The sequence below is a fragment of the Channa argus genome, chromosome 12 (genome assembly GCF_033026475.1).
Source record: "Channa argus isolate prfri chromosome 12, Channa argus male v1.0, whole genome shotgun sequence".
NCBI classification, from domain to species: domain Eukaryota; kingdom Metazoa; phylum Chordata; class Actinopteri; order Anabantiformes; family Channidae; genus Channa; species Channa argus.
In genome coordinates, this window is record NC_090208.1 from 16,116,208 (window position 1) to 16,394,421 (window position 278,214).

The window sequence follows — 278,214 nt, forward strand, 5'->3', positions numbered from 1 at the left end:
ATAATTATGCAGTGGTTTCTGCTGATGCACATTGAGGCTTCATGCATGTCTTGTGCAGTTTAAGCATCAGGGAAAGGATGGAGATGGTGGGTGGCCCAGGGCTCCTGACCAGTGCAGAAGATCGTTTACACCTTCTGTATCCAGACTAGACTTGAAAACAATCCCTGGGTGGTCTACATGTACATCCAAATTTCGTAAATGAACTAAAAGATGAGTTATCTTGAAGCCTATGGAGGATCAAATCAGTGATAATAACATATGAGATTCTATGGTACAAGTCCTGTAGCACACCTTTCTACACCAAGGAGCCTTAATACTGAAGCCCTTTATCATAGAGAGAATTTGAAAACCAGCGGCCGAGTGCAATGGTTCCACAGGTGCATTTTTGCGGCGATCACGTGTAGCCCGCCCCTCCTCGCTGCCTCCAATAAAGATCAGCAAAAGTCGACGCTCTTCTTCCTTCAGCCAAACCCAACGCGAGGCGGGCGCAGAGGAGCGGCGGCCGGTCAGGGCGTAAAACGAAACCAATGAAGCTTGTGTGTGTGTGTATGTGGGTGCAGGCGGGTCGAGGCGGCGCACAGATGATTAATTAGTAAAATAAAGCCGTAGGTAACCGGACGCCGCGACTGATGCGAGCTCAGGATTCAAAAGAGGACACACGCGCATGTGGAGGTTGTTATTTTGTTAAAGACTAGGTAAGTCCAGATCCCGCTTTACGACAAACACTCGTCTGTCCTGTCACGTTGCAGCTGTGTTTTAGCGTTTGGAGTTTGAATCGTGAGGTTGTGGATGTGTGTGTGTGTGTGTGTGTGTGTGTGAGTTTGAGTGCGTTTGTCCGGCCGAAGGGGACTTTAGACCGTGACAGACGAGCTCACAAACTCAGCTTAGTTTAGCATCCATAATTTAGAAGCCGCAGTCAAGGCTGTGGGCAGATCCGCAAAGCGCAGTTGTCTCCAGAGCATCAGAAGGCTCCTGAAGGCGACATGCCCGTTTCGTGGAGACCCCCTAATGTAACCGAGCAACCATTAGCTCTGCAAAGAATGATTGGATCGGCTTTAAGGAGCGCTAGTGTGGGCAAAGTGCACTCAGCCAGTCGCCATGAGAGGCGGTAAATTACTGCATTACTGCAGGATAAGAAACCTAATTTCGGATAAACTCTCTGAACTAGTCTTTCTCCTGAATGACATTTTTTGTGACTAATCTTATGTAGTTTCATTGTGAAACAGAGGAAAACGTTAGACACATCCAGGCAGCTGCAATCAAGCCCGATCATGCCTTGAAGCTTTTTGCGCCAGTGCAAGAGTTATGTTTTCCGTGCATCTATAATAATTAGCCAATTAATCCTATTAATTTGTCAGCAACAACCCCATGTGCAGCCGGCGCAAGAAAAGCAGGAGTTTAGTGGCAGATGCTCGCATCACATGCTCACTTTATAATCTAGTGAATTAACGCCCCCTGTTTCCGCCCCCCTCTTCACTGTTCTTCTTCATTTGTAATAGGCTGCAGCGCTCGTGAGACAGCTCTGTGCGCACTGGAAACCCAGGATTCAATTGGAGGAACCAGGAGGAGAGTCCCGACCTTTTCCACTGCAGGAGGAGCAGAGCCGGAGGAAACCGAGAGCGACACCGCTACCAACACAGCAGCAGCAGGAAGAAAACTGCACGGCCTCCTCTGCTGCACGGAATGAGGGACTTCACCCAAACTGCGCACTGACTCTGCAGGATGCACCGCTGCAGCTGCGTAGTTTGTTAAACTCGGACACACATCAGCCTGCTTCAGACCTGTGCAGGAATTTGACACAGGAATTAGGGCTAACTGGTTGCTGACCACAGCTGCGACACTTGGTTTCTCAAATTCCTCCCCTCCGGAGAACCCCGCGCTGTGGCCTTGCAGCGGACATGGGAAATGTAAACATTAGTCGGGCTGGATTTTAAACTACGCACACGCCCCACGTCCTCCTCCCGCCTCCCCCTCCTTCTCCTGGGTCGTCCGACATGGAGATGGAGACGGAGAGGGTCAAGCCGTTGCAAGAGGGAGAGGCAGAGCCGCCCATGCACAGTATCCACGGGACCAACCGGATCCGACCGTCCTCCTACAGGGCCCTGCGCAGCGCAGTTTCCAGCCTGGCCCGTCTAGACGACTTCAGCTGCGAGAAGATCGGCGCTGGGTTCTTCTCCGAGGTATTCAAGGTGAGAGCAAGTGCAACTAGTTTGCTATCTTGTTAAGGACAGTCTCGAGTTTTAATGAGCACATCCTCGATGTTTCCATGGTTACACATTGCCTTGAGACGTCACACTTTGTGTCTTCACTCATCTAGTCTAATCTTTAAATATTCAAATGAACTTCATGAAAGCTCTGAATGGGTTGTTTGCTTACTGTTAACACACTTGATCCATCACTATCTCAGAAACAAGTGGTATCTATGGCAACCAGTACATCCTAAACCAAACACTAAGAAGCTGCAGGATGCATGATTTATTGCAGAAGGAAGTTTAAGATGAGGTTTTGTTTGTGTGTTTTGACGCATCATGGTGAAAGCTTACACATCACTCTCTAATAGTCTTCTCCACTGGTGTTTGCTATGACCCACATGTTGTGTAAGGTGGACACATTGTTTTGGCATGTAGGCAGATACAGTCAGGACAGGTAGATCTGACACACATACAGGGAACCCTATGGCGCCAGCAGGCTTCCTCTGTCACAATGCTGCTCACTTGCATAGAGGCTAATTCCAGGGAATGCCTTGTAAATAAAACCCCAGTGCGACTTTGTGAGAGGAAGCACAACACAAAGAGTAGCTGGCCAGGAAACAAACTGCATCACACTCTGAGTTGTGATCATTAGCCTCATGCACTAATAAGGATTTGACTTCCAAAAGCATCAAAACAAATTGAGTCACTTAAGAATCATCCCCTAAACTGGAAACAAAAGCCAGTTCACCTTATAAGAGACTCAAGGTGAACGTGGATCGTGACGCTGGAAGCCTAAAAGACGTCAACACCGTCTGGAACATAATGAATTTCTCTGAACATCAAATATCATGTTGCACTGTGGGGGTGGTAACGTAAGGCAGGTCTGATGAGTGATTAGCTGTCTTGCAGGATACTGTGGTTTTCATAGACAGTGATGATTATTAGTTATAGACCTATACCTTTCTGAGAAAACTGTGAAATAAAAAACTAAATGCTCAGTGGCTCCACAAAGGGTTTTTATATTTATAGTTTAGTTGTGTCAAGTTTTTGATCTCTTTTGAAATTTAGCTAAAGTTGCAGGTACGCAAAAGTGACTACAATGAACCCAACCACTTACTGTCAGTGAGTTTTAATGCAGACAAACAGGTTTGATTGTAGATCTGCCAAAATTTGTATCAACCTCTTTAGATGATTCTTATTAAAATGTGTCATATGTAGTGCTGAAAGCGTTATTGGTTTTGAATTTTTGATTGGTCAAAGCATAATGGATCTGTAATTCTGGGTTTTGTTTTTTTGATTAGAGGATTACATTAACATGGGCATTTTTATAAAATAGTCATTCTAGTTGTGTGAATGTTTAGACCGTTCCACATTTAATATAAATGTAAAATTGCTCGGGGATGGTGCTTTGAGAAATGACTTCATTCGAGTGTCTTGTGTCAGTTGACATTACTGTGCTCATGTGCAAGCAGCCACATGTACACTATTCATCCCTCTGTGATGCTGAGTGTATTTAGATGTAAACTCCTCTTTGGGATATTTGCTATAGATTATTCACCTCAGGATTAAGTATCTGTACTGTGTAATGTTATTCCCAAGAGGTGTAAGTGTCCTGCAGGCTCCACATTTCTGTGTAGTCAAAGGTCTCTTGTCTTTGTGTCCTTAAAGGTTGACAAAAAATGCTTGTAATTTTTTCAGAAATGTTTATTTTTTAAAATAACCCTAAGACACACACACTGTTGTTTTATCATCAAAGTCCAGTCTGACTTTTCAGTCTTTGCCGATAGTAATAAGTTTTGTGAATAATCAGAATGGTGCATTCAGAGTGAAGGGATGACTTACACTTCACCTGCTGCTAGTGGTAGTACTGCCTGGGATAATTCTGTAGGTGGAAAGTGCTCCTTAGTGCCAAGACTTGCAAGAGTCTGCTTCCTCTTTCCACATATTTGTTTGATCTTTGGCTCCGTAGCTGTAAGTGTGACATGTGTAAAAGGTCACCTGTCATTGCTGCCAGAGAACAACCTTGTAACTCCACATAGTCAGGCGTGTTTTTTTCCCCCTCAGGTTACCTGTTTTCAGGATTTTATAGTAGTGAAAGGTGAGACATGAGGAGGGAAAAAACATTTGGGTTATTTTTGGATACACAGTGTATCCGTAACACTTGTTACTTGGAATAAAATGTGATATGTGGTGTATAGATAATGTGATAACTCATGTCTTGCTACTAGCAAGTAATGATTTTTTTCAATTCAGTTTCAGTTACTTGACAGTGCTGGTCTGTAAAACAACAATCACTGTGAAAAATGCCCCTAACGTTCCAGAACCAAAGTAATGCTCTTTGTTTGAACACCAAAATATTCATTTTATTTCCATATACGAGAAAGAAAAGTAGGACATAACAAATTTGTTATATTTTATATACACACATACATTTATCTTTTTTGTTTGTTTGTTTGTTTTCATCATCCAGGCCACTAACCCTCTGAAGCCACTCCCTCAGCATTGGCCTTTGAATGACCAATGAGCATGCAAATGTTACTGTTTACTGCTGCTATGTCAAGTTGGCACTTAGCTTTGGATCTGTTTGCCCTTTTGATAACTCCATATAAATGCAAAATTGTGACCACGGCTATCAGTCACATTTAACAAGTTTGCTGACATGGCTGACTGAACAACTGTTCCTGTATCCATAGCTCAGAGGAAAAGACAGACTGTCCTGCAAAAAAATCCTGTCTCAGATATTTGGTTTTTAATTGCAGTGGTCTATAAGACGTTTTGTGCAGACACTTGAATTCAAGCTTTGAAATGGATGTTCTGCACTTGGCTACAAAGGCTTTGGCCTCCCGCCATGTGTTGCGCTTCAGTGTTCAGTGCAGATCAATGGACGCTCGCGGCAGGCAGACGGGCAGCCGTTCACCTCTCCACTGTGCAATTGTGCAACCTGAGACAAAAAGAGGGAGAATGGAAGAGAGCACACGTGTCAAGACAAATCCTTCAGGTGCCGTTTTTCATCTTCCTTTTAGTATTCTTCAAAAGGTTGTTCACTGTGTGTGTGTGTGTGCACAACCAGTTTTGGCCCTTATGCAACACTCTTGCTTTTGTTTTGTTTTGCATTACTCTTAAACACATAACCTTTTAGTCAAAAATTGCACAACCACTCAATGGTTAATTTAATGGCATAAAGTTATTTAATTATTCTGTCTGTTTGTCAGGGCTGTACAGTTTTTGAGTAAACTACTTGGATCAATTTCTAATGGAATTACTTAGTTCGTGTGTCATTTTCCAGCTGCTTCAGCTCTGATAATGGATGGTATATCTGCTGATATGAGTTACACCAGCTGAAGGAGAAACTCTGAACACTTTTCACATTTGGTTCTCATTTGGTCCTTATCCACGATTTACATGAGGAATGGAAATCTTACATTGTTTTAAAAAGCAAAGAATCCCAGTCTGGCACAGCAACAATACCAATTAAGAAAATGGCATCAGAAAACGAAAGTAACAATGTATTATGCATTTGATTGCAGTATGGTGTCGCTGTAGTTGTATTTCCTAAAAGCAGGGTTTTAAATTTGATTGGACATTGACATCTTTTGAACAATTTTCTGAATGTGCTCTACTCTCACCCATATATGAGAATGAGTTGCAAGGAAGTAGTTCAAGGTTTTGGGAAACACTTTGTGTTTATAAGAATGGGAATTTGTGTCTGTCTGCTAAAGCTGAAGCTACCTTCAGCCTGTTTGCTTAGCTCAATGTTAAGATAACAGGCTGAAGGCTATTAATTCAGCAAATTCTGTCATGTTTGCTTCATTTGTCCAAAACCAATTTGTGGAAATGTTTTGAATAAAGGTTTAAATACCTGATTTAATCTACGCTGGGCAGCACCAAGCTAGTTGCCAGTTTCCAGACTTTATGCTAAGCTATATTAACATGCTGCAACTTTGTTTTTTATATTATATTTAACATTTAATGTTGACCTACCCAGAATTGGAGCAAACTATAGTTAGCTTACTCTAACATCAATGTTCCATTTAAATGGTAAGCTAACATTTGTATTTACAACAAATACATATAAGAAATTAATGTAGTTTGAGAGTCCTCCATGGAGTTTTTTCATTCATTGTTTTTACTGAAATATGAAAGTCTTTATAATATTAGAAATTAAAACTAGTCCCCTGAAGGAGCACATTGACAAGTGTCAGCCTTCATAAACCCAGCCAGCTTCCTTGTTGCTCAACATCGTCATGCATCATGGATTAATAGGTTTATTGTCTCACAGCTCTACCCAAGTCCTCTTTTATTAACATTGGTTAAAGTAATAATTTCAAGACTGACTTTTATGTCTTTTAATATAATGGTGGTGTAAGCTAAAAGTGGAATTTAAATACGTTTCCGTGATTCACAGAAAATTTCTCCAAAACAAAGTTGGTCATCGCGGTAATTATCCTAAAAGCTGTAATTAGCCTGATTTAGAGTTTAGTGGTGAGTCTGTTGACATGAGATGATAAGATGACGGCGAGTAATTAAAAGGGATTTAAAACGGTCTCCAACGGACAAGTACTTGGAAGCTTAGAGTGTGGATGTTTTTGAGCGTTTCAGCTTCTTGTGACAGAGGAGTAATGTGGAAATGGGTTGCCACACACTGCTGTGGTAAAAGTATGTGTCGAGTTTGATTAAAAACTGGCTTGGTAAATATATCTGTGTTGTTGTTTATCAGCTTTCAGTTGAATATGACGACATATTTTTAAAGAAATTGATCCCTTATATAAATATAAGAAATAATTAAACTGATTTAACAACTGTTTGTACATATGTGAAGTGATGAAGAAAAACAGGACATTTAATAATTACTTAAATTGCTGATAAACAAATGACTAATAATTTAAATTCTCATTGTATATCTATAAATATTTTGCTATATTAGCTAAAACGGATTTCAGCCCTTTGGCAGCTGCTGACTTTTGAAATAATTTTTGGTTTAGTTGATCTAAAGAGAATTCACAGGCAACAACTTTAAAAATGGATAATAGAAAAAAATCTAAGACTACTTTAATTATACTTAAATTTTTAGTATTGGATTGTTTTAGTGTTTTTAATGTGTATATTTAGGTGTTGGGCTGTTTTTGAGAGACATTGAGTTAGGCTTTATTTGGCCAGCAAATGGAAAGAAAAGGGTTTGTGTACACACTTAATTTAGAAAATCTTCTTTTTCAGGCAAACCTGATAAAGGTTGAAATGTTGCATTAAATGAAATGTTCAGTATTTTATTAAATTTCTTTTAATTCAGTTTGCAGATTCAGTATTCTGATCATTTTTATATGGGTTTGATGTGCACACCTTTCTCCCTTTATGCTTTGATAGTAGACAGAATAGAGCTGTTGGTATTGAAATGCAGTATTCAAATGGAAGTTAGGGACATGACCACGATTAATGTCAGCACCTTAACCTCTAGGTCACCAAAGGTCTATTGTAACGGATAAACATTTGATCAATTGGAGAAATGGTAAACATTAGGTGCAGCTTCAGTGCTGTTCCTTTGATTTGAAGGTCCTTTGTCTTCGGTTTTGGCTTTAGATCAGCAGTGATTCATCTTGGAACTGTGCATGAGAGAAAGAGATACTGATTGTGGGACTCTCCCATCCGTGTGTTGAAATATGACCAGTTCTGTGTAAATCCAGGGTGCTGGAAGAATTTCATCCTTGGAAAAATAAAACGACAACAAAGGAAAGGACGGGGGGGATTTCTAGGTGTAACACACACTCTGAAACTGATCACAAGCACACAGGTGACACCTGATGATGGATCGGTGTGTGTGTGTCCATGTTGCTTTTGGATGTTGGAATGGAATTGCCAGTGCAGACTTGAACATCAGCGGCTTAGTGTGGCACTTTTTCCTCATTATTCCTCTCCTCCCTTGCTCCAGTCAGGGCCTGTTCGCTGCAAAAGTATTTAAGTTTGTTTATGTTCTGCACGGCCGCACAAACACTTAAGTGCTGAGCATTGTGTTGTTCCTTCCTTCACATGAACCACTGTGTTTATTATTTAAAATTTGTACTGGACTGAGGATTAAAATAGAGAAGTGTTGGGCAAGAGTTGCACAATTATATTTTCATATCCCCCCTCCTCACTATCATGGTTACCAATGTAGTTATAAATTTATCTCAACTTACAGTCTGTCTGTTTATATCCATGCACAATGAGGGTTTCCTCCTATTCGCATGTTAGCAGTGCATTTTTTAGCCAAACCTTGAGGAAGGCCCCTCCCCTGTATGAATGTAAACAAATGGCTTTGTGTGTGTGTGTAGGGCCACCATCACATAAATGGTGAGATGTCTTTGTGGCATAGCCAAGCTGTTTGCATTGTTATCTGTTTTGTCATGCTTTAAGAGCCAGTTCAACAAAACCTCAAAACAGCACTTACCTGCTGTGCTTTCAAAGCCACAGTGTATTTAATTTGCTTAGGTTTTTAAGGTTTCTGCCTTGCGTTCACCCCGATACGGTGGAAGCAAATTTAGTATGTGGTGCTCACTGCAATGAGAAGTGACCGTTACAAACTTTATTTAACTTCAGGATGCACCAGAGGACACTTAACAAACACCATCTAGAAAAACACGGTGCTGCTGATATTTTAAAGCTGTTGGTCTTTATGATGATTTGTGGAACAGGTTTTAAAGGTTACTTACAGCAGAATAGAAGATGAGTCTTTTTCTACAAAGGATTGCATTAATCACTTAAAAAAAATTATTATATTATTTTCATCCACTCTAACGGATCTAGTCTACTGTGTATTGTAGATTATTGTTAATGTAATATTACATCCTTTTCTATATTTATTTGCTATGCTCACTGATTTGTATTTACTTTTTTATTCTTTGTATTTTATTTTCTCAGTGATGGTCCTATTTTCTTTTTACCTAATGGTGGAAAAGCTTTGCATTACATTTATGTAATTCCATTATATCAGGTAATGTATGTATGAACTGAGTGACACCTCTGATTAAGGCTTGTGTATGTTTGACTGAGTGGTGGTGTGTCAGATTATCCTCCAGCTAAACCGTTCGCCCACTGGATCAAGTTGTGTTTGTCTCGACTGCAATGTGGGGGACCTCCCTGCTCGCTCACTAATGGACCCGGATTGGCTGGGTGCCTCATCTCAGTTGCTGCACACACACGCATTCTCATTCTGACGCTCATGCTTTTTCTGCTTCTTCATGCTATAACTGAGAGCTGAGAAATAATTTGACTGATTCTTTCATTATCACACACACATGCAATAAGTAAAGTTTGTTCCCTAAGGGACTTTACTCACTGTCACACTTCAACTCTCAGGGCACATGTCAGATTAGTCAAAGCTTTTCTGTTTGTGTAAAGTAGAGGCTTTATATGCGGATTCTAAGGCAAATTATTCTTTTATCTAGTTAAAGCTGCATTTTCAATGAGGCTTGTTAGTTTTTTGAAGGGCCGATCCTGTCTGACTACAGCTCACTGAGGCTGTCAGGTATGTTTGTAAATGCCACAATATTCTCAATGTTTTTCTTCCTTCTAGTCTTATGGCTACAACGAACAAAAAGCAACCTCATTTCATTTTGTGACATACTCCAATGTGGATTACTCAAAGATTCATTAAATTTGTGTCAAGTGTACATTTAGTTGCTGAAGAGATAACAGTGGATTCTGGTGGTGGAAAGCTGTGAAGTAACCATGAAGTCCATGCAGGGGCAGAGGCCTTTGGAGTCGACTTAGTGTCCAGAGGCAAAGTCAACCACAACACTGCAACGGCATTTGTTCTGCAGAAACTGTTTTCTGCCTACACTGATCACGCATCAGTTGAACATCTGCTAGATTTTATATTTATAATGCTGAGCTTGTGTCCGCAGTAATGTTTTAGGAGATTTTAACATCTGGAGTATATATTATTTTATTTTAAGCCTTATTCAAACACACACACCCATGATTGATTTAAAAATTGACTGTAGGTATCCTTTAAATTTGACCATTTTACCATTTATTTTTGAAGTACCACAATAAATGCCATCTGCCATTTCCATCCTTGAAAATTAAAAAAGGACCAGACTAGTAGTTTAAAGACATTCCCTTGCACATACTCTTTATACATTCTGTCTAAAGAATGCCTGAACTACCTTAAATCGTTTCTTTCAAAGATATGTGACATCTCACTTATTTGCGCTTCTTCCATCTACAGCCTGACAGACTAGAGGAAGAAAAAAAAAACTCTTTAGTATCTTAGCAGATTTAAACATCTCAGATGGCAAACACACCTAAGAAAATCTTGCCTAAATTGCACTTAAACCCTGCGTTGAGTCAGGCCAGCTCTCACCCTGTAATAATGATGCATGAGAAGTTGTTTGTTTTTTGAAGCTTAAAACAGTCAGGAGCAAACTGCTGATGCAGCAGTGGACTGAAATTGTAATTTCACCTGTTTGCACAGTAACCTGACTGAGTCAGTGTGTTTCAGGGAGACCTGCATGTAACGAGCTCCTCAATAAAGTAAGTACACAGATGTGAGAAAGGGAAAGGTGGAGTCCAAAGCCATGGACACCACTGCACTCCTGTTTGTTAGATACATCTGTGCTAATGGGAGCAGGGGGACCGTCTGCGTAAAGATCCTATTCAGTTCTATTTACTAGCCTGCAAGAGTCTGCCTCATCCTCTAAGTGTTGTCAATGTATAAAGAGATGCTGGGATTAGTCCTAAACCATCTCTACTTTCCTGGAAGTTTAAAATTCTTTCTCGTGCGAAAATGTAATGTGTGATTTTACATGTGTCCATCCATGCTTGTGTACAGAACTTTGCTACAGACTGATGCTTTCAAGTGGCTCTGTGGAAAAAGGCTTTAGTGACAGATTGACTCTCATTCAGTGGCTGTTGAGATGAAAAGGGCAGAGTGTGTGTCTTTATTTCGTTGTTAGTACAAAATTTGTTTTGATATTATTGTCAGTTCATTTTGGCTAGTCCACACAACTTCAACAGGCTATATCAGGATTAAGCCTTGTTTCAGGTTTAGAATTGGGCTGTATAAGGGTTCGGTGTCGGGGTGTGTGTATATACGCACCCATTAATAGCTTTACTCGCTGAACTCTAGTAGGAGTTTTATGGATGTAGAGAGAGGATATGTAGTTAGTTGGTGCGGAGGATGCTTTGCTGTGGCAACCCCTGAAATGGAACAGCAGAAGGAAAAAGAAGAAGATGCACTCTACTTTTTTAATAGGCTTTGTGGGATTTTTTTTCCATCACGACCCTGATTCAGAGCCCAGCAAAGATCCAGGCCAGTGTCACACTGACTTCAGTTCAACACTTGACCCACTACACTACAGCAATGCACCACAGACTCCCACTCCTCGCTCACCATGTCTGGCATTACAGTTACTACACAACCTGAAACCTGCACTGCCAGTTCAACTTTATTATTAGATTGAAGAAAGTGGTTTGCACTGAGGCAGTAAAGGCCTAATTCCTGCAGTGTCCTCTAACAACCAAAATTAAAAATACAGGTTGAAACCTGGGGCTAAAGATTATTTAATTAAATACGATTGCTGATGTGAACTTTTGTCAGGTAGTAATCTCACAGTCCTCACTACTTTTTTTGTTTTGGTTTGTTTTTATTAGGGCAAAGTTCAAAGTATTAATTTCTAAACACAGGCACAAGTGCTTAACTAAAATAAACCTAAAATAAAACAGGCAAAAAGTAGATTTAATTTAGTAACTATCTGGGAAAATGTGACTCATACATGTAAGCAGAGAGGTTCTGGAGGTGCAATGTTTGGAATGAAATCCTTTATTTTTTTCTCCAGCACTTTTTGCTTTATATTTAAATACCAGGGCTGTCCCAAATACAAATATTTATTTCTCAAAAACTCCCTGAGTAGTTGAAGCTGTTGTGTGGGCATGGGAGAGTTATATGGGCTGATAAAATTAACTGAGAAGGAGCTTGATCTTGAGGAAGGGGAAGCTGGCAACAGGATGGACCTGCTAAAAGACGATTGGTGTTTGTGTTACTAGTTTGGTGTGGTACTGCAGTTGTGATGGATAATTCCCTTCTCCCTGTCATAAATGGTCTAAATATTTGCCTTTGTGTACAGGGTTCACATTAAGAAAGAAATGGCACGCAGCTTGTACCTGGTGGGAAGCTGACTACCTGCTTCAGGCATCTTTATCAGTGTTTCTGAAAGTCCAACTTCATTTTTATATTAAAATTCAAAATGAATACCAGAAAAACAAAACTGAAAATCAAACCCCTACATGAATTTGTGAATATTTAAATATTTGGGTATATCCCTATTAAATGGCTGCAAAACTGAAAAAACATTAACCTCAGCTGTACTTTGTGTTAGCCAAGGCTGGTAAATGTTTGCATGCTAACAGCTAAACTAAAACGGTGCCTTTTGAATTTTGACATTTAATAAAGGAACACAAACTGAACATTATCAGCATATTATTTTAGCAACAAAATTGGTGTAAGCTTTAGCTCAAAGCGCACTGTCCTTCACAGAGCCATTGATATGAAGGTACATAGTCTCATGTTGCCTGTCCACCCTGGACAGGTCACCAGTCTCTCAGGGCCAACACAGAGAGATGTACACAAAGACATTCACACTCACATTCACACTTACAAGCAATTTAAAGCCACTGATTATATGCATGTCTTTGGACTGTGTAAGGAAACCAGAGTACCAGGAGTAAACCCACGAAAGCAAGTGAACAGCTTATCTTCTAGCTGTGATGCAGCAGCGCTAACCGCTCCACCACCGTGCTACTTGTCTTTAATTATAAATGCAAATTATAGCTGTTAGTTCTAGCAAAACAATACAAAATCCTGTGACTCTAATAGTGGGGGACTGGCATTAGGGCACCACAGAATTTTTCACAAGTGAGGCGCTTTATTTTTTACTTTTTTTTTTCCTTGAGGGTGGCCACCCACCATTCCTCTTTGGCACACACACCCACCAGACTTCCCCCCTGACTTCTTACTTAGGGCCTGTCTGCTTCTTTCTTTGGAAAGTTTGATCACTTGCCAAGCAAATATGCACTAACATGTAGCCTGAGGTGAAGCATGTCGCGTCACCATGGTTATCATACCAGCCGGAGCCATTACTATAGCAGCAGGTCGGAGCAGTGAAACAGCCAAAACAAACGAAGAAGTCAGCTGACCTGCTTGTGCTTCATGGCCATTTTCCGACTAAGTGCTGAAAATAACAATGTGGTAGTTTCAGTTTATTACTTGAGATGGTGTTAACTGATGTGATGTATGTCTGTGTTATAAATGATCATAAATACTTTCCTGCAGGGCCATTCTGTTCTGCTGTCGTCTTTTCCTTCTGTTCTGCTATATATCAGTGAAATGTGTATGAGGTTATTTAAAATACATTTTCTGTCTTGTGTGTGTGTGATTCAGGTGCAGCATCGTGTGTCAGGCCAAGTCATGGCTCTGAAGATGAACATCCTGGCCAGTAACAGAGCCAACATGCTCAGGGAGGTCCAGCTCATGAACAGACTATCACACCCCAATATCCTCAGGTAACAGAGTTATAATGACTCTCTCTGTTATCGTAGGCTGACATGTTGTTGGTTTTTGTATTTTGCTTGGATTTTTTTCTGTGATGGCTCTATCTTGACTTGTTGACATGACTTCCTTAACAAGATGAGAGCTGATGTGTTTGCCTACTCTGCCTCCAGGTTTATAGGGGTGTGTGTCCATGAGGGGCAGCTCCATGCTCTCACAGAGGTAATTAACCTTTTAACAGTCAGAATCACTTTATTCCCTTTTTCACAAACTGTGTAGTGGTATTTTAACATCCAGCTGGACAAGCATGCTAATAAACTACATAAATGCTTAACACTAACTGGAAGAAAATTAATAATATATTTAATAAGCCACTATTTCACAACACGTTTAACCAGCGATAACCTTAAAAAGCGCAACTTCGCCACTTTCAGTTTGGCTTTTATGTTGTTAGATTCGGGGGAATGTGCATATGAGTGATGTTAAATTTCCCTCTACATTCCCATAATAAAATGCATCTCTCTACATGTTTCTAGCTGACCCCTCCCTAACACTCCCCTAAATTACATCTGGTGGAGTTTTTCAGTGTAGATGACAACTTATGTTTGCTCCTACCACCAAGGTTTTAGCCTCCACCAATCTGTCTCTCTAAATGCTAGGTGAAAATAGGTGAAATTGCCCTTTAATTAAATTTTCTGACAATACTGTCATCAAAACATGCATGCATAAAAAACTGCTGCATAAAAACATTTCATGCAGCAGATTTTATCCTTTTTGTTCATAGATTTATCTTTATTGAGCTTTTTTTGTTGTTGTTTTTTATTAATTGCTGTGGAAAAGGTGGTGAGGTGATTTTTTTTTTTTTCCCCCCTAATTCTGTTGTTTTCTCCACGAACTCTACTTTTAATATATTACAAGCATGTAGTGCATCACTGTCTGACCACTGAGGCTCCAGCCAAGTGTGTGGTTCATGACGTTTCACCTGTGAGTCACATTTTTTGACATGGTGTTGCTGTGGTAACACAGTAGCTGAAACAATAGTTAAAAACAAAATACAAAAGATTAAAAAGGTGACACACAGGTGAAATGTCACTAGATAAAGGAGGGATTTGGTGCTTCAACTAATGTACTGGTTGAATTCATCTGACATGTAATGCTGTATCAGCCTTGATTGTCTAGGTTACATACAAGAGATAAAAGTAAGTGACATAATATTTGGATTTCAATTTTAGGTCTAAATTTAAATAAGGGTGTCTTGTCATCTCTGCTTTTGCCAACCAAAAGTTCCAATTAACAAACATAAAGGATATTCACTGTACAGTCATATAAACATAGAAAATCATTAGAAAAGATTTTGATACTTGACATATGACTTTAATGATTAATAGACTTTGATAGTTAGATGCAATTTGTTTAATTGGACACAATCAGTGTTTAGTCCCAAATGGCCCCAACCAATAATGTCTAAATTGTATTATTAATCAATTAGTCCCAGATTCCCCAACAAATATTGGACGCAGCATCCATTTTCAAGTTGTTCATAAGTGGGATCTACACACTGAGCATTATAATCATAAATGTATTGGCGTTTACCCTGATGATCTAGTACATCAATGGTGGAAACTTGGAGCAGCTGTTGGGCAGTGACGAGCACCTGTCGTGGAGTGCAAGGATCAGCCTGGCTCTGGACATCGCACGGGGGCTGCAGTACCTGCACAGCAAGGGCATCTTCCACAGGGACCTCACCTCCAAGGTGACTAAATGCACATCAGTGCCTGTGCGCACACAGTGCACACATCCATGAACACTTGCACAGACTGAAGGTGCACAGGGACTTCCCTTAGGAAAAAATACAATATGCATGCCTTAATGCAGACTAAAGTCCCTTAGCAATAAGAGCTGATGAGGAACATGTCTGTCTTCAGGGCTACAAGGAAGTGAAAACACAGAATTTTGATTTTTCAATCCTTTATCCACAAAGCCTTCTCTCATGTTCAGTGTTTAAACTGGGTCTCTGCCATCCATACAACAAAATACAGTAGGTCCTATGGGAAATGTTGTGCTATGTATAAAGATCTACATGAAAATGAATATGTAAATGTACAGTAGCAAACAGAAAACAGGAAAATGTTTTTACACTAAAGCTTCCAGATAAATTAACCTGGGTTTTCACTCGCTCGACCTGTTTCCTACCATGTCTTGTTTAAATTAATGATGCTTATTATAAGCAAGCAACCTAATTTACATAGCACTTAAGTAACAAAGACTTGGATGGGAATTATGTGCCCAAATCATAATTGTAAAGCTCCAAAAGAAATGGAGATGTCAGTGTTTGTATTAATTAGCAATCAGAAATTGTTTTTGAGTAAATTGATAATCAGTTATTGATTAAAATACCCAATGTGAGCACAAGATGACGTAAAACAGTTAAGGTTGTAAAACCAGACTTAAAATATGGCCTCAGAATTAATTATTAATGCAGCTGTTACTTCAGAGCTGGATTCAGGTTCTATTGTGATCTTGTTATGCTTGGTGTTACAATCCCCATCTAATACAAATACCACAAAATCTCTCACAGGTCTGGGGTCCCACTTCATTGGTACAGGATACCCTGTTCAGTCCACCATTGTATTGAGTATTGTTTTGGCACAACCCTTCAACACCAGTCTGTCCACATTACCATGAGCAGTAACACAAATAAAAATTCAAAAGGAAAAAAATGTACAGTAGATGCATGCTGGCATTGAAATCAGGCCTTAAGTCTACAAAGGAAATGTTAACATGCTAAAAAAATGCACCACCAGATCAGAAGTGTGTGTGTGTACACCCATGCAGTTTCTACGCAGTTGACATTGTGAAATAATGGCTTTGTTGTGTAAAATCTAATGAATCGATGTTTATGTTGATAAGCAAAATTGTTCATTTGGAAACATAACAAGTTATCAACGGCGGTCACCCAAGACTTCAGTTTACCTATTGTATCAAAGAAAAGGCTCAAAATGTTGTTGCTGAAATACTACTAATAACTCAGGGTGTGTGTGACCTTTGACCCTTGACCCTCTGTGCAGAACTGCCTGGTGCGCTGGGAGGGCAACGTGTGCTCGGCTGTAGTGGGAGACTTTGGCTTGGCAGAGAAAATCCCAGATTACAGGTCAGTCCGTAACATCCATCGACACATCCATCAACACCCTGATTAGATAGTTCACACTCAATAAACACCGTTCCTGCAGCTCTTATTGTGTTTTATTTATCCTTCATGCTCTATCTCTACATTCAAATGTCTCCTACAGCTTCTCTTTTTGCTCACATGACACACACTCACACACACTCACACACATTCACACACACTCACATACACATGAAACCCATTACTCACACTGAAGCACTGTCAGGGTTTTTCCAAAGTATGCAGGCACATATTGTGGTTAACCCCCCCTCCAGAACCACTCGCCCTCTGTGGAACTATTACTAATATTGTCAAGTGTCGTTTCAAGGGGGACGAGAAGACGGGGCTCACAGACAGTAGCTTGACTCAGAGATGGTGTCAGTATTTAATGTGACCAGTCATGACGCACCGATAACTCTCTACCTCCTATGTGTTTGCAGCTGTGTGTTTTAATATGCTATGACATTTATGTAGTATATTTTATTCGCTGCTATAAATTCACTGCTCGCCTGTGCAGACTATAAATGTCCAGCAACATTACAATGATCCTCTGGGGTGTGTTTTTATTTTCTTCAGCTGGTTCTCCACTGACATCATGTCTCTTTGCTGAACTCAGAGCTGAATTACCACAAGGGGGAGAATACTCCATTGCAAAGAAGAAAGTCTTGTGCATAGAAAAACAGGAATAAAAAACAACTTTGCTGAAAAACCAAGTCATTTTAAGTCCTCTCTGGGAAGGTTTAGTTTTAACTTTGCCAGACTTAGACTATTCAAGCTCCTCCTTCTAGTCTTTATGCTAAGCTAAATACACCTGTCTAAATTCATGCACAGCCCACAGTAATCAATTGCATCAATAATCTGTTGACTGTAAGAGTGCACATAACCATGTTTGTCACACTTCAGAACTACTCCCTTAAAACTTGCAGAATTGAGATGTTCGTTGACACAAGTAGAGTAACTGTAATGAAGTACAGTTTGTAGCAATGTTTTCCCTAACTTCTGCCTAGTGTATCCAGCCTCAACTTGACCCCACCTCTGTCTTCTGTATGAATATTATTCTTCCATAAACGGATGAGCAGTTAGGAAGTTAACTGATAACGGTATGAAGCATAAGCTGATTTGCTGGGTCCTTAAACACATTAACCAATGTTTTTCAGGCTCCTGCATGTGTGCGCACACGCACACAGTGGGAAACACTTGTTGATTTAGCTTCTTGTCCTTTACTCCTTTCTCTGTCTGAGATGACACAGCTGTCACTTTAACTGTGTGTGTGTGTGTGTTTCCGTGTGTCCGCTGCCTGTTTATGGCCAGCAACTTTATTTGTGTTAACTCAAATGGTGGTCTCAGATCTGATGGGGGAGGGGGTTGTGTAAGTAAGTAAGCTTTATTAATATAGCACTTTTCACAGATAAAATCACAAAATGCAGTGACATAGAATAAAATAGTTAAAAGTTAACTAAAATCCTGTCTAAATAAGGGTGTCTTCAGTTGCTTTTTAAAACAATCAATAGATTCAGCTATACACAGTGACAGGGGCAAGGCTTTTGAGTCTGGAGGCTATAGCCTGAAAAGACTGGTTCCCCCGAGTTTTCAAACTGGTTTTGAGAACAGTCAGGACGGTTTGACTTGAGGAAGGAGAGCACACTTTGAATAGTACTGGTCAAGAAGTCTGCGATGTACTGAGGAGCCTGTCCATGTAGTGCTCTAAATTTTAGCACAAAATGTTTAAATCAATTCTGGACTTGACTGGGTGCCAGTAAAGTGAAAATAAAACCGAAGTAATATGGGCTGTTCGAGAGGTTCCCAGTAAAAGCGTTGCTGCCGCGTTTTGAACAATCTGGAAGTCAATTTAAAGTTGACTTATCACAACAAGTTAAAAACAGAATTGCAATAATGTTTTCCTCCGTTTAGAAATTTAGTGAGAATCCAGAGATGTAGACTGGTCAAACACACCAAGGTTTCTGAGGTTCAACTGGACAGAAGAGCCCAGTAAATCAAGGTGCTGTTTGATCAAGTCGATGTTTTTGTTGGGTGCAATGATCAGAGTGTCAGTCGTTAGTTTATGTGGAGGTAGCTATTGTTTAGCCATGTCTTGATGGATACAAGCACTCTAACAACATTGATTCTTAAAAAATGAAACTGAACTAATGAAGCAATTAAGGGCTTCTCCTTCTGTTAAACTTTATTTTGCTTTATCTGCATTCAACCCCTGCTTAGAAGAGCTACAAGATACAAGTCCAAGCTAAAAACAAAGCTTAGACAGGTGGATGCCACACGTGTTAAATATCTGTGGTCTGTTGGTGTGTATTTTTGCTAACCCGCAGGTATCAAGCATTAATCCTCTGTTTGCTCCAACTTCTGCTTCAATAGCAGTTGAATTTCTGTCATTTTTGGGGCAGTGTTTGCTTTTATATTTTATTCAAACACTGTTATATCCTGTAGCAGAGAGCGAGTAGAGAATGGAAGATGTTGACAACTGTGCTTATGTTTGTGTTTGAGTGCCACCACTGTGCTTGTGCCATGGAAGGACAGAGGAAGAGGGAGAGGAGATGAAGGGGTTAGGAAAAGCACTCCAAATAAGGTCAAACTATTCCAGCCCTCCTCTTTTTGCTTTATGTTCCTTACAGGATTGCTGACTCGTTATATAACACATTTTCTTGTCGTCAGTCTTTAATCACTTATCTGTTATTTCGCTCCTCCTCTTCATTTATGTTTTCAAAAGCCATCTTCCTCTGCTTCCTTCCACATTATTTTCTAGTTTCTGTCAGTCAATTTCTTTAACTGGTGTTTACATAGGGAGCCATAGATGTGACTGCCCCTCATTTGTCCCTGCCATCATTTTACTTGCTGTAGTTTTATTTATTTTTTCTGCAGTATTGTTGCCCAGAGTAGCAGATGGAAATAGCACAGAGAGGAAGTATCCACCAGTGTGGTGCGTGTGTGTGCGCAGGCATGTGTGCAAGCATGTTGTTCTTGCACATTCTTCTCTTCCTTCCCTTTTATTTGGTTAAAATTGCACAATGATATATCTGCATTAACTGAAAAATACACAGGTTTCTTAGAAAAACATTAAATGTGCAGGCAAACACACACTTGCACCAAGGCAGGCTTCACCTCATAAAACCCCTCTTGATTGGGTTCTGCGTTAATGAAATGGAGCGTGATGGCTGCTTGCTTGCCTGTTCTCATTTGACCGCATTTCTTCTGTCACTGTATCATCAGTCTCTTATAAATTACAGAGATTCAGTTTAGAATATGAATGAAAATATATCTTATTGCATCCAGACTTCAAGTCTGGTGATGCAATAAAATGCATGCAATGTAAAGTTTTGACACTGTTTAATAAATTGTCCTAAAAATGCCAGAAAATGGTGAATAATTCGCATCAAAGGTTTAGGAACCTATGCTTATTATCTTCATATTACTTGTTTTTGTTGAACAATAGTGAGAACCCCATCAATCTTGTTTGTCACATCAGATGAAGAGAAAGGTAAAGCATAAAAATCGCATTGGAATATTTTTCAGGTGTAACTAGATAGTGACTTGTGTCACTTGGATTTTTCAAATGGAATTGTTAAAGTTCAATAGATTCGAGTTTTAATAATAATTAATGGCTAAAACAAGATGTTTGGTGTGACGGAGCTTTTACTTAACAGATCACAATTTAGACTAGATTTTTCTCTTTAATGACTTAGGACTAATTTTTGTAAAAGCATCAAATGTGTGCACAAAGTCCACAAATGTCAATAACCATAAGATATTGAATTTAATTAAATACTGTAACACCGTAATTAACGAGGACATTCAAACCATTGTGCCCAGTTTTCCAGTAGTTTAGTTGAATCCACCTTTCCTCCAACCCTTCCTCTTTCATCTTCCCCCTCTTCTGCAGTGAGGAAGAAGACCAGGAGCCCCTCGCTGTTGTTGGCTCCCCCTACTGGATGGCCCCAGAGGTGCTGCGAGGAGAGGTGTATAATGAGAAGGTACGGACAGATGCATTCTTCATTACCTTTAGCTACAGATTCTCGCTGAAGGTCAATGTCCACAGTGGGCGTGACGAAAGCCAGTCAAATAAACCAAGAATCCAGGCACTGAAGAAAAGCAATAAATATTTAATAAATCAGTTATGTCATAGGCAAACGGAATTCGGTTATGTAACAATTGTACTTCTTGGCCTGGGATACTAGTACTTTCTGTTCAGCTTAATGGAAATCTTGATTGCCTGCTAGAGTTACATTTAAGTAGTGATTTTGATGTTTTTTCAATGTTATTCAGTCTATATGAGCTTCAAGAATCTACAAATTAGTATAGACCAGATCCAGAATATACTGCATAAATTTGTATTATTGTCCATAAATAAACCAGTCCATAACTAAAATGGTCCATAACCATCAGGTTTTCAGACTTGCATGGCTTTATTTAGAATTCTTAAACTACTAATGAAGCCAATAATAGGAATTGAGACTAAATAAAATCAAATCATTTACCTTTACTAAAATATCTTATTTATACTTATTAATATCATACATGGTAGTTATCTCATTTTAACACATCTTTACCTTTCATTGTGTATTTTCCTCTATCTGCAGGTGGATGTGTTTGCGTACGGGATCATTCTGTGTGAGATTATTGCAAGGATACAGGCCGATCCTGACATCCTGCCACGCACTGAGGTACTGTCAACAGTCCATCACAGGGCCTTAACAATGCCACCACTCCTTTATCATCACATACTCATCACACGTGTTTTTTAGGGTCCTTGTTAAGCAACTGTTGGACCTGTGTTTGGAAAATGTTTATGAAGGGATTACTGATTACTGCAGGTCTTCTTCTAGGACACTTGTAGTAATAATTTTATTGCCCGAGGTCTGCTACGATTTCATAAACACCCCCATATTCTTGCACATGACTGTTGTGCAAGCTGAATCATCAAAATGAGTCTTAAAATTAAGCAACAGTTGCACCATGTCAGATGATTTTGAAAAACATATTTTTTTTTAAAAAAAATGTAGGAATCTGTTTTTGTAATCTTACTGCTGATTGTCATCTTGGGCAAACAGGAAGATTACTTCCTTATCTTGAAAGAGCGCTGCATGTCCCCAAAATGTTAAAGCCACAGGGCTCATAATAAGTGTGCAATGCCTGTGAACGAAACAAAGTTTAATTGCTGTTTGAATCTCACACCACAAACATTTCTAGCAGGTTTTAAGTATGCGGTGTTCACACTTGAAAAACAACAACTTTGACTGAGCATATTTGCACAGCTCAGTGATGCCCCTCAATGAAGTGCATGAAATAAGGAGCTGCTCAAAGCTGCAAAACATTAAAAACCAATTTGTGAGAGGCAGTGAAAATACATACTGTATATAATTAGTATGTGGTGTTGATGTACACAGCTATGGTAAAACCCTTATTCAAACCTTCTGAATTGAGCATTTCTCCCTCTTGTGGCCGTTTAATAACCCAGCTGTCAAGCTGGTTCTAGTTCACTTCAACAGTAAACAGACTGGGTGCGGGGTTCTTTCCGAATGTAATTTTTAAAGGGCTCTGAACAAATTAAAAACAAAACAAACTTAAACTATCTTAAAAAGCACAAAAAATGTAGTAAAAATTTTACTTTTTTCCCTGCAGGATTTTGGTCTGGATGTGGAGGCCTTTCAGCATATGGTTGCGGACTGTCCCCCTGAGTTCTTGGAGCTGGCCATCGCCTGCTGCAATGTAAGACACACATCTAATTTATGATTAATTTCCTCCTCTTGTTTTATTCTTCAGTTCTCTTCTTTGTTGCAGGCTCATTTGTGCCTTTAGTCTATTTTTGGTTATTACATGGTTGTAAATCGGAAGAGCTTCTTTGGTTGTGTTTCATGTCAGCACAGCTGCATTTACAAACAAACCCCATATCTGATATGAAATGGACATTGTATGTTTTGGGTTGGTTTTTTGCTTTTTGGATGAAGGTTTAAAACAGCAGTTCTGCATCATTCTCTTGTTCATGCTGGTGAATCTTCAATTCTGCTTTCTCCTTCCTACCAGATGGATGCAAAGCTTCGTCCATCCTTTTTCGAAATTGTAGCAGAGCTAGAGAGGACACGGGGTGAGAGGAAAGTGAAGGAAAAGGCAGCAGTCAAAGGTGAGTCATTAACACTGTAAGCATCAGAGTCTAAACACTGTATATTTCTTTATGTAATATGGGTATCATTCAATATGTTTTTTTTTTCTCTAAAGCTGTTTCTCCTGCTGTTGGTCCTCTAAGAAGGCGATCCCTCTGCCTCCTATCAGATCCCCGCCTCTCCCGCAGCAAATCTAGCATGCTTAACTCCCCGGACACACCCCCTACTTCTGCTACTATGGCCCCTCATGCTAGAGTTAACCCCTTCTCTCAGAGGGAGGACCTCAATGGTGGCAAAATCAAGCTATTCGACACCCCCAGCAAGTCTGTCATCTCCCTGACCTTCACCCTGCCCCCTCCACCACACTGTGATGACCCCTCTGCGTCCGAGGCTGACTGCTGTGAGCTGCCGAGGGGGCACAGACGCTGCCACTCACTGCCTTGCACGCCTCCTCCGAACATCATGTCAGCGCCAAGCACAGTCCTCACTGAGGAGTCCCCCTCTGCAATGGACGTTGTGAGTGGGGAAAGCAGTGGAGGGAGTGAAGAGGACAGACTGTTGGAAGAGAAGATGAGGGAGGAGTGTGGGACTCAGCTGGAAGGTGATTCAGGTCTTCCTCTGTCCTTTGTACCTATGTCGCTGGACCTTCTCGAGCAGGAGAAGGAGGGGGAGGAGCCGATGGACTGCACCAGCTCTCCGGACACACAACACAGCGCTTCATCTCCCCCATCCAAACTCTCCCCTCCTCCTTCCACCCCTCCTTTCTCAAATGGCTGGGTGTCTGCCAACTCCAATGGGCCTCCATGTCTGCCTCCTCTTTCTCCTTTGGACAACAATAACGTGGTTGTGAATCGCCCGCTGGGATGGAGCACCCCCAACACAAACGCCATAACCAACTACAACGGCTACCCTACTAAGGACCCCGCAGGCTCATCCCCATTTGGCTCCGGCAGTGGCCACTCTCTGGATCAGGAAGAGGTTATCTCCTGTCCTGGCTGCTGCCTCGCTGGCCTCCGTTTCCCCTCTTTGTGTCTCAGAGCTCCACCACGCAGAAACCCCTACAAGAACCTGAACGGGGACCACACAGCCTCACACAGGCTGCTTTGTCCAGGACCCAAAGGCCTGCCACCCTCACCTACCACCACGACCAGCCTGGAGCCAGGACTCTCCTTGCCGGGCGCGCAGACATAAACACCAATGTCTCAACACCAAATACATGCAGGATGACCTGAGTGGAAAACCTGCACCAGAAGATCTTCCCTGGAAATTAAGCGGGTCTTCTCAGAATTTGCACAGAATTTAATTCAGCAATACCCTGCTTATTTTCCAGACCCACTTTTTGGTGCAAAGGAGATCCTAAGTGTCCAGACTGGTCTCCTAAAACACTCTTGACTTTCTAAGGCAAAGAGATGCAGAGCTGGTGTCTATTGTGGTAAATTTCTTTTTTGTGTGTATGTCGCCCTCTGCTGGGCTGAGGGTGTCACAGCATCAGATGTGAGCTGTGCCTCTGTAGATGTTGACTTATCGGCAGCATCTAGAACTGATCGGCATGTTGAATACTTCAGTTTGTAGCCCAGTTGGTGAGATCCTGAACATTTGCAGATGTACAGATTCTTATGACTGATAAATTGATTCTGAAGCTGAAAAGAGGAATGTTAAGGTTAGTATTACTGTTGCAATGATTTTTGATGTTTGGTGCTGTTTCTGAATGAACACGCTGTTTTGCTTTAATGTCTTTAATTATCAAGAGGTGTATGGTGCACTGCTCAGGTGTGTGTGTCTGCGAAATGTGAAAATGGGTTGGATGTGTATGTGAGGAGTATCAAAAAGTGTGTGTGTGTGTGCCGTACACTATTCTTATGATTATTTTTGTTGCTGTATGGACTTTATTTGTCCCTTTTTGTTGCCTCGTTAAGCACTTCAACTGTATTAATGTTAAAAAAAACTATCATTATTACTTTGGGGAATGAATAGTCAACAACCTGCTTAAGAGATGTACAGATTCTTATTATTTAATAATGGCATTGAATAAAAAGAGAATGCACTGACGTTGTCTTTGTGTGTATACGCTTCTTCTTGCCTATGTCTCAAATATTTTAATTATTTCAAGACCCAGTGGGACCCAGTGAAAGAGTTGTAATAACTTTAGCGATCATATGTGGGGTTTTTTTTTTTGGTTTGTTTTTTCTTCCTAACATTCGCATTTTGTCTTTTACTTTAATTTTTGCAGGGAATTTAGTTTATAACCATGAGCTCATAATGACTGTTTAGTGCCAATTAGCAAATGTTAGTGTGATAATTTAGAATTTTTACTCTATAGCAGTATTTCGCTCATTGGGGGCGGCTGTAGCTCAGTTGGTAAAGGCAGTTGTCCAGACCACAGGGTCAGTGGTTCGATCCCTGGGCTGGCTATATGTCAAAGTGTCTCTGGGCAAGACACTGGACCCCTAACAGCCCATTCCCATCCCCAGCTGTGCAGTGCCGGTCCAAGCCCGGTAGAAATTGGGAGGGTTGCGTCAGGACGGGCATCCGGTGTAAAAACTGAGCCAAATCAACATTGTATGAGCCAACCAAGGAGGTTAGTTTAGCTACTTGTTTTATGTAATGTTTGCTTGTGTGTGTAATGTAATTGTTTATGTAATGTGCGTTTACACCCTTCAGTAGCTGAGCTAAAAACTGCATCTCTCCTTAACAAACCCTTAGCATTGCATTGTTTCCTTGACCCCTGGTCAAGAAACTTAAAGGTAATCTACAAAGGCAATCATCAAAGGCAAACTATCAAAGCCATATGATGTCACTAAAGATATCATCAGTACATAGACACATCACAAACGCACATTACATAAACAATTACATTACACACAAGCAAACATTACATAAAACAAGTAACTAAACTAACCCCCTTGGTTGGCTCATACAAACATGCAGCATCCTGAACTCACGGGATAAGCTGAAACAACAAAAAAGCAGTATTTAGCTCATCAGCAAGCACTGGCATGTTAGTGCACTAAAACCAAAGTAGTAAACACAATTGTTTAGTGTTAATATGCCTTGTGCCATTATTGGGCTGTTTTTGTCCCGAATTTCTGTATCATGTTCTTTCCTTCAACTTAATTTTATTTTCAGGTTTTCCAATCATTAGCATGGAACGATCCTTTATATACATTTGTTCCAATCTGTCTACAGTATTGGCAAGATAAAATTGACAAATGTAGAAAAATGTGTGTGTGGTTTGGTTGAATGGTCAAAGTTAACAACAAGCTATATAAAAAAAATTTTAGAATAGAAATTGAAATAATCCTTTATTTTTCTATGTTTAAATGCAGTCAGTGTCCACTGTATTAGGTACAAATGTACAATCTAATGCATTACAATACAGTAGCTCTAAGGTGAATTCTTTAATTTTACCCTCATTTTAAATGGTCCTCAGTAATGAACACAGTAGATTGTTGGGTTATAGTTTTAAGTTAAAAACTGAAACGTTATTAATAATTATGGAAACAACCTCACATCTAATGTCCAAAAGTCTTTTTTTTTTCTTACCTTCCTCTTTAAGTACATTACAGCCTTTCCTCTCTCTTACAAAATCACTGGCCTTCAATTAAATCCTTATCTCTCTCCTCCCCTTCCACCCTCCTGTTGACTTCAGTCTACCATTCCCCCCTGCAGCTTGTTCCATGCTCTCATCAGTGTCTTCTCAGGTGCATTTGTCTTGCTTTACTTCAGCACTGTATAGACTGTAGTTATGATCATCGGTCTTCCTTACCTGATCCAGAGGTAACAAAGTTGTCATGGAGACAACAGTTGCTCCTATGGGTTGGCGGACTGCTCGAGTCCGGCTGTTTGTCGTGGTCACCCTGCTCATTAATGGTGAGTAATAAACCTAAAACAGTCAAAGCTCATTGTGTTTAACCTCGATTTCCTGTGTCTGTGTCCTCTGTGGACACCCATGCTTTTTATCAAAGCTGTGACATTCAGACTTAACAGGTCAATGAGCATCTGTGTATTTTTGCGTGCGTGTATGTGTGTGCGTGCTATTTTGGTGTACTGGCTTCATGTGATCTTCCCAGGGTCGACTGGGTTAGTCTGTTACACAGCAGTGGAATCACTGGACTTAGGCTGCCTCCTGCGGTGGGATTGTCCCCATGCCAGTCCTAATACAACTTACACGGTGCAGACAAAGACACAAGGGTGAGAGTTGGTTATTTTATAGTTGCCAATTGTGTTGGTGTGTGCACACCCTCTGCCACCTATGTAACAGTTTCAATATTTAATAGGTTCAATAAATTACATTATGTTAGACATTTTAAGTTGGTAAATATATACAGTTCCTAAGATCAAGCAAATTAAAAGCATCCTCGTTTAATGCATAAAGAAATATTACATAAGGTCAGAGCATTACGATTGAAATTAAACAACAAAATATATTTTTTAAAAACCTCAAGCCATCAAATGACAGAGATGCTGTGATAGAAACCAAAGAGATGTTTATGGTTTTAAGGTTTAAGTTTATGGATATGTTTTTTCCTGAAAAAGCCAAGCCCTCCAGGTCCATAGGTCTCTGTGAGCTTGATTGGGGCTCCTTTCAAAATATGTGGAAATGCAAACCACAAACACTGTTCAGACTGAGACATTTTGACAATAATAGAAAAACGTGTCGGTGAACAGAACCTTTATTAGTTTTAATATTCCTCATCCTATGATTATAGGTTGTAAGACAGTTGTCATTTATCTACATAATTTCAGTTAGACTGGGAAATAAAACCTACATGAAGGAACTGATGTCTAATTTTAAAAGAGGAATTCTTCTCCCACATTTAATATTAAAACGGATTTATCTTGAATTATTGTTTGAATCTGCAAAGACAATACAAAGATGACTGTCAATGCTCAAATTATGGAGTTAAATAAAAACTAAATTATAAATAATTATAAATTGTTTGTTTTGTAACAAATTGACTTGGGCCATATGACTTTAATGTGATTTGATCAGTTTAACTCCACTATTTAACATGAAATAAATTTTTACAATTTGTTTTTAAAAAATAAAAAACTCATGTTTTGCTCATGCACTTATAAGTCCCGTATTACAGCACATTTTCTGTTACAGGGACCCCTGGCAGGACGTTGCATGGTGCGTTTGGATTCCGTCCCGAACTTGTGACATGTCTCCAGTCTTTTCAAACTTTGAGCTATACAACATGATTCGTCTCGGCGTCCACCTCAGCCCCATCTCCACCGTCTGGATCAAGCCACACAAGTTTGATTACAGTGACTTCAGTCAGTAAAAAGATGTTTGATGCTGATCCCATCAGGCTCATGGCTCTATGTTTCATTTTTTCAAAGTGTTGCTTTAGTTTGTGATTATGAGCGTCTTGGTCACTGTGGAATTAAAGGTGAGCTTTAAGATAATTACCAGTTCCTCCCTCTGTCCACTCCAGCTTTCAGCCCTCCCTCTGTCTCAGTCTCCCTGAAAGATGACCTGCTGCTGGTGAAGGTGCAGTTCCCCTGTGCTGCCAACAGGAGATGCTCCATGAAGAGGTGCTGTCCCATCTCTGAAATGATTGATCCCTGGACAACAGTGACTGTATACAACATGCTCAATCGCTCTGAATATCAGGTCTAACACACCCTGGTTGTAATTTTAAAATGTCAGAGTTCATAGATGTTAAACCTTCTCTTTCCTGTAAAAGTATTTGCAGTTGTTATACTTAATGCATCCAAAGTAAAAGTATTCCAAATGCAGAATCAGCCCTTTGATGTGTGTAAACATGTTAGTGGATTATTTTTGTTCATGCATTAACATGTAAGCAGGAAATGTTGATAATCACATATTTTGTATGAAAAGATACTGTAGGTACTGTAAGGGGTAGTAGCATTTTATTTCCTATAAAATGTTAAGTATAAAGACTCATGTAGTGGAAATATGTCGGATCTGCAAATACTGTGACTTAAATGGACTTTGTTAATTTATATAGTCTTTGTGGCAGATACAGCCAAATATTCCAAATAAATCAGCTCACGTTACAGCTGGTTGTTTTTACCATTTGGATTTCTTTGCTTATTTTTTTCCTGCAGAGCCGTACAGTTTGGACCCAGGAGGTGATGTCCAACATAGAGTTCTCCAGTTTGTCTCCGGGCCAGAGCTACTGTGCTGTGGCTAACTTCTCTTTTCCCACCTTCTCCATGGCTGCTTCCCCTAAATCTGACCCTCAGTGTGTCAAGACAGTTTTCAAATCAGGTGAGAGGGAACTAAACATTTGACAGTAAGTCAAATTTTGACTTCTAAGGCTTTAAATATTGAAATCATGATGTGACTCTCCTGTCGTCTACCTGCATTTTGTTTAAATTTGAAAGCTTAATTAATGGGCAAGGAACCATATGAGGCAACTTCCACAGGCTTTTAAAACACCACTTCCTCGTCTCTCAAACTGCTTCATAAAGTGCCATGAAGCGGGACAGGACTGGAAATGACTTTAACTGGTGATCGGAGTCTTCTTGTTTGAAAGCAAGTTTCTAACAACATGTTACTAAGGTTTTTGTTTACAAATTAGATTTTTGGAAAGTGCATCCAGCATTTGTTTACAATGTTTACATAAGGTTTGAAATTATACAACCTATATATAAATTATATATGTAGTTTTGGATACATGCAGTGACTTATTGCACTTGTTTTTGCACTTTATTGTGTGCGTGATATTCTGACACTAGTGTCATAAGTTCCGTAAGACTAATGTCTGAATTTGGAAATAAATCTTCCTTCATCTTTGTGTATATTTTACAATATTTAATCTACATATCTGAGATTTGTTTTGGTGGGCGAGGAATCGTATATGGTAACCCCTTTGACTTTGATTTCCCGACAAAATCTGAAACTTAATTAAAAAGAAGAAAAAATTTCCCCTTATATCCAGCAATAACACTTCAGGATTGAAAATTAAAATTTCCAAGTATTTCATGAGTGCCCTATGAGGGATTAACCCATGACTTGTCAATAATGGTGAAATATAATGCTTTGTTTTCATCATTGCTCAGCCACAGAGTTTAGGTCATGTATTGATAAATTAGCATTTTAGCTGGAGGATCAGTGGCCTCAATCCCAAATAGTAATAATGGGAAATGACAAAGATGGCTTTGTTTGCCTCTCAAAAGGAACTACCGTTAATCCAAATCTTACAACAGAGTCCAAAGGGCCATTTAAATCCCCTGCAAGTGGCTTGGCTCATTTAAGCACCACTGGTGCTTCATCTTGTTTGAACAAATTGTGAAATTGTGTAGTAGTGCTTGTACAGTAGCTCAACCTAAATGTGTTTTCACAGAGCTGCCGTCTGTGCTGTGTCTGGGAGTCGGCCTGATGTCTCTGCTTTTCGTTCCACTTCTCATTGTGTTTCTGAAAAAACTAAGAAGAACTGCACCTACCACAGAAAATCAACCCAAGACTCCAGTACAATTTATTTTATTGTCCTTTATTGTTCTCTGCCCAATTCCCCTCCACAGATGATCCTAACTGATGTATTCTCCAATATTTCTTTAATCAAGGCACTTGTTCATGATCCAGTCTCTTTGGTGCCTCTCTCCTTGGTCCCAGTCGATCCTTGTGACATTCGCGTGGAAATCAATGATCATATCTCTGAGTCCTCCTCCAGTCTGCCTTCCGACCAGGCCTCCATCTGTGGAAGTACATACCCCTGCGATCTTCTCCAACATGACTCCAGCTCTGGTGGAGTGTACTGGGACAGTGGAGGGATTGAACTGAAACCAGGCCTGGAGTCTGGTGTCAGCATCCCACCTGTTGCTCACTCGTCTAAGGAGACATGTGGGACAAATGGAGATTGATGTGAAAAGACTGAGTCATGTTAACCTTAGTGTTGCTGTGTGAAGGTGGGTTTACCTCTGAAATATCCAAACAGCAGCTAAATCTGAACAGTTTTTTAACCAAAATGTAAACATAATCACACAATAAAAAAATTGAAAAATACAATAGCTGAAGATTTGTTTTACCGCTGATTTTGAGGCTGATAGAAGTGGTTACAGATTATATTAGTATTAGCACAAACAATTTCAAAATAGCTGCACAGAAATGCCACAGACATTATTGGGATGAGTACAAAACCCACAGTTTGTCAACTTCAGAGGACTGACGAGTTTAATTTTTTTGCATTAAAAATGCTCCGCTCAGCACATTCATGGGTGGATTATTGAACAGGTCTACTGGGCCCAAGCCCAGAGGCATGAGAGGTCAGGGGGCCCCTGTGCTCGAGCTTCTGCTTGGGGAGAGTTAATATTTTTTGTTTAATTGAGAGACCTCATTTAATAACACAAAATGACCACAAAGAAAAACAACTTGAAGGCCAAAGCACAGTATATAGAGATGGAAACCAACCACAAAAGACACTAAAATGATGACAAACCATTAGAAAATGTTTCCCCAAAAAGAGTCAGTCCAAAAATAGATGGAAAATGACAGACACACAAAACAATGCCCAAGGGGAAATAAACAACCCCAAAGAGACACATTACCTCTCTGTGCCCAGGCACCATATCGTCATAATTTGTCAAATTATGACAATATTTACACCCATGTCTGTGTTCCAGTTAAATTAGTGGTTTTCATGTAGTGGAGATTGCCATATTTATTGACTTCCAGTCATAAGGTTTAGGTAATAAAAACAAAAATATTAAAAAATGAGATGGTGAATGTAACAAAGTGGCGAAATAAGTTTCCTTTGTGTTGAATGGAGCCAGTAGCAATTTATGTCCCTCCTGGTAAAGGTTTTCCAGGGACAAACCTCAACCACATCCTATCTGGCACATGAATGAATCTGGATGGAGGATGGAGGTAGGGAGAGCACATTAGCAGCCTTGGAGACCAGGTAAACAGTGGCTGTATGGATTTTTTTGTCACATATCAACAAATTTGTCACCCTCAAATATCCTTCAGTTGGGTATTTTCATTTCAAAAAATGGTCCCAGAAACACAAACAGGCTCATATTTAACATCAAAGACAATGTACCTCTTAGCCTATATTTTAATTTGATTTGTTAAGTCTTGTCTTCATACTAGTCTTCTCATACAGTATGGTTTAAAAACCAGGGTCTGAAATAAGAACTGGGTCATTAAGTCAATGCTTCTAGCAGAATTGTTTTTGTTTTGGAGTGTTGGTTGTTCAGATCAGTTTCACGATATTATGTAGGGATTTAACCATAATGAAAAAATTCAGTCCAAAAGTAAATTGAGCCATGGTGTCCTATATTGAGGTTCAAACGTCAGTGATGCTAAACGCTGACCGCGCTAAAATTTCTTCTGAGTAAGACCTTCCAGCTCTGTAAGTTCTATTCTGTACTTGACCTGACCTTTTGAGTCTTGTTGAACATCTGCATAATTATTCAGATAACAAGGTGTGGCAAAGGTCACAAATCTAATCTGGTATCATGAGCTGGTGGACTAGATGATTATTGATGTGGGTCTATTTTAAACGTGTGAGCAGATTTCTTCGGTCTGATATGAGTCAGAGTGCTGCATGAAGGGTCAGAACTGACTGATGAGTGAGGTTTACCAGTGAAGTGGAAACAGTTTATCTGAGGGGTCCAAAAGGAGCTGTTTTTCTGTGTATTTACACATCCACTGAATCCGTGAAAAATCCAAATCTGGTTGTGGTCTTTCAAAATAAGCCTCTCGTGCTCAGGTCCAGTGCTTCTCAACAGTCAGTCCAAACCATGAACTTCATAAACAAGAACTAGGAAAACTTCATGCTGCTTTTTTCCCCCTTGAAGTGATAACAAAGGTTTGTTCTTTCTGTCATTTATTGCTATGAAATGTTTCTGACTCACAGTTGCCCCATCTGAGCTTCGCTGTCTCTTAACCGTGACTGACACCTCATACTTGCTGCTGCATGAAAACAAGGAACATCTTGACATCTCGCTTTTCTGCCTTCTGTTTTGCTGGTGTTGCATTCTTTCCGCAACATTGGGGAGCCTTTGGGGGTTTGGCCATCCAGCATTGTTTGTTTCCCCTTCTACTTTTTCCAGAGTCCACAGTGACCAGGAGAGGTTATCCAAAGCTCCACATACAAGCCAACAGTGCAGATTTTATTAATAAACACAGTGCTTACATTGTGGAGAGATGATTCACGTAAGTAGCAAAAAGCTGGCATGGTGAAGGTGCAGCTGATTACACAACGATCAAGGTGCTGTTCCATCCAGCATCCAGAAGCAGTACATATTCGCTATGTTTTCTATTTGGCATTTATTTCTCTATAAATCTCAACTGAGATGGTTTCAATTTTGTTTTTCTGTGCATGTTATAACTTTGATTTCTATCAAGATCTTTTGTATAATCACTTTTGTTTTTATATTGATAGCACAGGACTTATTTATACCAACACTTTGTGTAACTATTAACCTAAAAGCTGATGAATGATGTACATAACCACATCAAATCATCATTTGACATATTTACAGTTCTTTGTTCCCTTTATTAACAATGCAGTCCTCCCACTACTTTATTCTAAATGTTGCTTAAGAAAGGAAGCAAAACTAAAATATCTTTGACAAGTTTGCCTTGTCTTTGTGCAACCGATGCTCTTAGCTTGCATTGCACTTATTTTTTCAGCGTTAGGTTTGAGGAAATCAGTTGCTGTATTCTGCAAAACGAATAACAAATAAGACCTAAAAATAATATGAAAGCTATTTTCTCACCTAGCATCTAATGATGCATGCATGCTGTTTAAAGCAGTTTATTTCAGCAGTGTACCTTTATGAAGGTTGTAATTTTATTATGTCAGTACTTTCAGAGGATTTATTTTATTTACTGCAGGTGCATTGTGTTGGACAGCATTAGTTTTAGCACAGTGTACCAAATGGTAAACTAAGTGCATTTTTCTAGCATTGCCAAATCTTTTACCCATTTAAAATTTTTGGACCATAATTGTACTCAATTAGTGCTGCTGTGTGGTGTGTTTCTGCAACTAATTTCTTCTCCCTCCCTCAAAATATGACTAGACGAGTTTCTCTTGTGCAATGACAGTGTGTGCATTAAAGCAATAGAGCTGTTATATGTATTTTACAACCCCCTCTAATAATTTCAGCCGTTTGGAGTCTTCTGTGCTTTAAGTTATTTACAATGCCACGTTAATTGTTGCCAAATGTTTTAACTGCATTAGTATCACTTTTTAATATTCAGTAGCCTTTGGAATACAAATGAGTTAAGCTTTTCACTTTTACTTTAATCAGTAGCTTTGTATGACTCCAGATAAACTGCCCACTTTTTAAACAAGCTCTATAGCTCGAGCCTAAATCAAATGAACCAGCTTCTCCATGTCTTTCTGAATGTGGCAGGAAATCCTGAGTCACTGGTTCGCTGACTCATCAACCCTCTCGGGGTTCTGCTTGTTTCTACCCCCAGCATAGACTGTATGGCTATCCACAGATGGTCAGCAATGGTCAATTAAGAATCAAGTTTTGGACCATAAACACTGCATAGCAGCACTTTTTTGGGCTAAAATATTGAAAAATACACACTGCTTCAGAAACACATTTGAGTAAGAAAAGAAAAACAGATGACCGTTGCGTTTGGTTCAATTAGTTTTTTATTTTTGGCCGTACAATTAATTCAGTTAATAATTAATATACAGTATATATACATAAGCAAACAAAGATGTCTACATCCTTGTTCATTCATCTTGCAGTTAAATTTGGCAGTGCATTCTTGGCCTTTCAACAGTGTCACTGGGTTTCTTCTTCCACACACACACACACACACACACACACACACACACACACACACACACACACACACGGTGTCAGTTGGGTCAGAGCTTTACGTCCAAAAGTTCAATCCAGTTCATCCTTGTCTCTGAAGCCTCTCTGGTCTGCTCATCTACGCCAGTACTAAAGATGGACACATGCAGTGTTTAGTTACTTATTTAACAAAATTAAAAAAACGTATCATGTTGAGATTTGTATAATTTAGTTTTAGCCTGTTGAGTCCCATAGATTTTTAACGTTTTTGCCGATTCAAAAATTGTCTGCTGGAGACTTAAAACTGGTGGTAAGAATTAATTTAGAATTATTTTCAATTAGCTTTATTTTAATTATATAATTGCTGTGTTTTAGTCGTGTTTATTAAAGTCAGGTGAATTTAGAGAGCTGATACTGAAATATGCCTGATGGGTAAAATTATATACTAACAGTGTGGTCCTCTACGCTGTGGTTCTAATGATTTATCACAATTTTTTCCCCAACTAGGCCTGGATCAAATAATTATCATCATATTTAGTAAGTGTCCCAATATCAGTATATACATTGTATGACAACAGCATAGAACCAAATTCCTCATGTGTGTTAAAGAAAAGCACCTTATTTTAAAAGGATGATAGTTTTATCCCTTTAATCCTGCTATTTTAAAAACCTAATGTAACAGCTAGGAGGATATTTACTGTATCTGTATTTTAATTGTGCATTATTTACAGTTACAGTAAGTGTACTTATTTGTCAGCAAATTAAACTTCTCACGTGAAGACTTTTATTGCCACATTTTTTTTTTTTATAAACACCTGATCTCTCCTTATACCACATTTGACTTATGGATGTAGATGTTAAAGCTGCTGACAAAGGATAACTTTGGTCATTTTCTAAGTTTAATCGTATTTTTAACAATCCCCATACAGATGCTAAAACCAACAACCTGATCTAGCAGATAAATAAACTAATCCAGTTGCATACTGACAGACACGAAATGTGAGAACAAGCAAGTGCAGCTTGATAGCATGATAAACATAGGGAATTTAAATAGTTGTTGGAAGTGTTCTTTTTTTAAGACTAATCAAATTAATCACAAAGTTTGCAGAACCATATGATTCATTCAATTTGCAAAAATGATCCCTCAGCCCTGTTTTTTACTTTAGGTAGTGTGTCTGAATACACTTACCTGAGCAAACTTGTGTATCTGTTCGACCACAGCAGCAAACAAAGCACCCACACTTTCATCAATTAGACTCTGCATATAATGGACTGCCTCCTCGTCAGACAGGTCCAATCGAAACTTGTCTTGCACCTGGAGGCAAAACATTCATCCACACAAGTGGTGGTCATTATTGTATTGCAGACAGTTTTTAACTTTAGCTCATCTAAGAGAAAATGAGAAGGAGCTATTAATCATGCAAACTAAGATTCTTGGTAACAACTAACTTGCCTTCTTAACAGTCTTGTCAGGCTCCAAAGCAATGTCAGGAATATTGGCGTCCACCATGAGAGAGAACAGATTTAAGATCAGGTTGGAGTATCTGAAGAAATGGATGAAAAAGATTATTTACTTCATAAAAAAAAAAAAATCTACAATGTCTTTTTTCCCCCATTCCCTACAAAGATAATTAACATTTTTGTGCATTGAAAAGGTTTCTTCTAAAGCACATCAATGATGGTTTGATGTGTTTAGGTTCACTCCATAATCTGCTTCATCAAGTAACCTACTGGTGTTAGTGTCACTGGTTAGAGTAAAAATATTGCTAAAAAAACTGCAACAGACTTAAAAGCATTTGAAAAAGAATTTTGGTGAACATTTACACTTTGAGATTGATATCACTCTCAGAGTTAAGTACATTTTGTCCAGACTCTTACCTCCTGAGGTGCAGGAAAGCTGTGTAGCACTGTTTTCTAAACTCCTGATACTGCTCGCTCTGCATGCCTCCCATCCCCTCCACCATCTCTTTGCTCAGTTTCATGGGCGGAGGCAACGGTTTGGGGTCTCTGCCCAGGATGTAGCCAAAGTCGATGTGAAAAAGCTTCCCTGGAAAACAGAATATGGAGAGAATATTCTTAAAAATGGCTCAGTACACCAGGAATGTTACCTGGGCTTTGGTAACGTTTGCCTCACCAGTCTTTGTCAGTAGCAGATTGTCCAGGTGTCTATCTCCTACACCCAGTATATATGTGATGACACAGTAGCCAGCTGAGAGAAACAACACCAATTAGATTGCTGTGATAAGTTAATTTCTTCTACAGGTAGAGCCTGTAGAAACACAAGGTGACTCACCACAGCTCTTAACGTAAGTGTCCATCACCTCTGAGCTGATGCCGTAGGGTCCTTTTTCGCTTGGAGCATGCTTCCTGAAGAAGCTCTGTTGAAACAAATTATGTGATTCAAAGGATTCTGCAGTGACAGTTCAAATTGCCTTCACTTTTGCCCTTTCACTCACCTGGATGTTACCCTCAGTAGCTAGGACTTCAGCAACAGGAACAGATTGGACAAACTGCATAAAACCTGGAAAAAGAATCTAAGTTGAGCTAGGAGGTAGAGTGGGAAACTTGATAGAGTAGTGAAACATTTTAATTTTATTTTTTGTCAGTAACAATAGTCTCGCTGCTTGGGATTGCAGCACACAGGGCTTGTTCTACTGTAATGAGTGGAGCAGAGTTCTTACCGTGCTTGGTGCTGGTGGCTAAAACTTTGTAAGGTGTCAATTTCAGGTCCAAATTCTCTTTCCTCAGCAGCTTAACACCCAGTGACAAATCATAGAAGTTCTTATTTAAAATATAATTTGAAAACATTATTTAGAGCAAAATGCTCTAATTTTAATGTAAAAATCATCTCAAATTAAATCACTGCCCGAACATCACTGTGTAATGAAAGTCACAGTATTCCTACTTTGTCCATGAGCGAGATGATCTGCAGGATAAGCTGGTCTTGTCTAAGGTCGTCTCCATGCTTAAAGATAACTGGGTACATGGCTCCATCCTCAGCTTTGAAGATCAGCTTGGCTGGCATTAGAGCACTCTAATACATACATACCCAAAAAAGGGAATATACTTGTGAACCATTTATCACTCAGATACTGGTTGTAATTAAGACAAACCTGTTTTTGTACCTTGAACAGTGTTGCTGTCTCAGGGATGATGCCTCTGATCCTAATCTGAGGCTCCAGAGGAAGAGGAATCGGTTCAATGTCGGAAAGATTCACCTTCTCGTTGTCGGCCAGTAGAGCCTGCAGCCGCTCTGTCTGCAGACACACACGAGCACAGGAGAATGTTGAAAGATGATATTAGCACAACTTAAGGATCAGTGTGTTCATGAACTGCTAGAGTTGAAACTAACCTCCAGGCTTAATTGTCTCCACAAAATAACTAAAAAAGTTCCTGTTTAAAAACTGAAACAAATCCTGTACAAAGTAAACAGACTGTTTGTAGGTGTTGTATTACCTTCTTCTTGCGATTTCCGCTCTCCCTTTGCACAGCTTTCATGAGCTGCACCAGTCTGTCTACAAATGTCTGCTGGGCAGCCAATAGCGATCGCATCACCCTCACACTTTTATCACCCTGATCAAACGGTAAGGATAAAAATTGGAAAAGGAGGTGAGAAAATGAGAGTCTGCTGTAGAACACATCCAGCCCGTCACACTGGACTGTAACATATGAGGGTGCTGACCTTAAGTAGAGCCTGGCTAAACCTCCTCATGACATTTAGGTACATTTCATGAGTCTTGGGATCTCTCTGCTGAGTGTCCTGATCCTCACACTCTACGATCACATACCTGAGGAAGATAAGACGCATATACATCTGTTACTGATATACATGCACACACACGTAATAAACTAAGGTCTCTTTTTTTTGTTTTGTTTTTATTAAAGACAACTGTACTCACCAGTACAAATAGTTTGCAAGAGTCGAGTTCTTGCAAGCACGTGAGATAAGAAATGTACACAAGTCCTGCTACAAAGAGAAAGGGACCATGAGTTTTTTAGAGCCAACTGCTTTTAGCGTTGCTTTTTCAGTATAACCAAAGTATACAGGTACATTTGAGACTTCAACCACCCTACTATGTGATAAATACTGCACCTCCATGAGACAAGTTCTTCTCAACATTGCATTTTGTTCAATTATACTTTTTTACCTCTAGATTCTCACTGTCAGCTCCTTCCTTGCCTTTCTGTGGAGTCGTGCAGGTTCCAGATGTGCCAGAAATTATCTGAGAACTACAGAAAGAAGTAATATAGACAATAATTTGTAATTGAATAAGTAAACTTCTGCGTGAACTGGTGAGATGGTGTGTTCAGTATAGGCAGTTTTAGTCACTTATTTTTAGGTTAACACGGATGCAAAGTTTCAGTTCTCTGCATCCAGCTAAGCTGAGCTGCAGATCTTCCAGCAAAATCCTAACAGTCAGTGACTTCATTATGGTTTCTCAAAGAAAAATAATCAAACTCTGCAAAGTGCCAAATACTCTTCCAACAACAGAGCAATTCTAAGATAAATTTAAACCAATGTTGTTGAAAATAAACAAAACAAAAAAAAAGGAGATACAAAACTTAATTAAACATTTTTAGCAAATCATCAAAAGAAAATCTGCATATGTGCCTTACTGTTGTTAAACCTGCTAGTGTTGGCTTTCTAACAATCCACAGCCAGACACACACAAACACACAAATCTTGTAATTTATAATCCAAGCACTGACCTGTCCAGTGTGGAGTCATCTGAAAGTCCCTGGATTTCTCTCTTGCTGCCTGGCTCCAAGCCTCCCTGAATGTCACTGAAGTTCTCATATTTGAGCGCTTGGACCAGTTGCAGAAGATACATCAGCAGGTCCTAACAGGGGAGATGGGGAAAAAGTACAGTGATGGGGGTAAAACAAGTGCTCATTCCCAAAGAACTTTGGCCTTAACAAACAGTAGCTCTTTAGTCACAAGAATGTTCAAAAAGAAAAGACATTTTATATGTATACTGTATATATTCTGTCTGTAAGTTAATTTAATCAATTTTTTAAATGTGAAATTTAAAAATATTATTATAAATTTTATAATTCTTTTAGCTCACATTCTCAGAGCAGGTATGAGGACAAGGCACTCGCTTTACTGTGGATGTAATGTAGACACTTTGTTTTAAAATATAGGTTTTATAAATCCTGTCAAAGTCATCATCATCTACTCAAACAAGTACACACTTTCCTGGTGCCCCTCATCCCCACCATGCATACCTCATCATCTGCCTGCTCCAGGCGTGCTACAGCATAGCGCCTGACTGTCGGGTTAGTGAATTGAGAGGACAGCAGCTCTAGGGAGTCCTCCACATCCATGGGTCTCCACTTCCCCAGCAGTTCCAGAGCCTGCTTGGCCTCCTGGGGAAGATCCCAGTTCACACACTTGAGGAACTTTGTCAATGCCTGCATGAAGAGGAGGAGTAGACATTCGGTTTGTGTAAAATGGTATACAGTAACATGGTATGGTATAACTTTACACCTACACACCCACCTTCTCCTGTGTGGTGAGGTAGTATCTGAACTTCCACACCAGGTCCTGTTCTTCAGAACTCAGCTGCTTAGTTGGAGGATAGCTCACAATGATCTGTTGGTGCACATAGTTCAAATCAGTAGCTCAAAACGTACTCCAAAGTGTGTTTAATGATAATAATTCCTAATCACTCCTGATCACTTTCAGAGCTCTGGTTGATCAGAAACCTGCCTGCAGTGAAGGCCTACTGTGGTCCTACACCCACAGTAGATCTCTGGTTAATTATAATCAGGGTTGCTCCAGACTTTATACCTACCTACTTAAAACACCTAAAAATTTCTTGTGGCTCTTAAGATTTTGGTTGTGTAGACACAAATACACCACAAATTTCATGTCTATTAACTTATTAAGATTGTTAAAGATCAAACATTCATTATAATTAATGCTGTTGCATATTTTCAAAGGTAGTTGCACATTTGAATAGTGTGAAATATATCCTTCAAAAAACTTCTATTTATTTACATTCAACTGGTCACGTGTGGCAGCGTTGGGCTTCAGATCATGATCAGACGGCCCACTGCGGAGACTACGTGCCAGTTTGTGATGCTTGCTCTCCACTAGGTTCTCCTATGAAGAAAAGCAAAGCATACAGTCAATACAGAATGTTGTGAATCAAACACGAACCAAAAAACAATAAATGTGTGGTTACTCTTACCATCCCCATCTGTGGGTCAGGAACTTTGACAATGTCGCAGCTGGAAGGAACAGACGATGCTTCATCTCCATCCTAAATAGGAATAGAACACAATGTACCAACTAAACATAACTGATTCCAGTGTTAATATATAAATAGAAACACACACACACACACCCCGAGAGAGAGAGAGCTGCCTTCTGAACATTGTTAAATTTTATCTGTGTTTTTACACAAAAATACCTTTTCATAGTACACAATGCTGTATTCCTTGTCATTTGTTTTGACTCGGGGGAACTCCACCATGAGGTACATGAAGTTAGAGCTGCGTTTCTCGCTCTGCAAAAGCACACACAAGAAAAGAAACCTTCCTATTAAAGTCAAAAGACAACAGTTATTGCAGATAAGTTGGTTATAAAGAATTCTCATGCATACAGTAAAACATCAGCATTGCACTTACTAAGAAACTTGCTGCATTGCTCCAAGATCAAAAGGGGAGTGTAGGTCGTAACAATACTCAAGTATTGAGTCTAGTCAAGACTAGACTCTTGTGTTCCAACATTATATCAAAGTGGTGTGTCTTGAAGCAGAATCCAGCTAAACCAACTCACCTCATTGATCATTTCAATCTCTCTGAAGGTCAGACGGTCCAGCCAGTCCACCTTCACCATGTGGCCCTGTCGATGGGCCTTTGTCAGCTGGGAGGTAAGAGAAAGGAAGGAAGATGGGAGGAAAAAAGAGAGTAGGGGGAAAAATACAGAAAGGTTGAGGTTCTGTTGCAGCTGAACTGGTCACAGCATGGCGGCTGATGTGCAAACAGCTCAACCAATCATGCACAAAGTCAGTGCCAGCAGCCAATCCAGCATCTCTGGTCACACACTCAGCAGCCAGTCCGCTCTTTAATCAGTGTGGGTGTTGGGAATGTAAGCACACACTTGGCCATGAACAGGAAGCAACCAACTCAGCTGGTTAGAATTAGCACTCACTCTTTAAAAACAACAAAAAAAAAGGTAGCAGCCTACACAGAACTTTAAATAGGATTATGTCGACTGTGCTCAGACTTAATACAAAAATTAGTGAGTCATTTTAGAAATTAAATTACTTGAACAAGTTAATGTTCAAATGAAATGCTCTGTGCTCTAAATATTTTCAAGAGCTGCAAAAAGCTGACTGACATTATATTCTTGTTTTAAATAAACATGAATTTCATGCACACTTACACAAAATACACTAATGTACAACAGCCGAAAACTTATAAACCAATTTGTGTGACGATTCCAAAAAACAGCCATACTTCTTGACAGACAAGTGTTCACATGAAAAGCTGAGTCAAAATGTATTTGTAAATATACTGAAAAGTGTTATGCCACTTACAATTTTACCACACAGAACAATGTAAAGTGTTCAGGGTTTTAATACAGGTATTTAGAGGCTGATTTAACTTTACTGATACACTCTAAATTGTCCTAATGTGGTAATACTTACTCAAGTGGAGTGTGATATTAAGTGATGTTTGTTTGCAAATACATTTGGACCAAGACTTTGTTCACACACACCTACGGTACACAACACACGCATTCTGCATTGCCAACACTGACTCTTCCACTTGTACTCACATCACTGAGTACCTCCAGGTCAGGGCCCTGGAACAGATGATGGTTTAGACAGGGCTTTGCATTGGAGCGTTTCTCTCGTTATCCACTGCGCACAATGTGTCTTCTTTAACCCTTTCTCTCAGCCTTTCAGCCCTACACTCATCTACCCTGTCCTACACAATTTAAACTAATTTCTCTCTCCAATCCTCAGCCATGGTCTGTCCACACACATACTGTACCTTGGCCAATCTGCCCATCTGGTCCTCTGCCAGACTGCTGCTGGTGCGTCCCGGTGTGGTGGTGGGCTCCCCTCCATCCCCCTCCACACCAGGCCAAACTTTCAGGTCATGCATCCCTTGTCGGAACATTCTAGATGAGCAAAACAAAGGGTTTTTTTTTTTTTTTGGGGTGTTGATCTTAGTCATATAAATATTGAAGTCACACACACACACACACACACACACACACACACACACACACACTCACCCATATTTGCCAAAAAGAGTAACAGTGGTGCCACCCACAGGAACAGCTCTGCCGGGCCCATAGATGTCCCAAACTGTGAGAGCAACCTGGGCACTTTGGGGTAGATCTGGGTACTTGACTGGCAGCCGCAACCACTCGTTCCAGCTGCCCAGGACAGCAGGAGAATGTACCAAGGCAGCAAAATACAGAAGACAAACACAAAGATCTGAAAAACTGAGTTTTTAGCTTCCTGAAGCCAAAAGAACAAGAATGTTGTTGCAAGATGTGTTGTGCTTTTTAGCTCAAAAGAGAGAAATATGACGCGTCAAGAAGATGAATTATTGGTGGTAAGAAAATAACCCCATGTATTCAGTTAATAAAATGTGTTAATGTAGTTTTGAGATGAATTTCGTTTCTAATTGATGGCAAAAAAAGTGCAGTGAAAAGAAACATAAAAAGAGAAAGGTCTGACATACTGTGGAAAGACCATCACAGTTGAAAGCACTCCATAAAATGTGTGGTTAAAAATGAAATTCCTTAATGGATTATTACTTTCAAACTTGACTTTGCTTACAAAAAACATATTTGATAAAAACAAAAAAAAACTAGAGCAACCAAATGAATGAATAAAAATAATAAAATCCATATTACTTCAACACAAAATCTAACTTCAACTGTAATATGTCAATAACAGAGAACATTGTAGGTTGGGACTCACTTCCAGCGTGTGCTGAAGGCTTTGTATGAGGTACGAACAGGCAGAGCAAGAGGTTTTCCTTCTGCAAACACTTGACAGGTAACGTATAGGTCTGAGCAGTTCTCCTGGTAGAGGCCAGAGAACCTAAGCATGGGGTCTTCAAGCAGTGCTTTGTAGCTCTTCTGCTCCCTCTTTCCTTCTAAACTGCCACTGGAAGAGGAGAGAAGAGCTGTGCATTTACAATCTGTAACTTTCCTCTTAGAAGGTGTGTGTTTTTTTATAGTTTTTAGTTACATCGTTCTGCTTCAGGTTTGTGATTCCCCCCCCAAACAGCTATGCTTATTTAAAATGAGTTTTGCAAAGGCTGCTATGACATAAGTGGTGTTATAGCAGACCAAAAATGAATTATGTTTATTAGGGTTTTATCTTTCTGGTTCAACATAGCTTCACCCATAATGGCAAATGAGTATACTGATGATACTGACACATTTAGCTACAATAATTGCATCTACCAAGAATCTACATATAAATATTTAAATATATCTAGTGCATACATTTCTGCTGTCTATAGGTTATGGTATGTTACTTGTATTACTTAAAAATATGAAGGAAGAATACAATATTTAGGTAAGGACTATTACTATGAAAAACACAAAAAATCGCCATCACTGGTGATGGCCTGAAAAAGCCAGATTAGAAAAGCCAGCCACAGTTCACTACTGGTTAGTGCATTCATCAATTTTATTGTAGTAATTAGACGCATTAGCTGCACACATTATTTCAATAAAAGGCACATTTTGTTTTAAAACTCCCCATGCCACATGGGTCACGGTAGAGAAAATAAATATCACCGTATTTTTAGCTCAGCCAGCAAACAGTAAATGACTTGACTGGATAAATGTATTTAATAAATATTAAATTCTAAACATTTTTGGTAATTTTCTGTCCACTAACAGAATGATGGTTTAAGTTCAGGTAGGACGTAAGTGGTACGTCAGGTATAAGCTGTTAATAAGTTTATATTAAGATCAGAAAAAACAAGTCAAGGAGACAACTGCAGCAAACACAAACATCCTCGCAAGTCACAAGATAGATTAGTTGCAGCACTTGAAAAAATACGAAGTATTGAGCGCAAAACTTACATCTTAAGTTGAACATTGATGTCCAAGTCACAGCTGTAAACATAGTTGAACTTATCAGTGTCCATCTTCCGACGGGAAAACACTAAATTTTAACCAAAACCTGACGACTTCAACATGAAATCGTAGGAAGGTTCACTTTGCGAGCGGTTGGGTTTTCCGACAAGGCCTCGGATTCAGCACAAAAAACACTACTTAAAATAAAGAGTGAAGCGTGCCCACACAGTTAAAGACGTTATCAGTCTGTACAATAATTTAAAAATAAAACTTTAAGTGCCTGTATTTACAATAAAGACATTGTTTTAGCGGCTGCCTTACCGGACATGATTATATGTTTTTGTTAGCTACACAACACAGCAAGCAACCGAAATCTTACAGTTAGGCTAAAGCAATCGAATAACGAAACAGAGGCTGAGAAAAATAACTACTCGTTCATTGTTTCGTAGATTGATGTACTGAGTCTGGGGGGGTCACAACAGGAAGTACCAGCATCATTATTAAAGGGACAATGCACTAATATTATTCAGGTTTTTGGAACGTTTTTTAATACAACAATTTTAACAACAAATAATTTAACGTATTGTATGAAACATGTTCTTTTGTAGGAACAGCAGCAAATTTCCCTATTGATAAGAATGCAAAACGCATGACATAATATGATAACTAGAGAAAAAAAACAAGCAAACCTATAAATATATAAATGTACCAAGTATGACATAAACAATACAGAGGACAATATAACAACCAATACAACAAGCTGAACGAAATTACACACCAATGACAATAAAAATTGCATTTTTAAAAATGTAATCAACCTATGAAAATTTTTTCATAGATTTAAAGATTAACTTGTATGTTTTTTTAAATAAGCCTTTTAAGAAAAGGAAGAATATTTAAGAATATTTATCTGTATTTTTTAAGGATTTTATTTTTCAGGCTGTCACAAGAAATTTGTAAGGAATGTTTTTGTAGGGTTCAAAGGGCAACGTTAGACATTTTCTTGCTTTGCTTTCCTAACTTTCCTACGTTTCTATGACTCTAGCTTCGGAAGTGTATGGATATGAATGGTGTTAAATTCAGCTGATATCTGAAGGACGTTTTCAGTTTAGATTATGTAACCGGAGATGTTTTGGAAGAGCAAGAGGATAAAGACTTCAACCTCCAAAGTATCATCTGGATATTTTCATGTGAAAAAGGAACAGGGACTACTCCCCAACTAGAACCAAATGCCTTTTAAGACATAACTTCAACACTTGTAAAAAATTTAAAAAAGCAAACTCCAGTAGGCATTTTTAATACTAATAAATGTAAATGAAAGATAATTTGATATCAGAGAGACACCCCACCCTTTAGACCACTAAAAGCAAAGAAAAGACATGGTGGATCAGTTAATCCACAATATGTTAAGTTTATTTTGAATCATATTTTAGCATGTTAAAGTATCTGCTGAAATTAAAAGTTGTATATAAGTCAAAGATATAGATTATCTATTAAAAGTTGTCCAAAAGCAAAGATAAAAGTGCAAAGTATGATGATTTAGTGATGACACTCTCATAAACTTTGAAGCACAAAATTTTCCGTGTTTAAATGTGCACTTGCCACCAATTAAGTGCATAATGCATGAAGAGCAATAGGCGTGTGACAGGAAAATCCTCATCTTCTCTTCTCTTTTTCATCAATGCTGGCAATAACATTATTGTCTGGGACATACAGGCTCTGAAGAAGTCAGCACCACCCTTTATGAATTTATGGAAGAACATATCCCATTAAAACTTTTGCACTAGCTCTATCATGTATCTAATGACGGAAAAACAATAGGCAAATGTGAGTCATACACAATGAGTAATTAAAAAAGCACCTGCCAGATAATGAAGACCCAGAGAACTATCAAAACTCTCCATCTACTGTGGAAGTACCAGTGAAAAGACATGTTATGAGACCCCAAGGTGTCTTGTGAGAGGCTGGAGCAGATTTTTCCTATGATCTACTACTTCAGGCTACAGATAGCAAACAAGTGTGAGATGATGAGCTAATGCATAGGGAGTGATAGGGCATCGTAATGTCAGTCCAGATCACTGTTTCCCACATTGTCTAAATCTTGAAACTGACACATTGGTAACAAAAGTGAAAAAGTATCTAATAAGCATAAGAAACTGCAGTTTGTACCTTCTTGACATTGGAAATTGTTATTTGATGAAACTTTTACAAAGCTTCAGAAAAATCAAAATGACCATGGTATGGTCAATCTATTTGTCCAACTACTTCTTAGAGGAATTGTTAAACTACTGTTCTTGCTTTTAAGCTTTTAATAGGAAAAAAGTTGTTTATTCAGTGGTACAAAAAATAAACCATGTCTATTCGCAGTTGATCGGGACATGTGACTTAGCTTTGCATGACACACTGAAATTGCCAAATTAATTTCATTTTAACATTTATTTAACCATTCAGTGAATCTTTAGCTCAATATGAACAGCTTGTCTGTCTTAACAGACAAGTAGTGTAACAGCCTCTTGATAATAAAAAGATAAAAGCCCCCTGCAGTAAGTCTACATTTTGACTTTTGACAAAATTTGGTTTATTTATGTAATTGCTGTTATAGCTCAGAACGTATGCATGGGTTTCATGTGAATTAGTCACATTTTCAGGTTGAATGGAGGTGAATCATGTTTGATAATTCCATGCTCTGTCTCTCCCCCTACTTCTTTTCTTGGACATCACCCTTTTCTATTGCTCCCTGCACTCCATCTCACCTCTCTCCTTCCCTTCCTGCTCTTAGTCACTGCATGGATGTGTCATTGTTTTTATCACTTTCGAGGTTCATGCCCATTGAAGCGCAGTGAGACACACAAACCACCACCTCATTCCCAATGGATGGCACCACTGGCGCCTTCCACAGCCAGGCCTGTGGCCACATGACAGTGATAACCACACCTCCACGCCGTGGCCGTAAAGCCACAGGATGTATAAATGTAGATGCAAAGGGAGAAGAGGTACCAGAGGCTGATTATAGCAGATGAAGATGGAGTTCAGTGGGGCTAACTGGGTGCTTGCAGCTGCAGGGTTTCTTCTTTGGACCAGTGGTGCCTCTGCCGCACCCATGGAGTGTCACTTCAATTTCAGAGGTGAGACTTCATTCTTTAAAATCTTATTGAGTACAACTATTTTTTTATTTTACTTTAGATGAGTCCATGTTCTTAGCTATGAGAGAAAAAAAGCACTTTATAATATGTGATTGTTATATTGTCCTAGCACTGTGTGTGTTTGAGGAGAGGCATTACTCCCTGGGTGAAACCTGGATGGACAATGCTTGTATGCAGTGCACCTGTTTGCACCCTGTCGGTGTTGGTTGCTGTGAGACGTGAGTATAACAAAATATCTTATTAGGTGCCCAGATGTACTGTATATTCACTGTACTGTGGTCAGCTTTAGAGAGATTGAATGGAAATTGGCTTTAATTGTGGGAAACCTAAGAGTTACTTAGTGGGTAATAGGAACTAAACAATTTCAATATTATGTTATAAGTTATGCACTCAAAGTTTTTTATAATACATTTTATAAAAATGATTATATATTTATATGCAAAATCCTAATTTGCTATGTAACTACATAAGTAGCTATAAATACTGTATAAATTTGTTGAGTTTAAGTAACAACTATAATCCTCAAATAATACTGTACAGAAAACTTAGATAACTCTATGTAACTAATATGTAAGTAATTGTAGCCTGCAAATTGTGGGGAAAGTTGCGGATTTTACAATAGAGGCATCACTGCATGAATTTGATGACAAAGTACATCCGTGATTATTTTAAACCACGAGGGACTGAAAAACTATAGAAAGGCATCTTGTTTTCGTCTTTATAAAACTCTATCCCTCTCCAGGGTTCATCGTCCGGTGGATTTCCCTGCATGGTGTCAAGTCCAGGTGGAGCCGGTGACCTGCAAAGTGTCCCTGGTGCAGACTACAGACCCCCGCCTGCCCTGCTCACCAGGTGAGGACATTAAGGACCCCAGCCATGGATCGCTTCATCTGCAGCAACAGCTTGAGGACTAGAAGGCCACTCAGACCTGTCTAGGGCTTTTGCCTGGGAAACTAATACTCATATCTCATCAACTTTTATATAGTTACTGTACAAACATAAAACACTAACAAAGTTTACGTTTTGGGCTGTTTTGTCAGAAGATGTTTCTGGGGACTTTTTTATACCAAGTGACAGTTCTTCTATATCTATCTATCTATCTACATGCAATTATACACATGCTGCATTGATATATATTGAATACTATTAATACTATTTAATCTGTCCTGTTGTCTGCTGTAACCTCTAATCTCTAAATAAAAAACAAATTTACAAGAGAAATGGCATTGAATTCTGTGACAACTATGTAATAAATGTAATAATGACATTTTAAAATAACACTTTATTATTTCTCCTGTAGTATTTACATATTAGTACATTATTTTCTCAACAGTTAACCAGAAAATATGTGGAATAAGAAATGGTTATTACGTAAAATGAGAAAGAAAACATGTGCAAGTTAATAAGAGGCAAGAATGAAATAAATACATAAACGTCCTACAACATCAGAGATAATTACACTTCAAATGGTCAATGTGACTATCTTCCTAAAAGAAAGATGTTTTGAAATTTAGGGCCCACTGAATAATGCACGTGACAGTGGCAAAACACAGTTTGCATACTGAACATATGTAAATACCTCACATATGAGATCTCTTGCATATACAATGAAAACAAAAACAGTTTCTTGATTGCTCCAAAAATGTGTATCTCTTTGATTTCTTAACAGGGGGAAAATGTCTCTCTCACACACACGCAAACATCTATCGATACCTTCAGGAACACAGTATTAAGTCTTGATTATCTCACCATAGTCTCTCACAAACAATAATCAAATATGAATGCTGTTGGTTCCTGTAAACTGGGACACATAGGAAGCTAAGGCTGGGTTAGTAGGCAGGACTTTTATGGGCAAATCCCAGCTGAACGTATCCACGTCAACATGCTCTGCCCCAGCCCAAACTGTGACCTCTGACTGATTCTGCAGGACAGTAGGTGGTTCCATTGGCTCCCGTGCGGTGACAAATTCAAAGTGCAGACGCCACCTCAGGGTTACTGTACAATAAGGGGTAATGATAATAATTTTTGGTATTAAACTAATGTTGGATAAATTCAACTATATCCAAAAATCATGGCATTAGATATGAGCTTTATACTTTCTAGATAGAAATGAGATATATCTCTGCAAATCACTTAAAGAGCTAATGAAAAATGCACACTCACAGAATCAATCACGTTTTTCTATAGCTAAACTAGAGTTAACTATACCTCAGAGTTTTCGTGGAAGGAGTTATATGCAGATTTACTGTTTCTCACTAAAATAGGGTGCATGCTGAATGCATTTCCAAGCCAATATTTTGGTGTCTGGAGCCAAAATATTTGATATACATATCTGTTCAACTATAACTATTTCTGTAAATAAATAATTTGTTAACATCTAGTCCAAAAGTAGCATAAGAATCATATGTTATCCTACTTGTGACTTACCTATGTCTGTGCTGAAACCTGGTGTAACATTAAGCGGGATGGGGAGGGAGAAGTGGCTGGAGGCAGTGTGGAGGCAGGACTCCAGGTGTCGCCCATGTCCGGTCACACTGACTGTCTGGCCGGGCCGACGCTGGTACTGCTGCTGGATCTCTTCCTCACTCTGCAGACTTACAGAATACTATTTAAAAAAATAAAATAAACAAAAAGGAAACCCTAATTTAGGAAAACTGGATGTTGTATAAAACTGAAAAATGCAGCAGTATACAAATAAGAATTGCAAAGACACCTGTAGACAGGGAATGTCTCCCTCTGAGAAGTTGAATGTGCCAATGATGTCCTCCCCGAGTCGATAAACAGTTTTGAAAATGCAGAACTTTGCCACTTTTCCACGCATATTGGTAATATTAAACATGTCTAAGGAAAAGTCATATACAAAGATCAAAATTAAAACCGTAATGAATAGAAGATTAAAAGAATAACAGCAATTTGTACATTTGCTAAAATGTACCTTCTAATTGTATTTGGCTTATGTTTCTCCTTGTCACTGGAAAATGTACACCATTTTTTTTTGCCTTCTATCATTTATTTTTCAAATGTAATTGCTGTATACGTTTCCAATGATTGTACACGACACAGCAACATAATCTTTTTTCTTTCTATAAACTAAAGAAGGTACTATTACAAACAATAACACAAAAACATTCAGACATAAAAATAGCAACATTAAATGAAGTTGACAAAAGCAGCTTAAAGCTTTGGGTTTAAAACTATATGAACTTCAGCAAAGACCAGAAGAGACCAAGAATTTTACTCACGTGGACAGCGTCTTGAGGTTGTGATCATCAGCATGTCCAAAGCTCTCTCCAAAGGACGAGCATCCCTGCGGCTCGCTTCCTCTTCTTCCAGGAATGGGTTAGAGGGGGAAACCTCCTCATCCTGTGGAAATGGAGGCTCTGGCATACCTTCAGGTCAGACAGGAAAATATGAGACATTACATGCACAATATATGACACAAGTAACACAACAAAGACTCATCTTTATCTACCCTAACTATTTCACGTAAAATAATAATAAATCAGCATTTGGGGTGGCATAATTTTACCCGTTCATATATTTAGCCAACAATTATGTTAAAGCAGAAGTAAACATTTCACTACACTTCTGGAACTGAAATGTAAGCAATATAGATCCTGCAAACTTAAACACTGAAATACAGGCATTGAAATTAAAAACAATCAAGTGAGTCATCTCACCTTGTAGAACTAGCACTCTGAAGGGAACTCTGAGTAGTTTGATAGGGGAGTTGACTCTTTGGCAGCCGATGGTAAGTTTATAGACATATTTCACCGCCTGACCACGGAAACTAGGAGGACCATCAATGGGTACAACTTCACTGTATGAATCTGTGAAGAAAATTAAAGAATGTTGAGCTGTTTATATTACACAGAGAAACATACCTAATGTTTTATTTGTCACAAACACTTAAAATCTCTAGAATATAAAGGGTTTGCCATTTAAACAGCTACAAACAAACTACAAGGCACTAGAGTTTTTGTTTCTTCTTTTAAAAGTAGTCTTAATTTGTTATATTTTTATGACATTTATAACACAAACAAATCACTTCAAAATGGTGGATTATTTTATTGATCTAAACATTTTTGCCACATTAGTATACACATACAAGTTTTACTCTCTCCAGGGTCCAGACATAGGTCACAGAATAAGATCTTGGGTGGTGTGTCCAGCACACACTGCCCACGCTCTCCTGTACAAAAAAGAATTGGTGTTGAAAAGATCTGAAGCATTTTACACACAAAACAACAAATCTTTTAAAGTAACATTAGTTTATATAAAATATAATTTATAGAAATGTACTTCCACTACCTCTGCTTGGTATAAGCACTGTGTCACTCTCAGCCTGGACATCCTGCTTGTTGCCCTGGGCTGGCAGTGCCACTCTGCTCTCACTAGCATGGAACTGGCAGTGGATCTGGGCACTGGCCCATGCCAGCATCTCACTAGGACAAAAAAAAAAAAGAAAACTTTAGAGAAACATTGAGTTAACCATTTAGTCTATACACTTTAAGCAAATATTTAACATATAGCCCATACAAGTTCACAAAGTCCAGTGTCATATCATCAATTGTTTTGTCAAGACAACTTTTCAAAGCCCAAAGATGTTCAGTTTAGATCCAAAGAATGCAAAACAAAATGAACAGAAGCTTTGCTCTTCAAGTACAGCTTTGAATATGGCCACTTCATAGTCACATTTGTCTCTTGTGAGGTAACGCTGCTTCTTAATACAGCACACACACGATGAAATGAAGAAAACCCTACCTGCTGGCAGAGGTGGAAAGGTGGGACATCGGGTTGGTGAACGTTATAAGGCACTCCATGAGCTCACCGGCCAGAAACACGGGGCCGCGGGCCATGGAGGCCACTACCTCGATCATCTGATGTTGCAAAATAATAACGCTACGTATAAGAATCTCATCAGTAATGTGACGAACAACATGGTCAACTACTGTTTCGTCATTCTATTATTATAATAACAACACTGTTTGTAAAGCATTAAACACACTGCGTGGAAACGTGGCACAGTAAAAGCGTTAACGTTAAGCTAAGCAGACTCCAGACATAAGTTAGTGTTTTAGTAGCATAACATATTTTGCCCTGCTTGGTAATGGAAATGTTAATTTAACTACGTACCTTGGACTCAGACGATGCCGCCGCAAAACAAATGTTTTATTTCAAGGCGAACCCACGCTTACTTCTCGTATAAAACAACCCAGTATTTCATAGACTTTACGAGATTACTAACCATAACTTATCAAGTTAGCTAACATTTCTGCTTGCGACTGTAATGTCAACAGCAAAAAAAAACCAAAACTATAGTGTTACTGACGCTATGAGGAGCTTTCTCCAAAAGAAAATTTAAACAAAAGATATATATACGCGTATATTCTTCGAACCTTTAATCGGAGTACAGTCTTGGTGATGTCTTCGTTTTAATTAAGCATTAAAACACTTAAATAACAATATGTAGTTTAGGTAAGAATTTATGGTCGGCCATTTTGAAAACGTCCGTGTAACAAGAATGTGGTTATGGTAACCTATAGGGATGCATAAACTCAATATATTAGAGTAACGTTTGCTTTTATGTATAAAAGTCGTTCATTATACAAAATACGTTTAATACTGCTCTTTAAAAAATATATCTGTCAAAAGACATTATTTTCAGCCACTCAGAGGGAATATTACATCGTCTGGATAAACATAACCCCCCCTTCAATGCACAATGGTACTGACTTGACAGCGACTGCGTAATCTTAGTGTTCTGTTTGTCCCAGCGTCAGACTTATCAGGGAATTTATATGTTCTATGTTTATTTGTTTTCAGCTGTTTTTACAGTACCATGCACACGATTAATACATTTGACAACATAGCGGGTACACTTATTTTTTTTTTTAGACAAGTGGTAATCATAAGCATCACGAGAGAATTTGTTGCCTTAAAGACGCACTTAAGGGCAAAGTTGACACAAAGTGTAAGTGACAAACGTAAACTACATCAGGCCGCTGTGCTAACAGAAGCTACAGAGTCGGATTAACGTTAGAGCTACAGTGAAGATGGTGCGACCGCTCCGGTATTTTAAAAACAATTATCTTATTTGTTGTGTAAAGGTTGAGTTAGCTGGATAGGTTATCCCTTGTTGTTCGTTTAGATGGGCGACTCGTGGTAAGGTTACATGATTAATGATTTAGCAGTTTTGCAGCAATCCGCCGGTTGCTGAAATTCTTGTTTTTCTTAGAAGTTCAGCAGGTAAATGTGATTATTATTTTCTGACCATTTCTTTTTATCATCTCTGGTGTCATTGTAGGCTTCCCGGCTAAATCTCCGAGATCCTCAATACCTCCTGTTGGTTTTCTGCGATAATTCATCCATCTAAACAGCTATCCATTCAGTCAGCCAGCCACCGCTGCAGACAGTACGCATCCGGACTTTATGTAACGGGGGCAAGAGGTTCTGCCATCTTTAAAAAGGGAATACATAGCAAGCAAATCGGTGCAAAGTCTCCAGAGAGTTGCAGAGACTGAACATGTGGATAGCAAAAACCTTATAATGGAATTAGTACAGCCTGCCTGAATGAGAAACCTTTACCCGTCTGTCCCCGTCCCACAGGTATTCAGAGCTTGTCAGGTGAGAACCGGTTTACTCCACAGGTATGACACTTTGAGTTCATTGAACCAATACGAGATTTCTAAGCCGCCTTCATCTTCTACAAACATGTTTTTTTCTTTCCCAATGGTCAATGAGCTACAGACTAACTGTTGACCGAAGGTGGTGACAGCGCTTTGTTTGCTTTCACAAGTATTTTCCTGCGCCTATTCACTACTTTAAGCTCTCTGTTTCTAGGAACCGTGATAAAATGACTACAGAGTGGGGTGAGAAATCCACAGCGGACCTCATGAGCAGGTATGTCTCCAAGGAAACGGGATATGAAGTACCCAAGGAAGGTTGGCGCATCTGTTTGGCACACGAGTTCAAGGAGAAAAGAAAGCCCTTTCAAGCAAAAGATGTCTCACTGTCTAACGTCTGGGAGCACGTTGGCCTTGGAATCAGGTGAGGTTTCTCAAACTACAAAAACACCAAAAAAATGCAGTATCACTGTATTATGGAATACATCGTTATTAATCATTAATCATTTATTAATCATGTTTAATTTGTAATTTAAAAATGCATTTTGCATTCATCACTAACCTGGAAAGAGGCATTAACAAAATTAAAAAGTATTAAACTACTAATTACTCTAAATCTGCATTTAAAATTGATACCCATAGCTTGCTGTTTTGTTTGTTGTTCATTTTGTTTTCCATGTACAGATATATGGATCAAAATGTGTTCAGTGTTAGCATTGCTGTACTGACAAACCGACAGTATTGCTGTAATACTGTTGTCTATACAGTTCATTTAAGTAAAGGGGTGTGGTCTATTTATGCCTTCACTTTCCAAAAAAAAGAGGTCAACTTCAAGTTTAAAGGGTTGTTTATATATTCCACCATATCATGCAATGAGACTGAAGTCTAATACATACACACAACAAACACTCCATGCCTGCACTGCTGCTTAACAATGTATAATAGACATATAATTTGCTGTTGTACAATAATCTAAATAGTTAAAACAGTTTTTTTGTTGTCATTTTGTTCTTGTTACTCTTTTAACCTGATGGAACAAGTCACTCAGGATTTTCAAGTCCATGTACAGTACCCTAGTCAATGGCAATAAAACTCTTCCTATAAACATCAAAAGCCCTCCAGCAAGAAGGTTCAAGGTTGTCAGTCACAGTACCTCAAACATGACAGAGAACCTGCTTGTATACAGCTTACACGAATCTTACACTGCTCCCAACATGTGTTGATCTGGCTGTGTTTGTTTTCTCAACAACCTCCTGACATCTGAGATGCTAAAGTAGCACGTTATGCAGCTTTAGTGGATTGCTAGGCTCACAGGCAGCAACACTTTCTCTCAGTTCTCATCCTGAGAATGTGGCTTCATTGCCCAGTTCCACTGGCTGTGTGTCAGAGTGTGTCTTAGGTGGCAGTCTTTATCCATCCGTCTATCGTCAGACCTGTTCTGTTGTGTTTTGGACTGTAAAAACAGACCTTTTGTACATATATCACTGTCCAAATCACCAGTTCTATGTTTCTATGTTGCCACACAATAACACTGATTTCCTCCTAGCTGTTAAAAACAATTAAAGAGAGATCTGTGATTTATATTTTACAAAACATAGTACTCCGGTGAGTCCATTGCCACCAAGCACAAAGGAAACTGTTACCTTTAAACCATTTAATTGATTCACCTTCAGATAACTGTTGCAATGCTGCTATAAGACAAACAAGCTGCACTCTCAGCTGAGGCTTATAAATAAAGTAATTTCACATTTCATTCAAGGTGTGTCTTGTGCTCAGATTTATTGCCATGGCAACTTTTGTTAACCATTGCTAATGTAATAGTGGTTATGCATCAGGAGGAGTTGATTAAATAGGGTTAGTATTAAACCCAGAGAGAGCTAGACCTTTTATGATCTATCTTGTTTTGTGTTCAGTACACTGAGACACATGCTATGTTATAACGTTTCAGTTTTTAAATCTGCCAGAAAGGTGATACTTCTACTATATGTTTATTACTGAGGTCATAGTGGGCATCTCTTTGGTTAACCAGTACTTAAAATCTGCTCAATCTGTTTTTGTTTGGACAGTGATTTTCATTGTGCTGGTAGCTGCTTGAAGCACTGGTGAAAGCGTCTTTATTCTGGCAGTAAACAAGGTATTCACAGGTTCACCAGGGTGAGACCAGGGTACTGTACAATGATTTAGTTGTTAGGCAGATACGTTGCTGCTGAGCTGTTGAACATTAGATCCCGACAATAGTCTAACCTGCCATTACTTCATGTAACCTGCTTTCACTAATCCTATTCATCATTCATAGTGAGTGAAGCTGTATTGACAAGCCTTTATTGGTTTTCTGGAGTGTTCTTTTCTGTTAAAATAAAGTTTGTAGGAATTGTAGTGGCATGGCATCTTCTAATTGCTTTTGGTTGAAACATTAATTATTATACTGGTATGTAAACAAAGTTACAATACTACTCCAAGATCCACTCCCGTAATCTTAGTAATAATACTGTTTCAACATTGGCTATTTTGGCCTTGAATTGAAAGAAACCCATCGGTTTGTTGTCGATACAGTATGGTCATACTATGAAGCAAGTGTGCTGTGTAATTCAGTTTAGCTTGGGCCATCTTGAAAGACTGTAACAACAACTTAAAAGTCCAAGGACTCCACTTTGGAAATAAAACCACAAGGTTAGATTGTATTAAGACTCTAAAAGCACGTTAGCATTATAGTATAGATTAAAAGTTATGGAGGTCATTGTCAGCACTCAGCCAGTTGTGTTGATTTGACATACAACTGCTCTACCAAAAGCAGCAGTTTTATGTTTTCTTGAGCTACCATGTCTAAGAATTAAGTTAGGAACATAAACTGATTAATGACTCTGACATTCAACTTTTGAGTCTCTTGCCTCAGGCTCCAGGATCCATTTGAGATCATTTGTAACATACCCTAATTTATATTTTACACTCCAACCTTGGTGTGATAGGAAATGCTGAACTTAGACACACACACACATCCTCACTCTTAACACGGGGCTCCCCTTTTTAACTTAATTCCTCTTATCTTACAAGTTCTTCCTTGTGGTACCTTCACAATTTCCTCTTTTCTCTCATCCTTTGTGTTTAGTAAAGTGTAAAGTAGGTTTAGCTGCATATAACTACCACTATAACTACATTTACAGTAAAATAAACTATGAGTAAAAGTATGACTACTAATTGTACAGTTGGTGCATGTAGCCTTCATGTGTCATGTTTAAAATGTTTCTCTCTGACTCAATTTCTGAATGTTGATTTCCTCAAATGTTCTCAACCATCTTTACATTTTTTTGAGATGTGACTTTAAACTGTATGTGTTCATCCAGGTATCTAAAATGGTGGTACAAGAAGACCCAGGTGGAAAAGAAAGCTCCATTTATCGATATGTTTCGTGCCCAACCCTTGCGTCAAATATATGGTGAGTTAATCTTGTTTACAACAGCATATGCTGAATTTATCACATTTTGTGTTATATTGATAAATTATAGTGGGACCAGTGGCAAATCAAAGTGGGATATCTGCCAAAGCGCTTTGTAACTTTATTAGTATCAATACAAAAGATTTTGTCACATCAAATCAAATCACAATTTTTTCCTCATCTACCTTTGCATTTCCTATTAAACTGCAAAATGTGTAATTTTGTCCATGTGGATGTTATACTATAATTTGCAGGTGCTCCACTTGGTGGTATTGGAGGAGGTACCATCACAAGAGGTTGGAGAGGGGAGTTCTGCAGATGGCAACTTAACCCTGGAATGTACCACTACAAAACTGTTATAGCTAACCAGGTATATACGATTTTAGATTGACCTAGTGTCATATTTTAATCTGTTAATAAATCTGCTGGATGTTCTGCATTTATGAATCTTTTTTATTTGTCAGCTCAGTTCTCCAATCTGTTTGGTTCTTCTTTGGTTCTTTACTGACAAGAGTAAAGCACAAACTGACATGATCGAGGGAAGGGTGTGACGTTGATTGTCTCTAGAAATCTTCCTCTGTTGCTTTTACTGTCATTGTCATTATTGTACTGTACTTTCCAAATGATTTTAATAACCAAAGAAAGAGGGAAATTCACATTTTAAAAAAACAGATGACAAATCCAGTACTATGTTAACATGTTCTTTTGCTTACTTTTCTTTATCTTAGTTCACAGTTTGTTTACGTCGTGGAGGTCAAACTGTTTACCAGCAGGTGCTATCTGTTGAGCATCCTCCTACATTACAAGGCTGGAACTGGGGCTACTGCGGTGAGTATGCCTTCTACCATGCCTTGTACCCCCGTGCCTGGACTGTCTACCACCTTCCAGGACAGAACGTCACCCTAACCTGCAGACAGATTTCCCCGGTCATCCCCCATGATTATAAGGTAACTCAAGCAGTTTTTCTAAAAGTTATGGTTTATCAAGTTGTGTTGTCTCCTCTTCTTGACAAAATAAACAAATTTGGACTTATCAGAATCATTAATGCTTGTGTGGGGACTTTGTGGGATGGCGTCAGGAGACCCATGTTGCCATGGCTCCATTGTTTACACATAGGAGCACTACAGTGTACAGTGCCATGAAAAACTGAGATGATTTGCCTCCATTGTCAATGGGAATGTAAGATCTCTGTACAATACAGCGGACAAGCTATTACCACTAATGAGGACCCAGAGCATGCACTAGAGTGCAGCATGTCGGGCTTTACTGAAACATGGCTGAATAAATTAATTCTCAATTGATTCGCAATTTTGGATGGCTTCCAGCTGGTGAAGGCAGACAGGCAAGCAAGTGTGCTAAGAGAAAAGGGGGGGGGACTTGCAGTTTTTGTGAATGATACGCTGTAAACCAGAGCACATCACTATAAAAAAGAAACTCAGAATGAAGGATATTGAACCGTTAGCATAAGACGTTACTACCTACTGAGAGATTTTATACATTTTATTAGGATGGCAGTTCATGTCCATCATTCTGCTAATGTATCCATGTGTGACATTATCCACACCAAAACCAGGCTGTGAACACAGACTCTTAGGCTCTACTCCTTATCCCTGGAGACATTAAACAAGCATCTCTCTATCCTACTCTGCAAACCTTCAGGCAGTATGTTAAATGTAACAACTGAGACAACATAGCTCAAGTAACCTGACAAGATCGTAATTAGGCAGTTAAAAGGAGCTTTTCAGTCAGATCCAGTAGAGACTTCACAGCAGCTTGCTGCTGCATGCCCTTTGTCCATTCAGCCATAGGACTCCATGACCTACATCATAGTTTGCTCTCACAAACTCAAAGTATAGAAACAGTTATTGTTACTGTAATGTGTCGGTCACCACTGCCTGTCGGAACTTTTTCACAGACTTTACTGTATGTCAAACATACTTTTCTATCAAATTTACATCATGCATATTATTCTTTATGGCCCATAGATGGACTGATGACCTGTCTAGGATGTACTTTATGTTCTATTGTGAATAAAATATTGGTTGATGAGATTTGCAAATCATTGCGTTTTACTTACTTTCAAATACACAGTAGAAACACTTTGTTGTCAATAAAAATAAATTTTAAAGCATACTAATGTATGTTGATTTATTAAAGTTATTTCACCATATATAAATATATATCTTCTCTCAGGACTCTAGCCTCCCAGTGGCAGTATTCGTATGGGACATAGAGAACAAGAATGACTATGATCTAGATGTCTCCATTATGTTTACTATGGTCAACGGGTCAGGACACAAGGATGACAAGAGTGGGGGACACTGGAATGAACCATTCCACTTGGAGAAGGAGGGGGAGGCAGTATCTGGACTCTTGCTACATCACTGCACGACAGTGAACCCTTACACTCTGTGCATTGCATCCCGGGAACAGGTTTGATTTCAAAACTTGATTTCAGAATCTCGAAAGAAACTATATTTGGCTCGAAGTTGCTCAATTGCTCCCCTCAAATAAATTCAAGGTTTAAAGCAACAGTCTCTCTTATCTCAATGTGTGTCAACCTTTTTAAAAGCCTGGCAGGGAGGTCAGTCATCAGACAGCATTCAGTCCAAAGGGCACCTGCAGTGGTTTGTGGAGTGACCTGATCACTGATGGACGGCTGGATTCTCCTGCAGGTCAGAGCTCAGAAATTGGCAGTACAGAATGATAAATAAATCAAAAATTGTTATTTGCTTAGTGTGAAAAAAAAAAGTAGATGTTCAGTAAAAAGCCCACAACAACCACACATGCAATAAGTTATGAATTTGATAACCACAGATGCCACACATGACCGATCTTTAGCATCTCTCATCCTTCTCTTACCTCTGCAGGCTCCAGCCCAAAGACTTCTAAAGGAGAGAATGTGGCAGCAGCGTTGGCATTAAGCTGCACAGTGCTGGCTCAGAGCTGTAACACCCTGGAGTTCTGCCTAGCCTGGGACATGCCAAAAATCACTTTTGGCTCTAGGGAGAGGGAACACATCAGGTAAATTAAATACAAAGTAAAGGCACACATAAAGTGTGTTGCATTGCAGAAATATCATCAAGCTAGATTATTACTGTAAACACTAATAATTTAAAAAATAATTTGGTGTGTAGTACAAATGCTTTATTTTATGTACCCTATTTACTACTTATCTCAACTTCAAAAGATGATCTAGTAATGGAACTTAAAAGCGTACATTTACAGAGTGTTGAATTGATCAACAACTTACTTTTGTCATTTTTACATTTTAACATTCTTGTGCTAGCATCAGTATCATCTTGTTGTTTTCTTTTACTAGGAGATACACTCGTTTCTTTGGCTCCAAAGGGGACGCATCCCCCTCTCTTTGTCACTATGCCCTGACACACTACAGGCAGTGGGAGAAGAGCATAGAAGAGTGGCAAAGACCGATTCTGCAGGACAGGTAGGTAACAATATGACCTACCACAACTCCAAAAAGTCCTGGAAGTTATATGTGATTCAATCTATGTGATTCAAATACAATGGTTTATTAGCTGGTTTATTGACCTAAATACAACTTGTTTGACTCTTCACCTCTGCAGGTAATAACAATTTGATTTTAAATTAGTCTTTAACTTGTCTGTTGCAGTTCACTCCCCTCCTGGTATAAGTCAGCCATTTTTAATGAGCTGTACTTTGTTGTGGATGGAGGGACAGTGTGGATGGAGCTACCAGAGGATGCAGATATCAGTGGTGGTGTGCGCAGTGAGGAAGGGGGGCTTCCAGCTCAACCTGCTATCATCAAGGAGTATGGCCGTTTTGCCTACCTAGAAGGTAATTACTAGCTAAAAGGGTCAAAGATCAGTTGCTTTCGGCTTGTCCCTTTACGCGTCATCAAAGCGAAATTGTTCCACATGTTGATTTGGCATGAGTTTTTTTTTTTTTTACGCTGGATGCCCTTCCTGCCGCAACCTTCCTTTTTTATCCGGTGTCAGGACCGGCAGGGCTGGGGCCACACCCAGTGGGGTGGGATCCAAACCCACAGCCTTCTGCATCCTAACCCAATGCTCTACCACTGATCCACCAGGCCCCCTACTAAGACAGTGTCAGTATGCAAAACAAAATCCTTTGGTATATAGCTGAAACAATTAATTGATGTATTAAGTAATTGAATGAAAATAAATCAGCAGTTGTTCTGTGTAGCAATTAATTGACTGTGAATGGTTAGCACTGCTGCCTTACAGCTCGAAGTGCACACAGAGATTCGTCCTGATTGTCTGAATCTTTTGAGAATATTATATACTGTAGATGGTGGGCTTTTTAAAGTCTTCACAATTTTACATTAAGGAACATTTTTCTGAAATTATTCCACAATTATTTGATGCAGTTTGTCACAGATTGGTGAATCTCTGCGTCTCTGAAATGCTCCTTTTATACCCAGTCATGTTACTGACCTGTTGCCAATTAAATTAAATAGTTGTCAACTGCTCCTCCATTTGTTTTTGATTTGCGGCAAAGACTGTTGACAGAAAGATGTAAATTAACATTCTTTAATTTAAGAAGCGTAAATTTTAAAGACTTGCAGTTCCTCTGTAAAAAAGAAAATCTACATTAAATATGTTTAAAGGATGCTTTCACGGATTTTTGCTTCTTCTGGCTCAAGTTTGTGTAGTACATGTACATAAATGCCATTTAACTTCCCGTTGACTTCCATATATCAAAATATCTATCTACGTTTAGCTGAAAAATGGCTCTAGATGACATCCTTAGGAGGAACCTTCAGTTCAGACAATGTCGTCTTGTTGCTGCCAATATGAATGGTCAATCTGCTTTTTGAGAGCTCCCCAGACGACATCATCTAAACTCCTAATGATGAAAAACTCCTCCGGGTGATGTCATCTGGAGGAGTTTTTTTAGGCCAGAAGCAGAGAAATATTTTAATATCCCTATATTAAAAGTTCCCTATATTGAAATATTTATATATATAATATTTATATAATATTTAATATAATATCCCTATATTAAAATATTTCTCTGTCAGTGGAATGTTTAAAAGCATTAATGTAAACTAAACTGTCTAAACTAAAGCCATAGAGAGCAAGTTGGAAATTGATTAAGTCACCCTTTAAGATCAGTGTTACTATTACTATTATTATGTTATTGTTTCTAGGTCAGGAGTATCGAATGTACAACACATATGATGTGCACTTCTATGCTTCCTTTGCACTTATCATGCTGTGGCCCAAACTTGCCTTAAGTGTGCAATATGATATTGGTGAGTATCATATGAAATATATATATATTTTTTAATTAAGTGTATGTATTTAATAAGAAACAATACTAGTTTTAAATGGCATTTTCATCTCTTCTCTTCTTTCAGCTGGCAGTGTGGTTCAGCAGGACCCAACAGAAAGACTACATTTGATGAACGGGCTGTACTCTCCTGTCAAGGCCAAAAATGTGGTGCCACATGACATAGGCGATCCAGGTAGAAGTATAACAAGCTCATAACTACACTTCTGAGGGGTGTGGAGGGGAATAACTTAATAATAATTTATTTGCACCAAAAACCCATAGTGAAACACCATACAGATAGTTTTACACGTTTCTGTAATGGATGACTACTACAAAGCCTTCCATGTTTTAAGTTTAATCTGCTACATTTTAGGCATTCACAGGTTTTTCATCAATGCAGTGGCTAGTTAAAACCAACTTGCGGAGAGTTAAAACTTGCCTTTCATTGGTAATTGTTTATGGCCACGAAATGTCTCAGTATTATATGACTCTGTCCACAGATGATGAGCCATGGCAAAGGGTGAATGCCTACCTCATTCATGACACTGCAGACTGGAAAGACCTGAACCTGAAGTTTGTCCTGCAGGTCTACAGGGACTTCCATCTCACGCAGGACAGCCAGTACCTGCGAGACATGTGGCCCATCTGCCAGGTAAATTTGACCTAATGTTGTCTTAAATATAATGTGAAAGTTGGATCAATTACAATCTGTGTATCTTTGTATTTGCACATCCTTAGTAGCTGCAACACAAAACTGCAGTGTACCCCATTAGTTGTTCTGAGTGTGTTCACTCCAGTTGTTTTTTTCCGAATCATCTTTTAGGCAGTGATGGAGTCAGAAATAAAGTTTGACCTGGACGGTGATGGCCTAATAGAGAACTCTGGATATGCGGACCAGACCTATGATGGCTGGACAGTGACTGGACCAAGGTCAGAGTCTGCACAATTTCACTGAGAATGTGACTATTGTAGCTCTCTTCGCGACAACACTAACACAAGTCGGTTCTTTGAGACAGGCGTTTATTGCTTGTACTTTTTCTGATCCTTTAGTCACGGGGTGACAGCTGTATTTATAAACCACAGTACAAAGTGCATTAGGAGATTGCACAATACCTAACATGTACACAAAATAAAAGAAAAATAAATGCTCTTAGTGTGAACATTTTACAAATAAAACACTTTGTTGGCCACTTGTCATGAAAAGGGGTCCTTAAATCCTTGTCTCTCTTTGACTGTCTGGCTTTGACTTCATACAGCGATAATTTCAACTTGCAGTATAGCATAGCCTTATGGGAGACATCTGCTCATCTGCAGTCCATGGGAGAGATCTTTTGTATTGCTCCCAATAAATCTCTACATTCTCACAAGACACATTTTTCCAGGTCTTAATTCCTCTTAACAATTTAAAATCAACTGTAATAGATAGGTTTACTCCCCATTACATCACATACATACATACATTTACATGAAGCATAAGCACTTACATAAAGTCTGTATTTGCTTTTACAACTTAAAGTCTCAATTGTATGGCAGAAGGAAAAACGGGGACAAAAGCATGACTATTTACAAAAAAGAAGAACAACTTTAATTATCTACAGTTTCAGTGAATCTCTCTAAATGTGAGCCAAAAGCTTATATTAATTTCTGATGCTACGGCTGAGATGAAAGATTTTGTTTTTAGTTTCCGTTTAAAACTTCAGCTTAAGGATCTGTCTTCTTAACTTGAACACAGGGCATAAAAAGGGCTCCCACACATGAAAGCTCCAAAACTGGAAATTTGACTTAAACCAAGAGGATTCACTCAATGGCTACACTGAATTTACTTGATTTTTAGAATAAAGACGATTGCTTCACACATATTGTATTATTGTTATTTAAGGAAACCAGTGGATTCAAACTAAAAAAACTAAACTATATTATCACATCACATTATAAAGTAAAAGTCAGTCCCTCAAATGCTGTATGATTATTTTAAACTTTCTGTTGTAATTTGGGGTTTGTTTATATTTTGCAGTGCTTACTGTGGTGGGCTGTGGTTGGCATCCCTGTGTGTGATGTGTAAGATGGCTCATCTGGTGGACAGTGAGGAGATGTACCAGCATTACAAAAACATCTTGGACAGAGGCAGTGCAGCTTTTGACCAGCTACTGTGGAATGGTTAATTTCAAACACTAATTTTTGTGGTGCTGTTTTCACTATTTATTTGGAAAGAATTTGCTCTGTTGCATTTAATACTGGTTTAACAACAGTACTAAATCCTACACGTTATGACCATTGAGAGGTGCGACAAGGCTTTATTGTTCCCATGTTTGGAGTGTAGTGGTGATTCCGGGAAAAAAAGAAAAGAACAAAGAAAAGAAAAACCTTTAATTGTCTTAAGTCATGCAGCATTTGTTTTTAGTTGTGTCAAATTAATTTGTAATAGTAATCTGCATGAGACTTGAAGTCACTCTAATTTTTTATTTCTCCATCATGTTTAGGCAAATATTACAACTATGACAGCAGTGGGAGAGTGCATTCTAACAGTGTTATGTCTGATCAGTGTGCTGGCCACTGGTTCCTGAGAGCATCTGGGCTGGGATATGGAGACTATCAGGTAAGTTTTTTGGCCATTTAAAAATTTGTAGAAATCATTAGAAGTAATTATATAACTTTATTTTAAATTTAGGTTAGCAACGGACATTGATGCCCATAGTATCTTTAATGATGTTTTTGCAGTTTTTAGATTAAAACACATTATCAAACTTTCTCTCTCCCTTCAGGCTTTTCCAAAAGAAAAAATCTGCAGTGCCCTGAAGTCTGTCTTTGACTTGAATGTAATGCACTTTGCTGGAGGTCGGATGGGAGCTGTTAATGGCATGCGTCCTGAAGGAGTGCCTGACCGCTCCAGCGTCCAGTCGGATGAGGTTTGGATTGGAGTAGTGTATGGACTGGCAGCCACTATGATACATGAAGTGAGTACTTTGTGTGTGTGTGTGTGTGTGTGTGTGTGTGTGTGTGTAGGTGTAAGAGAATGGCTGTATCTATTTTACATTTAGCAATGGTGTCTGCGCTGTGCTTTTGAGCTGAAGATACAGTATAATATGCCATAGGGACTGATGGAACAGCAGTGTCTGTTTCTCTAAATGTTAAGCCATCCCTATCTATACCCAATCTATACCCAATAATGGGAAGGAACATTTCCCTAAAAGAACACTTGTTGATAGAATGTAACAGGAGCATATTAGTGTGACTAGGGGTGTCCACTGTGAGATGTTAAGTGAATTACTGCATCTGATATCTGCTTTCCCCCATCCCCCACAGGGTATGCGGGAGGAGGGTATGCGCACAGCAGAAGGTTGCTACCGTACTGTGTGGGAGAGCCTGGGCATGGCCTTTCAGACTCCTGAAGCCTACTGTGAAAACAGCATCTATCGCTCTTTGGCCTACATGAGGCCTCTGAGTATCTGGGCCATGCAGTTAGCCCTAAACACTTTACAGAAAGATCAGACCACATCACCCTAAAATGGAGGTGCTGGCAGGGAGGAGGGACAGGATTTAAAAGAAAATCGGTGCTAGTGCCTGAGACATCAAACTTATGTGAGTATAGATGCACAGTGACTTCCTCTAAAAATTGCTCAAACCACACCGGCCGTTACTATCCTCAACAGCCTGCAGTGCTCCTTTTGATCATTTACCTTAGGGTTATCAACTGTAATTTTAATTTTGTACAGTGGGTTTTTTTCCAGCTTTTTGTTGTTTGAGGCTTTGGTTCAGAAATACTTATCTTTTACCAGATCAGTGGTGACTGTAGAGTGTGGCATTTAGGCAAATTAAATAAGTCCAGAGTCAAGCAATGCAGTGGCAGCCAGGCACTGTCAAAATCATAGCTGTGTATTGCTAATATAAAAACTGACCTTATGTTCAAGCAACATATAGCCTGTTTGTATGCATGTACACACACACACACATGCACATTTCAGCACTACATTCCATTAAATCTTTGCATACGTGCAACAGATTTATATGCTAGGTATTTGAGGTCTGCTGTCTATACCAGCTAATGAAATCATAATGTCATAATCTGATCAGTCAATTTAGAATTAGATTATTGTAAACAGTCGATAGACACATAAAAGTGTCAGTTCCCTTTTTTATCCACTCAAATTTGAATGCTGTACTAAGTGAGGTCATATGTGATGAGTAGTGTTGGAAATTAGGTCTAAAATAAACTTCATTTTTGCAGTTTGGTGCCTTGTTGCATGTTGGACCATATTTATGGTTTAGAACTGTTGTGGCAACATTTACTTTGTTTTGTAAAATCTGATACCCATGACAATCATGCTGAATAAATGGCTGAATAAAATACCGCAGGAAGCTTGTGTTTTTATTCACACCTAATGTATCTGTAAAATGCCAGTTAATAAATATACATGTGCTGACAAATCCCAAACCTATTCAGCCAAACCTACTCAAAGGAATTGAAAAATGTGAAGAAATTATATTATGCATGAATTAGGGCTTAGATAATTTAATTCACCCTATTGAAATCAGGATGTGTGATTTTTTTCTATTTAAAAAATACATGTTTATTTTATAATGGCTGGAAGTTTGTTCGTTTACTATTTAGTGGGCATGGGAACCCAAAGCGGAGGTCCTTTTATGGACTGTTGTATGTCATACTGTTGGGCATTTAGAAAAAACAGTTTACACCTGAGCCATCAACCTGGGATGGTGTGAAGAAGAGGAACTGGTGTGATTTAGCCTACTTGTATGGCAGGATTACGAGAAGTGTATTCACATGTACTGTAGGTAAGTTACACAGTAAGAAAACAACATGGTGGCCAGCCTCTAGAAAATTGAGGGGGCAAAAAGCGAATGAGGCAATTTTCTGCCATGTTCTTTGTCTATGGCTTTTAGATAACATAGGCGCCACCTGGGGGTGGGACTTCACATGAATAATCTTACCTTCTTTCTGTCTCTGAAATGCCTGCATCACAGCTGCTGAGTCTGACAGACAAAAGCAAGCCTTACATGATGTTCCTTAAAACCACAAAGGCAGATGATAAGTCTGCTTGGAACAAGAAGAAAGAGAAAAATGATCACAATTACCATCTAGAGAAATGGGGCTTTTAAACTGAAACATCAGGTAAATCTGAAACTGTGATCATACAGTTACAGTGTATCCAGAAAGTATTCACAGTATTCACGCTTAATACTTTGTTGAAGCACCTTTAGGACCAATTACAGCCTCAAGTCTTTTTGAGTATGATGCTACAAGTTTGGCACAGCTATTTTTTGGCAATTACTATTCTTCTGTGCAGTACTTCTCAAGCTCCATCAGGTTGGATACTGAGCGTCCGTGCACAACAATTTTCAGATCTCTCCATAGATGATCAAATAGGTTCTAGTCAGGCGGAGCCACTCAAGGACAATCACAGAGTTATCTTGGCTGTGTGCTTAGGGTCCTTGTCCTGTTGAAAGATGAACCGCGCCACAGTATGAGGTCCCGAGTGCTCTGGAACAGACTTGATGACCTTATGTGAGACAAGTGTATGCTTTTCCAAATCAGGTTTAATCAAGTGAATTTCGTACAGGTTGACTCCAATCAAGTTGTAGAAACAGAGTGTAAACAAGATGCACCATAGCTCAATTTTGAGTGCCATGGCAAAGGCCTTAAATACTTATGTACATTAGATTTTTTTTTCATTTTGTATTTTTAATACATTTGCAAACAATTTTCTCTCACATTGTCATTATGTCACATTGTTTGCAGAATTTTGAATACTTTCTGGATGCACTGTAAATCATGAATTGAGGATTTATTAGAGTGAATTAGCTTCAGCTTTTCAGCTGATGGGATATTTAAAAATACAGTCAGTCTGATATTCTTGTTCCTGTTCTTCAATCAAAGCTTTAAAAATAGCAAAGAATTCGAATCTGGGTCTAAATTTGTTTAGTTTACTTGCTAGTAATTGTTTATTGTAAATTACCTCAATATTTCAGACAATGAAATATCAGACAATATTCAGCAAATGTTTACTGAAGTTGGGCATATTTGTCATTATATTTTTATATTGTATATTTGTCAAGAAACCAAATAGATGTTCTAAATCAGGATATATGGTATTTAAAGTAAGTACAGCGTAGCCCCATTCAAATACACATATCAGGCTATATCTGTGCACTCTATCAGGTCATTAATGCAATGTAAAATGCGACGTCCCTGGGTGGGCTCGAACCACCAACCTTTCGGTTAACAGCCGAACGCGCTAACCGATTGCGCCACAGAGACTTATAGTCTGCATTCACAGAGGTATAGGAGAAAATTTATGTTCATTACTGACACCTAATGCGTCCTCGTCCATAACATTAAGCTATTTACCCGTCCATACATAACTGTTAGTCGAGTGCAAAAATGAATGACTATGTAAATGAATAAATAAATGTATCTAATTTGTAAATATCCGTATTGCATTATGTCTATAGATTGGAGTGAGGACCACCCACTTAATTAGAATTCTGACACAGAAATACAGAAAGAAATAAATGTATAAATAAATAAATGTACTCGTAATGCATGCCGATATTTTTCATGAGGTTATACGAGTTTAAAGATAAAACTTAACGTCCCTGGGTGGGCTCGAACCACCAACCTTTCGGTTAACAGCCGAACGCGCTAACCGATTGCGCCACAGAGACTCCGTGATGTTAACCGGGAGCGTGTCCAGTCATACAGACAACAAAAAGCCACCACGGTGTAGCCATAGTTTATCTAGCTAGTATGTCATTCAATGCACCCGTGCGGTCTCTGTGGCGCAATCGGTTAGCGCGTTCGGCTGTTAACCGAAAGGTTGGTGGTTCGAGCCCACCCAGGGACGTATAGTTTTGTCTTAACCCGTATAATACCCCTGTTGTTTTTCATTTTGTATTATTCATTTATTTATTTCTGTCTCTGGGCAAGGCAGAAAATAAGTTTTTTTTTATTAAATTTATTAAATAAGTATTTAATAAGTTTTAATAAGTTTCGAGTGTATCACCAACAAACAATCCTCCATCAATGCCACCTTTCGGAAGTTCGTTGTCTTTGACCGTGGATACGACGAACTGGTGTATGTGGTCTCTGTGGCGCAATCGGTTAGCGCGTTCGGCTGTTAACCGAAAGGTTGGTGGTTCGAGCCCACCCAGGGACGACAATCTTTTCTTTTGTGCTGTTTCCAAGTCATAATAAATTACAATCCCCAATAAATATTCATTATGAATTTTTTTTACTACTTGTAAAAATAAAAATGCAGTGCGCCCAACGTGGGGCTCGAACCCACGACCCTGAGATTAAGAGTCTCATGCTCTACCGACTGAGCTAGCCGGGCAAGTGCGAGACGGAAACAAAGAAGCATTTAAAACAAAAGTAAAGTTTTTAATAAGCAAAAATGTGTCTTCAGAGAGCATTTAGAATTCCAACGTTTGATTATATGGTTGGTTAATTTTTAACATATAAAAGCGTAACAGCTACTTCCTGAAGAGCCCAAACTAGGACTACATTCTAGAACAGAACAGCTCACGCAGTGGCAGTGCCTGCTGCATTCTAATATCATTCTTTGCATCCGACCACCACTGGATGGCATTATAGCTCTACAACAAAGCGCTAGTGTTGGGAAGCTGGACAGATATTCTGCTGCAGTTTTTTTTGGACCCAGCTCTGAGTCTCGCTGCTCCGCGCGGTGCAGGTGTTTGAGCGGCCCAAACAGAGTGCTTTTAATTCAAGTAACTATCCAGCATACGTACAAGAAGAGCCCGAGAAAACCACGTGATCAAATGCGGAAATTGCCAAACAGAGAAAGTGTTGCGGAGAAGTGAGGGGAGTGGATGTGGTGGTGTCCGTTTGTGTGTTGAGCCGGTGCTCGGCTACTAGCGGGACTCCCTGTGGCAAACAACACTCCCCACAGACAGAGGACGACGGTCGTCTCTTCACTTAGATGTACAACTTTCGTCTGTCGCGAAAAAAGGTGGGTTTGACCGAGGAAGAAAACAAAACAGCAGAAATGTTCGTGTGTGTTACCGCGGTAACTTTACCAGCACCTAGCGCCGAGACGGAGGCATTTGTGAGCACAGCTAGCTAACATGTCTATTTATGTTGCTGTAAGACTATTACTGCTGTGTAAACTATAAACTGTAAACTGTTTGTGTTCTTTGTGTTGCCAAAATCACTCTTAGCTCATATTTAATGACATCCAGTAACTTATTACTAAGTACCTAACTAGGTAGGCTAACGTTACAGATTTGATGTAATTAGGTTGTTCAACTAACATTTCCATTGTACATACAACTGAAATTTCAGAGGGAAACGTTATGCCACACACAATTTTCTAATTTTTACTTTCTAGTTCAATTGCATTGTAAGATAATGCAAAAAACAGTCAATAAATGAATTAGTTCGTGTATTATGTGTTGTATAATGAATACTCTATTATGTTTAGAATTTTCCTTTTTACTTTGCTTGGTTTATTGGTCGATCAGACAGCAATTGCTGTTTGCTTAGAATTCAACTTTATTTCAAATAAAGAATAGATTTATTATTATTAATGAAATAAGTGAGTGGTTCGCTCCCCGGCCCTGGCTATATGTCGAAGTGTCCCTGGGCAAGACACTGAACCCCTAACAGCCCATTCCCCTCCCCAGCTGTGCAGTGCCGGTCCAAGCGCGGTACAAATTGGGGAGGGTTGCTTCAGGAAAAGCATCCGGCGTAAAAACTGTGCCAAATCAACATGCGGACAATGATCCGCTGTGGCGACCCTGAACTCACGGGATAAGCCGAAGGACAAAAAAATAAATCATTAATGAAATAAGTAGTTTCATCAGACAATGTAGAATTACATGCCTTTTGGAGAGTTTAAAGCAAATACAACTGAAAGACACAATTACAGGCGTTAGACTATAGTATGCAACTGGGGCTGTTGACAATGGTGGTAGAACAACCAGCTGCCAGTTTGTATTATCTATCCTTATTCAATCATTTATCAGTATTTCACAATACAGTGCAACAGCATCACAAACTGCAGTCTCTAAACAGCTGTAAAATTTAACCAACACCTTTCTAAATCAGTTTTAACAAAACCTAAACTTAATAATCTTTTTGAAGTCAGGATTTACTTTAATTGATATAGTAGTTGGGTGTAGTAAAAGACAGGCACTGTGCATGTTATGTACACACTAGTAGTACACCAAAGTAGTGTATAAAACAGAGCGGACAGTACATTTTCTAAATTGAGTATATTTTATATTAGCCTTTATACATACAGGAATAAAGAGATGCATATATGCTAACAGTGCAGCAAGGCAGTGAAAGCACACGGACAGTCATTGTTATGTAATACTAATAATATGCAGTAGTTTTAATATTTGAATATGTATGGTAAGGCATACAGAAAAAGTTATGTTTAGGGTAATGGTAAGACGGTGTCCAGAGCTTATTGAGTGGTGGCATATGCTGTAGAACCAGAGCTGCAGTATACTTTCTATTGGGTTAACAGTACAGTGAGGTAGCATTACCATTCAATACACTGGATTGTTTTCTTTGTAAGAGTTTGGTCTATAAAATGTCAGAAAACTAAGAACAAAGCCTATTTTAAGTACTTAAAAACTGACTTGATCTCTGTCATAGAAGATGAAGAAAACAGTCAAGAAGCAGGAGCCAGTGAAATATTTAAAATTTTGCTAAAAACAGAATTGTTTTAATTTCCACTCTGTTAATTGCCTAATTGCTTTCACTAGAAACAAAGAGTCCACAATTTATGGACTGATACTATGTATAGAATGAAGGCAAACACTTTGTATTCACCAGGGTTAACAACATAATGAGGTAATGTTAACTTCATAGTTGTTGTCATGTTTCCTGTCACTCCCAGTGTGTGCCTGTTTCACACAGAGGAGGCCAAATCTCTTTCCAAAAATAACAAGCAGAAATTTAAAGCAAGAGATAGGTACCTGTTGCTGCTCTTTGTGGCATCTGCAATTTTAATTTGACTACTGTGGCACAGATCTAAGCGAGAGCTGTCAGTAACAAAGGTCTGGCTGGCTTTAAGGATTTAAATTAGGGTATCACACATGGAAATTAGATTGTATGCACAAAGTCTTTGAAGGTTACTGCGAAAGGGATAAGTCTGCACAATTGCGCCAGTGAACACAATGTGAATGATAAGCAAACAAGGAAATTAATGATTTAAGCTTGATTTTTATACATACATACATAGGTTATGCTTTTGTAGGTTTGGATTATTTTTTATTATAACATTGTACTTCCCAAAGTATGCTGTGACCACCATTGCTTTGCAACAGCAGGACAAAAAACATGTGATTTTCAGACACGTTGAAAACAAACGAAGAATATTATCTCAAACTCTTTATTTGGAAGCACAACTAAAAGTTAGCACACAAACATATCTACAGCAATTCCTCATTGGACAGGGCAGGTGTGATATGTCTAAGCTTGTTTATGTTTAAACCCTGTCAGATTGTCTGGTTTCTTGTTTATCCTGTCCTTTCGCATTTCTTTTAAATCAAGTTACTGCATTTTCAGGTTGCGTGGGTCCGCCTTGTTGGATGCAGTTTTATCTTTACCAATAACAAAGACAATGAAAATATAATCCCGTGGTGTCCTATGCAATAGTGGCCTCAGTGCTCTGAAAAGCAAGCCAAAACTGGACTTTCAATTATGTCTTTGAACAGTTTTTATTTTATTGCTGAGATTGTACATCCTACAAAATGAGCTACAAATTTTCAAAGATAATACTATAGCTTTAATTACTTTAGTTGATATTACAGCAGCCACCTAAACCTGTGTAAGTTTGTAACATGCAGAAAAGGTCTCCAGGTGGCCTAGAACCCAGAAATGCAGGTACTGTACAAGCATGCACTTTAAACATTCCTCTACCAGGGCACTCGTGCAGTACTTTTTTTCTCTTGTTCAATGAGACACGTGTCACACCAATGGTTTCCCAGCTGTAAGTGTGTACATTTGAATCCCATCAGTGGTTTTCTAATCATAGCGACCCATTTAGGGATTCAAAACAGCACTAATAATTCACACAGTTGAAAGTGGATCATCGTCTGTTCCAGACTATTCTCTAAAGACCTAACATTGTAAGTTTTCTGTTCCTTAAAATGTCACTTCTCAAGAAAAGTCTCCGGTGATCCTCATTCACTGCGTCTTCATTCCCACCGTTGGCTAAATAAAAAAGAAGATACAAATCACAGTTGGAGTGGTTCCTCTTAGGAAAAATATAAAAAGAACAATTAAACACCAACAACTAAAAAGTAATTCAAATAGTAAGGTCAGAGTTGTTTTTTAGGTGAAATGTTTCTAACCCTGTTTTTAGGCTAGCAGCATCTGAAATTTAGCTGAAAGATGTTTGTATTCTGAGAAAACACAGTGTTTCTTCCAAAGAAAATAAAAATTTCTCTCCTGCAACATAAAGTATGTAAAGCTTAATCAAGATGTGGAGATGTGTGGTGTTGATGTGAATATTTATTATCTCAGAGCCAACAAACCAAATGTGTAGATCCAATAAAAATACAAAATACAAGATTGATTTAGTGGTTTAGCTTTCAAAAATCCATGCCTGATTGGATATATATAAGCTGTTCAAGCTGAGTTTCAGAAAGCATTGTGGGCATGCCCTTGTACTAATACTGCCACAAGTCCTAAGTTAATTGTGTGAGGATTTAGCCAACTTTCTTGTTTTTCACCAGTGCAAATACTACCACTGCTGGAATTAGTAGGACTGCACCTACTATTGTTGCCTCTTCAGAGAAATATGTAATGTGCTACTTGTGTAATAATTAATTCAGCCACTGTATATGTTGGTCAGTAAAGCTGTTTCTTAGCTTTTCAAAATAGAAGGACTTTATATAATATTAAAAACTAACATTGTAAAAGTAGAATTCATGGCAGAGCTGCTGTATTGGATTGCATTTGAGTGTACAGGTGTACCTAATAAAGTGGTCAGTGAGCGTATATTACTGTAAAACAGCAGTAGTGTCTAATATAAGACTGCCCTTTTGATTATTAATGTCATCTTTCTTATATTATTAACTAGATAATGCTTACTATCTGTTTTACTTATTGTTTGTCTTACCTAGTTATTAGGCTGTTATTACTAGTTATTATGCTGTGTACAAGTACTGTGTGTGTGTATGTATATTCATGGTAAGCAGCTCCCAGAGTTGTGATGAACATTCTCCATCTGTGTAGAGCCCACAAACAGCAGATCCAACCCTAGCTAATCCTCTTTATTTTGTTGTTTTCCTTTAATCAAAGAAGCTGTCGGGAGTCTCTGGTGCTCTTGGCTTTAGCTAGTGCATCACAGCTGTGCTCTCAGGCTAAAGACAATAGAAAGGAAAAAGAAAAACAAAACAATGTGGGAGACCGTTATTTTACTATTTTATTTTTTTCTCATGTACAACCTTTTGCTCTCTTCTTATCTTTATGCTCTTCTGTTGATCTAATCACTGCCTATTGTTTTCTGCCTATCTTTCTCCCACTATCTATTGCTAAATACTCCTTTCTTATTGTCTTCTATATTCTAACTTGTTTTTCAGGGTTGTTCTTAGTTCAGGCTACTGAGATGACAAGGCTGTGACAGTTTGTATCCAAGAGTGTCTTTACGTGACCAATTTCTCTGCCATGGCTGCTGCTAAGAAGCGTGAGTTCTTCTTATTGTATTACTGTGATTTTACTAACATTTCATATTTTAATTGACTCCTTTTGAGTATTTTAGTGGCATTGAATCATATGATGATTTTCTTAGGCTTTAAAAAGAAGTAGAAAGCATTTTAAGCTCCAGTTTTAACTTTTACAAAAGGAAGAGAAGCAGTAGTTAATATTTATGATGTAGCCCAGGATAACCCTGGATAAAATTATAAGTTTTTTGAGCATCAAGTTCACTTTGTTTGTTGTTTACATTTATACAGAATAATTCAGCACTGTGCCAACAGGCTGCAACAATTAGTTGCAAACATAGATAGAAGGCAGGTCTTTAAAAAGTCTTGACCATTGGTGTGAGAAAGGAAATTAAGTCTCTCAATAAGTCCTGGGTTTCTGTCTCTATTTGATTTGAAAGTTTAGAGTTTTGTTATTTTAACACATTTGTATCCTCTTTGGATGTTGGATATAACAACAGATATTTTAAAATACAACCAATGTTTCAAAACTTGACGTGAATGTATGTAAGGGAGGCAATATTGTGTGGAAATCATTAGTATTTCTAGACCCTAGTCAACAGTACAACCACAGCATTTTTTCTGGAATTTGCATTTTACCAAGGCGACTTGGTTTTGTTGAAGTACTAGCTCAGAATTTGTTTGGCCAGTACCTCATATCGGAACGCACAGCATAGGTATAAAACTATTTTTCTTTATGCCTTATCCTGCACATAATTGGCTATTATATTGATCGGCTCTTGTGGCGAGTTTTTGTTGACACAGAACTGTGCACGCAGAGATGCTAGTCTTGTTAGGTAGACAAGGTCAGTGCTGTTCTGCATCATTATTCACAAGGCAACAACAGCTCAAGCTCGATACATTTTTACCAAAAACTTTCTATTTTTACGGAATAGATGCTGCTGCCGAGATTGTTTCACACTGCCCAACAGGCAATATGCAGGAATGCATCTCACATACTCCTATTGCTAATTTCTGGCTAGGTACAACCAACTTGCCAAATCAACACAAGACATCACACAAGACCTAAGTAAGAGCGACATTTTTTTGAGGTAAGCGGGAGCTGTTGAGTTAACCACCCTGTGAGCAAGAGACATAGCTTTGAACCTGATGCGAGCAGCTACAGGAAGCCAGTGTAGAGATCTAAAGAGTGGTGTGACATGGGTCTTTTTTGGCTGATTAAAAATGAGGCAAGCTGCTGCGTTTTAGATCATCTGCAAGGGTTTTATTGTGGATACCGGTAACCCCATCAACAAAGCGTTGCAGTAATAGAGACGAGATATGACCAGCGCCTGTACAATGAGTTGGTTTGTATATTCTGTGATGTAGGGTCTGATCTTCCTGATGATCCAAAAGTGCCATGTGTTTTGTTTGTTCCTTTAATTAAAATTGTAATTTTGAATTTTATTTACTAGAAATAAATGCTTTATGTTAAAGGAGTTTGTGGGAGACGGCCAAATTTTCGGTAGGAAATTATTTGTATGGGTGTGGGGGTGCTGTAAAATGTACTTTTATTACATGAGTAAAAGTACTTTACTAAGAAAACGGTGTTTAAAAACTGATCGAGCAGATCTGTTCCACATTTAGGCCCTTTTGAGTTTAATTTGTGTTCAGGAGGAGGGAACCATTTCCAAAACAGTATTTCTTAGAATTTGTTTAGAAATACCATATTAATTTAATTTCTTCAATTTAGAAATTTACAGTGTATCTAAAGCTACATTATAGAACTTTAGTATTCCAATTCGCTCTGCCTCTCCCTTCTCTGTAATGTTCTTTCATTGGCAAGCAAGTATCCACTTCATGTCGGGGTTCTTTGGCCTTGTCTTCATCCAAATAGGGTATTTTCCTTTGCATGATACAATTAGTATTAACAATGATTGACCTTGTGTGTACTTGGAGTTATCCTGTCAACAGTTTACAGTGATAATTTACTCAAAATATGTAAGCATTTTCTGGAACACTGCTCAAAATTTATGATAAAGAACCTCAAATGTCCTCTTGCTGCAAAGACAAACTGGATGCATTGTATGAAGGACATAGGTTACATTTACATTCAATTCTTTCAGGTGGGGTTCTTGGGAAAATGTTGTGTTAATACTGGGGAGTCAATGTCAGCAGTTTATGACAGATTTTTGTCGAGGCAAGCGCATTTATTTCCTCAAAACAGACATGCTAAATAAAACCAGTGAAAATGAGGCCATCGAGAGAACAAAGCTTGGTAGAGAGCTGTAATTGACTAATCGCTTTTTTATTACTGCTACAAATAAGTCTCAGCTCTTACACAGTGGTGTATGGGTACTTATTGTCCTCAAGGGCCACTGTGTAGGCCTTTGTTCTTGATGATAAGGTCAGAGAGTGAAAGTTGGTGCAAAAGGAACTGTTTTAGTGACTTCCCGTTGATGATATTTTACAGCATTAGATAGCAATAATAATATAAAAATCTATGGCTTTTGGAAGCATTTATTTTTTGAACATTTTCAAGGTTTTTCAAAATACTGACATTAATATAAAGTGTAAATATTTTCTGCATTCATATTTTTTTTTTAGTGCGCAAAGTGTAAAAAATTCTGAAAAAACATTTATGATTTGAAGATCTGCTTCAGGTTACTTTTAAGGAGAAAATGTAGAAGTAGAAGGGGAAATGAAGTGAGTAAGGTCTAATACTGTAATTGAATTTGTGCCGACTTTGCCTTATGATGAGAGCATATGCTAATGTCTAAGGCAAATTTGCTTATTGACATCATCACCACCTGGAAAAGTAAAATTGTGCTCATGTTTAGTTTTTTGGGTTGTGGTCATTCTTCTGGACAAACAAACAGGACCAGGCTGATAGGCTGGATATTAGAGAGCTGTGTATTATACACTAAATCAAAGACTGATATGCAGACAGACTATTAGAGCGACACAAGTAGATAACTGGATTATTTCAGATCAATCTCTAAGTAGGGTGTGCATTGTATTTCTTCATGCATATGCGTCTGTCTGGTTATGGGTCTGATATTAGGTGGATGAGTGTGTCCCTGCTTGCCGCGTTTGGGATTATCAAACCCATCTAATAACATACAGTCGGGTGAAAAAATGTGTTCCATTATTGGCCTTTCATGCAAACTTTATCACCTAAGCTTTGTGTGCACCAAATCTGCCAAGTCACTGAACCTTATTTTGTGAACTACTATAAGCCTGTCAAAGCAGGAGTAGTTACATCATTTCATAAAATAAAAGCTCATATTTAATCTCATATTAAATTTCCGCTGTAGTTTGCCAGAAGGCATGTGGGAGACTGAGGTCAATTGGAAAAAGGTTTTTATGAAGACCACAACTGAGCTTGCCAACACATTATGTGCTACGTTTGTATACAAATGCAAGTGCTACACATTGTCCCAAACACACAATCACCTTGGTTATAGAGGTGGTTCGCAGCAGCAGGCCTACAATTAGGTGGGCAGCTGTGCAGCTGCAACATCTTTTAATAAAACGTGATTTCATCTTGTCAAATTTCAAGCAATTTTGTTTGAGATATTGGGATGGGAAGTTTAGTCTTTATACAATGGAAGTGGAATTATGTATTTAATATTAAAAAGAAATTAATTTGAAACATACAATATAGATATTGAACTACGACTGCGTTTATTCGTTATGCATCTATCTATACTTTATGTCTTCCTTGTTCCAGACTGAGTCATGAGCATGGCAGGTTTTTTTTCTCAACAATGTTTTAATAAAACTTCCAGACTACATGTAAATGTGTGGAGAAGACAGATAATAGAGCAATAGATGGCTAGATGAAAATGTTGAAAAAACTACCTTGATGATGGTGAGAACTGAAATAATGACTAAGACAAGAGAATTGTCTTTCTTAAGTTTATTCTATGGATAGAAGGTCAGGCAGTCATACAGAACAGTCTGCAGTGTGACAAAGTTTCAGTGAAAGTAGTTTCCTTTTGTAATAGCTGATGAGTGCTCCTATAGTCTCAGCTCCTCCCTACACAGGAGTACAAGGCTGGCTTCTATTACAATTGTGGTTTCCTCCTTATTACAAATCACATCAAAGCCATACAAATGAGACATATAACTTTGAATACATCCCAGAGATTGTCACAAACGGCAAAGGATCACATAGAGACTAATGACTACAAGAGTGTACAGACAGTTTGACATAACAAATCATGTTTAACTATGTTCATAAACATTTTCCATTACAAAAACAAGAACAAAATCCCCATCAATTATTTTGGCAAGAGCAGGTGATCAAAGGTAAAATTGTACTCAAGGTCTCTGGAGCAATATATATATATACACCTCTCCTAATTTAAAGAAAGGTTATCATGGTAAATTTTCATTTTCAAAGAGCTGCTATTTATGTATTAAGTAGACAAAAAACATTGCATTTAGTTTGAAGTTGAGTTTTTGGCCCTTGGGTAGACGTAAATCTAGTATTCAATCTCCTTTTATAGCCCTGGTGTGGTTGCCACCAACACCTGAGGGAAATATCTGGTGTTTATAGCTTCTAAAAACTCCACCAGCCAGTTGAGCCTGCTTTATCTGGAAACTGTGCTGGTGAGAGCAGTGAGACTAAACCATTGTGGCCATGGGTCCATAAAATTCTTTTAATGTCTTAAATTCACATTTACTGAAAAGCCTTAAGAAGTATTATATTGTCTTAATTTCAGATCATTGATATTAGAGAGTTATTACCTACTAATATAACAGACGATAACTATGTTCTGTTATCGCACCATATTTGAAGGAGTTGGCAATCAGTTCTAATAGCAAAAAAACAAGGGAAATTGTGGCTATATTGCTGGTTAGAGCACATCTGAAATTTTTAATAAATCAAGAATCATTAAAAGATTGTAATAAACAACATGGTGTCCCATGAATGTGTGTGCTTTTGTGAAATAAAAAGCGCACACACACACACATACTCACTGCAACAGTACTTTATGAAAGGGTTTGAAGTGATGGATAAGTCCCAGTGGCACCTAAACAACAACCATTTATTTGTAGATTATTTAATAAACATTTGGAAATTTTAAAAATAGCAGAGAAGGCCATCATACTGTAATGTGTGCATCTTTTATCTGCGTCATGTTTAGATTCTTTACACGTTTTACACTTGTTTGAGCTCTGGGAAAGTAATGCTCTATAATCAGACCCAAACCCATTGAGCAGAAAGTTTGACAAATTGTTGAGAGTTACTGAGAATTATTATTTTTGGGCGGGGGACATTTATTTGGAGAACGATTTTCCATTATCCCATGGTGAGAGTGAATTCCTGGGGAGGAGAACAATAAATATCAGTCTCAGTGTCATAGGAGAGCATTCAAACCTAGAGAAAATAGAAAAAAATGTTTAGCTTGTAAGCCTAAACTTACAAGCGCATATATTTCCCATGAACACTGACAAAGACGAAAGAAAAGTTTGATGACTGTATTTGCTTGCAGTATAGGATCACCTGAAAATATGAATCATATCAGAAGCCATCTCTCAATGATAATCTAGGTTAAAAGCTTTCCATTAGATGCAGGTTTGCACAATTTCCCATAGTTAACAGATTTGCAGCTGGCAGTAGCCACTATTCTGTTCCAGTATTAATATTTGTGAAATTTCATGGTAAAGATTTTTCAGGTGTTGTGTTCAGCCAAAATTGATGAGCAAATTGTGTCAAAATGTCACTAGAATAGGTCTGTTGCTGTTTAACTTACCTTCTCTTTAAAGGAATCAAGGATATTTATGTGCGTATCCAGTCATCAACAGCTCTTCCCTCTTACTCAGGTTGTGCAAAGGCAGGAGGTGTGCGCTTTTCAGAGGAAGCCCCTGCTGCCAACGCCCCATCACATGTTCACTTTGATGAAAAGCTTCATGATTCTGTCGTCATGGTGACTCCGGAGGATGATGGTAACTTCATGGTTAAGGTGAGTTTGATCGTTAAATAACCTGACACCTGATAGCTACAGTGAAATCTGATTTCTCAGCCTCCGTATTTACATTGATCAGCCACGGCAATAAATCAGCCACAGAGGTCAACATGGAAAAATAAATTAAATGGGAGTGATCAATAGGTGTCAGAACACAGTGCATTGCATCTTGCTGTGTATGGGGTTGTGTAGCTGAAGAGCAGTGTCCATACTGACCCCTGTTTACCACAACATAAGAATTACTAGGTGATGTTACTGTTGTAGCTGAAAGTGCACATCAACATGCCTTTTGTTGTTGTACTTCTTCTCGTCAGTTTTTGCTGTCGCTACACTTTCTTTAAAAAAAAGGGGTCACAAACAAGAGAAAGGCTCTTCACCCTTTGAACATAAGTATCTTCAGTTACTGCAAGATTAGATTAAATCCACTGTAATATTCTAAATGCAAAGATGATGAAATGTTTTTTGCTTACAGACAAGAGGTAGAGCTAAAGTAGAGTTTAATACCCTGTTTGTTTTCTGTTCCTATCATTTCATTGATGTGATCAAAAAATAAATTCCAGTTAACAAGCAAAAAATTATGGTAACAGAGTAGCACTTTGACTGTCCTCCATTACTTTTGTTGTACATCGGTTGTGTTAACCTATTAATCACAGCATCTTACTAAAATTAGGCTCATATTTTGTGTGCTAAGATAGAAATAAAAAAATGGATTACTGAGAAATTTGTTAATATATACAATTTTCTCTTTTCCTAGCTACACACAAAAAAACATACAAACAGCACCGGAAATAACCACAGACCTCTTTACAGCCACACATGATTTAATCTTATTAAGCTTATCCACCCAACTTTTTTAAAGTAAGTACTTCTGATTATTCACTAGTACACTATCTAGCTAAGAATATATGAGTATTTAGTAATGTAGCATTAATACATTTCATTTTAAGGAAATGAAATAAATTACTAGAAACCTCAGTTATCTGCTGGTATCATTACACGCTCCCTTGGATCAAAATGCAGCATTTTCCTTCCTCCCAGCTAATTCAGAGGCTCTAATTGTCCTATCTTTGTAATGTAATCTTTATGGATTACAAAGACATTTAAAAAATTCAGATTAAATAACTGACTCTCTATATTACATTAAAAGAAAGAGCAAAGACAAGGATGTGATATAATAGCTTAAATGTTGATTGCCTATGATGGCTCACTGATTGATCTTTGACAATAAGTAGTTTAACGCACTGGTTGGACCACTCTGAAGGTATAGTTGACAAAGTTTTTGGTCATTACCATCCCTTCTGTTATGGAAACAGTTACATACAAGTGATAAAATTGTTATTGGTGGTTAGCTGTTCATGCACAGCCTACATGTCACTGGCAACAAACTGTGTGTATCCTAGAGGGATTGTAGATCAGTGATGGGAAATGAAAAATTTGCAAGTTTTCTTTTGTATAAAGCAGGACAAAAGCTGAGGAATGATTTATTTGGTTTTTGCCTTTCTTGACATTGCACATCCTGTGATGTGACTAAACATGGTAGTATCTAACTTAAATCCCTGCAGTCTCACAGAGCTGCTAGCATAATTAGAAACCCTTATGATCAATTCAAACCAACAGCTATCAGTATCTTAAGCATTACTTGCCATTCATTGTCAGTGGAACCTCGGAGTACTTGCTCCGTTCACCCTGCTGTGTGAGACCGCATCAAAATGAGCCCAGCAATGTGATAAGGAAAAACTGATGTAGAGAGTGAGCTTACTAAACAGTTTTTTAAAGCAAATCACCAACATTGTTATTTCAGTCCTGGTGGCAGACAAAAAAGGGTATAGACAGAAATCAACTTTTTTTTTTATTACGACATTGAATCATTTTCAAAAAGGATTTTAAAAAACCAACAAACATTTCCAGTAAGACTCTTTCCTTGAAGATTGAAGCACGGTCCAGTTACTGGTAACTTCTGACCAAAATCGACACCATGAAGAAAAAAAGAACACTCCAAGCAACTCTGTGAAAGGATTATTGAAAATAACTAGTCCAGGGATGGATAACGGTACATGTCCAGAGCATCCTCAAAATCTGAGTGGCTGTGCATGAAGGGGACTAGAGGGGGAGGCCACCAAGATACCTATCACTCCTCTGAAATTGTTACAAACCTAACCAGCTTAGATGGGACTGAGTGACTGTGTGTGAGAAAACAACCATCCAGTCTTAGGATAGCATGTAAATAAACATGCTCAACACACCCCTAGAACTACAGTGTTGCCAGGTGCCCTAAAAAGTATAATAAGAACACTGTCCATACTTGTTAGCAATGATTACCCAACCATTTTATAAGAATTGATCTGAATGTTGTGACATGCACACAGACAGAGTGGCTTACAAAGAAAATCAAGTGCAGCTCAAGTATTTCACCTTTTCAAAACAGCTTTAGAAGATTTCCTGCCTGGAAATAAAGTATATCCTAGAATCTTTTATCTCAATCTTAAAAAATTACTAAAACCCTTCACAATTTCTGCCCCTTTTGCTGTCTTCCTCACTTTAGATGCTAAATTCAAAATAAATCTCTGTCATTCCTTTGATGTTATTTCGTAGTAATTAAGTTCAAATGTTTATAATTACATATGACTTGGCCACATTCACATCCTGTACAGAGCATAGAGCATATGACTTACAATTTACAATGTACACTTAACCATGCTGTTTACTGTATTTTTATGGCTTGTGTTATTGGATGTTATAAATGCCCCAGTTTACATTAGACATGGACTTTCAAAATTAAGGTCAAACCTTTCTTCTTCCCCAATGTCACAGAATAACAAAGGAAAGACCACTGCATGCTCACTGTAACTAAGCCTGTCCAAGCTATAAAACAAACTTACAACCAACACAACTTGCTTAAAACCTGTGTGAACACTTGTAGATGATCTATCAAGCTTGGCCCTGTCCTTCACAGTTACAGAGCAGCCTGTTTGTCTCAGTGTGTACATGTTCCTCAAAGCTCTTTAGACGTGCTAGAGTCCTGTCAACCCAGCGTTGTCGCTCAGTGTTGAGCTGAAGAGGGGGGGGGGTTGCTATGGAAATGGCCTGGGGGAGGGGCGATCCTCATCAGCAGACCAAAGCTGAGGTGGGAGTGTGTGGGATGGAAGCGGCATGCATACAACAGCTGTATGAATACTAGTTAGAGTGACGATTATTTAAATTTTTCAAACTCTGTATCACAGCAGGCATGAGAACTACGAGCAACACAAAATCTCTCTCAGTTGTGTGTGTGGTCACATTTCTTATCAAAATGACAAATAATGGGATGACAATGAGATGAAAAGGCGTTAATGCAGACGTCACACATTCAGATCATTTGTGCATGATTCAGTGGAATATAAGATCAGGTGCTACTGCAGAGAGGATCAGTAAGTTTCCAACCATATTTACTATTACCATGTTACTGTGAGTAACAAGATTAAGTAATGGCTGCAAGAATGATTGGTGGCCTATGGGAATAAATGGCATAGAAAAAGCGGAAGGAACTACAAGGGGGCTTGACTGGTATTTATTTTTAGTTGAAAGCACCACTTATTATTAACAATAGAGTGATAAAGCCTGTTCTTATATTTCCAGACTTCGCTGCTTGTTTTGATATAAACTGCGTTGCATTTGGTTTCCTGAATGAATCTTCTGGTTTATGTGCCATAATCAGAGCACTGAGAGAAACCATACAGAAGTGTTTAAATACCACAGCAATTCTGAAAGTTCAGAAACTCTGGTGTGCCTACTGAGCTATGATTAGCCTGATTGTTGCTTTAACTGAAATATGACACCACTCCTTTCTAGCATTACCAACAACTGAAAAGTGGAATTTAAATAAGAAAAGTCAATATTTGTTTGCTGTCAATTTAAGGAGTCCCATGTATAAGGGTCTCTGGTTTCCTTTATGTTTACAAGTGACTGAACTGTCTTGTGTGGTATTTTTCTTTAGCATAACTGAAGAATTGTTTTGGATGACCTCTGTGTGTCCGGGTGTGTCTCACTTCAGCGTTGTGCACAGTAATTCTTGAATAATGACCTATGACTGTCAGGGACATATGACCCCTAAACTGTAATTGCCTAATAACTGACATGTTTCATATCAGCTGTCATTCTGGTCTTCCTCCTCTGTGACATTTCAAATCGTGAACTCTCCTTAACTCTCTTTTTTTTTACTAAAAATTCACGTTAAATCAAATTTCCACTGACAGTTCTCAGTATCTGCGTGATACTGCGTATGCGTGGGACTACATTCACAGAGTGATTATTGTTTTTCTCTGCAGTGCTCCTTCAGTGTTCCTGCTCTTCCTTCTCACTTAATGCTTTTTGGAGCCTCTACTCTGCCCATTGCTTTACCAGGGGTCGTGTAGGGCAGCAGCAGCCGTTTGCAGCTCTGGCTGGAGGGCTTTATCTCTTCTAGCCTGCACTTCCCTGCTCTCTCTTTTTTCTCTTTTGCTGTCTCTACTTTTTATTATTTCAACTCTCTGAAGCTTTCCTTATTCCTTATGACATTTTTGCTTTGCTAAATATTAGGTAGATACCATTAAATCAGTATTCCCTTTTTTTATCTGTCTGCTGCTCTTTCTGTCACTTGCCTACATTATCCTCTTATTTGCATATGAGTAATAAGAATTGTACTGTATGCTGCTGCAATGGGCGATAAAGCAGTGTTTTAAACCAGCATATGTATTCAGCAATTTGTCTGTCCGACGGGCAAACATGATTATGGCTCTAAAACAGAAAAACAGATAAGTATTCACATTTAAGCTGAAACCAAAAAAGAAATTATATTTTTCCTTGATAAATGGCTCAAATTGAATTCTCAAGTTGCTAACAGAGCTATTCACATGAGATTATTATTATTATTGGAACATTTTGGGGTTGAGTGAAACAAATGTAGTTTTATTTCTCATTACATAGATAAAGGGATTAAAATTCCATGAGCAATACCTATTAATTTCAATTGGAGCATTCCTTCAAGGGAAACTCCAGCCCAATGGTGTAGTATTTGTAAAAAATCCTTATCCTAGTTACACATAAAGATTAAGAGTTTATTTATTTAAATGTATTGGAAATACACCATAACCATGCGGAATTGTGTTACTTGTGTGGTATTTCCCTTTAACATAACTCTTTCTTCTTTGTTCTTTTTTTGACCCACAGCTCTCTTTATGGGGCCAATTCACAGGAGGGAGAAAGGCAACGGTGTATTGCCTACCACATCTTGTGTTTTAATAATACTTCTTTGACTTTCAACCCTCTAAAGATCTGTGACTTTCACAGGTTGGCTTCCTGAAGACACAGCACAGGTATGAAATAATGTTCACCTTGCCTGAGGTCCCTGCTCTGGGTAAGGATGTGTGTCCAGCTCCAGTACCTAGTCCCCACCTCAGGATCACTGATATCATACCGGCACCAGAAGGTAAGATCAAGAGAAAATGTGTAAAACACAATAGTCAAAATAGTGGAATTTGCATTTAAAATAGGCCTTGAAAATACAACTTCTTCAGTTCTGGCTACGTGGCTAAAGAGGCAGGCCTATAATCTCTATAGACTCATTAACACTTTAATGGTCCCCTGGGGGTTGTTGTCTGGCCAAACTTTCATGAGTGTTCTTCAAGTTACATAATTTAAAGTGTGAACAACTGTGAAACTCTTACAGGAGTGATCAAAGAACGGCACTGTAAGTGGTGGCATAGGCTACCTCCTCTGTTATCTGGGTCAATCCACTCTGATATAAATTGATTCCTTAATGCCTTGTTCGGAATAGCGATCTTCCCTGTCAGAAATGTAGACATTACTGTCTTTTGAAACAGCACTTCTGGGATAACCCTGACTGAATGAGTGAGAATCTTCATAGATGAACTCTTTCCAGGAAATAGAGCAGAAGAATAGTCAGAGCCACAAACAGTTGGGTAAATATATTTGACTCAGAGGGCACTATAAAAAGAAACTAGGTTTATTTTAGGTATAACTTGCTAGGTTTTTTTAAGTCATCTTAAATGTGTTTCTATCTGACAAGTTTTGCCTGAAAGGGGAGACTGAGGCATAAAAAAAAAAAAATTATTGTTAAAGTTTTATTGCAATGAGGGTAACAACAGATAAACACATTAACAGTAGCAAATTTCACATATGAACTACATACCATGTCTGGAGAAATCAGTTACTTTTCACACATGTAAAATAGGTAGAGTCAGAAACATTCTAACAGAACAAACTCCGCTTGATTTCAGTAAGGGATCACCACATACAGGAGTCACAAAACAAGAAAATCCAAGGCTGAGGAAGACAATGTTTTGTTTATAGCACATTGGAGCTGTGCATTTAAAAATAAGTGTTTCTATCAGTCATCTCCCACGGCAGTCGAGTGATAACTTTGTCAACAGGTCCATTTGTTCGCTTTAAATCCTCCCGTCAATTCGTGTCAGAGCAGCATGTGCCACACGCGGGCCGACACACATCATCCTATAACTATTACTACTGTTACTACTGAAGTATCAATATAGGAAATCATTTAGTAATAGTATAAAAACAGTGCAATGCAAAAAAGTGTTAGATATCTCAATTTTTGATTAAGATGGAGCAAAATTACTATAATATTGTTGTCCAGGCTGGATAAGATAGATTTACATGCAACATGTTGCGTTATTGTGAGAATATTGCTACAGTTCCTAAAAGCTGCAAACAAAGCTTTTAATTAATTTAATCCCTTTTAAATTAGTTTTCTTAATATTAGGCCATTCACAATGTGCCTTATTGCAAGTTATATTCCTAAGCCATGTACAATGCAACCTTCATGCAGTGTAACATAACAAATAAAAAACAAGTTCAGTATGTGTCTAGTTCTGTTGCGAGGTCTGAGTGAAATATTTTAGAAGTAATTCTCACCAGCATTGTTACAAGCTGCATGGAGTACCAGATGGCTGAGGATTACACAAACAGGCAGCTTAGATAGTGTTAGCAGTCTATCTCCAAAGAATCATAAAAACAAAACAAAACTGGCATTCATATGCTTTCCTGTGTTGAGTTCCTGTAATTTATCATACTGTTGGAGATGGTAAACCCCAAACATCTGGCACCTTGACAAGTTAAAGACATTTTTTAAAAGTGCAACAGCAAACTACAATGTATGTGAGTTTTTTCTGGTTACCCCCTCACCAATAAGCACGTTCATTTGGGCCAAAGGTGATCTTAAAATGTTTCTAGGTCATGCCCACTGCATGCTTGTAACCCAAGCAGGTTTCTGACCTTTACTTTTAGCTCACTGTCACGTCATTTATAATACATTCATGTGTGTGTGTGTGTGTCAGTTGATTGTACCAGCAGCAGGTGTGTTTCTGTTTGTCTCTCTGTGTCTATATATATATATATATATATATATATATATATATATATATATATATATATATATATATATATATATATATATATAAAATATTATATTATATTATATTATATTATATTATATTATATTGTTTACCCACCAGTCAGCTGCATTTGTGTATTTTCTAATCACACTGACATTTTGTTCTTTTGGCCTTTCTGGCTGTATTTCTTCTTTTCTGAGCCATATTCAAAACATAAACACATGCAAAGAGACAAAGAAAAGGTGTTTGCGTGTGATCAAAAGTTGTCTGTAAAAAGGAAACCCAATCTCTTCTCCTCTGTCTAGGCGGTCTGAAGGTAACGTGCGAGTACATGGCTCAGCAGGAGGGAGTTCTTTGTGAGGAGGTGCTCCTGCTGAGTGAGACCAATGAGGACATCTGTGTCAGAGTCAAAGTTCACGCCAGAGTCATGGGTAAGGTAACTTTATCAATACAAGGTAATCTAATTTTCTAGTCAGTGTAAACGTCTAATGTTTCATCACACTTCAGCCTGTAAGTGGTCGTGTTTTTCAGTATTTGTAGTTCTGCAGGACATCCCCTCATACAAACAGTCCTTAGAAGGTATTCAATTTCCTTTACAAAGGCCGTGAACCTTTGGATGTCAAAAGACAGTTGCTTCGAAACTCATTAACTTATTTTGGACAATTATGGATTCTAGCAAGAACCTAAACAAACAAATATATTATTTACATTTTAATTGGTAAAATTGTACCTCATGGTTATGGGATAACAAACCCCTTTCACACATGCACTGGAATTCTGACAATCTCCTGACTTTGTCCGGAGGGACTTATTTGAGAATGCAGATGTCTGAGTGAGATACAGTACTTTTGACATTGTCCAGACTTTTTTTCAGCGAGTCCTCTAGTACTATTTGGACCACAGTGCTCTGTCCCAAATTGTCGGGAGGATCTAAAAAGACCAAATGGGTGTGATGCACAATCTTATATTTTTATATCATGACTTTAATGTGCTGTAAACAAAACACAGTTTCCTACAGGTAAAGTTTTCTATCATCTTGTGCTTACTGTTTGCGCTGATTTAACACTGAAATCAAGAGTTTATCCTGGAGCTTCTGACTTGGGCAATCCCTTTCAGACATGCAGTGGAATTCGAACATTACCCATTATCCAAATGTTGGCCCTGACATTACTCAGATTTTACCCAGCTAGCTCTCTAGTGCAAAATCTGGATTATCTCCAACCAAGCTCATTTGTGAATGGAGGAGGTAATACTCCAGAGAATTCATCATGAGTGAGCGGCTGTGTTGTTGATGTCAAATTCCTGTGTTTTCCAGGGAAGGACAAAGACATTTGTGAACTTCTGTCTGTAAGGGCAGACTTGGAAATGGTCGAAAAAATACAAGATTCTGTGGCATACGACCAGATTACAAAGCAAAACACTGTCACCTCTGCAGCTTTGAAAAAAAATTGCCTGTGTTCTGTCCAAAATTGGTATAAAACAGAATAAACTTTTAAAAAGGGTAACGCAATCTCTTAGAACTTCAGTTAAAAAAACAACAACATCTGAGCCTTCCATTTGTATCCCCTTAGTAAGAAATTGTGAAAAACATAATATTTAATTTGCTTTGAGCTAGCTGAAATGTTGATTAAATTATCATGGGGGATGCAAACTTTTGCACTTAAATTTTTTGCACTAACATTTTCATTATTTTAATATAACACTTTTTACATTCCTTTACCATTTTTGTTACTTCTCATGTTGAAAGAACATTTGTAGTAACTGGATTAACATTGTTATTATGATAGTTTAGAGTTTCCATCCTCTTCACTAAGCAAATACAGTTGTTTGCATCCTCTTATATTGAAATGACATAGTTAATCATTTGGTTCTTAAAATGCCCTTATCAATTTCCTTACATAATTTGATTTACAATCACATATAACTAAGAAAAACACCTCAAATCCTCAAAAATAATAGAAACTGAATAATTTAATGTTGAATAACTAACCTATTGATCAACTAGCCCTCTCACCTTTCTGCCAGATTTAGTTTTACTTAGAATAGACAAATGACCGAAAGTTGCATTATTTCCATTTGTGCACTGCTGCCTCCTTCTGGTTAGTCTACATCTAAGGTCAAGGCCACTTTAAAACACTTCACACCTTGTCATAAGTTAAGCACCAACAATACTCAAAACAATAACACCTTATATTTATGCGTATTTCTGTTTTTATAATGAAATCCCATTATACGAAATTACCAGAACCTTTATTGGATAGGAAGAAGGAAAAGATGTTTGGTAGCTGTAGAACCACAACATAACTGGTGTCCTCCACTTAAGCTGTATAGTACTGATTTCTGTTATTGTAAAACTGTTTGAGGCAGAGCAAAGCCTGTATCGAATTTGTACCTACTTAACTTAAATGAGGGTTGGATACTGCGTTAAATGCCATTGAGAAATGGAGAATTATAAGGGATGAGCAGAGTATGGTGTTGGTATTCTTTTATGTGATGGAGGTAGGGAACAAAAATACTATTTTGCATTGGCCGGGAATCGAACCCGGGCCTCCCGCGTGGCAGGCGAGAATTCTACCACTGAACCACCAATGCAACTGTAGGCACAATGTGTGGCCTACAAGGAATGAATATCAAGTGTTTGCTAGATTATACTAACAAGTTTAGCCATTGAAGTTTAAAACACTTGATTAACAGTGTTTAAAAAGACATTTATTTTTAAATGTATTTTTGTATCGTTAAATATTTAGTCTGTGCACTCACTTCCACGTGGAAGGTTCCTGCATTTTTATGGGAGGGCCTTGGACTCCTTGTAAGCTGATACTAAAAAGGAGGGGGTTAAGGGGGAACTCTTTCTCTACATGAAGCCTCTAATTTAACATTTTCTCTCACATGTTTAAATGCATGGCTTATAAACTTGACTTGAAAAGTTGTTAGGGTTTTATAGTGTTTCCTTCAACTGAGTGTTGTGGATAAAAGAATCTATAATGGTTGAGTTTTTCTTGACAAAAGTAGTTTGTAATAGAGGTGGAGATGTTTATTACGGAACAATAATTAACACTATATCATGATAGTTGCAACTGTGGCAAAAACAGACTAACTTATAGTTAGGACCCTCTCCAGTTCACCTACCAGCCTCAGCTAGGAGTTAGGGATGCCATCATCAGGGTCATGACTTCTCACGTGCTTTCCACACCATCCGGCTAGCTCCTCCAGGTGACAAACGGACTGTAATGCGGGTAGATCCTCCCATTGTGTCCTGGATTGTTGACTATCTGACTGGCAGACCACAGTATGTACGTCTGCAGCACTGTGTTTCAGACAGAGTAGTGAGTAAAACTGGGGCAGCAGAAGAGATAGTCCTCTCTCCCTTCCTCTTCCACCTTTATACCACAGACTTCAGCTACCAGACAGAGTTTTGCCAACTTCAGAAGTTTTCTGATGACTCTGCTATAGTTGGATGTATCCGTAAGGGTAACGAGTCTGAATAGAGGGCTGTGGTGCATAACTTTGCCACATGGTGTAAGTAGAACCATCTGCAGCTCAATGTAAGGAACTGGTAGTGTATTTGAGCAGGGCTAAAGCACTAGTGGCTCGTTGTCTATTCAGGGTCACGGTGTGGAGGTTGTGGAGGATTATAAATACCTTGGAGTGTTTATTGGAGTGTTTTACTCTATTTTTTGAGGAGCATCAGATCCTTTAACATCTGTTGAACAATGCTGAGGATGTTTATTGAGTCTGTGGTTGCCAGTGTGATTCTGTTTGGTGTTGTGTTCTGGGGCAGTGGACTGAGAGCTGCAGACACCAACAGACTCAATAAACTGATCAGAAGGACCTGTGACATTGTCTAGATGGAGCTGGACACTTTAACAGCAGTGTCAAACAGAAAGATGCTGTCCAAGCTGCAAGGGATAATGAAGAATGGTTCCTATCCTTTTCATGACATGCTGGTGAGGCATAGGAGAACCTGCAAGTGCAAGACTCATACTACCAAAGTGCAGTACTGAGCACCACAGGAAGCCATTCATTCCTTTAGCCATCATCATTATAACTCCTCCCTCTGAAATCAGATACTCTGATTAAATTTCTAACTTTATATTTCTTTTATTGTATTCTCTTTCCATGTTAAAATTTTATGTTTTTATGCACAATTTCATATTCTGGCAGACAGCATCTGTGATTAAAGCAATTTCCCCTTTGGGATTAACAAAGTCTTTCTGACTCTGATCTTTGTTCTAAGAAATGTAGGAACATACAAAAATATTTTGCATTGGCCGGGAATCGAACCCGGGCCTCCCGCGTGGCAGGCGAGAATTCTACCACTGAACCACCAATGCAACTGTGTGTAAAAAGTATAGCCTACAGCCTAGTGTTTGGAGTTTACAGAAATCGCCATTGAATATGTTCGAAGAGAAGTGTAAATTTTAATCGTTATATATTTAGTCTGTGCACTCAGTTCCACATGGAAGGTTCCTGCACTTTTATGCGAAGTTCTTGAAGGAAGCTGATACTAAGCAGGAGGGAGATGAGGGACAACTCTGTCTCCACACAGAGCATCTATTTCACATTCCTATACACGATGTACACAATGCATGACTTATAAACTTGCTGAGGTCCTATAGTGTGTTTTGGATAAAAACATTTATAATGGTCGGGTTATTCTTGACCAGGGTAGTTTGTACTAGAGGTGGGGATATTTATTTTGGTACAATAATTAACAATATATTATGATAGTTGCAACTGTGGAAAAGTGGCCAGATAATGTACATGCATGTAATGTACATATTAATAATACACCTTATTAAAATAGGTGCATTAAAAGCACAGACAGTTGTAAAATGGACTTAAATGTGAAAATTAGTCAAAACAATTTGACTAAGGGCTGTGACAGATCAAGCCAATGTTAAGAACTAGAGGCAATGAAGTCCAGCTGTGTTTGCTCATGCTGCTTCACACCGTAAAGCACGGCTGACCGATGCTCACCAACGGCCCAAATTACCTTGTGAAACTTGTAGTTTTCCCTGTGTCTCAGCCAAAAGGACTATTCTCCAGCCTGTTGAAAATGCTGTGACAATCATACCCAAGAAAAAGAACTTCTTATAGCATCTAGAGATTTTTCGGGGGCTTTATAATGTTGCTTATAACTTTTAAAGGTTATCTAGACACCAGGTTTCTGCCTGTTAGTGGAAAAAAATGGAATGTGGGGAGCTGAGGGGAGAGAAGCAGACTGACACATAGACATAGCTCTGTTGTTTTTTACTTTTTTATTTTAGATAGCAGGATAGGATAGTGTCTATCATGTGCAAACAACACTGGGACAAGGCTGCAGTTACCCTTTAAGATATTGCATCTGGAGATGTGATATATAACATATACTTTTGACCTGTTAGCTGGAATGCAGTATATTTTATGTTCTCAGTTATACATGCTGTAGATGTTAAGTCATGAATGGTGGTCTAATTGTTGAGTGTATTTTTACTCACAATGCGTGGCCTGAACATCTGTCCACAAATGTCTGTGTAACTGAGGCCTGGATGACAGCCAGATTTAGAGGATTACACTTGTCCTCAGGTCTTCTTTTTAGCTGCAGCAGTGCTTTTACATCAGAGTTAGTACTATTGTACTGCAGTTAGGTTCAGTGTTTAGTCTGGATTTAATACACAAATATGGTAAAACCTTTATAAGAATTACATTTAACAATGCAGTAATTATTTAAGGCAAATATTAGCATCTGAGGAATGAAATAAATAATATAGTTGGTCTACATTTAAAATTATCAATCAGTTATTTTATGGCAGTTCTATTCCCGACTCCTGACATTATCCAATATCTCAGCACAATTTGTTGTTGAAATTTTAGAGGGGTGAACTTAAGAGCCTCTGCAAGCCTTTGCAGCCTACGGTTACCCAGTTATTCTGTTAAATTTTTAACTTTATTTATTAATTGATTGTTTTCTCTTTCTATGCTTATATGTTATGTTCTTATGCACAATTTCATACTCTGTTATGGAGCATCTGGGATGAAAGCAATTTCCCCTCAGGGATTAATAAAAGTAAATCTGATTCTGATCCTTGTTCTAAGCAGCAACGGGGAAAAACATTTTGCATTGGCCGGGAATCGAACCCGGGCCTCCCGCGTGGCAGGCGAGAATTCTACCACTGAACCACCAATGCAACTATATGGTTTTTACACAGCCTACCCGAAGTGGAACGGTACCAGAGCTGTACCAGTGCTGTTACATGATGTCATGGACCTCCCCAAACCTGTAAACAATTTTAATTGAATGAAACGCTAAATTTATTAGTTAGAAAAAACTGAACAAAACAAACAAATATCTTTTAATATCAATAATAGTCTAAAGTCTTCACAGAGGAAAAAAATTCAAATCAATATTAAAAATAATAACTAACTACACATTACGAGTCAAATGTATTGACCTCCTCATTTTAAAGGTCTCTGAAAATAATGAGCCTTTGGCAATATTTACATTGGTATTTTTATACTGGGACTACTGAGAAGCACTGGTCCTATAAAAAGGAAGATGAAGATGATGTGCCTGCATAGTATTATGAAACTTAACTTAAGAATTAGGTTTTAAAAATTCAGATTTTTTTTTTTTTGATATACTAAAAGAATAATAAGCTTTCAAAAATGTAGCAGAAGCCTCTTTAGACTTGGAAAAAGTGGCTAATCTTAGAAATCTATTTTGCAGTGTAGTATATGGAGATTAGTGGGGTATGTGTTAACCCAAACAATATTACCATAAATCAAGTAAGGACAAAATATACAAAAATAAAGGGTTAATAAACAAGTCATATTAACCAAACTCTATAGTTTGCTTTGATTCCCAATGATTTAACATTTTTACTATAAAAAAGTTAGATGTTTATATAAAATGTCTTTCAGAAAATTTATTTAATGTAGTATTAGACTTACACTGAATATATAGATAAATTGTGTAAAATATCGCTATACCGCTTTTACAATCCCAATTTTAAAACTTTTGTAAATACATAATCAGTGAAAGTTGATCAATCAGAAACCCTTGTTAGCATTTGGCTCCAATCCAAATCCGTGATTAGAAATGTTTTGCTTTTTAACAGGTTAATATAAAGTCGCGTATGAGGTAACAAATTTTTACCTTTCTACTTTTTGGATAACCTACTTTTGTACATGAGAAATGGAAAGGACTTTTAGGTTAACAGACTGTGGTAAAAAAAAGAACTGCAAAAAAAATTGGAAAAGGTAAAATTGGAAAATGGATTTTGTCCTCATAATGTTCATTAAAGGGGCATTGAGCAGAGATATTTTCTTGTCCGATATGAACAGGAGAATTAATTGTGGCACATAAGAGTCCTTATACTATTCATATGGGGACTTGACTGTTGTTTCAAGACATACTTGAACCTGTCCTTTAAACATCTAATAGTGGAATGACAGTAGCTGTGTTAAAAGATCACAGGGGCAGCATTTGCAGGCTTTGCTAAAACTTTGGTGTCAACCGGAGGAGTTGTTGTACAAAAGGGCCAACAGGCTGGGTGCTCTCTATAAAAAAGGATAATGAGTTTAGTTATGATGTTATTACAGAACAAGCAGAGAACAAGCAGAAGACATGACTTTTTCTGGATTATTTCTTACTGCTATCAGGAGTGAAATACTGTTCTACTGCCACCATCTGTTTGGTTACACATATAACGCTGTTCACAGAAAACTCCCTTGTGCTGTACTCACCACAACACCAAACCTGTTATTTCACAGTTACACGGTATAAAGGCCACTTTGGAAAAGCTCATGAATTTGATGTTAATATCACTGTCACTAAGAAGCAGAATTTTACAAAATAAAGAAAATGATTAAGGGCAGCATGTTGCATGTTCTCCCCATGCTTCTATTTAAATTACCCATAGATGTGAATGGTTGTCGGCCTGTGTATGTCTCTCTGTGTTGGCATGGAGATAGATTGCAGACCTGTCCAGGTTGTAATGCACCTCTTGCCCTATGACAGCTGGGATATGCTCCAGCCCCCCTGCGTCCCTATACCGGATGAGCGGTTACTGATAATGGATTGATGACTGTTAATTACAAACTATTTGTGTCTGTATTAATCCTTCGTGTGATTGATAATGTTTGCTGTTACATATTTAGTAGGAGAGTTGAGCTCTATATGCAGTATTTACATTTTTTTTAAATTAATGTGGAGTCTTACATCCAAGAAGAGTGTAGTGAAAAGAGCACATATTTTAGAGCACTAACAACAGTAGCCTCACCAAATCCTATAATTCCTTTTCTGGTCCGTAGTACATATATTAGAGCATGTATGAAAGATTACACTCCAGAATAGTATCAGCTCTAAACCGCGATAAAGTGGCTTCATCTTGGGACAATTGCCCAATCAGTTTAGGCCCTAAAACAGCTTAGCTCGCATGAACAGTGTTTAGATTAGAAAGTTAATCTCTTTCTTTCTCTGCTTTATCTAGATCGTCACCATGGTACACCCATGCTGCTGGAGGGAGTTCGCTGTATCGGGGTGGAGTTGGAGTACGACTCTGAGCAGAGTGACTGGCAAGGATTTGACTAAATCTCATGTTCCTGCTCCCCTCTCCTTCCGAAGTCCACACACATATAGAGGCACATATCTACTGTCATGGAACATTATGCCAGAAGACATCTGCTATCCACAAAAATAAAAAAATTAATAAAAACTACACTATTGATGTGCTTATAACATGCTCTAGTAAGTCTAGTGTTATTAAAACAGTGTGGTCCATGTTAAGTGATGGACCTCAGAGGAAGTGAATATCTAAATCATAAGAACATTTACATAAGAAAACATTCCTCTGCTGTGACTTTCACCACAACATTGACAGCATCTGAACGGGAAGTTTGTCTCTTTGCTGCTTTTATTTTCTGTAAATCCTCCGGTCTGTCTTTACTCAGCCGATAGCTTGTGCTCACTCTACTGAACCTCTAGAGCGCAGCAGTGAGCTTTTAAACCCATGCAGCCTTAGATCCTGGTCAATGCTCCAATTCACTGTTATCCTCTAACAGTCTCAGCTGTAGAAGCAATCAAGGGCTCATCCTATTAATTAAAAAGTTTGAGATTGGCCCTAAATGAAGGTTATTTTTACGGTTTAGGGAATAAAGTTGAACTGAGAAACTTTGCTACTCCTCTAGTGTCTATATTTAACCACGGGGGGGCAATAGAGACCAGCATGTAAAGCTCCTTCTAGTAGGAGCCATATTTTATTTATTTATTTTTTTGGTCTTAGGGAAAAAGTGTGCTGCAGTGTGTCTAACTCCTATATGCTTAATCAGCTATCCATGTAGGTATTTCCCTTTCTGGCCTTTAGTCAGTCCCACATAATGGGTATGAACTTTTGTTTATATATATAATATGAAAAACCGAAAATGATGCCTCAAAACAACACATGCTCCAGCTGCAGTACATGACAGATACTGTCATGTTAGATACTGTACATAGCTAGTAGCTTTGATTAAGGGTTTTAAACATTTAATGGCTAGTTGATTGAGTGATATGGACTGTACATCCTGATATAATAACAGATAAATTATTTATAACATTTTTAAGCCAGAACCATTTATTTTTCCTGCTTTGTAAACACTTGGACATAACAACTCAACATCTAGGAAAATCTGATCAGCTGGTTTTCAGATATTTGAACTAAAACAATCCTTACCTCAACAATAAATGTAATGGCGACTAATCCTGGGTTGCAACCCCAACTTTAGCAATTTTTGGGTGGATTTTGCATTTAGGTACCTGCAGCCAGGTTTTGTGAATTATTAAAATCTTCTTCTTCTTCTTCTTTTTTTTTTTTTATTAAAATGTTTGGTTTTTTTGTTAAATTTTTGTCCTTTCGGCTTGTCCTGTGAGTTTGGGGTCACCACTGCAGATCATTTGTCTGCATGTTGATTTGGCACAGTTTTTATGCCGGATGCACTTCCTGACTTTCTACCGGGCTTTGGCCCGGCACTGCACAGCTGGGGATGGGGATCGGCTGTTGGGGGCTCAGTGTCTTGCCCAGGGACACTTCGACATGTGGTCAGGAAGAGCGAGGCGCAAACCTTCAACCCTATGGTTGGTAGGCAGCCCCTCTACCAACTGAGCCACTGTCGCCCCTATTGAATCTTGATTATTTGGTTTATATTCATAGCACCTTCAGAAACGCACATGTGACACAAGTGCCTTTCATCAAACTGCCCTGTTTTACATTGAACATGAGCCTCAAATCAACAATCAATCCTGTCACTGTGTCAGACAAACACATGGACCAGTTCGGAGGAGCGGGGAAGTGAAGTGACAATTAGGACTCTGCGTGATCAAACGAGGAGAAAAAAAAATGCATCCAGGTTCAGAGAAGTGTTACCATGACAATCCAGTATAACTGCTGCCAGTGTTGTCTTTCCAGTGTTAATCCCTCTTGTTCCACCTGCTTGGCTGAAACAGGTGTTTCTGATGCTCAGTACCATGGCTCCTTACAGCAGGAGTGTGGATCAGAGTGAGTTGACAGGCACTATCACTTAATATACACTTGTACTTATAGAGAGCAAGTGCCATCTCCCCATAATATCCCTTTAAAACAAATTCCTTTTTTAAATGGTAGATTTTCTGTTCTGTTATACTTTACTGAATGCATTCAGCCTTAAAGGAAATGCCTCTCTCTGTAATAACTGTGTTAGACCACAAACTGTTGGTGTAGAACAGATTAAATAGTTTTATTTGTTGTTGCTTGCAGATACTAGTCAGAGTCTGGTTTGTTCCCTCTTAGTGTGAATCTGCGTTCCATGTTCCTTAGTATAAAGAATGTGGGAATTTGTTGATGTCTACTCTGTGTGTGTGTTTGTGTGTGATGTGTATTTTTTATGTGAAAAATAAATAAAAATGTGAATATCTTTTAGTTTTGTTTCTCTTTGTGGCCTCTCTTAAATTCGCTGCTGTAACGCTTGGTGGCAGTCTGCACCATTACAACAGTGTCTGGTTTTACACAAACTCTGTCTACAAATGCCCCCAATTCCCCCTGATTCCACCTCCGTTATGCAAAGTTTTTTTTCATGTGAGTCCAGTGGAGACTGAAAAACATTCAAAGGCATGGTTTTCCTTGAAAATAATGAGATCAACCTTTGGGATGAATGTTTTCTTATGGAATGGGATTTACTTCAAGACTATCTTGACTGCATTTATCTTTGTGGAGCTCAGTGCCAACTTACCAGCACCCGGCCCATTGCGTTTAAAAGATAAAAACAAACAATTAATAGAAACATGGTTTATTACACATATCTGGTTAGAGTGTGGAACCTTTCCAGCGAGATCAAAATCAACCCTACAGGTGGCAGAACACACCTTTTAAAGAGGTGTAAGGGCATTTTAGTTGCCACTTTACAGAGATATCTACAGTACAGCTACTATTACTGCAAATTAATAGGTTTTTACCAATAATGTCATACATTTATACTAAAATCTAAGCATATTTAAAATTACAAAATGATTTTTCACAAACCTGAATACATTTTTTCATGACAATCCAGTGTAAATAACTTTTGAATTTCCATAGGAACCATCACACCCATCAATGTTTTTTATTTACTTACTGATTGAACCTTAATAACAGTCCAAAACTCTGTTTTCTGCTATACCTGCATCACAATGCCTGTTATTATCCTCAAATACAAATTTATTGCTTGCTTGATTTTCAGAACAACCAGGGCTGTTTGAAAATAAAGAAATATTTAGTGTGAATACAAATGTCATTCAAGTTTCTTATTATATATATTTGATAATAGACTTAAAGTTTGTCTTGGAAAAACTCTTACAGATTCACAATGTGTCAAATAATTATTATTGAACAGTAATTAATAAGTATGTGACGCTGTTTGTTGATGGTGGCAACAACTTTGATGAATATATTTCAGGAGAAACGAAATAGCTAAAGTGCAACGAGACAACATTTACTGATATAAAGTGAATATTTTTAATCACATTAGTGTGTGAGTGAAGATTTGTGTCAAACTGCTAAAACAGAACAAATGAACGAAGCCACCAGAACTGCTGGATGTCAGGAGAGAGTAGGCTGACTGGTGTGTGTGTGTGTGTTTGTGAATATTAAAGAAGTTTAGCTGTCCCGTGAGCTGTTGCAGTTCAAGTCCAATTAAAAAAAGATGATAAATGATGCTCAAAGACACCGAAGTTGTTACAAAGTTTGTGTGGAGTCTTGCACCATGATAAAGAAAAACTACACTTCAAAACTTGATTTCAAACTTTATTTTCAGCATTACAGACTCACAAGAATTTAAGTGAAGTTGTAAACATTTCGGACTCCTTATTACTCTTTTATTATGTAATAGCTTGAACTCATTCAGTCTTATCTATTAGAAAACTAAAGTCACTAAAGGCTGCACCACATCCGTCCTTCTTCTTTTTTGAAAGTATTTTCAATTAGAAAGTAGGTTTGGGAGGACATAACACACTCAGAAAGAGCAACAAAGGTTTGAGGAAACCACTCTGTTGAGAGCAGAGCGATCCTCTGCTCTGGGACAGTTTGTGTCCTGAACTCAACCCGGACACAACAGCACCACCACCTTGATCATCACCACCATCACAATCACCGCTGCTGCTGCTTCTGAACCAGACCATTACCTCAGACCATTACAGACACCAGGAGAAACAACCCGGTAATGATGCAGAGTGATTGGTTGGGTCAGAAAATAGAACGAAATACTTTCAATTCTGTCTTAATTGTGACGTCTGTGAAAGCTAAAATCTATTGAATATTATTAATGGCACAAATAGCTGCATTAAAGCATTTACATTGTTTTTAATAAATAACACAATGAATATATTTTAGACCCAGATACAATTTTACAATTTTTTTTATTGTTTATTAGCAGGTTTTATAGTAGTTAATGGCCTGTTTGTGGTGGAAGAAGGTCCATTATGAGCTTATTACAGCAGGAATACAGCACAAACAACGTCTAATTATCCCTGTGATTGTGAGGTGAGGTGAGTAAAATAGAAAAAACAACATTAAAACTTTGGGCTGTAGCTATAGTTTTCCTTAAATACTTTTCAAGACGAGCAAAAACTACAGTTTAATGCTCAAAACGAAGTAAAGGGCTTAAATATTGAGTGTAACTTTACAACCTGCAGTCCTGGATCATCAAAATATTTCCTTTCATCACGTTGTTATGATTAAAATATAACTGTCAATATTTTGATAATAGACGTGGGTCTTTTTGTCCTCTATTAAACGCGATGTTTCTCTGACAGTAAATATAAATTCACTAACAGACTAAATATTGTTAATCTTACACTCAAATGTAGGCTTTCCACTTAAAAACAGCCCAGTTTATTAATAATTTAGCTGCTAAACGTGACTTTTTTGCCATTCATATGTATAATTTTTAAAACTGAATACATTTCGTTGAAATAAACTGCAGTTCTGCATATGGTTTCAGTAGAATTTGACATATTAACCATTAGGCTTCACTTCTCCTTTGCCCCGTGTCTACTCTACTGTTTTGCCTGTATTGTGCAGCATTATTTCATTTCTCTGTCAAACCACGCGAAGCCGTCATAAAAACGTAAGAAATGAAAATAATAATCCAGACTAAAACCTCCTTAGCGTAGAAAGAACAAAAAGCATGAACGAAAATATGGATATTTTAATTTACTGCTAAAGACGCTTTATTGGCACATCAGACGGATCTCAGTCAATCATAAGGACGAGGCCTCTCTATCCTTTAACGTGCATAATGAAGTGTTTTCCAGTAAAAACGGTGCGTAAAGCTGTGTCCATTCAACATTCATCCTCAGCCAAATGTTCTTCTACCCTCCGCCCGGTGTTTTATTTCAACAAAGCTCGGCAAACGCACCTGCATTGTGACTATTTTCTCCTCAGCCTCACAATAAACGTCGGCTTGTCCGCGTGCAACTCAACCTGCGGCTTCACGGCTTTCATGCTACAGACGAAGCGCTTCTGCCAACTTCTCTTTGTAAATAAGAAATGCCGTAAGTGCATGTGCGACATTATCTGTACCTTTATTTAAAAAGCGGCATAAACGCACGTTTGCTGAAAAGCTCTGAGAAAACAAAGAATTCATGCCAAACACCCAAACCCAAATGTTTATATTGCACATTGAACGTCACAGGGCAAAAATTTTAAACCATCTGTTTCTGAAACTTAGTCTAAATGATTGAATCTTGTCATAAAATCACACTTGCATTGACTCCTCCGTGCGGAAGTGGTTTGCAATTCCTGGACGGATTTGTCTGGAGCTTGTGTGGGATGTGTGAACTCTGTGTGGCCCGGTGCCCTCCCTCTGACCTCTGGGATTACAGTAATCTCTGTTGATTGATCTGATTGATCAGATTCAAATCCACGAGGCCGCAATCCAGTCGCACACGGGGGACGGAGATGAGGCAGTCGGTGCGTGGTGCAAATAAAGCATTTTCCCCCTTTAGGCCTGTGAGAAGAGAGCACGAGTCGGTTTTTGCTCAAGCTGTAGGGATCAGTATCATGACAGAGGATAAATGCTCCTTTATGTGCAGTAGAGTAATGTAACTGGGATTTTGAAAGTGGCAGATACACGGGTAATGGTTTCCAGTAAAATTGGGTTTTTAGTCTAACAGATAAGTCTTTTTAGACTTAAATCATTGCGGGGAAAAAAAGAATCCAGGTTTTCTCTCTGATTGCACTGGTTCAGGCCAAAACTGCATTAAGACAATCACAGGATACTAAAACTTTCAGAAAACACATTAATGAAATGAATTTAAAAAGCTGTTCCAGACAGAAAGGTCAGTCCTGACTTGTCGAAAATATATACTGTACAAGTATATATATATATATATATATATATATATATATATATAAAACAACCTTTACGGGACAGTGTTGCATAATTTACTTTCACCTTAACTTAGAAAATTACTACAATAATTACTGATGAGCAAGAAATGTAAAATATAAAGTCAGTTTTCATAGATATAGACTGTGCAGTAATTTAACAGCCAGAACACAGAACAAGCAGGAAATTTCAGTTTTCTGTTTAATACAAAAAGTCCCCATCTCCTGTTAGACCAATGGTACATTATGTGAACAATGAATTATATGCAGTTGGTGGCACAAGTTTACAGTTCCTTTACTTATAATCACGAACTAAACTCTGTCACAAGTAAAACTGCTTTTAAAAAGTTACTGGAGCCCGAGTACAGTCTGCAAAGTAAAGAAGCAACAGTAATCAGAACCGCCTTGTTCAATGTGCATGTACATGAATATTTATGCATTAACATATAAACAGAATTTTAATGTTGCAGCTGGCTGAGATAAAAAAAAAATAGTATCTACCAAAAACACTGCTAAATAATTTAATCTATAGACACTATAGTTTTTTGTGCAAGTGGTATTTTAAATTTTGTATTTATTTATTCAGGTGAATACCAGTTTCCAATTAATTGAGTGATTTGTTGTTTGCTTATTTTCTTCATGTTTTTATAATAGACAGAGCTCGTCCTGGGTATAGATACAGTTTATAAGGAACCTTGTGACTATGACTGCATCAGTGGAAACTAAATGGTAATCATCTAAACAATACAAAGAGCTGTTCAATAATTACTGTGGAGAAAAAGTATAGTTCCCTCTTAAAATTTGTTCAATTTAGCATCAAGCTATTAAGCAAAATAAATTCCTTTATAGCAAAATGAGACGCCAAACATGTTCCTACAGTTAGAAAATGATCAAAGAGTGACACAAAAAACGTTCCCTAATATGCTTAAAGCAGAAATCAAAATATGAGCAGTCTTCAGAAGAGTTAAACATGGCAAAAAATCTGCTTTTGGAGGGTTATGGTTGTGCATCAGTAAAGACAGAAAGAGTGAATACACTAGAGAAAAAGAGGCAGCAGGAAAAGTGTGTGTGTGTCTATGTGTGTGTATGTGTGAGCAGCAGCAATCAGTCCCCTCTTGTCTCGCTGCTGAGTGCAGCGTCTGATTGACAGTTTCTATTCATCCTCTGTGAGATTAGGCCCGCTGAAAGGAGTAACGACCCATGGCTGTGTGCAGTAATTACGGCCTTGGATAAGAAAAATAAGAAAAAACACACACAGCAAAACTATAATTATATAATCCTGCTCAAAATGTCTTTTTCCCTGCAGTGTTTTTAAAGATGTTTCACCTGTAAAGAGGAGATTCCACCCAGTGTTTCACCCATTGCTACAACTGAAATTATCTCACAATCACAACAAACTACAGGCTGCACCATCAACACAAGGCAGGCAGAAGAGCTGCTGCTGGATCAAGATGGCTCTGCATATACGGAGGAAATGACTGGGAATGAGATGTTTTACCTGCAGTGGAAAACAATAGTAACCTCACTCCTTGCTCTTAGTGCTTACAACAGACTGTGTGTTAACAGTTTATTTAGCAGCGAGGTTTTGTACAAGTAGAAAATACAAACCCCATTTCATAAAACAAGACTTGAGGGAGCTGTGTGTGGAGAGCGGGGTGAACAGAAAACAAAAACAAATAAAAGAAACACTTGTTAAATCTAATAACTTTAGTTCAAACAGCTGATTCAACTTCCAGAGTGAAGTCATTTTGTTTTACTGGATTCCACCCTGTGTGCATGTAGATGTAATATGGGTTTCACTAATATGGTATGATCGGAAGCCCTGTTTTGTATTTTGCAGATACTTTTATTTGAATTGAAACATTCTTATGCCACAAACTGATACTATTGTCATCGTATGGATGAAGTAAACCCAGTTGGGAATTTCAGGTTTCACCTACTTTGGTAAATATTAAATAAAGGCCCAGTTCAGTGTCTTTGGCTTTTTTCTTGTGTACAACATATCATATCCTTTTACTGTTAATTTATAACGGTTATGTGGAATTTAATGACGAGTAGAAAAATATATCATTTTACATTTGGATATGGCTGTAGTTCTGTAAATGGGACCTTTGTCTTTCTGTTTAGGTAGGAACATTAACCATATTATAGCATAACAGTTCATAAAAAACTAATACTGAACATGTTCTATTTCTGTAGGCCCCTTTGTATAAATAGCCTCTGTGGGTTAGGCATATTTGTTTATTTTTTTCATAATAATTTTTTAAATCCCCATTTAAACGTGTAAATGGTTTAAATTACAATACATTTTGAACGTAATTTAGTGTTTACCTTAGTGGATCAGAGGTGCTCAGTTACGCCGTGCACACACATTCAGTGCTCAGTCGTAAAACAAACAAAAAAAAATGTCAAAGTCTGACAGGGATGTGGGGAAACCCGGACTGTGTTGCACTTGGCTGTTTCCAGAGCGGAATAACGCATACAACCATCATCTCATGTCCCCCGCGCCTGATCCCGGTCTGCAGCGCCGCTCATCCTCTTGTCTAAACGTGCCCTGCCGGCGGACCAATGGGGGGCGACCATGCGTGGGCAGGAAATGACGTACCTGGTTTCTGCCCCTGTAAAGTGTACCGTGTCACCGCAAATATTATCCACATACCAACATCTCGCCTCTGTTGGTGCAGGCAGGGTGCAGCAGCCGCCCCGCTCAGACGTGATGTTTCAGCTCCAACGTAAATTATAAAAACTGACAAGAGCGCTCGAGACTTTGCTTCTGAGCGAATGTGACCATTTCCCATTTCCTGACAGTCCCCCCACAGACATCTTTTCTTGTGCGCTCTCCACAAGCAGAAGACCACCGACCCCCTTATGTGGCCATCTCACCACCACCACTAGCACCACCACCACCACCAACACGCAGTGAAGGATCCGAAGAAGCAGTCGCTCTGACCGGGGGTGAAGTAACAGGCTGCTGCTTTGGACAAACCAGGAGAAACTTTCCTCCCCTGGCTTGTGCACGGTGAACTGTGACCGCTGCTGTGTGGGCTTTTTGTGCACCGCCTCTCACTTTATTTCTACGTGGGTGAGCGGTGTGTGTGTGTTTGTGGCACCTCCCTGCTCCTCCGTACATCTACTTGCCCCTTGTACCTTACAGGCTGCACCATGTCTTGCTTCTTCACCTCCTGGGTATTGTAGTAAGAGCAGGATCCCGAGGTTTCTCCTCAAACCGGCTCCCCCCTTGTCTCGGTTGGACTTCGGACCGTGCGTCATGCGGCAACACCTGAAGCGCACCCCGGTGCCGTTGCTGGACCGCATGGTTGCTTTGTAACTGGATCTACTTTTTGGGGGGCAGAGGAGGGCATGCTCTCCTCATCTGTGGAGAACACTTGCAAAGAGGAGAAGAAAGTGGAAAGAGGCTGAGCAGCAGCGACAGAAGGAGGGAGAGATAATCTTACAGATTGTAATTTACTTGTAGATGTTCGATCAGGCCACGACTATGGGCGATGGGAGCCACCGCTGTGGACCCAATCCGCTGTGTTCCGACCGAATGGACACGAAATGCCGGGCTGAGATAGGAAGCCGGTCCCCGGTTCAGAGCTCCACCGATACCCCAGGGACATCCGCATCCACACCGACGTCCTCCAGCGAAGATGGACACGACAAACTTTTGGGAGTGGACCCTGACTACTGTCGGAGGATATTAGTGAGGGGTAAGTAGACAAACCTAAAAAAAAAAAACAACAAAAAAAAAAACGTGCGTAAATGCGGAATCTGTAAGTTTCAAAATATTTTTTAAAATGATCAGCATATTAGTCCAGAGCTATCCAAATCACAGCATCACAAATTACAATTATAAAATAAAGAAAGAATATCAAAAGTGTATATAAATGTGTAAATATTATATACATTTATAAAAATATGTATTCATGAAATTAGTGTACATCCATGTACAAGTGTTTAAATCACCAGAACCCTCCTAAACATTCAAAGTGCTCAACAATGCAGCAGCTGTTGTGCAGGCTGGACCACAAAAACCTTCTGTTGTGGTAACAATAGGCTACTTTCACTTCTGTGATACCTACGTGATTGTAGCGCCAGGTTACACCTGTAAATAAGAATGTAAAAAAAAATTAAATTAAATTCCAATATAATTTTTAATCACTAATTAAACTCGTCTTTGTACCAATTGTGCCGTTTGTGGCCAATCCTTTGTTCATGTGTAAATATAAAAAATTAAATAGATAAATAATCCAACAATTAAATGAAGTCCCGGTGAAACTTGGCTCTTATTTCTACCTCCAGTATTTAGTGTCATGCATGTGATGGCTTTTACTCCCTAACACTCCTGTTTATGTTTAGGGAAACAAAGGAAAAAAGCTCTAGAAAAAGTGTTAAGGATAATGAAGTGAAATGCACCCCTGAAGGCTCCTGTGTTACTTTTATCAACAAAAGAGCTCGATCAACAATCATTTTGAAGGTGGTGTGTGTGTGTGTGTGTGTGTGTTTGTTTGTCGGTGCTGATCCCCTTTTTGCGCTAACATTATGTTAATGAACACCACAATAATATTTAATTAAATATTCTGCTGAGTGCCCACGCCCTCCAGCAGGAGGCCACAAGTCTGTGAATGAACGGGGCAAAAAAAAAAGGAAAAAAATGATAATATGTCTGCAGTCAGAAAACACTCCTAGAAAGCAATTAAAAATATAGGTTGTCATTTGAGTTTATTTACATTTTTCTGTGATTACAAGCTGTTTTGGAGCCATGTAGTACATCTGAAAGGCCAAATATATTTATATTTAATTTATGTTTGCATGTTAAAGAATTAAATATTAAACTGTGCAGGAAATGTGTGTTTATATATGTGTGTTTCAGAAAAAACCTAAAGGGATTCAGTTTACAAAGAAAAAAAAAAGCAAAGAGCCTTTAAAAATCTTTAGGTCATTTAAGGTTATGTGCATTTAGGATACTTAAACTATTTCAGTACAATGAAGCCGGTTTGACCAAAATTAAGGTTTAGAAAATAAACTGCGAGGGTTATTTTTGAACTGTCAGTGTGAGTTGTCCTGTATGGACTGTATATTCCTAATTTACTAATGCTTTTCAAGAACAAAATGCCAGCAGCTGGCCTGGATCCCTTCCGTTCAGAACTCCGTATGGAAAATGGATAAATTAAAGCGCAGTTGCTATATTTGTTTCCATTGTTTGCATTGAAGCTGCACAGAATCAATATGTCGCCATACCAGATCTCGGTTATAGGCGAATAGTGTGGATATTATGGCTGGTTGCTGACTGCTTAGTTTTATCTTTTATTGAGCATGTAGTTGTGCAGTGTGTCCTGTGCAGTGAAGCGGCTCATTTACCCCCAAAACGGCAACATTAATGGAGTAATGACCAGTTTTGAATAGTTAAAATTGCGGAGAACGAAAATATGCTAATTTATTGCAAAGGAGAGACAACATAGGTGTGGTGCATACGTGAAAGTAATTAAAATGATTATAATTATATTTTTGTAATTGTAGCAACTGTAGGAATAGTAAGAATTTATATGTTATTGTTACAGATATATTACTAACTAGACGATTGAACTACTGCAATATTTTAAACGCTGTTCATTGCTGCTTTCCAACACATAAAAGTTCAGTTTTCCCACATGTCAAAAGATGGTTTTATTTTCTCTCTGTAAAAGTTTGTAAAATCTTCAGGAGCGTGTTTCTGGTCTGCAGCATCAATCATTAGTTTGTGTCCGTCATAGGGGGAGGACAGAGATCTGAGCCAGTTTGGGTTCAGGTACTGTTCAGTTTGTACTGAAACTGAGAAACTGAGTGTACTGAGCGTACTGAGCGCCTGCTCGGTCAGGATTTGTTTTGGAAGCTGAGGCTGGATGCCCGAGGCCGGGGTCATGGAGAGGTCAGCAGGTCTGCCTACAGCCGCTGGTTCCCTCCTCTGTGTGCAAATTATGTCAATGCAATCTGAGCTTTTATTATGTTCTGGAGCTCACAACTCAAACTGTATGGGTATGCCCCTGTAATATTAGTAAATTAGGGGAGTTGATAAACTCTACAGTGCAGAATTCATCAATTTAAAGCAAAATTGTTATGCGTGCGTAAAGATGGAGACCTCCCAGAAATGTTTCATTACGTAGCTCACGCCTGTACGGGCGTTACACTGATGATAAAAAACAAAACAAAAACAACAGTTTTTACTGTTTGTAGACCAACCTGCATCAGTTCTCATTCATTGCACGTTTTGTTTTTAATCATCCAAAATGTTTTGCTTACATCGCTCACATTATTATTATTATTATTATTATTATTATTATTATTATTATCATGATATTTTTTTGCCTCTATCGCTTTAAAAAAAGGAGCTTCAGATTTTACTCTCTTTGTTACTCTTGGCTTGTGGCCTTCCTATGGAAACTATATGGAGTTTCAGTTCAATCAGTTTTGTTTCATATTTAATTCAGGCCTCTTCATATTTTATTGCAGTGCATATTTTATGACTTCAAAACCATGGACAAAGAGAGGGTCTGGTCTGGCCATAGAAGTGATAAACCCTTACAAATATTCTTCCCTGTAGTGAAGCTACTCAAACCCGGATTTGAGGATTAAGGCAAAATAAAAATTGAACTATAAGGCGTAATTATTATTTATTAAATATTTGCAGTTACCTTAGTACCCTTATGACTGATGCTTCTTACCCAGGATAATTACCTTAATATTTAATATACTATATGGTATTTTTTAACCTTAAGTTTTGTCTTTCTTTTAAATTTGTCCTGATTTGTCAGGCAAAATTAGAAAACAACACAAGTGTTCAATATCTAAGCAGCCAATTCTGAACAAATGGACTCAGAGCAAGTAAATACCGATCAATGGATGGAAACAACTTAACCAAAATAAAATCCTAATAAAATACGCAATCACACTAATAACCCGAACCTAAACAAGCTTAACAGCTAAAGGAAACCAGTACCCAATTTATTGACAGGTTGTTCCACGAAACCACATACATACACTCATGTTGTTGATAATGACGCACAGTCCTTTTATTGGAAACATGAAACCTGAAGCTCCAGGCTACATCAAACACACCAAACCAGCCTGGAGTGAATTAAATTACACACAGAAATGAAACTGTGCCAATGAAACTATTCAACTCATAGGAAAACATTTGATTGTCCAGGATAGAGAGTTGATGTTTAGAGTCAGGCACAACAATTTATTTTTTTCTCTGTAGAGCACATATTTTCGGATAAAGGTTTTGGTCAATAAAATAAATCTGTAATCCTGTGTTGAATTGACTTTAATACTTCCGAGAACACAGGACGTACACCTGCACGTTTTGGCCACAGTGCAAATCTTAGCGCACCTGATGGTTTAAGTTTTATACAGCTTGAAACCAAATGACTTCTTAACACAATAGTCGACATTTGTGTGAATATCGCCCTTTTTAAAGGAAGTGTGGCCTATTCACAGGACATCACGGTGACAAAACGCTCATCCAGTTTGTGTCAAAGAAATACCGAAGAGCATCCATCCATTAGCCTATTGCTCTAGGCTAAGGGTTATGGACACTTAGAAGGCTTTGTTTACTCCAATAACACAAGTGAGTTTATCGGTTTCTGTTGCAGAAAACTGCTGACAAGTGGAAAATATAACTGTGACACTGTTTTTGTTGCGTTTCTCTGCTGGACAGACGCCAAAGGCACCATCCGGGAGATCGTCCTTCCGAAAGGCCTTGACCTGGACCGGCCCAAGCGCACACGGACCTCCTTCACGGCCGAGCAGCTGTACCGACTCGAGCTCGAGTTCCAGCGGTGCCAGTACGTCGTGGGCCGGGAGCGCACGGAGCTGGCCAGGCAGCTGAATCTGTCCGAAACACAGGTGAGACCGAGAGCGAGCAACCTCCAGTAGAGATTGTCACATTCCAATAAGAGTATTTTACTTGGTAACCACAGCTAAGATTCAAACATAAGGGGTCATTTATTAGGCTGTTTGATGATTATATTCCGTTTTACTTTCAGCGTCTAGGTTCAGGGTCGCCACAGCCGATCATTTTGTCCGAATGTTGATTTGGCACAATTCTTTTTTGTTTTGTTTTTATACGCCGGATTCCCTTCCTGACGCAACCCAGCCCAATTTCTACCGTGCTTGAGACCGGCGTTGCGTGGCTGTGGATAGGCTTTTGGGGGTTCAGTGTCTTGCCTCAGGTACACTACGACGTGTGGTCCGGCAGAGCGGGGCGCGAACCTCCGACCCTATCGTCGGTAGGCCACCACTCTACCATTGCCGCCCCGTTTATTCCGTTTAACTTAATAACACACCCCCCTAAAAACTTGTTTTCATTAAGCGTCATAGTTAAGCACAGGTGTGTAGAGGCCTTAATTGGCTCCTCAGCCAATCAGCAACCAGGAGTGGAAACCAGTAGCTGCCCCGCCCAAAGTGAAATCCACTAGGGTGGGGGGTGGGGGTTTCCAAAGCCACAATCAGGATAACGTTACAGTCCAACATGAAGGGTGCAGTTATTTTTACAAACATATGTGGACTAAACCAGCAGTGAACAGGAAGCTAAAGTACGGCCCTACATTTAATGAGTCTTTAACAGATCAGACTCATGTTTTATAATGTTCTACCCACATTTAGATAATTAAAAAATAAAAATATGAATAAAAACACATAATCTCTAACACAGGAAGCGTGACCCAAAATTCCACATTATCAGTCCGTCAAACAAATTCTTCGCCATGGGGCTTCTGGATTGTGAAGTTTCAGCATCTACGTGTATATGGCGTCAGAAAAATATTCAGTGCGTCATTGTTGCAACTAATTTGTTCCCTAACGAACATAAACGCGGCGCTCCTTTCTAGGTCACTTGGTTCAGTGTATCTAAAAAGTACAATAATAATACTTTCATGTTTGTAGTGCAGTAACAAAATCAGATTGTGCCCTTTTGCAGCGTGAAAAGAGTAAATCACATTTCGTCACACATCGACCTGTTGATGGACCCGGGCTCCTCTTACCCCTGCAGAAGTTTCATCTACCACGCGCGCTTCATTCGAATGTTCCTGCTGCGCCACGAGCCCAACCCCCCTGTTTGGGTTAGTTGAGGTGGTACAAGCACATAAACTCAATTCTTAGTTTTTTAGGCAAGTAAAGGTTCAATTACTTGCCTAAAAACACTTCACTACAAATAGAAGTACCACTTCGTTCTTTACAGTAAATTACCTGCACTAAAACCTATGTACTCAACGTACAAAGAAGACAATGTATTTTCACTAGTACTGAATTTGATGTTGTAGAAAAAATGGCAAAAAAGTTATAGTAATTAATGACAAATAAGGGCCCAAGTTACCTATCGACTTGGTTTGGGGGAAAAAAACGGCACAGCCACAAAGTTTGAACAGATTTTAATCAATTTGTCCTTTTTAAGGTTTTAAGTATTGACCTGTGGTTAAATAACATAATATAATGTATTAGTTAATTTGATTTTGTATTAAGATTGTACATATACAAAAAGTAACTTGTAACTATAATATAAAATAAATGTGGTAAAGTAAAAGTACAATCTTATCTGCTGAATTGTAGTAGAATAAAGGTAAATGTAGTCTTACATGAAAATAATGCACTAAGGTACAAGAACTGAAAAATGTACCTAAATATAGTAGCTACTTGAGTAAATGTACTTAGTTACTTACCACCTCTATTCATTACGTCATCACGCACGCATCCGCTCACAGACAGGCTCCATGTCAACAAAGCATATCTTCTCTAAGTAACTGTGTTTGTGTTGTTGTACAAATGTGTACAATAAAATAGATGCCTTTACAGTGTTTTACTCGTAATTCAGAGGAAGTTGTTTGAGATATTTGGACGCCGAAAACTAACTTGACACCTGCGAGGCCCACAGTGTACTTCTGTTACCTACTTTAAGCTGACACCCTAAACTTTTTGAGAACAGTGTTACATCTGTGAGCATCAGGGGGAGCTGTGGTATTCAGATTCTTTACATATCGGAATAAAAAAGAAAAGTAATGTCCATGTGTGCGCGCGCTTGTCCCACTCTCCCAACACGTCTGTGGATAAGTCTGAAAGGTTGGAGTAGCACAGGGAAATGTTAAAAAATAACTTAAAAATATATCGTCAATCAAAAGTAGGAAATATAACTAAAATTTAGCCTATATTTTTTCAGTGACAAAATTGTGTGAAAATAAACAACGGAAGACTGTTGTGTTTTGCAGACTCCACTTGGTCCAAACCACTTGTTGCAGGACACAACAATACACATGCAGAACATAAACGCACCTTCCCTGAAAACAGCAGCGATACAAGCACGCAAGTGGTGGGGTGGAGAAATGTGTGTGTGTGTGTGTGTGTGTGTGTGTGTGTGTGTGTGTGTGTGTGTACATGTGTTACTATATTTGTGAGGACCGAACTTAAAGGCTGAGGGCACTATGGCATCTCATCACTACTTCAAAGATCTTTTGGGCGTTAAGAATTGCTTTTATAGTTAAGGTGTTGATCGTTAAAGATATAAGGTAAAGGGCTTGGGTAAAAGGATAGAAAAGGTAACGTGTGTGTGTGTGGTTTTTGGGAGCACAGAGCAGCCACTGTGTCCCTCATTAGTGCTGACACTAGGGGTGTTAATGGGAGGGCCTCAGCTTCCTGCTGAACGCAGCCGTGTGAAAACTGCCTGACCTTCAAGTGAGAACAAAATGTAAATAATAAGTCTCCTTAGTAATGGCGTGAGATATTAATCCCATTGCACTGAAATTTCTTAATGCTGTGTTGCCATTGAAGCAGCTTTTAGGTGCGATTGAAAGGCTTTTAGTTGCATTATTGGAGTTTTCTTACTGATTATGCTTTTGTATGTTTTTAAGCAAATGCTCATTCAAGGCCAATCAGGCAAAACCGAAAGGAAAAGATGGAAGCTCTCAAAGTTTTAGGCCCCTTTTAAGCTTGAGGTGTTTTCTGGTTTTCAGGTGATTTACAGTGTTTGCTGATGTGCTACCCACGGTTTGACTTTCTCGTCCAATTAAAGGACGTCTGGGTATAAAAGCAGCTCTATCTAAGAAAAGAGCGTTTATGGCCTTTTTTTCCTCTTTTTTGCAGCCAGTATTCAGAGGAGAGACACGCTCCTATGGGCCTTTCTCCAGTCTACTAGTTTTAAATGTTTTTTATCGTGAGCTGAAAAACGTTATTTCTTTTGCTCGTTGGGTTTGTTAGTTTGCAAATGAGCCCGTGGGCTTGATTTCAATGCAACAAAAGGCCAGTAATTTTTAGATTTTCTTTTTCAGCACAAAGCGTTTTGTTTTTTGGAAAATCTTCTTCTATGCTTATTGGAATCCAAAACAATTATTTGGAACCTCTTAAAATGATGGCAACACGAATAAATCAGCGTTTTTGTTGTTTCTCCTCGTTGACTTTTAATAAACCCGACGCATTTACGTGTAATAGACCAAAGAAAGCTGTGACAGTTTTCTTTCAAATTTCGTTTACCGGTGCCAAACTCCCAGTCTTGCCCCTAATACAGCCTGGAGGCTTGCACTTGAATTTCAAACTCAATAAATAAACAGATAAATAAATAAGAAATCAGCTTGTGTTCCATTTAAATCACAAACAACTAGCCCTTTTAAAGCACTAATAAACGCAACAGGTCTCTCTTTCTGTGACACACATGAGGCCTATAGATTTTTATTAAGTTAATGTTTTACTTCAGATGCTCAAAGTGATCACACAGTGAGGCAACACACACACACACACACACACACACACACACACACACACACACACACACACAAAACACTCTAAGAGTAATTTCTAAAGATTATTGGAGCCGTGATTCACAAAGAAATTATTTGACGCACATGTCTCTAAACTATCTCGCCAAGGTGCTTCCAAGTGTTTCTGGCAGACGGATGAATAGCTTTTATGGCACCTTTACCTTAAAAATGACAAGTCCTTCTTTTTTAAAAAAAAAAAAAAAAGACATAGAAGACCTAATACAAAACCCATATCATTCAGGACTAATAGGAGTAAATATAAAAAATCCGATTATAAAATATCGATATACTGCTTTTTGGTCGTTAGTCAATTGCCCTTAAACGCATTATAGTTTTTTTCCATTAGGCTTTTGAAAAAATATGTAAACGCACAAATTTTAAAATTAATAATAATAATAATGAAGTTCCATCTCTTTGGGAAAAATAAATCGTGGAACATATATTTTAGTTTTTCTGACTCTGTCAATGAAACGCCGGCGTTGGAGAATTAAACCTCATTCCGATATCTGAGTCTTTTCACTCCGCCCACACACAAATGGAGAAACGTATTTTGGTATTGTAACAGCTACAGCATCGCGAGATGAAATCGGCAGCACTTCAGTGTAGTTAGTTCTCCGCTGTAACGCGTTACTGAGTAATTCGTTACCAGCTCAGAGCTGTGCCTTCATCCCGGTAGGTGTCTCCCCGCTACAGCATAACAAAGCAGGAGGGGGTCGCTCGCACACACGCACGCACGAACACACACACTCACAGAAACCCTGAACAGGAAAGCCCCTGCTTATTAGTTACTTTTATGATCAGTAGAAGACCTGGATGTTCATGAGCTCTAATTGTGAAAGTATTCTGTTTCATGTCTACATGTGGCAGATGCACAACACCAGAGTTAGATACTGTACAATTCCTCTCTCTCTCTCCGTAAGTCTATAAAGAAGATGACAATACAGATTTACTGGAATCTTAAGTTGTATTTTATAGTTTCTGTTTATGCAGTATTAAACTATCTGTGTGTATTTTTCAGAAAGAGAAAACCTCTTAAATTCATCTTCATGACCTGTGTTCCAACTGGAGGAGATTTCGGGTCACCATGTTGGGTGGTCACTTTAAGCTCCACCAGAGATCTGAGTGCATCTGACTTGTACACAGCCATTGTGTCGACCTGTTGGTGTTTGCAGCCCTTCCATGGAGGAGCTATAGATTTTATTGTCCCTGTGCTGCATTATTTCAATCACTATTAGTCTTGAATGTAAAACCAGGTGAACAGTTGTGGCCAAATGATTTGGTCCGATTTATTTAGTTATTATTTTGTCAGTGAAGCTATTTATTTTTGACATACAACTATCGACCAAAACATTAATACCATTGGGGCAATCGGACCCGTGTGCAGCTGCACAGCTCCATACGCAGTCTGTGCTGTGTGCTCTGACACATGTCGGTCATAGAGAGCAGAGCTAAATCTTTCCCACCCAGACCCCCTGTCCAGCACAACTTTATAGCGACCGTTATTAATGTTGTGGCTGACTGGTGTATTTCAGTTCAACTGTGTTTTAAATTTAAAGAAGTACTTTGCTAGTATAAAAGGGTGGTGCTGCAGTACTTATCAAAGGCCACTTTATAAGGTCTGCATGCACAATATGTAAGTATGTGTGGTTTGTGGCTGTGACCCCGGGTTAGTTTTTATATGTGTGTGTTTGTATTTCAATGTACAGTATGTGTGTGTGACTGCTTATGCCTGTGATTCAGAGTGAGCTTCATGTTAACACTTTCGGAGGCTCAGAGCAGCCAGCAGCAATCTCAGAGCTGAGATGCTGTGCCGGAGAGCTTTCAGTCCGTCAACAGGCTCTTAAGCTTCCTCATTTTAAACATCACCATCAGTGTGATTTTCTTTTTTTATCAGTTACTGATGCATTAAGTCTTACGCTGAATCCATCATTTGTCTGTGATTATGTCGATCGTGCCTGTTGCTAATACTAATTTCAGTTTTAAATCAACTGTTTAACTCAACTATCAAGAATATAGACACCTTCTAGAAAAGAGTACAGAAACATAAATAACTCTTGTCAAAGTTATAGTTAATAACAAGATGTCAAAGTTTGCTCAAGTTTTGATGCTGTTGCTTTGATTTTAGTGGCCCAGAAAAAGCGTGTGTGAAGGCCAGCAGAGACATGATAATTTTTTCTAATGAAAGCATTTACAGGTTATTGTCATGTAGCTGCTTAAGACACATTTCTCTTCAGGTACTCTATGATTTATTATTTTATATGATATGATTTAAGAACAGTGCCTACCTTAACATGAAGCAGCTGTCCTTCGACAGGTGCGTTAGTCATCTGCGATCAGTGTCATGCTTCCTTTCATGCTCTGCCTGTGGCCGTTTCTTTTACACAGACAATTTCTTGATCCCAAACAGCCTCAGGCACAGATGATGAGAGCTGTGAAAACTTTCAGGTGATGCTTCTTGTTGCTGGATTTTTTTTTTTAAACTTGTGGCTTGGAGGTTCTCTGTGAGATGTTGCTAGGTGATATTGTCCTGCTCACTCCTTTTTAGTCCTCTAGGATCTTTTTACAAGTTGTTTCAAAGATTTTCACCTGTCTTGAGATGGCCTCTATAAATAAAATGCATTCATTATGAGCACAGGTTAAAAGACCCAACAGAAAGACAGGCACTTTTAAAACTAGGTGACCCTCATCTGACTTCTTATGAAACCTGATAGTCTAAATTCACCATTAAGAAATTACTTCTGCTGCTTTTGAACATGTACATGGACGCATTTGTATAAAAGTATAGTGGTTACTTTGATGAGAAATACACACAGAGTTGATTTGGTCCACAAAACTGTGAAATAAATATCAAGAATATCTACTTGATTGACAAACATACAGATTCTGAACCAAATATTGTCCAGATGCATCTATCTCTGTTTCCCTCTGCAGACTGAGGAGACAAGATGACAAGTTCTGTTTGTTTGTGTGTCTACGTATGGTGAATGTCCTTGTTGTGCCATCATTGTTCTCCATGATGGCCCAGGCAGACAGTGTCTGGCCACTTGTCTGGGGCGTGGAGGACTCGACCATGACGCGCAGTGTGCAGATGTAGCAGAGAGTCGGCAGCACAGTGTGGGGATTGTCTAAACACTCAGAATGGAGAAAAAGATAGGAAGGAGACAGACACTTGCTTCTTTGTGCTTTCAGTTAAATTGTGTGGGCTTCGTGTTGTAAAGACACAAACTCTTTCCTCTGTGGTGACCTAAAGCAAGAGCATCATCCTCAGAGTGGGAACTTTTGTCCGACTCGAAGATGGTCAGGAAGAAACCCGTGAGGCTGATTATCTAATCAGTTGATTAGATAATCAGAAGAACATAATAGCAATTAAGTCTTAGTTGCCTTTGTCCTTAATCACTCTCTCATATCGAATCAACTTGTTTCATCAGCTTTTGGCAGAGTGAAGTGTGTATGCATGGAACAGGAATGGTGTAGTTTTCCAAACATATGGAGGAGAATGTAATCCTTCAACTGATGTGAAAACAAAACAAAAAAAACCCCAACAAAATTGGACACAAGAGGTTTTTACTTTGCTTCTCCCTGTCTCTGATACAAACACAAACACACTGAGTACCTCTGACCACAGGTTTCCAGACCAGTCAGTCGTGGTGAAAGGCTTTCCGTGCAACCACTTTGAGTCATTCGCCGGGCAAATGTGTAATGCAATTATACTGGTGGATTACTTGTGTGGGAGCTGACAAGCACCTGTCAGTGGACAGGGGATACAGCAGCACGCACAAACAAACGCTGACATATTTAGGTGAAAAATAAATACTTATAAGGAACTGAAGTAAAATTGTTCAAAGTAGTTTTTTCCAAGTGAAAGCAAAAGGGCTGTTTTTTTTAGCACAATATGAAACGTGAATGTAGTTTTTATAATATGATATTTATATACAAACAAAATGTTATTGATGGTTGATAGAGTATAAATTGGATTTTATTGAGGTACACGAGCAAAACTGTAATCTTGCTTGGTTAATCTATTTTGTGTTAACACATAATTATTTTCTTTGTTTAGTACTGTTTAAACTGTGCCCGTCCCATTAATTTCTAAATTTTAAACTCTACTTTATCATTTGGTAAATTTACTACTTTTAAGTATAAAACAACATAAGTCTGTAATATGTGGTGACAGCTGACAGAGACGCTTGTGAAAATGTACAAATCTGAAGTATACAAATATATTATTAGTGAAAAGTTTTAAGTAAAAAACAAAACAGAGTTTTTTAGAAACGCAAGTAGAAAAAAACATTATACTGTCTATTTCTATGTAAAGTTTTTTCCAACTTACTTTGTCTTTATCATTGAAAAGCTATGTGCTGTTGTAAAAACAAAAATTATTGATTAATTTGCAACTTTTTCAGACATAAATTAGATACTTGAAGCCCTGCATAATCACACAGTATGGTATGACTAATGAATATGATTTTTGCTATGCTATTAGTGAAGAAGCTTTTTGTGAGTTTTCAATATTCTATTTGTCTAGTTATTTTGTTTCTTTGTCTAGCTCTCTTAACGGGGTATGTGTTTCTTTATATATGCCCTACTTTTTATTAATTTAATAATTAATTAATTTGAAAAACATCTAACTAAATTAAGTGAAGTTAAAAGCACAAAACAAAAAATTTAAGCACAAATATCACAAATATACATTTGAGCAAATGTTTTGAGCTTATGTCACAAGTATCTTGCCACTGCTGCCGAAAATACGAACCACAACATTTTTTCAAATATCTTCACGGTGTATGCAAGAGCCTTTTAGTTTGGATGAGGAGACACCATAAAATTACCTTTTACGAGGGAAAAGAGAGAAACTTTCTGAGGACCAACGAAGAAGAGATGATGAAGATTTAAAAAAAAAACAACAACTACAAAAACAGGCAGCTGAACTGTGACGCATCTCCTGCTTCTAAGATTTCTGTGGCCTGCCTTCACTGGCTGCCAAAACAAAATCAAATATGATTCCTGACAAATGAAAACAATAAGAGTTTTGTTGGTTCAGTCTGGATTCTGAGCATCATGACACTTTGCGGTAAAAAAAACTCAACACTGGACATTTTTTTGGCCAGAGGTCATTCGTGTGAAAGCAAGAAAAGTCATGGACCACAGTTGAACTCCTGCTGATTTAATTTTTGGGGGAAAATGTGCGCAGAACATCAGTAGCATTACAGTAAGTGAAGGGTTGAGGCAGTTATGTTAACCTGGAGGGGTTCACCCGTGTGTGGGGAGAGAGGTGGTGAATGGATGGACAGGAGAGGGAGGAGCAGAGGGAGAAGCAGAGGGAGGGAGGGACTGAGGGAAAGAGGTGGGCCTCATAACAGTTCCAAGTGTTTTTGTGCTAAGAAGGATTAGACAGCCATATCTACCAACGATTCTTTAAGATGGGGTTAACCCCTGGCTGAACCTGGCCAAACATGTGCTGCAGAGATGGAGCACCAGATCAGGTTTATTTGGGTGGGGTAGGTGATTGGTGGCTGCGAGGTTTTAAGGTTTAGGGGTCAGGTGAAATGTGATGGTGGTGGTGATGAATTTGGCACAAGGTTGAAGGTATAAAGGTATGATGCAGGTGGAGCCTAAAAAAGGTTGGTGTAATGAGGAGGATGAGGGCAGTCAATTTGGTGGTGCACTGTATTTAGAAGGAGGAAGAAGAGTCCTCGTATGGAGGCACTGTAGAGACAGTTTTTGTCAGTGCATCAGCAGGATAGTGATGTACTTGACAGGCAGCAAGAATAATATGTGCCTTGGTTTTTCATCTTCACTGTGCAGCTAAAATTTTATAAACACAGGTAACTATGGAGCAGTGCAACAAACTTTGATAGTTCACACATTTCATATATATCATCGCTGTGACTGTCTATAATTTTACAAAACACTCCACAATACCAGAAGATAATTAGAGAGGAGAAACGTTAGTTTACCACAGTGCTTCACAATAAAAGCATGTAAGACAAAATATCAAAGGCACAACAATAACAAAACAACTGAATGGAAATAACACATAGCACAAAAGCAGAAACACCAGTAAAAGACATTTTTTAAAATGTCAGTGGCATTTTTCTCAGACATTTTAGTGTTTACTTAAAGAAAATTTGCGATATATAAGATAACCAGCGTGTGTCTGTGTGAGGCTACCACCTGTTTGTATAGGGGCTTATTAAAGTAAACATTAATCAAAAAATGCCACATAAATACAAATTTTCTGCAGGTTTAGTTTAAAATACAGTCGTTGTAACTGTAGTAACAGTACTAGTTTCATTATTAAAACCTGGAGCACGTCTGAAAAAAGCCTGATGTGTTGACCCATGCTAGATGTTACATGTAGTTGAGCATCCCCTGGTACGCTACATGCGGTTTAATGTCTGCTGGTCCGCCATGTACAGTCTCCATGGAAAAGAGTTTTCATTGTGTGGTGTGGCTCAGGAGGTCTGATTGGGGTCACAGTGGGAGCACCGAGCTGCTGGAGGGGTCATGGAAAGTGTGAAAGACAATCACTAAGCGTCCTTCCTAAAGACTTTACTGTCACAATCATGCATTTCCCTTTGTGTTATCAGCATTATACAGTGAGACAGCAGAGTGTGTTTTATCATTTAATATGTTAATGCATAGCTCAGTTCAGCTTCATTGTAACAGAAAAGCAGAATAATGTAATTCTCATCATTACGTTGGCAGACTTATTATCAGAGCTGATTTATTGGGCACTTGATGCCTGGTTGATCTCTACACTGGGTTTTGATCTGGGTTAACCTTTCTACCTCTGCCGCAGTTTTCCTGCTCCAATTGTCTGAAATCTACTCCCCTGGCCTAATTTGTCAGTTCCTGAATTCCCCTGAATTTACCCAGGCTTTCATTTTCGTCACTTACCTTTTGTTTTTATTGCCTTTTGTGTCTCTTGTCTTGTTATGTCCCACAGCTGTGGATGTGCGTCAGGAGCTTCTTCTGTTTCATGTTATTTCCAGTTGAAACAGGATATTGGGTGGTACAGTAACAAGAGGAGGGGATCTTTGACATGTAAACCAGTTAAATGAAAGACATTGTTGGTATATGTGGAAATGAGAGGCTTTTCAAACATCTGCACTTCTACAATAAATATTGTCTTGCTGCATTTTGACATATTTACAAACACAAGTAAAAGAGGGGCCTGGTGGATCAGTGGTAGAGCATTGGGTTGGAAAACAGAAGGCCACGGGTCTGAATCCCACCCCACCAGTTGTGCCCTGCCCAGCCACCAAGGGCGACCCTGGTGCCAGTACTGAGCCCGGATAAAATGGGAGAGATACTCTTACAAATACAACAGAAATATGAACGATGGAGATCTTTAGGTACTCAGAGTCTTAATCTCAATACTTAAGCAATAGTTTGATTTGTTTTTGTGAATATACACAAAACCACAGCTAGTTTTTAGGACACAATGTACAGTACATGTATAGGTAAATCAACACCTGTTTTTCCTTTTCAATCCCAAGAAGAGACCAAAACCATGATGATCCAACAGAAGTATTAGCATATCCAAATCCTAATGTGCTGTAGTAAAACACACCAGTGAGACACTTCATGACATGTCTATTATGGTGAAGTTGGACGCTCAAAATGAATCCGTGACTGAAAATAGTCCCCAACAAATGCACGTTTTACTCCAGTTTGAGTAATATTTGCTACACTGAAGTATCCAGCAGTGTGAGCGTTGATTTTTAAACATGAAACAATAGATTGTTTCATACTTAACAATTTACTTTTATACCAAACAATATATTTTCCAGTGTTTTGTGCTTGAGAGACAGACTGTGCATGCATTGTTGGTTTTTGACTTTAATGAACACGTTGGCAGTAAGAAAATACGAATCACCAATGGGCTTTCCTTTGATCAAGAGATATTTACTAAACAGGGGATATTTACTGTTTAAGGTGCACCATTCTTTGTAATGACATCGCAACTAATTTACCTTCCCGTTGTCCTGCTTCCATCAGTTAGAACATCCGTTCTTCTGCCAGGTTTTGCCAACCTTACTTCAGTCCTGACCTCTTCACCCGGGCTCTAGCCATGCCCGACCTCGCCCTGTATGCAGAGGGTGAGGCTGGGGCCAAATGCAGGTCATGCTAGATCCAGATCTCCCTTGGTAAGCTCTGCCCCCGCTCTGAACCCTGGATCCCATTAAAAAGGATTTACATCCAATAGTGTAGATGTACCAAAGGCAGCTTTGCTTTCTTCTCTTCTCATCATTTCCCCCTCTAATAAAATCCCTGTAAAACACTAGCAACGTTTTTTTTCTATCCTGTTTTTTTCCTGGCAATAGATAGGAGGACTGTAATGTGAACAGTAGACTTGACCACACCCACAGCATGGGGATAAAGGGAAGGGATTGGTCGAGGGTTTCATCTGTACTGAAAGCCTTTTATGTGATGTGTGTGTTTGGCGGGCGATGGCGCATGAGTAAAATACCAAGAAAGATCTTAGAGAGGCAGCATGAGAGCTAACGAGGAAGAAATCTAGACTGAGCAAGACAAGCAGAAACAGCTACATGGATTGTTTCTGCTGCTTATCCCACCCTCATGTCATCTCCCCCCAACGTCTTCTCTTTTATCTCCATCTGCACCATCTCTTCCTCTGTGCCTCTTGTGGGTCTTTGCAGTAATACTTTGCTGGCGTCAGTATTCCTCCCTGAGCTGTGGGATCCTCTCCGATCCCATTATTTGTGTCGTGGTCAGTAGCTGAGGCTATGATCTCACTTGCTCCAGCTGCACGCTGAGCCTGCCTTGACAGCACAGTGATACTGTAGTTAATACCAGTCGGGCCTGATCACCTCCACACGATCAACAACTACATTTGGCACAGCTCTGTGTGTCAATCGTAGCTGGAGGAAACACAAGCTGGTGTCAGCTGAAGAAAACTTGGATGGAGAATTCTGCAGTTGTGATACTTTCCGCAGGAAACAGTGAAAGAATTAACTAATCTTCAAATGTTTTATGAAAACTTAGGGTCTTAGGGTCCAGGAGGTCCTTGACCTGCTCAGAGATGATACTTACTGTGTGTTTGTGCGTGTGTGTGTGTGTGTGAGACTGGTGCGTGTTCAGTTCACGTGACGTGTGTGTGTGTGTGTGTGTGTGTGTGTGTGTGTGTGTATATGGGCACTCACTAAGTCCTAACATCTGTGCATTGTATCTTCAACTTTACACGTGATTCTTGTCTATGTGTGTCATTGGGCTGTTGTGCAACTAAACAACTGGTTATAAAACAGTTTTTTATTAAATTACAGGCTTATGCATTTACAGGAGTTTCCTTTAAGTCATCTGCTGCCAATCCAGACTTATCGGGGATTAGACTACCTTATTTCTAAGAAAAATCAGGAATGTTCTGATGCAAAGTTGGTCGTGTCTGTAAATAAACTCGCCTGGTACAAATGTAATGACAGTGGTTTCACTGTGGTTAAGTTTCAGCCATTCAGTCTGTTAAAAAAAATAGATTACTTGAGCCAGTTTATCAAACCCTCCCTCCTACAGCAAATCTCACCGTATCTTTAACAACTATGTGTCTTTTAAAACTCTCCGAACGATGCGCATGGCTTTGAGGACTATCTCTGTGCCGCTCCACCATTAGCTCCAGCTTGTCCGCAGACAGACATTTGTTAAAGCTACACTGAGCGCCATCAGTTTAACGTGGTGGACAAAGCCCTGCAAGAGTTCACCAATAAGCTTGGTAGTACATTATGAACACGAAATGAATGCACCATAAACAAAACTGGCATGAAATCAGTGACATTAGTTGCGTGACCTTAAGCACATAGACGACTTCTGGTTTTGAGTTGATGGTGCAGGATGATGACTTTGTAAAGTTTTCTAGCCTTTATTTTTGATTTCCTGTATTTTACCACTGACAGTGTGCATTGGACAAAAATGTAAAACTTTATTGCTGGTTGTGTTGTTGCAGGTCAAGGTGTGGTTCCAAAACCGCAGGACCAAACAGAAAAAAGACACCACCAAGGATTCAGACAAACGCTCCTCTACCACATCTGAGTCTTTGGCCACCTGTAACATCCTACGCCTCCTGGAGCAGGGACGCCTCCTGTCAGGCCCTGCTCCTCCACCCAACTCTCTCTTAGGGCCTCCATCTCACCCAGCAAATGGCTCTTTGCTGAACAGCCCAGGTGGAGGCTCTTCCACCTCTCCTGGGATCAGCAGCAGCACCCCCCCCAGCTCTCTACCAGGTGGGACTTTTGGACTGTCGCTGGGTGGCACACCACCCTCACCGCGGCTGGGCGTCCCACCACCACACTCCTTTTGCTTCACCATGCCGCTTCTAGGGGGCACTCATCATGAACTGACATCCACCTATGGATGTGGTTCTTCAGCTTTTGAGCCGTACATGCGGCTGGACAGGAAAGAGGCAGATCTCGGAGGGAAGAAGACAGTTTCTTAAGTAACGTAGCCGTCTTTGAGGACACCAGCAGAGTTGTCTTTTCTCCTCAGTGTCACACCCTGCTGCCTGTTTGACTTTTGTGTGGCTGCAGTCAGGAGAAAGAAATCTCCCTGAATCATGACAAATGTGAAAGAGGAAAAGACCAGGTTGTTTGTGGCACCATTTTGTGCTGCAGCACAGTTTAACACCTTGACACAAAATGGTGAAAAGGACGTGATGTGATGGAGACTGTCCCACATAAAAAAAAAAAAGAAAAAAAAGAAAAAACGTGCAAAAATGCTTTGTGTGTATTTTGTGTGGATCGGACAGACAGATGGTTTTTATCACCACTCTCTTGGCAGTGGTTTTAAGTGACTTTTCACTTTTTGTCCAGTGAGTTTGTATGTGTGATTTTTCTCTCTATACAGGCCTTCATTTACTGTTCAGGAACAAAATATATATATATATATATATATATATACAGTATATACTTGACATGAATAGCTCAGACTGAATCTGAATGAGAAGAGTGGTATTTCAAAAAGAGCAGTTTGTACACATTTGGGTACATATTTCGGTACAAGTGACCATGTTTAATTTTAGTTTATGTGCTATCACAATATGGAAGAAAAACGAAAAAAAAAAAAGAATCGTAGCATTTTAATATCAGTCTGTTTGATGTCCAGCAGTAGATTTTGTAAATTCTTTATTTGGTTGTGTTTGTGTAAGAAATAATGTGTAGTACGATCTGGACCAATTGTGCAAAGTCACATATCCAGATCTGATAGATTAATATAAAAGAACAAGAGAAGACAGAAGGGGAGCTGGTTAGACTCTGCCAAAGCATTTATAGAGAAAGCTTTGGATGTGAAACACTTGTGTCCTGACTGAAGCACGTCAAGTTCAGGCTGGAAAAAACTTATAACCCATGTTAACTTTGCGATATTTGGTTCACATGTATCACAGTTTCCCTATCATTAATCATCTAAAAGACACTTGTTCCGTAAATCTGACTCAGTTTTCGGGCATTTTATATTTACGGGAACACATCTGTGTAGGCTGGAGATGAATGATGTACATGGGACTAAAGTTGCAACGATTACTTGAGTAGTTACTCGACTGATAACTGTTGGTTGTGTTTTCAGTCAGTTTTTAATCAGAATTACCAAACACTCCCAGGTTTCAGCTTCTCATATGTGGAAATTTACTCATTTCCATTGTCATCAGTATAACGTATAACTTGAAGACATCACAAGGCCTCTGACAACTGTGATTTAGTGGAACTAACTGAAGTTGGGACAAATATGTACTAAGACCAATTCATGACACCAGTAGAATTTGCTGCTCTTTTAGCCCAACACTGTTATTTTACTTTGCAATATCACAATGTTATCAACAGTAAGGTCTTTTTTTTATCCATAATCACAAAAGGAAAAAAAAGTGTTTAACTGTGTGGATGTGTTTAGGAATCACTAAGCTGCAGCATCACTGCAAAGTTTTTTTTTTTTTAAAGCTTTTAAGTACTTTATTTCTCCTTAAACAAGTATTTTGTGTTTGCACCATGTTTCCTGTTGCAATGTTTCATGATGACACTTAGCTCCTCCTTCTGTTCACCTTGGCCCGTCCTAAACAAACACTTTTCTCCTGCTCACCCCTCATTAAAAGCACTTTATGTTTGAGGGTTTTTGTACGACCTCAAAGATTTTCTTAGTTATTTCCCCCCAGACAAGCAGTTTTCTTTACATTACATTTTTAAATGAATTGATTTGCACCTAAATTGACCTCAAGATTGGAAACCTCCTCATTTCAGACAAACTTTGCTTGTGGTTTTTGAATATGTTAATGCACGACTAAAGGTTGAAAGAAACAAAAGAGTAAGAATCAGCTGTAGTATTTTTCTCTGCCCCCCCCCACCCATATCACGCCACACATCCAGGTTTTCTTGTTGTTCTCAGAAAACCAAAACACACCTTTATATTCTAACTGATTGCCTTCAGTTTGTCCATGTCAGATTATTAGCCCCCTTTCTGTTTGATACCTCTCATTTTACCTTTTTTCCCCTGTCTTTCTATTCATTTCCAGGTGTCGTCTCTTTGTGAGGGTTAATACATTTTTCTTTATCCCTTTATTTCGCTCCTGCTGAAGGGGAATCGACATCTATTAAAAAAAAAACGAGCACTCCAATGACATCCATTCAAAAAGGTGCTTTTCAAGTAAAGACCAGGCTATGTCTAAAACAGGCAAGCCCATTTCCAGCTGCAGACACATTTCTTGTGGAGTTCACAGAAAGGTTCTAACCTCAGCTCATGAAAACTCCCAGTCTGTTGGCTCTCGGGGCCTTTTTGCACCCCTGTAGCGTTGGCTGGTAGCTGCTGTTGATGTTGTTGTGTTCAGACCCCAGCAGTGCTTCAAAAATCCCGTTATCTACTCACGGCTGTTTGCAGCACTGCACCTGTGCATTTGTTGAACACAGTATTATTTTCTATAAGCACCATCTATAATTTACGCTCTGTCGCTCAGAGAGATAGAGCTCAGAGGTCAGGAGGCTTGCCTCTCATGTAAAGGTCTGTGTAGCCTTTCATGAACTCTGTTTTTCTTTATTTCCATTCTTTGCTGAGATGTAAGATGCGCATTATGATGCATGTCATTGTAGGTAAATAAGCTCCTAATTAACAACCTTGGAGCGGGTCTCATTTATATCACATGAAAGCAATGATCAGATATATTAAAGAAGCTGTTTGTGGTTGAGTGGCTACAAATCTCATACTCCATCATTCAGCGTCAGCCCTGGCTCCTCATTTTCTCACTGTACGGTGGCATTTTGTAATATAAATCTGCAGTTATTGTATCGTGTGCTCAGAATGAAGGATTCAGCTCAAGGGAAGTGAGAAACCACTTTTAGGCAACAGAAAAAAAGCCTTGCATCAGCCTTCTGTTTGTAGTTTTGCTTTCTTCAGCTTCTTTTCCAGGCAGTATCTTCTCACCACAGCAGAGTGAAAGCGTTGCTTTGTTTGCGTGCAATCTGTGACATCTCGCACTTGTTTAAGTAATACCACAATTTTTCAGAGACATTAAATGTCTTTTATGGCTCTTGCTGCTGCATCATGATTTTCTTGATGTATCAAGTCCTTTTTTGTGTGAGATTGTGTGAAAATGTTCCTTAATTTTAAAAACAAACTTCATGGTTTTCTTTTTCTTTATGCACAGCCAAGGTCCGGCATAGGCCATAATGTCTTTTGATGAGCAGTAATTGTTACTTATGTCAAGCTAATGTCACCAGCTACTACTTATGATGAATAAACATATGTACATAGATATAAATTTATATATATAACTTTATATATATATAAATGGGTCTTTGCACATGTTATCTCCATGTCCACGCCATGTGACTTCAACATGAAAAACAAAATGCGAAAGAAGGTTCAGAAAAAACTTTATATATGCTTTACAGTTCTTTGTCTCATTAACATTTTGCACTTATTTAAAGAGGCTTACTTCTGTTTCTGCGCTGACAGAGCTGTTTTCACGCTCAGTCGAGATACTGTACAATATGTATATGTATTTTTATTCATATGCATATAAATATATGTCTATGTAATTTGGCTCTCGTGTTGTGTTTCCTTCATCCACCTGCCTCAAAGCCACAAAAGCTAAACTCCAACATGCACGTGTGGGCAGTTTTATCTAAACTTAATCAAGGAAATAAAAAGTTATTTTACCATTTCTTACATTTATAACGGTGCAGGGATGTTTGTGAAACTATTTGAGAAACGCTGTTCATATCAAAACTGCATTTAAAGGACTATTCAGTGAAAATATGAGATTCTCTTTACACAATCTACAAACATGTCAGAGCTCTTTCTATACACACTGCGGATTTTGGGCGATTCTATCTTTGCTTGTTCGTAGGTTTATTAAAAACCTTGACTTCTTTGTCCTCTCCATCAGTGTGGCATAAGCATCAAGGCAGTGGACATTTCATGTTTTCAGGTCTTTCTGTGCAAACATTACCTTCAAATACTTTAATTTGGGTTTGGTTTGGATGGTGGCACACAAAGCCTGAATTGACATGCCCTTGGGACATTAATTGGTTTAAAATATGAGAATATACTTCATAAAATGTGGAATGACTCAGAGTGGTTTTATTCCCGCCTGTAAGAAATTAATCTGATATTTTCATGGTAAAAAATATCTTATAAGCAAAAACTGTGGAAGAACAGCATGTTGTTTTGAAGGACAGTTGGCGAAACTTTAAATTACTACACATAAAGTAATCACAGTCTGTGTGATTACTTTAAACTAAAGTTTTTATTCATTGGGATTAATAAAGTGTCTATCAATATATTGAATTTTGCTTAGCATTAAACATTTAAAGTTTTTTTTGATACTGAGGAGGAGAGGATCCTCATGGGGTGTGGGATTATGTTTTGAGCCCTGCCAATGTCTGACCAGTGTGGAGTATTTAGCTTTTTCCATCTTTTCTGACCGACTGAAAAGTCTTTGTAACTCATAGCTGTCACTGTGATGCCTGTTGAAACCCATATATGTACATATACTTTTTTCTATTGGTCACAATTCTTGTTTTGCTTCACTGTTTCCTTTTTACCTTTAGGAAGCCAAAATAAAGACAGGAAACACGGGTGGAGGGAGAGGGGTGGGACATGTAGCAAATGTTCTCAGGCAGGAGTCAAACCGACTACACAGTAGAATAACACATGCTTCACTGGATGCACCGTTTTAAGATACAACGTAATCTCTGGGATTTTTAAACATTAACAACGCTGAACACAATCTCATACAGTAGCAGTGACAACCAGTGTTTGCCTGGAACATGAATAAATGCTGTAACTAGCAGATAGAAATTTGTTAAATTATTAATTATCTTTTAAAATCCCAGCTAATTATTATCAAATCATTGTTCATAAGAGAGCTTATAATTTAACAATGTGTCTTTCTCATCCTTCCAACAGTTGTCTGTTTTGTTCCCAGTTGTTTCTATATTTTGTATTTTGTACTATGTCACTTTTTTTTTCACATAGTTTTCTTGTAATTATGTGCCAGAAGTTAAAAAACAGACCCAGTTATATGACTGACTGTGTCCAGAAAGTTAAACATTTAAAAAATGAACACATCAGAACACATTACCGATGAAGTTTATTCAGGAGGTTAATCACATCTGGATCATTTCTAACCAAACTCTTACCAATCACATGTCAAATGAAAAAGAATCTGCAATGAAGGAACAGGACATGTAACCTTACAAAGTTGTAAAGGTAACACACTTCGTATGTCCCCCTATTAGCCCAGACGTCAGCATGGGGCACTTCTCCAAGCTGGGACAATTGACCTGCAGGGTGCCAATTATAGTGATTGGCACCTTTATTTGAGCAAGAAAGAGGCGAGAGGGCCAGCAGAAAGGAGGCCAGATGGGTGGCCTGCTTTAGGGGTGGGGAGCAGATCAGGGAGGGGACGGCCAGAAGGAACTGCCCTGCAGAAGAGGAACAAACCATGGTGGTAAACAGCAACAGGACTCAACTAATTGGGTTTTTATTGCTGTTTTAATTGGTAATCTCTAATCACGTGATGTATAGGCCAGTAAAATAAAGACATGGCTTCAGGTTTGTGTGTGTGCACAACAATAGAAACACTGAGCAATATCCCTGAAACTAAAAATGAAACAATACACACACTTAAAGCAGAGGTACTAACACTTTATTTTAAAGATTTTAGGACATATATATATATAACAGTAATTTAATAGGAATGTTCTCTGTTCTTTGTAAAATCCACAATTTTTTACTTATTATATATTAATAATAATAATATAAAGTTCTACATTTATAAAGAGTAAAAGTTAACAAACAGCAGTGAACAATAGCTGGATTTTCATTTGAGGAAATGTTTTTGGAAATTAAAAAAATGTTTGGAGCCTTAATAAAACTGACTAAACTCTGATATGACGATGACCTTTGTCTCTGCTGTAGCTGTATTGACTGTAATTTTTGTACCAAACCACACAGTTCCCTTCCTGTAAACTTACATTTACATTTAGTCATTTAGCAGACACTTTTATCCAAAGCAACAAACACATAAGGTACAAGGCAAGCAAAAAAATAAAAATAAATAGCAAAAACTTGCAATAAGTAAGTGGAAAATAAAGTGCCAGTGCAAAGGTCAGCCTGCTACAAAAACTAAAACATGATCTGTTACTATCAATGGCCAGTCGTGCAGAAGTATAGATAAAAACACAGTCATTTCTGAATGCTGAGTTACATTACATTTTTAAATAAGTCACACATCATCATATTTATGATTCAAACCCTTGTTCTTTTGGATGTTATAGTTAACAAAAGCTTGAGTAAGTCTTTACAACAGCTTCTTATTACAACAAACCCAACACTGTAAGATGTCTGTGAGTTCATTCTACTGAATGAACTCAGTCTAACATGTCTGCCTCTTTTGAAACACACAATAAAGAAAACAGAGTGAGGGACTTAATGAAAGAAAAAAATAAAAAGACGAATAAAACATTCTGTCGTGTGCACCTGAAGCTTCTCGTGTGTAAGTGAGAATGTGCTTGTGTGTGTTTTTGACATTTTCTACCAACACACAAACACAGACGGGCAGCAAACAGGCAGTGATGCAGTGATGCATTCCTTTTCCTGTTCCCCCACCTCTCCTCCTCTGCTCTCCTTCCTCTATGCCTCCATCTACCCCCCCACCCTTCTCCTATAAAGCAGCTCAGCAGCCCATCAGGGGGCCTCTCCACTAATTAGGGTCACTAATTGAAGGTCGGCCAGGCCAGAGACCCCTCCACACCTGCGTGGTCATGTGACATTCAAAGAGGTGCGCAGGGTCAAGGGTCGTGGGGGGAGAGGAGGGAGGGGCGTTGGATTAGTTTGACCATGCAGACAAAAAGAGAGGGGAGCAAAAAGGCAGAAAGGGAAAAGTGGACTCATAGATGGCTTTTAATTTATGAAGGTTGTCAGCTACAAAGCGGCTTCAGTGAACATGAAATTTACATTTCACTGTAAAGTAGGGTAGAAATCAGAGTTTATACCCTCCAGTAGCTTAGTTAAATGAATCCCTGCAATATGACAGTTGTCACTCCTCATTCATTCACTGTCCTGAGCATGTTTGATGTCTGTCATTAGCTGTAATATCATAAAGTCACAGATCATTTTAGAAAGGATAATAAATGGAACCAAGAAACTAAACCAGAATCATTAATGAATAAGGTAACAAAATATTCTACACTACTGTTCTGTCTCACACATTTACAGTTGTCTATCATCTATTATCAAGCCTAGAGTTCACACAATAAAACATGCAACATCAAATGAACGAAGACAATGTGAAAGACACGTTAAGAAATGAGGGCGTAGACATGCTGCCTGGACAGAGGTTAATTACCAGGTGACCTTAAGGGCTGGAGAGCTCAGCAGAGGCCCCGAGCCTGCCTGCCTCTCTCAGCCTCTCCCAGCCTCTCCCAGCCTCTCTCAGCTCTTGTGGACTAAGTGATGTCTGCTTGTTTTGACATGGTTCACACAAGAGTTGGACTTAAGCTCGCCGAAAAGATTCACAGCTGCATTCCTAAACCCAAACCAACCTGAAAACCTACCAGAGAGAGGGAATCAGCCAGCATGGAGGGTTTCTTTACATAAAAAATAGACAAAGGTCAATCGTGAGACGGTGTAAGAGGTGTTGACTTGTTTGAAAAAACCTAACATGAGGGCAGGCAAAGATATGTCAGGTATATCTGATGACCTGATGTACCTTACACTGCATGAGGTTCAGTTCTGGTTCTTTTGTTGTTCGAGCTGGGTCCCTGTCTCACTGTCATGACTCTATCGTGATTGGAATTAGTAAAACATGTGCGCTTCCTGTTATGACAAATGTTTATGTTTATGTTATGACATATTTCATTTGTTTTATTTGCTACTGATACCATATCTGCTTATAAAAAATAAAGAAAGATATGCTTTTTAATGGTTATGCTTGGTCAGCACAGCCCTTAACTGAAACAAATGTTACCACTGACCAAGTTAAGATGTTGTATTTAACAGAGGATAGATGAAATGTAATAGATGAAAATGACTCCTAAAAGTTAAGGTTTGGCAATGAGCAATTAGGTTAAGGATGACATAGAAAATGATTTTGTTGAAAATCCCACCCATTATGTGTTTGAAGTGATTGTTAATTTGTTTTCTATTAAATCAGACCGTGATCTTTCTCTAACATTGACCGACGCCTGTGATTATCTAAATCACAGGCGTCATAAATCATAAATGATTTTAAGAAAGTTGTGATCAGACAGACTGGATGTTGTTTCACAACTTTAGATGTTTTGGGGAAAATTATTGGGGAATTTTTAATTCATATGTTCAGTATTATCATATTTGCAACTTGACATTACATAATATGTCAACATTTCCTCATTATGTTAGTAGAAAAAGGATTCTGTTTCAGTTCAAGATAGATAGTTTCTGCCAAACACAGGATAAAGAACTAAGGATGCTTTCATTTCCAGACTCTAAATTTAATCCCTGCACCGCTTCACACATGTCAGATCCACCGGAGACTAGAGGTCTCACCCAGCTGACATGAAAATACAAAACAAAAAAAACATGGGACTTATCATCAATGCGTGATTTTATATTGAACTTTAAAAAAAGCAAAAGCTTCCAAAATCAGCTTTAAGATCAAACTTACATCTTACCACTGGGTAAGATGTGGAGCTCTTTTACTGAGAATTCTGGTGGTATTTTGTAGTCACAATTTGATGGTTTGCTGATGTATTTCTGTGAAAAAGTAAACATACTTGTATTTCCTGAGAATAAAAACCTCCCAAAAGCATATTTTCAGTCCAATCTGTCAACACTAGAATCAAGGCTGTGTGCCGGCTAAAACACGTGGACAAACAGCCGTTTACACCAAAGAATTATAGGTGAGCTATCACAGTTGTATTGTATCTCTGTGACACATTTACAAACACACACACATACACACACATCACTGCGACTTTGTTTCCATTTTCAATTTCTCAACCTTTCACAGAGCTGAATGAATCTTCTCTCTGCATACAAAGAAGCACAGCTGAACACATATACACCCAACAATACACATTATTTTTCACCTCCCTGCACAATAAATTCAAGAAGTGGTGTAAAAGGAAGAGAGGCCGCAGTGTCCCTTTTTTTCGGGATAACTGTGGCTCTGCTGCCTAAATGTCCTTTTCAAGACCCAAGGTCTTCAATTTACACTTTAACTGTTGTTGTCAGACCCAGGACACTTCCCCACCCTCCTGCTGTTTTGCACCAAAACACCTGAACAGGCCAGATGTTTGCATCACCTCCTCTGCATTTATGACCGTTTAGCCTGTATTCAGATAGGCCAGCTGTGATATTATGTGAAACAAGCAGCAAGAACATTCCAGTGTTGTGTTTTGTTATTGGGCTGTGAATCAATGAACAGAGCTGCAGATTGACTTGGCTGAACTGGCCTTGGGTATAAAGCATCTTTTGTGTATCGTCCATTCCTGTGGTTATCTCTGCTGGTCAGGTCAGTAGAACTTTTCAGAAAGCGATCGCACCCCAAGGGCACAAAATGGCGCTTTCATTTGTCTTGAGCTTGAGCTTTAAAGCAATGTCCTTTTAAGGCAAACAGTGCTGAAACCTTGGACTCAACTAGAGTTAGAGCAAACTTGATAAAAAATATTTTCACATTCTTCCTCTCCTTGTTCTCCCCAAAGGAACAGGAAGAGCAAAGAGCTTCCTCAGCTTGTGAATGCAAGGTTTTATGATGAAAGCTGCTTGTAATATTTTTTATTGTCACACTCTTCATGACTCACTGAACTGCACACAAGCATTCGAGTCAAACCGACAATAGCTAATTACATATTCAGTGACACTGAGGAGTGACGTGTTGCAAAAAAAAAAAAAAAAAAGTACTGCCAAAAAAGATTTGGCAGTACTTAAGACAATCCTAACTAAATGAGTGTCTGTACTTGAAAGCTTAGGGCACTTGTCTAGAGTTTTCTGAGGATATTTATGCTTCTTTGACATCTATTTAGTCAGATATTGGTTGTGACATCCTTCATATTTAAAGCGTTTTGTTTTACATGTTTACATGACTACAGTAAAATAGTTTACATGTCTACAGTAAAATAAAAAACTCAAATGTAAAATCTCTGCTGCTTACAATGAACCTGAAATACATGAAAATACCTGAAAAATGCTAAAGACCACATTTAACACAGTGCCCCCACTTATAACACATACCTGAGAAGAATTCTTAACAAATGAGTTTAGCTTAAACAATCTGTGGACGAGGACAGAATAACCATTAGCAGAAGATAAACTTGGAAGAAAATAGAGATGGATCACACATTAGGACAAAAAGTATCAAACATCACCAGGCAAGTTTTCACAAGAAACCCTCACAGAGAGGGTTATGTGTTTGTGAGTTTGTCCACAGTGGCTTTACTTAACGTCCATAGTATTTACATTGCAGTATGTCTTAATGCTTATATCTATTATTGTAGCTAGACATTTGTAGGAGCTGTCACTGATCATTAGCTGAGCCTCAGTGCTGTTAAGCAACAATCAGGTTCATATAGGTTTGGAAAGTGACATATCAGTTTGGATCCGTACAACAATTTTAGTGGTGCAAGTATTTAGATAATTGCTTGCTCATCTCCTCCATGGCCAGGAGTGCATGTTATTTCCTTGATGGTTCATTTACAAATAAACAGATTAAAGCTTTAGAGTTGATTTCAAATGTCGCATTTGCATTTGCAATCTGCAATCTCCTGTCAATATGAAGTCCAAAGAGCTGTCACTGTCAGTTAACAAGCCATGATTAAGCTGCAAAATCAATGCAACATCACCAAGTCTAAAGACATGAAGACCACATTACTGTGTAACAAACTGTACATGTGTAGAATGAGGCTAATTACACAGGCTATGAAATAATGTGTGAACACCACAGCTTTCTACAACAGGGATTCAATTGATAAGGAGCTGCTACAGTAATAAATCAAATTGTGAGACTTTTCAAAGATAGAAGGTACAGCGCACGAGAGCATCAGTGCACTGCTGAACAGCTGCAGCACTGGTTAGGGAGCAGTACAAACCTGTAACCTATCTTTATCATCATGGCATTATAGAAATTTGCCATCATTTCCTCCATCACTTACATGTGCAGGCAGAAACAATGACTCTCATTTAGTGACTCAGCTTTCCTTCTCCTTCGTTTGACTGAGATTATATTTACAAGTTTCCAGTGAAGTTGCTACATTACAGTGCATGGTATTGTCAAACGTTAGCACACATCTGAAAGGTTGAAGTTGCAATAATATCTGTCTAAATTTCATGCAGTCATGTCATGGATAAAGCAAGATAATCTGCATTGTTGCAGCATTTTTAATGAACTGTGAACTACCTGGTTGTCCAAAATAAATTTTGTTGTCACTCTGTTTAGGGTAGCAGGTGTCACATATTAAAATGGTCCATGTGTCGCTTTTAAATCCTAATTCCAGCCCTTCCCTGTGATCATCCCATCAGACTCAGCTTGACCCTCTGCACCCCTGGGGTCACTGCAGGTTGCCCTCATTAGTAACAACAGGGGGGTCTCCATCTCAATCCGGTCCATCACCCCAGTTGTGTCTTCCCTAATGGAGCCAAAACAACCACACATGAACCAAGATTCCTACCCGGTCCGTAACCTATAACCTCAGGAACTTTACTCTGTTCTTTGCCTCCATTCACACTTCATTCACTAGGACTCACCAATCCGTTTAGTCAGTGAAAAGGGAAAAGACACACATGCACACAAGAGATAATTTCCTCTCACTGCCCTCAGCTTAAACTCAGGAGCTCCAAAACACACGCACTCAAACACACACACACACACACACACACACATTCACACACATACATACATCTTTCATTGCTCACGCTGCGTCTTTACTGGGCCCGACTGAAAACAGAGGAGCTGGAGAAACAGAGTTGACCAGCAGCTCAGAATGGGACTGTTGGGGAAGAGGAAGGGAGGAGGAGGAGGAGGAGGAGGAGGACCCCTCTCTGCTTTTCAACGGATGTGTGAACAAAAGCTTGGTCAAACTGTCGGGCCCGCAGCCTAGGGTGTTTTCTGCTCTTGTATCTATGACCAACCAACAAATCGAGATCCCCACCACCTCTGCAGCTCACCTCCCCCTACCACCCCTTTTCCCTTGAGTTGCCTGGCTCTACTGGGAACAGCAAATTAAGGAACCATCCATCTGGGTGTTATCACCAATTACGGAGGGAAGCTGTCAGCATGCATTAAGGCCTGCAGGGAAGGCGGGCGTATTGGCGCTCATAAAGAGGGAGACACAGGAAGGAGTTAGAAAATGAGAAAGTTATTGGATCTGATTAACAATCTTCTAAAGAAATTTTTATATTTTCATTTTTAGAGGTCAAAAGTGGGTAGAACTCACTCAGATCCTCCTGACTTAACCATGTGGCTAATTGTGTTTGTATTAGGGAAACAAGGTCCTTCATTATTTGGCGTCTGGCTGCTCCAAACAAGTTTACGTTGTTTCGTTAGCAGCGCTGAGGATGACTGAGGCACTTGTTCTGTGTGACATACAGCGACCATGTAAGCGATATAAATATAGTAAAAACTCAATGCAACTTATGGCTGGGCCCCTTTTGTTGCTGCTCGCTGGCACAGGTGGTGATTCCCTGTAACACTTCTCCTCCGGCCAGCTTTCTCACAACACAATAGGTCCGTCATTAACTTTTTGCTCCATCGGAATGCTGAAAGACCCCGTTGGCCAAACGCCCCCTTCCCCTCCGATCCCCTCCCCGTGCTCCACCATGCATCCCGCTTTTCTCTTCGCTTGCTGGTTTTCCAGGGCCCTAATTTGCGAAGGCCAGGTGTGCGCGGGCCCGCAGTAAGGGGGCGGGTGAGGCTGGGTGAGTAAAAGGGTGAGTAGGGAATGAAGGGGTAGGCGGCACACAAAGGCGGCCCACAAACTTGAGGCAATCAGTGCAGACTATTTGCTGGATATTCCCTAAATATTTTAGCTTATTTAAGTATTTCCTGTTTGATTCTTTTTTGTGATTTTCATATAGGGCTCCAGTGCACCGCTCCTCTACAGAAATAAAATACACAAATAGAAAAATGTTTTTGAGATTTTCCTCTCGTGTTTCCTTTCCAGTAGCAAACTGTTCATTAAGCTGTAAAGTCAGTGAATTCAGGCTGCAACAATAGTAGCAATGAATTATTTAAGCTGAAAGCTAATGTGATAGTGCAAAGTTGTTTGCACCTGGTGTCCAGCATTCACTATCCTTGTAGCTCTGATTTAGGTCTTTACACCAACTCATGAAGGACACGTCAGGTTCTGTAGGTGCTAAATGCTCCACTGTGTTTTCCATATGGTGCCTGGAAACTACTCTTTTTAGCTTTTTAGCTTTGTTTGAAAAAACAGCTCAATGAGGAAAACTGCAGCATCAGGTGATAAGTCTTTGTGGGTTTGTCACTGGGAGCAGTAGTATTCACAATGGACATACTCATTTAATCAATTTCTATCATGAAATATTGATTGTAACTGCTTTAATTTAGTGTGTTCTTGTACTGCCTGCAGCGGCAGATTGTGTGTTGCCTTTGTGTACATGCCGATGTGTTGCTCCTGAGCAGGATCTGTGGGAGTCTGTGTGCGGAAAGCTGTGGTTTCTATGTGATGTGTCACTTTGAATATGTGCTCCGGCGGTGCATATGAGTATGAATGTGTGAATGGATCATTGTGTGTGTGAGTGAGGGTAATTGGAGGATGAAGGGGGGGAGACCTACAAGTGGCTCCAAAGTTGTACGCCAGCCAGCCTGCCAGGTTGAGAGAGTTGCTCAAAGCTCGGCTGCTTTGGTTTGTTGGATGCACACAGCAGGCGGGTGAGGAGAAAGGAGGAGGAGGAAGGGGTAGTGGGGGGGGACCAGAACTAATTGCCACTAATTGAATTGGATGTGCCGATCAGATGGGAGGTTGTGGAAGTAATCTGAGTTGTCACAGCAGATAACGCTGGGCCATCCCAGAGTGTCCGTCTCATGTGGCAGCCTGTAACATAGCCTGCGAGAGGGCACCGGCCCCCTTTGTCATGGCCACAAAAGGGGAGAGAAGCAAAGTTACCAGTTACAGTGAGCAGCGACGGCCTCGGAGCAGGAGCAGGGGGGGCAGAGGGGTTGAAAATGTGAAAAGGAGGTAGAGGGAAGGGGCAGAAGAGGGGAAAACATGGAAGGGAGAAACAACTGAGATGAAAGATAAAGCACTATGTTCAGTGGATGAAAACAGTGGATGGCAAAATGAAGACATACACTAGTGGGATAAAGGAGCGTGGATGGGGTAAGACTGTGCAGGGAAATTTGCAGAGTCTGCAAGTTTCATTCATAAAGAACCGGAGCTTTACATGCCAAGGATATAATAGAAATTTGTTTTAAAGCAGATGTTCCTAACCACAGTAAACCTCCAGAGAGGCTTTACAACAAGATTTTATGGGAAACAGCATTTATATTAAAGCCCTGATCATATCAGTAAAAATTACAGAACTGTCCCTATTTGTCATTTTCTGATCACACTTTATCTGGATGCTACAGTGCTGACACTATGTCAGTGTAACTAGAAGAGTGGCATCTGATGAATGTGGAAGGTTTGTTTAACGTGGTCCCACTAACAGCCTCAGATCAGGTTAGAGTTAATCACAGTGACAAAAGATTCAGCTAAAGGACAGAGTCAAATGACAATCAGACATCCACGTTTTCCCACTGTACTACTGACATTTAACACCAGCGCTGGAATATGTAGAAAGGTTATCATTATAGTGACGTTTTAGAATTAAAAATTAAACTAAATAAGATATAATTTAAATATTAATTAAAATAAATAATACCCTTTTAACTTATTAAATGCAACTTTATTAAATGCAACATAATCAAATGTACAACTTTGGTTCTTAAACAGGATTTTAAAACATTGTTTTCCGTAATTGTCTTTTCATTGTCTTTCATTATCATAAAATCAGTCATGTGTTCATGCTTTAGAAATGAGTATTGTCTTTTTCACAATAATCAATACATAATTAATGATTATACATTACTTTATTAGATACAACAGGGTTAATAAGGCTTTTATGTTAATGTAATTTGGTTTTTAATCCCTATGCTTTATGTCCAGCAGGACTTGTCGCTAACTTTTTTAGGGACAAAATTGTTTCGTTTAAAATGTGAAGGACCAGGCCCTGGCCAAGCCCACTGCGAAGGGTCACGACCTTTACAGAATCAGTGCCTCTGCATGTCGGGACTAATGGAAGGGCCCCACCAGCTGCAGAGAGAGGAGGAGGTGGTGGGAGATGTAGGGAGAGGAAATGGGTGAGAGGAACAAATAAAGATGGAGAGGGAATAAAGACTGAGGTGGAAAAAAGTGGAAGGATGTGAAAGAGCAGGAGAAATGACGGAGAAGAAAAGTTTGAGAAGGGTGGAAAAACTGGGAAAGAAAACACTAAGAGGGACATCTGACGGGAGTAAAATGTATGTTTTAGCCAACGAAAGGTAGGAAATGAGAACAAAGTTTCATAGAGAAAAAACATGGGATTTGAAAAAGAGGAAAATGAGGAATATTGGACAAATTGAAGAGAAAGAATGAGAGAAAGTGGATGAGCTACAGGACATGATGCAAGGTAAGGCTTAAAGATATGGGAAAAGAAATACCACAAACAGTAAATACAGGCAAATAAGAAGTGTAGGAATGTTGAAAATGAGGGCGGAGTGATGGTGGAATATAGGGGGTGGGGGAAGTCGGGTGTGGCCTTGCTGATGAATACAGATATTTTTTCAGGTTTTCATGTTTCAGATTTTCAGTTCTTGGTTTTGCTGTTTTCCCAGCCCCCTTCTAACCTTGTACCTTCTGTATTATTGTAGGCGTTTTCATTACACGAGCAACACGCTGATGCAAAGCTTTATTTTCTTTAAGTCTTTGACAGTCTGTGGCCTTTGTGCAGCACCAGGAAAATCACTTGTACATCTAGCTGCACGTCAGGTGAATGAGTTTTAGACATTTGCAGAAGAGATGACATCCTGCATATAAATTCAGAGGTGAAAAATAATTTACTCAAAGCAATTTACCTCACTATGACAAAGGAAAATCTTTATTTCACTATATGACTATATTCACTATATATATTTAACAACATGTGAATGAGCAGATGTTAAATGTTATATGCAAATATTACATATATGTGCTTATAAAACTGGGTTTTTGTTTTAGGTTAAGGTAAATGCCTACATAGGGGCTTCACATTAAACATTTTATAGTATAAACACTTTATTTTAAGTATAAAAATGCACCTTACTTTTTTAGTGTAATGACAACCTAAAAGGCCCTACTTTGCTTTTGTTTCTAATATTTGTGCTTTTGCATTCAATACATAAAACTCTACTTAAATACAAATAGAAGAACTAGTTTTCTTTAGTCCTGTTGCTGCTTTTGATCATTTATTCAACTGTTATTTCTACACAGAGGCCCAATAAGAGTATTCAACTGTGACTGTCACAAATGCCCCATTATGATAAGGATAAAGGCAAAACTCAGACAAACATAAGACCTGTGAGACTATCTGCATTTGATAAAATCTGAAACATAGAAATATAGTTCTGCATAAAATCCCTTTGCTAAAAAAACATGCCTTGTATGGCAACAGAAAGTGCTGCACTCAATTAAAAGTATCGCTAAATAAAGCATCTGAGTACTTCTTCCAGCACTGGTATGGAGAGTGTAATCTTTGTTGATGAAACTATCCATGTGTGACCAGTTCTCAGTTTGAGCTTGAAAGGTGAAAAAAAACAGAACAGAGTAAAATGCATATGACAAATGTTCAAACGGCTTAGTCTCTGCAGTGAAAGAAATTAATGTTTTAAAACCACAAACAAACACTAAATAAGTTACTAGTTCTGTTGGTGTCGACATTTGGCCTTTAAGAGTCTGCAGAAAGATATTTTCTCATCTAAATACTGTATGTTTATGCATCTCTTTTTATGTGTGTTTTACCTTCAGGATAAATTACAGACAATGTTGTTAATGTCTGACTCTCCTGTGAGAATTGTTATAATTAAGATGTGGCTTATTTGTTTGTGGTTAAAAAGGTTGAGATGTAAATTTGGCATTATTGCTATTTAAATGAGCATGTGTGATTGGATTCAAAACCTGTGTTTAATAGAAATAATAGTGTGTTTAAAGCAATCGGGTAATTGTTGCCAAATGATGTCCCACACTGATAAGAACAAATTGGCGCTTATATTTTTTTGAAGAGGAAACAAGCTGCAATCAAGGCGAGGTGAGAAAACACGCAGCAAGTTATGATTCAAGAGCCAGAGGTAATAAAAAACAAGAGAAGGTTTATGCTAATTTATGCTTCACTTTCAAAAATAATTCCCTACCAGACAGACAGATGCCCCTATCATTATCAGTCTGTCAGCTGCTGTGTGTGTTCAGTGTTCAGCTGCAGACAGTGCTACTGTGTGCCCGCCATGACCAGACACCCTTTCTCTCCCATGATGACCCTGAGATGGGGACCAGCCGTCTGTGCCACTTTGTGCCAGCTTCCCCTCTGACATCATCACCGTGAGACGGTGATGTAGCTGCCATTACAGGGGACGGGGCAAAAGCCAACGGCAGAGGATGCTGACAGTGTGTCTGGCTTTTTGTTAGGTGTACAAAGGCTTATGTGTTTTTCTTCTTCTTGCAGACTTGGAGTTTAGTGAGCAGAGGAATAAAAGAACAGTGATGTCAAAGAACCCAGTTAAATAGTGTTGAACAAAAAGTAAATATCAAGGTGGAATTCACACACTGTTCCCACATTTACAAACAGGGAATAATAAATACTGTAGAAGCAATGTCACAATCCTTTGCATGCAAGCACATTTATGCCATTCAAGTTTAAAAATGATCCCTGCATATAGTTTTAAAACATAAACATCAGAACAATTTGAAATTGTTCAGTTTTTGTCTTTTTATAATTTAGTTTATAATTTTGTTCACATTACGAATTCAAATTTCTTTCTCTCAGTTAGAAGATTCAGAGCTCAGTACTGAGAGAAAACCTGTTGAGGAAATGAGGCTGAGCAACAGGTGGCAAATCACGGAGTTAGAGTGACACCTACAGAGCTCAGCGTGGAAAAGCTCCGGGCTCTAGCCAGGAGTGCACACAGGCAGGCTGTGGGAGCAGGTTTTATCTTCATGCTTAATGTTTTTTAAATGTGTAAGTTTGTGCACAGCAACTTACAACTTGAGCTCACAGGACATCATAGGGAGTGTGGATCTCATAAGAGATAAACAGGAGAGAAATGTAAAGTAATTTGAGCATTTACTCAGAAATTCACTCAGAAAACCTTTAGTGATTGACAACACTAATCAGACAATGCACATATAAAATGTAATAATAGTATTACATTTATAGTGGGCTTTCTTTAGGAATTTATTTTTCATATACAGTTTAGTTGTACAGGCATACTAACTGTTTTTTCTAAAACAATATCTAACATGACTTGATATGAACATGAGTTTCTACAAAAGCCCCTTTCCTTCATGATTAGTTTTGTCTCAATGCAGAGCAGTGAAGAATTTCGCCAAAATAAAAGTCCTGTCCAAAATCATTTTCATCAACCTAATTCAATACTTGATTTGTCCCTCGAGGAGCATTTTAAGGCAAGCTGGTTTACAAATAAGAAAATGGCACAAACATTAATCTTACTCCTCAACATACAGAACTATGCAAAATTAACTTTTGATTCCTCATAAATATGTCAGACTTTAAATTTATAAAAACCCCACATTTTCATGCACACAAAATAAAAAATACTATATATTAAAATATGTAAAATGCTGAATGTGTGCTTTATCTATCTTCAGCAACTGATTGTGCAAATTTAAATAATTATGCTCCACTTTAAGTACTGGCTGCCAGTGTACATTTGTGAATATTTACCCTCATTCCAGCTGCTCAGCATGTGAATCTGCCTGTGTTTGAGTGGAACATGCGCTGAAACTAATCACAGGAAAATATTGTCATTTACTCACTCTAACAGAGTCGGTCATCATCCCCTGGTCTAAACTAATAAACAGGGAATCCCCTGTGGGGAATTGACTCACTGGCTGCTATTCTCAGCAGCAACACAGTCAGATCCAACTAGACTGATTCATTTACACTGGTAGCCTCAAATATTCATCTGTCTCTCCTGCAACAGCGTAGTAGTGAATCATGAAATACAGTACCATGAATGCACTTTAGAGCTGTGACTACATGGTGATGTAATTTCAAATGGTAAACATAGCCTACATATTAAATATCCCATTAAGTACTTATACTCCCCCTGGCTCCTACCAGATGGTTAAAGGTAAGTTTGGGGTTATGTGCAATGATATTCTTCTGTTTTGAGGCAAACAAAAAGGTGCTGCTGTTTGTTTGGACAAAACGTAATGGCTGGGACACAGCTTTTATCATAGAGAGAAGAAAGTGTGAGAGAGAAGAAGGAGAGTCTCACATTAGAATGGGTGCAGCCGGCGGCAGTGGCGACGGCCCTGTTTGTTTGTGTTTGCAGCGTACAGTGGAGTCACCAGGAGGCCAGCAGTGTCTGCGAGGCTCTCCTGTCACAGTGCATCCCGTCTCCCTCCTCCAAACACGCTTCATCCTTCCTACCCCTACTCTCTCAGTTCTTTCAGTAATTCCCAGAAATCAAATCCTCTACCATTCTGCCTAAAAACACTCTCCTCTTATAACCAGTTTCTTAAAATCTCCCTCTCCTTCCCTTCGTCGTCTTCTGTCCTTTGCAAAGCCTTGTCTCCTGCAAAGGTCTTGACACTGATGACCTCTTGTTGACCCCAGCCTGACCTTTGCAGGTTAGCTTTTCTGTCAGCTTCAGTTGTAGTGCTGCCGAAAGCTGCGATAATCCAATCACACAGTCATTAGTGCTGAGTAGGCCAGAGCTGGAGCAGGTGAGTGTGTGTTTATGTCGCCATAATCTGTCCATAATTTTTACCCATTTCACACACTGGCACTGTAGATTTAATCACTACATTCTCATCTGGTCCATCTGCCCAAAACCACATCAGGTCATTGGCATTAAAGCCCAGAAATCTGTCACCTCAGTGCAGTTCTGCTCCAAGTATTAAGCAGATACTCCTAAATCAGTCCTTTCACGGCTTCATTAAACTTCAGCTATAAAACAGTCCTGGACTGCGTGACTGCAGAGGCGGGACGGGTTGCCAGGATGACACTTTTTAGGTTGAAAGGCATGTTTGGTGTCTGAGCCAATCATGAGGGAGATGTAAAGAAGACAAAAAAACTTAGTACAAACCAGTTTTTACTTTTTTTACAGAGCTCCAGCTGAATCAAAGGATAAAAAACATCATGATTCCTCTGTTAAACTTATTGGTTGTAAACAGCAATTAAAATTCAGTGCAGAGAAATATTTTCTGTAAGATTAAATACAGTTTCTGCTGACCTGCCTTTCTGGTATTCTACCTTAACTTTAATCTAAGCAGAACCAACCTGATTAATTAAAGAAAGTAATAACACAATGAGTGTATTTGCAGTGTTATGCTATGACCTACATTTGTCAACCCTTTAACATAGTATTTATAGTTTATGAACCAAACTCTAGTTGCACTGTAGCCTTTTGTTGCTCTTTTCTGTTTTATTCTTTAACAATTTGTAGTTAAGGTGTTTTTACATTTTTTATATTAGACAGCTAATATACACTGATAGTTATTTTAATGAGTAGGCTGTAAAGCCCTTTTAGAAAAGGAAAAGGTTACAAAAAAAGCGCATTTGCTCTTAAAAATCTAAAAAACCTCTTAAAAAAATTGTAATAGTTACTGTTTTTAACATTTTACCATTTATAACGTATTCTCTAAGAGTCAGTAGTTCTGGTGTCCTGTTTTAAAATTAGTAAATTAATAAATTACCCCTGCCCTGCTCATGTTTTTTTTTTTTATTACAAGCTAATATTAAGTGCAAACTTGCAAAGTTAAAATTTTAAATATTATCGGGGTCCACAGAGTTTCCAAAGATGCCACGCATAGCTTACTTGAGAAAAATACGTAGTAAATGTTGTGGCCCGCAGCACAGTTAAATGATACACTGAAACTACAAAAACATCACAACAATGTTTGATTGTGAAAAACAGAAACGGACCGTTAAATAGTGGAACAGTGTAGAGTTAGGACGGTTTCGCAGCCGTTTTCCGGAGGCCTGTAGGATCAGGCACATGGCTCTTACTGAAGCTGTCAAATTATGAAGAACTGAAACTTGTACTTTGTAGTCGGGGGGCAAACTGTACACGCAACACTTTTATCACTGGCCTGTGAGCAGAGAGCAGGTCTATTAACTATAGTCTTTATAAAAGTCTCTAAAGCCCAAACCCCTGATAGCGTAGACAACTATTCTGCTGGCCTTCTGTGGCAAAACCGATCGGTCCCCAAAACCTGTCAAATAGTTACTTCATAGATTGTTTTGTTTGTTTAACTATGTGTCAGTAGCCTCTTTTCAAGTCAGGATGGCCGAGCGGTCTAAGGCGCTGCGTTCAGGTCGCAGTCTCCCCTGGAGGCGTGGGTTCGAATCCCACTTCTGACAGAAACTTTTTCAATACTGCTTTCAATAGTACAGACATTACAGTAACGTCCGCGTAGTTCCGTTACTTCTTTCTGACGACTTGTTTGCTCTAGAACTTACGGGAGCTTCCACTTTTCATTCACACTTTTTATTAAGACTTTTGCAGAGACTTTTATTTTGAAAAACCCACACTTAACCTTTGCCTGCCCTACAGCATTAACGTACCCGTTGCAGCTTAAAAAAGACATGATATGTGATCTTCAGCATGTTGCAACATCAGTAGGCTTTGAGGTACAGCAAGGGCGAATGTGAGTTATTTTCTGCTGAATTATTTTTGATTTTTGTTATTTTAATGAATTTCCAAATCAGGAATTTTTGTTTTGAATGAATGAGTTTAGTCCAAAATAATCATCCCCCACAGCGAGAGGATTTTCTTTATTTAAATATATAAATACTGGTGTAAAATTGAAAAAAATCTACCGTTTAGCATGAGAATCTTCTATATTTAAGTGTTACCAAAGGGATCTGTTATTGTCTGTAAATATAAGAATGAAAGAATGAAAACTAACTTCATTTGAATTTATTTAAGATTTACTATTTTCTTTTTTCATATATTCTATTTTTTTTGGCCATGCTGATAGCACTTATTTCTACATCTAATTAAGCTAACATCCTGATGATATTGATAAAGCACCCTGTGTTCGATCAAACTAAAAAATGTACAATGTACAATTATAGCACAACAACATTGCAAGTAGCACAGATTTTATTATTTTAATCCAACACTGTACATTTTTAAATTATAATTATTCCTAAAAGGCAAACATAGTGTGTGCATTTAAAATGGACATCCAAATTAAAATAAAACAACACACAGCTGATCTTGTTCGGTCTTTGTGCTCAAATCGGTCTCCATTCATCAAAAGCTTAAAGACCTGTTTTTAATGAGGCTAGAGTTTTCTGACAATGTTGGGCACTGCAAGAAACACCAGACAACGGTTAATGTAAAGTGACAATTTCACATTTACTAACAGAGTAAAGAATCATTAGTAAAGGTCAGGACAACAGGCTGGAGGAGGCTTTGGTGCTCAGGTGGTGCCTGGAAAGAGAGCAACACACTGCGAGTGAAAAGACTCATTAAATCACAAGGACATCACCGTCATGAAGCACAGCAGCTTTTTATTGTTTAGCTCTGCAGGTGACTCATATGCTGAAGGTGATTTTTAAAGCAAAAATATAAAATATGTTCTTCTGATTATTTTAGATTGACTATTTTCACCAGGAAATGTGATAAAAAAAATTGTGCTGAAAAAAAATAGAAAAGAAATCTTAACTTTTGTAAAATTAAAAGGTGGGTTTTCAAAGCTGTCTGTTCAGTCACATGTTTAAATGCTAAATGTGAATGTCTGACAGAGCCTTTGACACTGAAATAGTAAGTGTGAAGTTATTTCACAAGCTGAATGCCTGAAGCGATATTACTCTCTTTCATTAGCAAAATTACTCATAGCTCATAGCTTTGTCCTATATTTTCTTATGAAACGGGCCCTACATGTGGGGCTTCAAGCAAGCTAAATCAAATGCTCAGAGGGTCACTTCAGGATGTACTGTACCTGACCCTGAACACATATACTCCTAGAAATCAAGTCCTGAATGGCAGGTGAATAAATAAACCAGGACTGAAGGATAAGAAGTTTGAATTGTTTGAATTATTCATCTTGGAGGACTATGTGTCATCAACATTATCTCTGCCACCCACAGAGTTTGGTTCCCATGCCAGGTCTCTGATGTTTCAGAGGTCATGAACTCTGAACACAGATTCTAATAGATGGATGAAAGCAGCTTTGCCTTTGCCCTGGCTGCTTGAGTGACATTGATCTTGAGTGGAGAGACAGTGTCGTTCCTTAGAGACTACCTGCAGCAACAGAGCCTGCATTTTCCTCTTTTCACTATATTAACACTGGGGGGGAGGTCAAACACCTTCTTCCTTAAGATTAGAAGCAAAACTCATTTAATATTATTAAAATATACATATGAGTCTTTATGCAGCCAAAACTATTTAAAAATGTCAAATTAGGCATAAGGTCATGTTATACTGTGACGATTAAATGTTTTCTTTGGGCAGTGCAACAAAAAAGTTCCTCTTTTATAAAAAGTGGTAGTGGGGGAGGGTTTAAACAGAAATTCCTGCTTGCTTCCTTCATAATGAGCTGAGTGCTGCCCAGAGAGAAAGCAGGTTTTCGTTTGTGATGCTGTGTGCAGCTTAGTTTAGTTCACGAAGGAGCTAAAAACCAAGGAAGATGTGGGTTCAAGGTGAGGACAGAGAAGTTGCAGGTAAGAATCGACAATGTGGATATGAAGTGCTGCCACATGATGAATCACATGATGACTACTGCTGTTTCAAAGGGATTTCCTCACTAAATAAGTCCTGAGAGTTACTGCGAGTAAAGTACAACAATGGCACAACATGTTTCTTGAATATCATGCATTTAGTTCAACAGGATCTCTTTATTATCAACCATGAAATGCCTTCATATTGTGTTTCTTTACAGATTTTACACATCAAAGTCTCGTTACAGATTTTGGGGAAGATGGTTAAAAACGTATTAAAGATTATTGTGGCTCCAATGGGGACAATGTGAAATCTGATCAATGGCTTCATGTGATGCAGTTTGTGTCAGTATAGTTTGAGCCTGAGGACAAGAAATCTCAAATGAAAAATAATTAAAATAAAGACTGGGGTTTTGTGACATAACATTTCTTGACATTCTTGACATAGTGACAAAGTGAAAGCAGAATTTTTGAAATGTCTACAAATGTGTTTTTGGGTATGATGCTACAAGCTTTACACCCCTGGATTGGGGGATGTTCAGGTTGGATGGAGACCATCGGTGGACAGCCATATTCAGGTCCAGAAATGTTCAATAGTGTTCAGGTCAGGGCTCTGGCTGGCCCACTCTAGGACATTCACATTCATCTTGACTGTGTGCTTTTAAGATTGTTGTCATGTTGGAAGGTGAACTTTCGACCCAAACTCTAAGCGGGCTTTTGGGTGTTTGGACCGAGGGAAGGCTCGTGTCTAGCCCGTCTGCCACGAAGTCCAGATCGGTAAAGGGCTGCAGTGATGGTTATCCACCTGGAACAGTTTTTTTGTTTTTAATAATTTTACAGACATTTCTAAAATTCTGTTTTCACTTTCTCACTATGGGATACTGACTGTAGATTAATGAAAACAATATGTAGTATCAGTCCGCAACATATTAAAATTGAAAAAAGTGAAGGGGATCTGAAGACTTTCAGAATGCACTTTATGTTCTGCTTAAGCATCACACTGAGTCTTCAAATTAATCCACTCTACTCCAGCCTGCTCTGCCACGGTCTGCTTTCCCCTGCACAACCCCTTAGTTATTCGCCAATATTAATTAATTAAAAAATCTGTCCAGTGTCACCGAGCGTCACAGGACACTCCCAACACGTTTCCACATTAAAACAACAAGTTTTCTTAAGTCTCTGTGGCGCAATCGGTTAGCGCGTTCGGCTGTTAACCGAAAGGTTGGTGGTTCAAGCCCACCCAGGGACGAATGTGTTTTATTGGGCAAATAGCTCCCAGTTCATGTCCTAGTCCATACACCAGGTGTTTACTTAAGCAAGACACTAAGGTAACTCCCCAGCCACCGTCTTTGGCTGCTTACTGCTTTAATTTGAGCATTTACATGTGTGTACTAAATGATGACCAATGTAGCTTCTTATTGTTCTAATGTACTTACATCCAAAGAGATTAAATGTTCTTTGAAATCCTGGTAGGCAGAATTGTAACTTGACACATAGTGGAAATGTGCTCCTGTATCTAGTAGGAAATATGTTCATTCTCTTTGTATCTAAAATAAAAAAAAGCTTTCATGTCCATTGGGTAACAGCCAGCAGCAGTTAACTTGGCATAAACTCTGGAAACAGGTGCAGGCAAGCAACCTGTCTCTGGGTTAATCAAATTCCCTAACCAGCCTCTCTAAAGGTTATCAATTGTTTTTACGTTGTTTGGGTAATACATAAACATGAAAAAGAGCATTAAAATATTTTTGGGGGGCGCAAACCTTCGGAGTGATGTAACTGTGCTTGTCAAACTTAGCAGAAAGGGGATTACCATATTTTCCAAAATGCTGAACTAAAGCATCCAAAGCTTTCGGTTTGTAAAGTAGCAGCCGGAAACTGTCCTGACTCATAACCCACTGAAACTGAAACATACGTAATACGTGATTCCTCTGTGATTTCACTTCCTGTATTTTCCTGGCTTACCTTCCTTAGATGACCTGGTGAAGGTCCTAATGGTTATAATGACCAAAAATCATAATCTTTAGTTGTCTTGTGTCTCTGAGTGTCCTCTCTGTTTTATGATGCACACTGGATGTTCTTGTCCGAAAGTAAAATTACGTTCTTGTCTTCACAGACTCTGATGAAGAGAGTTACCTGTCTTCTGAAGATGAGGGAGACATTCAGGTATCACTGATGGTGAAAGACAGCAAATTACTGATTCATTACTGGTGACTTTTAATTTGCAAACCAACATGTGCAATACTTATGTCCAATGTTGTGCTAAAAGTAGTTGTTCAGTTTACTTGACAATAGTCAAATCACTTCTCCAATTTGGGGTTCCTTTGTGTAAAAACCTTCTATGATTAATCAAAAAAGCAGCAATATGTTTCCTTCTCAGCTCAGAACTTTGAAGTAAATACAATCTAAAAGAAAGAAAATGGGGAAAAAAATTGCAGATTAAAATGCTCTAAAATGTACAAGTGCAGAAACTTGATTACATTAACAAGGACAAATGCAATTTTGGTGCCTCATCTGTCTGATAATAGAGCAAAAACCTGAACAAATCAAATACATAAATTTGATGTTGCATGATTGATCTTTTTTTCTGTTACTTTTTCACTTCAATTGAATGTTAGTTTGAGATCCTGGAAAAGCAGAGGGATGAAGCCAATCAGAGACTGTCGGAATTGGAAGAAGGTAAGGCATTTTTATTTTCATTTTCTTCAATTTCGCCCAGTGCCCACCTCATCACAGGGCACAAACACTTACAATCAAATTCACACCTGCCAGCAATATACGACAGATAATTTTGTGCATGTCACTCGAGAGATTAAATGGGAACATACTTTAATAATGTAGGCATGAAAGGTGGCCTACATCTTCCTAAACAACAGTTATGTATAAAATGTTGTTCTGCTCACATAATGACAAAAGACTTCTTGAATCTCTGTTTATTTACTGTATAGTAAGACATAGAAAGTGTACAAATACAGTGATATGAAGGTTATGAGAAATGTGTTCACATTTATCACAATTAACACTGTTAAAGCATGAAAGGCCTGGAAGCCCTAACTAATCTGATGTATGATTCCACCCCAACATGTAAAGGTTTGAAACTGGATTTCAGAAAAATCATGAATTCCTCAGATATTTAAAAAAAACTCTGTTGACTGATGCTAGTTTACTTCTGATTTAACAATACAGTTTCTTGGCAAATGGCAACAGACCTAGCAGATCTTTCTATAAAATCCCAAGACACAGGCACTAACTATATGACTGGTTTCTAGAAAAAAGCTATTGGGCTATTAGATGAATCATTGTCAGTGAAAAACTAGAACCTAACCTTCAGAAACAGAGACTGGGTAAAAAGGACTGCGTAGGTTCTTTGTACAAGGAGGCAAAAGCAACAAACATAACTGTAATACCATAGGGGTGTAGCAAACATAACACCGTCACCCAGTATTTAGACGCAGATAAGTTTATCAGGTTAAAGTCAAGGTGGTTGGATGGGTTAACCAAGCAAAAGATTTTCCCACAGGAAACTCGAGTTTGAGTCCAATGTGAAACAACCTCATGTTGCTTTGTTGTTGAGTCTTGTCACATGAGTCATGTGAGTCGTGTAATGCATAAATGAATCACAAGAAAACCAAAACATTTTAAAAACATCCCACCATATTTTACCAGTACCTAAACCTGAGCTGATATCTTTGTGCGACAAACTGATATGTTTGTATACAAAAATATTTGTAAAAGAGGCCACTATTTTGGCACCAGTTAAGTGGTAGTATATGCCATTTTGGTGACTGGCATGAAAGTATGTGTCTCCCTATGTGGGGGCCCTATTTCAACAAATGCTTCTGTTGGAAGTTCGAGAAAGTACAGTCAGATTTCATTTGGGTCTGATTTATACAGGGTTCACGTCTCCCCAAGTCAACATGAGTAAGTGGGACTTTGTTATAGTGACTAAAAATCACTGCTCACAGCAAACCACAGCAAACCTCTATTTCAGCAGAAGATGGTTTATGAACTGAATAGGGTCTCCGGTGATATAGAGCTGGACCCTCTGCCACCCACATTTATTTCTTACTCATGCCAAACTGTTTGAGAAACTGGTTTTATCACAGAGTCTAGGATCATTTTCACATCTATATAGGCCATGATATTTATTTAATCTAAATTAGAGTGTTTATATAAAGCTATGTATTTTCTTTGGGCTAAGTTCCAGGTTTAAATTTCTTCTGACCATGACTAACAACTCATCTTTCTGTACACCCAGTGTCCAATCAGCTCCTGAAAGAGATAAGTGTGTTGGAGATCCAGTTCCAGATTGAACGCTCCTGCAGAGACAGTGCGGAGGCGCTAGCTGTCAAGGTATGTCAAAAAATACATAACCTCAGAGCTGGCAACGTTTCAGATGTCAGATTTATACCCACTGCCAATCCAAAAAGCCCTTTCCTGTCCTATACTTTTCGACAAATTAACGAGCCAGTGTGCAAAACAGCCTCACATTCTTTATATCAGATGGCATACTACCTTTTTATACTTACAAAGTACAACAATGCCAACAACACTGATCATTATCTCCTTTGTTGCCTAGGTGACCAAAGAGAACAAAGCCCTGAAGAGGAGGAGCCAGATGCTTCCCATCCCAGAGCTTCCTGAAAACATGGCTGCTGTGACCTCTGATCTGCAGAATGACCCCACAGTTACCAATGACGTAGTTGATTTTGCTGAGGACAGTAGTAGTGATGAGTCACTGCTCCTGGAGAACCAAGCCAAGATTGCAGGTTTGCTTAAAATACCTGGGATGTTTATATGCCTGTTTCAAAGATAGGAGGAAACAATTTCTTCCTGGTAAACCAAATAAAATTAATTTTAAGACCCAATAACAGGTGTAGCACTTCAGCAGTTTTTGTACCAGAAGCCCTGAAATATTCAACATGATTTATGACATTTTACCCATTCAGTCAGTTATTTCAAGAGGAATGCAAATTACAAATATATGGTTTTGGTGTTAGTCTCTTTAATTGAGGATTTAATCAGGAACCATAAAACATTATCTATCCGGGGGGGTAGGGTACACCTTAAATAACCAGGAAGAGAGCAGATCACATCAATTTCAACTGTGTGAGTGAATCATGGAGTAACATACACTATAATAATACTAAGGGCTATAAGGTTAGTGAATATGTTAATGATATTGATTATGGGATATAATTTAAAACAATTTTCCCTTTGTTTTCTGTGTTAATGTGACAAAAAAATCATGCTGAATTAGATGAAGAGGAACTGTAGTAGCTATACTTTCAATTTTGTAGGCAGTTCTGTTATTTGCATGGAAATTGTGTTCTACTCTGTGAGGAGAAATTTTTGTCTTTTTGGGGGGGAATTCTGTGTTTTATGTCGAAGTGTACAACTTCTCACGAACAAATGTCTCTCTGTGTGTCAGAGCTGCAGGCTTCTGTGGACAGTTTGTTGGCTGACAAACTCCAGCTGGAGCAACAAGTAGAAGATCTGACCAAAGAGCTCCATCAACATAGACAGCAGGTATATATATACACATATATATACACATATACATATATATGTATATACACACACACACACACACACACACACACACACACACATATATATATATATATATATATATATATAATATTATAATATCATATTATTATGTATATTATGGATATACTATATACTTGTTACAGCTAGCTTTAGAGGTTGAAGAGAAGGAGGCCTTGCTAAGGAAAATAAGCAAACAGAGCAAGACTATGAATAAAATCAAGCGAGGTAAGTCAGTCTTCACTACACCAGTTATTTCTTTCACTGATTAACCTATGACTATTGTTTTATGAATTATTTGTATATTCAATAATGTCTGTACTAAAAATTTCCTTTACTCATATTTGGCGTCAGCAGCCTGAATTAGTGGTTTGTCTGTGCCATTGGGCCTTTGTTATTCTTTAACAATTAATAAAATAAGAGTCACACTCCTCATTGGTGTAATGTGTTTGTTCACTCCAAAACTTACTTACTGTAAATAAAATATTACTTCAGGGTTTCCAAGTTGCCATTACATGGTGGTCAGTCAACTGTACTTATGCATGATCTCTGATTGAATTTTGCCAAATCAGTGTACTTTGAGGAATATTTTAATTTCAAGCACAAGTTTCTGAATCAAGAAACATTTCAACCAGTAGAGTGGTGTGTCTAGCTGATGTGTTTTTAACTATGGCACAGATGATCAATCCTATCTAGACTAAAGACTAACAGACATCAAGTGTGAACACAGACAATTCATTGTTTTAGTATTAATATGGATGTTTTTAAAAGTATCTTTAATTTAGAAAATCACCCTTTTCTTTAAAAGATAATTAAATGGCCATTTCACCTTAATTAATAAACCACAACAAAAAATATATTTTTTAAAATGTAGTAATAATTATTCATGGAAATATTTTTGGTTTTAGATTTCCGCTGCAATCCCAATACAACAAACGTTCTATGAATATATGACTAAACTTGGGGGAACAGGGAGCTATCTATCTATCTATCTATCTATCTATCTATCTATCTATCTATCTATCTATCTATCTATCTATCTATCTATCTATCTATCTATCTATCTATCTATCTATCTATCTATCTATCTATCTATCTATCTATCTATCTATCTATCTATCTATCTATCTATCTATCTATCTATCTATCTATATGAGCGTCTCTCCTTCTCTTTCTCATCATCATAAATGCCACTGAATGTTATTTCTGTTTTACTTATGAGTATGTGTTTGTGTCTTTGTGTGTCCAGTCTCCCAGCTTGTCACAGAGGAGTTCACAGAAATGTCTCAGAAGCTGCAGCTGGAGGAGGGCCTCCGGCAACACGCTGAAGTCTTCGCCCACCAGGTGTGAGCGTGTGGCATGGATATATATATATATTTATATATATATATATATATATATATATATATATATACACATATACATATGTGTGTGTGTCTTTCCAGCATGGCACAAAATATTTTGACATACATTCACACTTATAGGTACCAAGGGTGACAGGTCGTGCCACAGAAAAGGTGCTGGAGTGGTAACGCTGACCTTCAGGCAGCTACGGCATACAGACACTTGGTTGAGGGGAAGGAGGGGCACTCAGAGAGCAGCTGATGTGGCAGGACAGGAGAAAGGGTGTCCATTCTCTGTTTTCACACCAATGACACTTTGGTCAAATTTGGGCTCTGTCTGTGATGCAAGGAGTTCACAAACAAGACAAAAGCAGAAACCCACTTACACACACCCAGGAAAAACACAAATTCACTTAAAATCCACATACCCAAACACACACACACACACACCATGTTTTTTGCTGCCCCAGCTGCTCCTATAATGAAGGCCTTTTCTTTCAAAAAACACCTCTCTGTTCTCGTCCCATTTAGCCCCTCCCTTCCCCATAATTAGTGGTTATCACTGCTGCTGAAGGAGAATAGTGGTCTTTAAGCACAACCTGTCTTTGCCTGACACCTTTATGTTTTGCTGAGCATATAGCAATTGTCGCCTTTGTGCACAGTGTCCTCCATTTACCAGACAGGCGCACAATGGGCTGCATCACAGGGGTCCTTACCTGTGAAAAGGACCCCCAACTGTTCACACAATTCATCCCCTTTACTCTCAGTTCATGGTAAAAGACCCCCCTGTGTTGAATGGCTCTTGTCTGTGCTACTATTTGTCTGTTTTCATGTGTTTTGAAAACATCAACCATTCACACCTCTTCTGTGTGATGCATGGTGGTATAATGATGCAGGGCCTCAAACAGGAAACAATTTTGAGTTTTTTTGTGTGTGTTTGTGTGTGTGTCTTTGTCTTTTTGTGTTGCTGTGTTCGGTTGCTTGTGTGTTTTGGTGTGTATGAAATAATTGTGCTAATTGCTGTGTGAAAATTGCTCTCTGCTGAAGGGAGAACAGAGATTAGAGCGGTGTAATTTGCAGCGTGGAGATTCATGCCGTATGTTCTGACACAGAGCAAACTAAACCTGCTGCTTTAGTTTGTTCTTACAGTAAAACACAGAAATGAAAACAACCTTTTTCACACTTCCTGATTTCAAATTATGGACCTGTTCTCAAGAAATATGCATACAGCCTGTCAGATTGTTGATTTATGATTACAGTATGATCAGAGTACACTAAGGTCACATCCTGTTGTTTTGAGGAATCAGGGTGCTTTAATGAGTCAAGTTATACAGGAGATACCGATTTGTGGCAGGCAGTTCTGTATATTGTTGGTTTCAGGCATTCCAGGTCACATACAGCTGAGCAGCTAAACTATTGATTAAATCTGTAGAAAATTAAAACAGGTCTTTCAGAAATGCTGGGGATGGGTTTCAGTTTGGGTCTCCAAGCTCCGTAGCATCACTATTGTTAGCCTTGTATTTTCCTAAACAATCCGTTTTTTCATTTAGTGGCTGGTCCTTAATGTCCTGTAACATCTCTTAATTTATTAGTTAATGTTAACACTGTGTGGTCTCCTTTTACCTGTTTATGTTGACTCACTATGGACAACCAAACTACCAGTTATCTAAGGAAATTAAACTGGTCATATATATCATTAGAAATGGTTGTGCAAAAAGTGCTCTGATCATTTATGAGCTGTAAACCCTAATATTTAAATATAACTGTATTTTTTGTGAACCAAGGCAAATCTGACATTTTCTTTTCCTTTTTACAAACCACTTATCATAATGCAGGATACATGATGCCTTGTCTCTCAGCTAAATCATTCTGTTTGCATTGTTACTATCTTTCAGTGAAGCTGATGAAGGATTCTAACAAGGATTCTAATCTGAGGCTTTGTTCAGTCAAACACTGTTTGAAAACATTTTTCCTGCATTGTGACAGCCTCCTGGTGGGGGAAAATTAACAACCAATCGTTCAGATCTCACTTTATTTTTCAACTAATTGTGGTTCATTGTCACTGTTGTATTTCTTATCGATTTTAATAAAAGCAGAAAAAGTTAGATATGGTTTGTCTCGTCAGATGTTGGAGCAGCAGAAGGTGATACAGAGCCAGGAGATCAGCCTGCAGCTGCAGCAGGCGCTGGAAAACATATCCAATATCAGCACAGTCCTGAGTGATATACAACGTTACTACCAGGACCAGGTTTGTGTAGGCGTGATAAAAGTGAAGATCATGAAACAAGGACAAAATTAGTCTGTGTATTTCCTTCATCATGTCCCGTGTTCTGATCATTTCTGTATTCAGGTTAAACAGAGTCAGAGTGAGGTGGAAGAATCCAGTGAGCTCTCTGGGCTGCAGAAGCTGAGAGAAGAGGTGAAAAATTGTGAAGTGGAGAGAAATGCCTTCAAAACACAGCTGTCTGAGGCAAACATCACTGTTACACAGCTCCAGGAGGAAGGTGAATGGCAGTGGAGAAAACATTACTCAGAAATATTTCTTAAAAGATCAAATCTGTTCAGACACACCTTGATGGAGGCTATAGGTCAAAACATATATTATCATATAACAAATAAAGTTGTTCTACAATCTGTAAGTGTTGCAAGCGATTTGATCTTTTTAGTTTGTGTTTTTGTCAGCTGGTGGGATTACGCTACCTTTTTGCTTAGAAATATTTCTTAGCATACTGCATGTAGCATGAAACTAAAGAAATAGGAAAAAGTCTGAATGGTGATGAAGCCAATGTCAAAATCCATGAGATGCAAGTTACTCAATTAGTATCTAAATATTAGCTCAAAAACGTTCTATACGCTATATATGAAACACACCTTGAAAAACAAATCTAACTGCTTATTAAGAGGAACTGAATGTTTGAAAACCTAACTTATGATTTATGGCTCCCATTTGAAACAATTGTGCAAACACACTCGTACTTTGAAACCTCTAGATCACATTTAGTTTCTACAAGCTCTGTTTGGGCCCAATTGAATTACTTGATTGCACATTACAATAGAATCATTTTGCATCATTGCACTTGCAGTGTAATAATTCTGCAGATCTCTTGTGTCTGGACTAAAAACCCATCATATGCTTGTCTTTCCTTCTGAATCATGTAATTTGACTTGGAATGAGAAGGTTTTACAAATATGACTATGTCTTCTTTTATAGTGAAACAGTTACAAGAAAAACAGAACAGGGAGCATGAAACTGATGAACCAGAGGAAAAATCTACTCCTGCTCCACCTCCTCCTCCTCCTCCTCCTCCTCCTCCTCCTCCTCCTCCTCCTCCACCTCCTCCCACTGTTGTCAAGTATGTAAAACTAAAGTCGGAGCTTCCTCGATTATTGAACTTTTGAAAAAGTCGTAGTTTAACTTGATTGTTGAAATATGGTTTTAGGAGTGAAAAAATGAAAATGAAATACTTTTTACATCTGGCACAACATTTGAAGCAATGAAGAAGAACATAGTGGGTTAGGTTGCTTAAATGTTATAAAATAAAAAATATCCACTTCCGGTAATAAACATCTTTCAACTCTGTGATTTCACTTTCTTTGTCTAGTTCTCTTGATTTACTGAGGAGCAGGAGGAAAGAGAATAAAGGTGATCAAAAAAGTAAGTTTCCTTATCTAATTTTTTTCTTGCAGTGTATAAAAATTTGAGGAGCTTGTGTTAAATGGTCATTACTTATATTTATGGGGTTCCTTTCTGGTTTAAACTAATAGCTTTGCATTTGAGATATTTGCTTAGTGCCTCATCCTTGACTGGATTTAACAACACATGCCGTAATCATATAATATTCTAATCTTTAAGAATCAGCCACCTCAGCGGACTTGACAACAAAAGCAGTGGATGAAATGATAGCGAGAATAAAGAAAGGCATTGTCCTGAGGCCCATCAAGGTGCCCATACAGGTAAACAATTTGTATTGATTTGCTTGTGAATAGAATTTGTATTAAGTAAGAGCAAAATCCAAAGTAATAAATAACAAACTCTGTCTACAGGAAGGTGACAGCTCATGGAAGGTCAGTAATCTTGTTTTGTTATTTTTATTGGTATTATAAAGCACCGGTGACACTGTTGCAACAAAATATTTCCCAATCTCAAATCTTCTTACAGGACCAGAGTGAAAATAGAAAGTCAGCTGTTGTGGAGTTGAGAGGAATGCTGGTAATAATTTAAAAGCCAGACTTCACTGTATTTTAGCTTGATGTGCATTGAGCTGTAGTTAAATATATAAGGAAGTGATAAATGACAAATTTATCACAAACCTGGTGTATTAACAGTTATGTTCAAATAATTTAAACAACTTTATTTTAAAATGCTTCAAACCATCACACACATCAGGACAACATGAAGCGTCAGCATCACCGCAGAGTGCCATCCAGGAAGGTAATGGGCCGCAATGTTGGTGATGTGGAGCTCCTTTCTGTGCTCCAGAGAAGGAGGAGAGCCATGGGAGAAAACCAGGACACGAACTTCTCAACTCAACCACAGGGTATTTTATTCACCACTCCGCTATGTGATGCTACAATGTTTCATTGTCCTATTAGTGTCTTATTAATTTTCATATTTACATTTGGGTTTTGATTGATATTGTTTCGATTACGCTTTGTGTTTTATCATTTTAAAACCCAAATTACATTTATTAAAGCTGTGGCTAACCTAGTTAGGAAATTCCCTTTTATACAGTGTTTGAATCCAGAGAGAAGAAGCAGGAGCAGCAGCAGCAGCCCAGTAATACATTTCTCACTACTAAACCTGTTAATGAGGTTGTGTAACACAGGATCAAAAAATGACTAAAATGTATTTGAAACATTTTAATTAGAATCACGTTATGAATTTCACTTGGTAATATAAAAAAGCAGTGAAAAATGGAACTGAATTTTAAAATAAGTAGAAAGGCCAAGTAGGCATAACAAAATACAATCTTAACTTTCTCAAGGCTTCCCAGTGACTCCAAGACCCTTTCAAAACATTCCTAGCAGATGCTATATATAAACTTCATCAGTCCATAAATAGACCTCCATTCTTTGTTTGTCGAGCCTGGCTGTCATATATGTATTTTCCTTTGCATTAATCAGAACAAAGAGCTTGTGGTCAGCTGCTGCACATTTTTGTGTCTTTGTGTCTAACCTGAAGATGCAATGATCTGTTGGTCAGACCCACAGCCAGCTCCACAGTGTGTACCAGCTGCTGGAGGGATTCCCTGGGCAGACGAGAAGGGAAATGCTGCCGTGCTGCGGAGGCTGAAACAGAACAGGGAGAAGAGGGACTCTCGTATCAGAGCATCAGCATTGATCATCAGCCAAGAAAAATGAGAGGAAGAAATATAATTTTTTATCATCTTTGTCTTTACTGTTTTGTGTAATGATGAATTGCAGTTTTTACGTTCAATTTGGCTCTGACTTTAAGGCAACCACTTATATCTTTGCATGCAATACACGGAAGGTCTGTTTCTGTTATCCTTTGAAATTAAATGTCAAGAAACCACTGGCTGATCTTTGTCTCTTTTTAAAAGGTTGAAAATAGATGGAATCACCTCTGGATCAAATAATGCCAGATTTCGGGTTGTTTTAACCTCCAGAGTGTAACAGACTAGAGGGTAATATTTATTGCACGCAAACATCAAATCTCACATTCATGACAAGAAAAAAGCATTTTTGAATGCCATTTAACCAAAGTCTGAGTGGTCAAAGGATGACACTCCTTCAGCCGTGTTTAATGTCCAACATCATTTTTTGGGGGTGCCTGGGTTTCAGCTGATCTAAGTGCAAGTTACAGTTTTTTTTTTTTTTTTTACAGATTACAGATGAAAAAAGCCTGAGCCATTAAAAACTGAAAAAAACCAAAACAAAAACACTTGGGTTATATGAATACCTGTGCCAGCCTCTCTCCTGATGTGTGTATCTCTTAAAGCTCAAGCCAGTAGAAGGATGGTGGCTGCCATTTATTTAGGCACATTAAAGCCCTCACACCCAGAGCCCAGAGGTGTTGTTAAGATAAGAGCCTCAGGTGATTGATTCACTCTCCCCCTGAAAGTATCTTTAAATGCAGCAGGTTGCCTTTTGTTTTCTCACCTCTGAGCAGATACTGTATATATGTGTGCATGCATGCATGAAAGAATACGCATCATGAAATCTATATGCCTATGTGCCTCTGTTAAAAGCATTTTAAAAGAAGATGCGATTACTCTCACCTTCAACTCTGACACCATTTTAGTGTCTTCACACTGTTTCACATTATATATTTACCTTATTTAGCTCTTTTTGCTGGGAGGTCTTCCTTTTCACTCTCAAGCATACATGTTTTATTGTCTTTCTCCTTTATCTCAAAGGTGTTAGCTTTTGAAATGCAGTAATATGCTCTGCCGCCTCCATGATATTGAATCCATGCACAAGAGAGCCTGTGTGTGTGGCTGTGTGTGTGTGTTTGTGTGTGTGTGTGTGTGCGAGAGAGAGAGAGAGAGAGAGAGAGAGAAAGAGAGAGAGAACTGATATTCCCATACTAACAACACATTCAATGATTGAATCCCAATAGTGTAAAATTATGTCTTTTCCTTTATCTCTGATGAGTTCATGCATGTAGAAATACAACTTTGGTCTAAGTGAACATTGCCAGGAAGCAGAAATCCTTTAAAAATTAAAGCACTGTACTTTCCAACAAATTCAACAATCAAATTATTTCTGTTCGGAAACCTATAACATAACTGCATATTTATTCAAAGTTGCAGAAAAAACAGACTTTGACTTTTTTTTTTTTTTTTTTAATGGACACATTTATTAGATCACAACAATATGCTCAATGTTAGGGTAACGGTTGGGGCAGCTGTAGCTCAGTTGGTATGGCAGTTGTTTAATTTACTGGTCCCTCCAAATGTCTCCTTGTGTTCTTGAACAAGACATTGAACCCCAAGTTGCTCCCAGTAAGTCAGATGAGTACCTTGCATTGCAGCCCCTACCACCGGTGTGTGAGTGTGTGGGTGAATGGCTGAATGAGATGCAATATTGTAAAGCATTTTGGATAAAAGCACTATATAAGCAGCCATTAATATTACGTTATGATGGTTAAAGTTTTAGAGTAGGTAATCCATTCTGACCAATTATGAATGTCCTCAAAACTATAAAAAGACACAATTGAGTGGATTTTTTTAATCATTGATGCTTGAGTCATTTAAATGTAACATATTGAAATAAACTATAAAGAAGTTAAAAATACCGTATGTATGTTTTTAATTGTTATTAATGGTTATTGATTACACCAAATCAGGGCATATCTCATGGCCTGGCCACGTTATTCTTAAGTGATTTTTTTTTCTAAATTAAAACACTAAGGAAAGATGTCGTTCAAGTAATTTGCATGAAATACATTGTTTCACTTTAAGAAATTACCCACAAAATTTTGGAAAGTCACCATTCACTAATTTATTTAGTAATTTACACATAAAAGTGCTCCAAATTTCGAATCAAATGATCTTCTCCACGTGGGGTATTCATATTGTAAGTGGGGCTATGAGTTCCCTACTGTTGTTCTCAAGTTGTTGTAAGATGGTGTCTTTAGAGTCACTGGCACATTAAAATTAAGAAGATGAAAATGCCTAAAAGGAGATAAAGTATTATTGCAATTGTCTTATGCTTCATTATCCAAAGACCCAAACATTACATTTCCGACACAAACAATTTATGCGGTCGTATTTGCTAGAGATCAAATACAAAGTAATTTGAGACATGACAGGTTACTGCACTTCCCCTCCAACCACAGATGGCGACACCACCCAAACAACCCCGTCCCGTGTTGATGACGAGGCCTCTCTTGTCGGCTCTCCTCAGCCTGCAGTGGAAACATTGGGCGAAGAACTTTGACCAGGGCTACTTAGCAGCCAGCTAACTAGCCATTTTCTCTTTTGTGTTCATATTTATGTGTGTAGTTTCATATGCAGAGAGATGTGGTTTATTTATTTACTGAGCTGGCTGTCGTTGGTGATCCAGATATCCTTCGTCACTCTAGCAATAGGTAGGTACATGCTCACATTCCATGCAGCTGCTAACGTGGAGCTAACATTTGGTTGCTAATGATAGCGGATCGAGTCAGCTGGACAAATTGCAACAATAAACGGCAGCGGGATTTCGTTTCATACGGAAACGAACATACGAACTCTACCCAGTGTGTTAATGATAACATGCAAATACGAACAATAAGTCTGTGTGAAAAAAAAAATAACCAAAGAAGCTGCTATAAGCTTAGCTAGCTATCGTTAGCTCATCCAGCATATGTAAAACCAAACAAAATGTTGTTTTTATGTATTAGTAATGCTAATCTATATGAATACATATTTTGTTGGATAGTACAGTATTAAAAACACTGTACCAAAGTATTATGGTGATATTTTGGCAACTTTCTAGGTCTACTTTGTGGGAACATCGAAACATTTGATGTGGAGGAAAAAATATCTAGCCATCGTTATTTTTTATTCACCTTTAATTGTTTTTTCCCCATACAAGCGATGCTTTATGAGATACCGAATCAATATGAAGCATTTGTGTCGAAAATGGTTTAATGTTTGAAATATTTGTCACAGTCAAAAATGGCGACATCTGCTGCCACATCCTTGATATTGTGTCTGCTTGGGTGGGATAAGTTTGATCCCATGAAGGAAAAGGTAGTTAAGAGTAAGTGTTTTGCTGCTATTCTTGTTATTGATTCAGTAAAGCTAGTAATATCTAATGTGATCTGAATTATTCAATAGTATCTGACATTCTGAAAGAGCATAATATGTAATATATTAGGCAGTTTGAAAGCTGGTTTGGAATTCGTGCCTAATCTTGATCCAGTTCTTTGGTTTTGACAAGAAAACTGGTTTGAGAGAGTCACCAACTTTTTGTTGTTATAGAATCAACAACCACTTATGTCAGTGCTTTATAAGTTAAAGAGAGAGAGAGACTAAATCAATCAATGAAAATTGATTAAGTTACTTGTAGTAATACTTTGAATATGTAGTTCATATACAAGTACTATAAGCTGAAGAATATTGTAATGCGTAAAATGCAGTAAAAATGAAAATGGAAAAGAGAGCTCAATGTGTGGCTTGAACCACAACCCGGGATTAAGAGTCTCAAGCTCTACCTGCTGAACTAAAACTAGTCGGGCCTTTTTCATCACTAAGGCTGAACCTGACATGCCAGCCCACTTGTAAAACACATAGTATCCACTTGTTATCCACATTTCAAAAATACCAAAAGAGCTCCACTGTTCAGCACGAACAAAATGTTACACAGCCGTTTGAGACTTTAAGCAGGGACTTGGGGCCCCAAAGTAAGCAGTGATCACAGTTTTAAAGAAAACAGAGCTAATTTAGCATCTGCCTAATCCAGTCACAGTCACAAATGTGTGGGGCCCGTCATGTTTCAATGGGAACAGAGATTTGTGAAGAAACAATTTTAGTCTGCCAATGTTACTGTTGCTGGTGAAGCAGATGCCTGCACAGATGTTTACAGTGTTGTAATGTTGTGGGTATCCATCCACCCACCCACCCACACACACACACACACACACACACCTGCCCTAATATGCTGTCCACCTTCCAACACAAGCAGTGTCAACAGTATTTTAGTTTTACTTTGCTCAGAGATTATTGTTGGCCAACAGCCTTTTAGTCCACGTTGTCATTTAATCACCTGGCCACGTAACACCAGCTACAGCTGTTGGGTGTGGCCACTGACTGAAAAACTCAGTCAGGTATACTCTTTGTTCATGTAACCTTTAGCTGTGCATTGGCTATAGAAGCAGCAGAAGAAACTATAGAAAATACACTAGATATATTTTTTCTTTATATTTTCATGCAAAGCATCTGTTTACAGTACATTTTACTGCACACATGGCTTTTCATCACCATAACACAGTTCAGTGAGACCTGGCAACTCTTTGCTAACCTGTACATGAGATATAATTTATGGTGTTACATTACGTTAACATTTAGTGATATGCTTAATGGTTTGACCAAACACAACATCAAGTGAGGTACAAAAATTAAAAAATGGAAAAAGCAAAGTGCCATAAGAAAAAAATGTTTTGTGAGATTGATGTGCCAGATGGGGTAGTGTTTTATTTTTTAATTTTTTTTAGGAGTTCAGTCTTGCTGATCATGCAGTTAGGTAACTTGTTCCTACACTGTGTAACCACTACTCTGAAGCTCTTTGCAAGAGGTCTTGATGCATGTGATTATCAAGTGCTGTTCCTTGGTGGAGTGTAATGGGTGAAAGGGATTTTAGACCTGAATAAGGGTGTACTAAAAATATTTATTGCCATAATTTACTTTATATCTTACCATGTCAATATTTATTGCCACTTATTAAATTACATTGTTTTAAACACTCAACAAAATGATGTCAATGTGCATGAGTAACCCGTGTTCCCCTTAACCCTTGCTTGATATCAGTAATACTAGGTGTTATCTTCTACCATATCAACAGGCACAGTGAAGGAAAGAAACTGAAATACATGCCCTTAAGAACCTACCAAAATGTGTCTATAAAGTACTGAAATCTGTCCAGCATTGACCTTCTTTTCATGATTCTTAATTCTTATGTAATTATTTAAAGACTGTCCAATTTAACCTAATTTTGATAAAGAGAACCATTTCATTTTCACATTTTATTTATTGAGGCAAGCTAAGAGAAATGAGGGGCAGCGTCTGCATGTTGCTGACATGAAGCTCTGTTAATGCTAGTACACAAGTGCAAGCTAGTCTTCATTGGTATCTTTTATTTCTCACTACTCTTTATTTTTGAAAGCATAAATTGCCTTTGCATGACAAACAGAAACTCATCTTTGAGCCTTTCTTCTGTGACCATGACTTTCTCAGCTCCTCGCATACATGTTTTGATTAGTTTGATTAGTTGCCCGCTTTTTCTTGGCTGCATCTTTTGATTAACTTACTAAAATGGATTAAAATTTAAGTAATTATCTCTTGCTTTGCCATGGATGTTGACTTGGCAAAGGTTATCCGTAGCTTTTTGGGAGCTGACTGATACATCCTTAGTTTTAAGTAAAAACCATCAATCAACCATTCAAAGCTTTTAAATCCATACTGACAAAAACCTATACATTTGACAAAATAAGTGGTATTAAACATGAATTAAATTTTGTTGTAAAGATGTATACCAACAAAGCTCTATTTAGTTATGTGTACAGTACAAAAAATACAAGAGTTTAGTGCCTCTTATAAATTATATTGTTAGTAGTGCTTTCTAAACTATTGTATTGTGGCAAATTGAAAAAAGCTTGAATGGCACATCCTTACTACTGTCATGTACCTGTCATGATCATTTGCCTGCCCTATTGTTGAAGTCTAACCACAATGTCAAATGCAGTCTAGTTATGTTTTTTTTTTCTGACTTTATCACCCTATCTTTTTTTCATTCAGCTGCTGGCCTGTACTACTTGGCAGAACTAATTGAAGAATACACAGTAGCCACCAGTCGGATAATAAAGTACATGATACTGGTAAGACAGAAGATAAACTGTAGAATTTTTTTTTTCTCTTGGCTTGTGCGCTTGTTCTCAAGAATATAATGTAGAAATATTTTTAACTTCTGGGGAGTCAAACTGCATTTTCACTTTTTGTCCAGTTCTCAACAGGTGTGCTGGCAGGTCTCTATTTTTTTGAAGGCTTCCCATTGTTGATGGTGGGAGTCGGTCTCTTCACCAACCTTGTCTACTTTGGCCTCTTGCAGACCTTCCCTTACATATTGCTGAGCTCCCCCAACTTTATCCTATCCTGTGGTGAGTAGGACACACATTGGATTCTTTAGTGGTTTCTTTTTTTATAAAATTCATGTAGTTATTTGTGAAAAAACTAAAAATCGTATAGTGAATAATTTGTCATTAATCAGTTTAGTCAATAAATATTATTTATCAGGGATGTCAATCTCTCCCCCCCCCAAACTATTTAATACATATCCCGATACATGGGCCACAATTTTCAACCGATGCAGCCATATAATTGACCCCTGTATATCTGACAAGCTGTCTTTATTTTGCAGTTTTAGTAGTGGTGAACCATTACATGGCTTTCCAGTACTTTGCACAAGAATATTATCCATTTTCAGAGGTAATCTCATTTCAGATTTCTGATAAAGTATGAGAATTTTTCTGAACAGCCATATACTGCTTTTATAAACTGAGGTCAAATTTTCAACCTTTACATTTCCTCTGATAAAAATCACTTTCTACTTTTTCTCGTTGGCTTTAGGTGCTGGCATACTTCACCATTTGCCTGTGGGTAATCCCCTTTTCCTTCTTTGTGTCGCTATCAGCGGGGGAAAATGTGCTGCCATCCACCGTGCAGCAAGGAGGTAAGTGAAATAAATACTTTTTTTTTTCTTGAGTTTAAGGTTATTTTTGATTAGAGAATTAACAATTGAGTAGGCCATAGCCCTTTTGTGTGTTATTGGGTTATATATTTAAATCACGTTCTTCAGGGGTTGGGAGCTCATTTTAAAACACATAGAATCAAACAAAATAATAAGTGATCAAATCAGATTTAGCCCTTGAACTGTTATTATCTAGGCTCGCTCAGTCAGTAGATCAGGAGACCATTAACTTCACGTGTGGTGGGTTTGAGCCCTGTGATGATGCAATCTTTTTTTTATTTTTTTCAAATCAGCAATCCCCTGCTAGTTCAGTCAGCAGAGCATGAGACTTTTAATCTTAGGGTTGTGTGTTCAAGCCCGCATTGAATATGTTACTTTATCTCACTCACCCTGTGTGATTTCATTTTAACATATTGCAACTATATCTGAACCTATATTTTACATTACTAGCAGCAGCCTATTAAACCATATCACAGTAGTAAATTCCATTTCTATAGACTTAAGCCTCCTGAAACTCTGCACAAGATAGGTTGGTGTTGAGAATACAATGTGTTATTGATAACAGTTGCTCTTCTTTCCTTTTAGATGATGTGGTATCTAATTACTTCACCAAGGGCAAAAGGGGGAAGAGGTCAGGGATTCTCCTTGTGTTCTCTTTCCTGAAGGAGGCAGTGCTGCCCAGTCGACAGAAAATGTACTGAGGAATTTAGACTCGAGGTGCAGCATTAGTAGTTGGGGATTTAGGAGTGTGTGTATGTGCTGGAGATTAAGGGGGAGGAGAAATTGTTTCTGGATGGGACTTGACAGAGTCAACTGGCCAAAAGTGGAAGAAGAGCACACAAAGTGGACAGAACAGAGACTCCTGCTGGACGAGCTGACAAGTTTACAAGGGCCATATTTGTCTGTATTTTTGTCATTCAGTCCATGTATACTGACTGCCAACAACATCTACTAGAGACCTCACAGAGTGGATTGTGTCTGTAGCTGCTTTCTTTTTGTCATGTCAGACTTCCCCATTTCTAAGCTTTTTGTTTAAAACGTGCACGGTTTTAAATGAACAACTATCAAATACTAGTATATGTTGACATTGGCAGATAAATCAATATCAATATTTCTCACACTTTAACAAAGTAACACGAAGACAGGTGAGGAGACAATGTATCACTAGTAACAGGGTAGTTTGGAGATTGACAGATTAAAAGCACTTTCTGGTTTAATCTTTTGAGTCCAACATTGGCTTTTGCTGTGAAATGATCTTGTAAAGGCTGAAAGGGGATAAAAAGCTGCAGGAAAAAAGCTGACAATTGCCACAGAAGCAATTATTAATGTGGCGTAAGATGATAAGTAGCTTTCTGTAGATGTAAGGCATCATTTTCTGCCAGATGAAGATGTTCTATTCTCATTATAGGTATAACATCATGTAAATACTCAAATTGATGATCAGAGGTTAATTAAATCAGCTTTTGAGGAATTGTTTTTTCCAGTTAACTTGAGCTATGCTTGAGCTAATAGACAAACTATCTGACACTCTTCAGTCATTGACTTTTGGCCATTAAAAACAATGCAGTTTAAGATATTTTGATTACTTTTTTCAAATATTCCATATTCATTAATCACCAGCATTGTAGTCTGCAACTCCCTTTTTTTAAAAAGAATTTTTACGAATTCACTGTAAGAATGAAGAGATTTTTGTATGTTGATTGTTGAGAAACCCAACATCAAAGACAAATGAAAACGCTGCTTAAAAATTGAACCTGTGCAGTGACTCCCGTAAGTTAACGGTTGCTGGGGACAAAAGCTGCTCAAAGTGGTTTGATGAAAGTACTATTAAGGAGGCCCAAATTCTTTTTACCAATTACTGAGTGTGATTTATTGTAGGCTGGTATGCACGCAACTGTATAATAAAAGATTTTGCTGAAGTAACTTGCAGATTAAATGAGTATTCACAGACTGATGTTCTAGGAAATAAAGGAAAAATAGAGGTGCAGAATTAAATTGGGTTAGTGCACTCAATCAGTAATAAATTATATTTGTAGAACAATGGATTTTCCAACTCAAGTCACACTCAACTCCACTGCATCAAAAATATGTGTGCACGTGTGTATGTGCCAGACTGTCTGGATGGTGTTATGATATCTACGTCCCATGTAGCTTGGTCATAGTAGATGCTCCAGGTCGAGGCTAGTGTGCACTTTGACCCCCACTGAGGTGTGAAGTGCTTCACGAAGTAAAGGAAAACCACCACACACCCTTAGCTGACAGACCACAGCTCACAGTCACACACATGCTGTTGACAAGTCCTCACCTGGATCCTATGTGACAGATGACCCATTTTACTGAGGTTTTCTCACCTTTCGCTCACCCTTCTGTTCACCCTGATACTGGAGCTATAGTGTCTGAAGTGTGTGGCATTTTTAATTTTGTCACTTTGAGCTGAAGTTGTTGAATGTCTTGATGTTTTGTTATGCCTGGCTTCTGTATGATACCTTTTTTCCTCAATGAAACCCTTTATAAAACTTAACATATATGACATATTAATTTCCATGTCATCTGATAGGAAATCTACAAAGTGGTTAAATCTTTAAATTAGTTGATGTCCTTCCCAACTACATACTGAAATATGTAAAAATATAATCAAAGGTTTAAGGCCGTCTACCTATTTCAGGTCTAGTTGAAGCTCCAGTACTGTGCCGGATGCTCAGTAGTGTCCAGGTTCCAGCACCTCAACCAGGTGCATAGCTACCTCTGTCCAGGGGGAAGTAATCCGGCCCTGTGGCAACCCTTGATGCTGCACTGCTAAGATGCTCTGTGGCTTAAAGTCCTGAGGCAACGTGATCCGGGGAGGGAAAGCTCTGGGGAAAAACACCCTCTCAAGGATATCCAGTGGCAGGTCAGGGGCGGCACGAGGTGTGCTGTCCCACTCGGTTGTATACTTGGCCTGCCTGCTGCTGCTTCCCCTCCATACTGTGACACAGTCTCGGAGGTCTGGCTCTGCAGGGGATTTTACCTGCTGGAGGCCCGTGTAGATGGCCCAAGGCTTCAACGCTGGTTGCCCTGGTTGGCGCTCAACCCGAATCTTGTCATATTTTAGATCTGAGCTGTCCTGATGTGATAAGAGACAATGGCTATGGTACTGACTAACCTGGACTCTGGAAGACAAATCCTTTATGACTGGAATTCCTTTCTTTTTTGCCCACTCTGCCACTATCTTATTGCTGTCTACAAGTGCCTGAAATCACATGGATAGGGCAGGAGATAATTTCTGCATAGCCAGAATCATAAATACTGACTGGTGTTACACTGAGAAAAAGAGGCAATTTATGAGGTATGCTGGAATTTTGCATTAGATAATTTCCACAACATACTAACCTTTTTGTTAAGATTATTCACTTTTGCCATGTCCACAAGATCCCCGTATGATGCTAAAACCCTTTTTCTCTCCTCCATTTCTTTGCTTTTCTCTGCCATCCACATGCAGTTTTTCAGATACCTACACACATGCAGGAAGTCTTAGAAAAATACTTTATATCAGCAGAACTTTCATTTTCAAGTTTTACTTTGTTACCTCGCTATTTTCCTATGGCACCAGACACGGGCCAAATCCAGAGGTGTATGTCCCATTTGGTCCTTTGCCAGTACATCTGCACCAGCTTGCACGAGCATCTCTGTGCATTCAAAGAGGCCTTCAGAAGCAGCTATGTGCAATGGGCTAAGCCCTAAGTCCGTGGTACTGGTAATAATGATAGAAAAGAAATTTGAGTCTTTTGTGGCTGTTGACAACATCATCATCACCATCACAGAAGATGACCCTGCATGAAATACTCTTACGTGTTAACGTCAGCTCTATTCTCTAGCAGATATCTGAGACAAGAGGATGTGTTTGGTGAGCTCCAGAAGGACAGAACCATGTGAATGGGCCTATGACCCTGGGAATCAACATGGTCAAGGCACCCCACCCCAGACTCCACTAGGAGCTGAATAGTAGACAACTGGCCATACAGGCAAGCCATATGGAGCGCTGTCAGTCCCTTGAGAATGAAACACAAACATAAACTTCACCTTATGTCAGATGCTGTAATTCTTGATAGTTACACCCATGACAAAAAGTCATCAACTGGACAAAAATGCAGCAGCCTGCAAGATCTAAGATATTTGTACATCCCTTCTATTTCAGTGCACTGGGTACCATTTCAGATGCAGAGGTATTGGTTTAAATGTTTTCTCTTAGTGGTTTGATGCCTCCTGGATTACAGGGGGCTGTGGCTCCTAGTGGGTCAGGCCAGAACCTTGCGCGGCAGCTGTTGTCATTGCTGTGTTAGTGCGCGTGTGAATGGGTGAATGAGACACAATTGTAAATGCTTTGGGAACCAAGACAGTAGAAAAGTGCTGACCATTTACCAGCCCTCTACTTCAAACATAAAAGTAGGCTACTGCAGTACATCCCTATCAGCATAATACAGTCTACTACACGAGGAATAGTAGCTACTAAGCAAGCATTTTAGGCACTTTACATGTTTGGAGTCTTAACCATAACAGAGGTTTCTGAGCCTTTGTCCATTGTATTTCTCTGGTAATGTTTGATCCTACCTTTTTGTTTAGTCTGGGCTCTAACTGCTCAATGTACCAGGCATCAACTGCTGGGCGATGCTCCAGGGGAGGACTGAGGGGAATATTCCTGCGAGATATAAACATACTGAAAGTAGATTTTATGTATGTATATACATATGGATATGTATGTATGTACATAAATATAATATGGGTTTATTTAATGCAGGAGAGAGATGTAAGAGCTTCGCTTACTTATCTATACCTAAACATTTTTATAACGTTAAACTAAAGCCTCTCTTATAGTTGCAACGTCATAACTTCGTGGACGTTAGTTTTCAGTAAATGATTGCAGCGTTAAACGTGACACATAGCGGCATAAATTAAAGTGCTCAAAGTAGAATAGCTAGCTTGACCGCAGTATTAAAAAAACACATATGGCAAGACACAGATTTTAATATTTAATATTATTCACCAGTTTTTACGTCTCCCACGTCTCCGGTTGCTGGGTTTGTTGACGGGTTCCATGGTTGCTATGGAAATGTGGTAACTAGGTGACGGACCACAATTTACGATAACTCGCCTTATCAGTAAAACTTTTTGCTGCAGTATTCAGATCATCTAGCTACTTTAAAAAGGTATCAAAACCACCACCACGTAAATATGTTGTTATATGTGTTATGTTTTTAATGACACCTATAATGTAGCACTTTAATTTAATTTAAGGTCATGCATGTTGGTTTGTAAAATCGCAATCTGTAAAGTAACGACAAGTGTATCTGTCTAATAATGCAGTTTGGAAAAAAGTATAAAGTGTCATATAATGCAAATGCTAAAATACCTCAAAACCTGTATTTAATCACAGTACACCTACTTCTGTAAATATACTCACGTTATGTTTTATATTCTGCTGTGGTTAAATATATATCTTTTACGTGAGTTTTTTTTACATGGGTATTACTTTTACTTTACTAAATGTAGAGAAAATGTACTATAATTTACTTTACATTACTTTAAAACGGTAATTTTCAATTAATTAGCATAAGGTTCCTAATAAAAAACATAGTGGGCTAATAAAGACTGTTGTATAATTATAGAGTGATTAACATTTACTCCAACTTTACAAGCACCTAAAATTGGGCAACATATATTACATTTTTTCGTCTTTGAAAGTGTGTTAATACTTTATAGCACAATTGTAAAATGAGTTCTTAAAAACACTTTCTCTTTTTTACACATTTAGTTTTACTGCTGTATAGCTACATGTCCTTTTACAATATTTTTGTTAATAACTCAAGGATAACCTTTTGAAAATAAGTTGGTTAAATAATTTCGATTTTTGTTAAAGGAATTTCTCAGAAATATGTCCTTCTCTCATTGAATCTGTACATGCAGTCACTAGGCCTGAATATTTTAGGATGCATCACAGTCAATTGGGTTTAAAATTTGAGCACATTGCTACTTAAAGTGAATTATGGAGTGTGTAACGGTAAATGTGTAAATGCAATTTAAAAGAGACAAGGTAGAGCATTTGAGACAAGTAAATTTCTTTGTTTTGGTATGACCCTTATGTCAATCAGTGGCTGCACTGATGATCAAAGGAAAATGAAAAAAGAGCATAAACTGCAGACATAGAAACTAGATATATAAATATCTTTATTCAGCAAGCTAACAGTATCAGAATATATTTTGTAGTATTAGCCTTTATCAGCATGTAACAGCTAACTTCTTCTTGCATCTCTTGACTAAAACTGAAGACAAAAGCTAATTTCCTTATACAGGATATTGGACATGTGTAATTTATGAGCCAGCTTGTGAAAGATACAAACAAATGAGTGAAACACAGCAGAAATAAGTACATCCACCCTCCCATGTAGAGCAACTCTCCCATCATACATCCCTGTTGTACCAGTATTGATGGTGTATTAGCATTGGCTGCTCTCACTTTGAATAGTCATACCAATGCTGTGGAAGTGACCTGCTGCCACATGTGAGGCCAATATAAATTGGAAGTTATATTCTTTGTGTTTATGTGGGACTGAGACCTCCATTGGTAGCAGACATTTACAGCTATAGACTAGTTAGACCTCAGTTTCTCTACTCATTAGTTTGTGTCTCTTACTGTACATTAAAGCTGTGGTTTCCAACAACTTAAGTTTCCTCCTATAAATCAAACCATAAATGCTTCTATTTTACTTAATGGACTGAATTTCAATGTTGCAGACTGTTTTTTCCTTCCACTGTTTATAACTTGTAACTTTACCTTACTCTGTCTGTCAAAGTGATCTGATGGCAATGGAGGCTCAAGGTCAGGACACAGATCCATGGCTTCCTGTGTGCTGAAAGAGTTAGCACATGCAAACCCATTGTGTATGTGAAGTGTATATGGGTTAAGACAAACAGCACAGCCCTGCTGAAGCCTCAGCGGCTTCCTTTGACCTAGGGCACATGTCATAGAGGTTGTACAAAGCCTTTAGTGTAGAGCTCTGTCATGTTTGACTTTCAGCTCAAGTCCCTGGACAACGACCCCCGACATGACCCCTTTCTTCTGACAGCTGAGTGTGACTGTCAAATGCAGCCTGTATGGGGATGTTTACTCTTTACAGCCTCCAACGTCTTAAAAGCTTTCCTATGTATGATGTTCTGCAGCTCAATTAGCAGGCAACCTAGATTAGAGCAACTGTTAATGTGTGTGTTGTGACTCTAAGGTCAAAGATATGCCTTCTAAATTTCTCCTCCCTACTCTCAAATGCTTATGACATTAAAAAAATACAAAGAAACTTGTTCGTGCACATGTACACACATGCCAGTGTGAATGCTTGCATTAGCTACAGCACATCCAGTTTGTGCAGAGCAGATTAGCAAAAGGCCGATCAGAGCCGTCTAAACCTACTTAGGGTGAGGAGGAAAATGAGATCATGTCCCAGCAGCCTCCCAGCAAACCGTCCCATTGGTCCATTACATCACCAAATCACATCCAATCTGTTTTTATTGGTGATACAATATGAGCTTCAGCTTAGCTAGTGGCACTAAGCCAGTGTGCTATCAGCTCTGCAGTCACATACTCGGGATTGCTTGCATAAATAATTGTTGTCAACTTTTCCCCTTACTATGTATTAAAATCTTAGCAATCAACTGATTTTTAAAATGACTGTTTGGCATTGTATCCTTCCAAAGGGCCGATAGACTACAATAAAAGGGAATGTGAATTAGATTAGATGCAATAAAAATGTCTCACTTTGGGTCTTTGGCTTTACCTTCAGTTTTTTGCTGCTTTGTGGATTTTGAAAGATGTTGTGACCCTTTGCTTTGATGAAGCACTGCCATCTTTAAAAAGTTACCACTATGCGGGTGCTGAAAAGTTGTATAAAGGAGAAGAGTTAGAATGAAATTTTAAAAAAGTAAAAGAGAGAAAACATAGAGAATGATAAGGTTGGAGGATTAGATACCAGAGCGAACACACACCCTCAATGTACTTTTATATTTAATGAGCCACCTTACAAGCACCCTGTGCTCCACGAACTCCTGAACTCTGCTTGTGTAAGTGCGCCGATGCCCTCACTTTCCTCCTTCTCTCCTCTCATGCTCCTTTCCCCTCCCACTTCCTGAGTGCTCCTCCCTCTTTTGCTTCCACATCTCTCTGTCTTTTACTTCATCTCTTAGCTCCTCCTATCATGTTCTTCTTTTTTTCCTCCTCCTCCTCCTGCTCTCTCCCTTTCTCTCTCCGTGCCTCATGCTCAACCATGCAGCAGTGCACTAATGCACCATGGCACATTCTGCAGCTCCAAGTCACAATGCGACCGGGCTTTGCGCAGTGACCGCACGGCGACCTCCCTCAGCATCGCTGCACTCAGGCACTGTGCTGTGGCAGAGCCTGGTTAGAACGAGGATGGAAATCAAATGACAGTGAGATGAGGAAAGATATGAGTAGAGAAAGGCAGAAACACCCTGAGATCCTCTTCTGGAAGACATTTTTGTGCCACACATAAATTAACACACCATATGCTTACTTCTCCCAGTCATCTCAATCCTCTGGACGTTCAGGTTATGTCAGCAATCATTGAAGGTGTCACGGTGCAGATGTGAAGAACAGAAAGTTAATCTGTTGCTGCTGCAGGGGTTTCATATCCTTTTTTTACTCTACTTTCCTTATGTCAGACCCTGCTTCTTCATGCCTGAGATCCTGACATGAGACATTGTGCCATCACACCTTCCCATGATCCTCAGCTTTTTTCCCACATGCCTTAGACACATTTTTCTCAATCCTCACAGTTCAGCAGAAATGACCCGAGGGAAGGAGAGGGAGATAAAAGGATTGGGAAAGTGAGAAAAAGAGTGCGGGTGGCTTAAAGGTCAACGCTAAGAAGGTAGAGGGGAAATGAAACGAGGAGCTACAGGAATTGAGGTGTGTGTGTGTATTTGCTTATGAATGAGAGGAGAGAGTAAGTCTCAAACTGGCTCATGGCAGACCTGTCCAGTTTTATTTATTTGTAGGTCATGATTATTCTTAAGAAGGCAGCCTGTGCCCCCCTCCCTAAAACTTAGCAGGATTCTGTTGGTTGTCAAATCTTTCATCCCGGCCTGCCATAGGCTGTAATTTTTCCACTAGTCTTAACATTACAAGTGAAATCTAATTTTGTGTAAGTCACATGATTAACTGCCTCAACTATCCTGGAAAAGTTAGAACTAACATAACACACAATATTGTATTAATAAGTCTTACCTTCTGTTTCTGTAAAGCATGTCACAGATTTTGAGATGCCCCCATATGAGCAACAAACTGAACTGTGGAGCAAAAATAAAGAGGTAGCTACTGAATAAAGCAGCAGCTATTACTGTAGGTTGTGACAAAATGAGAGTGGAGAGAAGGAATGCATATTTCTCATTTTGCTACTCTAAAAATGCTTAATAACTTTTTGTTTGTTTTTTGTTTTCATTTCACTTTTCAGCATGTAGTACTTTCTACTTTGGAACTGCAAAATGTGTCAAGATTAAACTGTATAACGATTGAGGAGTGGGCTGCTAAATCACTTGTTTTATAGTCTTTAGACCCAGGTGTCTTTCATCAGATTTTGCATAACTTCTTTTGAAACCAAAAAAGGCTGCAGTAAAATGACAGATTCACCTGAAACAGAGTGGAGACGAAAAATGGTCATGAGACTGTTCTAATTAACAACATGTAAAACCACTATATAAATACTCATTGTTTCCTAAACATTAAGTTTTAGGACAGAATGCGTGAAAAGTAGCTGACAGTCACATGCAATTGAACATAATACACAACTTTATTGTATACCATGTCTTAAACCATTACTGTGAGTGGGTTCAAGAGGACCCTGAACACATAGTGAGGATGTCCTTCTTTTTTCCACATGAACCTTGTGGACTTTTCTGTGACCTGCGTTTTCTGGTGCAGCTGCTGTGTGAACTCACACTCTGGATGTGTGTAAAGCTGCAAAGACCAACCACTCAGCAAGACCATTAGCAAGGTCAGATTTACATGTACTTCATCCATCCTTCCCTGTCAGCATTTTACACTTCCATAGCAGTTGCAAAATGAGCTGCACATGAGCATAAAGCTTTAAAACCAAAACATAAAACACACCACTAGAAATCACACTACATTCAGTAACTACATGCAGTCACATACGTGTGATATATGTGCTACATGTGTGTGATTACTATCTCTTAAACAGTGTACAGGGTTTCCACGAACTCTCTGCCCTTTTTCTACTATGCTATCCTCCTCTATCCAGGTCACAGAGCATTGCAAGTCCTGGTTCATCAGCAGGGCGCCGCTCCACAAAACCCGCTGTTCCCGTGACACACATCCTTATCGTATCCATATAACATTGTGTGGGTTCAGATAACATGACGTAAAATGTAAATGCCATTTTGATAGTGATACCACAACAGCTTCGGGAGAGTGAGTCATTTCATGATGTGGACATACTTTGCCCTGACGAACAGGAAAAGAAACACGTACACTCTCTCTCTCTCTCTCTCTCTCTCTCTCTCTCTCTCTTTCTCTCTCTCTCTCTCTCTCTCGCTCTCTCTCTCTCTCACACACACACACACACACACACACACACACACACACACACACACACACACACACACACACACACACACACACACAAACGGTGTTTTTACCTGGGTTTTTTTTTTATATCTATGCAATTAAAGTGCTTCTATTTTGCTCATTTTATTAAGCCAGCAAGCTGGAATTAAGCCAAAATCAACACAATGATGGGAGAGCAGGGTGTGGGAGATTTGTCTTAGAGATAGATGGATGGATGGATAGATGGATAGATGGATAGATGGATAGATGGATAGACAGCTGATCTGATGAACAACAGTGTCCTTACAGCCGCTAGAGACATGCAGTGCAGCAGCCACAATCATCTAATTACCACCCTAAATAATTCAGCAGGATGGCAGCTACATGCAGAAACAGTGAAATCCATTTGGACCGACAAGACTAAAAGGATGAAGTCTCAAACCCTGTGTATGACATGTTGATCACTGTATTATTGATGCTGGATATGCCGAGTGTTTTATGAAGCCCATCTGAAAACTGGAATAGACCTAAACTTAACCCCAAAGATTTTATATTTCATAATGCACATGTAATTCAAAACAAATGCCACAAGGTTGATATAACTAATTAAAACCTGTTGTTTATAATGCATTTCAGAGCTATAAAAAGAACCATAGTTCGGACAAGTAAATATGTAGCTTTGTTTTTCGGTTTGACAGCAAGCATTTTTGACATTATCAGGTTGATTATAAAAAGGGTTCATAAGTTTAAGAGGTTGGGGAGGAAATCCCCTTTCAGCAAATGTAAAAATCACCAGAGTTGAATTTAAAATGCTGTTACAGTTTGAGGCTGCTTAACAAGGACACAAAGTTCAAACTAAGTTCTAGCAGTAAATAAAAAACTTTACCCTAAACACTAATTCAAATGAAATCCAGAGAATTTAACAAGTGACAACGCAAATTATCTGTCCTGTCAGACTCGTTATTTTTTATGCACATGTCTTTATGGTGTTTTGATTCTGTTGTGCTGAGAAAGATGGAAAAAGTAAGATTTTCATTGCATGGTGTAAGCTGTCTTTGCTATGCTTATGTCAATAAACATCTTGAATCTTGAATTAGTTATAAGGAGAGGCCCATAATTGCTGAACTGAAAACATGAATTAACTAAATTTTGTGATTGTTTACGGTGATTTTAAGTTATTAATTTTTTTTCTACCGTAAAGTGGCAAAGCCAAAAACCTTTAATATTGTTAAGGCAACCTATTTTTATCTCTAGATGCTCCTTAAACTGAATTAAATTTCTTTACATCTACTTTTTTGGTAAAAATATCCACTCCGAAGTAACACATTTTCTGACAAATGACAGAATTTGTCAACTCCTGTTTTTTTCAGCAGTGTTTTGGATGCGTTTGCCTGTTTGTGGAAAATATTTGATACAGTTCTGATGCAAGACCTGCGGGGAACTGTGCTCACGAACTATTTGCTTTCTGTGTTAGTCTGTCATTCGGCATAGGACAGCTGGCATTCTGCAATACTGCAAACGTTTCTCAGCTGAAAGACCTTAACACTTCTCATACAGAGTAGGGTAATTGTTGTCTGTGGGCACATCACTATAAAAGACGTGTTTCAAATTACACAAAGTCACCTGACAGATGTCTTTACAAAATCGTTGCTTAGAGCAGCTTTAAGTAATGTGATAAAGACCAATACTTTCTCTAATACTTTCTCAAGAACCAGAGTATTGTCGTCTTAATGCACAGCCTACCTTCAATGCCTGAGTGTATATTTGTGTGTGTGATCCTCACTTCCCCTGGCATCCCCCACAGTGCCGACACTAAGATCTGCCACCCTTCTTCTCCAGCGTCTCTTACCAGGGGTTCCCAACATCAGCAGGAAACAGAGAAGTAGATTTTGATCCTGTCTGGCATGTCTGGGCTCTCTGCATTTTCAGTCCAGCCTGCATGGAGGGACCCACTCTGCTGTGTGTATCATACTATTATGTCTTGATACATGTGAGTCGTATTAGTTTTAACGCATCTACACAGCTCCATGTGTTTCCCAGTTATACACATATATACACTGACATACTGTAAGTTGCAACATGTGGTGTTTGGCCATATGGCTCAGACACTCTGTCAGATGTGATCCTTATCACTGGTTCTGTGTGTAAATATGTGCATATGCAATAGTACAGTATGTTCCATCCCATGTGATATTATTTAATTTGAAAATGTGAGGATGCAATCTATGTTCACCTTTGTGTGTTCACATGTGTCTCTGTAAGTGTTGACGTTTGACCATGTAGGTCTTCTCATGTTTTGGTGTTTGAGTGCCTTCAGGGAAGGAGATCTGACCCATAAACCGGTCTGTGAGCACGCTCAGTGTTGCCCCTTGTAGTCTGGTGCAATATCTCCAGATGCTTGACCTGGGGTTGCTTTTGCAATTGTGATCAAAGTGTGAAAAGAAATCTGGGCATGAGAACACAAGTTTAAATCACACCTTGAACCAGAGTCTGGCTCCTTTTGCTTCTCAGGTGTCCTCTCACCTCAGATAATACTAATGTGCAGAGAAAAGGAAAGTTGGAAATATCCTGTGAGGCTATTTTCATAAAAGCAAAGGACAGGTGCTAGAGGGTACCAATGTGCTCCCTCCCCTCTATCATCTTAAGTATCAGCAGTTTGGAGTTTTCAAAATAATTTAAAATTTCCCTGGAGACATACACTGTACAGAATATGTATAAACATGAGGCAAAAATCATCTCTACCCATATGAATATATACAAGGAAAATTGAGCTTGACATACTGCACAACAACACGGAAGTAATGTAGACAGCAATTCACACACATGCATTTGGTCATGGGGGGAATTCAAAGTGACTGCAGAGAGATAGATAAGACCGAATATATGATAATGATGATTTGGCTCCTAGTTTGGTCAGGTTGTCAAACTCAGAAATGTTTTATTTAAATATTTTCGAGCTAATATTTCTTTCTTAATTTAATAACTCAGTTAACAGCCACAAGCCTCAAGAGACCATATGTTTAAAGTTTAAAATTTTCCGTGCGGTAAATTTAAACTGTACCAATGTGAAACATTTCTGCTAGTTTATCAGTACCTGTTCATAGATTTACATATACATTTTTTCTTCTACATAATGTTATTGTTTCACACTGGGAACACCTCTAAAGTACCATCTACCAACTGTCTCCACCTACTGACTTTTTTGCAGTATCAGTAACAAATCATATATAATTAAGGACTAATGTTTTTGTTGAAGTAGTGTTTAACATAGTCTTGTTTCCTCTTAAATAACTTGGCCATCACAGTCACATTGAGAAAAAAAAAAGTAAAAAACTAGATACAGGTTACTTTAGTCAAGGTAGGGGGAAGTCAGTCTGGTATAGATTTATTTAACTCAGTTAGACATTGTTTCATTTCAGGGGTTAGGAAAATGCCTAAAGGTATTGTTATTAATACGTGTAAAGAAGTTCAACTTGCTCTAGATCCTGTGTTTTGAATATTGCTGCTGTGACTCTGTTCTGTTTCAGGTTCCCTTTAACCTTCAGAGGCTGCTAAGGAACTCTAAGCTTTTATATCACTGTGACGGTGCTCTTGGCACTGAGGGGAAATGACATCTCACCTCACCCACGCACCCAACAACAGGGGCTTTTAAAACCCTCCCAGGTTCTTCTGCGAGGCACACCGTAAGCCTAAGATCAGTGCTCCCTGTTCCACTCTGACCTAATGGGCTGTGAAGCAGTGAAGGGAGGGGATCTGACAGTCTCTCACCTCTTTTTCCTACTCTGTATGTCTGTTTCTCTGTGTTTCTCTTGGTTTAAATTCCAAAACAGTAATCATGACTAATCATGACTTCTAGTGTTTTTTTATGGTTGTTTTTCTTATTACATTGCAGATACAAATTCAGTATTTGACAATCTAGTTCACATATACAGTACACATTTATTCCAGAGCTTTAGTGTTTCTACAAGTTTAAAAGATTCAGTGATACAGACGAAAATCTACACACACACACGCACACATGCGCACACACACGTTCAGTGGAGCAAAGGTAATTGTTTGAAGCTCAGATATCCAGCTGTTTGCACACATGTAGTGCTCAGAATCAAAAAGGCATCAGCCTTAGGGTGGTGGAGAAAAAGAGCTGAGGAGAGAGAAAGAGGTAGAAACTGAAAATGAAAGAGTGGAAACTGAACTGTAGTTGTATAATGGATATGAAAGAAGCTCATGTGATGCATTCTGTGAAATGAGCAAGAAACTACAAAGGTGTGGGTGTGGGATAGATCAGGAGCTTGTTTGAGATGACATCTGACTCATACTGGGTCGTTTACTCACGGCTGAAGACCTGTAATATATTTTGTGCCCTGACATGCAAAAAATTAACTGTTAAACCTCAACTTTTTCAGGCAACTTTTTGGACATGTTTGGGAATAAGGTGCCTTGATGGAGTCCAGTCCTTATTGCTGAAGCTTACAAGCTCTGTAAAGGCATACACACACTAGTTGAATTTACTTAGATGGCAGTCAGACAAGGCATGGTTCTGTCCCTCATCCCTCCACTGCTACACTTGCGCTCACATTGTGCTGTAGAGATCTATACCTGAGCCCACTTATGTTGCCACCATATGAATTTTTGTGTCAAAAATAAGCGCTCTGCCATAGCCAAAGCATTGGTCCTCCAAGTCCAACCAATTTGTGGTCTGGCCTTTGTCTGGAGGGGGTGTTTGTGAGATCGCAAATGTCTGAGTGAGTGGCTCTTGGCATTATCCGGACTTCATCCCGTGAGCCCCCCTAGTTGAAAGTTTGTATGTGTGCGAGCCCGTGTGTGCAGCACACTGTTCTCGTCTGAATTGTAGGGAGTATTTAAAGCACTTGTTTTTAGATGCACAGCTCAGCTATGCTGTAAACAAAACACTGTCTCGCACAGCTTACCTTTTCTATCATGTAGCAGTGCAGACCATGCACTAAAACTCAATAGGAGTTCCTCTTCTGAGGACACTTATGACTCGAATCATCTTTGTGTGATTTCTCCTGACTTTGTCTGGAGTTCATATGTAAAACAGGCTTTAGATGAGAGGGGGGGAAGGAAGCAAAAGCAACTTCTGATTAATTGAACACACCTGATCCAGGTAACATGCAGCAGTTGGGATATTAGTTGGGTAGACATAGTTTTAAAATAAGCATGGCGGGGGTCTTTGAGGACCAGGGCTGGCAACCAGTGGCCTAAATTAAGTACAACCTTTGTTTGAACTTAGTCCTGAATTGGCTTCCACCCTTACTGAGCCTAAACTTATTAAAACTCGCCTGACCTTATATTTATTAAGACCAGTTAAGGATGGTTTTAAACAGCTCTGCCATTTTGCTGCTACAAATTCCTCAAAGCCTACCTCTGACCCAAACTAGTTAAGTCTGGTGCTACTGTGGGCGACTGTGGCACAGGAAGGTAGAGCGGTTGTCCACCAATCTCACAGTTGTTGGTTCAATCCCCGGCTCCTCCGGTCACATGTCGAAGTGTCCTTGAGCAAGACACTGAACCCCAACTTAGTTGCTCCCGGTGAGCGTTGGCCAGCTGCATAGCAGCTCCCCCATTGGTGTATGAATGTGTGTGTGATTGTGAGTGTGAATGGGTAAATAAGAAGCAGTGTAAAGCGCTTTGAGTGCCATGAGGTAGAAAAGCGCTATATAAGTGCAGACCATTTACCATTCACATGTATATGATGAACTGTCACTCAGTCAGGAGGAGAAGCTTTGGTTTGACAGCTGTACATCACTGTCATGTGTTTGAGCAGCTGAGCTCGCACAGAATTCAACAACTGGTTCACAAAAGCTTGGATGCAGGGAGAAGTCCTTTCATGGCCTTAACATCAAATGGCATTCATAGAAAACTGCATCACCCCACTGTGTGAGAAAGATAGCATCATTACTCAGCTCAGTTGAAGACATTATGAAAGAGATCTTATGATGGATGAAAGGGGGAGTGAAAGCTCAGACTTGGAGACATTTGCCTGGAGGACACAAAACAGCAGCACCTCAGGAGCTGGTCTAGCTCAGTGGTCAAAGTTGGAGGACGATGCCTGGCTATGGGAGCCCTCTCACATCGTCCAGTTTTGTTAGACATCTGCAGGCTAAGATGACCTGACAGGACTTGATGCGTTAGCTGCCTGGCACATAAGCGTTCTGAAAACGCTGAGCTATTTTTGCTGATGTTAATTTGCTCCGTGTTAGGGCGCCGGTTCACAGCTCGGTCAGCCTTCCCTGATACTATATTCTTGTTTGTTTCAGTAAAGGGTCTCCCGTCACATCGCATTTAGGTCGAGGTGCCTGTGAACTGTGAATGCACTGCACGAAGGGACCCAGCCAAGCTGAGGCTTCTGGGTCCTGGGGTCCGTAGGATTCAGGAAAGATCTGCCCATGTTCAGGGAGTTGTTAATAATTTCTGAGTTTTCCTGTACATGATTAGAGAGCTAAATAAAGAGTAAAGTAATACATGTGAATAAAAATTGTTGTTAAACTTTATTGTGTAGTTAAAAATACGGCCTATACAAAGGTTAAAGGTTTTTTAACAAGTAATTAACAATTACATTACAAACTAGCATAAAATTGAATAAATGGATAAATCAGTTATGAGTAAAATTACAATTTGTAAATTTAACACACACTTACACGTGTGTCTTAAACATAAAACACACAAGTTTACATCCTACATATACGATGTATATATGAGCTTTAAAAAGTACATTGAAGTACATTGTCACATTTGCGAAAAAAACTTCTTAAACATAGTTCTTTAAACGAATAAACTTAAAATAGTGTAAGTAAAACATATTTTTCTAAAGTAAAAAGTACCTGTTTTGTGCAGACGCATCCACCAAGTAGCAGCAGCAGACTGTGTGTCTTCTATGAAATGGCAGCAGTGTCCCCTGTCTTTATACCAGTCCCTCCTCAGTGAGCAAGCTGATCCCTTCATTTTTTTTGTTAACTGATTTCATGAATAATTCATCACACAGTCAGAACCACAAATGAGTACGCTAATTAGTGCCTTTTTTTATTACCATCATTATTATTGTTATTATTCCCATCTGTGGTGCCAGTGATTAAACACGAAATTAAATTAATGTGATGGTGAGAAAAAATATTTTTCTAATGGCCCTGCATTAACCCTCTGGTTAATTTGGAAACAGATTTAGTGAAATTAATTTTGAATTTAAACACAGTTTGTGAGGAGAGAAAAAAAATCCAAACGTCTAATTTAAAGCAAGTATTAATTTGTATAACAGCTCAATTATTTGCCTGTGTAAATATGTTAATATTTCTTTTCAAACCAGTCAAGAGAAGAAGTGATTCAATAAAGATTAAAAGAAAACATTATTAAATGTAAATATCAGATAGAAATCCTGATGAAAGTCTTTATTTTATGTTAATTACTCAGTTTAGGAAATAAGGTACGGTACAGTATATTTTATTTTTTTCCACACTAGTTTCATCAGGCCTATCTGTCTTTTTTCATTTCACACCTATAAGTTTTTTTTCAGAAACTGCTACTTCTAGTGTTGCATACAACAGTGGCCCTAATGGCTGCATCCGTTTGGCTGTGGCTGTATGTGTGCTCCTTTAAAAGAGCCGGGAGCTGTGTGTGAAGCGGTTAAATGGAGGTACCACCTATTGGGGCAGAATAGAGATATAATTAGGTCACAAGTTAATGACTTCTTTTCAGTGCATTATTCACATTTGTCACTGGTTTGCAGGTTTGAACCGAGATCAAGGTTGTTGAAGAAGAGAAAAGAAAAAGGATATTTTGAAGTTACATTCAAAATTGATGGAACAACTACAGTACACTTACTATTCCATGTTAAAGGCTCACTGGTTTACTACTTTTTCCTTCTGCAAGCACAGGTAAATGACACACTAGCTGCATGAATCTTTTAATGTGTTACAGCTGTGGTTGAGTTTCTTATCTTTCATTAATGCTGCCTCACTTTGCAGTAAATAAATAAATGATCCTGTACTGTTGTAGTATCATTCTAGAGTATCCAAATCTATTTTGTCCTGTGAAAACTGTCCAGGTATTCTTGGGTGGAATTGATCGTATTTTTGTACATTTAGAATAGAATTATACAGAATTTGATTTCTTTTATTAAGTTTTACACTATTGACTAAAATGATATTGAATATTCTGGTACTATATTCAATATATAGTACCAGGGAGAATTTACTCCCTGGAAATGGAAATTCCAGGGAGTATTGTGGACAGAGGTAAACCAAATGTCTGAGGCCCCATAGAATAATTTGGGAGAAGGGACCCTGGTTGTGACACACATAGGCACATTTTGCAATGACCCCCACCCCACTTGTACCTCCCTAAAGACACTAATGCACCACTGCTACTGCCCCAGAAAACTTCTAAGTGGGCCCTGTCTTTGCCCCCCTCCCCAAAAGAATGTATTCATTCATTTAACAAATTGGTATTGAGAATGTGACACTGACATCTCGCCTTGTTAACTGTTGGGGCACTGATGCGGGCATCACTTTGTGATGATGCCACTGCCTTTCTCTTGTTGGATTTCAGGCTATGATTTGACTTTCTGTGGTGACACTGTAAAGCACCACCACAGTAGGGTCAGTGCTGCTGTGATAGTTAGGTCAGTAGAGTACAGACTTTGTGAGTATGACTACTGTACGTATTTATAATTTGTACTTTTTCCACATACTGTTGCTTGCTGTTACGAATCTATTTCTCAAGGTAGGGTTCTATTTCTTTATCTCTTTCTATCTCCATCGAATTCCAAAAGTTTGATTAAAACAACTAATTAGCCAAAGAAAATATATGGCGGTAACCAGCTGTAACTACTGTAGCAAACACAATTAAGTAGACTGCATACCTCACAGTGGGGTTGAACTTAACATTCACTATACTCTACATGATTACTCCGAACCTCTCTCAGGAACAGGTAAATCAGATTTGTTCCCCTTCTCTGAAAGAATATTTGTAATAGTCCAGGTGTGTGAAAGTATTAAAGACTAAAAGACCTGCAGGGCTCCTGAAAGTGAGTGTCATTGGTCTCCAGCCATCAAAACATTTTAAAATACAATTTAAAATCCTTGCTGCTGTATGCCTTCATCTTCCTTTTTGTCCTGTATTTGGGTAGCACCAGCTGCAGCAGGCAGTTGGCATGGCAACAAAAGCAGACGTTGAGGTGTGATGAGATGTGAACTATTGACCTTTGCCTTTAAAAAAAAAGAGAAATGACAGTAATGGACATGGATTTGTGACTATATGGACTTTGACTGTGGTGCATCTATTGCAGATTGGCACACCAGATGTCATCATATGCATTTTTTATGATCTGGACCCACTTATTTGCAGGTGTTGATGTGTGTTGGATGATTTACTTTGCTCATGAGTCTGGAGTTTTACAGCATTACACATACATTATGTGTGTTTTAACTACTGTCTTTTATTTTCTCTGTATATAAAATGTGATGACATCACACGGTTGTAAATTTTTTTTTAGCAACAGCTACTAAAACCAAGACAAATCCTCTTTCCAGGCAGGAAGTAAATGCAACAATTGTGGGTACATTGAATGGGCTAACCTGCTTCATGTGACTCACACGTTCAGCTGAACCAACTTTAGACCAACTTTGACAGACCAGGATGTATATATGCATTAATAGCTTGCAGCACAATGTGAGTCACAGCAGTGTTAGCTACAATAATGCTTTTCCCAGGCAACAATATGCAGGTTGCAGACTTTGATGCATTACAAAGGCAGAGCTGCCTGTTCTCACATGGCTGTCTCTTTTCTTGAGCATTTATAGCGCTGTTGTTGCAGCAGACCAACCTTGTTTTCTGTCATGTAGCACATCTTTGGTACCAAACATGAGCCTATTGTTGAAACATTGTGTTAACACTGGCCTCAGGCTACACTGTAGGATTACATAAGTGGTTTTAATAAAAGATAAAAAGAGACATTGGCTAAAATGTTTGTAGCCATCAAATTTAACTGTATTATATAAAAGTATTAAATCACAATAATACAATTCTAGTTTGCTAACTCTTACATAAACAGACTTGATCAGGCCAAGTTAAGTCAGTCAGTTTACAGCAATCACAAGTCACACGTCAAACACAATTTATATTACATACACAGAACGTGTTAATGTAAATGCAGCAACCTACAGGAACAATAGATCAAGGTCAGTGTTTTGCCTGCAGAACAGCTTCAGTCCTTTTTGGGATCCTGCAACACACGTCATGAACTGAGTGAAGTTGGACATTGGCCCTTTCTGTAGATTAAAAGCCTCTTGGTTTTTGAGGTATAATTCAGATTGAAGCCATTTTCTGTTGCCTTCCATCAAAAGGGAAAGGTCTGGAAGATATTTAACTTTAATCTGGAATTAATCCGGAGGTCATCTGGAGTTCATGAACTAAACCTGCTTATGTATAGCAGTGCGTATTGAGATTTACCATTTTTGGCTCTGTCCTGTAAAATACTTTCTGAAAGAAATCAGATCATGTTGTTGAATTTACAGGTTTAGCTCCACAGCAAAGGTTTCAGGTTTTATCTCTTCCATGGTTGTGGATTCAAGTTTTCAAATAGCTCAGAAAAGACAGTTGTGCTGTTCATACACAGAGGTTTGATGGCAATAATTATTTTCCCTATCTCTGTCAACTTACAACTTACACTGCAAAAAACAGTTGTTTCTAGAGCATGCATTTCTTGTTTTGGTGTTTATAAATAATATTTACAGCAGATAATATTTATTGTCTGCAAAAATGGAAAGTGTGGTTTATTGCATTGTCTTTCAAACCTGCATTCACTCAAACACCCATGCACTTAATCTGTGCAGAAGGCAAATAGTTCTTCCAACAGTGACTTCATTATATATAAATGATTAATCTTTAATCTGCTTCCCACCTCCATCCAGAGCTCTCTGGATGGAGGTGTTTTATGGGACACTTTCAGCTGTCCCATGAAAAATTCATAAGGGTAATCGAGATAAAACTGTAAAGGAATAACTAGGCCTTCTATATAATCCTAGATGAAATGTGAAAGAAAACGTTTGCAAGGTGCTAGACAGCTTTCAGAATAGTCTTTTCCAGCCATATGGACAGGAAATGAATGGTACTGGTCCCCTTCTATTCCCACAAATGGCTTGTTTCTCAGTCTGTAATGTAGCTCAGATAGGTTAAATGGATCTTCTGCTAAGCACTAATTGTGTGTATGCAGAGCAGAAAAGCAACATACGTACATAAATGCATGGACAAAATACCAAAGCATGATGCCCATTTGTGCACCTATACTGTGTACAGTTGAGTGACAATAGATTGCATCCCTTTATGTTGAAATGGAAACAAGAATAAAAATAATAAAATCAAAATATAATAAATTATTTACTGCACATTCAGTTAGTGCAAATGTTCTTTTATCATCAGAAGTGACAAATAAGCAGTTACAGTAAAGGGATGAAAATTATATCAGTGTAAAAGTTTGCATCTCCTTTGAAAAACCTTTTAGATAATAAATGTATTATATGATTTTAAATGATGTGAAATCAGGTGCCTGATTCTGAAAAGTCACAAGCAGTTTGCTGAAAGCAACAAAAACAACCAGGGAACAGGGACACAGCTTTCAGAAGACCTCAAAATAAAACTGGTACACTAGCAGCAGGCTTGGAGTATGTTAAGGAGCATGTGAACAAACTGGGGTGGGTGTAGTTCAGTCGGTAAAGGCAATTGTCCATGGACCACAGGGTCAGTGGTTTGATCCCTGCTCCCGGCTACATGTCGAAGTGTCCTTGGGCAAGACACTGAACCCCCAAGTTGCTCTCGGTGGGTCAGGTGAGCACCTTGCATGGCAGCCACCGCCATCGGTGTTTGAATGTGTGTTTGAATGGGAATCAACATTGTAAAGCGCTATATAAGCGACCATTTACCAAGTGAGATTTAGAAAACGATAATGTGGCCTGAGGAGACCAAAGTTGAAATATTTGCTCATAAGTTGCACACCGTCAGTCTATAAAGTTGCACAGCTATTTGTGGTTAGAAAAAAACGTCCTCAATCAAACATGGTGGAGGCTCTTGTTGTATATCTGCACTAGGCACTGAAGTGGAAGTGGAAGAAAGAATGAATGCAGCGCAGTATCAGGATATTTTAATGCAAAGCCTCCTACTACCAGTTAAAAAGCTAAAAATGACAAGACAATGATCCAAAGCTCAAAGTCAACTCAGAAATGGTTTAAAAAGAACAAGGTGACTTGCAGATTTAAATATTACGAGAAACCTGTGGATAGATTCGAAGAAGGCTGTCCACAGCAGACAACTGAGCAATCTGGTCAGCTGGATGCTATTAAGTCATGAAGAATGGGCTAAAATAACACCCAAAAGGTTACAAATGCTGCTCTGAGAGTTCCCAAAGAGGCTGGAGAAGCTTATAAAGTCAAAGGGAGGCCATAAAGAGTATTACAAAACATTTCATATTGTGGGTCTTTTGCAATGATATAAATGTTGTTATTTTACTATTACTGTCTTTGTATACTCTGCTTGACCATTATGTTGATGAAAAAAACGTTCGTTTTTCCTGCCATTTCAAAGTTAGGGGATGCAAAGATTTGTACTCAGCTGTATACAGTGGCGTGCATTAAATCAGGAGCAAAAGTAGAAAGTACACAGAGTACACGTTGTACAGTACAGATGGCACACTGTGTTTACCACTAGAGAGCGCTCATCCTCTGTGAACTTTTGACCCCCACCGCTTGGGCATTCAGGGAATATCACATCTGTTATTACATGATCTAACCTTGATTAATTAGGCAAATATGATGGTGCACACACACTCTATGAGCATCCAGATGAGGGCAAAACCTTCGATGTATGATTAAAGGGGCTAAAGCAAACTGAGAGCGTGAAGTGATGCAACATGACAAACTATGAAATAGAGGAGAAAGGGAGAAAAGAGACAGATGAGGACGTGGGAGGAGAAGGGAGAGCATACTGACAGGAATGGTAATAGTGAATCTGTTCTCTCCATGCAGTTCAGCACTCAAAGATAAGCTGCTCAGGCTGTGTGGATTAAAATACACAGCAGCTTTTTGTGTCTCCAAGCTGGCCACAGATCTGCACATGTAACTTACCTTCTGCTGCATCTTCTATCCCTTTTATTTATGTCCACTAGGAGGCCACAAAACAAACATAAACACATGCAAGGCAACCACAGACAGATACCATCAATACTTTAAACACGTGCAAAAAGACTAAAAAAGAAACAGACACATAAGGCCAAAAAACTACTGAAAGATGTAAAATGACTAGAAGGAGCCACAAAAACTACTAGAAGTAAATGACCTCCATCTACACAAACACAAAAAACAACAAAAAATTGAAAGTGCCTATGCCCAGGGGCCTATTGTCTCATGATTCCTTGAGCCTTTCTATCCTACATTCTTCCCCTGTTACAACAAAGTCATGGCTTTGATTTTCCCAGATGCCCCATTTCCCTCTCGGTTGTAGCCTTACCCTTTCCCTCTACCTCCTGTTTGTTTTTTTTCCCCTGCCATTTTTCAGCCTTCGAACATCTGCCACCATGATCTGATCAGAGGATGCTCACTTACAACAACAAATGTTCATCACCCCCCCTCCTTGCATGCTGACCTTCAGCTGAACTCACCTCACAGCTCAGAGGAGGCCACTGAAACAGAGAAGCTAAATGTCAAAGATGGGGTGAAAAATATGGCACGTTCCTCATTTTGCCATCCTTTGCTTGGCTGTGGTATATCTCTGTCTTGAACTTTTGTGAGGGCAAATACTGAAAATGTGACAATTTTCCTATTAACTAGATAGAACATTTCAACAATCAACTCTCATGTTGCATATGACCAGATCATTTATATATTTGTAAGACTTTCTCCATGAGATGTTTTGCCTTTCATATTTTCTTTGTGCAGCAAGACAAATTACAGAGCATTTTACTTTAAGTGTAAAAGAACTAAAAAAGGGAATGCTGGTAAAATGATTGCTAAGTGAAAAGCTAAATGAATTAAAGATTAAACAATATAGTACAGTAAGCCTGCTGTTAATAAAGCTAAAAGTGGCGTATGAACAAAACATTTGCTGCTGAAAGTAAGCCACATTCGCTCACATACATCGAATGGTCCCATCAAATATATGTTAGAGATTTTACCTGTAATCTTTAACCTGTAAATTTACAAATTCTCTAAAATCCTAAAATATCCAATTCAATCTGCTCATTTAGCTTCTTCACTGTGTGCCCTGGCTGGATATGAATACAGTGTGTGTGATTCGCAACACACGCTGACAACTGCTTGCACAGGACTCGATCAGCCAATCATCAACGGCGCTGTCAGTCGATCGGCCAATAGGACAAAACAAGGCCCTCAGGGGGTGTGTCTCATTAGCTAGATTCCAGGACCTGGCTCTGGCCCACTGGATGCAATCAGCCAGAAAGAATGCAGTCCAGAGGGGGATTAATCATCTGCGGCATCATCTCTTCTTCTTTGCTCTTTTTCTCCCCTCTCTTTCAGGAAAGGACAGCACTCAGGAGGTCAGGATGGATAAGACACAGAAACAGAACATTTGTATGACACATTTCAGTTTTTATTCAAATTTTGTTGAAAACCCTTAACTCTCAGTTTATTTAAAATTTGGGATTTTAACTAATTTCACACATGAACAGTTGATGTTTCAAGATCAGCTGAATTTTAAGTGTAGGTTCTGACACAGCTCTTGAATTCTGGCCACACCTTTCCCCCGGCAGGAACATTTCGTTCTTTTGTGGCCCTCCCTTGTGCTAAAACTATTTCGGGTACAAACTCCACAAGGCCAATATGGAACCATGGGTGCTTTACGTAAGTGTTCAGTGTGGGTTATCTAATTCTGAAAGACTAACCTTATCTAAATGTAACCCCTGGGAGGTGGCAGAGGAGGAGGAAGATTTAGAAGTCCTCATGGTCCATCAGGTTCAATTTAAATCCTCACCCTCAAGGGATGAGTGTTGACCTTTGTGGCCGCAGTCGTACCTGTCCTCATCACTGGGTGCCTCTGCCTTTTCCATCTACTCCCCGATTGATCGTGGTTCCAGAAAACGTAATAAAAAAAACAATTATTATTACAAAAATATTTAAACTAAAACACAAGAGGATCATTTTAGTTTTATGATTTTCATTCATCAACAAGTTTCCTTAAATGTCACTCTTAACTTGATACGCAGGACATGAGTTTGAAGCGACTTCCTGAAGCAAAAAATGTAAACTGTCATGCTGTTGAAGGTTGGCAACCCAAGAGTGTTTTTATTAGTGGCTCATTGTCATTCTATAAAGCACTGGTAAATTGCCATTAATACAGCAAATAATTACAGTTTAATATACAGTAGTTTTCTTATTAGAATATTATTTTACATCTTGACAGAAAAGAAGATTAAAAAGAAGTTTAAGTCACAATCATAATGATTTAAAAAAAAAACACAGTACTTTTAAGATTCACTTTAATTGACACAACTCACGTTATCACAAACACGGCAAACATAACTATTGATTTGCTGACATTTTTGTTTTTCACAATAGTCACTAGTAGGTAGTATTTCCTCACAAGACCTATTTATTGTTGAAATGAATCTCAATTTTTTTTTCGAACACGATTTATCATAAACTAGCACCAGACTGTCATGCTAATTACAATGTGTCAGAAATAAACCTGGAGTATTAAAGCCACTTGAATATTAATGGAGGTGTTAAAGCGGAATCACATTTATTTCCTTCCTGGGTCAAGTACTGAAAAGAAAAAAACAGTGTTGGAAAGACCATTATTCAAATGAGAGTGCACAGACCTTAATAGAAATCAGCCCAGCCATTAACTTTGGTTTTAACACAGCCCAGTAATTTTGTTTCAAACATTTGTAGACATGATTGACTGTGCTGTTCCTGTCTATTGTGGTGCATGTTAATGTGGCCTCATCCATATTTCCCAAAAAGCCTCATTCAGGACCTTAAAAGGCTCCAAATAAAGATAAATTAGGGTTACCATGTTGGCTTAATCTGAACTAATGCCAGCTAAAACCAAAATGAGTGCCCAAGAGTGGTTTAATCATTCGCTGTGTGCAACATTGAGCATGAAAATACTGATGTGGAGCAAGGATTCACCTTTGAACTCCTAGTTGTAGTGGTGATTTTTTTGGTTTCCTGAATGCCCTTGAATAGAAGAAGGTATGCGATGGCTATTGGGATCAAAGGTTATTTAAAAACACATTTTACATGAGTCTGCTTTTTAAATTACCATGGCTGAATCTGTCTGACCTTGGTGTCAAACTTTTAGATCATCAGTTCATCACACTGCGGTTAAGGAATGTGTTTTTGTGTCATAAACAACTCATTAAAATGTTCTGTAGTTTAAAAGTTTGTTTGTACATCTACATATTGTGTAGCTTCTCTTTATTCTTAAGCTTACATGTTTTATACAGATACCATAATTGCACAAGATTCATTACATTACACACCAGATACGTGCCACATTGGTTTTGATTTTAGATATGCTTAGTTATATGTAGTTGTAGAGCTTATTTAAAAGTGATCCAATGGCAGCATAAAAACAGTCCGTATTCTAATCAACTGTTTCACCATTTATTTTGTTCAGTCATGTGTAATACTAATAATTTGGCCAGCAGATGTTCTATTTTTTATCTGTGGCAAATGCTGAAAAAAACAGTGAACCATTTTCAACACAATTGTGTCAGAAAGCTTCAGTTTCTCCACCATGAGGCCCAGTGCAAGCAGCCTCCATTCGAACTGCAACCACTTTCTTTTTTCTAAGAGCCTCTGTTTCTGGCTTAATATACCAGAAGCTCCTGCTACAAAGACAAATCAATGCATAATCAATTAAGGCAACCTATTTCTAATTTAACAGTTTGGAATATTTTAATTATTCTAACACAGAAATTTCAATAATGGATGTTTTTTAAGGTACTTTACTAGATACTTCTTAGAAATGAACAATTGCCTTACTAGATGTTTTGGAATACTTCTTTGCAAAATCACTTCCTGTCTGATAGCCTGTATCTTTGACCTGTGGGCTGCAAAGGCTAATGTCATAGAACACGGAGGAGTGGTGTAGGGGATTTTGTCCACACAACCAGAACAAAAACAATGACTTTATTCTCCCAGCTTGATGGAACAAAACTGTAGAATGGGAGGTACTGTACTAGTGTGTCAGCCTAAATCCGCAACCCACTCTCTGCAGGGCATGGGACAATCTAGTGTTCTAGGGAGTTTTGCAGCCCTTTTCTGTATTTTGTTTTGTTTTCTGTACTTAAAGTTCTGTTTCAAAATTCTTTGGAAACTGAAAGATGTGACAGTTTGTGGTTTGATTGAGGGTTTTGCATCACTGTCCCTGTGCTATGATAACTGTCTGCTGAGGTCTGGCTGTGGAGCACACATTGCTAACAATGCACTCAAAACTTTTTGTCTTGTAGTGCTGAGAAGGTTAAAACACCAGACAAAGCATTTTGAACTAAACCACTAATAAAGATGTCTTTGAATTTTGTAGAAAACGATCAGGCACTATGTAATTAATTCAAGTTTATAATCAATTAATCAAGTGTTGATACAATTAATGATAAACCTAAGGATTAAAAATGAAAAATGCTGTTGCTTATGCCATATTACAATGCAGTTCTTGTTGGATGCCTCATTTTTTTAAAACATTATGCTAAAATATGTGAAAATTATGCCCACATCAACTGCAATTTGACAACTTTTTTCTTAGTTTTTCCTCAGAGGCTTTGAAAACAGTCCCACCCTGCAGAGATGATCAAAGAAGCAAGGATCCATCTTGACACAATGCCCTCTCATCTTGCCTCTAAAGGCATCTCACATTAAATAGACAGATTAAAAAAACATTGCTGCCATGTTAGATATAGCCCAGCACTCTTACTCCATAATTATTAGACCAATAATTGCACACAAGTGTTTTGGGGTGTTGCATCTGGCTCCGTGGATGATGGAAGTTGTTGTATGTATCCACCCGCATTTTTCAGGCTGTCAAAAATTTCATTCTGAGAAAGCCATACTCCTCTCATCAAGAGTCATAATTTACTTGTCAAAGCAGAAGTCCTCTCAGCATGCGGGAGGCTCCCTGGGGTTATAATTGCGAGACTGTTTGGTTTTGCTGAAATGCCTCTAGTCATGATGGCACACCGGCCTGCTAGTCTGGCTTTGTGTACTTTTCCTTTTCAAAGTAGCCATTTACACTGAAAATTTAAAACACTGTTAAAAATCTTTTGACTAGCTTCACTATACTTTCACCATCAACCTCTTGTCATCAGTGACTCTGAACACTGACTACTCACAGTCATCTACACTGACACAAGGTCCCCATCTTGTGGAGAAAGTCTGAACGTTTCTCTACAACAGTCCTGTCGGCTAAAGTTTGTCTGAATGTTGTTGAATTTGCATTTCATTCACTGTTTAATGTGAATTATAAGAGCAATAACTAAGTAATGAATATTTACATGACAATTAAAATATTATTAATGATACACAAGCATTTATTAGTTTATACTATTTTTATAAAACCCATATTCTTATATTAAAACTGACAGGTGGTTTTAAAGTTGTGGATGAAACCATTCATTTATATAAGTTTTATTAAGTATATTAACTTAAGTGCAGTTTTAAAGTACTACTAGTACAATTTCCTGCTATTGTTATTCCTGATTAGTCTTTAAATTAAGATTACACATTGAACCATATACATACAATGTGCTGTCCAACATTAAACCTGTAGGTCTCAGTTTTGTTTTAACTCTTTCTCCTAACAACAAAGTAATTTCTATGTCTGGGCCTTTCCACCAACATTTTGGTCTGGACCTTCTTGTCTGTTTCACACATCTATTATAACTTGTAAACACATTCATCAAACAGTTACTAACCCCCTGAAATTCTCAGTTTTAAAAACAGTGTGCATCCTGAAGCGGTGGGAATTCTGTATTTTACCAGATACACGTACAGAATATTGTATTTTTTCTTTTTTCTATTTTATGTCCTATGAATCATCTCACAAATCTCCAGTTTTATGTTGTGACCTTTAGCAGAATGCCTGACCACCAAGTTAGAAACAACTCAGCTTGTACTTTTACTTAAAATACTGTATTTTTATAACTTTTTTTTAATATTCCCTTGGTTCTCTGTCTTACAGTAAATAAAGAATCCAAGCACAACTTCTACCATTAATTATATTTATTCATATTCACATAATATGATGAAAAACGCTATTTTACATGATAAATTGATACATTTTGATGACAGTTCTACATATTAAACTTTTCTCCTCAGTTCAAAGATGTCATATCTTCTATTTTTTTTAACAATCCCTCAGTCACGGCATCTCCGTTCTTGCTGGTCAGCACATGATACCTGCCCCCACATCTCTCTATAAGCCCCATTAGTTCTCCGTTCCTCAGGATGTGCTGCTCTGCGCTCACCCCTAATGTTTCCCCCCATGTAAACAACACCATGGTGCGCTGCCAGATATCATCCCCAAGCAAGCTCATGTGCTCCTCCACTGCTCTTTTGTACTTCTGTGTGCATGTTAAGAAGGCCGGCATGAGCAGAAGGACAATGTCCGGTCCGGGGTGACACCAGGAGATACAGTCAAGAATGCTTTTTCTCTGTACAGTGTTTGTTGGATCTGGTCCGTCCCGCCACCTTAAACCAAGCGGCTCTCCGACTGCAAGCTTTCTTTCAGCTTTCTGACCTCTCCAAGACCTGAATGTAGATCCATCAGGTTTGGTTACGTCTCCCCCCAGGATGGTGATTCCGGCCACAGAGCGAGATGACCAAGACTCCCCTAACACCACCACCCTTAAATTTGAACCAGGAGAGTCTTTGTTGTTTATGTTCTTTTGATGCTGGCTCTGTGAAAACATCCTTAAATGTACAGGTCTTGTTTCCGTCCCCAGGTCCTCATTGCCTTTTATCTTCTGCATTTGTACTCCTCCTCTCATCCTTTCCTTTTCCTGAACTGTCTCTATCTCCTGTAGTGTTTCAAGGTGACAGTTATTGCTCTCTGCAGCCAACAAAGCTGTTTTTATCTTCGGATCCTCCCCATCCTTTGTGGTTTCTGTGTTATCTGACTCTCTTCCTCCATCCTTTTCCTTTCTTTCACTGACCTCTTGGTACATTAAATGAACGTCGTCCTCAGGGCTCGCAAATACATCTTCCTGACTGAACAAATCCCACTCATGAGCTCTCATGTTGTTGTCAGTTTCACAGTGTGTTATATTTTGTTTCTCCTTCTTAAGCAGTTCTGCCTCTCGGGCTTGAAGACTTTGCTCCCATTTACTAATTTTTTTAAAAGAGAGCTTTAAATTTTTCTCTTTGTTGTGGAGCTCTTCCTTCAGCAGGGCCAGATCTCTCCCCATCTCATCTAACTGCTGAGTTGTAGAGTTTACATGCTCATGCAACTCAGACTTCCAGCTGAGCAACTCCTGTTCTTCATTTTTTAAGTAGTACTCGCGATCTTTCAGTTCTTTCCCTTGATCTTTCAGGCCCTTTACCTTCTTCTGGAGGTCTTGCCCATGAGAGCACAGTTCCTTCTGTTTGCCCTCCAGAGCTTTAAGCAATTGTTCCAGCTCCATTTCCATTTTCTTCATATTTTGCGCTCGTATTTTTACATCTTGCTCACATTTTACTTTTTCCTCTTGCTCTTTCTGTCGTACCTCTAGACTCGCTTTCAGTTTCCCAAGTTCTTGTTCCTTGTTTTCAAGCTTGGCCTCTTTTTCAATGAGCTCTTCTTCTTTTGCATCCAATGTAAGACGTCTTTTGCTCAACTCTTCTATGTTTCTACAAAGGTCCTTTTCCCTTTGCCCTACCTCTTTTTCCCTTTGTAAGAATTTCTTATCAATCTCCTCATCCTTAGATTTGAACTCACTTAGTTTCTCAACCAGCTGTCTCTCATAATGCTCTTTCAGCTCGTTCATCTGCCTTTCTGCCTCATGTTCTCTCTCTTTCATTGTTTCTAACTCCATTTGTAGTTTGCCATTTGCCTCTTTTGATGCCCTGACCTCCAGATCTTTCTCCTTCACAATGCTTTGGATTTCAGAGGTTTTGCTTTCTACCTGCTCTTTGTGTTTCCTTATTTCTTCTTCCCTCTCTTTCTTCAGCTCCTCATACTTTATCTTGATATTGTCTGTCTCCTTTATCGTTTTCTCTATTTGCTGCTGCAGCTCCTCAACTTTCTTTTGACTTTTTTCGTATTTCTCCGTGAGGTCCAAAATGCTGTGTCGACTTTCTTCCTTCAAACAATGTATAGCATCGTCCTTTTCCTTTGCATATGTTTCTAGCCTCTCACTCCTTCTTGCAATTTCTGTCTCATATTCCTTAATCATGCTCGTCATTTCATTTTCCATCTTGCTGGTGAGTTCCTTCAGCTCTGACTTTGTTTGCTCGATTGTTAGCCTCAGCTGGATGATCTCCTTTTCACTTTCTTGGTCTCTCTGTCTCAAATGGTCGAGCTCCTTTTCTTTTTCCTGTAGTTTTTCCATCATTTCAGCAGCTTTTTCCCTCTCCTGCTCCGTGTGGAGCTCCTGCATTTGGACTATGCTGGACGTCTGTATTTTAATGCTTTCTTTTAGGTCTTCAATTTCTTTCAAGTAGTTTGCACATGTCTGCTTTGCTCCTTCAATCTCAGTGTGTCTCTCTGCGAGGACAGATTGAGCTTGACTTATTTCTTTTGTTTGCGTGTGTATGATTTCAATCAGTCTATTCATCTCATGTTCTCCTTTCTCGTCCTTCTTCCTCTGCTCTTCCTTACATTTTGTCTCTCTCCACTCGGCCTGCTGTTTGATCTTTTCTATCTCGGTCTCTTTTTCTTTGACTTTTCTCTCCATTTCATTTAAAAGCTGTTCTTTCATCTCCTCCATTTCTCTTTCTCTGTCCTGAAGTTGTTGCTCTGCCTCTTTCTTTTGGCTAAGAATAATTTCTCCTCGTTCTTCTTCGTTTCTCTGCAGGATTTCATCAATATCCTTTATATGTTGGTTCAGTTTTTCTATCACTCGTTGTTGTTGTTCCAACTTTTGCTCCATCTGTCTTTTGTGATTTAACTTGTCTCTTTCTCTTTCCTCTTCTCTCTGTTGAAAGGTTTGTTCAACTTGGTTTAATTGATCTTTTATCTCTTCTATTTCTCTTTCTTTTTCTTTAAGTGTTTGCTCCATTTCTTTCTTGTAATTTAAATGATCTATTTCTTTTTCTTCCTTCTGTTGCAGTTTTTCTTTCAGTTCTTTGACATTCACTTTTATCTCCTCAATTTGTTTTTCTTTTTCTTTCAGTCTTTGCTCAATTTCTCTCCTGTACTTTAAATAATCTATTTCTTTCTCCTCTTTTTCTTGCACTATTTTGTTAAGTTCTTTGACTGTAACTTTAATCTCTTCAATCTCCATTTCCTTCTTTAACACCCTTTCCTCCATTTCTTTCTTGTACTTTTCTTTTTCTTTTTCACTTTCTTGGATTTTGACTTCAATTTCATTAATGTGCTGATGTTTTAACTCCTCTATTAGTTTGTCTTTTTCCTGTAATTTTTCTGAAATGTTTTTTTCATTATTTTGGTTTATCAGTACCTTGTCTTTCTCATGTTGTACCATGTTTTCTTGGATTTGGGCAACATATTTTTCCTCTAACTTTTTTATCTCTTTTTGCCTTTCGTGGTGTTTTTTTTCCATTTCTATTGCAAATTGTTCTTTCATCTCTTCAAACTTTCTTTGTCGTTCTTCCTCCATGTTTTGTATTTTTTTAGTGTACAGTTGTTCGATCCTTTCCACATCTTCCTCCTTTTCTTTCATGCTTTTACTTATTTCTTTCTGGTGCTCATCCCTCTTCGCTTCCATCACTTTTTGGATATCTTTCATTTTTCTTATCATTTCTTCCTGATGCTGCAGTCTTAAGGCTTCTATCTCTATTCTTTTCTCTTCTAGCTTTTCTTCAATGTCTTTTTTATGACTTAGCTGAACATTTTCCTTGTCCTTTTCATTTTCTAATGCTGTGTCTTCTATTTTAGCAAGGTATTGTTGTTCTAACTCTGCTAACTTTTTCTTTTCTGCTTGCATATGTGCTTCGGTTTCTTTGGCAAATTCTTCTTTAAGCTTTGAAATCTCTCTTTGTTTTTCTTGCTGCATGCTCCTTATTTCATTTTCACGCTGTTGTTTGACCCTTTCCATGTCATCTGCATTTTCTTTCAACTTCTGATTCAATTTTTCTTGGTTTTCAACTTTTATTGTCAATTTTTCTATTTCACTGAGTTTTCTGGCCATTTCCTGTTGATGATGCAATTTTATGTCTCGGATCTCTCTTTCCATCTCTAGCATTTTTCTCTCCAGCTCATTCTTATATTGAGATTTAATTTCTTCAGCTTTCCTTTCCATATCTTTTTCATATTGCTTTACATTATCAAGAGTTATTTGCTTTTCCTCTGAGGCTTTACTTCTCAGTTCTTCTTGCTCTTTGTCTTTCTCAGATAGTTTTTTTGTCATCTCCTTTTTCAGTTTTTGTTCCATCTCAGCCATCTCCTTGTCCTTTTCTTGTTCTTTTTTCTTGAGAACATCATCATAGTGTCTTTTAGTCTCATTGATTTCTGCTTTCAAAGAATCATGTTTTTCCATCCACTCTGCTTTCTCTTTCTTGTGCAGCTCTATATTTTCCTCTAATTTCTTTAATTCTTTCCTCCACTCTTGTTCTTTTGCTCTTATGACATCTTCCTTTTGTTTTCTCGCATGTTCATTTTCTACAGTGGCACGCTCAAGGTCGAGCAGCTTCAGTTGTTGCTCTTCAATTCTTTCTTTCAGCTCATCAATCTCTCTCTCTTTTAGGTCCAGGTTAAACATCATGTGTTCCTTTTCTTTTTTACTTTGGCTTAGTGCAACACGAATTCTCTCAATTTCTATGCTCAGATCCTGAATTTCTCTCTCTTTATCCTCTGTTAGCCATCTCATCCTCTCCTCTAGCTCTCCAAAGTCATTCTTCTTGTCACCGATCCTCCTGTCCTCCTCCTCCTCTTCTTCCCGTTGAATGTCTGGTTTCCCAGGTGATTTCACCTTTTTTTTCCTCTCAAAAAACCACCTAATGCTTTTCATCTCCCTCTCTCTCATATTCTTTAACTCTGTCTCTTGACGAAGCATCTTATCTCCCATCTCTTTCAGTCGCTGGCTGAACTTCTCATTTCTTTGTCGACTCAGGTCCCTGACCTCCTGAACCAGACCTGAGAAAGCCTCACACCTGTTCATTGTTGCCATTTTTTCCACCTTCTCTAGAAGTTCTGTTACTTTAGTGGAGCCTTTACTTCCTCTTTCTCCATCTACATTACTGATGACGTGGCACCTGCCTCTACACTTCTCCATCAGCCACTGCAGATCCCTCCCCCCACCCTGGATGTGCTGCTTGATATCCACCCCCTCCCGAAGCTGATCTCCATGGGTGAACAGTAAGATTGTGTGTCTCCATACACCCTCACCCAAAAGCTCCAGGTGTTCTCGAATGTGTTCTGCCCTGACTAGTGTGTCCACCCTCAGAGTCAGCAGCAGTGCATGGGGCCCTGGAGGACACATGGCTACACTGCCAACAATCTCCCTCTTCACTCTCTCCAGTGTAGCGCCGGCCACACCATCCTCCCAGCCTGGTGTGTCCACCACAGTCACCAGTCGCATATTAACTTCTGCCTGCTGACGGATGCATTCCTCTGTAACTGCTCCCGCCTGAAAGAAGCCTATTTTGCCAAGGATAGTATTACCCGCAGAACTCTTTCCAGTTTCCCGCTCACCCAAGACAACCAGCCTGACCTCAGGTAAACGTCGGGAAGCCTTGGAAAAGGACTGGTGGGCATCTAGCTCAGAACCCTGAGGACCATCACCTGATGGGGGTAAAGGTAGACACTTTCAGTGAATTTGTTTGCAATCAGCAATAACCATGAGGAAGACTTTTATAAAATAATGTAAGTTGATGTTAAAACTGGACAATGTTGTGGTCGAGTGGTTAGTGCTGCCGCCTCACAGCTAGAAGGTCCCTGGTTCCAATCTATTGGTCAGTTGTGGCTTTATTATGCAGAATTTGCAAGTTCCTGTGTCCCCTGGTGGTCACATAGCATTTATTGCAGCTTTAACATCCAGCCTCAAGTGTGAAAATCCGCTTGATTTGAGGAGATAACATGATATAAAACTTAAGTGTGGGAAACAGTATTTTATTTACAGCACATCGGAGACATGCATTTAATAAAAAAAGGTTCAATCACTTGACTACCACAACAGTTGAGTGGTAGAAAAGCCATCCATATTCTCACTTGCTCGCTTTCAATCCTCCTCACAATTCGGCACAGAGTAGCATGCTTCACACACGAGCTCATGCACACAATACAGACATTGCACTTGGGGACTTGAAGGATAAAGTTGGGATAATGTTGACAGCATCTCACTCTGACATTTGATAACTTCAGGATAATGTCAGAATTCCAGTGCATGTCTGAAAGGGGCTAAACAGACAACCATGGACACTCACATTCCCACCTACGGGAAATTTAGAGTCAATACTTAACATGCATGTCTTTGCACTGTGGTAGGACACCTAAGTACTCGGAGGAAACCCACTCAAGCACGAAGAGAACATGCAAACTCCACCCACATTCAAACCAGGGACCTTTTAGCTGTGAAGCAGCAGCATTGACCACTCCACCACTGCTGCTCAAATGTGCTGAGATATTTGATTTAAGTATGTAGCTTTCTGTGCTTTATTATGAAATTTGATGAAATTATTAAATGCGTGTGAGAAGATTTAAAGTGTTAGAAAGTAAACAAAAGAACTTACTCATTAGAGCAGCCTTGATGGTCCCTCTCTGCATTTGTGCCTCCATCTGCCTTTGTTTCTTCCTCCTCTCCCTGGCTCTTCTTTTCCCGTCTGCTTCCAGACCCAACAGGACTGAATTATCCATCTCTAAATGATTTCCTCCTTTCTTCTTGTCTTCCACCATCTGATCCACCTTTCTTATCAACTCTTTAACCTGTGTCACGTCTCCTTTACTTCGATTATTCACAACATGGTATCTGTTCCCACACTTTTGAAGCAGTCTCTGTAGTACTTGGCCACTTGACAGGATTCGTTGTTCCATGGACACCAGGCCTAGTTCATCTCCTCTGGTGAACAGCAACATAGCATGCTCCCAAACTCCTTTTCCTAGGGGTTCAAGATGTTCCTCAATCTCCTTAATGTAGTTCTCTGTCATCGAAGCACAGGCCCGAACCACCAGAAGCACAGCGTGAGGTCCAGGAGGACATAGTGACACACTCCTTAAAGTTTCTCTCCTAACCCAGTTAGGGGTTCTGTTTAGTGGGTAGTACCACTCCCACCCAGGTGTGTCCACCACTGTGATTTTTCTCCCTGCCACATCAGCTCGTCTTTTCACACACTCCTCCGTTGGTTTCCCGCTCTCGAAGCCCCCTACTCCTCCTAAGATGGTGTTGGCTGCCGCACTCTTCCCGGTTCCTTTCCTGCCTAGTAGGACCAGTCGAAGTTCTGGTATAACAGGAGGAAAGCTGTGTGAGACAGGAAGGGGGATGCGGGAGGCAGGCTGGCTTTGGGCATTCATGGCGGCCTGCAGACTCTCATCTGTGAAGAAAGGGAGAAGTACTTCCTCAGTGCACCGTACTGGATGAGCTGAATGACAAAACAAAAAACAGAAATATGACAGTCACCTCTACTAAGAACTTATATATTTGAATACATATCGCTTATGTCATTATTTTACCAAAACTGGATGTCATACTTTCAAACTATGTCTTTACAACAAAACAACAGAAAATACAATTAAAGTTTGGTTTAAGGAGGTACAACATTGTATTATTGTTGCATTACCTTTGCTTTACTTTTACAAGCTTAAGTCAATTTGTACAACTTAAAGAAACCTAGAATGTAACGTAATAGCTTAACGGTAAACTCACCACCATTCGCCACAGTGACACGACTGCAGTTCTCATCAGTCTTGTCCATCACCTCGACGTCCACTTTCTTCCTCTTGACCTTCCTCTTCCTCTTTTTGGTTCCTGTGTATCTTTTACAGGAAGCGTTTTTTTAACGTCATTGCGAAAAGGAACAGTAACGCCCCGTTTGTCTATTGATCTAAAACGAGGATTCGTGCAACACAAACTGAACACAGAAAGACTTTCCGTGCCACGTGACCCAACTGTGGTTTTCTCATTCAAGACGGCAGGAAGTTGACAGATGACACAGTGAGCATTTGTGACATGTTAACATTGCACATTTGCAAAACACATGTGGATTAAACACACATTATACACACACAGATGATGCACACATGCATGTTGCATGTAATGGCAGCAGCTCATTGATGTCTGATATGTACGTTGTATACACAAAGTGCTTGTATGATAAGGAGGTGTCATGATGCGAGCTGCAGAGATGCTCCTCTGTGGTTAATGTGTGGCACTTTTGTTTCCTTCACCTACAAACAAAGTGAAACAGAGCTAACTTGGCCATATGGTAACAAGTTTCAGCCTCAAGTTATGTTATAAATGGTCTTTAAAGAATAATAACATACATTTGGACAAAGTGCAATTAATGCTTTTTAAATTTCTTGTTTTTACAACTGATTTTCAACATTCAGGACTTTAAATATAGGGATTAACAATCCACGTGGTATCAAACGAAAGTAATTGTCAAATGAGGAAGAGCAAAACTTTTTTTACCTTTAAAAAGAAGTTGACAAAAGAAATTTAACACAGCAGCATTCATTTATTTCTTGGTGCTTTTGATCCTGTCTGACAACCTTCAGCGTATGAAATGATATATGAAAATAAACTATTAGGACAACATGGACAAAAAAAAGTTTAAAATATACAAGTTAAATCATGTTCTTTATTTGCCATTAGCACAGATGTACACATATACATGATTGGTGACAGAGTTTCAAAAGGGAAAGGACAACACACAATCTGACCACAAACAGCCCAAAACATGTACAAAAAAACCAACTAATACATAAATAGTGGTGATTTTGTTTCTTTGAGACAAGTAATATCCCATAATTAAAACAAATGTTTTTTGTTTAATTAAAACAAATGTATTGTTTTATTTATGAGACATGATATGAGACAACATATCTTGAAAATATATTATATGACTAACCAAAATATTGTGCTCCACCTTGAGCTTCTAGAACAACTTATAGACTTTGTGGTAATACTATTTTAACAGTTACACAAACTGAATATTAAATATATGTAAATCATATTTAAATGATGTTGTGCAAATATTCAAGTATTTTGCTCTGTATTTGTAATATGCACATTGTATGTGTAATCTCTAACTTGTCCCCAGTGTTTGTACTCACTGTGTCAGTTTTGTTTTTCTGATATTTTTCCCTTATTTCCACAGAACAGCTAATGATTGATGAACGTCTTAGCTGTGATTCACCCTAATCTAAAATAGAGATACATTTGTGCTTTAACAGTTGTCGTATTGTGTGAGGAGCCAGTATCCTTTCATCACGCCTGTGGTTTTCACGGCAGAGCTGCCTGTGGCACTGCATCTTGGATGTGAGACATCTCTGGCCGTTTAACATGGTACAACATGTTCTCATGTTGAGCCCAGTGAGTACCATAAAAAACCCCACATACACATTAGATTACGCCCTTTATGATTCACTCGTTCCTCCAGCAAACAAATCCTGTTTATGGAAAGGACTGAATAAGACGTATTGATTTGGCGCCATTAACCTGAGCAACGTTATTTTGAGGTCTGTTAAGTGTTCAGTGAACTATTACCATGATGGATGGCTTTTCACATATGTGCTGCCTTTTTTTTAAATGTCAAATGAATTACTTTTATTGGAGTCCCTGTGGCAGCACTTTCCTCCTAACATGAGGCTGCCCAGCTTTTTAAAAACTCCACGTCATGAATATGAAAAACAGCCTCCAAACTTTAACTTCCATCAACCCTGAAGCTCACAGATGTTCTTATCAATGTAATGTGTATCTGCATCAGCACTGGCTGATTAGTTTGCCCCTGAATTGAGGATTTAAGTGCTAGTGGTGTTGGTGGAAAACAGAAATACACAGGACTGTGTTCCCTCTGTAATTTTATTGCACAGGTGCTTGCTGTAGTTTTTGAATTTGCTTACACATCTGTACTTAAACTAAAGTAAAGATTGCGGATCCAGTATTTTCACAAATGTGTTCAATCAGCTCTAGGAGCACATATCTTTCTGTCTTAGAGAAAAATTATACTACTGTATTTTATGTTCCTGTTTTTGGTAGTACTGATGGAAATTCTTTCTCACAGTTGCAGCAGATGATTTGTCCACCAGGGATGGCTTCACTGGCTCTTCAGCAGTGACTTTTTGTGTCTTTTATTGTGCTTGGAGTCATTTCTTACACTTTATTACCCTTCAAGATGAGTCTCAATATGGAAAAGAAAACTGTATACATGTGAAAGGGAATACAGAAAGTGGAAAGTATCAGATGAAATATTGCGGTGGTAATAATGAAGTAGTGGCAGGAATAGTAAATAAGTGTGGTTCTTTATATAACACATTTCAAGAGCAGATGTTACAAAGTGCTTCACAATAACAGTAAACATAGAAATAGCAGCAATATTGAGAGAAATCATTTGGTAATGTTATATTGTGCCAGTAATGTTGACAGTAACATCTATGGTAACACATAGTAATAATAGCAGGAGAGCTGCTCACACCACAAAATGACATTAATTTGGCCAAACATTTTGTAGTTGCAGATGTACTTGTTGAACACTTTCTAAAACACTTTGCAGTCACAATAGCTCCTGGAGTTAAAGCCAGTTTTCTCTTTGTTGTCACCTCTCTCCTGCAACTTGCGCACCATTGTACAGGGTTGTATTAAATAGACATTAAAGAACAAGTTAAACCTCCCAGGCTTCAAAGATAACTGACAGGCAACTAACAAACTTGTTAACTCAGCTTGGTTACAAAAGGAGAACAACTTCCCATTTATTGATGACAAGCTTGCACCATAACTTCTCAAAACTGTCTCCAAACCACTGATCTCTCGGTCAGGTTTAAACCTATCACGTGGAGCAGGTTTTACTATGAAAAAAGACAGTTAAAATGAAAGTGAATTGCAACACAGCTGTTCATCTGCGATCCTTCCTCTGTTTTTTACTCTCTGACTCTTTCTTCCCAAGGATCAGTATAGTTAAGAGGTCACCAAAGTTTGTTAATTTTCACACACTCTGTGATCCTGTCTTTTAAAATCTGCTATGTCCAGGTGTTTAACTGTAAGAAGTGCTACTGACAGCAAAAATTAGTGGTAGGAGCAGTAGTTAACATGGAAGGCTGCATGTGGGCCGACTGCAGCTCACTAACGGCATATTCACATTTTTGCAGCAGAGGACTTTGGTCTTTCTAACACTAGACATGGTTGCCTTGTACTATGTCTGAGCACGATAGTCTCCCCCATCCCCTCTCTCCTGCTTGCCTGTGCTTACACGCTAAATGCTGACTGGAGCAATAAAACTAACTAAGTCAAACAAACCAGACTCTGGGTATCAAATGTGCTCAGACATGGTACAGATTACAAGGTACAAGTGCAGTGCAGACCAACCATAGGGAGCACTATGGCACAATATTAATCCAAGTAGATAACATTTTCAATGTGCACTAAGAACTTGTAACTGCAATAAAGTAGTACTTTCAACTGAAAGCATGACCTCTCCTTAAATGGAAACCTAACTAAACCTTAACCAAAGTATTGTCACATCCTTGTTTTTCAGCTGAGTTATAAAAGGGACACACAAAGGTTTTCTTGAGCAGCAAAGTAAAAAAATGCCTCTGTATCTTTATGGACTGCCTGGAAAAACGTTGCATATTGGAGGGAGTTTCAGTAATTTAAAGGACTGGCATGAACTATTAATGTAAGAGCAAAACTTTCAAATCCCGAAAATAAAAGCAAAAACAAGAGAAGCAGGTAGGAAAAACAGTCCCACCGCAGCATCCAGTCCTGCAGTATCCTGCCCGTGGAAATGATAAAACAAACTAAAACCCCACCTTCAAATAAAAATACCACATAAGTAAATATACCACCACAAACCACACCAGCATCAAAGATGAGAGGACATGCAGCACACCAACTGCACCTGTGACCAAACCAACAGAATGAAAACCCATAAATGAGCAGTACTGCAAAGAATGCAAAGATAAATACCACCTAAATCAATAACAGTAATACAAACATACTTAAATAGACATCAGGCATTGCTCTGCTTGTGAACAAGCAATGCTATTACAAACAGAGGGCAAGATATGTATGAATAATATTGACAAGACTAAATTTATCGGGACACACAGTAAACAAGGATATGGACAACCACGTTTTTAGGTCTATCTAAAGTTAAATTCCTGGCTGATCCCTTTAAAACAATAGTAATTTTAGCAGGATTAGCATTTCTGTAACTAGGCATCGAAATGTTGATTTTAGCAGCCAATGTTCAGTCTACTCTATGCTGGTGAAAGATTAAAAGTCAGAGGTCTTCAAAGTGGACTTCAAAAACAGTGCTATAAGACACATAAGCTGTAATGAAATGATGTTCTAATGAATTAACGACCCCGTTAGAGCAGAAATTAAGACGTGTGACACCTTATGTTAGGCTGCGCTCCCTGTGACAGCTGAGCAAAGACATCGTGAGGGAGACTCTGGATCACCCAGTGACTTTATCTGTCTCATCCAGCTGTGGGTTGTACAAAGATGGTAGATTCCACATCCTGCCCCCAAGTTGGTCGGACCAGCTACACCCACAACAACACTACCCTGCAGAGGTCCTACACACAAACACACACACTGGCAGCTCTGACCCTGTACAGTATATAAGCAGAGACACAAGACTGACAGAGCAGCAGCAGCAGAACAACTCTAATCAACTCTCATCTGACGGACATCCGCTCTCCAACTCCACAGACACAAGTTTCATTGGTAAGTAAAAGATCTGCTTTGATGCAAACAATTTCTTGCACTAAATTCTTTTTTTCTTTGTTTGGTTTATAACTTCCAGATGTAAATAATTAAATGTGTTTTCTGATACATCTGACATTCATTTAAACAGTTTTGCAGTTCTTTCGCAATCTCTGAAGTGACTCAGATGAAGCCTATTATATATGTTTCTACTGTACATATAAACTAAAGCTTATAAACCAGTGGTCATAACCTCAGGATTTGTGCTTTCTGCATTACAAACAAGTAACCTAGAGCCTATAAGCACATTATTGAGTTTTATCCAGGATTAGATGTAGAACAAATGCTGAAGTTATGAAGTTGAAATACACATTTTTGGTCTCTACATATGAAAAGCTGTTGTGTAACTCAAATTTCTTTGTGAGTAAAGTTGAACCTTTCATGGTGAGCCCAAACCTTCCCGTGGACAAAAAGACAAAGATCTACTATTAAACATGCACAGGTTTCTCCTGTGTCAGCAATTACCAAAGTTGTTAAAACGTGTTTTGTCAATGAATACATTTCTGAAAACTTTAAAGATTTCTGTCAAAAATGAAGTACGGTTGTGTACTTAAACCAGAAGCTTGAACTACATTATTATATATCAGAGAGTAATGCTTTTTACTCCACTGCATTGGCTGTGCAGCTACACTGACTTTGCTAAATTATTTGTTTATAAAATATGACTTTACACTTTGCACGGAGCACACTATGTCAAGTTTGTGGCAGAAACACCTGCCTGAGAGTAAGCTTTACTGTTGTGACATTTGGGTGTGTGCTTGATGAGGAGAGAAGTTTTGGGTGACATTAGTCATTCATGAGTCATGATGTAAGACAGTGGAGGTTCTGTTTTCACCTTCACCTGGCACAGTGACCTGAAAACTGTAAGCAGGTTGGTAGGTGGACAAATACCCTGACACACAGAAAAATTCACATAAATACTAGAAAGCGTAAAGCTGCACAAATGTTTTCAGCGTAACATTAAGACATATACAACTTGCTATATTCATAATAAAGTAAGGTCACAATTACCATAACATGAGTGGAAAACATTTTCACATCCATTCCTCAAGAAAAATGCCATAGTGTAAAAATATAAAATATACACATTCACATAGGGTCTGATTTTATGCTCAGTAGTCAACTTTAACCAACTTTAGTGTTCATAAGTAATTTTAAAAAAACCAATTCAATGTTTGGTAATAGCTAGGTAATATTAGGATACTGCCATTGTAATGCAGTGAAGTGGATTTTTTTTTTTTCATGGACTTCTTTTACAAAAGGCTTCTTTCTTATAAGTAAAAGAATATAAATAAGAATTACTGGTTTTACAATACAACTTGTACCAATTGTGTTACTTTCAGGAGACAAAGACACACTCATACTCATACACACACACACACATTTTCCACAGGTGTAAATTAGATGTCGTTAAAACAGCTGCAGGAGTTAATGGAGCATAATGGAAATGTTGCCTTTAGGAACTGCATTAGTTTTCAAGCATATTTTAGACATGAACATAATTTCAAACACTAAAATGCATCACTCTCATTAATTTTGTCAGCACAAAACATATGTCTTATTGTGCATGTAAAATAATGCAGGTGTGATGTAAATAAAAAAAATGTTTACAAAATAGACTAATTAAAAACTATTTTCTCTCATATCCCCTCTCCCGATCCTGTGGCCAGACACACATCCTGAACTATTATCACTATGTCTGATCAAAGTACCACCGTGGCTCCCTCTGTTCCACCTCCTCCTCCCACTGGACCCCCTCCCAAGGTGACGAACCGTGGCCGCACTGTGGCTCCCACCGCCAGCTCCAACTTTGAGGCAGCAGATGTCCCTGAGTTTGAGCGCTTTGATGTTGCGGGCCCGAGAGGACCTGGTATGCCGTCTCTGGCTGGTGAGTGAGCAGTTTTATGTAATTTTCCTTCAGCCCTTAAAAAAAGATAATATAAAAACGTGCAATCCAATGATTTGTGTGAATAAGTGCAACTAAATAAATGTATAAACCTATTTAGAGTTCAACAGCACAAGTCTGCTCCTCTTAACTCTAATTTATATGTGAGGGTGGAAGGTTTTTTTTTTTAAGTCAAAAAGACAAAAGAGACATGACAAGAATGAGATAAACTCCCCGACAGTGACACAGTTTCCAGTAGGTTTTATACATGACTGACACATGAACGACATCCATACAGAATAAATTCTATTCATTTCCTGCAGTTTGTTGCCGCACCACATGCTGTATTACTGTTAAACAGCTGCATGCTGAGAGATATACAAATGTAACAAAAAAAACATGTAGGGGCTGGAGTTTCATGGTAAATTAATACACCAACCTGACAGGGAATGTGAAGTTGTTAATCAAGTTTATAGCTGCTCATTCCTTCAGAGCTTCATCACCAAACAATTCCCAAACTGAGTTTTTAATATCGCTAAAACCTAAAGATTAACTTTGATGAATGTGTGATATAATAATAGAGGAGTTTTGTCATGCAAATGGTTATGTTTTGAGTAGAGTGTTTATTTTTCATTTTAGTATTTATTTGCTTTTAACACCAAATCTCTTGGAGATCCAACTTTCTTCTATTTTCGGTCCATTCAGAGTACCTTGACATCTGGGATGTAGACATGTTGAAGAAGCCAGATGAGAGCAACAAGACTAATCACCACACCTCTCTGTACCAGTCTGACTATCTCATTGTCCGCCGGGGACAAGAATTCCAGATCAAGATCACCTTCAACCGTCCTTACAAACTGGCTGAGGATAAATTTGCTGTGGAGTTTGTTATTGGTGAGCCCAATGTAATTTTCATCACACGGTTGCCGTGGTGTCGAACACCAGCTCACTTTCTTTTAAGAACTTCAAGATAAGACATTAGCATAAGACATTATGTTTAAATGCTGCTTTAAAAGTTTCCAACTTTTCGTGTCACAATTACGAGAAATCGCTTTTTCCCCACTTTATGATGTATTTTAATCAAAGATTGATTTTTCATTATTAGATTTTACTGTGGGTGTGATTTTATTTTTACACAGCAAAATTTCTGTTTACTTTTCATATCACAACACTTGTGGGCGTCTAAAACAATAAGAATGCGGATTCTATCTTCAATATAACGTATAGACTTAAATTGTTGTCTTACATTATAATGTTCATCATGAGCTGTATTTATTAAAGGCTTTATATTCAGTTTAGGACACATTCCTGTCTCACTTTAACCTTCTTGCAACAAATGTGTTATGGCATTTATTGTGGCACATTATGGTTATATTACACTAAAAGTGTAAATCTGCCAATCTTCCCTGTTCACACAGGCTCCAGCCCTCAGTTCAGCAAGGGCACCTACAACCCTGTCTTCCCCACCAAGGAACGTCAGACCTCCTGGTCGGGCCGCATCACAGATGAATCTGACAATGTGATCACCATGGGTATCACTCCTGCAGCCAACTGCATCGTGGGAAAATACCACATGTACGTTGCCGTGATGACACCCTTTGGCATCCGCAGGACAAAACGGGAAAACAGCAGAGATCTGTACATCCTTTTCAACCCTTGGGTGTCAGGTTTGTTTAGGTCTCATGGCCACAACTTTTTTTACTATCTTACTGAAAAACGGCCTGTAACATGATTGTTTGGGTTCTGTCTCATTGAGATGTTCATAAAAGTCCATATGTTCTGCTGCCCTACTTCAGCTGATGCCGTTTTTCTGGATGATGAGGAAGAGAGGAAGGAGTGCGTAATGACTGAGATGGGGATCATCTACCATGGCGCCTACGATGACATCTCTGAGAGAAACTGGAACTATGGACAGGTAAGAGAAAAAGCTATTTCTGAAACCTGCTAACCAGTTACAAGAATCTAACACAAGTTTGTTTTTCTTAGTTCAACTATGGAGTCCTGGATGCCTGTCTGTACATCATGGACAGGTCTGAGATGCCCATCATTAACAGAGGTGACCCCATCAAGGTGACCAGGCAGGCCTCTGCTATGGTGAGAAAATATTTACTCCTCTAAACATCCTCTAAAATGCCTAAAGCTTGATATTTAGACAGCTTGTTTATTTTGTTCAATGGTTCATCAGTACATAGAAAAAAGTACTGGAAGATTTAATATATAACAATGCTGATTCAGTGATAAAATTTAGGTCATTGAGTCACTGTTTTTTCTCATAGAAGCAATATTGTTTCAGATTATTACAGCATTCAAAAGTACATTCTTACTGTAAAATGACTTTATATTATTTTATTGTGGCTTTTATTATATATGTTTTATGCCTCTATACGCTCAAATAACAAGGGATACATGCTTCTTTAAGGAGCCATTTAGTATGGGATATTTATAGAGTGCACTGAGACCAAACTAAGTTATCCAAAATTTGGTCCTTATATTTTCAAATCGTATTAAATAATACAAAGAAAACACTTGTTATATCTAATTTCAAGGGTGGTCTTTTTTGTTAGAACATGAAAGATATAAAATATTTTTCTACTCAGCTGAACTCTCATGATGAGGACGGTGTGTTGGTGGGAAACTGGACTGGTGACTACACCTATGGAGTGGCTCCCACTTCCTGGACTGGCAGCACAGACATCCTGCTCACCTACGCCAGCAGCAAATTGCCCGTCTGCTTCGCTCAGTGCTGGGTCTACGCAGCTGTCTTCAACACTTGTGAGATCTTGATTGGGTCTAAACTTTTTCCCCCCCAAGCCACTTATGACCTCAAACTTAGAATAAAAATGGCTTAATGTTGAGAAAAGATGCTAAAGAGGAGCCATGAGGAGTTGGTACATACTGTATGAAATATGTTATTCTCTCTAATCTTAAAGGCAACACAAGCATGCAATTGGAGACTGAAATGCTTAAATTGTGTGTCACACAAACAACCCAACTTCCTTTCATGAAGGCCTCTTAAGGTCAAGGAGAATTAGTGGCACCTCTTCTTAGTGTTTTCAAAATAACTCTTAAGCAGCTCTTAATATAAAAGATACTGAGGGTAGTTTCCCTCATTTATGAACCTCTAATTTCATGTAGATATTAAGATAACACAATCAAGTCATGTTGAGGCCTTTTTCCATTTAAACTCTTAGTTTACTGTCCCTTTTGGTCTAATCACTCGTTTAATCAGTTCTTTCCTTGTCATTAAATGTTTTGGAATGTTCTGTGTTCCAGTCCTACGCTGTCTGGGCATCCCGTCCCGGGTTGTCACCAACTACTACTCTGCCCATGACAATGATGGAAACCTGAAGACCGACATCCTCTTGGATGAGAATGGCAGGATTGACCGCAATCGTACCAAGGACTCCATCTGGTACCCTATAGCTTTGTTGACATTGTAGTTGTTGTGCCATTTTTGCTAACACTCAACAATTATTGTTTACAGTAAAGTACTGTGAATGTTCATTGTCCTCAGGGGCCAGATCCCACTGAGTTTAATTACCGCTGACATTCACTGACACCAACAAAAATAAAAGCTGTTTTTAAATGACAGGATGAATAAATTAATGACATCTTTTATGTGAATCTGAGTGAATATTCATAATACCCAGAGGATGAATCCTTATAATTTTGAAGACTTCCGGATATTTCCCAGCATGTAAAAATGTCTATATGTTTACAAGAGACATCGGAATGTAAACTGCAGTTTTTAAACACATTTATGTTTCTCAGATGTTGAAACCACTTCCATCCCCTTCCCTCAAGACTACCCAAAATGAATTGTGTTAAGGCCTTCCTAGAGGAGTGTGATAGAAATTTGTCTCTCTTCTTTAGTCAAGTGTTACTAAATCTTGACAGAACTCAGCTTGATGAACCATCTCACGCATCTCACCATCTTACTTTGGGCCTTGTAACAACAAAGTGCCTCCTGTGATCTAACCGTATGACTAAATTTACGCTATTTCCCCACAGGAGCCATTTTCATTTTGATGACCCCATAAAATTTTTGAAATAAACTACACAAACTTAACATAATAATTATAATGGAATTTGTACAGGAACTATCACTGCTGGAATGAGTGCTACATGTCCAGACCAGACCTCCCACCTGGTTTTGGAGGTTGGCAAGTTGTGGATGCAACGCCACAGGAAACCAGTGATGGTAAATGATAATAATATGAAAAAAATGCTTGTTTTATAATAACTAATAACAATAATTGATAATGTGTTAAGTGACATAATAGACAAAAACTTGATGAAAAATAATATAAAATATACTGTATATTAATATGGAACATCCATATGTTATCTCTTTTTACATTATCCATCAAGGCATGTACAGATGTGGTCCTGCATCTGTCAACGCCATCAAACACGGACAGTTATGCTTCCCCTTTGATGCTGCCTTTGTGTTTGCTGAGGTGAGTCATTAAGTGTAATCTTGTGTTTTTATGTGTGTGCACTGACTAAAAAGTGGTTGTATACAACAGTTGTTCCTTGTTTCTGCCGGGATTTGAGGCTCACTGATTTCTCTCCACAGGTAAACAGCGATGTGGTGTTTTACTCCCGGAGGAAAGACGGGACCATGCAGGCAGTCAAAGTGGACCGGACTCATGTAGGCCGTATGATATTGACCAAAGCTGCAGGAGACATGACCCGCCGCAACATCATTGATCAGTATAAGTTCCCTGAAGGTCAGTGTCTACATCCAACAGTGTCTGAAAGTGGGCATGGAATGTTTTTCTTTACACATGCTTCTATTTTATATGAGACCATTTCTTTACAGGGGACCCAGAACAGGCTCTTTTTAAACAAATACAAATTTCCTAAGCTAGAACCAGGACACTTAGCCAGCCTTGATGTTGTCCTTTAAAAAAAACACATACGACCACTAATTGATTTCAATAATTTAATCCAGGCACCACAGAGGAGCGGACCGTCTTGGAAAAAGCAGAGGAGTTTGGCTGCAAAAGAGAAAAATCCGAACTTCCTGTGGCTGACGTGGATCTGATCCTGCCCACCCTGGAGATCAGCGTGGGTGACAACTTTGATCTGAGCCTGGAGTTTGTAAACCGAAGCGACCAGCAGCGCACCGTGGACACCTATGTCAGTGGGAACGTGGTGTATTACACCGGGGTCAACAGCTCTGAGTTCCTGTTCAGAAATCCCACAGTGAAGATTGGTCCTAACAACAGTAAGTGAAACATTTATTGTTATGGACATCATTGAGAATGCACCCAAGTTCAGTCCTATACCTACATTTTGGAAGTGACTTAGATTATAAATATGTAGTCCTAAAACATAAAGTCCATGCAGAGAGACCAGCCTTTAATTTTTGCTTCCTGCAGGTGTGAAAGAGGTGATCGTGGTCCAGTCTAAAAACTACATGAGGCATCTGGTGGAGCAGGCCAATCTTAACTTTATCGTTACTGGGAAGGTCAAGGAGACCGGCCACATTGTCAGTGTCATGAAAGTCATCACCCTGCACAATCCCAAAGTCATTGTCGAGGTCTGAAATAATGCTTGCCGTAAATCCGTTTATAATGTATGAATTTGCTTATTTTCATATTTTATTTGGCATGAAATCTAAAAATGTAGTGTAAAAATGCTAAAATAACAGCTGTTATTTGAAACGCTATGTAATTTACTGTATGCCATGATTTTTATAAGTACTGTGTGTACTTCAGGTATCTGGTGGAGGCAGAGTAAATGAAGAGATGATGGCGACTGTGCAGTTTACAAACCCCTTCACCATCACCCTGGAGGACGTCTACATTCGCATGGAAGGTCCTGGGATCATGCCGCCCAAGACCAAATATTATAGGTGAGTTCAGCACAGAATCAATATTAATAAATAAATACAGTTGCAAGAAAAAGTAATGGCACTGTTTAGGGTCTGGAGATAGCAGAACACCCTGTATTCATGATGCTCCCATCGTAGTAAATAACTGTTAGGATGATGTTTTCATGTTGGTACTTGTCTTTTTTTATTTTATCTGTCCGCAAGACATTTTCCCAGTGGAATTGTAAAGTGTCAAAGTGGTCTTGACAAGCTTTTTCTCTGTATTCTATTTTTCGAGAGCAATAGCGTTGGTGGTGACCTGACATGGTTATTATGCCTCTGTAATGTTTTACATACGTTTTGTCTCATGAGATGTTACCTAACTTGATGTTACCTAATGTTACCTAATGAATCCTTGAAGTCTTTAGTTGTTACTCAAGGGTTCCTTTTTTCCAGCTACATGGGGGGCTTACATGGCTTACATCGGATGCTGCTGCTTTAGGCACACCTATACTGTTTTTGTAAGTCCAAGTAATTCTAAATGACACGTCCATTCTAATTTCATGGATTGGATTTCAGGTTTGTAAATCCATGTTATGTTTATTGACATCAGAAGCACGGTGTGTGTTTAATGGGTAAATAAAAACAAAAAACTCAGCTTAGAAATATTGTGTTTACCAGTATTTGTTACTTTAGGTGAATATACAATCATATTTCCTGATCACTTTAAATAAAAAAAAAGTGCCGTTACTTTTTCTTGTGACTGTATGTTTAGATGTAAACTGAAGACGTTTTTCCTTTTTTTTTATATATATTTTGTCCAGTTTAGTTGCATGTAAGTTAATAGTGAATTAATGAGTAATTTAGTACTAAAGCATTCAGCATTTGATTGAGTGTGTCCGACATCTTTTAACGCTGTAATCCACTGTTCTTCTGGTTTCTAACGGCAACTCTGCTGCATTCAGTCTGATCACAGGAGGCTCCTCTCTGATTTGGACTGAGTTTTTCACCCCGCACAGGCCTGGTTCCACCCGGGTGTTTGCTACTCTGGACTGTCCGGCCCTTAGGCAGGTCTTCGGTGAAGCGTCTGTCACCATCAATCCCTGAGGGCTGTTGCATCCAGCACAGACAGCATTTAACTCCATAACTCTTACAGAGCCTATATATAGGCCTGTAATATAACTGCATGTTAACAGTTGTTAGACAAGTATACACTAGCTTTAGCATTTAATCAGATAGGATAGTTTTAATCATCTAGTATACAACAAACAGTAACATTACTTCAGTCTTAAAAATATGGTTAATATAGTTTTGAGAATTTTGAGAAACGCTCTTTGTCAGTGGAAGTGTATACAAACCTTTTGTACTATATCAGACAAAGGGCAATTAAAGGATTAAAGGTTTTTGGCAAGTATGAGCTCAATAGTATACAAGTACAGGGGTATTACTGTGTCTTAAATCAGTTCCATGGCTCCTCATCTACCACTGCTTATATTACTCAAAAATTTACAAAATAGTAAGCAATAAACAAAAACATTCTTTCTGAATATTATAATATTTTGTTTGTGTTACCACACCTTACTATACATTTTTAAAATCATCTATAAAATAAATTCCATTGTAGAATGAAATATAACAGCAGATGGTAAACATGGCACTACAGAGAAAATTGGGAGTCTTTTGGACACATTCTATGTCTATCTTTGGCCACAAGGTGACAGAATCAGACCATAAACAAGCTGACAGAGACACACACTCCTGTTTACTGTATATGTTCTACAAAAACCCTCAACCTTCCACAGTTATTTCTTTGTTAGTGTGTGTGTCTTTAGTTGAAGAATGCTGAATTGTCCTAACCAGCTATTTGCTTTTAGTCTGCTTTCCATTTACCACTGATCATGTACTTAACAGTGGATTACCAAATAAATGATTTACAACCTAATCATTTTGTGACAATATGTTGCCTCTTAAGTGTGCATCTATGTTAGTCTGCAATGAGAACTAGACAGCATCTTGCCATCTTTACGTCATTGTAAATAAAGTTAAAAATTTCACAGTGACATTATTTACAATTTCATACATTTTATTAAGGCTTACTTTGACAAGTTGCATTGTTTAACTTTTAAAAACGTGAAACAGTAAAAAGTCCTAATTTCTGTAAAAAACCTTCTAGACGCAGTTTTGATTTAAGCTGGGGAAAACAATCTATCAAGCACAGATAGATAGATGAATTTAATTTCAGATCACACACATAAGCTCATCCATACCCCCCCAAGTAAACAGACAACAAAATCACACAAAAGAACCTCACATATTATTACCGCTAAAATTCAGACTATAACGCCAGTGATTCCAAAGTGCAGATGTAATCTAGCACATCTCAGCATTTCCAAACCCAGACAATACTGTAAACTTATATTCTACATTAAATTCTATATAGTGCTACACAAGTTGGTGCAACAACATATGGCTTCTAGAGACAAAACTTCCAGGGGCTTTGAGTAACAGTCTCAACTATCATTATATCTTTCTATCTATCTAAATACCAAGATCTTCAAATTGAAAACATTCTAAATTTACAAAGCATCATGGCTCGTTTATATAGCTTTCAACATTGTCTGAAAATGTTCCTATCACCTGCTAAGTTATTGGTTCGTGGGGCTGCTAGTCATTGCGAGGAGTAGGAACCTTCATGCTACTGTGGCGCAAAGTGTAAGAACCAGTCAGGACTCATAGCACAAACATTACCTGAGAACCATCAGCAGCTGGCTTAGCATATGGTTAGCTGAGTACCTGGCATTTACAGCAAAGTAGGTTCCATAAACCATATGCATTTGCTAAAAATAAGATAAATTAAGTAATTAACAACCAGTAGCCTACATGTACTTACAGTAAATGATAGCGCCTTCAAAATGATCCACATTCTTGTTACAAAAAGTTTGCATATGAATGTTTTCTCAATTGCAACTATTTATTCCCTGGATAGGTCTCCAGGCTATCTCAGGGCCAACACATAGAAAATAAACAGATAGACAACCTTTCACACTTACATTCACACCTATGTCACTTCTGATAATTGTTTGCAATTGTTTATTTTACAAAAAGAAAGTTTAATACTTTATCATGACATTATATATGAAACTTAATTAACGCCTAGACTGATGTAGAGGCACCTGCTTTCTAATGAAATCATAATCAGATGTAATTAATTGTTGAAAATAATCATCCTAAACTAGAAAAAATACATTGCTTTATTTTGTGTAACATTACAGATCTACTTCAGTTTCTGAGGGTTTAGCTCTCTGATTCCTAACATAAAATGTCTGAAGAATATTTATGATTGCACATTTACTTGCATTTATATGTTTTACTTTCTCTTCACACTCTATTTACTTAACTCATTAGAGGGTTGTGTTGGTGTTTGACTGCATTTAACTCTGACAGAACAAGAAACAAAGTAAATTAACTTGCTCTGTAGCTAAATGAACAGACAGGGTGTTTGCAGTAGTGTTAGCAGGAAGAATGAAGTGCATCTGTTGTGTAGTAGATCTGTTGTGACAGTCATACTGAGCCAGGCCACTGCCTTTTGCAAAGCTTTGTTTGCCCTCACAGAAAATGGTGAACAGACTAACAAATTGATGGAAAACTGTAATGTACAAACTAAATCTCCATTTTGTTTTTGTTTTGTTTTTTTTCGGAAAGAAATGTTTTCTTGCATCTTCAGTTCTATCTTCACAATCACTTGAAGGTGATGAGGTAGTCTGGGTACGCTTGGCTATCATGGAAGACAACATACATGCTGGGGTTGTCTATTTTATCCACCAAGCTGTCGTAGCGGTCATGGGGCTGCTGGTCATTGTGAGGAGGAGGCACCTTCATGGTACTTTGGCCCACAGTGTAGGAACCAGTCAGGACTCGGGCCACAAACATTAACTGAGAACCATCAGCAGCTGGCTTAGCATACCTGGAGTTGGCTGAGTAGCTTGCGTTTACAGCAAAGTAGGTTCCATGACCACATGCAGTTGCTGAGTAAGACAAAACAAGGAATTAAAATTAACAACTGTCCAGTATGTAAATAAAAATGATCAATTATTGTTATAAAAAGCATTCATGAGCATTTTCATCTCTGACACTTAAAAGTTAGAAGTTTGTTCAACTAACACTGCTTGATACGAGTTAGGGTAAGATCATACAGAATGGAATCAAACATGACTGTTGGTAGGACATGGGATAAAAACATATTTTATACACAGCTACAAAGGAAAGTCTTCAAACCCTTTCTCTTTTTGTACATTCTTGCAATTAGTATTTTTTTTTTCCATCAATCTACGCACAATAAGGCAGAATTTACAACAGTGAGCGACAGTGGTCAGATGTCATTGGACAGACACTACAGATGCAGTGACTGTTTTGGTCTTGTAGATTGTTACCATTTTGTCCAGCAAAGCTCCTGTTGAACCCAGTTTTCATGATGGAGTCACAGTTGTCCTGGGTTGTCCCGTGGTACAACAGCTTCTCACCTGCTCCAACCAGCAGTACATTCTTATCAGAAATTTGCTTCTTCAGTGCTTCATAGGCGCGACGTAGGTGAAGGTTCTGCAAACGCTCGATCTATTATTAACAAAGATCAAGAGCAAGAAAATGTGTGAACTGCCAAACTTCCTGTGGAAGGAAATGTCTCATCTTATTTCAAACACATTGAAAACAGTTAAAGTTTATGCATTTGAATTAGTTATACTAATAATAAAGAACACCTCCATAATTTAAAATAGGGAAATTCAAGGTGGGGTGTCCTGAGCCTAATGTCTAATTTAGAAAGTGGTTTGGTAACTCTTTTAATCATCACCATTATTATTACTGTATTTTCTGCAAACTTGGATTTAGTTGTTGCACAATTAGTTGTAAGCTTTGTGATGTACCTATAGATGTACAGACACTGGGTACTATCACTGGATACTTCTGATACGAAACAAAACTTTAAAATACAATTATGACTGAGCAAGTTTTGAAGTTTCAGATTGAAACTTCTGTCTAATTGAAACTTCTATATACTTGAATGTGTAGGTCACACTGATCTACATCAAGTGACTGATGTCTAAGCTACGACTGCGAGGAAAATATGTGTCTGTGCAGTTTGTGATAATAAGTTACAATTTGCCTCTATGGGCTGTATAACTGTAATTGGGCCTAATGTTATTTATTTGTGGATTTTATTGCCTTCCTCCACATCCCTCTTAAATTCTCCTGCACTCTACAGTAGACACAGGTCTCACACTTACTAAATCTCTGACTTCTATTAAAGCAAATTCACTACTAAGATTTACCTTTGCTAAAATATTTACGGATGAGTCAGAGATTGTGTATTTGTTTCCACGAACTTTCAAATATATTCTCCAAAGCAAGCAACCCACCTTCATCACAGTCTTGGTGACAGTACGTTTGAATGCCTCCTTTACTGCCCGGTACTCTGGAGAGGAAGACTGCAGAACAACACTCTTCATGGCCTCGCCAGCAGCCATGTTGTCCCAGTACAGAGGGAGAGTGAAGTCTAACATAATTAAAAAATGCCAGATATTATTTTTTATTTGGTCAAGTCAGGCAAATCTACAGGGCCTCAAATAGAAAAACATGATAGTTTACTAAAAGTCTTTCACAGAGCAGCTTAAAATTTGAGTAGCACTTTACAGCTCAGTAATGTCAGATTAATTCTGAGGTGTTATTCCAGACATATGCCATTATTAACATAGATGCAATGTAGATATATTAACAATAACAATAACATAATATCATGGCAATTACTAAGAAATAACCAGGTTATAGCCTTTGTAGAACCAAATCATAACCCTATACAGGAACTATCAGTCATGGTTCTTGCATAGGTTGAAAATCCCGCTCCCTTCATGGTATAAACCTTGAAACACTGAGCTAAATATTTTACAGCTCTCATTAATTATTATTATTACTCATTATTATCATTATTACACATAAAGTAATAGGTGTATTTCCAGGTAACGTCTTTAACTTTTAGTGATATTTTCCACATTATTACTCATGTAATGTTTCCTTTTACACAGCTATATCCATTGCTTGTTACTTTGTTATTACTTTTGTAATTACCATGATAAACATAACCCTGTTATAATACAAATATTATATCACGTAAAAGTTATAAATGACAGCTTTGTATTTGAACAATTTACCAATGATGTCAGCAAAACCTTTAGAAGCATCTTCTCACCTGGTAGATTCTCAAGTCTCTTCAACTTTGCTGTTTGTCCACTTTGCTGTCTTGTGGCCTCCATCACACTTAGATCCACAGTCCACAAAAGGCCTTGAGCATCCACTATCTCTCCTGCGATATCACCATTGTCCAGGTTGTAATTGGCTGTTTTGGGGAGTCTTTCCCAGTTTCCATTAGCTCCCAGGAGGCACCAAACCACACGTGTGTACAAATCCTCCTCCTCTCTGACTCTCATCTCTCTTTTGAGGCATTCGCGTATATACACATTAATTGACTGTGTCACTTGGTTAACCCCATCTTTTAACCCACTCACAATTAAGTTGCCAGAATGATCCATCTGCATGTACAGACCTTGAGTTTCCACCAACTGCTTCAGATTCGTAATGTCGTCCTGTGTAAGGCCTTCCAGTTGCTCCGTTGTAAACGCTTGTGTGGAGCACTGGGTCTGATATAGATCTTTCAGCTTTGTCATGGCAGTGGCGACATTGTTTCTAGATCCCAGGAACAGGAAGACTGACTGTAGATTTGTTGAACTGGTGTGGAGGATACTTAGGTCTGTGTTTGCATGCAGCGGTTGGTGTTGTACATAAGGCAAGTGAAGTTCTGACACTGTAAGGTGGGTCAAACCAGTAGGTATCAGTGTAAACCGCCAGTAAAATAAGACCATTTTAAATGAAAAAAATTGAAAGAAAGCTGTCTGTGAATGTTCCTGTCACCTCTGATCTTTGCAGCTGTGGAGAACACCTGCATTGCCTCCTCCTTAAAAGCCAGGAACACATCTATCTTAATCAGGACAAGGCGGATGTCAGTGAGACAGTGAAGGGGAGTGGATGTGGCAGTTTTTAAGCCTCGAATGATGGCTCCTGCCACCACACCAGGGTCCATCCCACCAGCTCCTGCACAAACAATTGTTACCGTCAGAATTAAAACTGACACTGACCACAAAACAGTTATATTTGTTTGTTTTCTTATGCGATATTTACCAGCACAGATGGCAGGAATGGCCACAGACTGTAAATCAAAGACTTCACAATGTTGAATTATGTCACACATTAGTTTTTCAATGATGCCTGCATCTTTTTCTCCACACACATGTAAAATGGCTTTACAGGGAAATGATCCAGCCAGGGAAACAAAAATCTGTCCTCGGTTCACTTTTGCTATAAACACAACAAAGACAAAATGAGAATGTATCTAAATGTGCTCTGCTTGAAAATGTCCATCGGATGTTTTCATCACCTCCTTTCAGTTCTGCCTCCACCTCAGGTCCAGCCACAGTTAAAATATCTTTGCACACGCCAACTGTAGAGTAAATATCATACTCAATAGAAGTCCGTCAATTTGTGTGTTAGCTTACTAACATCCTCTGATAACAGTAAACACACAATACAACTAATGCTGACAGAAACCTTTTATGTACCATATATAGTTGCTGAGGCACATTAAAATTTGACATGTTCTTTTAAAAACTATGGGATCAGTGTGTTTAATTCTAAGGCAGTCCATCTGATATATTTGCAATATTTCAGTAATCAGATCAAATTCATGAGCTCACTTACCATCATTAAAATTAATAAAGTCAGTCGTGTTCACAATGCCATCTGTAGTCTCATTGGTGATGTCACCAAACACCACCTGTAGTTTAACACCGCCTCCGATGGTTATGGTGATCACATCGAGATCACTGGTAAGGGACCTGAAGATCACTGAGAGGAACAAATTCTGATATGATCACGGGGAATGCTATTTTGTCTGTGCCATATTAAATTGTTACAACAATTTAAAAGATAAATTTGAAAAGCTTTCTAGTTTACCTTGGTCTCCGTGGTTCATGTTTAAGCTTAGATGTCTGTAGGCCTCATGGTAGCACTGTAAATTAAAACATAAGCATTTAACACTTTATCGTTAATAAATCATTTGGGCATGCATCATAGTTGATAATGATCAAGAGTCACCTCCTCAGAGTCAGGATAGCCAGGTTTAATAACAACATGGATGCTGGTGAGAGACCTAGAGGATGCAGATAATCCAAACTGTCGAATTTTGTCTGACAGCACTTGTATGGCTTCTCTTAGTGGGTATTTTAAAACCACCCCTGGTCCGATGACTGGAAAGGCCACTGAGCACCAGCCCTGCTGTACACAGAGGTCCAAACACCTCTTCATTCCATTATCGAGAGCCTGTGATACGAAATTCAGTTTAATGAATCATCTTTTCTACAATTGGGCCTTGAATTTGAACTCAGACCAAAGTCTTACCTGCACACTCTGTCCTCTGGCTCCATCCCATGGGAGACACTCAATGAAATAGATTTTAGAACAGCCCAGGGATGGAGGACCATCAACCTGCAGAACATCACCGGGGGCTAGGATACATTTTGCTGCCTCTCTGTCAAACTTTGATGTGATCAACCCTCCTGCTTTACTCAACAGACATGAACCAATCTTTGTAGAAGAAAGCTGTTTGTTGAGCATGGGGACCACCAATACATTTGCCTGTGGAAATAATTAAAGGTCATATGATTGTGAGACTTGTGTTGCTGCTTTGTTGGTTGATTTAAAGTGAAATTACATAGAAATTATTGCACCTGCTCATCCTCTAAACTCCCAACTTTGATCTCTAATTTTGTGTTGTTGACCACCATGCTTCCAACAGTATTGCAACGGCCTCTGGAGGTGGAAGGTCTGGGTGTCCTACTGATGGGGCTGGGGCTGCTCATGCTTCGTTGTTTAGTTTTCACGGTTTGTTGTTCCTTGATAATAACCTGACAGGAACTCTCTACGAACTCCTTGTTCGTTTTACCCTCTGCCTGGAAGTATCGCTGAGCCCCTGGTCCATCAAGAACTAGTGTGTCTGTTGTCAGACTGGTTATAGCTTTGTTTAATTCCGCCCGGGTCTTCTGTACCAAAAAACGAGGCCCAGAAATGAGCACACAAGGATATGGAAATTGTGAAGCTTTCAGCGTCACCTTGGTCTGCTTCATCCCAATCAGGTCTAAGATTTTATCAAAACAGTCAACAAGTTCAGGAGACATGTTCAGCACCTCCTGTGTCTCAACCTGGTTTATCTGGTAGTCCTGCAGAACTTCCTTAAGCTTGTTCACATTGTCACTGTAGCCAACAATTCGAACCTTAGTCATCGTTGTTCCACTGATACCTGGCATGAAGCTGACGTCCACTCGGACCTCTCGACTGTTTGCCTTGTTCTTGGCTTTAATGAGGATTTCTTTCAGAGTGTCTAGATCTGGAGATACAGCCGCAGCACCGTGCAGCTGCACAGTGCTCACACTCAGGTCTCTGAGTACTGCTGCCTCAGCTTCATCCAGGGCACCAGAGGACAAACTGGAAAGAACCAGGTCTGATCCCACCTCCAGAGCAACAGGATTTCTGAGGCTCTGCTGGAAGCGAGTCTGGTACTTGGAGACAACATCAGTGGATTTTATAAAGGTTACTAAATCAGTAGAGAGCTTAAGTTTCTTTACCATTACTTTTTTCATCAGTTCATCAAGTTTTGTAGCTCCTGACTGCACATCCTTGTCAGGTCCCTCCAAGATGATCATGGTGTTAGATATGAGCATTTTAACTTCTGGGTAATCTGCACGCATTTCTCGAATAAACTCTTCTTCTACCAGTTTCAGCTGCTTCTCCACAATTGGAAGTTCCTTCCGGGTGGGCACACTCCTTTCCAGGATTTTCATCTTCTCTCTCACAGCCTCAACTTCTCCAACAACCACAGAATAACCGCTCTCTGTGTACACTTTGATATCATCGGTTGTAAAGGAGGGGTCCTGAAGCAGGATACGGATTTGCTTTGGGTCAAGCACATGATGGCAGACGTAGCTGTCAGTAAGACCAATAAAGACCCGATCCACCTGTAACTCCCATTTCTCTGCTGCACCAAAACCTCTTCCAGGCCCCTTCTCAATATCCCCCCTAACCACTGCCTCCTCTTCATTAAAATCTAAATCCACTGTGCAGCCGATACAAGAGAGTTGTTTCTGTAATATCTTCTTGGCTTTAGGGTTGTCTCTCAGGTAATACAGGAGGTAAATCTCAAATTTGAAAATCTTCTCCAGGCTTTTTGTGCCTGTTTTGGCAAATGTCTAAAAAGAAAAGCAACATCAAAAAAAATGTAAGACTTTATGCTTTAGCTATATAAAATAAATCAGAAAAAGTTATTAATTACAGTACAGTGCAAAAGGCATTCATCAGCTTTGCTGCTGCAGCTTGCAGTGACAATTCATATAATCAGAAAATACAGCAAACATGTACACAGGCTGCTACTACCAGAAAAAGTCAGTATTCAGTGTGACCTCGCCTTTGTTTTGATGTTTTCTTTTAGTAGGTACATGTATTTGTTCGACTTTTGCCATTCTCTCAAATAAGGAACCTCCAAAAAACCCAAAAGATTTTATCAGAAAATCTGATTTTATCAACTTCCTGTCACAGCACCCGCACTCCCATCCTCCACTCCCCTCCTTCTCTCTCTCTGCCTGTCTGTTTTGTGTTCGAGTGTTTGTTTCCCCCCAGTGCACCTGGATGCAATCATTCGCCCTAATGACAGCAGCTCATATACCGGTCTCCTTCACACCACAAGTCGCCAGATCGTCTCAGTAACCTCCATGGTACTCGAGTGCAATAGGCTCTTTTAAACATACCCTGCTCTCTTTGTCTCCCTGCCCCCAGAACCTCCGGCCGCCCTGCTGCGGTCAACAATCCCCTTCGGCTCCTCGTCTCCAGGGCTCCTAATCCCACGGTCACCATTCGTCTTTCACCCACGACTCGCCGCTCCATCGCCTCCCCCCCGCACCGGGTCTCAAGCTCCTTCGATCAGGCTCTCCTTCTACGGACATCGCTCTCCGTCAGCGCCCCCCTTTCCACCGTTTCTACTTTCATTTTTGATCTGTGCATATTTCCAATATTTTCAAGATGTATTCTAATTAATATATATTTGGTCATCATAGCAGCACTTTAGAATAGCATTTGGATTTTCAATCACTGACTCTGCTCAGAAATTCCCTCAAACTGGTCTGTCCACATCATTTGTTTCTGACATTTGTGAAATGAGCTTTGAAACGAGCTTTTTAAGGATCGTGGTTTCTCACCTGTAGTGGTGCCTGGTCAGGAGTCTGTGGTGAACTGGTTCGGCCCACATACAGACGGAGTTCACCACTAGGAAGCGAGATGGTATGAAATTTCCTTTGCAAAACCCGTTCCTGGTCTGTAAACAACATGTCCATAGTCACAACACAGATTGCATTTTAACTAAAACTGGGTGGTATATTCTTTAGTAATGCAATTTAAACACAAAGTGACTCATTACCTTCTTTTTCACTGAAACTGATTTTATAAACGTTGCCTCCGGTGTTTTCAATCATCCCACAGTCACCTCCTCCAGAATCTCGTCTTTTCTGAAAGTATCTCCTGATCTTCTCCTTGTCTCTGTCTGTCAGATGTTGTGCTTCAAAGAACAGTGAATGTTTGTATTCCTCCATGTTACCTACAATTCTGAATCTAAAATAAAGCTGAGATTAGCTCTTTTTTGTGTGCTCCTTCCTGAGTGCATAAGTTTTCTTTAAATGTTTTTCTTTCATTTTCACTTAGTGCCAAAGCCACTTCCTTATGTTTACAAAAGGACACACCCATTTTACAGTAATACCCTTTAAATGTAGCTTAAAGTGAAGCATTTCCCTGTTTGTCCTCTTGTACAGGTAATGTCACTGCAATATATTGATAATATAACACTGATTAAATCTTAATATAATGATCGTACACCTATAATAATAATTATTCCCAAATTAATTAGATTAGCACCAAGTGGTTATTAGACATTTAACATTTCACATGTTGTAATTTCATACTATGAAAATAAAAGAATAAAAACAAAGAAATGCCATTTCATATAAAATTATAAACACCTGACATTGTGCAGTATTACTCTGTCCAACCACCAGATGTCCTTCTCACACAAAAAACACAGCTGTCAATGACAACTAGTATAACAATTGTTTTACCTTTTCTGTATTTGTCTTATCTGATGTTTTATAGGGATGTTGTGAAACTTGGATTCATAGACATGTTTTTTGTTCTTATAAGTATCTGTAAAAGTGATGGAGGTCAGATACATGGTAGACTGCCCACACAGAGATGTCTCCAAGTTACAACAGATTTCGCTTCACGTATTTTTAAGAAGATACCATGAAAGCAGAAAAGCTGGAAGCAGCAGCCTCGGACGGTAAAGAGTATTCTGCTTAACAACAGAGGGGTATAAATTCATGTTTGACGTGTTAAGTCCTTAGAACTGCACTGGATGGAGGCTTGAAACTCTGTTGATGCACTTCTCTCTTGCAAGAAAATAAAACCCTTAAAGACATCCTGGATGTGGAGTTTTTTATACTGATTTATACTCGAGGTGTCTCTGACCAGAAATTGGCAAATTTGCCACGACGCTTCGGCAGTTTGAGAACTATACATGATAATTAATGCAATACACAGTTTAATTAAAGTCCACAAATTTAAATTTTGTTTTGTGACATTTACATTTTTTTCAGATGTTTTTTACATCTGTTACAAATATGTTTTTATTATTGTAAAGAAAATACTTTTTTTGGCAAATATAAAAAGTACTTAGTTTCCTTTCAGATGCTGAAAGGATGTGCTTGTCTTTAACTGAGAAAACTATCAGACTCCTGATATTTGATTGTTTTCATTAGCAAAGAGATGACTCTGATTGGTGCTGAAACTAAGTAAACTAACTTGCTCTGTAGCGCTGGGCAGATGTTGAGTATTATTAGGTACAGTAACTGGATCCTGAAGACTGATACTTGATGTGCCCATTGATGTTTGCTTGGTGTTTTATTAAGAGCACAACATGTGCTTGTGTTCAGCAGGTCACAGTCTGGCTCAGTATGTTGCTCTGTGCTAGCAAACAGTTACCAAAATTTTTGTGTAATGGAAACGTTTACAGTTTTTTCTGTATCATATTACTAAAGCAACACTTCTTTGTTTGGTTTTAGAAAAAAGCAATTTTCCTGGGTGCCATCTTATAATTTGAGGTAAAGGGTTGCACAATAAGAAATTGGAAGGTTTCTTTAAGATTATCAGATAAATGTTCATACTGGTAAAAGCCATCCAAGCACTTGTTGGTAGATTTGTTGTCTGAAGCCTTTTATTGTCTGGAGCTCTGCAGGAGAACATTTAAGTTTGACCGCACTCAGCTTTTCACCATTAGGTGAAGGTGAGTTCCGAAAAATGCAAAGTTTATTTTCAGACCCTTTCTAGTGACTTTTTTCTCAAACTAAACAAAGAAGTGCTGCTTTACTCACATGATACAGGGAAAAAAAACAATACTAAGAGGAACAGGTTTAAAATTCAAACACATGCAAAACACCACCAACAAAACATTCATTCCTGCAGCATCAGGGACAAATTAAGATGATAGAACACAAAATGTGCAAATGAGAAACACATTCTGTCATTTACCAGCACATATAAAACACAGACAACACAACTAAGGGTCACTGTATTAAAGCCATGTTCTGTAGGGTTCATGTGCAACACAACGAGCAGTCCATGTACATCTTTGTAGATTTGTAGCCACTGAGTGGCAAAAGTGGGAAATAGGTTTTATAAAAAAGTGGTAACAATAATTTTAAACAAATATTTTATAATTTGAGGCAAAGGGTGTCACAGTCCCCGTTTTTGGACTCTAGGTTTCTTTAGCTTTTCTTCCTGTTTCTGGCTTTTATTTTGTTAATATTTCTGCCCCCCTTCCCAGTTAGTTTCTTTAGCTTACTGTTTCTTGTTAACCCTCATTGTTTTCAACTGTGGCCCCTTGTATTTATACCCAGCTCTCACAACTGTTCGCTGCCAGATCGTCTCTCCTTTCTCCTCTGAGAACATTCCCATGGTATTCTACGCTTTTGGACATTCCCCTTCCATGCCTTGATCCTTGTGTTTGCACTCTCTCAGATGTTGGTCTGAGGTTTGCTTTTTTGTTTATTTCAGTTTTTAGGTTTTGGCTTTTGTCATCGCCGCCTGTTGGGCCCTGGTTTTATGTTTAAGTATTCTTTTGTCGCCTTCAGTCTGTCAGCGCTTTATGTTCACTTTGTTTGTGTCTGCCTCCCCTTAGTTTCTGAGTTAGTTCCCGTGCTTCCCTGACACAGTTACTTAGTTTATCTTTTCGTTCCAGAGTGTTTAAGTTCATGTTCTGTTTTACTTTATTTTGTTATCACTTCATGTAGTATTCCTGCCTCCTTAAGGAGTGATTTTGAGTTTGTTTTTGTTAATAAATCGCCTTTCTCATACTTCAAACCTCCCCTTGCCGTCTCCTACGTTCGAGTCCTGCTACAATTTTATATACACTTTGAAAAGTGTGACAAAGGGTTGCGCAATAAGAAATTAGAAGGTGTCTTTCAGATTATCAGGTAAATGTTTATCCTGGTAAAAGCCATCCAAGCACTTATTGGTAGCATTATTGTCTGAAGCCTTTTACTGTCTGGAGCTCTGCAGGGGAGAATTTAAGTTTGAGCACATTCAGCTTTTCACCATTAGGTGAGAGTGAATTCCGAAAAATACAAAGTTTATTTTCAGACCCTATTAGTGACTTTTTTTCTCAAAAAGAAGTGCTGCTTCACTCATATGATACAAGGGGAAAAAAACAATACAAAAAAGAAACAGGCTTAAAATTCAAACACATGCAAAACACCACCAACAAAACATTCTTTCCTGCAACATCTGGGACAAATAAAGATGACACAACACAAAATGTGCAAATGAGAAACACATTCTGTCATTCACCAGCACATATAAAACACAGACAACACAACTAAGGGCCACTGTATTAAAGCCATGTTCTGTAGGGTTCATGTGCCACACAACGAGCAGTCCATGTACATCTTTGTAGATTTGTAGCCACTGAGTGGCAAAAGCGGGAAAAAGGTGGGAAAAAGTGTTAACAATAATTTAAGTCAAATATTTGAGTTATGAAAACCTACCTACCTGTAGTACTTTTTCAGTTGTGTACTATTTCTATGAAAAAGGGTTGTTGTTATTTTGTCAGGACAGGGCGCTGAGTTTTTAGATGTTTAATTCTGAATGTCAGCTCATCAGGTTCAGGATTGTTATTTAAATCAGTTAATGGATTGCACCAAACTAGAAGCACAGTGACTGTGGTGGGTTCTTCAGTTTAATTTGTAATGGTTCCAGTGAGGAGAAGCCCCATCTTCCCGAAGGCAGAGGACTCCTAAAATTCAATGAAATGACACTTGTGTGAGACCGCCCTGTTGGTTTGTGTTGATGCAGTATCTTCAAATCAATGAATACACAGCACAACACATATTGTACTTGGTAAAAGGACTGGCTGTTACCTTTTGAATGGCACATTTTACACATTTAACGACTTTCATAAAACATATGTACGTATTTGTAAAAAAAAGGATAATTTCTTTCATATATATGAACATATTTGAATATTCAAATGCTGAGAAGAGGAAGCTAAAGGAGGGTAGCTGCCGATATTTGATGGGGCATATGCAGTAAAAATTTGTTGTGAACAGTCCATCATCACATCAAGAACAGAGTGTAAGGTAAATATTTGTTCTGTCAATTCTCTATCTTCTATTTCTATATACTTATACTTATACTCTATAAACTTATTTTGAATAACATCAGTTTTTTACTCACAGGCAAGTGTGAACACAAGTGTTTCTGTTATCTTGTCTTTTGACTCAAAGAAAGAAAACACAGTAAGTGTCTAAACTCATGTTGTTTCATTCAAAGCAGAGAAAGGATGCAGTGGAGGCTGTTTGTGCTTATTCTGATGGGTAAGTGCATTAACTGATTACAAACTGAAAACAAACAAACAAACTACATAATAATGTAAGTATTCATGATTTCGTTTTGATATCACATCCATTACTGCATATTTTCTCTGTTTTTAGGGCAGTGTTCCTTCTTCACTTGCCAACTCTATGAGTTCCATTTTATTAAAGAGAATAAAACTTGGGATGAAGCCCAGAACTACTGTAGAGAAAAGTACACAGACCTGGCCACAGTGTCTAACATGACAGACATGAAGAGACTTCTTAACTCTATAGAGAGTCAAGATGAAGCCTGGATCGGTCTGCACAGCTACCCAGCAAACAACAGCAGGGCATGGCACTGGTCACTGCCAGGAGTGGAGTTCTATGAAAACAAAACACGATGGGATGCAGGTCAGCCGGATGATCATGGAGGACAACTTGAGAACTGTGCAGTTATGACTGACAACAAATGGAGTGATTACCCTTGTACTCGTTCATTAAAATTTATCTGCTACAATGGTGAGGATGTTTCGGTTTTTAAGCTTAAACTGTTCATGACATCATCCTGTCAAACATTCGTTTGCTATTTTTACATTTACATTTTTGCTCAAAATGTAAATATTAGTTGATTTAAAAAGTCACAAGTCCAGTACTGGTAAATATGGTGATACAAATCCACTTTGTGCTCATCTATTTTGATCCATATTACACAGAAACAAACCAATCCAACACAACATGTCACATGATCAGTGATACGATGACCTGGTCACAGGCTCAGAGCTACTGCAGAGTAAATCACACAGACCTGATCAGTGGACTTGATCAGTTGGATAATTGTGCAGAGTCTAGATCTGACATGTCTGGAACCAACATGTGGATCGGTCTGTTCAGAGACACCTGGATGTGGTCAGATGGAAGTAGTTTCTCTTTCAGATACTGGGAAAGTTTATCAACCAACGATCTGGTTGATGGACAAAGTAACAAGAATTGTGCCACGACTGTATTAAACAGAGCAGGAAAATGGAGCTTTGATTATTGTATTAATACAAAGCCCTTCATCTGCTATGGTGGTGAGTTTTGTGAAGAACTGTTTTCTTCCTTTAGGTCTAATGATAAAATAGAAACAGTGTAGTCTTTGTGGTGTGATGTGCTGACCTTCTTTTGCCACGATAAACATCATGAGTTAGATTTTAAAATGGATGTTATTAACATCTTCATGACAAAGCCAGAAATTTAAATTTCTGTTTCTGTTCTAATTAACAGTAGAAAATTATTTACCACCAAATCTCTGATTACCAGCCCTCAAGATGAAGCAACATTTGGTGGAATTGACCCTGAGTGTTAATGTCCCCACTGTGGACATGGAGGACCCTGCTGTGGCTGAGGCCCTATTGAAACAGGTGAGTCTCACCTTTGTCTTAATTCCCATCAGCTTGCATGATATCCCCCTGCATCAAGTTCATGCAATTATAAAAAATACAAAATGACAATGTACTATTTAACAATATATGTTATGTTCTGTTACACAGCTAGAAGAAAAGTTCAGAGGAAAAGGTATATCTGTAAAACTGAGCTGGAGGAGGCTGCCTGAGAAAAGCAACACAAAACCAGCACTTGAACAGTGTGGTCCATAATTTAAATGAAGTGCAGCTTAAGTCTAAGAAAACCAAGAAGACCCACATTGATGAGGTAGGCCCCAGGTGGAAAGACATTAAGTTCAAAAACACTTGAGACATTCAATTAAATCTGTCATTTTTTTAATGCAGGAATTTATCAGTTAATACGTTGGTGTGGATTCATCTTTTTATATTCATTGTTTTAATATGTGTGATCTTTACTCTTTAATTTAAAATGCATATATTTTAATTTTAATTATACTGGTTTATATGTTATAAACCATTTTATCCTCCTTTAAAGGAAGAAGGAGAAATGAACAGGGTGTTGATTTATGATTGTTTGTGGGGGGAAATAAATTAAGCACACAAAGAATAAGAAGCTAAATAGATAAATGCATAATATTATATTGTTAGGCACAAGAAGGTTGTAATTATCTCTGCTCGAGGTACCAGCTCAGTGGTGGTGGAAACCCTCCTGATAATGAAAAACATCTTCGACCTCTTTATTTTAATATTGAAATGCCAGCATCACAGTAGCTAAACTTGTGTGATGAATATTTGAATAGTCATCATCAACATGTAAAAAACAGCAGCCACTAAGAGAAAAAAATAATGAAACCATTGTGTTTAATGCTACATGAAAAGGCTTATTTTCATAAGACAGCAAATGTGGGGGATCTGATAAAAAGAATTGCTCTCTTTTATCTTGTTTTCAATATTGAAGTGTAAATATTATCAAAGAAAATGTGAAACTCTAAACTTTCATTTGATATCTATATTAGGATACTGTCTTCCTGTGAAATATGAGATTTGTTACCGGCTGTGAGACAACATCATGCAATTTAGAGCGTTTCAAGTTTGTAAGAAGGAAAGTTAGAGTGATGCATGGTTAACAAAACATAAGAATTTCACACAGAAGATTGGGATTTGACTCCAATGAACCATTCAGTATAATACAGTTTTGAAAATCCTGTGTAATCAGTGATGGTTGATAAGACCAGAATCAACATTTTGTATATGCTCTGTCAGGAGTGTTTGTTAATTATAGGAATAATTTGCTGGAACATTTTTTCATATTTTATTGTGAAATTAAATGAGAATTACATTACTTACACACACTCTGACTTAAGCTGTATTTCAGAAAATCAAAAATATACAGTGTATAAAGTATCATTGCAATAAACATGAGATTGACTTAACCCAGAAAAAATCTAGGAGCTTCTGCTGGATGGTGAAATCAAATTTTTGGGGCTTAGCTGTAAACTGCAAAAAGTAATATATACTATGAAGTGATTATAGTGATGGAACAGGAGTTTATGGCACTTTTTACTGGACTTTTATGTGTAATTCCCATGGACAGATGCATGTGGAGTCATTATGCCATTAATGTCGGAATAATTTCCCATAAATAGGAGTTTTTATTATGTCTACATTCATCTTCACTTGGTGTGGCGAAATGCATCTGAACTTGTAGAGTAGACAAGAGGTGCAGAAATGTAGAAATACAAATCTTAACGACTGCCAACAGTCCTTCTTTCTGACCCAAACTCACAGCAGAAGGAAAAGATACATGTCTCATGTTGAGGAGCTGTTATCAAGTGGAATTAATAACAAGCGCCAACTCGACAGATCACCAGAGAAGAGGATATAAAAGGACATAGAGGACATAAAAGAGGAGTTGAGGTAGTGTGTGCAAGTTATTAAAATGTTGGCATCTATGAATCAATATGCTAATAATTAGTTGTTCTCTCATTTTGTAAGAACTGAACTGATATTATGTTACAGTACATGTTAAGAGGGTTCAGATCAGGAAGTCTGATGCCATCTGTGTGTGCAGATTACGTACTGTGCTGACCAACTCAGTGAGGTTTTTACTAAATTCAATTCAATTCAACTTTATTTATATAGCGCCAATTCACAACAAAGTCATCTCAAGGCACTTTGCGGAATAAAGTCAAGACTATAAAGATGTATTGAGAGAAGCCAACAATTCCCCCTTGAGCAAGGCCTAGGCAACATTTTCAATTGTGGGTGTTACCCACTGTGGAAGCACCCGCAATTTTTTTGTTGCTTTTAGATTCCTTACTGACAGAGTTCAGCAGGTTTGGGTAATCCATACATCCAGCAGTAAGATTTCATGTACAGATTCACCCCAGGATTGTGAACTTTCACCTTTGCTTTTTAAATTGCACGCAGACAGTTGCAGAACATGCCAGGAGGGCAGTTATATTGTAAAGTCTGATGACATTGTCCTCGTGTCTCCATGGTCAGCTCTTAACTGCTTCGGTGGAAAATTGGGATGAGAACTTAATTTGTCAAAACCAAGGAGTAAATAATCTATTTGAGGCTGGTAATTGAAACACCAAAAGGAAGCATTATTCATAGGGAAAATGTTTAAGATTGTGTACATTGGCCTTTGTTTGATTCACAGTTAAAGTCTGATGTAAACACAGACCCTAATTAGCTGCTGTACCTGCCTACACACAGACATTAACTGGTGCAGTTACACAAACTTTAGCAGAAACTGAAACAGTAAATTCTGTTGCAAGATCAGAGAGTTGGCAGACAAAAAAGGTTATTAAAAATTTTATTGATTGCATTCACAGTTTAGTTCAATAGGGACATTTTAGTAGACAGCATTGCACATTAGGTACATCTCTACATATCTAATACAATCCTATACAGCAGCTCTGCCATACATTCTACTTTAACAAGGTTATAATTTCTCAAACATTTCTCAGTTTTTAAGTTGAGTGTTAGAAAGATGATAATTGTTCTCTCTGTTTATTATTGAGGTCATAGTGGGGGACAGAGTTGCACTGTAGTGCATAATATTTGGAGGTGGTTCTGATGTTTTGACCCCCACAAAACATTAGAAGCATCTCTTGATACACTGTACATAAGTACAGCATTGCAACACAGTCACCTTCTCCAGAATCTTGCTTTCTTTTGGAAGTGTCTCTTAAACTTCTCTTTGTCGCTGTCTTTCAGAGCTTTTCTGCAGTGTTTTTCTGATTATTGCCCCTGTGTTGTCAAATTGATGAAGTTGTTTTTCAATTTGTTTGTATTTTGTCTATTTGCATGTGTTTTCTGGATTTTTATGCAATTTACCTAAAATTTACCTACACTTCTGAATGGCTCTTCTGTGTGTGCACCTTCCTGAGTGAATGGTTTTCATCAAAGCATTTTTCTTTCACTTTTACTTACCGAGTTTAAATTGACACACCCAATTTTATAAAACATGTCCTATTGTGCAGGTGCAGCAGAACATGAGATAAACAAAAAAACAAAAAAAAAATAAAAAGGGGTGGCTGTAGCTCACTTGGTAGAGCAATTATCCACAAACCACCAGTGGCTGGACTTCCCAGTTCTCCTGGCTACATGCTTGGGTGCATTAGATAAAAGCGTTGTATAACCAAAATATTTAGACAAAATAAATTAACCTGCTCTGTAGCCTCATGGACAGAGAGCAGGAAAAAAGTGACATTTTTAAAAATGTTTTTTTGTCTTGTTTTTTTGTTGTTCTAAAAAGGAGAGCAAATATTTTCTTTCCACACTTTCACCTGAAGGTGATGAGGTAGTCTGGGTACGCTTGGCTATCATGGAAGACGACATACATGCTGGGGTTGTCTATTTTATCCACCAAGCTGTCGTAGCGGTCATGGGGCTGCTGGTCATTGTGAGGAGGAGGCACCTTCATGGTACTTTGGCCCACAGTGTAGGAACCAGTCAGGACTCGAGCCACAAACATTAACTGAGAACCAACCACAGCTGGCTTAGCATATGTGGAGTTGGCTGAGTAGCTTGCGTTTACAGCAAAGTAGGTTCCATGACCACATGCAGTTGCTGAGTAAGACAAAACAAGGAATTAAGATTAACAATTGTCCAGTATGTGAATAAAAATGACTAATTGTTGTTACAAAAAACATTCATGAGCATTTTCATCTCTGACACTTAAAAGTAAGAAGTTTGTTCAACTAACACTGCTTGATACAAGTTAGGGTAAGATCATACAGAATGGAATCAAACATGACTGTTGGTAGGACATGGGATAAAAACATATTTTATACACAGCCACAAAGAAAAGTCTTCAAACCCTTTCTCTTTTTGTACATTTTTGCAATTAGTATTTTTTTTCCATCAATCTACATACAATAAGTCTTAAAGTGAAAAATTTCCAGTGCATGTCTGAAAAGGGGGTATAGTAATTTGTGTTAGCTGTAATGTTGTTGCTATCACCAACTGATAATAATAAGCAAAGCTAATCACAAATGGATACATGCAGAATTTCATCCCTTCTAACAGGTTTTGCTGTGAAGACAGTGAGGCAGAAGTTACTACAGTGAGCGATAGTGTGCAGATGTCATTGGACAGACCCTACAGATGCAGTGACTGTTTTGGTCTTGTAGATTGTTACCATTTTGTCCAGCAAAGCTCCTGTTGAACCCAGTTTTCATGATGGAGTCACAGTTGTCCTGGGTTGTCCCGTGGTACAACAGCTTCTCACCTGCTCCAACAGCAGCAGTACATTCTTATCAGAAATTTGCTTCTTCAGTGCTTCATAGGCGCGACGTAGGTAAATGTTCTGCAAAAATTATTAACAAAGATCAAGAGCAAGCAAACTTCCTGTGGAAGGAAATGTCTCATCTTATTTCAAGCACATTAAAAACAGTTAAATTTTATGCATTTGAATTAGTTATACTAATAATAAAGAACACGCAAGTTTTGAAGTTTCAATAAGATTTCTGGAGATTAGAGACAATTATATACTTGAATGTGTAGGTCACACTGATCTACATCAAGTGACTGATGTCTGAGCTTTGACTGCGAGGAAAATATGTTTATGTGCAATTTGTGATAATAAGTTACAATTTGCCTCTATGGGCTGTATAACTGTAATTGGGCCTAATGTTATTTATTTGTGGATTTTATTGCCTTCCTCCACATCCCTCTTAAATTCTCCTGCACTCTACAGTAGACACAGGTCTCACACTTACTGAATCTCTGACTTCTATTAAAGCAAATTCACTACTAAGATTTACCTTTGCTAAAATATTTACGGATGAGTCAGAGATTGTGTATTTGTTTCCACGAATTTTCAAATATATTCTCCAAAGCAAGCAACCCACCTTCATCACAGTCTTGGTGACAGTACGTTTGAATGCCTCCTTTACTGCCCGGTACTCTGGAGAGGAAGACTGCAGAACAACACTCTTCATGGCCTCGCCGGCAGCCATGTTTTCCCAGTACAGAGGGAGAGTGAAGTCTGACATATGAAGACATGAATTAAAAATCGTCAGATGTTATTTTTTATTTGGTCAAGTCAGGCAAATCTACAGGGTCTCAAATAGAGAAACTTAATAGTTTACTGAAAGTCTTTCAAAGAGCAGCTTAAAATTTGAGTAGCACTTTGCAGCTCAGTAATATCAGATTAATTCTGGGGTGTTATTCCAGACATATGCCATTAATAACATAGATGTAGTTTAAATATATTAACAATAACAATAACAAAATATCATGACAATTAATAAGTATAATCCAGATAGTAGCCTTTGTATAACCAAATCATAACCCTATACAGACACCATCAGTCTGCTTGGAAATGTCATCGGATGTTTTCATAACCTCCTTTCACTTCTGCCTCCACCTCGGGTCCAGCCACAGTTAAAATATTTTTGCACACGCCATCTGTAGAGTAAATATCATACTCAATAGAAGTCAATTTGTGTGTTAGCTTACTAACATCCTCCGATAACAGTAAACACACAATACAACTAATGCTGACAGAAACCTTTTATGTACCATATATAGTTGCTGAGGCACATTAAAATTTGACATGTTCTTTTAAAAACTATGGGATCAGTGTGTTTAATTCTAAGGCAGTCCATCTGATATATTTGCAATATTTCAGTAATCAGATCAAATTCATGAGCTCACTTACCATCATTAAAATTAACAAAGTCGTGTTCACAATGCCATCTGTAGTCTCATTGGTGATGTCACCAAACACCACCTGTAGTTTAGCACCGCCTCCGATGGTTATGGTGATCACATCAAAATCTGATATGATCACGGGGAATGCTATTTGGTCTGTGCCATATTAAATTGTTACAACAATTTAAAAGATAAATTTGAAAAGCTCTCTAGTTTACCTTGGTCTCCATGGTTCATGTTTAAGCTTAGATGTCTGTAGACCTCATGGTAGCACTGTAAATAAAAACATCAGTATTAAACACTATCATTATTAAATCATGTGGGCAGGGGTCCCGAAGCAGGATTCGGATTTGCTTTGGGTCAAGCACATGATGGCAGACGTAGCTGTCAGTAAGACCAATAAAGACTCAATCCACCTGTAACTCCCATTTCTCTGCAGCACCAAAACCTCTTCCAGACTCCTTCTCAATATCCCCCCTAACCACTGAATCTGGAAATCACACTAAATACATGTCACTCAGAAGCTGTTTTTTTCTAACTTAAATTTTTGCTCTGTGCATATTTCCAATCTTTTCAAGATGTATTCTAATTAGTCTATATATTTGGTCATCATAGCAGCACTTTAGAATAGCTTTTGGATTTTCAATCACTGACTCAGAAATTCCCTCAAACTGGTCTGTCCACATCATTTGTCTCTGACATTTTTGAAATGTAAATGCCCCAACAAGCTTTTTAAGGATCGTGGTTTCTCACCTGTAGTGGTGCCTGATCAGGAGTCTGTGGTGAACTGGTTCGGTCCAAATACAGACAGAGTTCTCCACTAGGAAGCGAGATGGTATGAAATTTCCTTAGCAAACCAGTTCCTGGTCTGTAAACAACTTGTCCATAGTCACAACACAGATTGGATTTTAACTAAAACTGGGAAGTATATTCTTTATTAATGTAATTTAAAAACAAAGTGATTCCTTACCTTCTTTTTCACTGAAACTGATTTTATAAATGTTGCCTCCGGTGTTTTCAATCATCCCACAGTCACCTCCACCAGAATCTCCTGATCTTCTCCTTGTCTCTGTCTGTCAGATGTTGTGCTTCAAAGAACAGTGGATGTTCTTCTATGAAAATACAAAAGAATAAAAACAAAGAAATGCCATTTCATATGAAATTATAAACACCTGACATTGTGCAGTATTACTACATCCAACCACCAGATGTCCTTCACACACAAAAAACACAACTCTCAAGGACAACTAGTATAACAATTGTTTTACCTTTTCTGTATTTGTCTTATCTGATGTTTTATAGGAATGTTGTGAAACTTGGATTCATACACATGTTTTTGTTCTGATAAGTATCTGTAAAAGTGCTTAAGGTCAGATACATGGTAGACTGCCCACACAGAGATGTCGCCAAGTTACAACAGATTCCTATGTGCTTAACGCATGTTGGAGAAGTTACCATAAAAGGAGAAAAGCTGGAAGCAGCAGCCTCGGACGGTAAAGAGTATTCTGCTTAGCAACAGAGGGGTATAAATTCATGTTTGACGTGTTAAGTCCTTACAACTGCACTGGATGGAGGCTTGAAACTCTGTTGATGAACTTCTCTCTCGCAACAAAGTAAAACCCTTAAACACATCCTGGATGTGGAATTTTCTTTACTGATTACACTCGTGTCAAATTGTCAAATTTTGCCCCGACGCAGCAGCAGTTTGAGAACTATACATGATCAAATTTTAATGCAACACAAACTTTAATTGAAGTCCACAAATGTAATTTTTGTGAAATTTACAATTTTTTAAGACATTTTTTACATCTGTTACAAATATGTTTTTATTATTATAAAAAAAAAAAATTGGCAAATATAAGACGTTTAGTTTCCTTTCAGGTCCTGAAAGGATGAGTTTGTGTTTAACTGAAAAAACTATCAGACTCCTGATATTTAAATGTTTTCATCAGCAAAGTGATAATTGTTTGGTGCTGGGCTGGTAGGGTGAGGTCATTTATTAAAGCATGTTTAAATAAACTGAGCTTTGATAATAATTTTATAAATTCACTCCACCATGTAAAGTTCCCAGTTCCATTTGAGATTCAAAATGTAAAATTGAATTAATCTCTTAACATAACATTTTTTGGAATATAAACTTAGTTTCCTTACATTGTTGACTATAGATACGTGTGTATAGAGTATGTGTCCGATAATTGATGGCATCCAACCATCTTTATTTTATAAACAATAAAGTGAGACTATTAATTAAACATTCATTCAATAAACTAGACACAGTGCTAACTTGGTTTCTGAGGGTTTAACCTGCACAAGGAAACGTTTTTTCTTATTAGTATCACATATTGCACATTTACATATCAATATTTAAGCGTATTTAAGTTTATATGAACTACTTCTTTTCCCTCTTCCCCTTCCCCAGTTTTTTCTGTATCATATGACTAAAGTAACACTTTTTTGATTGGTTTGAGAAAAAAGCAATTTTCCTGCGTGCCATTTTAAAATTTGAGGCAAAGTGATAAAAATTGCAATAAGAAATTGGTAGGCGTCTTTCAGATTATCAGATAAATGTTTATACTGGTAAAAGCCATCCAAGCACTTGTTGGTAGCTTTGTTGTCTGACGGCTTTTACTGTCTGGAGCTCTGCAGGAGAACATTTAAGTTTGAGCACACTTAGCTTTTCACCATTAGGTGAGAGTGAAAATACATAAAAAAATGGAAAAAGAAACAGGCTTAAAATTCAAACACATGCAAAACACCACCAACAAAAACATTCATTCCTCCAGCATCTGGGACAAGTAAAGATGACACAACACAAAATGTGCAAATGAGAAACACATTCTGTCATTTACCAGCACATATAAAACACAGACAACACAACTAAGGGTCACTGTATTAAAGCCATGTTCTGTAGGGTTCATGTGCCACACAACGAGCAGTCCATGTACATCTTTGTAGATTTGTAGCCACTGAGTGGCAAAAGCAGGAAATAGGCTTTATAAAAAAGTGTTAACAATAATTTAAGTCAAATATTTGAGTTGTGAAAACTCACCTACCTGTTGCACTTGTATTTTTATCAAAAAGAATTGTTGTTATTTTGTCAGGACAGGGTGCTGAGTTTTTAGATGTTTAATTCTGAATGTCAGCTCATCAGGTTCAGGATTGTTATTCAAATCTTCTGATGCACTTGGGTGCAATCCATGAACTGCACATGGAGAAACCAAAGAAGAAGCACAGTGACTGTGGTGGGTTCTTCCGTTTAATTTGTAATGGTTCCAGTGAGGAGAAGCCCCATCTTCCCAAAGGCAGAGGACTCATCAAGGTCAATTCAATGAAATGACAAATGCTGAGAAGAGGAAGCTAAAGGAGGGTAGCTGCCGATATTTGTCGGGGCATGTGCAGTAAAAGTTTGTTGTGAACAGTCCATCATCACATCAAGAACAGAGTGTAGGGTAAATATTTGTTGTGTCAATTCTCAATCTTCTATTTACATGTACTTTAATTTTTTCTGAATAGCTTCAGGTTTTTTACTCACAGGCAAGAGTGAACACAAGTGTTTCTGTTATCTTGTCTTTTGACTCAAAGAAAGAAAACACAGTAAGTGTCTAAACTCATGTTGTTTCATTCAAAGCAGAGAAAGGATGCAGTGGAGGCTGTTTGTGCTTATTCTGATGGGTAAGTGCATTAACTGATTACAAACTGAAAACAAACAAACAAACTACATAATAATGTAAGTATTCATGATTTCGTTTTGATATCACATCCATTACTGCATATTTTCTCTGTTTTTAGGGCAGTGTTCCTTCTTCACTTGCCAACTCTATGAGTTCCATTTTATTAAAGAGAATAAAACTTGGGATGAAGCCCAGAACTACTGTAGAGAAAAGTACACAGACCTGGCCACAGTGTCTAACATGACAGACATGAAAAAGACACAAGTGCAGTACTGGTAAATATGGTGATACAAATCCACTTTGTGCTCATCTATTTTGATCTATAATAAACAGAAACAAACCAATCCAACACAACATGTCACATGATCAGTGATACGATGACCTGGTCACAGGCTCAGAGCTACTGCAGAGTAAATCACACGGACCTGATCAGTGGACTAGATCAGTTGGATCATTGTGTAGAGTCTGGATCTGAAATGTCTGGAACCAACATGTGGATCGGTCTGTTCAGAGACACCTGGAGGTGGTCAGATGGAAGTAGTTCCTCTTTCAGATACTGGGAAAGTTTATCAACCAACGATCTGGTTGATGGACAAAGTGACAAGAATTGTGCCACGACTGTGTTAAACAGAGCAGGAAAATGGAGCTTTGATTATTGTAATAATACAAAACCCTTCATCTGCTATGGTGGTGAGTTTTGTGAAGAACTGTTTTCTTCCTTTAGGTCTAGTGATAAAATAGAAACAGTGTAGTCTTTGTGGTGTGATGTGTTGACCCTTTTTTGCCACGATAAACACAACATGAGTTAGATTTTTAAATGGCTGTTATTAACATTTTCATGACAAAGCCAGAAATTAAAATTTCTGTTTTGCAATTAACAGTAGAAAATTACTTACCACCAAATCTGTGATTAGCAGCCCCAGTGAAGCAGCATTTGGTGGAAATGAGGTGTTAATGACCCCACTGTGGACATGGAGGACCCTGCTGTGGCTAAGGCCCTATTGAAACAGATGAGTCTCACCTTTTATTTCTTTGTCTTAATTCCCATCAGCTTGCATGATATCCCCCTGCATCAAGTTCATTGAGACATTTAATTAAATCTGTCACTTTTTAAAGCAGGTATTTATCAGTTAATACGTTGGTGTGGATTCATCTTTTTATATTCATTGTTTTAATATGTGTTATCTTTACTCTTTAATTTAAAATGCATGTATTTTTATTTTAATTATACTGGTTTGCTTTTGTTTCATATATGTTATAAAACATTTTATCCTCCTTTAAAGGTAGAAAGAGAAAAGAACAGGGTGGTGATTTATGATTGTTTGTGGGGGAAAATAAATTGAACACAAAAAAATAAAAAGCTAAATAGATAAATGCATAATATTATATTGTTAGGCACAAGAAGGTTGTAAGTGTCTCTGGTCGAGGTACCAGCTCAGTGGTGGTGGAAACTTTCCTAATAAAGACATCTTCCACCTTTTTATTTTAATATTGAAATGCCAGCATTACAGTAGCTAAACTTGCGTGATGAATATTTGAATAGTCATCATCAACATGTAAAAAACAGCAGCCATTAAGAGAAAAAAATAATAAAACCATTGTGTTTAATACTACATGAAAAGGCTTATTTTCATAAAAGATTAAATGTGAAGTGTAAATATTATCAAAGAAAATCTGAAACTCTAAACTTTCATTTGATATCAATATTAGGAGACTGTGAAATATGGCTGCGAAAAACAACGCGAGACCACAACATGCAATTTAGAGCGTTTCAAGTTTGTAAGAAGGAAAGTTAGAGTGATGCATGGTTAACAAAACACAAGACTTTCACACAGAAGATTGTAATTTGAGTCCAATGAACCATTCAGTATAAGTACAGTTTTGAAAATCCTGTGGAATCAGTGATGGTTGATAAGACCAGTATCAACATTTTGTATATGCTCCGATTTTTTTAATTATAGGAATAATTTGCTGGAACATTTTTTCATATTGTGTTGTGAAATTAAATGAGAATTACATTACTTACACAAACTCTAACTTAAACTGTATTTTAGAAAATCAAAAATATACAGTGTATAAAGTGCCATTGCAATAAACATGAGATTGACTTAACCCAGATAAAAATATAGGAGCTTCTGCTGGATGGTGAAAGACCAGATGCATGTGGAGTCATTATGCCATTAATGTCGGAATAATTTCCCATAAATAGGAGTTTTTATTATGTCTACATTCATCTTCACTTGGTGTGGTGAAATGCATCTGAACTTTGTAGAGTAGACAAGAGGTGCAGAATTGTAGAAATACAAATCTTAACGACTGCCAACAGTCCTTCTCTCTGACCCAAACTCACAGCAGAAGGAAAAGATACATGTCTCATGTTGAGGAGCTGTTATCAAGTGGAATTAGAAACATGCGCCAACTCGACAGATCACCAGAGAAGAGGATATAGAAGGACATAGAAGACATAGAGGACATAAAAGAGGAGTGGAGGCAGTGTGTGCAAGTTATTAAAATGTTGGCATCTATGAATCAATATGCTAATAATTAGTTGTTCTCTCATTTTGTAAGAACTGAACTGATATTGTATTACTGTACATGTTAAGAGGGTTCAGATCAGGAAGTGTGGTGCCATCTGTGTGTGCAGATTACGTACTGTGCTGACCAACTAAGTGAGGTTTTTACTAAATATTTTCAATTGTGGGTGTTACCCACTGTGGAAGCACCTGCAATTCCCAAGGTCAACCTTGTTTGAGTCTCTTTAACTCAAGTGCTTCTCTGGTGAGAATTGACCCGTTATGACTTTCATCCCTTTGTATGTCTTTTATTGGAGAATACTTCTCTTTTATATGTTAACTACGTAAACACTGTCAATTTCACCTCTGGTTAATATCACTCAGGCTAGTGCACATTTAAGTGCTCTTCCATCTAGTAGTTTCCCTTCCTGAATTTTAAAATCAATTTCTAAAATTCTGTTTTGTTGTGTACCGACCAGTGGATAGAGGGTGGAAACACCTATTCAGTCTTTGGTTCTCGGCATCCTTAGCCTTGTGCCCCCTCTTGGGGTTTATAATCTTGACCTCTTCTTCTGTCTGAGGTTGTACATTTTCAAAGGTTTTTGCCTGAGAAGAGATGAGCCCAAGGCACTGGAGTCTTTCAAAGGTTTATTGAAGAGTATCAGCAATCAAAAAGTCTCAGCTGTTTTCTTTCTCTCGCCTTGCAGCTGTCCACACAATGCTTTATGCACCTTCTGCAGATGCTTTGTTCAGTAAAGCGTACCTTCCGCTTTACATTGCGATCGTCAATGTTTACTTGAGCGAGCTGTGCACATCAAGTGTGATTTTTATTTCGGTTCATACTACATCAGGTCAACTTGATTGCATGCAATGTTTCAATCATTGTTCATACAAAAAAAACATAAACATTTTTCCATCCCTTCAACACCACAATCTGGAAAACATCCACCCCTATAGCATTACTGAATCTAACAACACCAAGGGACTAAGTTACCTCAGAGCAGTTAACCTTCTTGTCATTCTTGGCTCTGAAGAGTTTTGAAAAGGTTATAAAAGAAAGATGAAGAATTAGAAGCTGGTACTGGTGTTAAAGCTGCTAATCATTTTGTCCTATAGATTGTACAAGCATTACATGGTAAGAAAGATCATTACCATTTTGCCCAGCAAAGCTCCTATTGAACCCTGCATGCATGATGGAGTCACAGTTTTCCTGGGTCGTCCCGTGATACAGAAGCTTTTCTACCGCTCTACTCCGCAGTGCCCAAATGTACTTCTTCTGCATTTCATATGTGCGAAGCAAATGAAGATTCTGCACACGCTCAATCTAATGGGAACAATAAAACCAGGTTCAGCTACCAAAAACGTTGAAAGCGCTAACAAATGTTACAAATTCTATTATATAACAAATACAGTATATGGTTGAACGCAAACCTTTGCATACTCTTATTTTCCAATGACAAAAAGAGTACTCTCTAGTGTGACCACCTTCAGATTTTCACAAGTAGCAATGTTGTCCCAATCTAAGGGGAAAGTAAGGTCTGTCAAAAAGAAATACATAAGCTAGTGAACACAATAATTGCAGACATTGTACAGACTTTGCAGACTTTCACTATTTGTATTTGTTTTTTCTTTTAGGTGTCCTTTTTGTCTTCATTGTTCTCTTTTTCTTTCTATCCCAACTCCCAACTGTACGATGTTATCTGATCAGCTCAGTCAACACACAGCTCCACACACCACAGAGATGTGGGAGGTGAGCATCTCAGCCCATCTACAACACATCTATTCTTTTACTGCCTGCTGCTTTGATTTTGGCTTCCTCATTTTATCCTTGTTTTCCTAGTATACTGTACTCTAAATAAAAGTTAGGCTTTGATATTTTTCTATAAGGCATTTGTTGGCTTGTTAGCAACCGATAGAGCTGTACATCTTAGTAGAAATCCTTAACATGAAAACAGCATCCAGTGTAAAAAAAACAACTCCATTTAACTGGTCTTGTGACAAGAAAATCCTCTCACCTGGCAGATTCTGAAGTCGTTTTAGATTTGCCATCTGTCCAGTTCCTTCTCTATTGGCCTCCATTGTCTGTAGATCCACGCTCCATGAGATCCCCTGTGCTTACAATATCCCACCTGCTATATCTTCTGGGGAGTCTTTCCCAATTGTTATTATGTCTAAAGATGCACCAAGACACACGGTTGAACAATTCTTCCTCTTCCTTGAGGCTCATGTTTGTTCTAAAAGAAGTGGTGGTGCAAATCATCTGCATCACCTGCTTGACCCCATGTGTTAGCCCAGTCACTGTTTGTGTACCCTGACCAAAGTCGTCTCTCAGCATGCACAGACCCTCAGCTTCCCCCAGTTGGTTCAGTGTTTTCATGTCGCTCTGTGTGAGGCCTTCCAACTGTTCCTTCTTAAATGTTTTTGTTAAGCACTGAGCCAGATACAAGTCTTTCAGCTTTGCCTTGGCATCTTCAACATTTCTTTGCAAAGACCAACAAACAGAAAAACACACTGCTGCTACTGACTTTTTGCGGTTGCACAGAGTGTGTTTGTGTTTGCATTAATTGACTTCATATTCTTTTCCTGTGCTTTACACAGATACTCTCTCACTGACACTAAACAATGAATCAAACATAATAATTAGTAAAGCAACAGGATTTTGTAAAAAAATGACAGAGCAATGTTGAACAAATTACAACCATGATGGTGGGATTGAAAAACTGTTGACTTCTCATTGCCTGTGTTGATCACAGCAAGTGGAAACATCTGTGTTGTTTGGTGTTTGAATGCCATTGCTTCATATCAGTACAAGACGAAGATTGGTGAGAGTGTGCAGAGGAGAGCGTGACATGGTTTTAACCCCTTGGAGGATTGCAAGTGCCACAACATCAGGGTGCAGCCCACCAGCCCCTGCGTAAACCATAAATAAATTTTTTTGTGCACGATTAGTTTTATTTCTTATGTTAACTGAGACATTACTAGGACCTACTTTTTCCTATGTTCTATGTCATTGCACCGTTTGGTCAATTTAACACCAACCCTTGTAATAAACATTTCTTTTTTCCTTTCTAGATTGCCTATTAAATTATTTACCAGCACCGATTGCAGGAATTGCCACAGACTTGTATTGACAGCAATCACAGTGCTGAATGATGCAACACACCAGATGTTGGACACACTAGATGAGGTCCACGTCCTTTTCTCCACACACATGCAAAATTTATTTACAGAGAAATGATCCAGGCTGGGTTTGAAAAACATCTCCTCTGTTCCCTTTAAGTACACACAACACAACAAAGACAACAGATGTAAGATGCCTCTCACACTGTGTTGTTCAGAATATAACATCATTTATTTCCCCACCACTTTTTGGGATTGCCTCCTCCTTGGGTCCAGCCTTTGTTAAGATGTGTCTGGACACACTGTCTGTAGAAGACAGAAAATTGTGCTAAGTGGTGCACATATTATAATTTGAACTCAATCTTCCCACCCACAGTGTAACCCTGCAACTTCTTAACACCTATTAAAAAAAATCTTCTGGCAGCCTTTTTATTTCATGCGTCTATAACTTCTCACACATACAACACCCGACTGAAAGTCAGAGAAGTCGGTTGTGTTCACCACGGAATCAGTTTTCTCTGTAGTGACATCACCAAACACCAGCTGTAGTTTAACGCCACCTCCCACAGTCATCGTGATCTCATCTATTTTTTCTAAACGCTGGTGACACTGTTTTGTCTGTGTCATTTAAATAGCAAAATATTCTTAGATTTATCATTACCATTTAAAAATGGTCTGACTATCTTTGAGTTTACAATGGCCTCTATGGTTAACAAATAAGCTGTGGTTTGTGTAGACATCATATTTGATATGAATGACCAATTAGTATCATCAAATTTGCAGTGTAGTATTCATATGTTTTAAGGGTCTATTCCACTTTGACCTCTAGGATACTTGAGAGGGCTTCACAGTGTATTACTAACACTGGAATTATTCTGATTAGTTTTCTGTTTTATCTTGGCCTCCCTTGTTTGTGATCAAACTGACACGTCTGTGGGTTAGGCCTGGGGTTGCTGATGCTTTGCAGATTAGTATTCACATCTGGAGAGCACTCTTTTTCTCTAATAATAATGTGAAAGAAGCTCTCTACCAGCTCCTTGGTTATTTTACCATCTGTTTGGAAGTTGTAAAGCTGACGTCCACTCTGAATTCTCAACAGTTTTCCTCATTCTTGGCCTTGATGAGGATTTATTTTACTCTGTATAGACCTAGAGGTACAGCTGCAGTGCTCTGCAGTGTCACAATTTCCACACTCATATCTCCTAGAACTGTTGCCAGAGCCTCATCCAGGGCATCGCAGGACAAATTGGACAGAACCAGGTCTGATCCCACCTCCAGGGAAACAGCGTTTCTGAGGCTCTGCTGGAAGCGTCCCTGGTACTTGAAGATGACACCAATGGATTTTATGAATATTATCAAATCTGGTGGTAGCTTAACTTTTTTTCCTTCACCTTTTTTATCAGTTCATGCTTGATTGTTGATTGTACATCTTTGTCCGGTCTGTTCAGGACGATCATATTTTGGTTACCTCTCAAGACTGGGAAATGAGTGAACATTGCTGCACTGGACCCTTTTACTACCACTTTTAACTGCTACTCCACAACTGATCATTCAATCTGGTAATGTATAGTAAAAATGGAAGAAAATGTGTGTAATGTGCATTATCAGCATTAGTTTAACAAAACAAGACTTTTGGACGTCAGTGGTACTCTGATAACTCACTGGAGGTTGACAAGTGGAAGGCTGGTGTCTGGGTTTAGGGTTGTAAAGAAAAGTGGTTCAGCTTACAGTCAGACGTCGCTGTCCAGATGGAAAAGAGATGCTGTGAAACCTTTTTTTCCAAACTCTTTCATGATGTGCAAAGAACACAAACAACATATTCAAGCAATGGCTTATAATTCAAATAGAACTTCAATGCTAATGTATTGCCCAAGGTAGCAGTGAGGCTGTAGGTGTGATGTTTTGAGTTGGATTGTACTATTTCCCACTATGCAATGGGTAAACATATAGACATGATGTAAGTTAATGTTACCAGTGGATTGCTGCAAAGCCAGTGAGTATTCATAAAGAACACTTAAAGACATTCAGGTGTTTTTATGTCTTATTTAAAAACATGGTAACAGAAGTCCAAAATACCCATAAAATTTGAGAATTACTTCATGGGCAGTATAAACTACGAAACTCAGAACCATCGTGGCAGGTCCCCTGTGGGGGGCCAAATCTTCACCTTTAAGATTCAGAGTTTAAGGTTCTAAAAGTAGTTGTTGTATTTTGTTCATGGGATTAGTCCATTAGTGGACCAAGTTACATTGCTTAGGGCCTGGAAGTCTACATCTGATTATATTTATTACTTACAACAAAACCCCTGCCATTTTGTTGTGTCATTGAAAAATTGCCCCTTATCAGGACCTTCTTGAAAAAAGATTGGTGGGCTTTGAGAAATGTTTCCTCTTGACAAAACAATATTTTAAAATGTTATAAAACATGGCAAGTAAGAGATAGTCTTATAGTAGCCTATATCTTGTCCATGTTGTGTGAAAACCTATAACACTATGATAGTTTCAGACAGCTGTATTGTGTGGTCTGAACCCAGCTTTAGTGTTGGTTACTAGTATACCTAAATTTACCACAAAATGATTCCAACAACATTGATGATTATGTTTTTATTTGATTCTATGTTTGATCAGCTTTGACCGCATAATGAAGTTGCGACCAGATACTTAGTCATCCTCATTCTCATTCAAAGTCAAATTCTATCATAACATCTGTATAACCCATTGTAACGTCATCAGAAACCACTTTCTGAGGAACTGATCAAGGAAAGTGGGAACATTTCAGATAAATACTGTCAAAGAAATTGTACTTGGCAACTGAGTTAGTCTAATAAAACTAAAACCATCACTGTTCATTTACTGGTATAAACATTCATCATTTATCATTTTACACAGTTGTTTTTTTAGAAGATGTTTCCTTATTTAAAGGGCGATGCTTTATAGAGCCCAGAAAGCCCTGCCCATTGCTAGGTAGGGCCTTCAATAAGTAGGGCTGTCCTACATTTACATTTACATTTACATTTAGTCATTTAGCAGACGCTTTTATCCAAAGCGACTTACAAGTGAGGTACAAGGCAAGCAAAAATCTAAGTCAAGGAGAAAACATCAAAGCAAAGTCATATCAGAAAAGTGTTCACAGTTCACGAGATGCAAGTGCAAGAGAGCAGAAAGGTCTTCTAGACCCGCCCTCTTTAATACAGGCGTGTCTAACTAGCAATGTCTTGGATTCGAGCTTGGAAAAACTGTTTGATGTGGGCACGCTAAAGATTGAAGGAGCTGTTCTCTAGCTGCATTTGGGAAATAGTTGTTTTGACCACTGTATCTGGTGCTCAGGTAGATCTTGGTTTTCATTGCCACATCAATAAAAGTCTTTATAATGAACTATTCACCTAATTTTTAGGTGTTGCTATATGGATTCATTTAAAGGGCAACTTCAACAATTTTCAGCTTGCTCCCCATGGCTTTAGTTTAAGGTGTAAATACACAACAATGCTTTTAAACTTCTCTCTGACTTCCCTATTTTAGAACATTTCTCTTCTTCTGACAGAAAACTGCTTCCAGACGATGTCACTGGGAGAAACCTTCAGTTCAGATTATGTCATCTCATTGCTCACACTACGGAGGTTGTGATCGTGGTCAATCAGCTGTTCCAGTGCTCCCCCAGATGAAATTATCTGATTATCTAAAACTATCTAATTGTGTAAAACTCTGGATGATTTTGAGATTTTGTGGATGTACCCATCCTAACCGTGTTATAGCTGGAAAAACGTACCAGTACAGTATCTTTAAATTACCAAATTGCCATATTCTTTCTAGCACAGATACTAATAAATAAATGTAAATGATTTACTCTGGCTATAGCATTTTAAATGCCACTTTTGACACATTTCATAACAGATATGTATGTCTTATTCTTATGAGTGAATAGTTCCCTTTGATACGAAAAACATTTATTTATTCAAGTACTAAAAGTCAAAGTGTCATTATTGGTTATGATGGCCTGTTATTGATCAGTTGGTCCTAACCTTTTCACATCACACTGGTCCTTGGTCAAACTTCATCAGCTAAAATGACATAAGTAACACTGATACTAAAATAATCTTGCAAATGTCAAATACTGCACATGTACCATGGCTATGTCTAAATGAAGCTGTGAGAAACATTATGCTGTAAATGGCAGAAAGGTGTTGGTTTCTGTCATTTAATCTGATTTAAAAGAAGCTTATAGATTCATATTTGTTAATGTCTGTCTTTAAACAAAGGCCAGGTGCCATCAAAATAAGTTTTGGTATGTGCAACCTTGCCTCTTCTGTTAATGTTAGCCATGAAAAGATCACTTCCTAACGCCCCTTTAGTAGAAGTGATGAGGGGAAACAATGTATTTAAATCCTACATAGCCCTAAATCCGAGTATTTTCAAAAGTAGACTACCTGCAGGTTTGGGATTAGGCTAGCAACCTTTATGCCACAAATCATTTGTATTATATTATCTGAGACCTCTCTCTTATCAACATGCTCAATACTTTCCTTAAAAACTTGTTGTATATGAGCTGATACATGTATTCCTCCCTCTAGTGTATTATCATGCCACTGCAGGCAGTAGAAGGGATTTTTTGGGGGGGCTTTTCACAATGGATGCTGTCCTTTTTTTTTTTTTTTTTTTGTCCTTTCGGCTTATCCCGTGAGGTCAGGGTCGCCACAAAATTTTAACAGTTAAATCATTTTTAAAATGTGTGTATTAAATATGATACTGCGGTTATATAATGTGCTTTGTCCCTGAACTGTTACCTTTTTCTAATGTAATTTCCATCATGCCTACCACAATACAAACACACACTTTTTTGATGATTTATTTAATCTTATTAATGACGAGATGAGGAGGAATGGATTCCTCACGCCATCCATGAAATAGAGCAGGTTCTATGCATGTACAGGTGTCCTGTGTGAGAGCCTATTGGGAGATGGAGACAAAGCTCCCTGCAGTTTGTGATGTGATGTCTAGATAACGGTTTCTGAAATAGCTGGAACTAATTCACTTTAAGGACCACCTTAGTGTGTCTGAAGATGCAAAGAAAGATAAACTGTGGAGGCTCATGGTTACAAGAACTGCCTGAACAGTTTTTCTGCATACCTCCTGAAGAGTGCCATGCAGTTCATGAAACTATGGTGCCATTCAAAAGTCCAGACAGAGAAAAGTTGGTGTTACAGTAGAAGTTGTGCAGAAAATGATGTCAACATTTCCAGCAGGAAAACAATCACAAGATCTTTGACAACAACCACTTTACATCAGTTCCCCTGGCCAACACTCACCGTGAGCAAAGATCAGAGATTTGGGGTTCAGTGTCTTGCACAAAGACATATTTACTACTTCTCTCACAAGCGCAGAAAAGGCCAAAATCAAGTGTGGCAGACCACCATCCTCTCCAGATGCGACTCCAAAAAGTTGCCAAAAAAGCCAAATGGATCAAATGTGATACTAAGAAAAAAATCATAAACAAAATGATATGGCATTTTTGGATTTTGTTAAAAGGTTTAATAAAATCCAAATAAAAAAGTTTTTGCCATAACACTTAGGAGAAGTTATATCCATTCACTCACTTTGTTTTTGGTGGTGGATTATTACCTTTGAAAGAATTTACACTGCAATTACTGAATGGGATTTTGGAAATATGGAAGTAACTTAAGTAACGAAAGTGTAGATTCATGTTATTCAAGTTGTATTTGTTTTCTCTATATTTTCAAATGCATACACTTTTTTAAAATTAATTTGTTTATTTATTTATACTGGTTGCTTTTGCTTTGCTTTGTTTGAGATATGGAGTTCAGTATTTCTGGAATGCAAATCATACAGTATATATGTACAGTACAAATGTACTGTTTGTTGGCATGTACAGTACAAATGTACTGTAGATACCAACAAACTCTTCAGATATAATTTATAATTAAAACACACAATCACTTAAAAAGGTTTGGTCTTATGTTTTTTTTATGTAACATTATAATTTCAAAATAAATGATAATGAAACAGCATCTCTGGAGATATTTTCTGTCACATCCTCAAGCACCTTAAATAGGCACAACACATTTGGACACCACTTTTAAGTCTTTGTTCAGATTGATTTTTGATCATGAAATTATACATACTGTAATGACAGGCTACTGATGTATATTTTTGATTGTATATCCAACTTTCTTTGCACTGTTAAATCAAATTGTATTTCATTTACAATATACTTACAGGCACTGAAAACACAGACACTGAAGACCTGCAAACACATCTAAAATTTTAAAATGTTTGATATTTTCTACATTTATTCAACAAGATTTAAAGAACAAAGGTTTCAATCATCTGCACCATCTGATTGACCCCATCTTTTAAACCGCTCACTGTTAAGGTGCCCGGATCAGACTGGTCCTCCTCCACATGCAATCCCAGGATGTCCACCAGGTGCTTAAGACTTTTGACATCACCCTGTGTGATGCTTGCCAGGTCCTCTTTTCTGAAGATTTGTGTGGAACACTGAGCCTGACACAGATTCTTCAGCATCAACAGGGCATCATCAACATCCTTTCTGCAAAGGCCCATGACCATGAAGACAGACTGCTGCACTGCAGAGCTGGTACAGAGGATGCTCAGTTCTACGTTCATAACCAGTGAAGCAGGAAGTTGCGGTGCATGAACTACCGGAGACGCTGACACTGCACAATGAATAAAAAGCTAATAATGTGGAAATGCTCCAAAAAGCAACAGGTATGTAATAAATGACCAACAAAGAAGGATGGCACCGATGTCAGGGGTTGACCTCTTACCTGTGTGGGTTGTGGCATGGGGAAACATTTGAACTGCCTCCTTTTTAAACGCCAAAAAAGCACTGATCTTGATCAGGATGAGGCAGATGTTGGTAAGACAGTGAAGGTTACTGGATGACGTGGTAGTTTTGATCCCTCTGAGAATGGCACTTGCCACAGCATCAACATCCAATCCACCAGTTCCTGGAAAATAATTTCACTAAAGTGAAAAGTGGCTTATACTCTGCGGATGAAGTTACATTTAAATAGGTTTTATTTTCTAGGTTATCAGACACACTATTTACCAGCACAGATTGCAGGAATAGACACAGATTTGAATTGACAGGATTCACAACGTTGAATGATGCGTGACACCAGCTGTTCAATGAGACCCACATCCTTTTCTCCACAAACGTGGAAAATGGCTTTACAGGGAAATGATCCGGGCGAGGTTTGAAAAACATTTCCTCTGTTCAGTTTCGCTACACAAACAGAACAAACATGAGGACGATCTGCCCAACAATGTAGTTGGTTTTTAAATGTACCTTGAACAAGTTTCTCACCATTACGCAGGCTAGCCTTTACATGGGGTCCAGCCAAAGTTAGGATGTCTTTGCACACACCATCTGTAAATCAGTAATAAGAACAAAAACAATATCAAGTAAGCGAGTAGTTTACCAACTGAATCAACAAAAAAAGACATCTCTTAAGGTACAGTCATTTTTAATTGTCATCTAGAGGTGAGGTTACAGATTGCAACCGACTCATCATCCCTAATGGAATAAGTATGTATATGTATAAGTATATGTCATGTGATGATTTTACTTGTATGACAAAAATGGGATGGACGTGAGGTCATTGTGATTTTGACCTTTGCCTACCAAAACCTAATGAGGTCGTCGTTAAAACCTGATGGATGCTTGTGCTTTTTGAAATAATTTAAGGCATTCCTGAGAGTTTGTGTGCACAAGAATGGGACGGGTGGGCAGACATACAGCTGTTACTGACTCAAAGAAATGAAAAGATATAAAAGCAAAACAGCTTATCTTCATAGTTGTAACACAGACTTCATTTCCATTAGCACCAAAAACCTTGCACATCTGTTTTCCTACATGCTGCATCTTTCACTTACCTGTATCAAAGTTGACAAAGTCTGTTGTGTTCACAATGGCTTCTCTAGTCTCATTGGTGATGTCACCAAACACCACCTGTAGTTAAACACCACCTCCAATGGTCATGGTGATCTCATCGAGGTCGCTAGTAAGGGACCTGAAGATCCCTGAGAGGAAGAAAAGCACCATGTTTCATAAAAATGCATAAAATAAAAAACACCTGTAGTTTAATATCTAATGAGCACCATGTGACCAGCTCTGTAAGTTACCTTGGCCTCCTGGGTTCATATTATACCTGAGGTTTCTGTAGACATAGTAGCACTGAAATTGCATAATCTTGCGTTAAACATACGTCTAACAAATCATGAACACATGAACTCACAATTTAGAGTTTGACCATTAAAAGACCATAAATGTCTGTCACCTCTTCAGAGTCAGGGTAGTCTGGTCTAATGACAACATGGATGGTGGAGAGAGACCCAGAGGATGCAGATAATCCAAACTGGCGAATCTGGTCAGTCAGCACCTGAGATGCTTCTTTCATTGGGTATTTTAAAGCCACTCCAGGTCCAATGACTGGAAAGGCCACTGAAATCCAGCATTGCTGTACACAAAGCTCCAAACAACCTCTTCAGTCCATCAAAAATAATACATTTATCTTCTTGGATACAAATATTTGATTTGAAGTGAGAGGTTTGTATTTTTTTATTCTAAAATGAAACATCTAAGTAAGGCTCCAGCTGAGGTTACAGGCCAAATGGGTCAAAAAATGCAAAACATCCAGCACTGCAAATATGCAGTTTTGTAACATAAAATTAACTTCTCCTTACCAATACTGTCAGTCTACATTATTTGACAAAACTATAAGTTCCTCTAAATTAGTGGAAGGGAGTGTACTGTCAAAATGTCAAAGTGCTGAAAATTGCATCACAGAAATCTCCCTGGCCATCATGGCTAACTGGGTAAAAAATACTAAAACATTCTTTTTGATGTAGTGACATGGTGCCATGCCAACAATTTATTTGAATCCTGCTTAAAAACACAAGCTTGTACAAATTAACTTTAACATTTCCTCGCTAAAGTTATTACATATTTCACTTTACCTGCATGCTTCTCCCTTTGACCCCATCCAATGGCAGGCACTCGATGAAGAAGATCCTGGAGCAGCCCAGAGACGGGGGCGAGTTGACTTGCATGAGATATCCAGGAGACAGAATGCCCTTCCCTGCCATCAGGTCAAAGTTTTTCTGCATTGTATCCCCGGATTGTCTTAACAGACATTTACCAATTTTAGTTGCAGTAAGCTTTCTGTTGATTGTGGGGGCCCCCAACACATTCACCTATGGACATAATGTGAAATATAAGAAATTGTATCTTGTTTCTTGATTTAAATTTGCATATTTTGTCTCACCTGCTCATCCACTAAACTGCCAAGTTTGATCTGCAGGTTTGGATTGTTGACTGAGACGGTGGTCGGGTTTGCTGTGTTTCTGGTGGTGTTGCGTTGCCATCTAGTGAAGGACATGCTGTGAGTGTCTTTGAGCTCGGGATGCTGCTGTATTGTAACCTTTTGGACAAATCTGAGGTGGCTGTGGAATTCCCTTGTTCTTGTTCCTTGATGATGACGTGACAGGTGCTCTCCACTTTCTCCTTGTCCTTTTTACCTTTTTCATTGAAGTATCCCTGAGCCACTGGCCCATGTAGAACCATTGTGTCAAATATGAGGGTGGCGAGACTTCTGTTTAAATCTCCCTAGACCTTAAGGACCAGACATCTGGGACCAGACACAAGCACACAAGAATATGGAAAATTGGAGGTTTTAAATGGTCTGCTTGGTCTGCTTTATTCCAATCATGTCCAAGAATTTATCAAAACAGTTCAGCTCAGGATGTGGTAAGTTCAACATTTCTTGTGTCTCGACCTGGTTTATCTGGTAGTCCTGCAGAACCTCTTTCAGCTAGATCTGGAGATACAGCCGCAGCACCGTGCAGCTGCACAGTGCTCACACTCAGGTCTCTGAGTACTGCTGCCTCAGCTTCATCTAGGGCACCAGAGGACAAACTGGACAGAACCAAGTCTGATCCCACCTCCACAGCAACAGGATTTCTGAGGCTCTGCTGGAAGCGAGTCTGGTACTTTGAGACAACATCAGTGGATTTTATAAAGGTTACTAAATCAGTAGAGAGCTTAAGTCTCTTTACCGTTACTTTTTCAATCAGTTCATCAAGTTTTGTAGCTCCTGACTGCACATCCTTGTCAGGTCCCTCCAAGATGATCATGGCGTTAGATATTAGCATTTTAACTTCTGGGTAATCTGCATTTCTCGAATAAACTCTTCTTCTACCAGTTTCAGCTGCTTCTCCACAATTGGAAGTTCCTTCCGGGTGGGCACATTCTTTTCCAGGATTTTAATCTTCTCTTTCACAGCCTCAACTTCTCCAACAACCAGAGAATAACCACTCTCTGTGTACACTTTGATATCATCGGTTGTAAAGGAGGGGTCCTGAAGCAGGATACGGATTTGCTTTGGGTCAAGCACATGATGGGAGACGTAGCTGTCAGTAAGACCAATAAAGACCCGATCCGACTGTAACTCCCATTTCTCTGCTGCACCAAAACCTCTTCCAGGCCCCTTTTCAATATCCCCCCTAACCAGTGCCTCCTCTTCATTAAAATCTAACTCCACTGTGCAGCTGATACAAGAGAGTTGTTTCTGTAATATTTTGTTTGCTTTAGAGTTGTCTCTCAGGTAATACAGGAGGTAAATGCCAATTTTGAAAATCTTCTCAAGGCTTTTTGTGCTTGTTTTTGAGGATTTCTGAAGTAGAAAATAAATAATAAAAAAATTGAAAAGGAAATTATCTGATAATATCTGTCTAATCAGATCAGAAAGAATAAATTGCTTCATAATGCAGCAATTGCATTTAACAGTTCACAAATTGAAAGCACTATATGACTTAATATTACTTAATATTACTTAAATGTTTTGCTGGCATGTCAGTTTTATGATGTTATTATAGTTTCAACTTAATGTAACATCTTACAATAAAAAACATCAAATATTGAATTTGAATTACATTTTTGGAAAAACCAAAACAAAATGCATATTTGTTCATGTATACACTGTAAAGCATGTTTACTACCAAAAGAAACACCAGGCTGGTTGGTGTTGCACTTGTTTTTAACTGTAACATGAGGAAGTAAAGTAAAATTAGTGTCTTATCCGAAGGGTTATCTTACCTGTAAATCCCTGGTGGATGTTTGATCCTTGGATTCAGTGTAACAAAGAGACTTTGTTTGGCTCAAAGTCAGATTAAGTTCTCGACCAGGAAGACAAATAATGTGTTTTTTTTTCTTCAAAACTCGTTCCTAGACTAAAAGCATATAAAAAGGACTATTAATGGGCCTCATATGTCTTTAGAAACTAACCATATCATGTTTATAGCTCACTTGAGGCATAATTTCTAACCTTCTTTGTCCTTAAAGCAGATTTGATAGATGTCATCTTCAACCTTTTCTATTTTTCGACACTCACCTCCTCCAGAATCTCTTTTTTTCTGAAAGTATCTACCAATCTTTTCCTTCTCACCGCATGTAAGCTGCTTTCCTTTAAAGAACAATGGGTATTTATATTCATCCATTTTGCATCAAATTTTTGATTTGTTAGCGTGTGCGTCAGCCAGCACATTAGTGAAAGGTGAGACCAAAAGCTTTTAATTTACTTTCACTTTCAGGTGCAAATTTACACGCCCACAAGACTGAAAAAGATAAGCAATGAATGGGGCATGTCCCTGATTAGTTTCATGTTGTGATGATGAAGTATTTTTTTAATGTTTTTATGTTATTTCATGTAGTCCTTAGATAACAGGATAGGAGAGGTAACATGAATAGTATGATGTAGGGAGTAATATGATGTATGGATGTGAAAGAGGAAGCCAACAGTTTGTGTGTAGTGATCTTAGACCACTGAAATAAACACTCTGAGAGCACCAACATCATGCAGTATCATGACACCAAACCACTACATAGATGCTCTACTGAGCCTAAAACACTATTGACGCACTGTAGCATACAGCAACAGCTTTTACGCTGGGAATGTAATAAAACCTGGCAATAATATAAAACCTTATTTAAAAAAACGCCAGATTAACATGCGGACAATGAGCCCACTATGGCAACCCTGAACTCACGGGATAACCCGAAAGGACAAACAAATAATAATAATTAAAATCAAACCTTAGAATATCATAGTGACATTAACAGCCGAATAATATCTGCAAAGGATAACAGATTAAGTCTTTTATCATCACCCCCTGCAGTAATCTTCTTCTTAACAGTAATGTTTACATCATAAAGATGCTCTCATGGAATCTGAATTTCTAAATATTTATCTTTTCCAAAAATTCTGTGTGTAACAAAAAACCATGCAGTACCCAGCTTCATGTTATAGCTTTTTTGATGCTTTCAATTCCCACATTTAAAGTGTGACAACTAATTAGAAATAAGCCAGATCATTCGTTGAAAAAAAAAAAAAAGATTACGGTTAAAAGCTAAGTGTTTAAAATTGTGTTGCCAAAATGTTCTTTTGCCAAGTTCAGATACAGGACAATGTTCAGTAACTAGTGCCAACAGATTTTTGTATTGTATTTGGAAAATACATTTTAAATACTCACTAGCAGAGATCATCTAAATACTGCCTGGTTTTTCTGTGGGTTTTCAATCTGGTGGACTCTGCTGTCTGGACTTGATTGAAATGTTCAGGTCACTTTTGTGGGATCATCAAAAAGTCCTTGGAGTGCCTTGAAGTCCAATTATCCAGAGCTAGAACAGAACATCTAGATATTTCATTTTAGGGTAAGAAGCAGACCCAATTTTCACTTTGGCCTACAACTTTCTCCCAACATCATGATAGTTTGTCATTAATAAGTCACTGCACATTTAATTTCTTCTGTTTTCATGGAATGAGGAGTCATGCACAAATTGCACAAATTCTATAATTGCAATATGCAGAGAAGGGAAGTAGTTAAGAAACTGTTCAGTGAATCACAAGATGCTCCTGTTTCTTTAGGATTGTGTAGTGATTTCCTCTTTATTCTAACTCTTGCAACACTCTCATGGAGAAGTATAGGCGAGGTTTGCTGATGACACGATTGTAGAAAGCTGTTACACTGTATTTGCAAGTGTTTTGATTATGTGAGCATTATGACCAAAGATTTTTAAAAAGTGAAAGGGCGACCCTTCTTTTATACTTCTCTTAATTCTGCACTGCGTGATAAAATAGCACATGCAATTGTAGAAAATACAATCAATGATAATGATAATAAAACAGAAATCATAATAATAGTGCAATGGCGCTAGGGATGAATAAAGTACAGAAGTAAAGATGTTAAACATTGAACATTTATAGTTCTAAGGAACAATGATAGACCTCTCAAGGGAGCAATACTGAGGGTTAACCCTTCTGTTATGTTCAGGGTCAAATTGACCCGTTTTAAGGTTTAACAATCTAAAAAAAATACAAAAAAGTATTTTTTCACTTTTAAACTTCTCCTGCTTGGCTTATTTAGTGTAATCAACATATAAAATAAAAATGGTTCAGTTCACATATTTGTAACCCCCCCTATATGTTTATATTACAAAGGTACTGTTTGGGTCAATTTGACCCGGCGACATAATGGAAGCTAAAAACAGTCAGAAAGATCAAATACTGTTGTTTCTTTGCAACTATGAGACATAATAGACCCCTGTCTCACACTCACACCACACACACACACACATACACACACACACATTCTCTTGACCTCGTCTTTGAAGACATTCAAATCAAAAATGTTGAAATTCAGTGGTCTTCGTCCCCAAATACACATCTGAGTGGCCACTTAATGTGGAGTTTGTCCACGGGAACTGAGAAGGTTCCTGTCAAAAGTCAACACCTGCATTCTCACACTTCAAAGACGAGGTCAAGAGAATGCATGTGTGTGCTGTGTGTGTGTGTGTGTGTGCGTGTGTGTGTGTAAGTGTGTGTGTGTGTGTGTGTGTGTGTGTGTGTGTGTGTGAGTGTGAGTGTGAAACAGGGGTGTATTATGTCTCATAGTTGCAAAGAAACAAGTAGTATTTGACCTTTCTGAGTCTTTTTAGCGTCTAAAAGGGACTTTTTGGTTTCTGACACTTTTGTATAATTAAGTGCACCCAGGGTCAAATTGACCCAGGAACATCAAGGCTGTTCCTCAGAAACGAACATATCAGGAGGGTTAAAGGGTTTCTATATCACTTTTAACAGGCTTGGCCCAGCATGTCTTTTTATCAAACAGAGTGGCTGGGGTCCAGAGCAAATGTTTTAGACCACCCCTAACCCAATTATGTGGAAGCTCACTCTTAAAAAGAAGTGGGCATGTGTGTTACTATAATGATGACATTTAGAAGATGCTCTGATTTATTTCACTCTTCCACTGCAACATTGCAATAATTATGAACTGTGTAGTTAAAATCATGTTTTGAAGCTAAAATCACGTATTATCTCACACCAGTATCCAATAATACACCTGAAAAAAATTGTGTCCCAGCATGAGAAAGCCATTTCTCAACACAATTAAAAGGAAGAGGAAGCTGTGAGGTAAAGAGAATTCTCAGGAAAAATGGGGGGGCGAGAGACTGGGGGTGATTACAACAGCTCATGTGAAAGGGGGGTTTGATTTAGTTTTTTTTCATGCACTTCTTTGGAAACCTTCAGTTATCTGGTCTAACTCTGTGTATATAAAAAGGAGCTGCAGAAAATATGGGCTTCACAGACTCGCAACCCAAGGACAGGAGAGTACCTACAGCAGGGAAAGAATCTTTGCAAGTTAGGAAACAAGATACAGCTAAGACAAGGATGTCTACTTCAGTGCGGTGCATCATTCTCCTGGCATGCATGGGCATGTGCATTTCAGCAAGTAAGTTGCTATTTAGATTGTGGACAGCATTTTCTGCTTTTATGTTTCACATGAACAAAGACCTCTACTTCTGTGTTTCTATTGCTGTGCCTAACATATCTGGAAACCATGAAACTGGAAACTTCATGCTGTTGCCTTTAATTTTTTTAAGGTATTAAGAACTGCCGATGTTTGAAAACAGTTCCAATGGTGAAATTGGAACTTGTCAGAGATGTTAGGAGGATTCCTATACGTCCATACTGCAGGAGGGAAGAAATCATGTAAGTGCCTACAGTGACATGTAAATATACATTTGTTAGAAAATAGACCAAATGGTAGTTTTTTTATTTCTTGGTCTTCCAATAACACGAAAGTGTAAGTGCTGCTGGAGTTTTATATTGAATCTTTCTCCTACAGTGTCCTACTGGCAAATAATTCTTCAAGGTGCCTTGACCCCAATGCACCATGGACCATACTCTTCCTGCAAAAGTGGTACGTGGTGAACTTTCATTTGCTATCAATACAATCTAAACAAATATATATGTAATTAAATGAGAAACAGCTTGTGACAGTTGCAGTGCATTACTGTCAGTGTGCATGAAAGAAGGGGGAAGATGTTTATAGAGTCCTTCAGCTTCTGGAGTACAGGGTGTTGATATAAATAGGAATTACTTTTAAGTAAGGAAGTTTTAAGGTATTTTGAATACCACATAGATGCATCCTTTTTCCAACTGGTGACATGTGAAATGATATTTCAAACTTTTTTCCAAACCACTCGGCCTGCTTGTAAATATTTTGTGAAAATTACCCTTATAAATGTTTTTAATAATTAAATTATTTAAGAAGGTAAATTCGCAAGTAGACTTAGTTTGTTAACCCTTTTAGATCATTCAAATATCAAATTAAAGGTTAATATGATTTGTTTTCTTCATAGGGAAAATATGAAGAACACCACTGGCCCCAGGAAAACCACAACAACGACTACATCAACCACAACATCGGTGACAACAGCTCAGACATCGTAAACACATTGTTTGAGTTTATCATTCCTCAAAATGAGTGATCCGTATGTAAGAAAGAGCAGCTCACCTTCCTAGAAGAATTTGGTTGATGTAGTTTCTGCTTGGGTTTGCAAAATATTAAGCAGGCAGTAAGACACTGAGTAAGAGCAACTGTTACACATTGCTTGCTTTGAGACATACAAGGCTTTAATGCCGCATGTGTCAGTTTTTATAGGCCAGTGCATTTAGGAGTTTGTGAACTCTGTGATGTGCATTGTGATAAAACCACCTAGGTTACTGTGAGAAGGCCTTTAGTTTTCTTCATCTTGTATTATATAATCTGCACCACTGGAACTAAAGGTTTTGTGATGTATTTAGATATTATAGTACATGTAAGCTTTGTGTTTTAATACCTTGTTTGTTGAAGCATCATTTGTTTAAATTATTACAATTTCCTTTAAACAAATGTGAATTTATGTGGGCATATGTTTTGTTTCTTTAACAAAATGTTTTCAAAGACACATAAAATATAGTCCTAACTAATGTTGTTTGATGTAAGAAACATGTTTGCACTCTATTGTAATCGAATAAACAATTTTCAATATCAAAGCAAGCACTGAAGTGATTTGTGTCGTTTCCTACCTCTAGATACTTCTATTATTATTATTTGCATTTTCAATATGTAATTTTGTAGTACATACAGTAAGGGATGGGATGGCATGCTATTACTGATACCTCAGCTCTCTTGGTCAACATTTGTATAAATTCAGTTCTGTGAGATACAAGCAAGTAATTGATGTGTTTTCAGCACAACGTGGTCGATTTGAATATGTTTGTCTGATGTCACATTACATTATCAAAAGTAACTAGATAATTACAAAATGTGGAATTTTTCAACATTATGTGCTTCAATTAATTAGTTCCAGTTGGTTTCATACTGATTAAATGTCACGGATTCCCAAGCAAGACGATGGCGAGAGGAGGTTTTAATATTAAGTGTGTTTATTGCAGGGAACTGGGGGGGTCATATAGCGCACTTCCTTTGTCATTAGGGTTAGGTTTAGGTTCGGGGATGCAATTTTTGGCAGGCAAAACCTCTTGTGTGCCTCAGGGTCCCAGAGTGGCCAGTTCATAATGTTACGGATTTAGTATTAGATTTTAAAGACCCAAAGTCCCAAGTAAAATCCTCAATTAGCAACCATTACATTAGTAGGCTATATTAAAGTATTATGGTAAATTTTTGCTCTGGGTTCTAAAAAGTCCCCTCAATTTGTTTTTCCAGATGACAATTTTGCTAGGTCATCAGTTTAATTTTTATAAAACCATGTGGTCTTGAGGCTTTGCATGATGACCCATATTTATCCCATATTTATGACCCGAACGTCTGATAAAGACACATGCCTTCAATCATAAGAGAGAAGTATTTCTCAAGTCAAAAGTGCTACAACATCAAAAAGGTGATTTTAGTTTAAATGTGGTTTCTCAGTCCACTTATTTGTTTATCTTTCTGTCTTTTGTCTTCAACAAAATGTGACTCTTAAATAAATAAATAAAGTATGTAGCCCCTCTTATAATTCTATGTTTAGTAAAAACATTTTTTTAAAAAGCATCTGATTGTAACAGGTCATAGTATTAAGCAAATATAACCTCAGACAAACAGCAACATGCAACTTTTTTCACTGTGTCATTATTTATTAAACAAAAATGAAGCTAAAAAGAAAGAACAACATGGGCAATACTAAGTAAGTCCCATAATTTAATTCTTTGTAGATCCATCTTTAGCAGCACTAACTTCATAATCCTTTCCCATGTGACTTTTTAAGTCTCTCCCATCATTGTGGCCAAAACCTTGATTCCAATGTAGATGTGATGGTCTGCTTTGGATCAATGTCTCCCACCACAATTTTGACCAACCTTTAGCTGTGGGACAGATTGCCTCACATTTGGTTCTAGAACATTTTGGTATAGAGAGGAGTTCATGCTTTTCTTAATGACTGCAAGATTTCCAGGTTCCGTGGCTGCAAAACAAGCACAAATCATCACCCCTCTACCACAGTGGGTATGAGGTGTTTCTGCTGATTAGCTGTGTGGGTTTTTGCCAAACATGGTGCTGGGCATTAAAGCCGAACAACTCCACTTTGGTCTTATTTGTCCATTGGACACTGTTCCAAAAGTCTTGTGGTTTGTTCAGATGCAGTTTTTTGAACCTCAGTTATGCTTTTATGTTTTTTTAGACAGAAGAGCTTTTGCCCTACCCTTCCAAACAGACCGTACTTATTCAATGTTCTTCTAATTGCAGTCATGGACTCTGGGGCCTAAGATGTAGCTCTGGAGGGTCATTTGTATTTCTCTGAGCATTGCACAATCTAACCTTGGAATACATTAAACCTTTGAATACTTTCCATTTGTGAATAAACTTGTCACTGTAGAACATTTAACTCTAAATGTTTGGAAGCAGTTTTATGACACTTTCCAGGTTGACGTGCATCTACAATTGCTTCTCTAAGACCATTGGTTATGTCTCTTGATATCACATGAATGCCAAACACCAAACTGACAAAACTTCTGAGGTCAAGGACTGATGCAGCTCCTGGCTGCAACTTCCCCTCAGTAAGGGAGTACTTTGTGTCCTTCACATGTTTTGTGTTTTTCTCTGTTTAGCTTCATTTTTGTTAAATATATAATGGCCCTGTAAAAAAATCTATTGACTAAACCTAATACTAATACTAAGACCAAAGTTGTGCATGACTGTAGATTCTTAATTAGCTAAGTTGCTATTAGGTGTTTTTATAACTACATAAATATTGTTTTCAGCCATGAATAAACTGACAAAAGTAGAGACATTTGATTTATATTTTTTGTCTTTTAGTTTGAGTTTAATTTACTTAATTTTAATAACAGCTTTACAAGTGTTGAAATCCATCTTAAGTTAAGATGGCAATAAAAGGTGTTGTCAGCCTCAGTGCAGTGTAGTTATAACTTTACATTAAAACTGTAAAGAAAAGAAAGGTTTTGTAGAGCCAATAACGCACAAAGACATGAACACAAACACGAAGATTGTAAAATAAAAATTACACATTTAATGTAAATGTACACTGACTGGCCAAAAAGATTCACTACCTGAATTTAACTAAGCAAATAGGTTAGAGCTTTCCATTAGATACTTATTGCAGTGATGGATATGTCTCAGCTGGCAACAAGTTATTCACCCTAACTAATTATGTATCTAATGAATGAATAATGAATCTACTGAGTATCCAAGTGGATTCTTTCTTCCTTAATGGCAAGTACATATTTAAAGATGCAATGCAAGAAATCATCAGGCTCATCATTTTCACAGAGTGATTAGCCACCTTAATTCCATTAAAAATCTTTGAGATTTGTTGTGTTTATACAATGATCGACTTTCCCATCATCAATATAAAATGCAACCCTGAAGCAAAAATAAATGTTGTGACATTGCTTAAGCTTATTGAAACCATGCCACGTCAAATGCTGTAATTAACTCTAAACGCAGTCCAACAAAATGAAACTTTATAATAATAATTGAATAATTTTCCTTATTCAGGGTGAGAAAGGAAGCAGTACTCTACTCTAATTCTACTGCAAATAGGGTAGATTTTATTCTAGAATCTCATTTTATGAAAAACTGAAGACAGGTGATGTGGATGAGTGTCCAGACAGACACACTCCCTCTGGATGACTAATATCTGTGGCCACAGCACCGGAGCACGCCATTTCTTATCAAGTTTAACCTCAGTGAGGTCCGTGGTCGGTTCCTGAACTCCCCATCTCATGACTGCCTTGTGCTTCACACGTGAATACACCAAAGTGAAACCAACATGTACACACATATAAACAACCTGGGATTTTTTTCTCAAATGTTCAGCTTATGATAAGTGTATAAATACTGGACTGAAGATACGTGTAAAACAGTCACAACTGCTTACTGCTATCTGTCTCAATCCAAGAGAGAAGCAAGGAGCCACCTAAACGAGATGAAGCCATACATCCTGCTCATATTTGGGACCTTGTTTGTCATCGCTAATGGTAAGTGCTAACCAGCTATGAAATGGAAGAGTCAATATTCACTGAAAGTTGTAAGTTAGCCTTCCGTGTTTTTATTACAAAATGCTTTGCTGAAGTCTTTCTCTGGTAAACTATAGTTGATAGTTTCCTGCAGAGTAACACTTGCTTTTGGAAGAACAGACTCTTCAGTCTGAAAACTGCATTTAACCATAATAGGACATTAGACATAGCATCAAAACATTAAATTAGTAAATTCCTTATGGTAAAGCAGTTGGTGGTCCTCCTCTTTTTTTAATGGTATACCTGTAAAAGTGTACTGTATATGTGTGTACAGTGTATACACTGTAAAATATATCTTGTTTCAAATTAAAAATATGAGCAGAAGGGCTAATGTAGTGGTTAGAAATTACTGTATAATCTTTACTTACTTTATAACTTGTTGTGGTCTGAGTTTATCCACGACACTTTCCTTAAAGATTTTAAATTAAATCAAAAAATGCGGTCTCTGTAACTAATACAGCATTACATTATCCGGATTAAATGTTGCATGTTTTCTAGGTTTGGCTGATTTAGATCTATTAGTTTATGTATAATGTTAGGTAAATATTTGAACTTACATCTCTATGTCAGCTTTATTTAGATGGTCTGTTCGATTTAATTTGTTTATTTATTGAAAATTCTTGAGGGGAGCCTACTCGCACAAGAAGGCCGCGAGTTTGAATCCCACCCCAGCGGGTGTGGCCCTCGCCAGCCACCAAGGGTCCACTTGCTGCTGGTCCTGAGCCCAGATAATAACGGAAGGGTTGCAGCAGGAAGGGCATTCGGCATAAAAAATCAATGGCTTGTCCCTTCAGGGGTCGCCACAGCGGAATGTGTTCCGTTGAACTTCTTGCGGTAATCTGGCTCAGGATCAGCACCAACATTCAAACCCACGGCCCTTTGCATCCCAACCCAATGCCCTCCCACTGAGCCACTGCCACCTGGCATAAAAACTCATGCCAAGATCTATTTTTTGAAAATTCCTGCAAGTTCTGTAAAATGAAGTGAATATTAAGTTGCCTCAGTTTATCTGAGGAGTTGACTCTTCAGTTCTCTTGAGTTCTTTTTCCCCTGCAAGCTGTTGTTTTTCTGTGTGGACTTTCCAAGTTCTCTTTATGCCTGTATGAGTTTTTGTCAGGTACTCTGATTTCTTCCCACAGTCCAAAAAGATGGCTGTTAGATAAATGTGACTAAACAGCCTGTAGTTGTGAATGTAAGTGGTTGCCTGTCTGTGCATGTCTCTCTGTGTTGGCTGTGAGAAAGACAAGAGACATATCCTTAGTTTACCCTGTCTCTCTCTTCATGACAGCTGGGATAGGCTTCAGCCCTCCCACGATCCTGAACAAGATAAATGGTTACAGATAATAAATAAAAAAATCTAGAGGGTTATGTTACAGAGAATAAGAAGGTGACTGAAAGTGACAAGGGAGAAGTTTTCACTCCAAGATTTTTTTAAACTGATGACAGCATTGTAGTAAATAGAGATTGCTCTTGTAAGCTATTATAGATAAGCAACTATGTAATATGAGGTGTACCAACATTAAGCTGTGTCAATAACAATATCTCAGTAATCCTAAGTCGAGAACACTGTTCTTGTGTTATTGAACTTGTGTGAACTCAACATGTCAGGTAATAAAAAGAACAACAAATCATTGCAGGGCAAAGCAAGCCTCTGCCAGGGCAAAGCAAGCCTCTGCCATTAGAGTTACGACTTCCACTGTGATATTGCTGCTGTGAATGATGTTTCTAAAAACATCTTTGGCAGTGCAAAAAAATTTACAAGTTTTAAAAAGACTTTAATTTTTACAAGGGATTTCAGGAATAGCCTGTCAAGAAAGAGGAGCCTAAACGGTATGTTAAATCTGACTTCTGACTGAATGTATGTCTGCGGACAGGTTTGCCACCAATCAGCCGGGACTTCAACAACCACTGTCGGTGCCTGCAGGTGGAGTCAAGGATCATCCCATCAGACAGTTTGAGAAGCATCAAGCTCATCCCTGAAGGGCATCACTGCCCAGAAACAGAAGTCATGTGAGTTAGGGTTAGGGTCACACAAACACAAATACCCGAGAGAATTTCCCAGGTCTCAAGTAGTTTACACAAATTATACATGATAGGATTTTGAAAGCTTTGTATGTATTAATGTTATGGTTTTTAGGTACAAAATTTACATTTACATTTAGTCATTTAGCAGACGCTTTTATCCAAAGCAACTTACAAGTGAGGTACAAGGCAAGTAAAAATCTAAGTCAAGGAGAAAACATCAAAGCAAAGTCCTAACAACATGTTTTATTTTTATTATTCTTTATGTTATTATATTATAATTGTTTGCCAGTTTGAATGTTGAAATAATAATAATAATAATAATGCAGCCTTTTTAAGTGGAGTTTGCATGTTTTCACGCCCCCCCCCCCCACGACCCTCAGCAGCATAAGCGGTTAAGATAATGGATGGTTGGATGAATGATAACACTATGAATTTACACACAAAATTTGCTAACAAGATGCGGATTTCACAATTTAGTTTCATGGTGCCAAAAAAAACCACATCCCCAGATGTTTCCATCTGATGGGAATTAACTGCTTTTTACATCCACTGTCATCTGATGGATGAGGTTAAATAAGATTAAGTTCACATGCTGCGTGAGAAAAGCTGCAAATAAAGGCAGATGACTGCTCTTTTGCGGCTTAGAGAACAAGTTAGACCAAATTGAGTCACATTTTTCAGATTATTTTTTTGGACTCTCTGGATTCTCTGAGTTAAACACATTCACACAGGGTTTACCATAAAACTCTTGTGTTGATAGTTTATATTAAATTGCATTTTTTATTTAGGACAATTTGATATTTTAACTGACGGAGTGCGTCAGTGAGGATTAGTGTACATGCTACAATTACATGTAAATATTTGGTAATACATATACTAAGGTTAAATAAGGTCAAACTATACTGAATAAAGTGGTTTTGTCTGAGTTACATTCTGGCAATGTGGAAGATACTTCGATGTCATAGATTAAATCTAATCAAAGAGAGATAGTTGCAATTATTATTTTTATTTTTTTATTTTTTTATCAGTGGACTGACTACAGTCAAACCTAATAAATAATAATTGTGTCAGAAAAACTCTTGTCCAACATCTACATGGTCCCACAGGCTCAGGTGATTAAATTGATTACTGAGAAAGTAAAATGCTGGTTTCACTAAAACCTTTCCAGAAAATAAATTTAAAAAGTTACAGTTTTATTTGTAATGTTTTTCTTCAGAGCTGGATTAACAACTGGGGAGAAAATCTGTCTGAACCCTCAGTCCTCCTGGGTGAAGAAGCTGATACAATTTGTTCTTGAGAAACAACTTCACCAGAAGGGAAAAGCACTTCCAAAGAACCAGGACTAATTGTAGTAACCTTCAAAATGTATTTTTAACCATGTTATTTTACTATAATGAGTGTCAAGTGACAAGTGTATCTTCTCTCTTTTATTTGAGCTTCTTTGCATTTTCCTTTCAGAATGTATTTCTACTGAATGTTATCATACATATTTTCAAATGTACATTGTTAAAACATAACAAGAAAGTGCAGATAAATGTGTCAATACAGTGCTTATGTATAAAAGCAACTACCTGTTATGTAAAAGTTTTGGAGGACTGTATGTAATTGTGTTTAAAAAAACTGAGTGTAGATCATTGATCTTTTGAAAGCAGATACTGTAGCATAAAGTATTTACATTTTGAGATTTTACATTTTAACTTATCTTTTGTTGAAGCTTCACAAACAACAACAAATTGTTTGTTTAACTAAATCTCGCATTAAAAAACAATTACCACATGCTGAAAAGTCTGATGTGAATATTGTGTTTAACAGTTTTACAAATAAACTTGAATAGTATAAACTATTTTGTCCCCACAGGAAAATTTGTTTTGTAGCCAAATGAGATACAAAACGTATCGACACAAGATTATGACATACTGAGGACATAAAATACAGAAAAACATCAACATGGTCCCATCAACAGTTATGCTAAGCTTGTTCACTGTCTTTGTTTACATGCTAGCATGCGTGTTAGCAGCATGGCTGATATCATGGGACTAGGGGAGATAATGCATGTTGTACTTAGTATTAAACACAAAATAAAGCAGAGGCTGATGGAATTCTCATTAGGTTTGCAGGGATTTAGTAACAAACCAAATTGCTGGACAAATAACACACCTTGAACAGCTAACAGATTTGAGACTGAGAGTGAGACTGTTTAATAAATTTTGGATAACTTTCAGTTATTGCCCAACTTTCTTTAAAAGTTTCTCATGGTGTGCGGCTTGTCTTAAGTGTTTGTGCTTAAATGTCAATTGCAACACACTATATAATTACCACTATTACTCCCAAAGATCAGTTACATTCAGCACAGCACCAAAGTGACTTTGACATAGTCACTTTTCCCAGAGAAACGGTAGTTTGGACTTCTGCCAAGGAAAAAACATTCCTCATTTAGCCGTAACTTCGGTTCGGCAAGATACAATAGATGTGCCAGTTTGCTTTGTTATTTGGTTGTTGGTCCTATGATATGAGGATGTACCTTCTATGGCTAGAAACATCAGTTTGTGTATGTAACAACAAGTATGTGGCATGATTATCGAAGATGTCATCCAGATTCAGCTGAAGGACAAGCAGAGCAGAGTCTCGGGAAAAACCTGGTGATTTGAGTCCTACATGGCTGTAGTGTCAAAAAAGGGTTTTCAGAAAAAGACCAGTTCTTTTTGGTTGCATTTTTTCACCTTGTTAGTCTTGATTGTTTTCATCTGGTCCCCTGTTTATTTAAACATAGTTCTCCCCACATTTCCTTGTCAGTTTGGTGTGCTTTTGTTTTCCATCATGATACCTTGTTTAGTAGTTTGGTTGTTCTTTTGTTAACTGTCCGTTTTTCCTGTCCTCCCTTTTGGAGTGATTTTTAGTTTGTTGCCCTTTGTTAAATAAACCCTTTATTATTCATCCCGACTCTGGCCATCGCTGCCTCCTGGGTCCTTATCTACCTAACCATGGGACCTGAATTAGCATAATACCATTTAAGGGTGTGTGTATAAATAACAATCACTCCTTGGAAGATTAAAAGCACTTCACACATAAACCAGGAAGGCAACACCTAACAATCACTTCCTAGGGAGATGAAAATGACATGACTGTGCCCTACTCTCACTCTCTTATAATTCACCTAAACCTATTCAGGCCACTCGGGAGGCTATAACTGGGCCCCCAGCTCACCTTCCCTCAGACTGAAGCTGAACGACACCAGAGTGTTGCACTGTGGAAAAATGATATGTCGTAAGAAGCAATATGAACTTGATCCAGATGCCGAAATCAGTTATGGTTGTCCTCTTGTTTTACAAAGAGAGGTAAGATGAATGGTGTTCTGAGGAAGTGCTGAACGGTATTTTGATTTTGTAACTGAAATGTGCTTGGACTCACATAATCTACTCGTTTAGTA

General features: G+C 38.4%; 16 protein-coding genes, 1 long non-coding RNA gene, 10 other non-coding genes and 1 pseudogene across 40 annotated transcripts; 16 read left to right on the plus strand and 12 right to left on the minus strand.

The window, feature by feature from the left end:
* The first annotated feature begins 468 nt into the window (after positions 1 to 468).
* Positions 469 to 25,042, plus strand: tesk1b (testis associated actin remodelling kinase 1b). The gene is made up of 11 exons (XM_067525299.1): positions 469 to 695; positions 1,500 to 2,189; positions 13,606 to 13,727; positions 13,887 to 13,935; positions 15,320 to 15,466; positions 16,782 to 16,864; positions 20,772 to 20,862; positions 21,469 to 21,552; positions 22,511 to 22,597; positions 22,913 to 23,009; positions 23,105 to 25,042. The coding sequence occupies exons 2-11, from the start codon at positions 1,995 to 1,997 to the stop codon at positions 24,178 to 24,180; spliced, it is 2,031 nt and encodes a 676-aa protein (XP_067381400.1). The 5' UTR covers positions 469 to 695; positions 1,500 to 1,994; the 3' UTR covers positions 24,181 to 25,042.
* A 1,605-nt stretch (positions 25,043 to 26,647) lies between these two features.
* si:dkeyp-75h12.7 (uncharacterized) lies at positions 26,648 to 30,939 on the plus strand. 2 transcript variants are annotated; one of them, XM_067525307.1, is made up of 7 exons: positions 26,648 to 26,859; positions 27,060 to 27,180; positions 28,100 to 28,269; positions 28,431 to 28,609; positions 29,068 to 29,230; positions 30,309 to 30,433; positions 30,529 to 30,939. In XM_067525307.1, the coding sequence occupies exons 1-7, from the start codon at positions 26,781 to 26,783 to the stop codon at positions 30,823 to 30,825; spliced, it is 1,134 nt and encodes a 377-aa protein (XP_067381408.1). In that variant the 5' UTR covers positions 26,648 to 26,780; the 3' UTR covers positions 30,826 to 30,939. The 2 variants fall into 2 exon arrangements, with proteins under 2 accessions (XP_067381408.1, XP_067381407.1); XM_067525306.1 differs by lacking the exon at positions 26,648 to 26,859 and having other exon boundaries at positions 26,872 to 27,180.
* A 3,768-nt stretch (positions 30,940 to 34,707) lies between these two features.
* On the minus strand, positions 34,708 to 45,199 carry pik3c3 (phosphatidylinositol 3-kinase, catalytic subunit type 3). 3 transcript variants are annotated; one of them, XM_067525310.1, is made up of 26 exons: positions 44,804 to 45,199; positions 43,683 to 43,871; positions 42,986 to 43,129; positions 42,739 to 42,868; positions 42,521 to 42,547; positions 41,516 to 41,602; positions 41,148 to 41,243; positions 40,926 to 40,997; positions 40,733 to 40,837; positions 40,232 to 40,324; positions 39,958 to 40,143; positions 39,439 to 39,569; positions 38,877 to 38,958; positions 38,628 to 38,692; positions 38,411 to 38,516; positions 38,185 to 38,301; positions 37,854 to 37,985; positions 37,634 to 37,762; positions 37,410 to 37,479; positions 37,185 to 37,249; positions 37,022 to 37,106; positions 36,863 to 36,937; positions 36,607 to 36,775; positions 36,182 to 36,272; positions 35,918 to 36,043; positions 34,708 to 34,878 (listed from the first exon to the last, which is right to left on the minus strand). In XM_067525310.1, exons 1-26 carry the CDS (start codon positions 44,866 to 44,868, stop codon positions 34,864 to 34,866), a joined length of 2,652 nt encoding a protein of 883 aa, XP_067381411.1. In that variant the 5' UTR covers positions 44,869 to 45,199; the 3' UTR covers positions 34,708 to 34,863. The 3 variants fall into 3 exon arrangements, with proteins under 3 accessions (XP_067381411.1, XP_067381409.1, XP_067381412.1); XM_067525308.1 differs by having other exon boundaries at positions 38,628 to 38,695; XM_067525311.1 differs by lacking the exon at positions 42,521 to 42,547 and having other exon boundaries at positions 38,628 to 38,695.
* Positions 45,200 to 47,801: 2,602 nt separating this feature from the next.
* Positions 47,802 to 49,129, plus strand: msmp1 (microseminoprotein, prostate associated 1). Its single transcript, XM_067523672.1, has 3 exons — positions 47,802 to 47,922; positions 48,050 to 48,158; positions 48,683 to 49,129. Exons 1-3 carry the CDS (start codon positions 47,814 to 47,816, stop codon positions 48,852 to 48,854), a joined length of 390 nt encoding a protein of 129 aa, XP_067379773.1. The 5' UTR covers positions 47,802 to 47,813; the 3' UTR covers positions 48,855 to 49,129.
* Positions 49,130 to 49,202: 73 nt separating this feature from the next.
* Positions 49,203 to 54,354, minus strand: rgp1 (GP1 homolog, RAB6A GEF complex partner 1). Of its 3 annotated transcripts, none has more exons than XM_067523668.1 (9): positions 54,215 to 54,354; positions 52,705 to 52,820; positions 52,252 to 52,385; positions 52,049 to 52,132; positions 51,621 to 51,770; positions 51,183 to 51,329; positions 50,654 to 50,781; positions 50,368 to 50,545; positions 49,203 to 49,935 (listed from the first exon to the last, which is right to left on the minus strand). In XM_067523668.1, exons 1-9 carry the CDS (start codon positions 54,215 to 54,217, stop codon positions 49,712 to 49,714), a joined length of 1,164 nt encoding a protein of 387 aa, XP_067379769.1. In that variant the 5' UTR covers positions 54,218 to 54,354; the 3' UTR covers positions 49,203 to 49,711. The 3 variants fall into 3 exon arrangements, with proteins under 3 accessions (XP_067379769.1, XP_067379772.1, XP_067379771.1); XM_067523671.1 differs by lacking the exon at positions 54,215 to 54,354 and adding an exon at positions 53,340 to 53,454; XM_067523670.1 differs by lacking the exon at positions 54,215 to 54,354 and adding an exon at positions 53,077 to 53,436.
* Positions 54,355 to 54,426: 72 nt separating this feature from the next.
* gba2 (glucosidase, beta (bile acid) 2) lies at positions 54,427 to 67,631 on the plus strand. Of its 3 annotated transcripts, none has more exons than XM_067523666.1 (18): positions 54,427 to 54,567; positions 54,784 to 54,990; positions 57,908 to 57,999; positions 58,254 to 58,369; positions 58,728 to 58,946; positions 60,193 to 60,432; positions 60,572 to 60,674; positions 60,870 to 61,023; positions 61,322 to 61,447; positions 61,634 to 61,818; positions 63,155 to 63,259; positions 63,365 to 63,472; positions 63,780 to 63,931; positions 64,103 to 64,209; positions 65,294 to 65,436; positions 65,760 to 65,875; positions 66,042 to 66,233; positions 66,583 to 67,631. In XM_067523666.1, exons 2-18 carry the CDS (start codon positions 54,797 to 54,799, stop codon positions 66,781 to 66,783), a joined length of 2,553 nt encoding a protein of 850 aa, XP_067379767.1. In that variant the 5' UTR covers positions 54,427 to 54,567; positions 54,784 to 54,796; the 3' UTR covers positions 66,784 to 67,631. The 3 variants fall into 3 exon arrangements, with proteins under 3 accessions (XP_067379767.1, XP_067379766.1, XP_067379768.1); XM_067523665.1 differs by having other exon boundaries at positions 54,462 to 54,590; XM_067523667.1 differs by lacking the exon at positions 66,583 to 67,631 and having other exon boundaries at positions 54,462 to 54,590; positions 65,822 to 65,875; positions 66,042 to 66,227.
* Positions 67,632 to 69,479: 1,848 nt separating this feature from the next.
* On the minus strand, positions 69,480 to 69,553 carry trnan-guu (transfer RNA asparagine (anticodon GUU)). Its single transcript has one exon. It is a non-coding gene; the product is annotated as a tRNA-Asn (tRNA).
* A 333-nt stretch (positions 69,554 to 69,886) lies between these two features.
* trnan-guu (transfer RNA asparagine (anticodon GUU)) lies at positions 69,887 to 69,960 on the minus strand. The gene has a single exon. It is a non-coding gene; the product is annotated as a tRNA-Asn (tRNA).
* Positions 69,961 to 70,065: 105 nt separating this feature from the next.
* trnan-guu (transfer RNA asparagine (anticodon GUU)) lies at positions 70,066 to 70,139 on the plus strand. The gene has a single exon. It is a non-coding gene; the product is annotated as a tRNA-Asn (tRNA).
* A 238-nt stretch (positions 70,140 to 70,377) lies between these two features.
* trnan-guu (transfer RNA asparagine (anticodon GUU)) lies at positions 70,378 to 70,451 on the plus strand. Its single transcript has one exon. It is a non-coding gene; the product is annotated as a tRNA-Asn (tRNA).
* A 104-nt stretch (positions 70,452 to 70,555) lies between these two features.
* On the minus strand, positions 70,556 to 70,628 carry trnak-cuu (transfer RNA lysine (anticodon CUU)). The gene has a single exon. It is a non-coding gene; the product is annotated as a tRNA-Lys (tRNA).
* Positions 70,629 to 70,940: 312 nt separating this feature from the next.
* LOC137137642 (adipose secreted signaling protein) lies at positions 70,941 to 100,193 on the plus strand. Its single transcript, XM_067524164.1, has 6 exons — positions 70,941 to 71,264; positions 75,856 to 75,959; positions 81,751 to 81,890; positions 87,198 to 87,336; positions 89,587 to 89,712; positions 97,756 to 100,193. Exons 2-6 carry the CDS (start codon positions 75,941 to 75,943, stop codon positions 97,854 to 97,856), a joined length of 525 nt encoding a protein of 174 aa, XP_067380265.1. The 5' UTR covers positions 70,941 to 71,264; positions 75,856 to 75,940; the 3' UTR covers positions 97,857 to 100,193.
* Positions 91,803 to 91,873, minus strand: trnag-gcc (transfer RNA glycine (anticodon GCC)). The gene has a single exon. It is a non-coding gene; the product is annotated as a tRNA-Gly (tRNA).
* trnag-gcc (transfer RNA glycine (anticodon GCC)) lies at positions 93,545 to 93,615 on the minus strand. Its single transcript has one exon. It is a non-coding gene; the product is annotated as a tRNA-Gly (tRNA).
* Positions 95,381 to 95,451, minus strand: trnag-gcc (transfer RNA glycine (anticodon GCC)). Its single transcript has one exon. It is a non-coding gene; the product is annotated as a tRNA-Gly (tRNA).
* Positions 100,194 to 106,785: 6,592 nt separating the features above from the next.
* On the plus strand, positions 106,786 to 130,612 carry vax2 (ventral anterior homeobox 2). The gene is made up of 3 exons (XM_067525409.1): positions 106,786 to 107,849; positions 111,839 to 112,026; positions 125,884 to 130,612. Exons 1-3 carry the CDS (start codon positions 107,615 to 107,617, stop codon positions 126,370 to 126,372), a joined length of 912 nt encoding a protein of 303 aa, XP_067381510.1. The 5' UTR covers positions 106,786 to 107,614; the 3' UTR covers positions 126,373 to 130,612.
* A 17,318-nt stretch (positions 130,613 to 147,930) lies between these two features.
* On the plus strand, positions 147,931 to 148,013 carry trnal-cag (transfer RNA leucine (anticodon CAG)). Its single transcript has one exon. It is a non-coding gene; the product is annotated as a tRNA-Leu (tRNA).
* Positions 148,014 to 150,163: 2,150 nt separating this feature from the next.
* On the plus strand, positions 150,164 to 162,743 carry shtn2 (shootin 2). 4 transcript variants are annotated; one of them, XM_067524224.1, is made up of 17 exons: positions 150,164 to 150,323; positions 152,434 to 152,483; positions 152,936 to 152,996; positions 154,576 to 154,670; positions 154,897 to 155,086; positions 155,749 to 155,846; positions 156,014 to 156,095; positions 157,117 to 157,211; positions 159,336 to 159,458; positions 159,561 to 159,714; positions 160,422 to 160,563; positions 160,813 to 160,865; positions 161,064 to 161,164; positions 161,255 to 161,275; positions 161,370 to 161,420; positions 161,598 to 161,748; positions 162,393 to 162,743. In XM_067524224.1, the coding sequence occupies exons 1-17, from the start codon at positions 150,290 to 150,292 to the stop codon at positions 162,569 to 162,571; spliced, it is 1,680 nt and encodes a 559-aa protein (XP_067380325.1). In that variant the 5' UTR covers positions 150,164 to 150,289; the 3' UTR covers positions 162,572 to 162,743. The 4 variants fall into 4 exon arrangements, with proteins under 4 accessions (XP_067380325.1, XP_067380327.1, XP_067380326.1 ...); XM_067524226.1 differs by having other exon boundaries at positions 162,414 to 162,743; XM_067524225.1 differs by having other exon boundaries at positions 161,070 to 161,164.
* Positions 151,496 to 151,569, plus strand: trnan-guu (transfer RNA asparagine (anticodon GUU)). Its single transcript has one exon. It is a non-coding gene; the product is annotated as a tRNA-Asn (tRNA).
* Positions 162,744 to 165,059: 2,316 nt separating the features above from the next.
* Positions 165,060 to 170,589, plus strand: tex261 (testis expressed 261). Of its 2 annotated transcripts, XM_067524228.1 has the most exons (7): positions 165,085 to 165,263; positions 165,829 to 165,919; positions 168,673 to 168,752; positions 168,878 to 169,031; positions 169,292 to 169,359; positions 169,501 to 169,603; positions 170,207 to 170,589. In XM_067524228.1, exons 2-7 carry the CDS (start codon positions 165,835 to 165,837, stop codon positions 170,320 to 170,322), a joined length of 606 nt encoding a protein of 201 aa, XP_067380329.1. In that variant the 5' UTR covers positions 165,085 to 165,263; positions 165,829 to 165,834; the 3' UTR covers positions 170,323 to 170,589. The 2 variants fall into 2 exon arrangements, with proteins under 2 accessions (XP_067380331.1, XP_067380329.1); XM_067524230.1 differs by lacking the exon at positions 165,829 to 165,919 and having other exon boundaries at positions 165,060 to 165,263.
* A 1,683-nt stretch (positions 170,590 to 172,272) lies between these two features.
* On the minus strand, positions 172,273 to 174,694 carry ankrd53 (ankyrin repeat domain 53). The gene is made up of 6 exons (XM_067524231.1): positions 174,642 to 174,694; positions 174,209 to 174,296; positions 173,450 to 173,649; positions 173,187 to 173,351; positions 172,991 to 173,111; positions 172,273 to 172,850 (listed from the first exon to the last, which is right to left on the minus strand). The coding sequence occupies exons 1-6, from the start codon at positions 174,692 to 174,694 to the stop codon at positions 172,320 to 172,322; spliced, it is 1,158 nt and encodes a 385-aa protein (XP_067380332.1). The 3' UTR covers positions 172,273 to 172,319.
* Positions 174,695 to 199,021: 24,327 nt separating this feature from the next.
* si:dkey-185m8.2 (trichohyalin) lies at positions 199,022 to 207,364 on the minus strand. 2 transcript variants are annotated; one of them, XM_067524886.1, is made up of 3 exons: positions 207,205 to 207,325; positions 206,075 to 206,872; positions 199,022 to 205,127 (listed from the first exon to the last, which is right to left on the minus strand). In XM_067524886.1, the coding sequence occupies exons 1-3, from the start codon at positions 207,251 to 207,253 to the stop codon at positions 199,561 to 199,563; spliced, it is 6,414 nt and encodes a 2,137-aa protein (XP_067380987.1). In that variant the 5' UTR covers positions 207,254 to 207,325; the 3' UTR covers positions 199,022 to 199,560. The 2 variants fall into 2 exon arrangements, with proteins under 2 accessions (XP_067380987.1, XP_067380985.1); XM_067524884.1 differs by having other exon boundaries at positions 199,023 to 205,127; positions 206,075 to 206,920; positions 207,205 to 207,364.
* Positions 207,365 to 212,067: 4,703 nt separating this feature from the next.
* On the plus strand, positions 212,068 to 221,913 carry f13a1b (coagulation factor XIII, A1 polypeptide b). Its single transcript, XM_067523591.1, has 15 exons — positions 212,068 to 212,226; positions 213,936 to 214,153; positions 214,856 to 215,044; positions 215,569 to 215,817; positions 215,947 to 216,065; positions 216,137 to 216,244; positions 216,748 to 216,922; positions 217,424 to 217,562; positions 218,248 to 218,351; positions 218,522 to 218,610; positions 218,730 to 218,883; positions 219,108 to 219,383; positions 219,538 to 219,698; positions 219,877 to 220,013; positions 220,937 to 221,913. The coding sequence occupies exons 2-15, from the start codon at positions 213,961 to 213,963 to the stop codon at positions 221,076 to 221,078; spliced, it is 2,235 nt and encodes a 744-aa protein (XP_067379692.1). The 5' UTR covers positions 212,068 to 212,226; positions 213,936 to 213,960; the 3' UTR covers positions 221,079 to 221,913.
* A 5-nt stretch (positions 221,914 to 221,918) lies between these two features.
* Positions 221,919 to 244,444, minus strand: LOC137137382 (protein mono-ADP-ribosyltransferase PARP15-like). Of its 2 annotated transcripts, XM_067523589.1 has the most exons (14): positions 231,535 to 231,809; positions 231,317 to 231,432; positions 228,800 to 230,314; positions 228,471 to 228,707; positions 228,168 to 228,392; positions 228,027 to 228,081; positions 227,772 to 227,918; positions 227,452 to 227,514; positions 227,196 to 227,372; positions 226,929 to 227,108; positions 226,210 to 226,821; positions 225,383 to 225,519; positions 224,402 to 224,582; positions 221,919 to 223,996 (listed from the first exon to the last, which is right to left on the minus strand). In XM_067523589.1, the coding sequence occupies exons 1-14, from the start codon at positions 231,704 to 231,706 to the stop codon at positions 223,710 to 223,712; spliced, it is 4,104 nt and encodes a 1,367-aa protein (XP_067379690.1). In that variant the 5' UTR covers positions 231,707 to 231,809; the 3' UTR covers positions 221,919 to 223,709. The 2 variants fall into 2 exon arrangements, with proteins under 2 accessions (XP_067379690.1, XP_067379691.1); XM_067523590.1 differs by lacking the exons at positions 231,317 to 231,432; positions 231,535 to 231,809 and adding an exon at positions 244,318 to 244,444.
* LOC137137144 (putative C-type lectin domain family 20 member A) lies at positions 236,013 to 240,046 on the plus strand. The gene is made up of 5 exons (XM_067523083.1): positions 236,013 to 236,035; positions 236,153 to 236,628; positions 236,676 to 237,084; positions 237,314 to 237,414; positions 237,544 to 240,046. Exons 1-5 carry the CDS (start codon positions 236,032 to 236,034, stop codon positions 237,646 to 237,648), a joined length of 1,095 nt encoding a protein of 364 aa, XP_067379184.1. The 5' UTR covers positions 236,013 to 236,031; the 3' UTR covers positions 237,649 to 240,046.
* Positions 240,213 to 264,839, minus strand: LOC137137384 (protein mono-ADP-ribosyltransferase PARP14-like; annotated as a pseudogene).
* Positions 253,707 to 259,180, plus strand: LOC137137385 (uncharacterized). Its single transcript, XR_010915715.1, has 3 exons — positions 253,707 to 254,185; positions 254,317 to 254,427; positions 256,409 to 259,180. It is a non-coding gene; the product is annotated as an uncharacterized lncRNA (long non-coding RNA).
* Positions 264,840 to 272,555: 7,716 nt separating the features above from the next.
* cxcl19 (chemokine (C-X-C motif) ligand 19) lies at positions 272,556 to 276,630 on the plus strand. Its single transcript, XM_067524956.1, has 3 exons — positions 272,556 to 272,723; positions 274,637 to 274,772; positions 276,004 to 276,630. The coding sequence occupies exons 1-3, from the start codon at positions 272,672 to 272,674 to the stop codon at positions 276,131 to 276,133; spliced, it is 318 nt and encodes a 105-aa protein (XP_067381057.1). The 5' UTR covers positions 272,556 to 272,671; the 3' UTR covers positions 276,134 to 276,630.
* The last annotated feature ends 1,584 nt before the right edge of the window (positions 276,631 to 278,214 follow it).

Coding starts and splice junctions, on each gene's coding strand:
- tesk1b (XM_067525299.1), top strand. CDS start 1,995: ATGGAGATGGAGACGGAGAGGGTCAAGCCGTTGCAAGAGGGAGAGGCA. Junction 13,936..15,319: donor AGCTCCATGCTCTCACAGAG/GTAATTAACCTT, acceptor CTGATGATCTAG/TACATCAATGGTGGAAACTT. Junction 15,467..16,781: donor ACAGGGACCTCACCTCCAAG/GTGACTAAATGC, acceptor CCCTCTGTGCAG/AACTGCCTGGTGCGCTGGGA.
- si:dkeyp-75h12.7 (XM_067525306.1), top strand. CDS start 26,939: ATGCTTTTTATCAAAGCTGTGACATTCAGACTTAACAGGTCAATGAGC. Junction 29,231..30,308: donor CAAGACAGTTTTCAAATCAG/GTGAGAGGGAAC, acceptor GTGTTTTCACAG/AGCTGCCGTCTGTGCTGTGT. Junction 30,434..30,528: donor AAAATCAACCCAAGACTCCA/GTACAATTTATT, acceptor TCTTTAATCAAG/GCACTTGTTCATGATCCAGT.
- pik3c3 (XM_067525308.1), bottom strand. CDS start 44,868: ATGGACACTGATAAGTTCAACTATGTTTACAGCTGTGACTTGGACATC. Junction 36,938..37,021: donor CACTTACGTTAAGAGCTGTG/GTGAGTCACCTT, acceptor TGTTTCTCTCAG/CTGGCTACTGTGTCATCACA. Junction 36,273..36,606: donor GCTTTCCTGCACCTCAGGAG/GTAAGAGTCTGG, acceptor CCATTTCTTCAG/ATACTCCAACCTGATCTTAA.
- msmp1 (XM_067523672.1), top strand. CDS start 47,814: ATGAAGATGGAGTTCAGTGGGGCTAACTGGGTGCTTGCAGCTGCAGGG. Junction 47,923..48,049: donor GTGTCACTTCAATTTCAGAG/GTGAGACTTCAT, acceptor ATATTGTCCTAG/CACTGTGTGTGTTTGAGGAG. Junction 48,159..48,682: donor GGTGTTGGTTGCTGTGAGAC/GTGAGTATAACA, acceptor ATCCCTCTCCAG/GGTTCATCGTCCGGTGGATT.
- rgp1 (XM_067523668.1), bottom strand. Junction 51,771..52,048: donor CCCTGGAGAGAGTAAAACTT/GTATGTGTATAC, acceptor TTTTCTTCACAG/ATTCATACAGTGAAGTTGTA. Junction 50,782..51,182: donor AACCTCAAGACGCTGTCCAC/GTGAGTAAAATT, acceptor ACTTTTCCTTAG/ACATGTTTAATATTACCAAT.
- gba2 (XM_067523665.1), top strand. CDS start 54,514: ATGAGAAACCTTTACCCGTCTGTCCCCGTCCCACAGGTATTCAGAGCT. Junction 61,448..61,633: donor AGACCGATTCTGCAGGACAG/GTAGGTAACAAT, acceptor TGTCTGTTGCAG/TTCACTCCCCTCCTGGTATA. Junction 65,437..65,759: donor TGACCAGCTACTGTGGAATG/GTTAATTTCAAA, acceptor CATCATGTTTAG/GCAAATATTACAACTATGAC.
- LOC137137642 (XM_067524164.1), top strand. Junction 81,891..87,197: donor ATGGTAACTTCATGGTTAAG/GTGAGTTTGATC, acceptor TGACTTTCACAG/GTTGGCTTCCTGAAGACACA. Junction 87,337..89,586: donor TATCATACCGGCACCAGAAG/GTAAGATCAAGA, acceptor TCCTCTGTCTAG/GCGGTCTGAAGGTAACGTGC.
- vax2 (XM_067525409.1), top strand. CDS start 107,615: ATGTTCGATCAGGCCACGACTATGGGCGATGGGAGCCACCGCTGTGGA. Junction 107,850..111,838: donor TCGGAGGATATTAGTGAGGG/GTAAGTAGACAA, acceptor TCTGCTGGACAG/ACGCCAAAGGCACCATCCGG. Junction 112,027..125,883: donor TGAATCTGTCCGAAACACAG/GTGAGACCGAGA, acceptor GTGTTGTTGCAG/GTCAAGGTGTGGTTCCAAAA.
- shtn2 (XM_067524224.1), top strand. CDS start 150,290: ATGTGGGTTCAAGGTGAGGACAGAGAAGTTGCAG. Junction 155,087..155,748: donor GAACCAAGCCAAGATTGCAG/GTTTGCTTAAAA, acceptor TCTGTGTGTCAG/AGCTGCAGGCTTCTGTGGAC. Junction 156,096..157,116: donor TATGAATAAAATCAAGCGAG/GTAAGTCAGTCT, acceptor TTGTGTGTCCAG/TCTCCCAGCTTGTCACAGAG.
- tex261 (XM_067524228.1), top strand. CDS start 165,835: ATGGCGACATCTGCTGCCACATCCTTGATATTGTGTCTGCTTGGGTGG. Junction 168,753..168,877: donor TAATAAAGTACATGATACTG/GTAAGACAGAAG, acceptor CTTTTTGTCCAG/TTCTCAACAGGTGTGCTGGC. Junction 169,032..169,291: donor CAACTTTATCCTATCCTGTG/GTGAGTAGGACA, acceptor TTTATTTTGCAG/TTTTAGTAGTGGTGAACCAT.
- ankrd53 (XM_067524231.1), bottom strand. CDS start 174,694: ATGGAACCCGTCAACAAACCCAGCAACCGGAGACGTGGGAGACGTAAA. Junction 174,297..174,641: donor CGTGGGAGACGTAAAAACTG/GTGAATAATATT, acceptor TATATCTCGCAG/GAATATTCCCCTCAGTCCTC. Junction 173,112..173,186: donor TGCCATAGGAAAATAGCGAG/GTAACAAAGTAA, acceptor GCATGTGTGTAG/GTATCTGAAAAACTGCATGT.
- si:dkey-185m8.2 (XM_067524884.1), bottom strand. CDS start 207,253: ATGGACAAGACTGATGAGAACTGCAGTCGTGTCACTGTGGCGAATGGT. Junction 206,921..207,204: donor TGTCACTGTGGCGAATGGTG/GTGAGTTTACCG, acceptor TTTGTCATTCAG/CTCATCCAGTACGGTGCACT. Junction 205,128..206,074: donor CATCAAGGCTGCTCTAATGA/GTAAGTTCTTTT, acceptor TACCCCCATCAG/GTGATGGTCCTCAGGGTTCT.
- f13a1b (XM_067523591.1), top strand. CDS start 213,961: ATGTCTGATCAAAGTACCACCGTGGCTCCCTCTGTTCCACCTCCTCCT. Junction 214,154..214,855: donor TGGTATGCCGTCTCTGGCTG/GTGAGTGAGCAG, acceptor CGGTCCATTCAG/AGTACCTTGACATCTGGGAT. Junction 216,245..216,747: donor CCAGGCAGGCCTCTGCTATG/GTGAGAAAATAT, acceptor TTTTCTACTCAG/CTGAACTCTCATGATGAGGA.
- LOC137137382 (XM_067523589.1), bottom strand. CDS start 231,706: ATGGAGGAATACAAACATTCACTGTTCTTTGAAGCACAACATCTGACA. Junction 228,082..228,167: donor GCTATCCTGACTCTGAGGAG/GTGACTCTTGAT, acceptor TTTAATTTACAG/TGCTACCATGAGGCCTACAG. Junction 226,822..226,928: donor CACAGCTGCAAAGATCAGAG/GTGACAGGAACA, acceptor CCCACCTTACAG/TGTCAGAACTTCACTTGCCT.
- LOC137137144 (XM_067523083.1), top strand. Junction 236,629..236,675: donor TTTACATTTTTGCTCAAAAT/GTAAATATTAGT, acceptor GTACTGGTAAAT/ATGGTGATACAAATCCACTT. Junction 237,415..237,543: donor CTGAGGCCCTATTGAAACAG/GTGAGTCTCACC, acceptor TCTGTTACACAG/CTAGAAGAAAAGTTCAGAGG.
- cxcl19 (XM_067524956.1), top strand. CDS start 272,672: ATGAAGCCATACATCCTGCTCATATTTGGGACCTTGTTTGTCATCGCT. Junction 272,724..274,636: donor CTTGTTTGTCATCGCTAATG/GTAAGTGCTAAC, acceptor GTCTGCGGACAG/GTTTGCCACCAATCAGCCGG. Junction 274,773..276,003: donor TGCCCAGAAACAGAAGTCAT/GTGAGTTAGGGT, acceptor GTTTTTCTTCAG/AGCTGGATTAACAACTGGGG.